Source organism: Dendropsophus ebraccatus, chromosome 1 (assembly GCF_027789765.1).
Source record: "Dendropsophus ebraccatus isolate aDenEbr1 chromosome 1, aDenEbr1.pat, whole genome shotgun sequence".
NCBI classification, from domain to species: Eukaryota; Metazoa; Chordata; class Amphibia; order Anura; family Hylidae; genus Dendropsophus; species Dendropsophus ebraccatus.
This window is the reverse complement of record NC_091454.1, coordinates 169,653,593-169,941,696: the sequence shown is the minus strand read 5'-3', so window position 1 is coordinate 169,941,696 and position 288,104 is coordinate 169,653,593. Positions and strand designations below refer to the sequence as shown.

The 288,104-nt window shown below is 43.0% G+C and overlaps 9 protein-coding genes across 10 annotated transcripts; 2 read left to right on the top strand and 7 right to left on the bottom strand.

Annotated features, from left to right (window-relative positions):
- Positions 1–4,666: 4,666 nt before the first annotated feature.
- LOC138779936 (LRP chaperone MESD-like) lies at positions 4,667–7,668 on the bottom strand. The gene is made up of 3 exons (XM_069956661.1): positions 7,517–7,668; positions 6,232–6,464; positions 4,667–6,128 (listed from the first exon to the last, which is right to left on the bottom strand). Exons 1-3 carry the CDS (start codon positions 7,661–7,663, stop codon positions 5,870–5,872), a joined length of 639 nt encoding a protein of 212 aa, XP_069812762.1. The 5' UTR covers positions 7,664–7,668; the 3' UTR covers positions 4,667–5,869.
- Positions 7,669–10,776: 3,108 nt separating this feature from the next.
- On the top strand, positions 10,777–14,630 carry TLNRD1 (talin rod domain containing 1). Its single transcript, XM_069984418.1, has one exon. The coding sequence runs from the start codon at positions 11,015–11,017 to the stop codon at positions 12,083–12,085; it is 1,071 nt and encodes a 356-aa protein (XP_069840519.1). The 5' UTR covers positions 10,777–11,014; the 3' UTR covers positions 12,086–14,630.
- A 17,663-nt stretch (positions 14,631–32,293) lies between these two features.
- Positions 32,294–44,308, top strand: CFAP161 (cilia and flagella associated protein 161). Its single transcript, XM_069956660.1, has 7 exons — positions 32,294–32,480; positions 37,979–38,068; positions 38,172–38,410; positions 39,309–39,390; positions 40,114–40,272; positions 42,390–42,463; positions 43,628–44,308. Exons 1-7 carry the CDS (start codon positions 32,412–32,414, stop codon positions 43,803–43,805), a joined length of 891 nt encoding a protein of 296 aa, XP_069812761.1. The 5' UTR covers positions 32,294–32,411; the 3' UTR covers positions 43,806–44,308.
- Positions 44,055–51,003, bottom strand: LOC138783688 (olfactory receptor 2G3-like). Its single transcript, XM_069958710.1, has 2 exons — positions 50,044–51,003; positions 44,055–44,178 (listed from the first exon to the last, which is right to left on the bottom strand). The coding sequence occupies exons 1-2, from the start codon at positions 50,979–50,981 to the stop codon at positions 44,055–44,057; spliced, it is 1,062 nt and encodes a 353-aa protein (XP_069814811.1). The 5' UTR covers positions 50,982–51,003.
- An 18,252-nt stretch (positions 51,004–69,255) lies between these two features.
- Positions 69,256–79,863, bottom strand: NGRN (neugrin, neurite outgrowth associated). The gene is made up of 3 exons (XM_069956659.1): positions 79,637–79,863; positions 71,829–71,939; positions 69,256–70,566 (listed from the first exon to the last, which is right to left on the bottom strand). Exons 1-3 carry the CDS (start codon positions 79,813–79,815, stop codon positions 69,930–69,932), a joined length of 927 nt encoding a protein of 308 aa, XP_069812760.1. The 5' UTR covers positions 79,816–79,863; the 3' UTR covers positions 69,256–69,929.
- A 4,133-nt stretch (positions 79,864–83,996) lies between these two features.
- On the bottom strand, positions 83,997–116,214 carry LOC138801534 (aminopeptidase Ey-like). The gene is made up of 20 exons (XM_069984456.1): positions 115,603–116,214; positions 114,104–114,246; positions 113,213–113,337; positions 112,890–113,019; positions 111,409–111,563; positions 108,109–108,222; positions 106,164–106,307; positions 105,769–105,834; positions 104,336–104,401; positions 102,128–102,300; positions 101,033–101,109; positions 100,223–100,362; positions 98,331–98,386; positions 89,726–89,873; positions 88,267–88,358; positions 87,524–87,631; positions 86,125–86,292; positions 84,640–84,780; positions 84,305–84,383; positions 83,997–84,198 (listed from the first exon to the last, which is right to left on the bottom strand). The coding sequence occupies exons 1-20, from the start codon at positions 116,181–116,183 to the stop codon at positions 84,043–84,045; spliced, it is 2,862 nt and encodes a 953-aa protein (XP_069840557.1). The 5' UTR covers positions 116,184–116,214; the 3' UTR covers positions 83,997–84,042.
- Positions 116,215–124,351: 8,137 nt separating this feature from the next.
- Positions 124,352–146,906, bottom strand: LOC138801541 (aminopeptidase Ey-like). Its single transcript, XM_069984470.1, has 20 exons — positions 146,295–146,906; positions 145,053–145,195; positions 144,757–144,881; positions 144,079–144,208; positions 142,129–142,283; positions 140,454–140,567; positions 139,557–139,700; positions 138,798–138,863; positions 138,299–138,364; positions 136,732–136,904; positions 135,174–135,250; positions 134,008–134,147; positions 133,129–133,184; positions 130,443–130,590; positions 129,415–129,506; positions 128,044–128,151; positions 126,246–126,413; positions 125,411–125,551; positions 125,249–125,327; positions 124,352–124,626 (listed from the first exon to the last, which is right to left on the bottom strand). The coding sequence occupies exons 1-20, from the start codon at positions 146,873–146,875 to the stop codon at positions 124,471–124,473; spliced, it is 2,862 nt and encodes a 953-aa protein (XP_069840571.1). The 5' UTR covers positions 146,876–146,906; the 3' UTR covers positions 124,352–124,470.
- A 16,330-nt stretch (positions 146,907–163,236) lies between these two features.
- Positions 163,237–189,253, bottom strand: LOC138801514 (aminopeptidase N-like). Its single transcript, XM_069984428.1, has 20 exons — positions 188,561–189,253; positions 188,334–188,476; positions 186,645–186,772; positions 185,812–185,941; positions 184,263–184,417; positions 183,881–183,994; positions 182,971–183,114; positions 182,655–182,720; positions 181,925–181,990; positions 180,608–180,786; positions 179,937–180,013; positions 176,251–176,384; positions 175,312–175,367; positions 174,229–174,376; positions 173,055–173,149; positions 171,925–172,032; positions 170,794–170,961; positions 169,264–169,404; positions 165,803–165,881; positions 163,237–164,493 (listed from the first exon to the last, which is right to left on the bottom strand). Exons 1-20 carry the CDS (start codon positions 189,217–189,219, stop codon positions 164,332–164,334), a joined length of 2,952 nt encoding a protein of 983 aa, XP_069840529.1. The 5' UTR covers positions 189,220–189,253; the 3' UTR covers positions 163,237–164,331.
- A 5,089-nt stretch (positions 189,254–194,342) lies between these two features.
- Positions 194,343–256,643, bottom strand: LOC138801523 (aminopeptidase N-like). Of its 2 annotated transcripts, XM_069984446.1 has the most exons (22): positions 256,401–256,643; positions 239,558–239,636; positions 222,659–223,496; positions 221,326–221,468; positions 219,646–219,770; positions 218,597–218,726; positions 216,692–216,846; positions 208,686–208,799; positions 206,372–206,515; positions 206,132–206,197; positions 204,968–205,033; positions 202,920–203,098; positions 202,401–202,477; positions 201,636–201,769; positions 200,844–200,899; positions 200,288–200,435; positions 200,074–200,168; positions 198,760–198,867; positions 197,978–198,145; positions 196,979–197,119; positions 195,733–195,811; positions 194,343–195,180 (listed from the first exon to the last, which is right to left on the bottom strand). In XM_069984446.1, the coding sequence occupies exons 3-22, from the start codon at positions 223,294–223,296 to the stop codon at positions 195,019–195,021; spliced, it is 2,928 nt and encodes a 975-aa protein (XP_069840547.1). In that variant the 5' UTR covers positions 223,297–223,496; positions 239,558–239,636; positions 256,401–256,643; the 3' UTR covers positions 194,343–195,018. The 2 variants fall into 2 exon arrangements, with proteins under 2 accessions (XP_069840547.1, XP_069840540.1); XM_069984439.1 differs by lacking the exon at positions 239,558–239,636.
- Between the last annotated feature and the right edge of the window lie 31,461 nt (positions 256,644–288,104).

The following is a 288,104-nucleotide window of genomic DNA, read 5'->3' as shown; positions in this document are numbered from 1 at the left end:
AACTTTTTATGGCAAGAATATCAGCAGTGCCCAGCAGCTATCCATTGTAAAGCCTGGCCAACCCACATCTCACAGAGAATTATTATTGGATCCTGATCCTATGACCCCAGGGGTATATGCCTTCCCAGCACAGTATAAGAAAAAGACCTCTCGCTTTATTGCCACATGCTGCTTTGTAGAACATTTTAGCTTATAAAGCCACAGATACAAGATGGACCCATGTCTATCACCTATGATATTAGATATGTTCCATGCTGACTATACTGTGGTAAATCTGGTCATGTTTTGAGTATGGTGGTGCCTTTGGTGTATGCAATATGATGACTATTTGTATGGCTGCTTTAGGTTTTAAGTTACAGATACAATATTTGTTTCATAAAACAAGTTGATTGCAGTGATGATCGTTGAGGGTTTAAAAAGAGCAGGAAGTTTTGCAATATACTCTATAAGTTTTCTATATTTAAATTAATGTTATACATAATGGCCAAACTGCAGTCCAAGCTCCCTCACAGCAGAAATTTGATTTTTTGAAAAAAAAAAAAAGGACCAACCACAGGAAGTCCCAGTCCTTAGCACACTCACCCAAGGAAAGACACCTGTTCATCATACAGGTTGTATATCAACTGAGGGCAATGAAATTAATTAATTATATTAACTTTTGCCAATCATATTATAACTTATGCAGCTTACCAGGAAACAATATTCTTTGTTGTACAACAATTCAGTCAGTATAATATTACAGTGTGGTTACAGAGGTTTTGGTGCTATGTGACAGGAGAGATGACCATACAATGCAAGCACTCCTAGAATTCTCTGCTACTAAATGTGAACGCACAGCAGCTGTACACATGTGCAGTGTCCCGCTTCATGCACACTCAGGAATGGCTGTACCATATCAGGCCAGCAACAGTACCTCTATAAAGTAGCAGTTCAAAAAAAAATTTAAATAATTATCTGCCCCCCCTTTTCCACTGCGCGCTGGCGTGTATATTTACCAAAGGTGATCGACGCAGCGCGACTTCGTTTTGGTCCCGCGGTGCTGGTCAAATCCAGTCCGTGCTCACGTCACCCGCTCCTGTGACCCCTCTTCTGTCTCCTGTGATTGAAGGCCGGAAGTCACACTTTCCAAAGCCAAGGGGAGAGCGGGACTTCCGACCTTCAATCACAGGAGAGTGTGACGTGAACATGTGGCGGATTTGAACAACGATGCAAGACCGAAAAAAAGCCGGGACACCGATCACCTGTGGTGAGTATACGCGCAAGCGCACAGCGCACAGCGCGGGGGGGTGGGGGTGTAGGTGCAGATAAAAAAAAAAATTTGTGAACTGCTTATTTAAAGCCACAGTATTGCTTTAGGTTCTGACAGATCTTAATGTTGAGTCCAGTGAGATAACCCAGCATCCATTTAGCATCTGATATAGCATGATTTTTATATAGCACAGCAAGCACATATAAAAATGCCTCTGTGGCAACATACTAGGAAGAGAAGAACCATAGTTTTGGTTTTATAAGATGCATTTGTTAGCAAGAAAATATGTTACTAAAAAGTATCTGCGTCTGATATTCAGGAGACAGGGGAGGCCGAACACTGTCAGACTGTCCTGACTCCTTCCCTAACTTTCAAGCAGAGCTTTGATTCAGCCCTGTGCCTGACTGCTAAGTGAACCATGCAGCTACTGATAGCTGCACAGCCCTCTCCATTCTCCTGCAGGACACCGATCAGTGCTGGGCAGGAGAGGAATCTAGAGGCAACGTCCATCACCTGCAGATTCCTACGTGTAAACGCAGGGGCGTAGCTAATGTCTCCTGGGCCCTGGTGCGAGAGGCCAACTTGGGCCCTCCCTCCCCTCCTTTCACGACCAAGTGATGCTATTGGTGTATGTGTATATATATATATATATATATATATATATATATATATATATACATACATATACACACACACACCCCAAGACAGATATTACCAATAACACCAGCATATTGGAAGGGAAAGTATTATCACCGTACATATTACCGCCATACTGTTACTGACCAAATCCTGTATACTGAGACCAATATTACCAGTAATACCAGTGTATAGGAAGGAAACATTACCGCCACACCACAACCACTACCATCACCACCATATTGTTACTGACCAAATCCAGTATACTAAATCACCTCATCCAGTCATATAGAGGTGGCCCCAGCTCTACACAGGTTCTATACACCATATACATTACAGTGCAGTTTTATCAGGTGACTCACAGGGGACGTCTTCTCTGATCGGAGTTCTTCCCTTTTCATCTTCTTCTCCATCTGTCCTGGGCCGTTATGAGAACTTCTCCGAGCCACGAATCCACAGAATCTGCCAGACAGACATATTAGTCTCCTCACTCCGGCACCATCCTCATCTCTATACACACTGTACATCTGTATTGGCCCCTTTACACCCTCATTTAGTGGGTAGCCCTGACTCTATGTGACCCCCTAATAATATATGCCCCCCTCTGTGTATTCCCTCTCCCCCTATGTTGCCCCCCCAAACAGATGGCCCCTCTCCCCCATGTTGCCCTCCTTATAGATGGCCCCCTCTCCCCCCCCTCCATACAGATGGCTCCCTCTACCCCCTCCCTTATAGATGGCCTCCTCTCCCCCTTCCTTATAGTTGGCCCCCTCTCCCCCCACCCTCCCTCCTCCCTTATAGATGGTCCCCTTCACCCCCCCTCCTCCCTCATAGATGGCCCCCTCTTTCCCCCCCTCCTCCCTCATAGATGGCCCCCTCTTTCCCCCCCACCCTCATAGATGGCCCCCTCTTTCCCCCCACCCGTGCAGGCTGATAAAAAACAAAACAAAACTTAACGCACCTGACAACGCGCTCCCACTTTGATCCTCACTCCTTCGTTCTGTCCCCGGCTGCTGCCAGGGGTGTCGCGTCTTATCCCCGGCAGCGCGCGCATCCCAGAGCTCCCTGCGCGCCGGAAACGGAAGTCAGGGCCCAAGGCATGCAGGGAGCTCTGGGATGCGCGCGCTGCCGGGGATAAGACGTGACACCCCCGGCAGCCGCGCAACAGCCGGGGGAAGACGGAGCCAGACTCTGCTTGCGGTCACAAGAGTGATTGATCGGGAGGGCCTTGCGGGGCCCCCCTTTGAGGCGGGCCCGGTCGCGGCGGCGACCGCAGTAGCTACGCCACTGTGTAAACGCCCCAGGGAACTTACCCAGAATGGAGCTGAAAGACCTTCATTGATGTCACAGTCATGTAACTATGGAAAGGGCTCCCTAGAGATACTGGAGGAGATTTATCAAACATGGTGTAAAGTGAAACTGGCTCAGTTGCTTCTAACAACCAATCAGATTCCACCTTTCATTTTCCAAAGAGTCTGTGAGGAATGAAGAGTGGAATCTGATGTAGCAGGGATGGGTGTGTGTGTTTTAACGTTGAAAGTGGAGTGTGCATGATGCAACAGAGCTGCGTCTCTGTTGGTGTAATGTACTATCATGAAGAGTGTTGAAGTGGACCCATCACTTCAAGAAAAAAAGACTTTGACCCCTTCACTGCCTTAGATCACCAGGGAAGTTTATTGGCATTTTTTTGTCTTCTTTTTTTTTTAGTTGTTTAAATCAGGGGTGCGTCTTATAGTCAGGGGCATATTATAAACCAAAATATATGATAAATATCATACTCCACTATGCTGATTGTGCCTATTACACATAAAAAAAACTTAAAGACACAGAAATTGAAAATATTATGTAATTAATATAATTGTTGCATTTTCAAGAGAAAACAGTACCAAATAAAAAGCATTACTCCATATGAGTCTCAATGGCACATTATATATGACCATTGCCTGGACATAGGAAATATCTGGACAAGCTGTACAATCAGGTACAATAATACTGAGGAAGACATTTAGTTGCAGTCATTACAACTTTGAAATGAATAAGTGGTACTAAAAATAAGAAAAATCTCCCCCAAGCAAGTAAGGAATCAGACCAGACAGGATTCCTGAAAAACTTACAATGCAGCACCTGGCCTGTAACTATCAGGGGGGGGGGGGGGGCGCTCAGCTGTGTCACTAGCAGATTATACATTTATCCTGATGTTACTTATAGATGCCTCCACACATTAACTAGGCTTTTCTGACATGCAGCTTAAGGTCACTTTCATAGGGCAGTAGCTGGTCAATATTTTAGCCAAACCAGGAGTGGGCCAAAACGCTGAAAAAGTGCAAATGTTTCCATTATAGTTTTTTCTGGATTGGCTGATCATGAAAAAGTGGCATAAGGCTAATTTTACACAGTCAGAAGTGGATGCAACAGGAAGGATAAGTCCTTTCTTTATATTTCTTATTCCCTTTGTATCCATTTGCGGCTGCGGCTTACAAAACTTAGTTATGAAGGGCAGTGGCTTGTTTCCAAAAATGATGTGCGATATCAGCCTAAGGCCAGATTCAAACAGACACAGTAAGCCACATATTTTTGTCTATATTACATCTGTAAGTCCTTACCTTGCCCCAGAACTAGAGATGAGTGAACCTGGAGCATGCTCGAGTCCATCCGAACGATCAGCATTTGATTAGCGGTGGCTGCTGAAGTTGTATAAAGCCCTAAGGCTATGTGGTAAACATGGATATAGTTATTGGCTGTATCCATGTTTTCCAGACAACCTTAGAGCTTTATCCAAGTTCAGCAGCCCCAGCTAATCAAATGCCGAACGTTCGGGTTCGGATGGACTCGAACCCGATTCGCTCATCTCTACCCAGAACTAACAGCTGTCAGAATATAATATAGAATTTCACATGACTAGAAGAAGAAAGCTTAGCAGGTATAAACGATAAGGAAATTCTTTATCTTAGAAAAAAGTTGTAAGGCTAGGTTCACACTACGTCAGAGGTTCTCTATAAAAGCTGTACGGCACTGGCAAGCAGAGCCAAACAGACCAATGCTCAAAAGGACACGACCAGAGCCCAACAGACCCCATTGACTTTAATGGGGTTTGTTGGGGTTTCCACTCGTGTCCATTATTTTACAGCAGCGTATGGCCCCTTTCACACATATGCATGCAGCCTGTAATATACAGTGCATGTGCTAGCCATAGATCATGAACTGAACTCTTATCAGGAAGGCTGGGTTCACACTGCTTTTGCAGTCTGTTTAACGGACCTGATTTTAAATGGTTAATTGTGTACGAAAAAAAAAAAAAAAAAGGATCCCTTTAAGGGTGCGTTCACATGTACAGGATCTGCAGCAGATTTGATGGCGCAGATTTAAAGCAAATCAAACCTGGGCCATCATTCTGCTGCGGATTTAAATCTGCGCTGTCAAATCTTAATCTTTTTATTTTTCCTTTCATTATGGAAGTCAATAGAAAAACAGATCCAAATGAATGCACACAATTGCATCTGTCCCTGCCCCCCAACCAAAAATCGCATACATTAAACAGACTGCAAAAACACAGTGTGAACACATCCTTGGAGGACTTGCTGCATCAGAGTTGTTCTATCCCACAATTTTGAACTGACTCCGCCATGGACTGAGCCATTGACATAGCGTAAACCTAGCCTAACAGATTGTATGTAAATGTGTGAAACGTGGAGAGGCTGCTTGAGGCAACCAACCAAATAACTTGAGATGCTATGCAATTGTTTTCATACAACTCCCCTTTTGAGTCCTTCATAGTACCATGAGGCATGGTGTATACTGCCAGTTAGCAGAGAGAGAGAGCTGGTTGTACACTGGGTCAGGCAATGTATAAGGACATAGTACAGGAAAAGGTCTCGCTGATGACCGACCTAAGACATCTTGCCATGTAAGACATGTCTGACCCTTGATCTACAGCTGCACAATTTACTGTAGAAAAGCATAGTGGTCCATAGCGTCAGGGCTCTGTCATAAATCTTCCTTGGCAGCAGACGCTCTGTTTGTTTCAGTGGAGGACTTTGACTTTGCGCTGTCACTTTTCTTCTTTTTCTCTGGTTTGCTCTGGTTTTTGGTATTGGTATTGCCATCTCCTCCTTTGCCCGGGTACACCTGCCCTTCCAGTGTCACATCTGCACATCTGTCCTGGCCCACAAGGAAGTCTTTCACCTCCCAGGCATAGGCGCCATCACGCAGCATGAAGATCACTCGGTTTGGTCCCACAAGAAACCTGCAATGATACAAAGAAATACAAAGATGCTGGTATCAGAAACGATCTCTGTGGCTAGTTTATTTGCCATCAGGAGCCCTGGATACAGAAAATGTAACCTTACCTCTGAATGTCATAGTTGGCGTTGAACAGGCTGCCCTGCCACAAGCTTGTGATCTCCTCCGTTTCCTTCTCTGTTGGGTTCCCAGACACAGAAGCAAAGATCATTATAGTCTTGCCCTTCTTGGTCATCTGCAAGATACTCTCTGGGTTTTTAGGATCCAGCCTTGAGAAGTCCACTGGGGCCAGCTTTCTTTTGTGTTCAGGTAAGTCCCCTTCTTCAATATCGTCATCTTTCTGGGGAAGAAGAGAAAGAGGCGACATTTAGAACATATTACCCCATTTTCCATTTTACTGTATGCCAACATTTGGCTTATCTGCTTATTAGGGCAAGTAGTACCTTACATAAACACCTAGGGGAAGATTTATCAAACCGGTGTAAAGTAGAACCGGTTCAGTTGGCCCTAGCAACCAATCAGATTCCACTTTTCATTCCTCACAGACTCTAAGACAATTCTACTTTCCAGCAGTTTGATAAATCGCCCAGCCCCCCCCCCCCCCCTAGTGACAGCAAACAATCCCTCATTCGTCAGATGATCGGCAAGGGGGGGGGGGGGTGTCACGTAACCTGGAATATAAATCCATAGCTGCTTTCTTCCAAAAACAGCGCCACACCTGTTCTCAGTTTGTATGTGGTATTGCAGCTTAGTCCCACTAAAGTGAATGTAGGCAGGTTGTAATACCACACACAACCTCAGGACATGAGTGGCACTGTTTCTGGAAGAATTGAGCTATACTTTTATGCTAGATACCTCTCATAAATTGTGCTGATCTCCAGCCACTGGACTGGCCTCTGTGTGCATTACAGGAGCCTGACTGAAGTAACGTGTGCATAGAACGGTGTATATGTGTGTTTGAGCACTGGGGCCCATCCCATCATTCCTGGATGAGCAGGGAACCTGGTGGTAATGTTCTCATGTCCTATGAGCTATGGCGCCATAATGAGTGTGGGGGTCAGCGGGAACCCACCCATACCTCCCTACATACCTTTATACCTTAATGGGAGGACACCAGGCACATACACCCCTCCGCCCTGTGCGCAGGAACACAGCTTTCCTATTTGGAGGCCAGTACTGGGACCCTACAGATGGATGATATATAGATCTCTCCAGTCCAGGTAAGTGTATGGTGGCTGAATGAGCAGAGACCTGCACCAGTACAGCCAGCACACTGGAGCCCTGTAGGATAACTATACGTGCAGCCTAATACGCGCGCACACACACTATACGGATGCTATACGGACCGCACACGCACTTCCCCATTCATTCCGGTAGCAGAGCACTCCTTACCTCCCACTGCTCCAGCAGCCGCGCCATGTCGGCGTCATTGTAATCCCGGATATCTTTCTTCTTTTTCTTCTTCTCCTCCGCAGCCGCCGTGAGGCTCAGGACCAGCAGGAGATACACACACAGATGCCTCACAGTGACAGCCGCCATGACACTCTACTGACCAAGCGCATGCGCACTACCGAGACATCTTCAGCACACACGGCCGGGAGGAGGGACCAGTGTGCTACTGCTTACGCTAATTGGCTGCATCTGAGAGCCAATAGCTCAGCGCCGCCTGTTCTTTCCTGTGATTGGCGGCTGTGCCGGCCATGTTTGTTGTGGCAATTTTGTTTCGGAGAAGGAGAAGACTGTAAAGAGAAAGTGTCCTCTCCGTTATACATTGCCGGTCCTCTGCAGTATGACTAACTCTGTGTCACAGGAAGATGTGTGTAGCCATCACTGTGTAATGATACATGTGCTGGTATATCTGTGACTGCCCAAAGCAAATGGTGCTATAGCAAAAGTACAACTCCCAGCATGCCCGGACAGCTACTGCCATTCATCACAGCTTAAAGGAGACCTGTCACCCCCCGTGCCGGGGTGACAGGCTCCCGACCCCCGTTACAGCGCCCTATACTCACCTGATCCCGCCGGGTCCCACTTTTGGATCCGGTCGGGTCACGGAGATATCAGCTCCCGAAGCCCGGCGCGCGCGCTCACAGGAGAGTCCGACGCTCATAGAGAATGACGGAGCATCAGACTCCCCATTCATTCTCTATGAGCGTCGGACTCACCTCTCAGCGCGCGCCGGGCTTCGGGAGCTGATATCTCCGTGACCCGACCGGATCCAAAAGCGGGACCCGGCGGGATCAGGTGAGTATAGGGGGCTGTAACGGGGGGTCGGGAGCCTGTCACCCCGGCACGGGGGTGACAGGTCTCCTTTAAACTGATTCTGTCCCCCCCCCCCTTACTATATGTGGTTCTCCGCACCTTCCACAAGCTTAGATGCAGCACATGTGGTATATACCTGTATAACACTTGTCTGTGGCTTCTCCCTGCTGTAAGATCGCTTTATTTCTTCAGGGGACAGTGTCACCTAGGCGGGGCTTCATACCAGTTGGGCCCCTTCTCCTCTATGGACAGTGTCACCTAGGCGGGGCTTCATGCCAGTTGGGCCCCTTCTCCTATATGGACAGTGTCACCTAGTCGGGGCTTCATACCAGTTGGGCCCTTTCTCCTCTATGGACAGTGTCACCTAGTCGGGGCTTCATACCAGTTGGGCCCTTTCTCCTCTATGGACAGTGTCACCTAGTCGGGGCTTCATACCAGTTGGGCCCCTTCTCCTCTATGGACAGTGTCACCTAGGCGGGGCTTCATGCCAGTTGGGCCCCTTCTCCTATATGGACAGTGTCACCTAGTCGGGGCTTCATACCAGTTGGGCCCTTTCTCCTCTATGGACAGTGTCACCTAGTCGGGGCTTCATGCCATTTGGGCCCCTTCTCCTATATGGACAGTGTCACCTAGGCAGGGCTTCATGCCAGTTGGGCCCCTTCTCCTCTATGGACAGTTCCACCTAGGCGGGGCTTCATGCCAGTTGGGCCCCTTCTCCTCTATGGACAGTGTCACCTAGGCTGGGCTTCATGCCAGTTGGTCCCTCTACCCAGCAGGCAAAATGAAGTGAGAGTAAAGGGGGGCGACAGGATCACTGCAATGGGAATCCATCATCACTTCTGGCTGGACCCTGAGTAAACTCTGGTACCTGCTTCTTCTCCCCACCCCAGCAGCCTTGGGTGATGGATCTCTCTGTATAAGGACAGACCTTGGAGGATCTGGTCTTTACCATCACAGGACAGGACACTAGGGCGCTTCCTCTGAGAGTGGTTCTGGTGTGAGAAGCAGATGGCCCAGAACACACTGCTATGATGGTCCAACCCCTGGGACCCCCAATGATCTTGAGAATGGTGACATAGTCATCCCTGGGAAGGAACGGAGCTTTCACTGCACCTGCCATTGTAGCCTGAGCTCCCTTCACACCCTTTGGTGGCCCTTAGAGAATGAATGGAGCACAGGCACAGTGAGCACTTGATTCATCTAGGGACGATTGTGCCCAGACTCCCAGGGATCAGCTTCTTATCGACTATCCTGTGGTTTAGGGTATAACAAACTGTGGAAACCCCTTTATAGGGAACCAATTGTTCTGATATGGTTCCCATGAGCACTGTATGAAGCTCCTGGCACCTACTGGCTGCAGCAGAATCTTTATACTGGAGAAAATGAAGTTTTATAACCCGGGCTCGCGGCAGGCAGAGACGGCAGGTAGTCATCTGGGCAGCTCCCCATCCGTGTATAGTCACCACTTTCTCCCTGTCAGTGCACTCGGCGGGATGATTGACAGGGAGAGAGGTCAGTAACAGGCCTGGATACAGTGCTATGGGGAACCATATCAGTCCAATTGGGCTGATTGGTTCCGTTCCAAGCAAAAACTGAACAACTTTCATTGGGGTTAGTGCCATATAATAATTTTTGGTAACTAGTCATGGAGCAGATGCATCCGCTGTTAGTCACACTGACAGCGCCCTTCTCTCCTGGCAGGCTGCATTGACAACCGGAGTTCAAGGAATATCACCTGAAGCCCTGGAACTTAGGTTGCGAATCAAAGCTGACTGGGAGAGAGAAGGTAGTCACACTGCAAGCGTGTGTCTACATGCGGCTGTGTCTACATGCGGCTGTGATTACATGCGGCTGTGTCTACATTCGGCTGTGATTACATGCGGCTGTGTCTACATGCGGCTGTGATTACATGCGGCTGTGTCTACATGCGGCTGTGACTACATAAGGCTGTGTCTACATGCGGCTGTGTCTACCCCTCCATTACTAATTACTAGAAATTGGCACAGTTTTTCAGATTAATGGCAGCTCTGCAAGTGACAGGACAGATGGAATAGAGCTAAACAAGCTCCATATAGACCCTGAGCCTGCACATCACGTGACCAGTGCCTCATGTTTAGCCTTATGTGCAGTATAAAGCAATGTTCCCCAGGTTGTACAACTACATCTCCCACCATGCTGTGTAACCATATGATAGAGGTTGGGCGCCAATGGTCCACAGCAGTGGTTTCTAACCATAGACCGTCCAGCTGTTGCAAAACTACAACTCCCATCATGCCTGGACGTAGGAATTGTAGTTTTGCAACAAAGCGGAGAGCGATTGGTGCTGCGGAGTGCAGACAGTACCCCATGCGGCCTGTAGGTGTCGCTGCTGCCCTCTGGCGGCCGGGTTACGTCACAGGGCGGCGCCGTCCCACGTTCCTTATCCGGGCCGGGAGCAGCTTTTGGGCGGGTCTCCTCTCTGCTGCTTCTCCGGGCACCGACATGCGGGAGGCAGAGCGCCGTCCTCGGGTCTGAGCATCTGCGCCTCTCCCGGGCTGTGCCCGCCAGCTACCCATGGGATGATGCTGCGGAGGAGATCGCGGGGTACAGCTGCCACTGGCCGAGGTATGAGACGCTGCTCCCGGCGGGATGGCTAGCGGGGGCTCCGGTTCCGCCCGGTCTTCTCTGCCCTCCGCAGCGGGCCTAGGCGGCTCCCAGCCCCGCAAGAAGCTACTGAGTATCTGCGAGCAGTGCAAGGCCAAGATGCAGCTGGTGGCGGACCTGCTGCTGCTGTCCAGCGAGCCCCGGCCTGTGCGGACCGAGAGCTGTGCCCAGCTGGGGGAGGCCTTCGAGAAGTGCCGGGACACGGTCATAGCCCGGACCAAGGGCCTGTCCATCCTGACCCACGACGTGCAGAGCCAGCTCAACATGGGCCGCTTCACCGAGGTGGGCGAGAGCCTGCAGGAGATGGGCGACCTGGTGGTGTCCCTCATCGAGCTGTCCGCCCATGCAGCCTACCTGGCGGCGGTGGAGGTGCCCGGTGCCCAGGGGGCGCTTCCGGGCCTGGTGGACCGCTACAAGGTGACGCGGTGCAGACATGAGGTGGAGCAGAACTGTGCCATCCTGCGGACGGTGCCCCTCCAGGACCTCACGCCTCAGCTCCTGCTGGAAGTCTCCCAGAACCTGTCCACCAACCTCAAGACCCTCACGGACGCCAGCGTTGCCGCCAGCGAGAAGTCCCGGGATAAGTTTGCCAAGGAACAGTTTAAGCTTGGGGTGAAGTGCATGAGCACCAGCGCCACTGCCTTACTGGCCTGCATCAAGGAGGTCAAGACGTCGCCCAGCGAGCTTTCCAGAAACCGCTGTGCCCTATTCGGTGGGCCCCTGGTGCAGGCGGTCCATGCCTTGGTGGGCTTCGCCACGGAGCCCCAATTCTTGGGCAAGGCTGCTGTTCTGAATGCGGAGGGGAAAGCGGTGCAGACTGCCATCTTGGGGGGCGCCATGAGCGTGGTGTCTGCCTGCGTGCTCCTGACCCAATGCCTCAGGGATATAACCCAGCACTCGGACAGCAGCAGCAAGATGACGGACTATAAGGACAGGCTGCGGAGCTCAGCTTGTGCCGTGTCCGACGGATGCAACCTGTTATCTCAGGCCCTGAGAGAGCGCTCGTCTCCTAGGACTCTTCCGCCAGTACACTCCAATTCTGTGAAGTCACCCTAAAAATGCCCTTCTCTCACTTTTACCAAAGAGTAGTCAGTGGAAGCTCCACATCTCCCCGTCTAGACAGAGGCCTGCCATGTAGGAGACCCATGTTCAGGCTGATACGGACTCCAGGTGCTAGGTCCAGAATATGGCATTTCACCCAGGTCGTGAAATGTGTTGTGACAATGTATCTAAAGTCCTAGGTGGAGGCTGAGTGAATTTAGTGGTGCCAACCCTGCTGTGAGGGTGCTGTGCCCCCTGTTCCGTTGTAAAGCTGTCATACGTAAAAGGCCGGTTTGCACTTTGCTGATGGCAGATCTCTTAGGCTGGTACTATGGGCACCACTTATATATGAGTGAATCGCCAAATCCCAGGCAATGGTGGTTGATTCATTCTGTCTAGGAAACGTAGTAGTGCACAGATTCTCTGGATAAGTCATTCCAGTTTTTTTCCTGGGAATCTCTGCACTTGCAAAGCAGAACTATGTTTTCTAGTCAGAATGAATTAGTTGTCCGGTTGTCATGTTTGGTGACTTATACTATATATTTGCACACATCTAGCAGTACTCGGTTTGCCATACAAGTTGCAGACACACAGTGTACTCTATAGAGGCATATACAGTACTCTATAGAGGCATATACAGGGCTCTATGTAACTTGTGCTCAGCTCATCAGTGATGTGCACTCCTACATAGAGAGCAGCGTATGCAGCTAGTTCAATGGCTGTACTTGTGTATGGTAGACCATGTCCTGCCTGGAAGCTGGTGGTCCAGCCCCAGAGATCTTCACTCGGGGACCATTGTCTAAAGATCTTTTGGCAGATGTAGAGGTCTGGTTTGGGGCAACAGATAAATAGACCTTGTCCATCATTTCCTTAGGTGCAGTGTGTAAACTGAGCCGGGATGAACCCCTATAAGATCACAGGAGTTCTGTTCCCACTGACATTTTATATATTGGACAAGTGACGAAATGTTGGCATCTTAAAGTCTGTTGGTTCCAGTGCTGCATATTCTATTCCTATGAGAATGTTTAATCTGAGATCACATGGTCCCCAGCCAGTGAAACGTACGGGGAATGCAAATTCTTTGCAGCATTGCTTTGTGTACTTGGTAAGCAATCTTCAGTCAGATGGACTCCTTTAAGAAAGTAATAACATTTCAGTGCCTGCAAATATGTGAAGCCTTGGGGTATTATTTTTTTTAAATTAATTTTAAAGGGGTTCTTTTCTATAATGTTATATAACAGAGCACAGAATGCTGTAATATAACACAGTGGTATAGCATGTCCAGACTACAACTCCTATCTAAAGTCCTAGCCTGTTAAAGGTAGATGCCATCCTTTGATTGAAGTCTGTATTTCCCAACTTACCCTGCCACATAGGGGGGTATATGCATGTGTGTGTGTGTGTATATATATGTATATGCCCCCCTTTCTATGCAGTAAAAAACCTTGTTAGAACAGCCATCGGTCTGACTGATGGGAGACATTGGTCTGCAATGGCCAAAAAAATATTAAAGAACCTGTTGTACATGTGCCTCATGTATTTTGTCCCTTGAAATTTAGACATGACATATTGGCCATACTTTCCTTGATAAGATCCTAAAGGGTATTAAGAAAGTATTATATTACTAAATATGCTTAGTTCTATTATACTTTCTGTGTTTTTATCAGTGTTGTGTGTGTATATCACAAGACGGCATGCGTCTGTTGTGGAATACAGCACAGTTACTATGCTACACCAGTAATGCACTAGTAGTAAGGCAATGAATGAGATTTTGAGTGTTAAAGCTGCAGTATGGAGCCCAATACTGGTTCCATAGTTCCAGCAGACTTTGTGCTCTGTTATAGTAACCGTACAGTTCAGAACCCCTAGAAGTACAGAAAACAGAACCACACGTATTGCTCTTGTATTGAGAGGTAGTTGTAAAGTTTCACTTTCAGTCTCTTGTACTGTATGTTGGATATAGAAGCTGTTGTCACTGTGCAATGATAGAACACCCTCCTGGGCTTGTACAATTGCAGTGTCCACCTTCCCAGGCTTGCACTATTGCAGTGTTTAATCACCGTGACTATGAAGCTGTAAATGTGTTATTGGCCACTCCTTTCCTAGAACCAGAGTGTGGTTATATTCCCCCCCTTCAGCACTAAGCCCCCTTTACTACAAGTCCTGGCACAGAAGTGGCATTATCGAGGCTTTAAAATCCGTGCTGGGTGCGGGTTTGTGGGCCAGTGTCTTCCATGCTTCCCACCGGGATGTTGCTGTGTGTGATCGGCAGGAATTAAAGGGTTACCTCACTTAGTTTTGTATGGCTTCTAGCTGCTGGATGTAGCTCCCTTTTTAAGTCCTGCAAGTGGAGTGTGAATGGAGAATGTAAAGAGCTCCGAGAGGTAAAAGCCACCTTCCCCCTTCCCCGTGTGCTGACTTACTGTTGGGGGTGGGTTACAGTGAGCGTGTTTCCTGAATGTACACTATAATAAAATGATTGTCATTTTTATGTCAGTTTTTACCTTGCATGTATTTGGAGTATTTATTTCACCCATTAAAAAGTTTCTAAAACTTTGAATGAATCCTTCGATCTCCAAGTACATAGTATAGCCTCATGAACAGATCACAGCTGCATACTGTCTCCGGTTTATATGTTTATGGTACTTTATTAAATGCCATAAAAGCAAGTGCTTGTAGGTGAAGCCATGTGGAGTATCATATGGCAGCACATGTAGTGCCCACGGCTCTGTATTGTGACGCCTCGGGGACTGCCAAACATCCTGCTGTAAAATCCTGTTCTTGTGAGGTTCATCATGTTACCTCTGAAGGCGAGCAATACTTCATGTTACACTGGTGGCATTATTCTTGGGGGGCATTATACAGCCAGTGCTGTCAGGGCATGATCGGAGTTGAGAGCCACAGACTGAAGAACATTGATATAACACATCATATATCAAGCACTATCAGTGCTTGCTTGTTCCTTGTTCTCTGCTCGTTGCCGGCACTATTACACGTGTCTGCAGCGAGCAGGGGAGCTGCCTGGGTGATTGCTTGATCGTCCGGGCTGCCAATAGAAGATAGCAGCGGTCTGCTGCCGCCACTTCAATTCCACGGAGCGACTGCAGCACACTGCTGCTATCTAGATTGTTTGTCTTCTATTATATGAGACGAGTAACGGCCAAATACGTCTGATCGTTTTGGGTAATAGGGCCTTTAAGCTTGCATCCCACGTGCTGCACACAGGTAGTGACCTTTATTGTGATGAAGCTGATGGTGCATATGGCTTTATGGATGTAATAATGTAGCTGATCTGTAGATGGTGAACCTGTTTTGGTGCTGGTTTTTGTGGCCAGATCATTCTACTGACTGTTTCCCGTGTCCTGGATATGGCCCCGTTCACACTAAGCAAGAACGTCGGAATTCCGCAGCGGAGCTCTCCGCTGCGGAATCCTGCCGTGCTCAGTGTGCTGCTTTGAGTGAATAAGAGGGCACGCGCTCCTCGGCTGCCGCCGCTCTCCACTCAACGAGATGACATGTCACTTCTTTGTGCGGAGAGCGGCGGCTGTGGAGGAGCGTGTGCCCTCTTATTCACTCACAGTGAGACACTGAGCAAGGAAGGATTCTGCGACAGACCGCTCCGCTGCGGAATTCTGACGTTCTTGCTCAGTGTGAACGGGGCCTATCTGTCCATCTCTGTGCTTAGGCCAAGCTGCTATATCCAGTTAGTATGCGGCTGTGATTGCTAAAGGGCTACATCAGATAAAAACTTGTTTTTAAATCAACTAGTGTCAGAAGGTTATACAGATTGGTAATTTTAAAATATCAAGCCACTTATCAGCTGCTGTATGTCCTGCAGTAAGGGGTGACACAGTGCTCTCTGATGCCACCTCTGTTTCTGACAGGAACTGTCCACAGCAGGAGAGGTTTTCTATAGCAAATGGCTACTGCTCTTGACAGTTCCTGACATGGACAGAGGTAGCAGCACAATGCACTGTATCAGACTGGAAAGAATACACCACTTCCCGCAGAACATACAGCAGCTGATAAGTACTGGAAAACTGGAGACTTTTAAATAGAAGTAATTTACAGATCTGTATAACCTTCTGACACCTGTTGATTTCAAAGATAAAGAAAAATTCTCTGGAGTACACCTTCAATATATATGTATATGTGCACATAGACTTATCAATCCCTGTCTACTTTATGGTGAGTAACATATCTATGCTGTGGTATGTTATGGATATGTATATATTATATACTGATATGTATTGATTATGTACAGACACAGCACTGCACACAGTTTCGCCAACAGCGACCAATCACAGTTAAACTTCCATTTTACCAGAGCGATATAAGAAATGAAAGCTGCATTGTGATTGTTGCTGTTGGCAAATAATTTCCCCCCCCTCTCCCTTACATAAATTTGGGCCAAATTGTTATGTACTATGTTGCAGTGTGTCAATAACGCAAATATTTAAACAGTTTCAGAACTCCAATTTCTATTTTGTAGCACGTTGTCCCTATGTACCAACCGTGCACAGAGTAGTATTTTCGGCCAAAACAAGAATGGGCCCAAAACAAAAAAAAGTGCACAACTTTAATTTACAGCTTTTCTGCATCGGTTCCACTTCCGGTTTTGGTGAAAAGTATTGACTAAAATACACAATGCCTTAGGCTGGTCTCACACATTCATATTATGCATTTTTGTGTCCCTATTGTGGCTGTGAGTCCTGGTTTGACTGGAGGTCTCATGGCCTGAACTGACCAGCGTCTTTTCAGGTAATCTGATATTTGATCAGGCCGGGTCTTGTAAACATAATACATCTGTGTAAATCCGGCCTTTTGTTTTACTGCAGTATCTTTTCCCTCGGTTGGTATCCGTTGTTTATTGTGGAAATGTTTCAAGTCAGAAATATTTGGATGGTAAAGAAATGGGGGGGCCATGAATGATGATCTATAATAACTTGACTGTGATGACTGTAGCTCTGGTGTAAGGCTGGGTTTACACTACGTTTTTTGCAAAAAACGGATGGAAAAATGGATGCATTTGTGTGCATTTGTTTTGTCCATGGTCTTCCATTATAAAAAAGGATCAAAACGCATCCGTTTTATTTTTAACATACACAAAAACGTAGCTGACCTTATTTTTGTGTACGTTAATAAAGGATGGTTTTTTTTTTTGTTTGTTTGTTTTTTTAATCTTTTGGAAAATAGGATGTACACAAATGCATCAGTGTTTTTTACAAAAATTGATTGCAAAAACGTAGTGTGAACCCAGCCTAAGGTTTTGTAAATGTAAGAAAATGATTATACATGAAGACCTTACAGTAGTGCACATAGAGTAGTGTTACTCACATGAAAAGAGAATTTCCTGGCTGCTAAGGGATTTGATTAGGACTTGTCAGATTCTATTCAGGATTTCCCTTACATCCCATCTGCCTAAGTTACCATGATGTAACATGGGAGCAATGCCAGCTGCCGTTTGGATATAGTTTAAAAATGACTACTGACCAAAATGTGTAAACCAGTTTTAAAGTGGTTTTGCAGCATGATATGGGAAGCATGCAGACAGACCAGTACCCCCTTTAGTCCAGTTTTACATGGACTTAATATGGCCCCATTTTTGTGCTCATTTTACTGTCACAGGTACAGGCCTGTCTAATGATCTGAACTCACAGAAGGGAAAATGCATGCTTCAATTTTGCAAACAATATTGCAAACATTGTATATGCATATTCAAGTTTGGGTTACATAGACTTGCTTTAGAGGTGGACCAGTAAATGTTGGCTGTACTGCTACATATTGGGGTGCAGTTCTTGCTTGAATGCAATTCCTGGCATTGTGTACACCAACATGGTATTGAAATATATCTTTACTTATGAATATGATCCACATTCTGTAGCATTTATGACTTCTGTTGCCCTAGATAACACCTTTACCTGAACCTTTTAAATAAAATTCTAAGTTGAAATTATGAAATTATACCAGAAACTAGACCCATTCTACATTTCAAGAATGGTTTATGGTTGTGTATGTTACCTCTGTACTATCCACAGCTCTACTTAATTCACCAAACATTGTTGTGGTATGAGTGCAAAGCTCTGATCACAAAGCTTTCAACCACAGCTCCTCCAGATCTTTCGCAGTAGTCATAAATACCCTTACCAGACACACACTAACAATTACTCCTCTTTGTATTGCTCTCAGGTCTGACATATCCCACCCCTTATCAAATAAACAGATTTGAAAACAAGTATAAAGTTTAAAAACTCCTATATATGTTTTTGCAATGTCAGAAATGCATATCAAAGGTTTTTACTAGTCTGGGTCTGAATGTCCAGACCCTGAACTTTAAAAGATGTGCATGCATAGCGTGTTCTCTCATGTGACTCAAGACAACACTCCAGGTCTAAACACAGAGTGGAGAAGGAGAGTGTACAGGACCTCCCTGTTATGTTGGCATTGTTGAAATCTGTGCCACTACTGGTGCTGGAAAAAGCTGGATCCAATCCTGGGAAACTGGGAGAAGTTTCCCAGGACTGGATCCAGCTTTTCCAGGCACCCGGAGCAGCACAGTGTTCAAAGGCAGCAGGATGATCTTACAAGCTGACTTGACACACTGAGTGTTTGGGCGTCCACTTGGCAAATGAGGTTCAATGTGGATAAATGTAAAGTTATGCACCTGGGTACTAATAACCCACATGCATCATATGTCCTGGGGGGAGTTACTCTGGGAGAGTCACTGATAGAGAAGGATCTGGGTGTACTTGTAGATAATAGACTACAGAACAGCACACAGTGTCAGGCAGCTGCTTCTAAGGCCAGCAGGATATTGTCATGCATTAAAACAGGCCTGGACTCTCAGGACAGGGATATAATATTACCGCTTTATAAAGCTTTGGTGCGGCCTCATCTGAAGTATGCTGTCCAGTTTTGGAACCCGATTCATAAAAAGGATGTTCTAGAGCTGGAGAGGGTACAAAGACGGGCAACTAAACTAATAAGGGGAATGGAGCATCTTAGTTATGAGGAGAGATTAAAAGAATTACATTTGTTTAGTCTGGAGAAGAGACGTTTAAGGGGAGATATGATAAACTTATTTAAATATATAAATGGCCCCTACAAGAGATATGGGGAAAAGATGTTCCAGGTAAAACCCCCTCAAAGGACAAGAGGGCACTGCCTCCGCCTGGAGAAAAAAGGTTCAATCTCCGGAGGCGACAAGCCTTCTTTACCATGAGAACTGTGAATCTGTGGAACAGTCTACCACAGGATCTGGTCACAGCAAAAACAGTAGAGGGCTTCAAAACAGGGCTAGACAAGTTCTTAGACCAAAATAATATAAATGCATATGTATAGAACCTATCACCCCTCCCCCTTCCCTACATCCATCCCCTTCTTGGTTGAACGTGATGGACATGTGTCTTTTTTCAACCGTATTAACTATGTAACAAGCTGACCACCGAGACTAGCGCAAAGCTTCTCTACTACTGTAAATTAGGGTCTGGATATTGAGACCCCCATCAACTGCTAGAACGCATGAGGAGATGTGCTAAGGTAAGTGAATATCTCCTCTCGCTGCAGGAGACAGATCCTATAAAAAGTGGATGGAGCTTGTCCTATACAGCAGGGAGAGAAGAGGTCGGCAATCTGGGGGGCTCTTAGCACATTTTAGGAATGCTTTAGATATTTTCTAATATTTACCACACACAAACTTGTAAAGAAGAAACTGGCTTACTGTATATACAAGAAGTGTTAAGAGTTACTGTTGCTGGGTGTAGAACACATGTTGTGATGTGTATGATACAGGAAGTATACTTAGATACCATATTGCCATTAGCATTTCAGCATGACATCTCTGTGTATGTGACACCTATGGCAGCTGGTACCGTCACATGGTAGCACCACTATTACATCAGTCACCCAGAATATACACGGAACCATGGCCACATCAGACATCCATACAGAAGAAGCAGCATCTATGCACCACGAACTTTCCCATTTCACACATGCCTTACTATCAGGGGGTTCAGTGGTGGCTTAAATCAGATTTCCTGGGATTTGAGCATTCTCGGCATTCCTTGTTTATCAAGAAAGAACACCATTGTAACTAAGCAGGGTTTGTGTAAAGCCTCACAGTTATGTAAATTTCAGTCTATAATATGGCGTGCAGTACAGAATTGTGATCAGTACATTGCATATGGATCCTCTATTACTCCAAATATTGCTTCTAAAGGAACAAATCTATGTATTGCAAATATAAACAGCATTTTCATCTAGTCCAAACGAATACAGAGCTAACACAAAATCCCAAGGCCGCATTCACACTATAAAACAGTATAGCAGTAAATGTTATCCTAGGGATTTTCTGTATCTATGGAATATTTCTACATAGGCTTTTTATACAGGATGTCTGCTTGGCAACACAGAGTAGCCCCATGGGAGCTAAGGGGAGAATACCACATTGGCATACAGAGACACAGTAGAGGTGAAAGGCTCCTCTATGGAAGCCTACATGATGGTTCTGTACTCTGATCCAGGTGCCTTTTACTGTACTGTAACTCTCACAATCACCTAGATTCCTGTATAAGGCAATGTTCATATCTGAAAATTAGCTTACACTGGCATACTGTACCAGCAGATCAGTGTGTAATAAGAGCTGCGGAGCAGTATGGACAGTGGCAGGTGTGGAAAGGTACACAATATTTTTGCATGGCAACCACTTATCCTCAGAGATAACTAATTCTACAAATCCGGGGGTTATCTGTTGGGTTGGTTCTGTATAGTTGTGATTTAGGGTCCATAGCAGGACAGTTAAGCTTAGATCTCATATATGTCTGCTGAACCGGCTAAGTTACCAAAAAGCCTAAAATAATCTTAGTAGGGCTGTGGAGGCTCCAGATGTTACAGCATGGAGGGGTGCTGTAACACAGCTGTATACATGGGCCCTATCACTGTCTGTGGTAGACTGCATCATACCTGCAGCCGTCCACTTTTTTGTAAACCCACCTGCCTATAATTCTTACTGTTATCCTTCACTTTGCAGACAAAAGGCTGACAGTGACTATAAATACCAATTTTAACAGTACACTTGCTGATTTTCACATGCATTACCCTTACCCTGCATATCTATCCTCTATGTCTGGTGATGGGCACCCTGGAAACTGGCAGACCCTTCTCTTCTTTTCTTTACTCTTGTATGAATCAATCCTTATGTAAGTTTTAGAAGCTGACCAACAAAATGTGCGGCATATTGCACTTGTTCAATCAATTCTTTTACAGAAGTAAATGAAGTATATATTTTTTTTTAAATATACTCCCTTAATAAATGTAAATATTAATGATATTTACACATTGATATATAACGTGCATGGTTTTAGTTGGTTGGTCGGAATAGGGGTTGGTGGTGACATTTTAGCATTTTTCAGCTTTTTAAACAGTTTTATTTTCTTTTTCTCAGTAGAATCTCAGTCCAGACTAGTTCAGTTTGGTGGTTTGATCTGAAGTTTAGTCTGTACTAAGTCATGGGGATGAAAGTCCTCATCATCAAGTATGGTGATTAGATTTGTTGTTGACATTCAAGAGTTCTCTTGCAAATGTCATTTTTTCCGAGAAGTTTGGAATAAAGCATGAAGAAGCGGCAGATGCAATGGATTTGAATGGTCACAGTTGGTAAAAGTGTAAGAGTTTGTGTTTGCATTTTATTCATTTCCAGAATGAAATTTTCCAAAGATCAGAAAAGACCTTGAAGGAATATTTGTGACTTAAAATTGTTGCTAGCACCGCTGGTTAAAGAGGGAACAAACCCTGATATTGCAGCAGTACACTGCATCTGTGCTCTTCAATGGGCACCTGGCAATCACATGGTCAGCAGGAGGCTAATGCCAAAAAAGCACATTCTTACCAATTGGTACAGGTACCAGGGTACTATCTAGTAAGTATGCTCCAGAGTGTGTGTGTGGGTGTGTATATATATATATATATATATATATATATATTAGTGGTGCCTTGGATAATTCGTTCCAGGACTGTGCAAATCACTTTTAAACCAAAGCAAATTTTCCCATAAGAAATCATAGAAATGCAGACAATTTGTTCCACAGCCCAAAAATAATGATTTGTTCTGAATAACAGGTAAAACAGATGAAACAAACATTCAGAAACAGCAGAATATGTCATATTATAAGTTACTGTACAGTAATGGAGAGGATGGGAAGCACAAGGGCTGACAGAGACTGCAGGGAACATGAAGGAATGAGCAGGACTTATGTGGGCACATACATGCAGCACTTTCTGTCCGGGGAGAGAGGGGGTGACTGTTATGGAGAGATTACCTCCACAGTCCTGTCCCCTGATGTGAGCCCCAGCATGAAGTGGATCTGCTATGATTTGGAATGTGAGGAGGCTTCCTGGGACAGAGTACAGGGCTGTAGACCCCGCAATGCAGACCATGCCCCTCCCCCACTCCCGCTCCCACCCAGTACAGGGAGCTCTTAAACCAAAACACTGTTAAACCAAGTCACAATTCTGAAAAACTGTGAGCTCTTAAACCAAAACACTGTTAAACCAAGTTACTCTTAAACCAAGGTGCCACTGTGTGTGTGTGTGTATATATATGTATATATATATATAATTAGTTGTACTGTAGATGGAGTAGTGCATGATGGAACATATACCAACAGTCTGAAAAAATTGCACCATGTCCCATCAGATGCACATGGCTGAGCATCCATCATATATTTACTCTTGGTTCCTCTACTTTTTGGCATTCCAGCTTATTTCTTAATGATTCAGTTTATTCAATGTATTTTCATGAGGTATTCCGTCTGTGACCTCTTCATCCTCTGCCCTTCCTGTCCATTTTAGGTAATGCCAAGGGAAAATAGTGAACTGAAAACAGGAAACCAATAGCCGTGGCTATCAGAAGACATTTCCTACAAAGTATGAGCGTCTGAGTAATATTTTCAAGTAAGGCTTCACCCATTTCCTGTCAATGTAGGAAATGTTGCCCATCCCTGCACCTTAAACTTGTGTTTCATCTTTGCCCACGAATGAAGCCGACCGCCCTGCCTTAAACTGTTGTTTGGGCATGAGTGGGTATTTAGACAGAAAACTGGGATTTTTAGTGACCTGCCTACTCAAGGTTGTAATGAATTCTAAGCTGTGTCTGTATGTGCCACATTGTAATAAAATAACACACATCATAAAGCTGCAATAAGAAAATGGCATGCATAGAGACCATGTTTACCAGGTTTATTCAGCTTGATTTGTTAAAGGGGATGTCTCCATATTGATAATGCATAAGGTTTGATTATATCATGGCTTCCAAACAGTGGGGGTCTGAATGTATTGATCCCATAAGTTCACCTGATTGGAAGTACAGTGCCACCTTGTCTTTGTCAGTTCTACATGGAAAATTGATATGATATAGCACTAATATCCAATGTGTATGCTAAGGCTATCCCTTTAAATGTGTGTTGTTTTTTTTTTTTTTTTTTAATTACAGAAATGTCATGTTCAGAATGGCATTAAAAAACATATTAGCCCAGCAGCTGTGGGTGAAGTGGGAAAGGGCTTTACATTTTTGCAGAGGAATGAGAAAATGACAGTACAGAGTATCGCAACGGATTTCGCTGTGGAACTCGTAGTGTGAAATCCGTTGCAATGTGGTACCTGTGAAGCTACCCTAAAGGGGGATTCCCAGTGATAAAACTTATCCCCTAGCCAAAGGATGAGTCTGATCTTATGCACAGATCATGTAAAATAAAATTAAAAATGCCACAAGTCATGTGAAGTTGGCACAGGTGCCAATACTTTTCTTTGACTCAGACTATGACCACAAATTCTGTTACTTGAGGTGTATCAGCTGTATGAATTCTTGGAAATTTGCTTTTGAACTGAAGCAAATATGACTGTGGTTTTTGATGGGAAACATTCTAGTTAGAGATCCATAGGGGGAATTTACTAAAGCCCCCTATAACACAAGGCGATCAGCAGGAGCAAGCAAGCGTAGACCTCTCAGGTCAGTGCTCGCTCCCCGTTTGTTGCTGGCACTATTACATGCGCCAACAGCAAGCAGGTGCGGGGGCTGCGGGATCGGCACCCCGGACGATCGACCTCAAGATTGTCCTGGGAGCCCACAGGAGATAGGCGCTTCTATTACACAGTGCAGCGGCAGCAGATCATTGCTATCCCATTGTGCATGTTGGCTGATTGTTGCCTTTTATTATACTAAGTGACTATCGGCCGTAATGGCCGAAAATTGGCCAAATGCGTCTAATAATTGCTTTGCCTTACGTGTTTAGAAATAGCTGGGTTCATCATTGTTGCAAATTTTTGTGCAAATCTCATAAAGGTTTATTCCAATTGATGAACTTGTAGGAATACGTTTATTTAAGAAACTTGCCGCCTCCTCCTTTTGTACAAATGCAATCGATGTACCCTAACATTTTCCATCTACATTTATACATTTTTGTCATTTATTACACACAACTTTTTATTTCTGCTGTAAATGAATGTGTGCTATTAGCACAGTTGCAGAATAGTATAAATGCAAAGAACAGGCATCCTATTGAATGGTGCATGCTGTTACATAGACAGTTACCTATTTTTGTAAGTTATTAACAAATGTTATACATTTTTTGATTATTTTATTCCTTTTCCACAACAACTGCACAAATAAGCTTCAGACTCTTCACACTCGTCTGCCATTGTTATCTGCTGCTGTAAGAGAGATAATTGTAAGTGTGATAGACATATAACTAAAAGAACACATTTACGCGTATGTAGCTTTCTACAAACCCACATAAAACTATTTGATAAATTAGTTGCACATAAACACCACTTAAAGCGCCCATCAGTGCCATAAGAGCCTCGCTCCAGAGAGGCCGCTACTATGTTCTGTGGAAGAATAAAACTATCCTGGGAAAATAGTGTCAGTGTTAAACAATGTTTTATCATGATTCCAAGGCCTAATATGATAAGATAATACAACCAGTGCATTCAAATTGCTAGTATGGTAATAATCCCACTCCACCACCTTAACCCTTAAAAATCTCTTTACTGCCAGTATGTATAGTTTTACAGTAGCTGCTCATCAGACCTGCACCTCCATTAGAAGGTGACACAGACAATACATGCAGAAGCTCTTGCGATTTTTGCTTTATGGTTTGCTTGGATCCCTGTCTCCTTCCTACTGTACAATGTGAAATCTTTCCATGGAGCTGTTAAGTATTTTGTCCCACCACTCCCTTCCAGGACAGAGGATGTGAATATATTCCCAGTGGGCACACCCAGATTCCAATTATCTTTAGATAAATTCTATACTGAATAGCAAACCGATCAGCTATAACATTAAAGCCTAATTCTGCCAGAACTGATATGTAGTGTTGAATGGACCTTTTAACCGCTCGGCATTTGATTCCCCGAGATTGCAGATGTTGAATGCCACCCTGGGGACTTCTGGAAAACGTGTTCCTGGCATCCCCTAGGGCGGCTTACAACTTCTGTAGCATCTTCTGGAGATCAACTGCTGAGCGAAAACATCTCTAAAGCCCCTATTACACGGGGTGATCAGCGGAAGCAAGCGAGCGCAGACCTGTCAGGTCAGCACTCGCTTACTCCATGTTCCCCACTCGCTGCCAGCGCTATTACACGTGCCAACAGTAAGCGGGTGGGGTAGGGGGCTGCCCAGGCAATCTTTAGATTGTCTGGGCGGCCATAGGAGATAGCGGCGGTCTGCTGCCGCTGATTCTATTTAGAGATGATCGAACATCGGAAAATCTTAGGTTCTATAGAACTCGAACCTTGTTGAACCTTCTGCATTTGATTCCTGATGCCTTTCTGGTCTGTGTGGAAGGAGGAGACAGCCCGGGTACCGCCTACCTAGGTAATAGGCTGAATCCCGGAATTCCAGGCAGTACCTGAGCTGTCGAGTTAGCACAGAGGCTCCACATCTACACAGCAACATGTTATGCAAATGAAAGCACTAAAATAGTGCAGGTTACATTTATTGTAGCAATTATATTTTTAATAGAAAAAAGTGGGATGTTATTACTCCTCCCAGTAGTATAGAGAAAGGGTCTTGAACCTGGAGTTATTTGTATGATTCGCAGCTCTTCTTGTATGTGCGTAGTATACAGAGTAAAGGGCAGGGAGACTTCTCAAGGAGCTAGTTTAGTGAATGGTATTATTTATGAGCCAAAGCTTTAAATATGAATGATAGCCGTGAAGCTGAGAAACTGGAGCAGGAAACTCCAAGGGCTGTGTGTGCATTCTCTCTCTATGATGTCATGATAATGGCTGACAAAAGGGACCGGCTACATGCATTCCTCTACTGCTCACCAGAGAATGGAAGTGTGACATGTATCCCCACATATCCCCACAGAATTACACAAGAGCTCTCACTTGTAAATTATTATTATTTTCTTTTGGGCATTTCTGCTTTTATTTTGATACTTTTAATTAAAGATGAAGTTATAGACACTTCTTGTGTGGTGGTTATGGGCAATTGTTGTTACTTATAGGCCCTAGGAGATTTACTATGAAGTTGGAATCCAGATGTGAGGCTGGTAGTGATAACACTGCACAGCACCTTCATGTAAGGGAAAACAAGGTGAAATCCCCCTAACATGTTTTTATGGCTGCCTCCTTTTCAGCTCTCAGTGGCTTGCTGTATCCATATGGTGTATGTTGACAAACCTGTCAAAAGGGAATGCACATGTAAACTACAGCATATGGACAGTGGACCCATTGAGTTTAAAGGGCCAAATGTAATCAACAAGGGTCACATTCAACCCCTTTCAACCTCTAAAGTATACATTTATTTATTTTGTGGGACTAGTTGACTATGATGGTCCATTAGGCTTAACGGGCCCTCTGTTGATATGCTGCAGAATACGTTGGCATTCCTTTTTACCAGGTTTGCTAATATATACATTGAATGGAAAGGGCAACGTTGTATAAACCAAGCCTTATAAATACTAATATATCTGCTGCAGTCACACTTATCTATGCTTCTATCTCTCCTACAATCATTGGTATTGATGTACGCTATTATTTTGCACCTAACAATAGTACATGACATGAATTTAGGGTATTCTAAACTCCATTTACCCTTGTCTCCTTTTACTAACACTTTTTAGTATTGATTTAGAATACTGTCAGTACAAGATGGTGCCCGTTTATAGACATATGTCTCCTCAGTTTATGCAGTTTAGAATCCTGCCAGTATAAGGGGAAGGGGATGTATAGTTTGGGTAATCCTCTACTATGGCAATGGTAGTGAAAACTCTGTCTAACCATGAGAGTGACCTGACAATCAGATGCTATGCTACAGGAAGTTTTCTAATCCACACGCTTGTCCTGCAGGTCTGTCAGCAAACAAAGGCTGTATTGTGCAATACACAAGAACAGGATGAATGTCCACATTGGATAAGTCTCTGTTGCAGCCTATTGTTGTTAAGTGAAGATGACCGCATACATAAATCACCTTGATCAGGATATACATAATAAAAAAGCAGCCTACGTTCTCGCTTAAAGGGCCTGTAGACTGGAGGAGACTTGTCCACGGTTTGCAAGCAAGCAGGGTGAAACTAGACCATTTTGGGCTTTGGGAAGGAACTCCATCAACCACCTTCTCTGCAATGGATGGCTAGTGGAACTAATAAACAAATGTAATACCCTCCTGTCTGGTTGGCATGTGGTATAAGTAAATTTTGACATGGGTCTGGCCATCTCTTCAGCGCTACAAAAACATGACCACTTTTGCCCCGCTCTTGTCTCCAGATTGGGTGGGGTTTCAAACTTGGTTCCATTGAAGTAAATGGAGCTTAATTGCAAACCGCACCTGAACTGAAGACCAGAGAGCAGGAAAAGTAGGTAGGTTACATTTTCATCAGTGCATAAGCCCACACACCACGTCAAGGTTCCTGATTCGTGTGGGTCCCTAACTAAAAATGTTGCAGCCCCATGTGGTGACCACCACAACAACAACAGTGCCAGAGGGGGGAGCAAAACAGTAGTCCAATAGCCCCCTGTGCTCTGGGCCACACTACCTTGAGACACACAGTAAAAAAAAAAAAAAAAACACACAGGAGAAACCACAAAAAAATGGACTGACAGCAGACACAGCTTTGTGTTTCTAGTATTTATGCAGTTTTATAATATGTATGGAAATACATTTTCTGTATGTGACTGGAATTGTGATCCTAGATGTAGCTGTACATGTGACTTTACATTTATCTGTCTCAAAGTAAACCAGCTGGATGTGGTCAGTCTCTAGATAATCATTTCAAAGGATAATGTAAAAAAAAAAACCCTGAATGGGCCTAACGGTTCAGTGGTTTTGTCATAGCTGCAACCTTACACTCAGGATGGGCGTAGTTACCTCTATTGTTCCTTAAATAATGGTAAACTCCTCAAATATCTGCTCGCTCTTGGCCAGCCTCCAGCTCCGTGTTCACAGATACAGCTGCATGGTCTGCTTACCAACACATGAATGTGATTATAGGTGGAGCCCTTCCTTGCTGAACATAAAAGGAACTGCAGTTTGTTAAGCATCCTGCAGCCATCCAGCTAAAGTGTTAACTAACAGAGCTGAGTCAATGGCCGCATCTGGAAGGCATATGTATGTATGCGCCACAGTCTGCATCATATCAATACATACAAAACAATTTGTGATGAAATGGAAGTGATTTATCTTAATACAATGCAGCTTAAAAGTCAAAGACTATTGGGGGCTTCGGCTGTATCTCTGACTGTACTAAACAGATGTTTCCTGCCGATTCCATTACAGAGCCATCACCCTCCAGGTGTATGTGCATTTACACACGTACTTGCACATATTGACTTTTCCCAGTCCTGTAAGCCCATGTGCGATTAGGAGCAGACGTCTGGTAGACGCAGAGTCTGAGGATTTCTGACACACTAAACCTTTGGAAGTGACAGATGCTTCATATAAATGTTATTTATGTTTAGCTAATATCCGTCTAAACCTCTAAGCACAAAGTATATAAAGTACAAAGCCTATGGTGGTCCACAGCGAGACCTGATCCCTGCTGCGCTCATTAAAGGAAAATGATGGCCTATTGTCAGGACATAGTCAGATGTGCTCAGGAAGTGATCTGTGGCGTCCGCTGTAAAATTAGAGGCAGGTGGCAGAGTTCCAGCACTATTGTGTGATTATATATATATATATATATATACTTTATTGTCCTGTTCACAGCAGTTCTATGTTTAGCCCCCCATATCCATACCACAGCCAACCATTGTTGTTGAGGAGCCACTAGAGCCAGCCATTAATCATTATATTCATTACATCATGTGTCAACAAAGTCATGAGATGAGGTTTCAGCTGTCAATGGTTGTCTATGCAGCCACCCTAGAAAAACACAGAACAAGACTATGGGCCCTATTACACGGAGCGATAATTGGCCAAATCGGGCCCATTCGGATGATTATTGCTCCATGTAAAAGAGACAGGTTTGGACCTAAAATCATCAGGTGCCGACCGCTCATCATGTAACAGCGGTGCATGGCCGAGGGCTAACAACTGCCAAACACCAGATACCTTACCTCTCTCGTCTGAGCAGCCTGTCAGGGAGTGGGAAGCTGCGGAGCACAGGAGAGAAGACCAGGAGTGGGGGGAGGTAATACAATGTGGGGAAATAAAAATGCTTAGTTAATAGACAGTGTAAACTTACACAGTTTAAAGGAGAATTCCGGGCTTGGACTTTCCCCCCCAAAAAAAACTGCCAGGAAGGAGGTGGGTGAAAAAAACAATATGCACTAACCTCCCCAGCTCCAGCACTGGCATCTGCTGTCATCCACTCCGGTTCCCAGAAGCTTCTAGGTCTGAGTATGGGACCTGGGACGTGATGTGTCAGGCCAATTAGTGGCCAAGGTGGGATCCTGCTATGGCCGTTGACTGGCTGAGCAGTCTCTGAATGTCACGTCCCAAGTCCCTTCTCTGTTCAGAAAGCAGATGATAGTGGACCACAGCACCAGAACCGGGAAGTTAAGTGCATGTTGTTTTCGTTCACCCACCTCTTCCCTGGTAGTTTTTTTGGGGAAAAAAAAGTCTGAGCCCGGAGCCCGGACCCCGGCTTTGCCCTATATACTGCTAACATCAGGAGTTAGTTACAATTTGATCAAAATGCATAAGCCCACACACCATGTCAAAGTTCCTGATATGTGTGGGTCCCGAATGGCACACCCCTATGTGGCGACCACCACTGCAACAACAACAGCGCCAAAGGGGGTAGTGACCCAGTTGCAGCCCCAATGCTGCAAGACATAGTCCCCCCTGGGCTCCGGGTCCCACCACCCCACAGACACCGTACTAATGCAATAATGGCCACCACGTGGAACTGCACCACACAAAGCAGATAGAAAAAGCTCACCAGGTGGTTTCAGCTAAAGGACTGAGGGAAGTACATTACACTATATACACTTACTAAATAACACCTTTATTAATTATGGGGCTGAAATACCCCATTTATGTGGCCAGGGCCGGTATCAGCACCCTGCTTGCCTAGGCAAGAGCCACAGCCTACAGCTCCTCTAGGGGCCCAGACCCAGTTCAGTTTCTGTATGTTAGTGGTGTCTCAAGTGATTGCGCATAATGTGTGGATGATGGATGTTTACATAGTGGGTGGATGATGAGTGTTTGCATAGTGGATGAATAATGGGAGTTTACATAGTGTGTGGATGATGGGTGCATAGTGTGCTGATTTTGTGAGCCCAAGGGCCCACAAAAACCTGAGGCTGTATATGGCTCTCCTTGGCAGGTCCTTGGATGTAGAGAGTAGGTAGCAGTACAGGACCATGGCAGAGATCAGTGTTTTATTATTGTAGGGGTGATATGGTTGCACCCCAAGTCATATTGATCTGTTCCGAATTACAAGTTATAAAGTTTATAGTGCGCAATGAGTAACTACACTAACACACTGATGGTTATGGTGAATCTAGTTTATTCAAAGATGGCAGCCAGTATATATATTCTAGGGGGGAGGGTGTTCTTCTACTAAGGCTTGTGTCATTGTTACATTGGCTGAGGTATGAAAAGAGTTACTTGCATAGCACTAGTGTTTACTTACTTAAGTTTTAAGGAGTCTAAAACATCTTTTTGTTTAGAAGGTCAGCGTCATATTGTAATGGCTTCACTAAATATACAAAATATAATTATGACATCCCTAACAGGGGCACTTTGAGTAAGACATTTGTAGAGGCCCTCATCTGGCTTGCATATTTTCATAGGCACTGATTTGTGCCCCTGTTGCTATGTTGGCACTACATATAGCCTGTCTTGGTCATTTTAATCAGTACAGCTGTGGGGAATAGTTTAAGGCCCCGTTCACACTACGGAATTCGCGCCGGCATTCCGCTTTGAATCCCTGCCCGTGGACTCTGTGCCAAATCCCGCCTGCTATCTCTTTCAATGGGAGGGCTTGCATGCCTCCACTCTCCACGTCTCTCCATTTAAAGAATTGATACATCAATTCTTTAAATGGAGAGGCGCGGAGAGTGGAGGCGCACTAGGCCTCCCATCGAAAGAGATAGCAGGTGGGATTCGGCGTGGAGTCTGCGGGCAGGGGTTAAATGTCGGCGCCGATTTCCATAGTGTGAGGGGCCCTAATACTGATACATTTCTTGGCTTTATCTAAAACTATCCTGTGTGTATCTGAGATAGGCGGATGAGATTATGATATATGGGTTGTGAAATAAATTGTGAACGGCAACAACTCTAAAGACCCAACACAATACCACACACTGCAGTTTATATCACTAGCTCTCCTGTCACAGGTGTTACAGAGCATAGACCCTCCATAAGCTGCCCTGTTGATAAGGTTTTTAATCCTTAAATTGCGATTAAAAACTTGAATTATAATAATAATAATAATAACAATAATAATAATATATTTATTTGTATATTATTATTCAAGTTTTTAATGGCAATTGAATGTGTGAACACCCTCAATGTACATGTATTTAAAAAAAAAAAAAAAAATTCCCATAGTGTGCATAGAGCACCTTAATAAAGACAGTCGTCACTGATATGCAGTAAATATTCCTCCCTTTAGCTACTTTTATGTAAAACCGTATGCAATACCAATTGCTACAGCTAGATGTCACCATAAGCACTCAGGTAACAATTGACACCCCATACAACCGCTAGATGTCACCAGCGCTCCATTATGCTCCACAGCGCCCGTGCCACAACCAACATGGCGTCGGATTTTAAAAACGTCATCACGTCAGCTCACGTCTGCATCTGGGTTGCCATAGTAACTTGTAAACAGGCTGCAGTTCCTATAGCAGCCATAGTACACTGAAGATTTGAGCCAGGACTGCCATCATCATGAGCGTCCGGACCTTCTGCTCCTCCGTGCGAGTCGGGAACTGGAATGAGGATGTGTGCCTGGACGAGGTATCTGATGGTCTATAGTATGCTCTCTATATTAGAGCAATGCCCTCCAGCTGTTGTAAAACTACAACTCCCAGCATGCCCCGGCAGCTGGAGATCCACAGAGTGGGGGCCACTGTATGAGAGAGACAGAGAGAGTGATGGGCCTCCTGTCTTATGGATACAGCTTCACTGCTGAGCGGTGCTGGAAATTGCTCAAGTGAATGGGGCTATGCTGCAGTTCCCACTTGAACCTCAAGGGGCCGCTGTAGTTCAACAAGCGCCACTAGCCCGAGTACTGACCAGTAGGGCCCCCACTGACCACCAGTCATCGTTAGTATTAGTCACTGACTATAGGAGTTGATGGGATGTCACATGTATATTAGGGCACGTCTATAAACATTCAGCAACTAGTTTTCTGTCAGGAAACATTATTACTCTTTCCCGTAGTCTCAGAAATGGCAAGTAATATATATATAGTTATATACATCAGTATGTGTTTAAAGGAACCTGACCTCACTTTGATGCTGCCCGAACCATGAGTCATCCCTGGTGGCTCCATCTGCTGTGACTGCTAGATCTCCCTCCCATACCCCAATAGGGGAGATCTGTCCGCCAAGGCTGGTGGGGCAGGGACCTGACAGCTCATGGTCCTGGCACAATGAAAGTGATGACAGATTTCCTATAAAAATGCTGACTGACTATGGTTAGGGCTACATGGTGACTGACTATGGTTAGAGCTACATGGTGACTGACTATGGTTAGAGCTACATGGTGACTGACTATGCTTAGGGCTACATGGTGACTGACTATGGTTAGGGCTATATGGTGACTGACTATGGTTAGGGCTACATAGTGTCTGTCTATGGTTAGGGCTACATGGTGACTGACTATGGTTAGGGCTACATGGTGACTGACTATGGTTAGGGCTACGTGGTGACTGACTATGGTTAGGGCTACGTGGTGACTGACTATGGCTAAGGCTACGTGGTGACTGTCTATGGTTAGAGCTACATGGTGACTGACTATGGTTAGGGCTACATGGTGACTGACTATGGTTAGGGCTATATGGTGACTGACTATGGTGACTGACTATGGTTAGAGCTACATGGTGACTGACTATGGTTAGAGCTACATGGTGACTGACTATGGTTAGGGCTACATGGTGACTGACTATGGTTAGGGCTATATGGTGACTGACTATGGTTAGGGCTACATAGTGTCTGTCTATGGTTAGGGCTACATGGTGACTGACTATGGCTAGGGCTACGTGGTGACTGACTATGGTTAGGGCTACGTGGTGACTGACTATGGTTAGGGCTACGTGGTGACTGTCTATGGTTAGGGGTACATGGTGACTGTCTATGGTTAGGGCTTCATGGTGACTGTCTATGGTTAGGGCTACATGGTGACTGACTGGTTAGGGCTACATGGTGACTGACTATGGTTAGGGCTACATGGTGGCTGACTATGGTTAGGGCTACATGGTTACTGACTATGGTTAGGGCTACGTGATGACTGACTATGGCTAAGGCTACGTGATGACTGTCTATGGTTAGGGCTACATGGTGACTGACTATGGTTAGGGCTACATGGTGGCTGACTATGGTTAGGGCTACATGGAGACTGACTATGGTTAGGGCTACATGGTGACTGACTATGGTTAGGGCTACATGGTGACTGACTATGGTTAGGGCTACATGGTGACTGACTATGGTTAGGGCTACATGGTGACTGTCTATGGTTAGGGCTACATGGTGACTGTCTATGGTTAGGGCTACGTGGTGACTGACTATGGCTAGGGCTACGTGGTGACTGACTATGGTTAGGGCTACGTGGTGACTGACTATGGTTAGGGCTACGTGGTGACTGTCTATGGTTAGGGCTACATGGTGACTGTCTATGGTTAGGGCTTCATGGTGACTGTCTATGGTTAGGGCTACATGGTGACTGACTATGGTTAGGGCTACATGGTGCCTGTCTATGGTTAGGGCTACATGGTGACTGTCTATGGTTAGGGCTACATGGTGCCTGTCTATGGTTAGGGCTACATGGTGACTGACTATGGTTAGGGCTACGTGGTGACTGTCTATGGTTAGGGCTACGTGGTGACTGACTATGGCTAGGGCTACATGGTGCCTGTCTATGGTTAGGGCTACATGGTGACTGACTATGGTTAGGGCTACATGGTGACTGTCTATGGTTAGGGCTACGTGGTGACTGTCTATGGTTAGGGCTACGTGGTGACTGTCTATGGTTAGGGCTACGTGGTGACTGACTATGGTTAGGGCTACATGGAGACTGACTATGGTTAGGACTACATGGTGACTGACTATGGTGAGGGCTACATGGTGACTGACTATGGTTAGGACTACATGGTGACTGTCTATGGTTAGGGCTACATGGTGACTGACTATGGTTAGGGCTACATGCTGACTGACTATGGTTAGGGCTACATGGTGACTGACTATGGTTAGGGCTACATGGTGACTGACTATGGTTAGGGCTACATGGTGACTGACTATGGTTAGGGCTACATGGTGACTGACTATGGTTAGGGCTACATGGTGACTGACTATGGTTAGGGCTACATGGTGACTGTCTATGGTTAGGGCTACATGGTGACTGACTATGGTTTTGGCTACAGGGTGAGTGTCTATGGTTAAGGCTACATGGACTCTGGCTGAGAAAGCGGTCACATTGACTGGATTGTGCTGCTGAGTGAATACAGAGTGAATGGGGTCATGTTGCGGCTCCTAAGTTGCCGTAAACACAACATTCAGGTTGGATTTGTGGTAGTGGTCACTGCAACAGTGCGGCAGTGTTCACTTTCTCAGACAGACACAATGATCTTTGGCTACTTAACCTGTGTCGCAGCCAAAATCGCCTGGTAGCTCAGGATTGCAGGGAATCCTTTAAAGTGTCAATGTCGTTTAGATTTATTTTTGCAGAAATCAATAGTACAGGCAATTTTAAGAAAAGAAACTTTGTAATTGGGTTTATTAGCTGAAAAATGAATTTTTATAATGAAAAAGCAGTTTAAGCAGTCTTCATGGTTTTCTATGGAGAGGGGAGGGGTGGAGGGAGATGAGGCACCAAAACAGGACAACAAAGAGTTAATTTACAGCTACATCACCGGGCTATCTCCTCTGAAGTCAGCACTGATCTCTGGCCTCTGAATACCGGCTTTCACACAGGTCCCGCTGTCTAATTCTTTGTTCTCTGCTCTCTGCTGACGACTAATCTCCCTCCTCCCCCTCCCCTCTCCATAGGTTACACAGGGCTTGACTGATGTAAAAGAGTCCTTGATTTCCTGATAATGAGCAGTGAATGAGAGAGAGGAGGGAGGGGAGGGACTGGAAAAAGTCTTTTTTAAATGCAGATAATGGCATATTTGCCCAATAACAAAGTTTCTTAAAATCGCCAGTACTAACGATTTCTTGCAAAAAAAATGACAGTGACGCTAAGACAAACAAGAAAGTAAGTAACACATGAAATGTACAGGCATAAGGTATGTGCACACTTCATTCTTTGGACCAAAGACGGAATCCGCCCTTGCATAGAATGGAGTTTATGACACGGGCAGAGGTCATCAGTCACTTTAAAAGTTATTGATCAAAGCAAATCTCACGGCTGACACCCACTCTGATCTGAAGCTATAGGAAGAGAACGCAATCCACCCCCCAGCCGTGGCTCCGTAACAGCTAAATCTGACTACGCAAGTCTATAAGCCTACATTGTCGGAATCATCAGCTGATCGGGGAGTGGATTGCGGTAGTATCGCACCTTGCGTCAACAGTGAGACCTGGTGGGATCAATTTTTAGTGACAGGTACTCTTTAAAGAAAAAGTCAGGCAAAAATTTTTATAAAAGTATGGTATTGTCCCCCAAAAGTAATACAAATCCCCAATATACACTTATTACGGGAAATGCTTATAAAGTGCTTTTTTCCCTGCACTTACTACTGCATCAAGGCTTCACTTACTGGATAACATGGTGATGTCACGACCCGACTCCCAGAGCTGTGTGGGCTGTGGCTGCTGGAGAGGATGATGTCACTTCCTGGATAATATGGTGATGTCACTTCCTGGGTAACATGGTGATGTCACTTCCTGGATAATATGGTGATGTCACTTCCTGGATAACATGGTTATGTAACTTCCTGGATAACATGATGATGTCACGACCCGACTCCCAGAGCTGTGCGGGCTGTGGCTGCCGGAGAGGATGATGGCAGGGGAACACTGAGGGACACAGGGCACTGGAGGGACACTGAGCATCCCTCTGCCATCATCCTCTCCAGCAGCCACAGCCCGCACAGCTCTGGGAGTCGGTTCGTGACATCACCATTTTATCCAGGAAGTGAAGCCTTGAAGCAGTAGGAAGTGCAGGGAAAAAAGCAATTTATAAGCATTTTCCGTGATAAGTGTATATTGGGGATTTGTATTACTTTTGGGGGACAATACAAAAATGTAATAAAAATTTTCGCCAGACTTCTCCTTTAAGGTACCCATACATCTTAAACTAAAGTTAGCTGAGCCCATTGCCTTCAGTTGTTTTGTCTATCTTCTGACCCTCCACGGACCGAAAATGTCGGGAAAAAGAATAGGTGCGGCAAGTTGTTTTTTTTTTACTACCCAACCTTATTGTTTAGGAAGATATACAGTAAGCTGTTACCTGAGCCACCCAGCTACGGTTTACTCTTTCCTTTCCTACAGAGAATAGGGAGTTTATTCATGTTTGTCCATCAATGTGAATCATATCCACATGAACTTTTGTATCTCATATCAATAGACTAAGGGGGACATTTATAAAGACTGGCGTTTTCTCCGCCGGGCTTAAAAAAGTCCCTGCAGCTCCGACATTACGCACTGCCTCTACATAAATCCTGTGTGCACCAGTGAGTGCGCAGAGGAAACCTACGCCAACTCAGAGCAGATTATCACTCTATGTAATAAAGACAATGATCATTGGCCGACATTACCTCTCCACGTCCCCTGCAGCTGTCGGTGCAACTTCAGCCAGTCTGCAAAGTGACAGGCTGCTCAGCCAATCAATGCCTTGGACGGGACTGCCGCAGCCAGTGATTGGCACAGCAGCCTGTTACTTTAGACACCGGCTTTGAAGTGCCACCGGAGACTGCTGGGAGCGGGCAGAAGCAAAGAGAACATCAGGAAGCATGGATAGGTAATGTATGTACTTCACCTCTAAAGCAAGGGCTGCACTGACATAACTAACTATATATATATATATATATATATATATATATATATATATATATATATATACACATACATACAGCCCTTGCTGCATGATAATCAAGCTCTGTAATAGGCAGATCTGCTCTTGTTTACTACAGTGATCAGGACGTCTATTACGGCCCTTAGATTTTACTGGCCTGATAATAGAGAATATACTAGCAGTAACTCACAGGATGATGTGCTCAGTTATTTATACTATATCATAGAACCCGAATCTGATATATAATAACCTCTATGTACTGGGTGTTATTTGTCATGTAGGAGCTTTTGAAAGATTTCTTAGAAAAAAGAGAAAAAGGAGAACTCCTAGTACAGAAGTCCAGCAATCTTAAGACAAATGTTTTAAAAAAGGTAAGAAATAAATATGTAATATGTGTATATATTTGCCAGAACCTGTTAGGTCAGTGGCAAGTCAAAGGATTCTATAAATAACCTTTCTTTCCTAATACATCAGGCAGAGCTTTCCATTTCTAAGGATGGATATCTTCATTTTGGAGATATTATTATGTTACTCAATCCAGAAAACAGTGAGCAGTCATTGAGTAATCCATCTCCAGTACACGGTAACTATACCCTGTCTGCAAACCCAGAAGAAAGTGCAATCCATGCAAAGGACCACCTGACTGCACCATGCGGCGTCAGTGCCAGCAGCAATGTCAAACCCTGCGGCAGAAATGCTTTCATTATTACAAGGTAGGCATTATGAAATTGTGTGCAACCACTTATTTCCATGGTGTACACTGTAAAGGACAGACTATGAAGTTCATCCGAACCTAAACTCTCAGCATTTGATTACCAGTGGCTGAAAAAGTTGGATGCAGCCCTAATGCTGCCTTAAAAACATGGATACAGCCATAGGCTTTATCAATGTTTTTCAGGACTCCCTAGGGCTGCATACAACTTCAGCCCCTGGAAATCAAATGCTGAGAGTTTGGATTTGAAAGAACACAAGCATACGTAAAGTTCTCTCATCTCTATTCACAAGTACTATACATGCTGCAGATTTTCTGCTGGTAAGTCAGTGATGCACATTTTGGTGTGGACTTTCCCCTACAGAATTAGTCAGGAAATGTTACATGTGGCTGTATCCGAATGTTGCTTAACCACTAGAGATGAGTGAACCTGGAGCATGCTCGAGTCCATCCGAACCCGAACTTTCGGCATTTGATTAGCGGTGGCTGCTGAAGTTGGATAAAGCCCTAAGGCTATGTGGAAAACATGGATATAGTCATTGGCTGTATCCATGTTTTCCAGACAACCTTAGAGCTATATCCAACTTCAGCAGCCCCCGCTAATAAAATGCCGAGCGTTCGGGTTCGGATGGACTCGAACCCGAACCCGGTTTGCTCATCTCTATTTACCACGTGTCAGATAAACACATGCGGCTGAAACTAAACCCCCATGCTTTCACCCGGCAGCATTGCGTGGCATTTGGTGAACTGATGATAGTTTCGGCCACGTGCGTTGACCGGAATGTGTCCCCCCCCCCCCCTAATAATAGACATCTAATATAGAACTGTTTTCCATGTGCCATGAGTTGTAGAAATCATTCCTTCATAGAATGTGACTGTAGATTTGTATTTTGTGACAGTGTAGATGGTAGCGAGCCTGGAGAACCTTTGTGCTATGGACAGAATTTTGCCTTGATGACAGCAGAAGAATTCATGGGCCATGTAAGTGATTCCAGCAATTATTATTATAGAACTGTCTTAAAGTGTAATATGCGTTTAAAGAACAAAACACATATACAGTGGTGCTTTGGATTACGAGCATAAAAAATAATGTTTTTTTTTATTCTGAACAACATGTAAAACAAATGAAAATGAGACATTTAGAGACAGCTGAATATGTCATATTATAAGTTATTGGACAGTATAGCAATCAGCATGTGGAGTATAATGTATAGTAAGTGCATAAACCTCCACAGTCCTGTCCCCTGATGTGAGCCCCAGCCTGAAGTGGATCTGCTATGATTTGGAAGGTGAGGGAGACTTCCCTGGTCAGAGTACAGAGCTGTAGACCTCGCTCTGCAGACCATGCCCCTCCTCCACTCCTGCTCCCACCCAGTACAGGGAGCTCTTAAACCAAAGGAATGCTCTTAAACCAAGTCACAATTTTGAAAAACTGTAATCTCTTAAACCAAAATGCTCTTAATCCAAGTTACTCTTAAACCAAGGTACCATTGTATTGTATTATTGTGTAGCATGCACCTGATACCATATAAAAACTAGTGACAAACTATATATCCACTATTGCAGTGGAAATACTCTACATACTCTAGAAAATACTAGAAATACTCTATGAATATAAAATATTAAAATACTCTATATCAGCACACACATCACAATGTGTCATTATTTTTATACACATTTGTTCTTCTTTGTTCCTTTTTCCAGGTATATTTGACAAGTGATCGTAAATCCTTTCTTAAGAGCAGTAAGAAGTCTCATCTGCAAGAGGTCAGTTTAACAGACCAGAATTCCTATGAGAGCTGCTGGCAGGTTGTTTACCTGGACCCACAGCTTAGGCTAGAACATGAAGGACTACCTGTTCCAGTAAGTATAGAAATCATTGTTTCTATTTGTTACCTCACTTCTGAAAGTGTCAGTACAATGGCATATTATTGTGTTATAATACCTGTCCCATTTGGGACTGTTATTCAGAGTTTATTATTAACAAGCCAGATCCCACTGTAATATTAAATAATTACCACAAGAGGGAGCACTATAGTCATGAAAACTACTTTGTATATCAGTTCCTATGATGTTACAGACCAGCAGGGGAGAGGGAGAGGCGGCTGCACTTGGCCGGGACATGTAAGTTGTCACTTGTTGAAAGTCAAAGCAGGCTCAATGCATCCTGTGGCTAAAAGGGTAAGCAATGGGGTGAAGAACCTTGCTCTGCCACCTTTCACCAGCAAGCAACGCTTGCTAGCATCAGGGATCCAGGGCTAGTGTCTGGGAATCTCAGTGCTAATGATTGCCAACAACTGCACCCATCCGGAAAGATCAGTAATCTGCCAGGTGCGGCCGATAATCATTTGGTGCAAACTTAGATGGACGGACCTGGGCTGGGACAAGGGGTAGGCAGGTCCGCCCATCTAAGTTTGCACCAAATGATTATCGGCCGCACCTGGCAGATTACGGACCTTTCCAGATGATAATCGTTTGGTGCCCGCTCCGACACTCGCTCTCCCTTCTTTACGCCGTGTTGGGTTCCCCCCCGGATCAGCCGCCCCCTCCATTCCTTGCTGCTTGGGAGCAAGACTTGAATGTCTCATTCACGGGTCCACAATTGGACCGAATATATACCTGTACTCACACTTCCTCCATCTCCTCCCGCTTACAGGAGGCGGGCTATAAGATTCTCTCGAGATGGTACCGGGTTCCGGTCCGCCTCCATAGAATTTTTCCTGAAGTATCTCCCCTGTGCTGGAGGAATTATGGTGAGGAAGGGACCCTTCTCCACACCTTTTGGAGTTGCCCCAAACTGGTCCCCTTTTGGAGAGAGGTTTGGCGTATTGCCTCTACCTTTACAGACTCTCCTCTTCCTTTCTCTCCGTCGCTTTTCCTCCTGCACATGTCGGACATCCTGCTAAGAGGCTACCGCCGCTCTCTCATCCGCCACCTGGTCAACGCTGCCAGGGCCTGTATGCCTGCCCTTTGGAGGAGTCCAGCTCCCCCCTCAATCTCTATGTGGTTGCGGAAGGTGGAAGACCTTAAAAACATGGAGGACCTTACCGCACAACTACATGACCGGAATTCCCGGTTCTTTCAGACCTGGTACTATTGGGAACAGTTTGCTGAATCTGATGAATATAAGACTCTCATATCTCAGTGAGGCGCTTCCGCCCTCCTCCACTCCCTCTGTGTGTTCCTTTCATATCTTGGTTTGTGTGTAGGTTGTCACTGTCCTCTCCCTTCGTGTGTTCCTCGGTATTGTAGTCTCCCGTCTTTGTCTTCCTCCCCCCCTCCCCTAGATGTTGACGCTTCTTATTCTTTCCCTTTCCTGAGCGTCAGCTCTTCTCTCTCTACGTGATGAGATGTGTCTCATTTTCAGGGATGGTCTCCCCGCTGTGGGAGTTATTTCGGAAACTGTTGTTGGTAATGTTGTGCCATGTTGGCTCTCTGACTCTGTCCCATTCTTGTTTGTGCACCCAAAGGTGCTTTGTCCCTGTTTTGCAGTATCTACAACTAATGTTATATGTGTGCCTCTTTTAAAAATTTGAAAAATGAATAAAATTTAGAATTCAAAAAAAAAAAAAAAAAAAAAGACCACGACCAGCAGACATGTTGAAAAATCAAGATAACAACAGTGATGGTCTGCTGCATGTCGCTTCATGTAACAGAAGCATCTGCAGCATTCTGCCACTGACGTCAATGAGCAGCCCGGGCGATTGATTGATCTAAGGATCGCCCAGGCAGCCCCTCTCGCTTGCTGTTTGTTTGTGTGTGTGTGTGTGTTTGCGCAATAACAAAGGCAGCGAGCAGGGAATGAGGGAGAAGCAAGTGCTGACCAGACAGGTCGGCGCTCACTTTCTCCTCAAAATCGTGTTGTGTAATACAGCATTAAGATTTTGAGAGTATTAACAAAATCCCACCAATATTTCTAGTTTGATGCAGTGAGCTTTGACTAGTTGCGTTATTAATACAATTTTTTTTTCTAATTCCAGGCGAACACCAAAGTCCTTATTGTTCACAGTAAGACAAATCAATGCTTGGCTGTCCTTAGGAAGTATATACTATGGTAAGCCACAGAGTCCATATTCATTATTCTGACTTCCTAGTGTTCCATCCTTGTTTACTACACTATGATATCTTAGAATCCCCTGTAACATACGCAACAGATTGGGTAAAATACTGCAAACTAGAGGACTCCATAGAAAGCACTTGGGGAATTTATTACCCCCTGCACCAGCACCAAATAGCAAAATAGCACAAATATTTTTCCTGGAAGTCCCAGATTTTGCACAGCTCACACACAAAAAAAAAAAATTGCTCAGTTTTGCCACTATGACCGGCATAGTGAATGATAAATCCCCGTCCAGTTTCCAGAGTCACAAAACTTACGACATGGGGGGATTATCAAAGCGTGCAAAATAAACACTGGTGTAAACTGCCGACAGCAACCAATCACAGCTCAGCTCTGGTCAAGTGAAAGCGGAGCTGTGATTGGTTGCTGTAGACAGTTTACACCAGTCGATATTTTACATCTTTTGATAAATCTCTCCCAAGATGTCTGTCAAGAAAGATTATTCGTTATTGCCTCTGATTTAAAAGAGGTGGTATAGTCAGATATACCTTCTCAGGGGCCTGTTTGGCACTTTTAAGAGCTGATAATTGTACAATTATAATAATTGCACTGATAATTATACAATTAGGCCATGTTTCCACGTAGTAAGACACCGGCCGTTCCGTGACACGGCTGTTGTCAGAGAAGATCACCCTGGCCGGTACTACAGTACGGGCCGGATGACCTTCACTGCTGCTGAATTCGGATGCGGGCGCATCCGTGCGCGCCCACATCCGAATTCCCTGATGTACACAATGGAGCGTTGTGTGAACTGACAGGTTTTCTGTGGCCGCTATTCACTGAATAGCGGCCACAGAAAACTGACATGTCAGTTTCTTGCGGTGCCGCTAGGGATCCCGACCGGAGTGTATACCATATGTATACACTCCGTTAGGGATTAATTTAAAGGCAGCACAATGTAAGTTCCGCAGTAATTATTACAAAACTTACGTAGTGTGAACACTGCCTTACAGTGTAATTGTATCCACTAGCATAACTTTTGTGTTATAGTTAAGTTTTTTTTATATAACAAATCCATTTTGTTATATATTATGTAGCACAAGATATACAGCTTGCAATAGGTCTAGATCTTCATATTTCTTGTGATCTCTGTTGCAGGACATTATTTGGCAAGGAATGTGAAATCACTGCTCACACATACCTAAATGGACACAAAGTGGAAGAGAATGAAAATCATTGGATTATTGTGACTGGAAACCCAAGTGATGACATAAACACAATGTTTGATAGACCTGACCCACCAAGCGAAGACATGAATGAAAGCAAACATGTTTGATAAGCTCCATATAAAAAGAAAACATCTCATGTTCATGTTCACATGTTAGTGAATCTTTCATGAGTTGAAGCAACTACAACCTGTAATAACATTGCAATAAACTCTACCAAGCTAAGTAAAAGCCCAATCTGACCTTCCATCTTTTTGCAATAAACTATTAGCTCCATAGCACAGAACACAGGTGTCAAACTCATGGCCTTCCAGCTGTTGCAGAACTACAATTCCTATCATGTCTGGAGAGACAAAGCTTTAGCTGTCCAGGCATGATGGAAATTGTAGTTTTGCAGCAGCTGGAGGGCCGTGAGTTTGACGCCCCTGGCATAGAAAGGGGCTGCTATATGATATTACTCTAATAAAAGCCAAGTTTTGATTGCTGTAATAACTTCCCAGCACATAACTTGCCATTAGAATGCAATAATGGAGAGAAGGGCTCTTCTATACTCTGTCTGTTACCCGCCGGGCCTAATTGTTATTTTATTCAACAATTATTTCAGTAAAAATAGATTAAACATTAAAGACAAGTCTGGCACATTTCGTTACATTTTTATTTTAGTGTGGACAAACTCTAGTGGAAAAACATTTAAGAGGTATTCCTATGCAATGTTATTCCTTATCCACAGGATATGTGACTATTGAGATCCCCACCAATCACAAAAACAGAGAAACACCTCCTAAATGGATGGAGTTCACCGTAGGTGTACTGCCAATGCTCCGTTCATTCTTTATGGGGCTCAGTGCTTGGTAGTGTTTGAAAATTCCATGTGACATATTTCACCATAATATGTACAAAGTAATAATAGGTTTCTAGTGTGCTTGTCACTACTATCAATGTGAGTTGGTACCTGCACAGGTAGTCCAGCTGCTCCACAGGTGCCAGTGCAAGAAAGTTGGATCTGTCCCCCAGCACATCCTTTGGAGAAGATACCAGGAAATTGGACAATACACATGAGAGCTGTAGGGGGCAGCAACACTGGTATCAGCTCTTTTGCAAGGATTAATAGAAAAAGTCTCGAGACACTGTGGTGAATGTTAGACTGCCTGCAACTTCAACCAGTATGACCAAATTAGAGGTGGGTCAGACATGGTCTTGGGAAGCATATGCTTCCCCACATAATAGCCAACAATATCCTGAGTGTTATATCCCCTAATAGCCAACAATATCCTGAGTGTTATATACCCTAATAGCCAACAATATCCTGAGTGTTATATACCAGGATCCAGCCATTGTCAGACCATAGGCTGGTGCAGTAGGACCTGGGTTCCTCCTAGTGTAGGCAGTTCCTGGATGGTGAAGGCATTGGTACCATTAAATAGTTCTTACATTTCCTAAACGTAAATCCAACAAAGAACTTCTGAGATATTATGTTTCAGTGCATCAAGTGCTGCCAAGTAGGCAGACTAATAAACAGCTTACCAATGCAGGTGGAGATTTCCTGGGCACCATATGCAATCTCATCAGGAGGCATACATACTACTGGGTCACATTAAGAGTTGCTTTGTAAAAAAAAAAACTGCAGCAAATTAGATCCCCTGTGGCTTCAATTTGTATGTTCGATTTTTTTGGTGTATGCACAGTCTGCACTTTGTTTCTATCTGCATTCTGTTCATCAGGCTGCAGGCAGTGGCGTAGCTACCAGGGTAGCCGCGGTCGCCGCAGCGACCCGGCCCGCTACGAGGGGGGGCCCGCGAGGCCCCCTTGCCACTGCACTCCTCCCTTAAATTACTCTTGTGACCGCAAGCATTGTTTTGCTTGCAGTCACAAGAGCAGGCTTGTCCGGGCCCCCAGCTGATGCGTGGCTGCCGGGGGTGTCCCATCCTATCCCCGGCAGCGCCGTGCATCAGTGAGCTCCCTGGGGCCCTGATTTCCGGCACAGGAAGCGTATGTCAGAGACACTTCCTGTCCCGGAAGTCCCAGCCCCGGCGTACACAGAGTTCACTGATGCGCGGCGCTGCCGGGGATAGGACGGGGATAGGCGGATTATAATGTAGGCGGTTTGGGCGGCCGCCCGGGGCCCGAGGCTCCGGGGGGGCCCATGCCACGCCGCCCACATTATAGTGCCGCCTGGGAGGCCCCCTTCCCCTCGCCACTGCACTCTTGTGACCGCAAGCATTGTTTCGATTGCGGTCACAAGAGTCTCCGGCTGATGCACGGGTGTCCCGTCCTCTCCCCGGCAGCGCGCGCATCACACAGCTCCTAGTGCCGTCTGGGGCCCTGACTTCCGGTACTGGGAGCGCACGTACTGGAAGTCAGGGCCCAGGCGGCACTAGGAGCTGTGTGATGCGCATGCTGCCGGGGAGAGGACGGGACAGCCGGAGACTGCAGAAGGAGAGATGATCGACGGGGGAACGCAGGGTAGGTGAGTTGTATTTTGTTATTTTTGTGTTATTTACTGACGGGGGGGACCATCTATAAAGGGGGAAAGAGGGGGACCATCTATAAGGGGGGAAAGAGGGGGACCATCTATAAAGGGGGAGAGGGGGACCATCTATAAGGGGGGGAGAGGGGGACCATCTATAAAGGGGGAAAGAGGGGGACCATCTATAAGGGGGGAAAGAGGGGGACCATCTATAAAAGGGAGAAGAGGGGGGACCATCTATAAAGGGGGGGAAGAGGGGGACCATCTATAAAGGGAGGGGGAGAGAGGGACCATCTATAAGGGGGGAGAGAGGGACCATCTATAAGGGGGGAGAGAGGGACCATCTATAAGGGGGGAAAGAGGGGGACCATCTATAAGGGGGGAAAGAGGGGGACCATCTATAAGGGGGGAAAGAGGGGGGCCATCTATAAGGGGGGAAAGAGGGGACCATCTATAAAGGGGGAAAGAGGGGGACCATCTATAAGGGGGAAAGAGGGGGACCATCTATAAAGGGAGGGGGGAGAGGGGGACCATCTATAAGGGGAGAAGGAGGGGGACCATCTATAAGGGGGGAAAGAGGGGGACCATCTATAAGGGGGGAAAGAGGGGGACCATCTATAAGGGGGGAAAGAGGGGGACAATCTAAAGAGGGGAAAGAGGGAGACCATCCATAAAGGGGGAAAGAGGGAGACCATCTATAAAGGGGGACTATCTCCTATAGGATTAGCACCCTCCTCTCCTGACATCCTCTGTGATGCTGGGACCTCCCCTATAGATCAGCACCCTCCTCTCCTGACATCCTCTGTGCTGCTGGGCGCTGCGACCTCCCCTATAAGACCAGCACCCTCCTCTCCTGACATCCTCTGTGCTTCTCGGACCTCTCCTATAGATCAGCACCCTCCTCTCCTGACATCCTCTGTGCTGTTGTGACCTCCCCTATAAGATCAGCACCCTCCTCTCCTGACATCCTCTGTGCTGCTGTGACCTCTCCTATAAGATCAGCACCCTCCTCTCCTGACATCCTCTGTGCTTCTCGGACCTCTCCTATAGATCAGCACCCTCTTCTCCTGACATCCTCTGTGCTGCTGTGACCTCTCCTATAAGATCAGCACCCTCCTCTCCTGACATCCTCTGTGCTGCTGTGACCTCTCCTATAAGATCAGCACCCTCCTCTCCTGACATCCTCTGTGCTGCTGTGACCTTGGGGGGGGGGCAACATCAGGGGACCAGGTGAGGTGGCAATATGTTTATTGGGGGCAGTGGAGGTGGGGTGGGCAATGCTTACTGGGGGTAGCAGCAAGGGACCAAACATTATGTTTATTTGGGCCAGCAGGGAGGGGAGGCAGGCAGTGTTTATTGGGGACAGTGTGGGGGGGGGGGGGGCGCAGTAGCAGATTATAATGTGGGCGAATTGACTGGGGGGGGCAGGTTGGGTGGACAGCCCGGGGCCCAGGGTACATTTAATCCGCCACTGTGGGGACCACACAGCGCCTGGAGAAGAAGAGGATCGCCAGGGGAGCGGTTGTCAGGTGAGTTTGTGTGTTTTTTTTATATTCTGCTTAGCATAGAGGAAAGGGGGGGGGGGCATCTATAAGGGGGGGAGAGAAGAGAGGGGCATCTATAATGGGGGGAGAGAGGGGGGCATCTATAAGAGGGGGAGAAGAGGGGGCCATCTTCAAGGGGGGGAGAGAGGGCCATCTATAAGGGGAGGAGGGCATCTATAATGGGGGAGAGGGAGGCATCTATAAAGGGGGGGAGAAGAGGGGGCCATCTTCAAGGGGGGGAGAGAGGAGGCCATCTATAAGGGGAGGGTGGAGAGGGGGCCATCTATAAGGGGAGAGGGGAGAGGGGGGCATCTATAATGGGGGGGAGAGAGGAGGGCATCTATAATGGGGGGGAGAGAGGGGGCTATCTATAGGAGGAGAGGGGGGCATCTATAATGGGGGGGAGAGGGGGCCATCTATAAGGGGGGTGCAACATGCAGTGGGGGCCATCTATATATACTATAAGGGGGGTCACATAGTGTCAGGGCTACCCACTAAATGAGGGTGTAAAGGGGCCAATACAGATGTGCAATAGAGATGAGGATGGTGCCAGAGTGTGGAGTCTAATATGTTTGTCTGGCAGATTCTGTGGATTTGTGGCTCGGAGAAGTTCTCATAACGGCCCAGGACAGATGGAGAAGGAGAAAATGAAAAGGGAAGAACTCCGATCAGAGAAGACGTCCCTTGTGAGTCACCTGATATATCTGCGCTGTAATGTATATGGTGTATACAACCTGTGTAGAGCTGCGTCCACCTCTATACGACTGTATAAGGTGATAGTGATCTGTGTACAGTGGATTCAGTAGCAGCGGTGGTGTTAGTCAGTATGTGGCGGTGTTAGTCAGTATGTGGTAATATTTGTTACGTGTTATCTGGTACTGTGTTTTATTGGTCTTAGTATACAGGATTTGGTCAGTAACAATGTGTTGATGGTATTGGTTGTGGTGTGGCGTTAATATTTGCCCCTTGTGTACGTGTATTATTGGCAATATTGGTCTCAGTATACAGTAACAGTATGGCGGTAATATATATGGTGATAATATTTTCACTTCCTATATGCTCATATGCTGGTGTTATTGGTTATATCTGCCTTGGAGTGTGTGTGTGTATATATATATATATATATATATATATATATATATATATATATATATATACACACACACACCTACCAGTAGCATCTCTTGGTCGTGAAAGGGGGGGGGCCCAAGTTGACCTCTCGCACCAGGGCCCAGGAGACATTAGCTACGCCCCTGGCTGCAGGATTTGAAGTCTGATCAACTCCCTGCTGCTCCTCCCCGGGTGCTTGGAAAAGATGGATCCAGTCCTGGGAAACTTCAAGCAGTTTCCCAGCACCTGGGGGGGGGGGGTGGCAGGGAGAGAAGAAGACTTCAAAGCCCGCAGCCTGATGAACAGAATGCAGATAGGAACAAAGTGCTTCGATTCTACTGTAGATTCACTAAGATAATCCCCCATTAGCCACACATATCTCCGTGTAATAAAAAATGCAGGGATGATGGCTGATGAAAAGTAAGAGCAGCAGGAACATCACTAGCAAAGTGCCCTCCCTACATGATTATCAAGCCATTTAAAAGGCTGTGTAAGCGAGTGCCGATCTAGCAGATCAGAGCTTGCTTACATAGCAGGTTGGGCCATCTAATACAGCCTTTAGACCATCTAATCTTAGTTCAGATCAACTAGTAGTTGACTTAAACCACTCCAAGATTTTATGACAATTTTGGTGCATTCTTTATGCAGTATCCCCTCTTAAACCATGCCCCTTGCACTGAAGACACTATATGTAGAGAGGAAATTGCCTAGAAAATAGTAAATGTGGAACAAGTAGTATAAAAGAGTATTTGAAATTTGCACCAGAATTTGCAATAGTACATATTTGCCACTGTATTAGGCTATGTTCACACAATGTAAGTTTTATATTAATCAAGGCCGTTGTTGCAGATTTGTACTGCAGTCTATGGGATCCCGGCTGGAGTGTATACACATAGTATATGCTCCGGCCAGAATCCCTAGCGGCCGCAGCGAAAACTGAGATGTCAGTTTTGTGCGGCTGCTATAATTGAATAGCGGCTGCACAAGCCAGACAGGTCACACAATGGAGAGTGCAGCTCCGGCCACACTCCCCATTGTGTTCAATGGTCAATTGGGATGCGGGTGTGCATGGATGCAGCCGCATCCCAATTCAACAGAAATGAAGATCATCCGGCCAGTACTGCAGTACTGGCCAGGATGATCTTCAATGACACCAGCCGGGTCACAGAACGGATGGTGTCCTACATAGTGTGAACCCGGCCTTAATGTCACTATCCTTTGTCTGACACAATCTTTTTACTGGTGATGTCTTTGAAGGCACCTATTACATCCTTGTTCCTCAGGGTATATATCAAAGGATTGAGCATTGGTGTTATAACACTGTAGAACAAGGTGGCCATTTTATCTTGGTTGGCTACATGGGTTGATCCTGGTCTCATGTACATGAATATAATGGTGCCATAAAACAGGGATACAACTATAATATGTGAAGCACAGGTGGAGAAGGCCTTCCTCCTCCCCACAGATGTGCTGATCCTCAGTATGCTGGAAATGATGTAACCATATGTGATGAGAATAAGGAAAAATGGACCCATCACCACCAACATAGCAAAGAAGAAAATAATCGTCTTATTAAGAGATATATCTGCACAGGCCAGCTCCAACACTGACGGCACCTCACAGAAAAAGTGATTTATTACATTAGGACCACAATAAGGCAATTGTAGTGCAAAGATTGAGTGTACAAGTGAGTTTATTAGACCTCCAATCCATGAGCCAGCTGCCATCTTAATACACAAGACAGGATGCATAATAGTAGTGTAGTGTAATGGAGAACATATAGCCACATAGCGGTCATAGGCCATTGACAACAAAAGGTAGCACTCCGTCCCTCCTAGGGCGAGATGAATGAACATCTGAGCCACACAACCAGTAAAAGATATGCTTTTCTTCACTGACAAGAAATTAATGAGCATTTTCGGAACAATACTTGACGTGTACCAGATGTCCAAAAATGACAGATTACTCAAGAAGAAATACATAGGAGTCTGAAGCCGGGAGCTTATTCTGCTGAGAATCATAATGATTATGTTACCAGTTAGTGATATCATGTAACAGAATAAAAATACAACAAATAACACTATCTGAATGTTCCTCTGGCTGGTCAGCCCAAGCAGAATGAATTCTTCAACTGTTCTGTACTTGGAGATGTTCATCCCAGTCATAGTATTAGGCAGGATTATTCTGTTTCCACTTCCCATTAACTAAAAGCCTCCTACAGAAAACAAAAGCAGCTGTTGGAATGAGCAGACACTGTGGGGGACATGTATTAAGGTGCGTATCGGCGGAAAGTGCCGATTTGCGTAATATTTTATTCGCAAATGGCCGATTTGCGAATAAAATAATCGCATATCGGCACTTTCCGCCGGGTACGCCGGGGGGGGGGGGGGGGGGGACGGGGGTGTGGAGGAGGGCGGGGGGGGGGGGGTGCAGACTCAGAGTCCGCGCGATTTATCTTTTGCTCCGGCAAAAGACACACCGAAAACCTACTCCATCTTTCAGGTGGCGTAGGTTTTCTGCCGTGTGCACCGATGTGCACAGGATTTATGTAGAGGCAGTCCGCCTCTACATAAATCTCTGTAGCGCCGGAGATGCGGGGACATTTTTAAGTCCGGCGTAAAAAATGTCGGACTTAATAAATGTCCCCCTTAGGGTTCATTTACACAGATAGATTATTTGCCAAAGATTTGAAGCCAAAGCAAAAACAGACTATAAACAGATCAGGTCATAAAGGAAAGGCTGAGATTTTTCCTATTTTCAAATCCATCCCTGTCTTTGGCTTCAAATCTTTGGCAGATAATCTGTCAGATAATCTTTCTGTATAAATGGACCCTTACATTTTGTGATACTGTCCATCTTGCAGGTAGATCTATGTATAAAGTATACTTTCCTATTGACAATCAGAGTTGCTCCTGCCAGGCCATCAACACCTGTGCAGTAGCAGGGCGCTGAGTTGCCATAAAATTTTCTTATCCTACACAGTGAATGCTAGAGATGAGCAAAGTGCTTCATTCCTATTGGGATTCTGCTCATCAAACTTTGGGCTTTGAAGTCTGCTCCACTCCCTGCTGCTCTTTCAGGTACTGGAAAAAGATATCTAGTCCTGGGTAACGTCTTCCAGTTTCCCAGGACTGGATCTATCTTTTCCCAGCACCCGGGGAGGAGCAGCCTACAGGCTGATGAGCAGAATCCTGATAGGAACAAAGCACTTTGCTTTGTTCCTACTGTAGCTTTGCTCATCTCTAGTGAATGCCATGAAAAGAAAAAAGGAAGAACAATGCCAAAATTGCTACTTTTCTGTACCCTCCACACAAATCAGGAACCAAAACAGTCTTGTCTACTCCAAAGTACAAAGAAAAACTACAACTTTTCCCACAACAAAGCAAGCCCTCACACGGCTCAATTGATGGAAAAATAAAAAGGTAAGTGTTTTTGGTTGTTCAAAAGTAATACTACATAAAAATAGAAACATCTGTCTACACCGTAATGTAAACGTCTTAATGACTGCCAATATGCCTTTTTGCGGCATCATTAATGGCACAGCTTATTTTTGCCTCAATGTCTGGCCCATTTTTCATGTGTTTTTTTTTTTGGTGTGTTTTTTTGTTTTTCCTGCTCACCTTCTAAGAGCTGTAGTGCTTTTATTTTTTCACCTACAGGGCTGGTTGAGGCATCATTTTGTGAACCACAATCTCTAGCTTTTATTAATTTGTTTCTGATAATGTGACAAATCCAAACTCCTGGGCCTTTTTTCCTCTCTTTGTTTTTACGCCATTCATGGGAATAGTATTGTTACATCTTAATACATCAGACAATATGTTTTATTTATTTTGAGATATTTTATTATAAATTGGTAAAGGAGGGTGATATAAAGTTTAATTGGGGGAGGGGTTATATCATTTTCTTTTTAAATATTTTTTGGTCCCCGCTTGGCTCCTGAGCTTGCTTCATAGAGCCTCTGCACATTTTGGCGTATCGGGAACTCCCTACTTTTCCTGACATAACAGTACATCATTTTGGGTCATGGGGTTTAGGGTACTTATTCTAGGCCACCACCTTTTACAGCAGGCGTAGATTAAGTCACTGCGGTTCGTGTGCAGGTATCTTCCAGGAACTGAGGTTTCTCTGTGACTGGGACAAACAAAAAGATACACATCAGGTATCACCACTTCTGTAATGACCTTAACAATAATTTCACTTGTATCCTGTGCTGTGAATATGGTATTAAAAATGCCAGGATTGCTGTATTTCGCTAATCTTCCCCCAAAATAAACTATAAAAAAAAAAAAAAAAACTTGTCCGACAAAAAATAAGTCCTCATATGGCTATGTCGATGCAAAAATAGAAATGCAGAAATGTTACAACTCATGGGAGTTTACCATGGAAAAAACACTAAAATTACTTGGGCATTAAGGCCCGGAATGTATGCTGGGGGGGGGGGGGGTTAATACTAAAAAATTAGTTATAGCTCTCCTAATGTGCAGATGGAGAAAAATAAAATCACTCCATCAAAAAAGGCCAAAACTGGCTGTGGTGGATAGACATTAATACAACCTATATAGTGAAACCCCCCCTAGAATCTACCTAGAAAAAAAACAGACAACCTGTTTAATGGCCAATCCTGAGGATGAGCCAGTTTTTAAAACCAGTAAAGGCCATATTGTACATTACGGGCGCAAAGGCTTTTACACACCTGCTATAGATAGTATCCTGGTTACAATTTATATACACACACACACACATAAATATACGCACACTTGCCAGAATTGCTATTATTCTTTACCTCCACCCAAAACTAGAGATGAGCGAACCATCGGGCTTTTGGTCCGACGGCATCTTCGCTCAATTACAATGCCTGCGATCCCGGGTGCGTAGTTGCGCTCCCGGGAATCTGCGGGCAGGATCTTCCAGGGAATGTATCTTGAATTCCCTGGAAGATCCTGCTCGCAGATTCCAGGAAGTGCAACTTCGCACCCGGCATCGCAGGCATTGCACTGGAGTGAGCGGCTTTCGGACCGAAAGTTCCGCTCATCTCTACCCAAAACCAGGGATCAAAGTCTTAATAAGTTTCACCTCTCAGAATATGGTGGTGCAAAAAAACAAAAACAAAATACACATGAGCTGTATACTGTATAACAGCAATATTTGTAAGCCAAAACCAAGGGAAATATACACTCAAAAGGCATCATGGAATGATTGTCAGATTTTCCACTATTGGTTTTGGCTTACATGCATTTACAGATGCAAAATATTCCTGTGACAATGTCGTGAGAGTTCACCGTACTGATAGTTACCTGTAATAATGGTTTCATATATAATTCATATGAAGCATCCATGTAAAATAGGGAGCGTTCATTAGCAGATGAACTTCTCCATGTAATCCTGGCAGTATTATAAGCACACACTACTTTTGGATAGAAGTCAAGGTGGATTCCGGTCCTTTGAGATTAAGTTTAGAATCAGTATGAAGGACCAGTAATGAATCCTTTAGAAACTGCAGCTAAACTTTTTATAGTTTACATAAGGGATTATATCCCAAATGCAATAAGAAAGTAAAACTTGCAAAACAGAGTTACTAAAAAGTTATTGCCTGTACAACATGTAAGTTATAATCTTTTACATTCAGTTCATTACTAGACTAAATAACCAATCTTTATGAAATGTAAAAACTGGTTTATTATATTACCACTATTAAAGTTTATTTATTTTGGTAAATTCTCGTTTAAGTATTCAATTAATTTTTACTATGATACATCAGGCTTTATTTTTTGTAATGTTTATATTCAAGAGAATCATCATTGGACTATTGATTTTTAATATGCTAACAATATGACAAACAATATGCCTGCACTTTGTTTTAATTTTAAACTGTTTTAAATTTTAAAACTGTTTTAAATTTTAAAACTGCCTCTGTATTTTTGGATCGTGAATATATAAAAAAGAAAGAATGGGGAGTGCTTTCTGGTGTCCAGAACCATAACAATACTATCGTTACACAATAATGTTGGTACTCACGTCTCGGAGGGGAGACTGGTCTTACTGCCCCCCCTTCCCCGCAACCAAGGCCGCTCTAGCCTCTCTGCACTGGTCAGATTTTTGCTTTCAGAAGTGGCTTCCTCTGTTCGACAAGTGGTGTTTTAATCAAACATAGACACTATGTGTCGCGTATCGGTATCTCCAATTCCTTCGTCAGGGACGTAATAACAAACAACAAACTTCAGATACTTTTAAACACCTGCCGTCTTTCCACTCCTCCCCTACTATACATGACATCCGGGCAGAAGAGTGGCAGGTGACAAAACATATATAAAACTACTATTGAAGTATTAGTTTGTAAACAGTTCACACACATTTCGTTGAGACTATTCGATACCAACGTATTGAACTTAAAAATCCCAAAACTTTCCCTTTTGCACAACTTGGTGAACCTATGCAACTGGAACTTTATTTTTTCTATTGGGTAAATGTTTAGTAGGCTTTCGTCTGAATTGTGAAACTGCGCAAAGTGGTGAGAAACGCTATGTTTTGTGTACTTGTGCCTAATATCATACCTATGGGTATTGAATCTTTTCCACAGGGTTTGACTAGTTCTGCCCATGTACTGGCGGCAGCAAGGGCACTCCAGTACATTTCTTTAAAATATTTATGTCTACATTATTACTGGAATATTATGTTGGACACAATTAAAAGTATCTATGTTTGATTAAAACACTGTTATACTTGTCATACTCACAGTATACAGCCGAACCGAAGAAGCCACTTCCGAGCGCAGAAATCAGACCAGTACAGAGAGACTAGAGCGGCCTTGGCTATGTGTGATGTTGGCTATGGGGGGGGCGGGAGGAAGGGTGTTTAAACTAGTCTCCCCTCCGAGACACGAGTACAGCAGGGAGAAGGCAAGAACACCAGGGGCACAAGATTAATAAATCTCCCCCCCCCCTTTTTTTTTACGCAGCATGTTTTAAGTATACTGTTCTTTTCTTTTTTTTTTCTTATTCAAATCTTTTTATTAATGCCAAAGTAAAACACAATGTATATCAAAAACAATAGATAACAGCAATGAGTAAAGAGGACAAGGTCCAGGTATAAGTACATAAATAGCATCATATGAACCAGTGACGTTGGTTCCCTAGGAGGCACAGCGGTCCAAACAAAGCAATATAAATCAATAAAAGTGCATCTTTGCTATATAATCGAAAACAAAAGGGGAAAAGAATAAACAAGAGGAGAAAAAAAGAAAAAGGAAGAAAATAGCCAGCGTGGTCCAGGGACAGGGAGGGGAGGGGGAGAGGGGAAGAGGAATGATCAAGTGTGAGAGGAAGAAGGACCAGTCGGTGTGGTTCCAAAGGAGCAAAACTCAGGCGTAGAAACAAAGTTAACCCAAGGGCTCCATAAACGTGCAACAGCAACCTGGGTGGAGTGTGTTTCCGCCCTGAGCTCCTCCATCCTAGCAATATGCATGACCACTATGAGCCACCCAGAAACTGTCGGGGGAGAAACAGAATTCCACCTCCGAGGAATGACTTAGTGGGCCGCAAGTATTAAAAATCTGATAATGTTCTTTTTTTGCCGGCGTATTTCACCTGGCAGGACCAAGAGGAGAAAGACTGAGGGATCATTCGGCAGGGTGCAACCTGTGATTTTACCTATAAATTCTCTCACCTTGTCCCAAAAGTCTCTGAGCAGCTCACAGTCCCACCATATATGCAGCATAGTCCCGCTGGCAGCTCCCCATCTCCAACAATTGTCTGAGACCGTTGGATAAAGTCTATGCAGCACCACCGGAACTCTGTACCACCTGGAGATAATCTTGTAGTTAGTTTCCTGAGACTTGCAGGAAATCGAGGCCTTGTGACAGAAATGGAAGGATTTGTCCCATTCCTCAGGGGTCAGATTTTTCCCTTTGTCCCGTTCCCAGGCTAATTGGAACTTCAACTTATCCTCCCCATTAGTACATAGGAGTAGGTTATAAATAGGGATGGTCCGAACCTGCCGAGGTTCGGATTCATACGAACCCAAACTCTCTGCAATGATTCCCGCTGTCTGCCCGCTCCGTGGAGAGGGTGAATACAGCAGGAGGAACGCCTGGAAAACTGGGATACAGCCATAGCCATAGGCTGTATCCCAGTTTTCCAAGCGGTCCTCCCGCTGTATCCACCCGCTGCACGGAGCGACCAGACAGCGGGAATCTGATGCCGAGCGTTCAGGTTCATACGAACCCGAACTTCGGCAGGTTCGGACCATCCTTAGTTATAAAGAAGTGAGACCGTGTGACAGGGCGCTTCGGTTGTAACACACAATAGCTCAAAATCATTCAGAGCCCTGTGGAGGCGACAGTGCACTGCCGGAGAGTTATAACAATGTTTTGGGCGACCTTCTCCGCCGGCGGTGCTGGCCGGGTTCTGGTGTGGTGTTTTTGGGTCTGGTCCTGTGACATGGGGGTCGCAGGGCCGTCCCATGGCCCCCGTTCCCTGACTGTGCGTGCCTGCGGGGGTGGTGGCCACTGACTGGCACGGTGTGGACTCAGTGTAGGGACCCATGTGTATCAGATACCGGCACTAGGTACATGGGGCAGTATGGCTTGATCAATTCATACACAAAATTCTGATGTGTTTATTTAGCCTAGGCGCACTAGTATCAGCCATAGGTGTGAGGTGCAGCACTCTTTTTCTTCCCTGAACCGCATAACAATGTTTTAGTTGTCAAATACTGCGCAGTGATTGGGGTTCTTACAGTCCTTTGGGATCACTGTGATATGGGCCTGTCAAAAAGCCGGGGGAAAGTGAGAGGAGGCGGAGATAGAGTTGAAGGAAGAAAGGAAAAGAGGAGACAGTTCAGACTGGAGAATTTTATAAAAATTAGCGGTGTAGCCATCAGGGCCTGGGCTCTTTCCGAAAGTCATTGAGCCTACTGCCAGGGCCAGTTCCTCAGGAGTGAAGTCTAGCTTCTTAAGAATCGATGCAGGCAACCTTGGAAGTGCAGTAGCCTCAAGGAATCCTGCAAGAGAAGCGGTAGGAGCAACCACTTATTACCCCATTCATACATGGTAATAGAGCAGAGCTGCCTATAGCGAGAATGTTTACAGTCTAAAAGATGAGATATGTCATGCCTCGTTTTCTCCAAATCCCTAAGTGTCTCCTCCAATCTAGCCAATTAATGTCGCATTTCAAGACCTTATAAGGAAGAAAGCAAGTGTTGCAACTTGGCCGCTGTTTCTCTTTTCAGACGGGAGCCCTGCTTGATAAGCACCCTATAGTGTGTTTTTCTGCCACTTTTCAGATAAGAGCTTTCGGCAGGACCTAAAAAACTAATATACATACATATATATATATATATATATATATATATATATATATATATATATATATATATATAAAAAAAAAGACTAACACCAATTGCAAATATCAAAAATTGTAGTACAAACCATGACAAACACTTTGAATACACCTTTGCTTAGGAACATTAGGATCCAACAATGCTCAGGCAAGGAGGAACAAGGGGAGCAACCTTAAGTAGAAGTAGATACAGGCAGAACAGGATTGGCAGATGCAGAGGTAAGTGGAGACCCTTTATATCCCCAGCAAGCAGCCCTGAATGTCAGCCACTGCATGCCTAGTGGACATAAGTAGCATTGCAGAGGCAGCAGGAAGAAAGCAGCAGTGACTGGGAGGAGTGAGGACACTGGAGAACATCAGTGGCTCGGGACCAGAAAGGAGGAGTGTAGCAGAAGTATGAGCAGGACTGAGCTCAAGGCAGAGAGGAGTGTGGACACGACTGGGCTAGCAGTAAGTTGCAGATGGAGAAGTGTTTCACTACTCTGTAGGCCTCTTATGCGAGTCTTCATGTGCTACTTTTTCTTGCCATTCCTACATGTCTTTCTAATAAAAACAAGGGCAGTTTACCAGGCTACTTTAGAAGGAACTAAAATAATGCTGACAAGATATATACACATGCATATATAAAATCACAGCTGCTCTGGCGCAACTCACCCTCTACTAGAGGTCAAGATCATATAGAACCAGATATAGTCCCCACATGCATTCAAGTCCTCAGTAGGTGTCGATGGCAGATCGTACTAAAAAGGGAGGAAAGCTATAGATATCTTGCTGAGATAGTACAATCACTTATACCAGAGCTATAGTCAAGGCACTAATCCATCAATCAAAGCTCACTAATGTATCTCAATATAAAACCCTGACCAGCGTAAGAAAACTTATGTCCTACCTGGGTGTACAGAGTTGACATCATAGACATGCGGGGCAAGACGTGATGGTCCGCAGTGCGGACATATATAGTCTGTAATGCAGTCTAGTCCAGGCGGCGTAGTGTGATTGCACTGAAGTATCAGAGAACCATCTCTCGATCTGCAGTAATGGTGCGGAGTGAAAACTGTGGGCACGCTCCGGCCGGCAACGTGCACCACTTACTTCCGCCCTAAAGGTGAGCTTGTGACGTCACAAGCAAAAAAGTACCAGAAAAGAATTTTTCAAAAACAACCAGAGTAGTGAATGAACCGGATACGGGCATTTTACAGGCGAAGGATGATCTGCGTCGCCTGGAAAAATTATTACTTATTGAGATAAGAGATTTGTGGGAAATCGCATCTCTTGAGAGATATTTAAGCCATGGCACAATACCAAAAGGTCTGGTTGTATATAAAACCCTAGCGGGGGATATGGGACATCCTGAAATCCAACGGGAATGGGATGATTTATTCTTTAATTTTTCCGTCAAAGCAGTGCAATTCATTATTGACAAAAGACGAATTAATTGGCAACACACCAATCAGGAGATTATGTCCCTTTTTTCACGAATCAAGCCGTTTAAAGAACACAAAGACATTCAAACTTTAGCAGATAGTATTCAATTTAGGATTAGGAAAAGAGAAGATGAAATAAGAGAGAAGAAGAAGAAGAAGAATAAATTTCGTAGGGATGAAGTCCCACAAACACCTCCACTCAGTAGAGATAATTCTGAAGATGGGTCACAGTTCCAAACACTAGATGAGATTTACATGGACAACACATTAAGAGACTTTTCCATTTATGATGACCCCCCATTCAGAACACAAAATGAGCAGAGAATTCCCTTAACCCCTGAGATTATCATTAATAAAAAAATCAATTCAGATATAAGAATAGCACACGTAAAAGATCATTCTCCTCATGAACCAACACCCACTCTCTCACTACACACTATACCACAAAACAGAGAAAACACATGGGACAGGGTGTCTGGTGGTGCCAAGAGGGGGGAATACGGAGCGATACCAGGCCCGAAATTCCCATGCACAATCGTTATGAATCATTGCACGTTACCCCAGAGAGATCGCCCCATGTGACCAAAGGAGGGAGGTGTACATCCAGTATGATTGAGGATACAGATAGTACTATACAGAATATTATACATAAGACTAACATTGAAATTGATAAACACAATCAACTTAATAGAGAAGGAAGGTCACGAGAGGGACTTACACAAGGAGGCAGACAAAATCAAGAGATTGAACAAGAAAATCCTATTAGGGAAAACAAACACAACAGTGATAATATTAATAACACAAATAATAATCAAAAAACTAACAGAAGAGCCCCAAGAAAAGTAGTAAGAACAATGCGGAAGGATTTTTTTGCCGTACGCACCAGAAAAGGATCAGGCGGGGCAAAAGGGGGGGGAAACTCACCAAAAAGAAAGCAATAGAGCAAGCACCAACTACAGATAATGAAGATTCAGAACAAAAGATTTTCAATTTAAGCTCCTATACCCTTACAAATTCTGAAGAAAATCTACTTAAAAAAGGACTTAAATTTGCTCCAACGGCCCACACAAATGGATTTAATTTATTTGTAGGTATAAAAAAATTCTTACGAAAATTAGCCTTAAAAAAATTCTTCATAAAAAACCCCATAAAACAGGAAAATACTGGTGTACCAACTAAATACCAATACACATCACTAACTAAAAAATCTACTTTTAACCCCATTAATGAATATTCAGAAGCATTTAACACCTTTCAATCATTGGTTACCTCTGAGATTAGAAAGAAAATTATGGCTAAAAATAGAAATAAAAATAAAAACAACAATAAAAGAACACAAAGGAGGAGATACGACAACCTCACGCGGACTGAACGCAGTGCGATAAAAAAGTTACAAAAAAACAATAATATTGTTATCCGATCAGCGGATAAAGGGGGGGGTATTGTAGTATTAGACCAAGAAGCTTATCACAAAGAGTCTGTAAGACTACTGGGGGACATACAAACATACAAAAAACTGAAAAGTGATCCAACTGATTATTATAATAAAAAAATGGACAACTTGATCAGAAAAGGGTATGAAAACCTACTTATTACCAAGAAAGAAAGAGACTATATCAGTAACAAACATCCACGGATAGCAGCCTTCTATTATTTGCCCAAAATCCATAAAAATCAGCAGAACCCCCCGGGCCGCCCTATTATTTCAGGTATTGATTGCCTGACATCAAATCTTTCCAGTTATATTGACACCCATCTACAGAAGTGTGTGAAACAACTACCAGCGTATTTAAAAGACACCACTCATATACTTCAGATTTTAGACAAAATTAAATGGAAAGAGGGATTTATTATGGGAACACTAGATGTGACCTCTTTATACACCATCATTGAGACAGGTAAGGGCTGCCAGGCGGCAGAATTCTTTCTTACTAGGGAGGGGAATTACCAACCTGAACAGGTGAATTTTATTACTGATTGCATCAGATTCATTTTAGAACACAATTATTTTCTATATGGCGACCATTTTTATCTCCAGACATGGGGTACAGCCATGGGGACCAAGTTCGCTCCGAGTTATGCCAATTTGTATGTAGGCATGTGGGAACACACCAATATATACCCACAAGGTGTGCTCGGGGCGGGCTTGGTCATCTGGCAACGTTTTATAGATGACATTGTTTTTATCTGGGAGGGAAGTGAGAGCTCCCTTGTGGATTTTATATCATCATTAAATGAGAATTCATTTGGTTTAAAGTTCACTTCATCTTTTAGCACCGAATCAGTAGATTTTTTAGATATTACGATTTTTATTAAACAGGGCAAGATCAATACCAAAAGCTACAGAAAAGAAGTAGACACAAATAGTTTTATTTTCACCTCAAGTTGCCATTTGCCTGTTTGGCTGTCAAGTATCCCAAAGGGCCAACTTATGAGAGCCAGACGTAATTGTACTGATATTAGTGATTATGAGAGTGAAGCAAAAAGACTACACGCAGACTTTGTGAGTAGAGGGTATGATGCCACCAAAATCAAGACCACTATTGAAGAGATAAGGGAGTTACCCAGGGAACCTCTTCTACAATCCAAAGAAGTGTTAGAGGAGAAAAATATACATGATGAGAAGAATGATGTTCTGGATATCCCCATTATCACCCAATATAGTGATCAGATTTATCCCTTTAAAAAAATCGTGAAAAAATATTGGCCCTTCCTGAAACAGGATAAAATAATAGGGGAGAAATTACCTAATCAACCCAAATTCGTCTATAGACGGGCTAGAACTATTGGAACCCTAGTAGCTCCCACCATAAAATTACCCTCCATTAATACAAAGACATGGCTCACAGAGAAAAAAGGTTTCTTTCCGTGCAAAAGCTGTAGGGCCTGTAGAATGGGAGGATGCCAAAGAAATGTTGCCATGTTCTCAGACTCAGAAAACATTGATTCCTTTGAGATTGGGCACATGATAACACGTAACACTAAGGGGGCTATTTATGCTATTTGTTGTCCTTGTGGTAAGCTGTATGTGGGACGGACAATTAGACCACTTAAAACAAGATGGTCAGAACACCTGAATAATATCTCTAAGGGATGTTTGAAACATCCACTATCATCCCATTATCAGGAGAAACATGACAATAATCCAAGGGGGACCGTCTTCTTTGGACTAGAAATTATTAAGAGGGATAGAAGGAGGGGGGATTTTATTAAAAAAATGTCTAGGGCAGAATCCAGATGGATTTTTGACCTTAATACATTGGCCCCTAAGGGGTTAAATAGCGAGATAGAACTATATGCTTTGTGCTGAATAAATTATTATCATTTTTAATTGATTTATCTATGTACGTATATAAATAAACTTTCGTTTTTAATGAACAAATAAAGAAGTAATTAACTCTCATAGGTGATGGATTCTGCACAGGGGATAGCGGTACATGAAGGACTTACTATTAGCCTGTAGATATTGAGGGACTGGAGTGATGTGATTATATGAACTTACAACATGACCTGAAAGGGTTACTGAAGGCAGTAAGAGGAGGCGGAGTTATTACCTAAGCCATAAGAGGAGCCAAACAAGCTGTGGGGACCTCTCCCTGACGAAGGAAATCTGTGCATTTCCGAAACGACGTTGGAGTTTTTTGTGGTCACCCACGGCCTCCGTACTTTTTGGCTTGTGACGTCACAAGCTCACCTTTAGGGCGGAAGTAAGTGGTGCACGTTGCCGGCCGGAGCGTGCCCACAGTTTTCACTCCGCACCATTACTGCAGATCGAGAGATGGTTCTCTGATACTTCAGTGCAATCACACTACGCCGCCTGGACTAGACCGCATTACAGACTATATATGTCCGCACTGCGGACCATCACGTCTTGCCCCGCATGTCTATGATGTCAACTCTGTACACCCAGGTAGGACATAAGTTTTCTTACGCTGGTCAGGGTTTTATATCGAGATACATTAGTCAGCTTTGATTGATGGATTAGTGCGTTGACTATAGCTCTGGTATAAGTGATTGTACTATCTCAGCAAGATATCTATAGCTTTCCTCCCTTTTTAGTACGATCTGCCATCGACACCTACTGAGGACTTGAATGCATGTGGGGACTATATCTGGTTCTATATGATCTTGACCTCTAGTAGAGGGTGAGTTGCGCCAGAGCAGCTGTGATTTTATATATGCATGTGTATATATCTTGTCAGCATTATTTTAGTTTCTTTGTTTGGACAGTGGTAGGCTGTGTCCATTGCTCTGTGCAGCACCATCTAGAGGGGTGTGGCGCAGCTTAGGTCAAGTCTTTTTTAGACTAGCCTTATACAGATTTTACTTTAGAAGGAGGTTGGATCATTAAAAGGGTATTCTCAGCTCCAAAATTTACTTAGACATATGCCAATCTTGATAACTCAACATCAACGTACACTGACCTGATTGAGCTAGACTGTACTTTCCATTCAAGAATAACTTACTTTTGTGAAGTCTTAGTTCTTTTATAAAAACTTCCTTCTCTAGGGAATATAACCCTCAGGACCCCTTACATGTTAATTACAATAATAAATTATGTGTTTCCGTGAGCTTTATTAGTAAAACTTGTAACACAACAGCCCCATGGGGAATAACACAAGTCATAGGTGGTATCATTAAACTAACAGGGTTAATCTGCACAATGATAATCGGAAATTATTACAGCTGAATATCTATATCATAAAAATCAAAGTCTGTCTGTCCGTCTGTCTGTCTGTCCTCTATAGACTTCCAAACGCCTGAACCGTTTGACCCCAAATTTGGCACACAGATACATTGGGTGCCCGGGAAGGTTATTGCGAAGGTCCCGTCCCCGCCAGATGTACAGGAGGGGAGGGGGAGGGGAAAGAGAGGCGCCTCATAGAGATGAATGGGAAAATCTCCTAACTGCAAACACAGGTGATATAATTAGCTGCAGCAGACACGGCAGTTGGAGCCTTAGCAACCAATAGGATTACTGCTTTCATTTTCACAGGGAGCAATGGTTGCTAGGGAAGCTGCCTCACAACATCCACAGTAATAACTGGTAGACTCCCTACTCCATCTATACAGTACATGTATATACAGGGCCCCCTACTCCATCCATACAGTACATGTATATACAGGGCCCCCTACTCCATCCATACAGTACATGTATATACAGGGCCCCCTACTCCATCCATTCAGTACATTTATATACAGGGCCCCCTACTCCATCTATACAGTACATGTATATACAGGACCCCCTACTCCATCCATACATTACATGTATATACAGGACCCCCTACTCCATCCATACAGTACATGTATATACAGGACCCCCTACTCCATCCATACAGTACATGTATATACAGGGCCCCCTACTCCATCCATACAGTACATGTATATACAGGGCCCCCTACTCCATCCATACAGTACATGTATATACAGGGCCCCCTACTCCATCCATACAGTACATGTATATACAGGGCCCCCTACTCCATCCATACAGTACATGTATATACAGGGCCCCCTACTCCATCCATACATTACATGTATATACAGGACCCCCTACTCCATCTATACAGTACATGTATATACAGGACCCCCTACTCCATCCATACAGTACATGTATATACAGGGCCCCCTACTCCATCCATACAGTACATGTATATACAGGGCCCCCTACTCCATCCATACAGTACATGTATATACAGGACCCCCTACTCCATCCATACAGTACATGTATATACAGGGCCCCCTACTCCATCCATACAGTACATGTATATACAGGGCCCCCTACTCCATCCATACAGTACATGTATATACAGGACCCCCTACTCCATCCATACAGTACATGTATATACAGGACCCCCTACTCCATCCATACAGTACATGTATATACAGGACCCCCTACTCCATCCATACAGTACATGTATATACAGGACCCCCTACTCCATCCATACAGTACATGTATATACAGGACCCCCTACTCCATCCATACAGTACATGTATATACAGGACCCCCTACTCCATCCATACAGTACATGTATATACAGGACCCCCTACTCCATCCATACAGTACATGTATATACAGGACCCCCTACTCCATCCATACAGTACATGTATATACAGGACCCCCTACTCCATCCATACAGTACATGTATATACAGGACCCCCTACTCCATCCATACAGTACATGTATATACAGGACCCCCTACTCCATCCATACAGTACATGTATATACAGGACCCCCTACTCCATCCATACAGTACATGTATATACAGGGCCCCCTACTCCATCCATACAGTACATGTATATACAGGACCCCCTACTCCATCCATACAGTACATGTATATACAGGACCCCCTACTCCATCCATACAGTACATGTATATACAGGACCCCCTACTCCATCCATACAGTACATGTATATACAGGGCCCCCTACTCCATCCATACAGTACATGTATATACAGGGCCCCCTACTCCATCCATACAGTACATGTATATACAGGGCCCCCTACTCCATCCATACAGTACATGTATATACAGGGCCCCCTACTCCATCTATACAGTACATGTATATACAGGGCCCCCTACTCCATCTATACAGTACATGTATATACAGGACCCCCTACTCCATCTATACAGTACATGTATATACAGGACCCCCTACTCCATCTATACAGGACATGTATATACAGGACCCCCTACTCCATCTATACAGGACATGTATATACAGGACCCCCTACTCCATCTTTACAGTACATGTATATACAGGACCCTCTACTCCATCTATACAGTACATGTATACAGGACCCCCTACTCCATCCATACAGTACATGTATACACAGGGCACAACAGGTATACCAAACTGTGACTGGTTAACACTGCCACACCAGACCTGACCAATACCGCCATACTGTGACTGGATAACACTGTCATACCAGACCTGACCAATACCGCCATACTGTGACTGGATAACACTGTCATATAAGACCTGACCAATACCGCCATACTGTGAATGGATAACACCGCCACACCAGACCTGACCAATACCGCCATACTGTGACTGGATAACACTGTCATACCAGACCTGACCAATACCGCCATACTGTGACTGGATAACACTGTCATATAAGACCTGACCAATACCGCCATACTGTGAATGGATAACACCGCCACACCAGACCTGACCAATACCGCTATACTGTGCTGGATAACACTGTCATACCAGACCTGACCAATACCGCTATACTGTGACTGGATAACACTGCATTACCAGACCTGACCAATACCGCCATACTGTGACTGGATAACACTGCCATACCAGACCTGACCAATACTGGCAAACTGACTGGGTAACACCGCCACCCCAGACCTGACCAATACCGCCATACTGTGACTGGATAATACCATCATATCAGACCTGACCAATACTGCCATACTGTGACTGGATAACACCGCTATACCAGACCTGACCAATACCACAATACCGTGACTGGATAACACCGCCACAGCAGACCTGACCAATACCACCATACTGTGACTGGATAACACCGCCATACCAGACATGACCAATACCGACACACTGTGACTGAATAACACTGCCATACGGGTAAATACAACCCTGCAGGTATACAGGACCCCAAAACTATACACTACAAGTGCACAGGACCTCCACAAAACTATATACTACAGGTATACAGGACCCCAAAACTATATACTACAGGTATACAGGACCCCAAAACTATATACTACAGGTATACAGGACCTCCACCATATATATACTTCAGGTATACAGGACCTCCACCATATATATACTTCAGGTATACAGGACCCCAAACTATACACTACAGGTATACAGGACCCCAAAACTATACACTACAGGTATACAGGAACTCCACCAACTATATACTACAGGTATATAGGACCCCAAACTATACACTACAGGTATACAGGACCTACACCAACTCTATACTACAAGTATACAGGACCCAAAATATACTACAGGTATACAGGAACTCCACCAGCTATATACTACAGGTATATAGGACCCCAAACTATACACTACAGGTATACAGGACCTCCACCAACTCTATACTATAGTTATACAGGACCCTCAAACTATTTACTACAGGTATACAGGACCCCCAAACTATATACTATAGGTATACAAGACCTCCACCAATTATACACTACAGGTATCCAGGACCCTCAAACTATAATCTACAGGTATACAAGACCTCCGCCAACTATACATTACAGGTATACAGCACCAACTATATACTACAGGTATACAGGACCCCCGAACTATACAGTACAGGTATACAGGACCTTCACCAACTGTACACTGCAGGTATACAGGACCTCCCTCAACTATACACTACAGGTATACAGCCCCCCCAAAATACACACTACAGGTATACAGGAACCCCCCCAACTATACACTATAGGTATACAGCCCCCCCCAACTATGCACTACAGATATGCGAGACCCCTAAAAACTATACATTGTGGGTATACAGAACCCCTCCAACTATGCACTACAGGTATACACTAATTCCACTGATTAACTCAGATGAAACAATACCTTTAGCTTGGCCTCCTGGGCACCTTAGAACAAATCTAATTAACACACTGACACTTTATCCCCGGGCAGCGCCGGGTACATTTTCTAGTAGAATATAAAAAAAAAAAAGTCTGGTAAACATATGTATTAGGGACAGGTCAATTTAAGACCAGATCAAAGTCCAATTAAAAAAAAAAAAATCATGGGTGAGGGACGGGAGACTAAGAACATTAGGCAAAGGGTGAATGATAAAAATGATGAAACTACTTTAGTGTAAACTATAAAATATTGTACATAGTAGTAGTATGATCTTTCTGTGAATTATATTAAAAGAGAAGTCCAGCCACACTGATTATCACACTGTGGGCAAGAGGTGCGGGGTAATATATATAACCTATACTTACCAGACCCTGTGCCCTCGCAGCACATCACTAGGCTCCCGGACTGCGCTGGATGTCATCTTCTCTCCTTTTCTTGGTATGTTAAGCCCTGGCAGAAGAGGGTGGGAGATAGCCTGCTCAGCCAGTGACTGCATCAGTGTCCTGTCCCAGTCATTGACTGGCTGAGTTCACGGAGCAGGGATTTGTGGAGAATCCCAGCAGGGGTCCAGGAGCAGGACACAGCACTGCAAGGACACTGGGACTGGTAAGTATAGATTCTTTATTATTTTCCCCCCACCCAATTCTCGTAATTGATATTTTCTATTGCCCCGGACTTCTCCTTTAATTAGGAGGAATAGTCGCTTAGACAATCAAAGCTGTTGGGTATTTTCCGTCCATATAACGTGACTCAGTTGGTAATTAAAGCTGGGACTCCTCTGGACTCCTCCTCTGCTGAACATACACGCTCATTCAGTGATCCCCAACCTATGGCCGACTATGCTGGGACTTGTAGTTTTGCTATAGCTGGAGAGCCACAGGTCATGGATCAGTTTATCACATACATGCCCCCTAAGTCCCTAATTCTCACACACTCTACCCAGATATGCCACACCTACCCTTCCCCAATTATTACACTGCTCTATGCCCCACAAAAATGCCTTCCTTTCTCAGTCACACTGTCCCTATATACGCCCCTCTTCCCTACCCCCCTTCTCCAGTGTGAGCTTTACTCTACAGCTGGACTTTTATGATTGGCAGATCAGAATAGATCTGTCCACACAGGAATCTGGTCACATGATCATGCCATCACTACAGCTTATTTAGCCCACTTGGAAAGAGCATTTACCACATACAAGGGTGGTTGGGATGCCACCATATATGTCCTAGGGACACACATAAGAATGGAAGCCATGTTACAGCCAGGGGGCCCAGCAGCATCCAACAGACATGGGTTCAAAAAGTTCCACTCTATAACCCAAAATACAAAACCTCCGAACCAGGAGCACAGCAATTTCTCGGTGATTGTACTTTTACTTGGTAAAGATCCAAGATACAAATGTCAACGTTTGTCTTCAAGTAATACAAGAATCTTTATATTCTATAAACTGGTACAATTTGTATGAATACAAAGAATTCCCCAATACATTTTGTATAAAGTAGTCACTACAGACTAGAGTCCATGTGATGGTCAACATTACAATGAACCTGTCATCACAGTCTTGTTGCCTAAACCACGAGTCATCGGGTCAGACCCTGTCGACTTCTTTCTGATCAACCCAGCCCTGATTGATAGATCTCTCTGTATATGGGTATAGGAACAGATCAATCAATGAAGGCCAATGAGGATAGAAGAAGCCCGTGGACTTGAAGACTGAGCGATGGTTAAGGCTGCATGAAAGAGATGACAGATTTCCTTTACAGTCAAATTCTGTAGAGAAAGTTACCATCACTATCAAAAAATTCTCTTCCATGTTGTACAACCTTCATGTTACACAGAACACCGGTGTTTGCTAATTCTTCCATTTCCTTGTCACTTAATACTTCTCCATCCCATTTCTCATCATGTCTGGTTTTATCGATTCCTTCATTCAGGGTCTGGTCAGCTTCTTCCTGTACACTCGTAGTCAGACCCTGACTGGACACAGCATGAAATACACCTTGCACTGAGCCTTGAGGCTCCTGTGGTCTGGCAAGAGATTTAGTCACAAATGCAGTCTGTACAGACAATACAGAGGACTCTGATGCTTTTGGAGGAGGAGGAAGAAGTTGCCTGGACTGGCTGAGAAGCAATTGTCTTTGATTTCCCTTAAGTGGTAATAACGGCTGTTCTTTGGTAATAAGAGCTTTGGAAGGCGGCCCGAGCTGTAGCTGATCATTTGAAGAACCTGAAGAATTTTGTCCATGAACTCTGGAAGCGGCAGCATCTTGTTTTATTCTTCTTGATTCACTTGGTATAAATTTTGACCTCAGCACTTTCTTTATGACATCAGTACTCACATTAAATCCCACAGCCAGTCTGGACAGCGGCCATTCTTCAGGGAACTCCTCTCTCAAGTACCTGAGAAATATAAGTGACAACTCTGTGATTCCCCCAGTGAAATGGACACAGCTTCGAATCATTCACTGTCTTCATATAGCAATACCATGGCCCAGGTGTATTTTGCCCATAGAAACCAATTACAGCTCAGCTATGGTGGAGCTATGATTGATGACATTCAATAGATCGACAACTGGAACCTACACTGATCAGCTGTTTGCCAGAGCAGTGCTCACAAAATGCTGTATATAGCCAAAGGCACCATACACGGTGTAGAAACACTGAGGAGACACCATCACGTGTCTCAATGTCCGTGAGCTAGCCAGACCTTCCTCCAGGAAGGAACAACCAAGCCAAGGCATGTCTATAGTCAAGGAAACCACCAAAGCAAGGTACCCATCCACAGACAGCTGTTTCGGGGTGTTTGCCCTTCATCAGTGTGGAGTAGGATTCTGGCTAGTGGGAGCAATGCCTAATAAGTGCATGGAAAAAGACGCTGGTCAACCTCAGGGTGATCAATCAAAACACCACATAAACATAATCACGTGTCTGGAAGTCAGTGTATCTAGGCGTTGCTCCCACTAGCCAGAATCGTATTCCACACCGATGAGGGGCAAACACCCTGAACAGCTGTCTGTGGATGGATACCTTGCTTTGGTGGTTTCCTTGATTGGAGACATTCCTTGGCTTAGTTGTTCCTTCCCGGAGGAAGGTCTCGCTAGGTCACTGACGTCGAGACACGCGACGGTGTCTCTGCAGTGTTTTAGCATACACGGTGTACTGGCTGTGCTGGTTTACTGCAGGCCTGCTCCCATTCACTTCAATGAGAGTTCTCCTGATTAGTCTTTGACATGTCAAATATTTTTTTCTGTGATAGGTACACAAAATAAGTTACATATTCTTATTTAGAGTGGGCAGTAAAATGGTAAAAATTACCTACATCAAACTATGTTTTGCTACAGGTATATTATAGGTCTGGTGAGTCCATTAATAGAATAGGGTAGGGTTGGATTTAGGAGTCCTCTCTTGTGAGCCCACTCTATGAAATAGACAGAGCACTGCTCAGTATAAATGGTTCCCGTTCCGGCTGTCTTTATATTTATCTGCATGGTCGTTATGTAATACATTTCTCCTCTAGTGAATGCTACAGAAAAAATACATGGCTGGCAGCGGCTTTCCTGGGAAACGTCAATTTTTTGCTGGGGGTGGCAGGAGCTGCATTTTAAAAGGTGGTTAGCACCAACACATAGCTCTACAGGTTTTTTGTAATCTTTATTTTGTACCTTATCTGCTGTATTGCATTCCAGGTTAGACGTCTCTCAGGAGCTTCAGGAGGCTCCATCTCCTTCTTCATTCGTTTCAGCTGTATCACTTTCTGATGTCTCTTCAGTGCACTGATGGAAGCAAAACCACCATTCACTTATAATGATACTCAGGGCAGTCATTACTAATCGGAAAATGTGATCTATTGATTGCTTCTAGGATACCCCATGCTTTACTCCTTACACCAAGTTCACCAAGTTCTTAATAAAGATTAATGGTCTGCAGCATAACCGCTACTGTGGTACAGATTAGCATCCGTTCACTTTGGCATCTTGTCTTCCGCACATCTGTTATTAATCATCATCTATTATCCCCTATACTGACTTATTATGGGTCTGTCATGTATACACTGTAACTGCTCCAGCCGCCTGCACTGTATACACTGTAACACTGCTCCAGCCGCCTACACTGTAACACTGCTCCAGCAGCCTGCACTGTATACACTAACACTGCCCCAGCCGCCTGCACTGTATACACTGTACCATACTCCAGCAGCCTGCACTGTATACACTGTACCATACTCCAGCAGCCTGCACTGTATACACTGTAACACTGCTCCAGCCGCCTACACTGTAACACTGCTCCAGCAGCCTGCACTGTATACACTAACACTGCCCCAGCCGCCTGCACTGTATACACTGTACCATACTCCAGCAGCCTGCACTGTATACACTGTAACACTGCTCCAGCAGCCTGCACTGTATACACTGTACCATACTCCAGCTGCCTGCACTGTATACACTGTACCATACTCCAGCAGCCTGCACTGTATACACTGTAACACTGCTCCAGCAGCCTGCACTGTATACACTGTAACATACTCCAGCTGCCTGCACTGTATACACTGTACCATACTCCAGCTGCCTGCACTGTATACACTGTACCATACTCCAGCTGCCTACACTGTACCATACTCCAGCTGCCTACACTGTATACACTGTAACAGTGCTCCAGCCGCCTGCACTGTATACACTGTACCATACTCCAGCAGCCTGCACTGTATACACTGTAACACTGCTCCAGCTGCCTACACTGTATACACTGTACCATACTCCAGCAGCCTGCACTGTATACACTAACACTGCTCCAGCAGCCTGCACTGTATACACTGTACCATACTCCAGCTGCCTACACTGTAACACTGCTCCAGCAGCCTGCACTGTATACACTGTACCATACTCCAGCAGCCTGCACTGTATACACTGTACAATACTCCAGCTGCCTACACTGTACAATACTCCAGCTGCCTACACTGTATACACTGTACAATACTCCAGCAGCCTGCACTGTATACACTGTACAATACTCCAGCTGCCTACACTGTACAATACTCCAGCTGCCTACACTGTATACACTGTACAATACTCCAGCAGCCTGCACTGTATACACTGTAACACTGCTCCAGCTGCCTACACTGTATACACTGTACAATACTCCAGCAGCCTGCACTGTATACACTGTAACACTGCTCCAGCAGCCTGCACTGTATACACTGTAACACTGCTCCAGCAGCCTGCACTGTATACACTAACACTGCTCCAGCAGCCTGCACTGTATACACTGTAACACTGCTCCAGCAGCCTGCACTGTATACACTGTAACACTGCTCCAGCTGCCTGCACTGTATACACTGTACCATACTCCAGCAGCCTGCACTGTATACACTGTAACACTGCTCCAGCAGCCTGCACTGTATACACTGTAACATACTCCAGCTGCCTGCACTGTATACACTGTACCATACTCCAGCTGCCTGCACTGTATACACTGTACCATACTCCAGCTGCCTACACTGTACCATACTCCAGCTGCCTACACTGTATACACTGTAACAGTGCTCCAGCCGCCTGCACTGTATACACTGTACCATACTCCAGCAGCCTGCACTGTATACACTGTAACACTGCTCCAGCTGCCTACACTGTATACACTGTACCATACTCCAGCAGCCTGCACTGTATACACTAACACTGCTCCAGCAGCCTGCACTGTATACACTGTACCATACTCCAGCTGCCTACACTGTACAATACTCCAGCAGCCTGCACTGTATACACTGTACCATACTCCAGCAGCCTGCACTGTATACACTGTACAATACTCCAGCTGCCTACACTGTACAATACTCCAGCTGCCTACACTGTATACACTGTACAATACTCCAGCAGCCTGCACTGTATACACTGTACAATACTCCAGCTGCCTACACTGTACAATACTCCAGCTGCCTACACTGTATACACTGTACAATACTCCAGCAGCCTGCACTGTATACACTGTACAATACTCCAGCTGCCTACACTGTACAATACTCCAGCAGCCTGCACTGTATACACTGTACAATACTCCAGCTGCCTACACTGTATACACTGTACAATACTCCAGCAGCCTGCACTGTATACACTGTAACACTGCTCCAGCTGCCTACACTGTATACACTGTACAATACTCCAGCAGCCTGCACTGTATACACTGTAACACTGCTCCAGCAGCCTGCACTGTATACACTGTAACACTGCTCCAGCAGCCTGCACTGTATACACTGTAACACTGCTCCAGCAGCCTGCACTGTATACACTGTAACACTGCTCCAGCAGCCTGCACTGTATACACTGTAACACTGCTCCAGCAGCCTGCACTGTATACACTAACACTGCTCCAGCAGCCTGCACTGTATACACTGTAACACTGGTCCAGCTGCCTGCACTGTATACACTGTAACACTGCTCCAGCAGCCTGCACTGTATACACTGTAACACTGCTCCAGCAGCCTGCACTGTATACACTGTACCATACTCCAGCAGCCTGCACTGTATACACTGTAACACTGCTCCAGCAGCCTGCACTGTATACACTGCTCCAGCAGCCTGCACTGTATACACTGTAACACTGCTCCAGCAGCCTGCACTGTATACACTGTAACATACTCCAGCAGCCTGCACTGTATACACTGTAACACTGCTCCAGCTGCCTACACTGTATACACTGTACAATACTCCAGCAGCCTGCACTGTATACACTGTACCATACTCCAGCCGCCTGCACTGTATACACTGTAACACTGCTCCAGCAGCCTGCACTGTATACACTGTAACATACTCCAGCAGCCTGCACTGTATACACTGTAACACTGCTCCAGCAGCCTGCACTGTATACACTAACACTGCCCCAGCCGCCTGCACTGTATACACTGTACCATACTCCAGCAGCCTGCACTGTATACACTGTACCATACTCCAGCAGCCTGCACTGTATACACTGTAACACTGCTCCAGCCGCCTACACTGTAACACTGCTCCAGCAGCCTGCACTGTATACACTAACACTGCCCCAGCCGCCTGCACTGTATACACTGTACCATACTCCAGCAGCCTGCACTGTATACACTGTAACAGTGCTCCAGCAGCCTGCACTGTATACACTGTACCATACTCCAGCAGCCTGCACTGTATACACTAACAGTGCTCCAGCAGCCTGCACTGTATACACTGTAACACTGCTCCAGCAGCCTGCACTGTATACACTGTACCATACTCCAGCAGCCTGCACTGTATACACTGTACCATACTCCAGCAGCCTGCACTGTATACACTGTAACACTGCTCCAGCAGCCTGCACTGTATACACTGTAACACTGCTCCAGCTGCCTGCACTGTATACACTGTACAATACTCCAGCAGCCTGCACTGTATACACTGTAACATACTCCAGCTGCCTACACTGTACCATACTCCAGCTGCCTACACTGTATACACTGTAACAGTGCTCCAGCCGCCTGCACTGTATACACTGTACCATACTCCAGCAGCCTGCACTGTATACACTAACACTGCTCCAGCAGCCTGCACTGTATACACTGTACCATACTCCAGCTGCCTACACTGTACAATACTCCAGCAGCCTGCACTGTATACACTGTACCATACTCCAGCAGCCTGCACTGTATACACTGTACAATACTCCAGCTGCCTACACTGTACAATACTCCAGCTGCCTACACTGTATACACTGTACAATACTCCAGCAGCCTGCACTGTATACACTGTACAATACTCCAGCTGCCTACACTGTACAATACTCCAGCTGCCTACACTGTATACACTGTACAATACTCCAGCAGCCTGCACTGTATACACTGTACAATACTCCAGCAGCCTGCACTGTATACACTGTACAATACTCCAGCTGCCTACACTGTATACACTGTACAATACTCCAGCAGCCTGCACTGTATACACTGTACAATACTCCAGCTGCCTACACTGTACAATACTCCAGCTGCCTACACTGTATACACTGTACAATACTCCAGCAGCCTGCACTGTATACACTGTACAATACTCCAGCAGCCTGCACTGTATACACTGTACAATACTCCAGCAGCCTGCACTGTATACACTGTACAATACTCCAGCAGCCTGCACTGTATACACTAACACTGCTCCAGCTGCCTACACTGTATACACTGTACCATACTCCAGCAGCCTGCACTGTATACACTGTAACACTGCTCCAGCAGCCTGCACTGTATACACTGTAACACTGCTCCAGCAGCCTGCACTGTATACACTGTACAATACTCCAGCTGCCTACACTGTACAATACTCCAGCTGCCTACACTGTATACACTGTACAATACTCCAGCTGCCTACACTGTACAATACTCCAGCTGCCTACACTGTATACACTGTACAATACTCCAGCTGCCTACACTGTACAATACTCCAGCTGCCTACACTGTATACACTGTACAATACTCCAGCAGCCTGCACTGTATACACTGTACAATACTCCAGCTGCCTACACTGTACAATACTCCAGCTGCCTACACTGTATACACTGTACAATACTCCAGCAGCCTGCACTGTATACACTGTACAATACTCCAGCAGCCTGCACTGTATACACTGTACAATACTCCAGCTGCCTACACTGTACAATACTCCAGCTGCCTACACTGTATACACTGTACAATACTCCAGCAGCCTGCACTGTATACACTGTACAATACTCCAGCTGCCTACACTGTATACACTGTACAATACTCCAGCAGCCTGCACTGTATACACTGTACAATACTCCAGCAGCCTGCACTGTATACACTGTACAATACTCCAGCAGCCTGCACTGTATACACTGTACAATACTCCAGCAGCCTGCACTGTATACACTGTAACACTGCTCCAGCTGCCTACACTGTATACACTGTACCATACTCCAGCAGCCTGCACTGTATACACTGTAACACTGCTCCAGCAGCCTGCACTGTATACACTGTAACACTGCTCCAGCAGCCTGCACTGTATACACTGTAACACTGCTCCAGCAGCCTGCACTGTATACACTGTAACACTGCTCCAGCAGCCTGCACTGTATACACTGTAACACTGCTCCAGCAGCCTGCACTGTATACACTGTAACACTGCTCCAGCAGCCTGCACTGTATACACTGTAACACTGCTCCAGCAGCCTGCACTGTATACACTAACACTGCTCCAGCAGCCTGCACTGTATACACTGTAACACTGGTACAGCTGCCTGCACTGTATACACTGTAACACTGCTCCAGCAGCCTGCACTGTATACACTGTAACACTGCTCCAGCAGCCTGCACTGTATACACTGTACAATACTCCAGCTGCCTACACTGTACAATACTCCAGCTGCCTACACTGTATACACTGTACAATACTCCAGCTGCCTACACTGTACAATACTCCAGCTGCCTACACTGTATACACTGTACAATACTCCAGCAGCCTGCACTGTATACACTGTACAATACTCCAGCAGCCTGCACTGTATACACTGTAACACTGCTCCAGCTGCCTACACTGTATACACTGTACCATACTCCAGCAGCCTGCACTGTATACACTGTACAATACTCCAGCAGCCTGCACTGTATACACTGTAACACTGCTCCAGCTGCCTGCACTGTATACACTGTAACACTGCTCCAGCAGCCTGCACTGTATACACTGTAACACTGCTCCAGCAGCCTGCACTGTATACACTGTAACACTGCTCCAGCAGCCTGCACTGTATACACTGTAACACTGCTCCAGCAGCCTGCACTGTATACACTGTAACACTGCTCCAGCAGCCTGCACTGTATACACTAACACTGCTCCAGCAGCCTGCACTGTATACACTGTAACACTGCTCCAGCAGCCTGCACTGTATACACTGTAACACTGCTCCAGCAGCCTGCACTGTATACACTAACCCTGCTCCAGCCGCCTACACTGTATACACTGTAACACTGCTCCAGCAGCCTGCACTGTATACACTGTAACACTGCTCCAGCAGCCTGCACTGTATACACTGTAACACTGCTCCAGCAGCCTGCACTGTATACACTAACACCGCTCCAGCAGCCTGCACTGTATACACTGTAACACTGCTCCAGCAGCCTGCACTGTATACACTGTAACACTGCTCCAGCAGCCTGCACTGTATACACTGTAACACTGCTCCAGCAGCCTGCACTGTATACACTAACACTGCTCCAGCAGCCTGCACTGTATACACTGTAACAGCTGCCTGCACTGTATACACTGTAACACTGCTCCAGCAGCCTGCACTGTATACACTGTACAATACTCCAGCAGCCTGCACTGTATACACTGTAACACTGCTCCAGCAGCCTGCACTGTATACACTGTAACACTGCTCCAGCAGCCTGCACTGTATACACTGTACCATACTCCAGCAGCCTGCACTGTATACACTGTAACACTGCTCCAGCAGCCTGCACTGTATACACTGTAACACTGCTCCAGCAGCCTGCACTGTATACACTGTACCATACTCCAGCAGCCTGCACTGTATACACTGTAACACTGCTCCAGCAGCCTGCACTGTATACACTGCTCCAGCAGCCTGCACTGTATACACTGTAACACTGCTCCAGCAGCCTGCACTGTATACACTGCTCCAGCAGCCTGCACTGTATACACTGTAACACTGCTCCAGCAGCCTGCACTGTGTACACTGCTCCAGCAGCCTGCACTGTATACACTGTAACACTGCTCCAGCTGCCTGCACTGTATACACTGTAACATACTCCAGCAGCCTGCACTGTATACACTGTAACACTGCTCCAGCAGCCTGCACTGTATACACTGTAACACTGCTCCAGCTGCCTGCACTGTATACACTGTAACATACTCCAGCAGCCTGCACTGTATACACTGTAACACTGCTCCAGCAGCCTGCACTGTATACACTAACACTGCTCCAGCAGCCTGCACTGTATACACTGTAACACTGCTCCAGCTGCCTACACTGTATACACTGTACAATACTCCAGCAGCCTGCACTGTATACACTGTACCATACTCCAGCAGCCTACACTGTATACACTGTAACACTGCTCCAGCTGCCTACACTGTATACACTGTACAATACTCCAGCAGCCTGCACTGTATACACTGTACCATACTCCAGCAGCCTGCACTGTATACACTGTAACACTGCTCCAGCTGCCTGCACTGTATACACTAACATACTCCAGCTGCCTGCACTGTATACACTGTAACATACATCACTGTAATAGGGAATACACCTGTCAGCTCCTGTGCACCACCTAGTGGCCAGCACAGGCAATGACCTATCACTGTGCGCTGCCTCTGCCCTCCGCTTTCCATCCGGTGACCGTATATCAGCGTATATAAGAACACGGAGCCCTCGGTCCTCCTGTGTGACGGCGCCGGCAGTGAGGGCTGTTGGGGCGGACCCCTCACACATCCACGCCGCTCACTACCTCCTTATATCCTGCTCCACGGCCTCCACTGTTTCATCGTCACTTTCCAGCTCCTGCTCTTCTCCGGGAGAATGATTTACCGGCGAGCGGGTCCGTATGCTGCGGCTGCCGAGCACGGGGCAATGAGAAGCCCACAGCCTGCGGAGTCTCCACATGGCTGTCTGCAGGGAGGCCGCCATTACTGCACATTGATTGCTTCAGTCTGACGTCATCGATTTTAGCTGCGCTCTATTACATTGCCTGAGCCTGCCGAGCATCGTCCAGACGGAGGGGGCGGAGTCAAGCACAGTGTGGGCGGGGCCGCTGGCTGTCACTATATAGTATGCTGCCGCTGGCTCCTGCTGAACGCAGAGCTGCCGGAAGTGCTCAACTTTCAAGACTCAGCAAACAGTATCCAAGACAGCACTCGCAGTGTCATAACGTGAGCCCTTATTCCACAGTGCAAAGTATTGGTACTACTACCAATACCTGACCCATGGAGAGCTGTCTTGGATACTGCTTTCTGGATTTACGTTACACGTTACAGTCCTAGGGTCCGGTCCGGTGACGCGTGCACTGCAACCTTCTTATATTGTGAATTTCCAGGCCTGTCCTCAATATTTAGAGACCATCCAGGCAAATAACTCTCCTCAGCACTGTCCCTGTAAGAGAAGGTTTAATTCTGTGGGTCATGTGCAGAGTGTCCGGCCCATGGATTTGAAGAGTTAAAGGGATACTCCGGAAACTGATTTTTTTTTTTTTTTTTTTTAGTTAATTCATTGCTTTAATAAAGTGGTGTGCAACTGTGGTGTAACTAGAAAAGGCGGGCCCCATTGCAAAGTTTTAATTAAATTACAAAAGTACATTTCTGCTGGGGCTGCGGGGGAGCTGCTGCAGCTGGCGGTACCTGGGCTGCCCACTGTGCTCCACCTCGTCATCATTCTGACAACTTTGTGCCATGATGTGCTGTTTCCATAGATAAGAACCGCTCAGCATAGACAGCACTATACTGTTTATACTGAATGACCATTTCCTATGGGAACAGCACATCACTGGAGGTTATCAGAATGATGAAAGTGGAGGACAGCGAGCCACCTGAGAACCTGCAACTGTGGCGGAGCAGGACAGATAAGTATACTGCACCATTGTGTCCCCCGCAGCCCCGGCATTACCGCAGCTGTGTAATTTAGGCTGGACGACCCATTTAACATACAAAAACATTATTTCAACAATGTTATTTTCTCATGAGAGGTCCTTTAAAGGGGTTATCCAGCGCTACAAAAACATGGCCACTTTTCCCCCTACTGTTGTCTCCAGTTCAGGTGCAGTTTGCAATTAAGCTCCATTTACTTCAATGGAACTGAGTTTCAAAACCCCACCCAAACTGGAGACAACAGTAGTGGGAAAATGGCCATGTTTTGTAGCGCTGGATAACCCCTTTAAGACTGGGGCTACAAGAGGTAGCAACAGAAGGGGGAGTTTGTGCAGGTTGATAATAGGTCCCTAAATACACAGACTGTTCTCAATATACAAGTCTGTGATTATATGAGATTTCAGGTTGGATTCTGCTGTTCTCATATTTGCTTTTTACAATTAGTGGGGGTACTACCGTAGTAGTCCAATTCCCATTGATCACAGGCACAACCTGTCCTCTGGATAGGTGATTGTTTTGTGACTAGTTTTGCCGGTAGATAAGTTTTTTTATTTTTATAGATTGTATTTATAGATACTTTGCATGGTATACATACTATTTTGGAAAACTTTTTATTATTAGTAAAATAAAATGTAACTGTATAGTCCACCCATGACCTCCATAATCAAAAGTCTAGTATAGTATACAATGCAGGGGAAGCACATTTAAATCTGAGCTGTGGATTGATGTCCCTTCTATATCTATATAGGAAGGGCTTTAAAACCTAGGCACATACAGTCGGTATAGCATAAGTATGTACAATATATACATGGAAACTAGAGATGAGCGAACCTTGAGCATGCTCGAGTCCATCCGAACCCAATCGTTCAGCATTTGATTAGTGGTGGCTGCTGAACTTGGATAAAGCTCTGAGGTAGGGCTGGGCGATTAATCGAATTAATTCGATTAATCGCCCAGACAGTTAGAATCGATTTGATTTTTTGTGAAAATCGTAAATTCGATTTTCACAAAAAATCATTGCGGGCGGCGCGGTAAAGTGTCGGGTCCGGAGAGAGTTGCAGGACTGCGCGGTGAGGTGCAGGGCCGGCGGTCAGGAGAGATGTATCGGCGGCTCCAGCCTCTTCACAGAGCCGCGGCTGACCTCTCCGCCCCTTACACGTTAGTGCCGCGCTGAGCTGCGTCCCGCTCTCTTCCTGTCACACGTGCAGGTCCTGTTCTGTGGAGGAGGCGGCAGGGATCGCAGCAGAAGGAGAGAACGTCGCTGCCCGCTGTACAGCTCCAGGACCCGCAGCGACGTTCTCTCCTTCTGCTGCGATCCCTGCCGCCTCCTCCACAGAACAGGACCTGCACGTGTGACAGGAAGAGAGCGGGACGCAGCTCAGCGCGGCACTAACGTGTAAGGGGCGGGAGAGGTCAGCCGCGGCTCTGTGAAGAGGCTGGAGCCGCCGGTACCACATCTCTCCTGACCGCCGGCCCTGCACCTCACCGCGCAGTCCTGACACTTTACCACGCCTGCCTAGTCCCCCTCAGCTGCCCCATACCCCCTCAGTGTCCCCTCAGCTGCCCCATACCCCCTCAGTGTCCCCTCAGCTGCCCCATACCCCCTCAGTGTCCCCTCAGCTGCCCCATACCCCCTCAGTGTCCCCTCAGCTGCCCCATACCCCCTCACTGTCCCCTCAGCTGCCCCATACCCCCTCAGTGTCCCCTCAGCTGCCCCATACCCCCTAAGTGTCCCCTCAGCTGCCCCATACCCCTGAGTGACCCCCAGCCGGCTTCATATCCCTCAGTGACCCCCAGCCTGCCCCATACCCCTCAGTGACCCCCAGCCTGCCCCATACCCCTCAGTGACCCCCAGCCTGCCTCATACCCCTCAGTGACCCCCAGCCTGCCCCATACCCCTCAGTGTCCCCTCAGCTGCCCCATACCCCTCAGTGACCCCCAGCCTGCCCCATACCCCTCAGTGACCCCCAGCCTGCCTCATACCCCTCAGTGACCCCCAGCCTGCCCCATACCCCTCCGTGACCCTTAGCCTGCCCCATACCCCTCAGTGACCCCCAGCCTGCCTCATACCCCTCAGTGACCCCCAGCCTGCCCCATACCCCTCAGTGACCCCCAGCCTGCCCCATACCCCTCAGTGACCCCCAGCCTGCCTCATACCCCTCAGTGACCCCCAGCCTGCCCCATACCCCTCAGTGTCCCCTCAGCTGCCCCATACCCCTCAGTGACCCCCAGCCTGCCCCATACCCCTCAGTGACCCCCAGCCTGCCTCATACCCCTCAGTGACCCCCAGCCTGCCTCATACCCCTCAGTGACCCCCAGCCTGCCCCATACCCCTCAGTGACCCTTAGCCTGCCCCATACCCCTCAGTGACCCTTAGCCTGCTTCATACCCCTCAGTGACCCCCAGCCTGCCTCATACCCCTCAGTGACCCCCAGCCTGCCCCATACCCACTCAGTGACCCCCAGTCCGCCCCATACCCCCTCAGTAGTACTACTACACCCATCATCTATACCTGTACTACTACCACACTCCTCATCTTTACCTGTACTATTACACCCCTTATCCACTATACCCTCACTACTACTCCCTACCTAGATGAAGGCACAAAGAAGATCGCCTATACTATATGGGGGCACAGAGTACATAGGGCACATATTTGGGAAAACTACTTATATGGGGCACACAATGTGTTTGTCTACTACATAGGGGCACAGGGGGAGCACTGTTACACTGGGAAACAATATAGTTGTCTCAAACGTCAATAAAATCGTATCTGATGCTGCAGGGAGAAAAATGTCCTATTTATTTAGCAAAAACAAAAAAATCGAGATTTAAATCGAGAATCGTCCAAAATTTTTTAAAAATCGAGATTTTATTTTTTGGCCATATCGCCCAGCCCTACTCTGAGGTTGTCTGGAAAACATGGATACAGCCAATGACTATATCCATGATTTCCACATAGCCTTAGGGCTTTATCCAACTTCAGCAGCCACCGCTAATCAAATGCCGAATGACCAGGTTCGAATGTTCTCGAGCATGCCTGAGGTTCTCTCATCTCTAATGGAAACACATTTTTAGCAAATCTGGGTTTTCCAGTCACTCGGGAAATGAGGGTAATGAACATCAGTCTAGTAGAAGGAGTCTTCTCAGGATATATTTCTACGGTTTTAGTTTTTCTTTTCCACTAAGGAGACCCAAAAACTTTTTTTTTTTTAAAGGAGGCACATGTAGTTTGATAACATGTTTATTATAAGTAGACATTTTCATATGTCCTTTAAGGATTTACTGCAGCCTCAAACCATTCCTTTACGACAGCTTTGTTCTGATTTACCCATTTGGAATTTGCTATTGTCTTTTCTATGGTTTGGTCCAGAGTACGACTTGCTGTGCCAAAACCAACTTCTTTATTGTCTTCTTTAAATTGCTGAAGCTGGGAGGAAAGTGGGAAGAAAGAAAAATTTGACTTCAGTAACTCTGTAGAGAATATGACAGAATCTGACAGAATTTGATGAATTGTTCAAAATAATTTTACTTACTTGGCCAAGTTCTAAATCTGTAGAAAATCTTGTAGAGACTCCAGTAAGAAGATTGCCAAAGGAAAAAGACTCTCCATAGCTACCAAACAAAAATTGAAGATTAAACATTTTGGGGGAGATTTATCAAAGGGTGTAAAATTTAGACTGGTGCAAACTGGCCACAGCCACCAATCACAGCTCAGCTTCCAGCTCTGGTGAAAGGAAAGCTGAGCTGTGATTGGTTGCTGTGGCCAGTTTGCACCAGTCTAAATTTTACACCCTTTGATAAATCTCCCCCTTTGTGTATTGCATCTGAATTAATTATTCATTTATAACCTTAAAAAGAAGGCACTTACTTTTCACAGATTGTCCGCCAATTGGCTCTGACGAAGTCCCAGGCAAGACTTTGGCCTATAACATTACTAGCAACATTGGTAATTGTGGAAATTGTATCTTGTTTTCGGATTTTTGTAGGATCCAAGGAAAACTCTAACAGTCTGCCAAGTGAAAAAGTATGAAGAACAAAAATAAGATCTTCCTAACAAAAGCCCAGAAGGTAAAATGCCCAGAGGGCTCTCTTGTGTCATGTCTTAACAGTCACTATCAAGATGGCCTGTATCATGAAAACACTTATGGGTACATAAGGCATACTCCGTAAAAATGAGATTTTGGCTTTTTCTGTGGCATACACCCCCCGTAAGCCCATTTACCTGATGGGCAGGCGGGGGAGGGGGGCAGGGCAAGACAGGGGAGGCGTGGCTTTTCCCACTCCTAAGTTATCATGGTTTACATTTGAAAACATGCATGAACTATGCAGAAATCTACACTTGCTGCAGCCCTTACGCAGCCCTGTGACAAGTGCCGTTCGTGCTGGCTTTACTAAGAGGTGTGCTCCTTTTCATAAACCTGGATGGGTAAATGGGACAGGGATTTATTTAAGACTAGGGTATGAGTTCGCCCATCTTAGTAAATGTTCCTCTTAGGCTTTGTTAATCCAATTTGCAATCTGTTTTTGCAACGACGCCGGCTGATCATTATCTTTCAACATGTTAAAAAGGCAACGACCAGGATAGCAGTGATATGCTGCAGTCGCTCCATGTAATAGGATTGGTGGCAGCAGACCGCCACTATCTTCTATGGGTTGTGGGGACAATCTAGCGATCACCCGGGCAGCTCCCTTCTTCACAGCTCCCTGCACGTGCAATAGCACTGGCTGGGAGCAAGGAGCAAGCGAGTGCTGACCTGATGGGTCGTCCCGTGTAATAGAGGCTTTACGGCACTAAACTGAATATCTGTTCCAAATGTATATATAAATGATGGTGTATAATACACTTTGTGAAATTTAAACTAATGCTTAGCAAATGTTGTGTTATAAGTAATATTTGTTATATTAGAAATAATTTTATTTTTATATATATATATTTTTTTACTAAAATATGAAGAGTCCTCATGTATTTTTAGCTTTCTTTTCTTACGGCTTACTTTGTCAAAAGTACCAAGTTAGTAAATTTTTATATGCAACATAGGGCCAACGAAAATAGATTTCAGGATATGTTTCTTGATGCCTGTCAATTTCTTGATCTGTCCAGAGTGGCACTATTTTTGGAACAAAGCAGCTATGTATTTTTAATCTTGGATAACCCCTTTAAATAAAGCACAGAGTACAGGAAATTGTATTACATGCATTAGTCGTCTTATGGTTGTGTTGTATTTAGAAGATAGTGGGAATAAGCGGGAACAGGATTGGTTAGCTATATGGTAAACAGTTGCCTTTATGTATATAAATGGCTTTTGAATAACTTGGCAAAAATATATTGCTCAAGTCTTTTCAACTCGTTTACCTGTTCAGGATCCAGGGTTCCTTACTACATGCCAGAGCGGCTCGGAGTTTGTCAGCCTCTTGCGCATTAGTGGTGCTGTTAAACTTTTCCCATACAAACTCCCATTCTTCCGCTCCCCCTTGAGCTACAGCAGTGCAGTAGATTGTGGACCTCAAATTTGGATGAATGCTGATCACATAGAAACACAAAACAACATCACTTTGTTACAGTTTATGGCTGGGTTCACACTACGTATATTTCAGTCAGTATTGTGGTCCTCATATTGCAACCAAAACCAGGAGTGGATTGAAAATACAGAAAGGCTCTGTTCACACAATGTTGAAATTGAGTGGATGGCCGCCATTTAATGGCAAATATTTGCTGTTATTTTAAAACAACGGCTGTTATATTGAAATAATGGCAGTTATTTACTGTTATATGGCGGCCATCCTCTCAATTTCAACATTGTGTGAACAGATCCTTTCTGTGTTTTTAATCCACTCCTGGTTTTGGTTGCAATATGAGGACCACAATACTGACTGAAATATACGTAGTGTGAACCCAGCCTAAGGCTATATATACACACCTTTTTTAAATTGAAAAAACAGCTGAGTTCTTGATAGTAACAAGCGTTATTTGATAAGGATGGCTGTAAATAATGATCATGATAATTTTTTATGCCCATTATTATAAAAAAACTTTTCACTTAAAAAAAAGTGAGTGAACATAGCCATAGCAAGGATTTTACTTTACTAAGTTAGAACATAGACTGTAAAGGACATTGAGATGTGAATGAGGTAGTCAGTTATGTATCTAGTTTTCCCCCATTAGGGTATGTTCACACTGAGTAGAGACACTGTAGGACACTGAGGCATTACTGGTCACATACACAGATCTAGCAATGTTGCTGTACTAACGTGAAAGGTTTGCTGTTATATCTGTATATTTAGAGTGGGCCCCTAGAATCATTTTCCCTGGTGGGCCCAAGGTACCCCAGTCTGACATTGACTATTAATATCATAACTTTCTGGGCAGCCGCTTTTAGTGTAAATACTTATATATGCTCTTGCTATGTACACAGTGCTGCCTCCTGAAGGTAACCCCTCCCCCTCATTTTAGATTATTAGCAGAAGCAGCTGCAGTTCACTGCTTAGACAAAGGGGATTTAGTGATGGAACACCTTCCTTGCTGGTATCCTGCTGCAGTTTCTTTCATTTCCACTCACATAGCACCTTGCACCCATTTTCTCCATAACCCCCTTCTCCCTCTCACATGCCATCTATAGTAATGTACTGTGTAAATTATCCTTCCTCCTTCCCCAGCATGGGGAGGGTAAGAATAAATAAATACATGAACTGAAGGGGAAGAAGGTGAATCAAATGGAAATTTGACCTGCAAAAATGTCTGCGTTGATACATACCCATTGATACTTGAATTTTTCCATTCATTAAAAAGTCTGGTGGCCAATTGTTCACATTCTGGGATTCCATAGCTACAAGCCATACTGACTGCATTTATTTCACTGTATCTGTAGGCAAAACAGAAAAATAAATGTAAATAATTTACAATAAAACTTTGTCAATGTAAGCATTGAAAAGGGGATAGTGGAGATTGTCCAGGACACAACTATTTATTACAGATGCCAGGTTGTGGTTTAAAAATAAAAAAGAAGATATACTCACCTATGGTAGTCTCCTGCAGCTGCCATACTAATTGTCTCAGTCCCCGATCTTTTAGGTTAATTTCTGGTTCCTGATAATGCAGGAAATGCCTCGCTCAGCCAATTCTCCCCTGGCTGGTGATCAGCTGAGTGGGTTTGGTTGAGTGGAGCATCAGCATTATGTATTAAGCATTATGTATCAACAATCTGTCAATCCTGCAGGAACTGCTCTGCTGAGCCAATCCCACACAGTTAATTGTCAGCCACAGCCATGTAATTACTAAGTGGGGCAATTCCTGAGGGGATTATGTGTCATCAGAAGCCAGGAAGTAGTCTAGAAATGTTGACACAGTAGCTGTTAGGAGTCTGGGTAGGTAAGTATACTTTCTTTTTTAATTTTAACTCCACTATTTTTGGCCTGGTAAGGCTCTTTATTATTTTCTATACAATCACAGCTATATAGCAAAACTTTTCATATATGTATTCATATATGTGTCACTTACTGTTCTGTTAAGGTTGCAGGTCGGACAGTCCAATCCTCTGTCTTCTGCTTAAAATATTGAAATAAAGGGGTCACCTGCTGCTTCATGTAAGCCTGTTGGAGAAATACTCTTCATTTAGTGAAGCATGGATCACAATATTAATACAACGGAGGAATCAGCTACTGAGACATTGGTCATATTAAAATCTTAACATGCTCCATCCTTCTTTCACTTGACATATGCTATGCAAAGCATAGGGGTCCTTCTGACCCTGGGTAGATAAGATAACGCTGCATCCGCCTGACACACAGCCTGCTAAACTTTGTGCTGAAAATGTGCTCAACATGAATCAATCAGCTGTCTTTGGTGGCAGCTGCAGTGTTATCTGTCAGTGCTTCCCTGTCAGTGTGGTGACCTGTGATCTCTGCACAGCCTGGGTACATGCTCCCTCCTCCTCAACCTCCCCCTGCAGTGTCCATGGTCCTCTGTCTCCCTCCATCTACCTGTGCCCCTGCTGGTAAGATTATTTGTTAAGACGGCCCTGATACTAGGCCATCCATGTACACATTACAGTATATGTCTAATACTGCCGAATTGACATGTCACTATCGGCGTACTGAGCATGATGTTCCAGAGGGGCGGGCGGGCGGGCGGGCGATGTGCTAATTAAGATCCGGGAAGTGCCACCAGCAGTGGTGCCACGTGCAGTCGCCGGCGATAGAAACGGCCCTGCCCCCCCACACACACACACTCACACACTACCCCACCTGACCCCCCCACACACACTCACACACTACCCCACCTGACAAATCCCCACACTCACACTACCCCACCTGACCCCCACACATTCACACACAACCCCACCTGACAAATTAACCCCCACACCCTCACACTACCCCACCTCATAAATCCCCACACTCACACTACCCCACCTGACCCCCCCACACACTACCCCACCTGAAAAATCCCCCACACACACTCACACTACCCCACTGTGACCGCACTGCAGCCTGCTCTGCCCGCCTGTCCGAATTGCCTTCTGCCACAGCAGCCCGCCCCTGCCCGCTCCTTCCACCACATTGCGCTTCTCTTCTCCCAGACCGCTCCTTCCACCGCAGCCGGCCACGGCCCGCTCCTGACGCGCTCATCCAATCAATGTGGAACAGGAACGTGGGGGCCGCTGCAGCCGGCTGTGATGCACGTACAACGCGTGCCCTACAGCCGGCCACAGCAGCCCCACGCTCCTGCTCCGAGTTGATCGGAGGAGCACGTCAGGGCCGGGGCTAGCTGCGGTGGAAGGAGCGGGCCGCAGAGGTGTTTGTTTTTTTTTTATAATATATTTTTTTTTTATTGTGCAGCCCGGGCGGCCCACAGACTGGTAATCCGGCCAGCCCAGCGGGCATTTGCCTGGCTTGCCAGATTACCAGTCCGGGCCTGGAGGGGACCATAAGTTAGAAAATATAAAGTCCTGTTATTTTACCCTCATTGGTCCATACACCTCCGTGCGATCAAACATCTGTGTAAAGTAACTGAGGCTGTTGATAGCGGCTTGCCAAGACATGTACTCCACATCCTTGGAGAGAAATTTAGTTGTTTCAAGTGCTCTTGTAGTTTTTATCATCTCTGTTCTAAAATGCAATAAATAACTCAATTAATACTTGGTGATCTGTATGGGGGACAGCAGTTAACACATAGAAAATGCATTCCCTACTAACCTGTACCTACTATAGTACAAGACGTTTCGCCACACAACCCCCTTGAGAAAGCCATCTGGTGGGGCGAGCTAATATATTTTAAATGCAGTGCTGTTAGTCTAACATACTGGTGTTACAGCAGACACACTGGTTTTTACAGAGGTAGACTGGTCAGTGGACCATTTACAACAAGTGGCGCTATTCAGATCCTATGGCCCCTCTACCATATTTTTTTTTTTTTTTTAACTTTAAAATTTTTTATTTTTAATCATAAACAAGGTACATAGACAAAAACATTTTACACATTAACAATATATATCTAAGTGTCTGTAATCCTTACTAATATCTCAATAAATTAATTTTGTTACCATCCCCCACCAAACCTTTAAATCACTAATCTCTTTAATAAACCGAACCAATCCCTTGTTGCCCCCCCTCCCCCCTTCCCCCCCGCCAAAGAGACAAAAAAAAAAAAAAAAAAAAATTTCATTGGCATCTTTCAAATTTCTCTATACAGTTCTCCCAGTGTTTTATATTAGGGGTTTCCGGTGCCAGCCATTTTCTCACGATCACAAGTCTAGCATAGAACAACATTCTCTGAATTTTACTCCTACTTTTCCTCTTGCATGCTACAGACGAAGAGTCTCCCAAAACGGCCAACACTGGACTTAATTCAAACTTTAACTTTAACATATCCATAATTTTTCTGTGTACCAGTTCCCAAAAGGAGACCAGGGCCCCACACGACCACAACATATGCCCATAGCCGGCCCGGCTTACACCACACCTTGGGCATTTATCCTCATCCCATTTTTTGATTTTACATAGAAAGAGTGGGGTGTAATATAGCTGATGGACAATATTAAATTGAACAACCCTATGGGAGCCTGCCCTGGAAACTTCCTTAATCCCTTTTAGAATTCTTACCCACTGATCGTTACTCAACTCTCCAAACTCCATTCCCCATTTCCTCCTCCCCTTCTCACCTATTTCATAGTCCGACATGAAGTGTAGATATAGGGTTTTAACCTCATTTTTAAATATTGTCCCATTTCTAAGTTTTCCTATTATTGGGCCCGGTTCGCATATATTGCCCTGGGATCTTTTTAGGTTCCCACGAACTATCGCTGTATACCTCGCATAATCGTACCAGTTTTTCTCCTCTAGTTTATATTCCCTTCTAAGAGTGGTCCAATCTTTAATATCATTACCTAACATTACATCTTTCACTGTTCTTATTCCTGCTTCTACAAAGGCCTTCACTGTTCCCATACCACTTCTCCCACCAAACCCCTCGTGCAGCCACAAAGGGGAAAAGTCCAATATTCCATTTCTTTTTTCCTCTATCTTTAGTTTTTTCCAAACCCTAATTAGGGACCTTACCATTACCCATCTACTCCATTCACCCCGCTCCAAGTGGCCGCTTTCTAAAATCTGGAAAACATCCCATACTCCCTCTCCCAATTTTTCACACAGAAATCTACCCAAATTGTCTTGTTTCCATCTAGCCAACCAAAAACATTCCGAAGCTAACAAATATTTATCTACGTTGGGAACCCCCAACCCTCCTCTTGCAACTGGCACACATAAATCTTCTATTTTCATCCGCACCCTTTTTCTTCCCCATATCAGTGCGTTCCATGCCACTTTAATTCTTTTAAGATACTTTTTCCCTACCCCAACTGGTGTGGCACTGAATAGGTAAAGAAGTTTGGGCAGAAGTATTGTTTTTATTAATGTAATTCTGTCTATCCTGGAGACTCTCAGTCTGCACCAAACAGAGACCTTCCTCTCTATATTATTTACCACATCCTTGGTATTCAGGTCATCAAACCCCCGTAAATCCCTGGACACCTGAATGCCCAAATATGTAAAACTTTTCCCTTTTTCTAAATTATACAGTGGAGGAAAGGATAAGTCCAATTCCTGATCAAGAGACATAAGGGTAGATTTTCCCCAATTTATTAGTAGCCCAGAGTAAACCCCCAGTTCTTGAACCAGGGACATAACCCGAGGTACCCCCTTTTTAGGGTCCCGCAAGAAAAAAAGGAGGTCATCTGCGTACAGGGATATTCTGTCCCCACCGCCCCCCGCCCCAAAGCCTTCTATCTTATCATCAGTTCTTACCTTAATCGCAAGGGGCTCAATCCCAAGGGCGAAGAGCAGTGGGGAGAGAGGACATCCCTGCCGCGTACCCCTACCCAGCGAAAACAACTCAGAGAGGACATCACCAGTACGTATTGCAGCTCTCGGGTTCTGATATAACAATTGGACCATCCCCAAAAAACCCTCCCCTATCCCAAAGTGCCTCATTACTTCCCATAAATACTCCCACTCCATCCTGTCGAACGCCTTAGTTGCGTCCAACGACAGGATGGAGTGGGAGCCCCCCCCCCCCCCTATCTGCATATTCACAAACAGACGCCTGATGTTGTGTCTGGGCATACGACCAGGTATAAATCCACATTGGTCCCCATGTACTATAGTGCCTATTATTTTACCTAGTCTCCTTGCAAGAACTTTAGCGAAAATCTTGGCATCACTATTAATAAGAGAGATAGGGCGAAAAGATTCTATATTTAGGTGGTCCTTCCCCGGTTTCGGGATCAAAATTATGGAGGCATCCCTCATGGATGCCGGCAGTTCCCCAGCCTCCATCGCCTCTAGAAGAGTTTGGTGAAGGCATGGTAACAAAACCTCTCTATGTCTTCTGTACATCTCATAAGGGATGCCATCTCTACCCGGGGTTGAATTCCCCACTATTGCCTCCAGGGCCTCATTAAGTTCCATTAAGGAGATAGGGGCATCTAGTTCTTCCTTCTCCAGTTGACTTATCTGGGGGAAAACAATTTTCCCCAGGCATTCCTCCATATCTTCCCTTTTATAAATAGCTTCCTGCGCATACAGATTCTCATAGTATGTCCTGAACTCCCTATTTATCTCTTTCGGGTCATTTACTATATCCCCAGAGTTGCTCCTTATTGCCCTTATACTTTTTTTCCCCTCCTGATTTTTCACCAGGGCCATTAGCCCCTTATTTGGTCTACCCGAACCCAGAAAAGTCCTCACCCCCCTAAATGCCGCAATATTCCTTGCTTTATCCTCTAAGTACTTATCCAACTCTTCCTGTTTGTTTTTTAATTCACTTTCTAGTGCTAGTGACTGTGCCTTTTTAAATTCCTCTTCTAATTTTTTAACCCCCTTAATTAATCTCTCTTCCTTTTCCCTAAATCCCTTTTTAATTCTACATATCACACCATGATATTTCCCCCTAATTATAGCCTTTAGTGTATCCCATACAATTCCCTTACTAGCAGAGCTACAGTTGATTTCCCACAACTCTTTTAATTCTAAACCAATTTTTACAGTGTCTGTGATAAATTGAAACCAATGTGGATTTATACAAATACTCCTAAACTCCTTTAGTGCGCTACTCTGAATTTCAACAATGAGTGGTGCATGATCAGAAACACAACGGTGTAAATACTCTATTTTAGTAATTTTTTGTGCCATTAACTCATTCCCAAATCCCATATCTATTCTGGACATAGTACGCGAGGTTTTATTCCAACAAGAGAATACCTTGGATTCAGGGTTCCTCTCCCTCCATAGATCCTTTAACCCCATTTCAGCAATAATATCTGGCAGTTGGGAGTTTCTAATCTGTACCTTCGGGTTCAACATCCTTAATCTATCATTCTGTTCATTCATAACAGCATTAAGGTCCCCCAACATTAGTACAGGACATTCATCTCTATTTTTAATGAAGTTGAACAGCTGCTCCAGAACCTGGGACTTAAAAGGAGGGGGGATATATATAAAGGCAAGAACACAGATCATATTGTCCAGTCTGCAATGGAAAAATATATATCTCCCCTCCCTATCCTTTTTACATTCAAATAGTTGCCACTCTATACTCCTATGAATAAGGACTGATACTCCTCTGGCGTAGTTGGAATAAACGGAGTGATATTGACACAGCCACCATCCCTTCAAAAGTACCCTAGTAGTATCCTCTACCAGGTGAGTCTCCAGTAAACCAACCACACAGGGGAGCTGACATTTCAGAAAATTCATTACTGCCAATCTCTTCAATCTATCGGCTAAACCCCTTATATTCCATATCATTAACTTAACCATTTCCCCCAAGCTTTAGATACGAACCCTTCCAAAACAAAACGGAGAGAAAAAAAAAAAAAAAAAAAAAAAAAAAAAAAAAACCTTTGGCGTGGGGTCCCCCCCCCGAAGTCCCCCCTCCCACCTCCCCCCCTCCACTCCATCCCCCAAACCCCCCCCCCTACCACCCCGAACTCCCTCCCCCCCCCCCATCCCCCTCTCTGACACTACAAAGTATCACTATCTAGGCCTCTAAACTTGAGACTTATTTTCCGCCAGGTCCGGCTATTACATAATCATACAAGACCCTTCCCTTCCATCCACTTTTCGGCCTCTTGCGGCGACTCAAAGAAAAAAGTTTTACCATCATAAATTATTCTTAGGCGAGCTGGGAACATAAGACCATATTTTATCCTTTTTTCCCTCAATCTCTTTTTTACTTGCAAAAAGGAAAATCTCTTTTTTTGGGTTTCAGAGGCATAGTCTGGGTAAAGGAAAACCTGCGCATTACTGCATCTTAGTTCCCCCAGCTCTCTGCCTCTCCTCAAAATCTTCTCACGGTCAGTGTAACAGAGTAACTTAGCCACAATTGACCTAGGTCTATTCCCTGGGGGTGGAGGTCTAGCCGGGACCCTATGAGCTCTTTCGACACAAAACAATTCTGTTACATTGTCCTTACCCAATACCTCCAAAAACCATTTTTGCACAAATGCTGTAGGATCTTTTCCCTCCACTCCTTCTGGCATACCAACTATCCTGATGTTACACCGTCTTGCTCTATCCTCTGCCTCTATTATTTTGCTTTTTAGATCCCGATTTTCCTGAACTACTCCCTCTAACGTTTTTTTAACCATATTCATGTCATCTTCAAGGGAGCTGACTCGGGTTTCCACCTCTGTAAATCTCTCTCTGATCTTAGCCACATCAGATCTCAAGATGGAAATGTCGGAGCTAATCGCCCCCACTTGTGTCCCTAGTTCTAGTATGGACCCATCACATTTTTTGATTGCCGCTAAGATTTCGCCCAACCAACTAGGCTGCTCTTGGGGGACCTTCTCCTTCACACCACAGCTCTCTCTCCGATCTTGTGCAGTTTCATTGGTCCCCTTACCCAGTCGCCCCTTTCCTGCCATCTTGGGCGGACTGAACCACTTATCAATTTTTATGTGTGCTTTCCCTGGGCTCGCCCTCTTAGGACCCATACACAGGTACCTTCAATCAGTATGATAACCAAAACAGCAGAAAAAAAAAAAAAAAAAAAAAAAAATATAACCAATTCTCAGTCCAGTTCAATAAGCCCCTTTTAACCTCCTTCCTCCCTCTCCCACCCTCGCACCCCCCCCCCTAGCCCTCCAAGCTCAACACTGGTCCTGTCGCTCTCACCAACCGGACCCTGTGCCCATATCCTGGTATGGCTAATGCCACAGACAGTTATCCAAATAGTCCAGAGGAGGAAAAAAGATAGGGGGTTAGTATATTAATTAGGCTCAAGTTCATCACAGAGTTTAGGTAGGTAGGTAACTGAATTAGTCCTGATCACCATTCATAAATTCTGGACTGCACTGTACAGGGGGAGAGTCAAACATCCAAACAGTCTTTTAACTCCAAAAGGCCACCATTTGACTATAACAAATTCCACAGAGATCCACAAAGAAAGTTCGGATTTGGAGCACCTTTTTCCCCCACACTGATGGAACCTCAAGCAACAGTCAGTCCAGTGAGCACAGAGATGAGAGCAGTCTTGATCCGGCCGAGTTCCCAACAGTAGTTTTACCTGGGGTATTAACCCTCAACTCTGGTAAGACAGACAGCAAAGGGGACAGAACAAACGGCATATATACAATCGTAAGAAAATTGTGGCACTGCCACTCTCACCAAGAGGTCGACTCCACTCCACTTGGGACAGCTCCAAATTGTGGATGTGACTCTACTCTGCCCCCGTACAGCCAGTGGTAGTCCCGGGAACTGCGCCCTCAGACTCCAGCCTCTCTCACCGGCTCCCTCGGGCTGTCAGAGCACTGTACCCGATCTCTTTAGCAAGAAACTAGAGGAATCCTCTGATGCCGCTCTCACCGGCTCTGCAATCATCTGCAGCTATGTATCATTTCCTCCACGCTGCAGCCGCTCTCACCGGCTCCCTCGGGCTGACGAGGCACTATACCCGGACTCTTTAGCTTGGGAAATACAGGAGTCTCCTGATGCAGCTCTCACCGGCTCTGCAATCACCTGCACCTGCAAATGGTTTCCTCCACCCTGTGACTTTTCCCGGAGGCAGGAGTGCTGCTCTCACCAGTTCCCTCCTTCCCTCCTTACTGAGTCCTTTCTGGGGTCTTCTCTGCTGCCTCATGCAATGCTTCCACAAGCCGCTCCAAAGGGCTGCAGACCCAGGCTCACACCGGCCGCAGGATACTTTTAGCCGCTAGAGCTTCCTAAGGTATCCGCTCTCCCTCATACGTTCATGGAGTCAGACCACATGGATTCAGAGACGCCGGACCAACAGCGGAAGAGGCGTACCTCAGCACCACCTCATGCTCCTCCCCTACCATATTTCTTGATCTCATACTGCTCCCATAGTGCCGCTCTCATTCATACTGCTCCCATAGTCCCGCTCTCATTCATACTGCTCCCATAGTCCCACACTGATATATACTGCTCCCATAGTCCTGCACTGATATATACTGCTCCCATAGTCCTGCACTGATATATACTGCTCCCATAGTCCCGCACTGATATATACTGCTCCCATAGTCCCGCAATGATATATACTGCTCCCATAGTCCCGCACTGATATATACTGCTTTCATAGTCCCGCTCTCATTCATACTGCTCCCATAGTCCCGCTCTCATTCATACTGCTCCCATAGTCCCGCTCTCATTCATACTGCTCCCATAGTCCCACACTGATATATACTGCCCCCATAGTCCTGCACTGATATATACTGCTCCCATAGTCCCACACTGATATATACTGCTCCTATAGTCCCACACTGATATATACTGCTCCTATAGTCCCGCACTGATATATACTGCTCCCATAGTCCCGCACTGATATATACTGCTCCCATAGTCCCTCTCTCATATAAACTGCTCCCATAGTTTCGCTCCCATATATACTGCTCCCATAGTCCTGCACTGATATATACTGCTCCCATAGTCCCTCTCTCATATAAACTGCTCCCATAGTCCCGCTCTCATATATTGCTCCCATAGTCCTGCTTTCATATATACTGCTCCCATAGTCCCGCTCTCATATATACTGCTCCCATAATCCCGCTCTCATATATTGCTCCCATAGTCCTGCTCTCATATATACTGCTCCCATAGTCCTGCTCTCATATATACTGCTCCCATAGTCCCGTGGATTATTAGAAGCAGTGTATTGGGGGAGCAATAGGCAGCGGCATATGGGGGGAGGGGGTCTCTGAGGCTAACAGTATTATTAGGTCTCAGGCTGGCAGTATTAGGCAGTCTGAGACCAGCTCTATTAGGGGGTCTTTGAGGATGGCAGTATTAGGGAGTCTGACTGGGGTCACTGCCACTAAGGCTGGCACAATTAAAGGGGTCTCTCCAGGGACGTAGCTAGGATTCATAGGGCCCCATAGCAAAAACTGTACGGGGCTCCATGGAACCCAGTCCGGTGCAGTCCCACAGCGTTTTGTTTTCCTGGTGCATGGGTGACGTCACTCGTGTGCTGGGGCAAGAGGGGTTGTTTACTATGTAGATATAACAACCCTGGTGTCCATTTTCTTGCAGTGATGCATGCGCTAGTATTCTGAATAACACTCGGGCGCCATCTTGAAGGTGACCATGGACAATGGCCTCCATTATTCTGAAGTCGCACATGCCCAAACTGATCCTGATTACTGTTTCTGGCAAAGTTAGGGTACGGATGCCGGACATTGTGGACATGTGCAGGCGGTAAATGGTAATTACTCTATTGCGTATTATGATGAGATTGGACAGTAGAGGGGGTAGAGGGGTGTAGTATGTGTGTGACCCATATGCTCATTACATCAGTTCCTGACAAAGCAAAACACGTGTCGGGCAGATCGGGCGTGCATAAAGTCCTGGTAATGTACGGCCACTGAGGTGTTTTCGCTTGCAGACTGTACTGTATGGGTGCTTTGTATTTGTATGCATCTTGGATTTTGTGTGCATACCCTAATACTGCATTTAATGTGGGCAGTATTACTAATATTATTAGATAAGAGAAAAGATACAGGATGTGCATTCATACTTTAGAAGGTTTATTCTGTTCTAGACATTTTTACTCACCTGGCTAAATTAAATGCATCATCAATGATCTGTGCTCGGTTGATAACAGGAATGACCTGTAAATCAAAAATCGTTTAAATAGGACATCAGTGACAGCGGGCACTGTTATCTGCTGTTTATCATCTTCAGTAAGCTGCAGTGGACAGCATTTTTTTTATTTTTGTTATTCTTTAAAAAAAATTGTTACAACAACCGAAACTTAACAATTATGTGCCCGTATAAATGCTGCCACTGATTAAACAATGAGCGATAAAACGTTAATCGTGGTCTTTCATCATATCCTAAAATTGTTGCTCGACGTTCGCTGATATTTCACAGATCGTTTCATCTAAACAGTTGTTCCAAGCTAAAAAGATCAGGATAAAGATCTCCCAAGGTTTGAAATAATGATTTCTTTCCCCAAGATTTATCTCTTTGTCTAAATGTCAATCACATAAAAGGCTAAATCGCTAAACAATTGCTTTAGCAATTTATCTGTACGTGTAAAAGGGCCTTTAGATAGGCCATCAATATCAGTTTGGGCTGTGGCCTCTTCAATGTTTAACTTAAATGAAAAATTTGAGGACACATTTTAATGGTAAGTTGAATATGTCTTGGAGATCGTGGTGACAATATAAACTTGTTTTAAATATATGTATTTATATGTTATAAATATATGAGAAGCTTTAAAGTACAACTCCAGCTGGACATGAAAAAAAAAACAAAAAAAAACACAGACAGACACTTACACAGACACACACATACTTACCATCCCTCCAGTGACGATCACCGATTGAATCTTCCGCCAGCTGTGCCCCGTCACCTCCGGCTGCTGTCTTTGGAACTCCCTCACTTCCAGTTTACAGTGAAGTGAATGGGAGAGAAAAAGCATGCGCACGGACAGCCTTTTTATTTGCTGGAGTGTATCACATGGCTTCCAGCAAGCTCAACCAATCAGGGCTGAGCAAGCTGGAAGCCATATGATGCACTCCAGCCAATAAAAAGGCTGCTGGTGCGCAAGTGCACCAGCATCCTTTTCCTCTCCCATTCACTTTACCAGAAGATGCCAAGGAGGAAGAAGACCTGGCCCGCCCCCCCTGCTCTGACATCATCGACACAAGATGGTGCCCGGGAGAAGAGGACAGGGTCGACAGTTATTGGGTATGTATACTTTATTTAACTGCTGGGGGGAGGGGGTGGGCAGATAACTTATTACCCACTGTCTTGTCGTGTTTGTACTTTCAGGTCCTGACAGCAGCCTTGGAATTCTAAGCCAGCTCTCCGGTTTTTTTTTTCTATATTCTGACTACCATTGAATACCACTGGCATGTACCAACTGTATTACTTCAATTCATAAGGAAACACCAGGAAAAGTACTGACAGTGCCATCTAATCAGCTGGCTCCTATGACTGCTCTCTCTATATAACTAATAGAGATGAGCGAACCTTGAGCATGCTCGAGTCGATCCGAACCCTGAACTTTCGGCATTTGATTAGCGGTGGCTGCTGAACTTGGATAAAGCCCTAAGGCTATGTGGAAAACATGGATATAGTCATTGGCTGTATCCATGTTTTCTAGACAACCTTAGAGCTTTATCCAAGTTCAGCAGCCCCCGCTAATCAAATGCCGAAAGTTCAGGTTCGGATGGACTCGAACCCGAACCCGGTTTGCTCATCTCTAATTATCACTGCTGAGACACTGAGACACTCATTAGAACAGCAATCTCTATCCTGTCCTCTAGGGGGCTCCAGCAGCTCGACTCGAACCCGGTTCACTCATCTCTAATAATTAAATATCTAGCCTTGATGCCTTAACAATGCAATTCTAAGTCTATGCTATTATATGTGAGGTCATCTTTTCTTGATGGTAAAGGTCGTCTATATGTTCAGCCAAGACAATAAGCAATACTCACTGAAAGGTCAGTGTTAAGTTGTTCCAGCAATCTGTTCCAGTTTCCATCGTCATAGTTAACCCTGTAATATCCAGCCATATTAATGTTTGCAAGCAGCCAGTTATTTCCCTGACCAGTCAAATCAAATGGGCTGTGTGAGGCTGAAATGCAAGAAACGATTTAACAAAGTCTTATCATTTACAATGAATGACACTCCTCGATGGTAGACAGTAAGGCTGCATTCACATGTTCCCTGTTTCACACAGAAAACGGACGTGGAATGCCTGTAAGGGAGTCGTCCCCCCCCCGCACAGGCAGCATCTCTGATATGATGCTGGGAACGAGGGAACTGTATGAATATCCACCACAATGTAATGACAGAGCTGCACGGCTGCTTCATTACAGTACGGAGCATATTCATACAGTTCCCCCGATCCCAGCAGCATATCAGAGATGCTGCCTGTGTGTGTGTGGGGGGGGGGGGTTTGGGGCACTCCATTGCAGACATTCCGTAAGTCTTTTTGTGTGGCCATGGGCCCCCCAGGAGCTCAGGGCCGCCCAAAACGGACCTATTATAATCCGCTACTGCAGTGGGACTGGTGGGCTCACCCCAGTACTTGGACGGGGCTGCACAGCAAAAGAATTCCACCGAGCACGGAAAGCTGGCTCAGTTTCAAAAAAAGGACCGCGCCAATGCGATCCCGATCAGCTAATGTACAAAAAAAAAAAAAAAAAAGAGCAACGACAGCCTAAAGAGACTGTAAGCAACATATAGAGCATTACACATCAAATAACCCACTGTTTTCTATTTTTTATTAAATGACTTTTTACCTGTTTGATCTTTAAGCCAGAAATTATTTTGGGGACTGGTTCTGGTGATGTATGTTATAGGGACAATCCAGGTATAGCTAGAAACATTGAATATAATATAATTGTTAATATAAAGGCCAGAAATATGTCTCAAAAATGTTAAACACAGGAACATCACTGTAAAGATAGATAAATAGATAGATAGATAGATAGATAGATAGATAGATAGATAGATAGATAGAAGATAGATAGATAGATAGATAGATAGATAGATAGAAGATAGATAGATAGATAGATAGATAGGAGATGGATAGATAGATAGATAGATAGATAGATAGGAGATAGATAGATAGATAGATAGATAGATAGATAGATAGGAGATAGATAGATAGATAGGAGATAGATAGATAATAGATAGATAGATAGATAGATAGATAGATAGATAGATAGAAGATAGATAGATAGATAGATAGGAGATAGATAGATAGATAGATAGATAGATAGATAGATAGATAGATAGATAGGAGATAGATAGATAGATAGGAGATAGATAGATAGATAATAGATAGATAGATAGATAGATAGATAGATAGATAGATAGATAGATGATAGATAGATAGATAGATAGATAGATAGATAGATAGATAGATAGATACAGTAGATAGATAGATATGATACATAGCATTAGACCAGCATAAGAGTCACATCTCACTGTTCTGTAGTACACAGTTTTGAGGTCAATAATGCTGCACAGGCCTTTGTCTAGCTGTAACAATCTCCCATTTAGCAGCATTAGACTGTGAAGCCCCAGTTTTATAGCTTTCTAATGTCAGGTTGAGGTTCACTTAAAATTCTGTGCTTTAGTAATCATTACATTTTGGTACAGTGTGTGACAACTGCCCCCCCCCATATCACTATAGCCACACCCATTGTCTATGAAGCCACTCCTTCTTGCCAAATGTGGTCCAAACAATGTTTAGGGCAAATAATAAATGTGTTTTAGGCAAAGGTATGTCACGCTGCCCACAATGTGCCAAGGTTTCGTACAATGTAGGACAGACTAATGAAAAACTAGTGTAATAAATCTGGACCCATGTCCTTAGACTTTGCTCTTACTTATAATCTGAAGGCTGAGTGACTGTTGCATTCGGATCTAAAAGGAAATGTTTCTGTTCTACAAATCCACGCGTTGTATCTATTGTCACCACAGGAAAACCCATCTGCAAGACCCATGTGTTCATGATATCTTCAATTTTGTTTTCAAGCTGAACATTTCTATCATCAACAACCTAAAAGAAAGATAAAAATATATTTATCAAACGAATTAGATATATTACACAGGTTACACCAATAGCTGTACAATCCTGCCAGCATAGTGAGGCTATTACTGAATAAATGAGGGCATGGTTTTGGTCTGATCCGTTTCTAGATATGTGAGGAATTGGCTTAGGAATACATGGATAGACCTTTTTACACCACACCAATATGTGCCACTATGAGGCTTTATACTGGAGTGCAATGTTTTTGCAACCATTGCCTTTATTGGTCCCAAAGTAACAGCTGGGAGACTAGAACATTGTGCCGCTATCTATCTATCTTTCTCTCTATCTATTTTTCTATCTAAAGCAAAATACTACAGTACTCCAGAGTAAGTAAAAAATAGTTAAAGTGGTTTAATCAATTTATGTTACAGGCAATGTGATGTTTCAATCTCAATGTTTCAATCTCATACAGTCTGTATACAGTGCATCAATAAAGACTAAAAAGTCATAAATATTTTACATCAGTGCAGATATACAATTATCATATGTGTATCCAACATAGTGTTTGTTACGTGTTACAGAAAATCATAATTACCAATAAATGAATTCATACAGAGCAGCTGGGTGTTACTCACCAAGCGTCATCAGTAGTCAGGTAAAACAACTGTTAAACATCCATGATAGTGGGACCTTGTGCAAGGGCATTACAAAGCAAAATAGTCATAAAACACAAAGCTGTGCAGGTGTGAGATGCTGTGTGTGTCCATACACACACTATACATACAAGCACTCATATTTACAATACTTGCTAACATTTTACTGTCCCGCACAGTACACAGAGTCTTTCTGCGCTCTCTGAAGTAATAAGGCACACAGGAGCTAGACCCTGATGGAAACTAATGTCTGTGGAACGCACGCCATCCTAAACTGCACGCCAACTTGGAACGCATATCTCACCTATGCATGTGCACTGTCCCTCTAGGGCCAACTAGGGCTGACGTGACACTAAAAGTGGAGTATTCATGCATAAAGCTTATTTAACTCTTCCAGTACTGGTAAATAATGTAAGTGGTGTGGGCATATAGTTCCCATTCATACTGGGACAACAACTACTAAAGTGCTCCAAATAACACAGAATGCAGGTGTGTGATCAAATCGGAGACTTAAGGTGCGTTTACACTAAACGATAATTGGCCCGATCGTACAATTAACGATGTCGGAGTAATGATTTTTTTTTTCATAACGATCAGCATTTAGACGGTACGATATATCGTACGGAAAATTCGCTTTGCGATCGCTTAAGCCTATCTCACACATTGCTTAAATCGGCGAACGACTGTTTACACGGAACGATTTGCGAATTTTTTGAGAACGACGAACGACGATTTGAAAACATGTTGAAAGATCAAAATGAACGATTTCTCGTTCGTTGTTTGATCGTTTGCTGCGTTTACACATCCGATTATCGTTCGAATTCGATCGTTATCGCGCAAATTCGCACGATAATCGTTACGTGTAAACGCACCTTTAGGGTAGCTTCACACGGGCGGGCTCGCAGCGAGATTCTCGCTGCGAGCCCGGCAGGTCCTGGCAGTTCCCATAAACTACATACTTGCTGCGGACCGCAGCGAGTATGTAATTGTTCCGCGCTTAACTCCTTCTACTCCCGGCCGGCTCCCCCGCTGTAAGCAGCATACATTACCTGTCCTTGCTGCTCGGGTCCGGCGTCCTGCTCTCCCGTCCGGCCAATTAGTGTGTTGCCCAGCCGCAGCCACTGATTGGCCGGGCGGGAGAGCAGGACGCCGGACCCGTGCAGCAAGGACAGGTAATGTATGCTGCTTACAGCGGGGGAGCCGGCGGGAGTAGAAGGGGTTAAGCGCGGTACAATTACATACTCGCTGCGGTCCGCAGCAAGTATGTAGTTTATGGAAACTGACAGGACCTGCCGGGCTCGCAGCGAGAATCTCGCAGCGAGCCCGCCCGTGTGAAGCTACCCTTAAGCTTTACTATCACAATTTGTAGTCAGGTTGGGAATGAGTATCTTTTTTTTGTTTTAACTTACTTTTTGTAAGTGTTTCCACAGGTCACTATATACTGTGTTCGCATATGCAAATTCTTTAAGGTATGCCTAGGGAATAAAAATCAAAAAAGATTATTTACATAACTGTTTGCACGGGTATTATCTGCATTAGCGTTCTATGGGTATGTGCTTACAGGATTGAAATGCTGCAGATTTTTTGCAGTTGAAAAAGCTGCACCTTTTTAGCATCTCAATCTGCTGCAGCAGAAAATCTGTAAATTTTCTAGGGAATTGCCCCAGGGAATTTTAAGTAAACACTTACCTAAATGTACCAATGTACCTAAAGAATACTTGGCAAAAAAAAAACTTTTGACATGTCAGGGTATATGCACACTGAGCAAGTCTTGCGGAATTCCGCCCGTGTAATTGCAACATTGCTCCTTTCCATAGAGAACAATGGGGTTTCCGACTGCCTGTGCACACAGAGTAAATTTCCGCCCGGAATTCATCGTGCGGAATCCGCGTTTCTGCCCAAAGAATTGACATGTCAATTCTTTCGGCGGATTCCGCTAGAGGGGACTTGAATGGGACTTGAAATTCCACTTGCATTCCGCTCGATTTCCACTCAAATTCAGCTCCTATTCTGCCAGAGCAGAATAGGCGAGAAATTTCAAGTGGAAATCTTTCAGCTACAATTCCTCGAGAATTGCTCAGTGTGCATATACCCTCACAGGGATATGGCAAAGGATTTGATTAGTTGGGTTATCACTAGAGATGAGCGAACCTGGAGCATGCTCGAGTCGATCCGAACCCGAACTTTCGGCATTTGATTAGCGGTAGCTGCTGAACTTGGATAAAGCCCTAAGACTATGTGGAAAACATGGATATAGTCATTGGCTGTATCCATGTTTTCCAGACAACCTTATAGCTTTATCCAAGTTCAGCAGCCCCAGCTAATCAAATACCGAACGTTCAGGTTCGGATCGACTCGAACCCGAACCCGGTTCGCTCATCTCTAATTATCACTGCTGAGACACTCATTAGAACAGCAATCTCTATCCTGTCCTCTGGGGGGCTCCAGCAGTAAATCCCTAACTGATCAAATTTATTGCAAGTACAAACACAATGTTTCAACTGCTAGGATCTTTATTAAGATTTTATTGGCATATTTGCAATAGCAAATCTGGAGCACTGTGTGTGTTTTTAGAAAGTTTAAAGAAGCATTCCCATCTTCAGTAGGTTTTTGACATACTCGGTAGTTTTTTTCCGAACATATGCAGTAGATTAAATTACCCACTTTTATTTAATTATGGATAAAATAAACTGTACAGCGGACAAGTTAAAATAACACAAATGAAACATTAGCATGTTTCCAACGACAGTACAGATTTGCTTGCTTATCAAACTTTCCTACAGACAAATAGCGGGGTACGACTGATCGGAAACATCTTCTACAGTATACAAGTGGTACTTACACGCAGTCCCTCTACAAAAATCTCTTCGGTGAGAAACGAGGACAGCATACGGATTACTGCTGCACCCTACAATAAAACATATAAAGTACCCAGTGTAAGTGCAATAAAAATGATCAGCATACATACACTGATTTATTGCTCATGTGATTTATAGTAGGAGTAAAATGCAACAACCAATCAAATACAGACATATTTTTATTTTGTTTTACGGTGTGTGAACAAAGCCTAAGGATGCATTCACACATATTAGTGGTTTTCTAGGCAGCTTTTATTATGTTTCACTTATTAAAACACATATAAATGTGAGAATTTGTAGTGAAGCCACTATCCGTTTTGCTGCACAGTTTTTGCCGTGAAGGAATATTGAAAAAAATTACATTTCTGTCTCAGTTTACCTTACTATATGTAATGGAATCAAAGAGTGCGCTTATTTCTGGTAGAGTGTTCACATCTTCTTCTTTTGATGTAAGTGGATGGGAAGAGGTTAAAGCATCTACACCCATTACTCTATGGATGTCGTATAGCACGATCAAGTCTTTCTGTAATGGTCAGAAAATAATATTGTGAGTGCATCAATGTGGGCAAGATGAATTTCACTGACCACAAATAAACAATGGGTGCAGCCTGAAGTGTTGACCTTCACAGCTTTATCTCCATTATCTTCACAGTGATAGCAGATAGAACAATATGGAAATAACAGAAAAACGTAATTTAAAAGGGTTATCCAGTGCTACAAAAACATGGCCACTTTTAGCCCTCTCTTGTCTCCAGATTGGGTGAGGTTTGGGACTCAGTTCCATTGGGCTTGATTGCAAACCACGCCTGAACTGGAGATGGTAGGGGGAAAAGTGGCCATGTTTTTGTAGCACTTGATAACCCCTTTAATGCAAGAAAGAGGGGTCATTCTACAAATCTGAAGTCAATTCCCTAGAACTTGACTGCTTTCAACATCCCAGTTTGGGAATATTATGGAACAAAGAGCCATCAGTTTTCTCTCCCATAAGTTTCTCTTGCAGGCTGCAGGCCTGTAAGACGTCAGGACAGTCGTGCTGATTGTACTAGAAGCTTCAGGTGGAAGAGGACCTGCCGCTTGCGCTCTACATAGGAATTTATAAAGTTAGAATATTTTTTATTTTGTTGGATCCTAACTAGGGATGGTCCGAACCTGCCGAGGTTCGGGTTCGTATGAACCCGAACGCTCGGCAGCAGATTCCCGCTGTCTGCCTGCTCCGTGGAGCGGGCGGATACAGCGGGAGGAACGCCTGGAAAACTGGGATACAGCCTATGGCTATGGCTGTATCCCAGTTTTCCAGGCGGTCCTCCCGCTGGATCCGCCCGCTGCACAGAGCGGACAGACAGCGGCAATCATTACCGAGGGTTCGGGTTCCTACAAACCCAAACCGAACTCGGTTCAGACCATCCCTAATCCTAACTATAGTTGGGGCACAATATGGGGGACTAGAATGATTTCCTCTAGTGAGTCTAAGGTACTATAGGATGACACCACAGGCATTTTAAAGGGGTCCTTCCTTTAAAAAAAATGTAATGGCATGTTGTTCTTGTCAGTGATCCTCAATATGTAGGGCATGCTGGATATAACACTGTAGCTCATTCACAGTTGTTATTTGCCCCTGACTGTTCACTTGCCTTTGTTAGGGTTCTCTGCATAGTAAGAGGCCAAGAGCACTGCTGTGCAAGGAAGAAGGAGAATTCTTCGATTCTTTCATTTTGGGGATTGCAATGTCAGAACCCCCCCCCCAAATCATAATGTCATTGCATATCCTAGCAAAATGCCATAACATTCAAAGATTAAAATGCACCCCCAAGGCGAGTATATTGGACAATACATAAAGCTCAAACCATGGGCAGCATGAAATAGAGACAGGCTTACTTGTTAAAAGCAGACAGGTTGTACCCTGAAATGCTGCAGTGCATTAGAAAAAAACATAGTTTAAAAATGAGTTGGGACACAGGGTGAGGTACCATCTGGATGGTGGTGTTCTCTCCTGGCCTCTCCCAGACCAGCTTTGCTGGGATGGCAAGTCCTTTCCCATACACAAATGCTGAAAGTAGTTTATTAAGGGGAAGCCTGTAGCAAATGTGGCGGAGAGCGGAGGCGCGCAAGCCCTTCCATAGCGACACCACTTGACACTGAGGTAGGCGGGATGCCACGACGGAGAGTCCCACCACGGAATTCCGCCACATTTGAACATACCCTTATGATGTGAGTAGTGATTAAATTGTATATTATGTTATATATTTTTTTAAAACGCCAACCCTAGTTACCAGTTATGTCTGTCATCCAATTGTTATTTCATAACATATTGTCAAGAAACCTACTATGTTCCAGGTGGGTTCTGCTTCATGTGCCCCCAAATATTCCACATAAGAGGCAAAACCCTCATTCAACCACAGATCATTCCACCATCGAACTGTAACAAGGTTACCGAACCACTGCAACAGAAATAACATGGCATTGTTAGCTTGCTGTATGTACCATCCTACTGGGTAAGGCTATGTTCACACAACGTAAAACTACGGCCGTAGTTCTCGCTGCAGAACTACGGCCATAGTTTTGCGGTGTGTAACAAAGCCTTATGTGCAATGGGATCCCGGCTGGAGCGTACACACATCGTATACGCTCCGGCCGGGATCCCATATGGCGCCGGAAAAAACTGACAGGTCAGTTTTCTGCGGCTGGAGTTCAGTGAATTACGGCCGCAGAAAGACCTGTCAGTTCACACAGTGAAGCGAGCGGCTCCGGACGCTTGCTTCACTGTGTGCTATGGTAAGCTCTGATGCGGGCGCGCGCTGATGCGCCCGCATCAGGGCTCTGCAGCCGGAAAGATCATCCGGACGGTACTTAAGTACCGTCCGAGATGATCCGGGCAGAGACCGGCCATTCCTTGACCCGGCCGGGGTCACGGAACGGCCGGTCTCATACGTAATGTGAACATAGCCTAAATCTGTTAATAAAAAAATCAAATCTAGACATAGATCAGGAAAAAGATGTTGCATTTTGAGGGCTCTTGCAAGCAGTGATATTACAACTCTTCTTTGTACTGAGCCATAATAGGGCTGTCAAACTGGCCCCTCTACTAAACCTTCAAATACCTGCAATTTACAGTGACATAGAGAGTTTATGGCATGCCCCATCTGACTCTGCAAAGCACAGAGGTATTCATCCTGATGCGGGTATATTTGCTGCATGCCGGCTACTAGCATTGGCACTTGTAGCAGCTGGGAGTTGCTGGGTGTACAGAGGGCCTGACTCACAAGAGATCTTTTTATCTGTATAGAGCTTCAGTATTTCAGATACATGACTTTGAAGGGGATAATCATATAGGTTATGTACACGTGTAGAAGGAAGCTGCAGAGGCCATAGAAACAAAGGCAAGCAAAAGTTTTAGTAAGGAGTCAAGAAGAAAAAATGTTTTCACCATAAAAATTACAAAGCAAAAAGAAAAATGTTTTGCAGAGTTGCCTATAACCTTTAAGTTAGGAAATTTCAGATTATGTAATTCATTTCATACATTGGTGTAGGTTTGAGCTGCCCACAGTACAAGCTCTTTTAAAAGCTCAAGTACATTACAGGCATAAGAATAATATGTGGGTTTTGATTTTTCTCAAAGTATACCATCATTTTTAAAAAAAGAATTAACAAGTTCCAGATTCTATCAGAATTTAAATAGAAATTCAGTCCTAACTAGAGATGAGTGAGCACCAAAATATTCCAGTGCTTATTACTTGAATCGAGTATTTTCCAATGCTTAAGTGCTTGCTTGACTTGAGTAACAAGCCCCATTAAAAACAATGGGGGACCCGTATTACCCCCCCCCCCCTTGTTCGTCTATCTGTCTTCACTATTGCTGCTCAGGCAGCATGATTAAGGCCAAGCCAGGTAAATATTATTTACAACAGCACCTATCTGGTGCAGTACATGTAATGTAATGCGTTTATATGTAACAAGTAGGACATTTTGACCTGCACATATATGTTGTATCAGCTTCTTATACCCATGTTCTTTTTCTCCACAGCTACTGTATGGGCCGGTTGAAATGTCCTACTTGTCGCTTATAAACGCATCTACAACTAAAAGATGCTGGACAAAATACTAAATTTATCAAAAAAACTTTATTGTTACATACAGAAGATACCTTTTAAAAACATATTAAAAAAGGGAGCAAAAAATCATACAACACATACATCAGATGGTATGCAAGGCAGAAAACATGGATATAGTATGTTCTATATACTGAACAATTGATGATGTATCACTTGACCCACAGAGGTACAAAATGGTATCTAATATGCAAAAGAACACTGCAGAGACACCATCACATGTCTCGACGTCAGTGAACTAGCCAGACCTTCCCTCCGGGAAGGAACAACCAAGCCAAAGGCGTTCTCCAGTTAAGGAGACCACCTCAGCAAGGTATCCATCCACTAACAGCTGTTAGTGGATGGATACCTTGCTGAGGTGGTCTCCTTAACTGGAGAACGCCTTTGGCTTGGTTGTTCCTTCCCGGAGGGAAGGTCTGGCTAGTTCACTGACGTCGAGACATGTGATGGTGTCTCTGCAGTGTTCTTTTGCATATTTGATTTCCCAGGGGGCAATGTTCTAGAATACACTGACGTTGAGACACGTGATGGTGTCTCTGCGGTGTTTTGGTTGATCTCCCTGAGGTCAACCAGCGTCCTTTTGCATGCACCTACTAGTCATTGCTCCCACTAGCCAGAAACCTACTCCACACTGATGAGGGGCAAAAACCCCGAAACAGCTGTCTGTGGATGGATACCTTGCTGAGGTGGTCTCCTTAACTGGAGAACGCCTTTGGCTTGGTTGTTCCTTCCCGGAGGGAAGGTCTGGCTAGTTCACTGACGTCGAGACATGTGATGGTGTCTCTGCAGTGTTCTTTTGCATATTTGATTTCCCAGGGGGCAATGTTCTAGAATACACTGACGTTGAGACACGTGATGGTGTCTCTGCGGTGTTTTGGTTGATCTCCCTGAGGTCAACCAGCGTCCTTTCAAAATGGTATCTAGACATATAAAGGAGACAGGCAACCTGATTGCCATTACCCTTGATAAAGCCTGTACGGCGAAACGCAGCGTTGGGTGAGTGGTAGTACTGGGCAGGTTTATTTTACACCCAGAGGTCTGAAGTAGTACATATTTTTTTGTGATATAACTTGTTTGTGATACATATCCTTTTCTTTATATTTTTTTATGGTTTTTTGATATTGCACTTAGCTTGCACTTTGGTCTGCACTTGCAGCATTGTATATTTAGTATTATCATTTACAAACTACACTTTTTGGTTTCATACACATTCTGTACCTCTGTGGGTCAAGTGATACACCATCAATTGTTCAGTATATAGAACATACTATATCCATGTTTTCTGCCTTGTATACCATCTGATGTATGTGTTGTATGATTTTTTGCTCCCTTTTTTAATATGTTTTTAAAAGGTATCTTCTGTATGTAACAATAAAGTTTTTTTGATAAATTTAGTATTTTGTCCAGCATCTTTTAGTTGTAGGTTATATGTATTGCTCTGATGCATAAGGATATTGGCTATTTGAGGTCCTATATTGGTTAATTATAAACGCATCTGTTTATTTGCTGGTAACCTACCTGATGTGCGAGCTCATGGGCTATTACAGTAAGCACCCTCTCCTTGTTACCAATGGAAGATTCATTAGGGTCATATAGAAGTGCAGTCTCTCTGTATGTTACAAGTCCCCAGTTCTCCATGGCTCCTGCACTGAAGTCTGGGAGAGCTACCTGGTCTATAGGGGAGAAAAATGTAACTACATGCCTATTTAATGCACACATCTTGAGGCATGAAATACATGTACTTTTCATGTTACAATATTAGGCTCACACAGCGTTCACACAACGTAAGAGACCGACCGTTCCGTGACCCCGGCCGGGTCACGGAACGGCTGGTCTCTGCACGGATCATCCCGGCTGGTAGTTAAGTACCGGCCAGGTGATTTTTCCGGCCACAGAGCTCTGACGCGGGCGGATCAGCGCGCGCCCGCATCACAGCTTCCCATAGCACACAGTGAAGCAAGCGGCCGGAGCCGCTCGCTTCACTGTGTGAACTGGCGGAGCGCATACGATGTGTGTACGCTCCGGCCGGGATCCCATTAAAAATAAGGCTATGTTCCGCCCCTCAAAACTACGGCCGTAGTTCTGCGGTTAGAACTACGGCCGTAGTTTTACGTAGTGTGAACATAGCCTTATATTGTAGAATTTATGTATGTGACTAATTCTTATATTTGACATGTGAAGATAATAAAGAGACTACCAGGGGTCCTAGATAAACAGCAGGCAGAAGGATATAGTCAAGAAAATAGCTGCATGAATACAATTAAATAGCAATTAAACAAATGGCTTGGATAAGAATCCAAAAGGACCTTATTGTTAGGCACATCATAATGCAGGAGAGACCCTTATGTAGCCTAAGATGACTGCACACTGGATTAAGAAAATGGGTTTTGGTGTGTCATTTCAAAGGATCTTAAAAACCTGCTTGTTTTTATTAGATTAACTCTTCAAAGTGGTGACAAGGGGAGTTCTACTGTTATTGATTCACTCAGTGGTGCACAGCACTTTCTACACTTTCTATTTCATGGTGAAAGGCCAGAGCTGAGCTGTTTGTCTGTAGACTATACACAGGTCCTTCCTGCCCTTTCTTGTCTGGCTAATCACAGTACAACACCCAACTGTTCCTTCTATGGCATGACAGAGTGCACTATTTACAACTCACCTATGGGTGACTCACTGATCGGACACAAATATATAGACAAACTATCTACTATGGAAACTATGAGAAACTATCCAGGCTAAAAAAATTATCTTGAGTGTTGGAACATAATATGGAACATAGTGGCACAACATACGAAGAAACTCACCACAAATTGCTGATGATGTGGTACAATACCCCAGAACACAATGAACACTAATATTTCCCATTGTGCTGGGAATGCTTTTAATCGGAGGGTTCTCCTTACCACATGTTAAGTTAAAATACTTTTATATTTCCCCTCTATTGTACGCAAACTCTGCGAGCTAAATTTAAGGATACCTCTTTTCTTTAAATTACATACCTGATTTTGGCAGAGGGTAGCGAACATCATAATACTTTTCAAAAAATTCCAAAATTGGCTTTGTGATATTCAGTGCATACTCTCCTTGATTCTCATCCTCAATTGCTTTTTTACGGCCCCAGATTTTAACCTGTCAGTTTTCACAACATAGTAAATACAGGTATACTAAACATTTACTAATATCTTCATCAATAATTTATATACATATATACATATGCATATATATGTGTGTGTGTGTGTGTGTGTATAGAGGTCACTAAATTCTGACCAGTGTTTTAGTATATAGATAGTATAGTATACACATAGTATAAATAGATACTTACCCTATTGTCACCAACATGTTTAAACTGAGAAACTATAAAGGCCACCAGATATGTTGACATTTTTGGAGACTTTTCAAATTTAGTGATAACCCATTCTGCATTCTCCCATTGTTCAGTGCTTGTGCCTGAAATGGAAGATTTTTGAAAAATAAAACAAAACAAAACAAAACAAAAATGATGATTTTCAACTAAAGATTATTAGGAAAGCTCATAGTAAGGGTGGCAGCAAAAGACTGAAAAACCTTTAATAGTAGCAATGTAACTAATACTAAAGCACACAAGAGGTTAATTTGCTGGCAGGGCTGGGCTTTTAATACTGTTGCATTTCCTTATCTTATTAGGTGCTGTTGTGCTATTCTGCTATATCTCCAAGAAATATCTGAATACATTTTAAGGTGTACAATGTGTCTTGTCAGTAGGGTGTGTTAGTACACTGTCTAAAAATAACCAGGATAGATAGCTTAGCTGTGCAACATCTGAAGGGCCACAGGTTGGACACCTATGCATTAAATGGTCAGCCCGTCCACGGAAATTATCAGGTTCAGCCAACATTTATGTATTGTGTATGACTTAAAGGGGTTGTCCAATTCTACACACATCCTTCCATTACTCTACAGGCATGAAAGTAAAGCATCTGCTAACTGACAGACATTTCATGAATAGCTCTATTTTGCCACTCCCATGATTCCTCTCTTGTACATCACACTCGATATGCATTGCAGGGCAGTGTATAGTACCTATACTTCACAATGATAGTTTGAGGAAATAGGCCGATCCTCTGTAGCTTCATTTCAAGCTTGTGTTGCCAGTCTCAGCAGACTCAGGCCCCGTATGAATAGTTTTATTTCCAGCTGGACTATTTTTTATATATAGTAGAAGACAATGACTTACTTGAAACATTCATGTTTGACAGTGCCACATAATCCGGCTTGTGTCGGAGGGTGATGCTAAAAGTCGCTTTCAATGCCGGCTCATCAAAGCAGGGGAATGCCTTCCTTGCATCAGGGGCCGCCATTTGTGTAGTGGCTATGATCCTGTTACCAAATACACATTCTGATGAGAAAAAAAATCCCATCCAGAAGCCTTTATGGCAGTCTGGGCTAGCTAGAGAAGACCTAGAGTAACTGGATGTAACTGAACTGTAATCACTTATTCAGTCCCTTGTCCCTGTGTAGAACTGGTATATATCACTATATGGAGGTAATATAGGTCTTGGTCAGTATTGTGGTATCGTTCAGCTGTTTTGCTTTGGTAATATGTAGACAGGATGTGACAATGTTATTTTTCCCCGGTATTATTAGTTATTAGTTATGTTCCCAATGGTATACTGGGTTTTGCTTAGTCACAGTATGGTGGCGATAACATTTGTTCCATGTATAGTGGTATATAGTGTATGATTATTTTGGATTTATTTTGGTATTCAGTATTACACAGTATGTAAATTTATCTTAGCTATGTTGTATCTGGGTCATATATAAGAGATCCAGGTAAGCTAGACAAAGCTTTCATAGGAAAACATAGTTTGCCAAGAACTTTGTTAAGTCCTGGATTTTTATTGAATAATAGTTAGGTTGGTAGTGGGACCTATTATAAAATGGGTATAAAATGCAGATATTAGTACAAATTTATTCTACGTTCACAAATCATCAAAATTATGTCCGTTTTCATATGATGACCACCATTTATCAGCATGTAACAACAGTCGTTATTTGCCTTTAAATGGCGGCCATCCTTGCGACGGCATGTGAACATAGCCTAAATCTGTACTTATATCATAGCCATACTGGGGATTGTCAGCTGGAGAAAATCCACAGCATAACCACCTTATGTGAACATACCCTTAGACTGCAGCTGTAACTGTTTAGTTAAAGGGGTTATCCAGTGCTACAAAACATGGCCACTTTCTTTCAGAGACAACATGACTCTTGTCTCCAGTTCAGGTGCGGTTTGCAATTAAGCTCCATTCATTTCAATGGAACTGAGCAGCAAAACCCCGCCCAAGCTGGAGACAAGAGTGGTGCTGTCTCTGGAAGAAAGTGGCCATGTTTTTGTAGCGCTGGATAACCCCTTTAAACTCTATTAGTAACGCTATAAAAAGTAATAGTACGGCCCAGGCCTTTAGGGAGAGGTCAAGGGAAGGAACAGAAAGTCACCTTTGTCAGTCCGCATCTAGGCATGTGATTATTGCAGCTTACATGCCTTTTCAGGTCTCTGATGGACCATCCTCTGCCAGCGCAAAATACTACAGTGAAGGGGCTTTGGTTGCATCAAGTGTCTATAGTCGCCCCCTCAGAGGACAGACAATACAGGTCCCATGATAATGTTCCCATGTCTCACAGCAAACTGTACAACATGTAATGATAGTAGCTATGATTTCTGTCATTACTTACTTGGTCTCACCATCTTCTACATATTCACTGCGGTAAAATCCTGCCAGATCATCAGCCAGTTCTCCTGTAAACTCTGTGTGAAGTATATACCTTTTTGCAGTTTGCAGATTTTCTTTGAGAGGCAGTACCAAATAATTGGTCCTCTCTGCGAAGAAGTGTTTGTCGGAGCCGATAACATTGTTGTTTTCATCGGTGAGCACGGGGTCTTTGGGGTAGCTGAGTTTCTTACTATGGATAACAACATATCGTGTAGGTACTTGACAAACAAAGTAGGCTTTACTCTCCCCATAAAAAATATAAAGCCCCTCTGTGTTTTTTGTTAAAATAGGTCTGAGATCAATATCATAGTGTTCTGGTATTAGGTGTCCTGGAAGTCGGTAACTGTTCCATATATCTTCGGATGCAGGAGGTGTAGTCACAGGAATTACTGATGATGTTGTGTCTCCATTTTCTGACTTATTATTGTTGGACTTCTCATTCGCATAAACAACGGCTAAAGCAATGATTGTAGCCACTGCAGCTATGGCAAAGAAGATGAAGACAAAGGCCACACACTTCTTCACATAGAAGCTTTTGCCCATTTTCCTCGAGGGTTCCACCAGAATAGAGAAAAGTGATGCTTTCCTTTATATACCTCCTCCCAGTCCAGAGGTAGAAGGTTACACTTGAGTTCAATTAATTTGTAAAACTTTAACTAGTGGGAGCAAAGGTTGCAAGTCCCTTAAATTAAATGTCTATCCAGAACTCCAGCACTTGCCTCCATAGTAATAAATTAGTCGAGGAATATAAAACAATGTGTCATCCTTAGGTGTTAGATGCCAACTAGTGGCTGTTGTTGGTACTTCCCCACTAGTTTGTTTCCTTGACTCTCCATCTTCAGGAGAGCAGAAAATGATTATGAGAAGGACAGTCCCTTTCCTATCTGCACAGTATGATTACATGGGTTTTCTAGTCCATCCTTTTATTAGTATAGCTGGTAAGCTGTTCATTAGTTAGTATATTTAGCTATAAGGGGCCATAGGAAGTTTGCCAGAACAGTTCCTAACTAGTTATATAGAGTTGTTATATATCAGTATATGTTTGTGCAGGATGGCCAACAACATTGTCAGCTATTATGGTTCTTTCATATATTTTCATTGCCATGTACTGTTCATTTGGCATTTTTCCTGCTTCTCCCTAGACTGGCTTAGTACATGTAAGCCACACCCAAAGGCCAATTAGTAACCCAAACTAGAGTAATGTACCCACATTCGTCATAGCACTGACGGGCAGCCGGACAGCTAAATGATGTGTGTGTGACGTTGTGTGAGCATAGCCAGATCCTTATTTGTTCCTCAGTTTTACCCTAATCCTGGTTTCTCTTAAAGCAACAGACCTCCGCCCAGTCCCTTATTGGCTAGTAGGAAGGTGTTTAAGTGCCTGTTAAGCTCCATATAGACCCCAGATGTACAGTCATGGCCAAAATTTTTGAGAATTATACAAATATAATATTTTCACATGATCTGCTGCCCTCTGGTTTGTCAGATTTTTTTATCACTTACAGAAATATAATTGCAATCATATTATGAGTAACAAAAGCTTATAGTGACAGTTAGAATGAGTTAATGCAGCAGGTCAATATTTGCAGCGTTGACCCTTCTTCTTCAGGACCTCTGCAATTCTCCCTGGCATGCTCTCAATCAACTTCTGGACCAAATCCTGACTGATAGCAGTCCATTATTGCACAATCAATGCTTGCATTTTGTCAGAATTTGTTGGTTTTTGTTTGTCCACCCGTCTCTTGATGATTCTCAATGGGATTAAGATCTGGGGAGTTTCCAGGCCATGGACCCAAAGTCTCTCTGTTTTTTCCCCTGAGCCATTTAGTTATCACCTTTGCTTTATGGCAAGGTGCTCCATCATGCTAGAAAAGGCATTGTTGATCGCCAAACTGCTCTTGGACGATTGGAAGAAGTTGCACTTGGAGGACATTCTGGTACCATTCTTTATTCATGGCTGTGTTTTTAGGCAAGACTGTAACAGAGCCGATTCCCTTAGCTGAGAAGCAACCCCACACATGAATGGTTTCAGGGTGCTTTACAGTTGGCATGAGACAAGACTGGTAGTAGCGCTCACCTCGTCTTCTCCGAATAAGCTGTTTTCCAGATGTCCCAAACAATCGGAAAGGGGATTCATCAGAGAAAATGACTTTACCCCAGTCCTCAGCAGTCCTCTCCCTGGACCTTTTGCAGAATATCAGTCTGTCCCTGATGTTTTTTCTGGAAAGAAGTGGCTTCTTTGCTGCCCTCCTTGAGACCAGGCCTTGCTCCAAGAGCCTCCGCCTCACAGTGCGTGCAGATGTACTTACACCTGCCTGCTGCCATTCCTGAGCACGCTCTGCACTGCTGGTAGCTCGACCCTGCAGCTGAAACACTTTTAAGAGATGGTCCTGGCGCTTGCTGGTCTTTCTTGGGCGCCTGGAGCCTTTTTGGCAACAATGGAACCTCTCTCCTTGAAGTTCTTGATGATGCGATAGATTGTTGACTGAGGTGCAATCTTTCTAGATGCTATACTCTTCCCTGTTAGGCCATTTTTGTGCAGTGCAATGATGACTGCACGTGTTTCTTTAGAGATAACCATGGTTAACAGAAGAGAAAAAATGATGCCAAGCACCAGCCTCCTTTTAAAGTGTCCAGTGGTGTCATTCTTACTTAACCCCTTCAGGACAGAGCCAATTTCGATTTTTGCGTTTTCGTTTTTTCCTCCTTGTGCATCAAAGGCCATAGCACTTGCATTTTTCCACCTAGAAACCCACATGAGCCCTTATTTTTTGCGTCACTAATTGTAATTTGCAATGGCAGGCTGAATTGTTGTATAAAGTACACTGCGAAACCAGAAAAAAATTCAAAGTGTGGTGAAATTGAAAAAAAAACGCATTTTGTTTATTTGGGGGAAATGTGTTTTTACGCCATTCACCCTGGGGTAAAATTGACTTGTTATGCACATTCCTCAAGTCGTTACGATTAAAACGATATATAACATGTATAACTTATATTGTATCGGATGGCCTGTAAAAAATTCAAACCATTGTCAACAAATATACGTCACTTAAAACCGCTCGGTTCCCAGGCTTATAACGCTTTTATCCTTTGGTCTATGGGGCTGTGCGAGGTGTCATTCTTTGCGCCATGATGTGTTCTTTCTATCGGTACCTTGATTGCACATATACGACTTTTTGATTGCTTTTTATTACAATTTTTCTGGATTTGATGCGACCAAAAATGCGCAATTTTGCACTTTGGGATTTTTTTGCGCTTACGCCGTTCACCGTACGAGATCAGGAATGTGATTAATTAATAGTTCGGGCGATTACGCACGCGGCAATAGCAAACATGTTTGTTTATTTATTTATTTGTTTAATTTTATTTATAACCTGGGAAAAGGGGGGTGCAATGATGTTTTGGGGGATAAAGTTCATTTTTTTTGCAAATATTGACTTTGCAAGTAATTACTCTTTATAACATTCTAGAGTATATGCAAATTGCCAGTTTAAAAACTGAAGCAGTAGACTTTGTAAAAATTAATATTTGTATCATTCTCAAAACTTTTGGCCATGACTGTAGAAGAAGTGAGCGCATTCTTAAATTAAGTACATCAGATTAGATCAGGAAAGTATTGTCAGCAATGTAACACAAAAAGCAAAGAAATAGCCAGCAATTGCTTAGCTTGCACTACACCCATCTCCTGTGGGTGTTCTAAACAGAGTTAGTTGGATCCTGTATGCCCAGTTTTGTAGACTTATAGCCCGAGAGAGGCTATTGCTAGTATAGGGACCATCATCTCTGGCAAAGCAGGAGCGAAAGGGCATTGGAGTATGAGCTGGGGGCTATTATTCTGGGACACCAGGTTTGATATAGTGTAATGTCCCACCATGGGTGTTGCTAGTCTATACACCCCACGCAAAAGCCTGTACTTCAGGTAAAGTGGTAATGTCTAAAGTGGTAAAGTTATGCCTAAGTTTTGCCACTAGATGTCGCTATTATTGGTATATGCACTTGTATATTGCACAGCTGTAGTGAACAAGGACTTATTGTTTGTTAGTAATCTGCCCACCAATTAGAGCTCTTTTCTGTTCTCCGCCTATCTCTATTCTTCTTTCTTTTCTCTGCACTTTCTTCTCCACCACTCACAGTAGGTATTACACACCCTTTAGGAAGTTGTCACATGGGGACAGGAAGTACACACCCACACTTAGTGAGTCTTATCCAAGTCTTGGAAGAGAGAGGACGCACAACAAAATGGTCCCTGCTGTAGTAGTTCAGCTGGGCCCTGGCTCTGCCAGTGTCCAGTGTAGTCTAATCGGGAGTGTGGTAGTGGACAGACTTACGGGAAACACAGAGACTCTTTTCTTCAAAACAACACTTATTCCTATTATGTAGTGCTAACCTACTCAGGAGAGGACAAGTCACAAATCACCCCAACCCACGCCGGGAACATCTCTAAGGGTGCAGGACAGTATCCTGAAATAAGAGGAACTGATCCGGATAGAACAAAGTTGCTACAAGCCTACGTACTTGTGTCACCCTAGGAGGATGGGTCAACTGACACTGTAGGGCAACAGGTGGTACAGCGACAACAAAGGTCAAAACACGGGCACAAGTAGTCTTCTATTTTTAATTATTTTTCAGTATTCTATTTCTTCTTCTAAAGTTCCAGCAGAGCACATTTCTACCCTGGGTTGGGACTCTCAGCACAAACTCCTCTCTACTACTCTGAACTCTCAGCACAAACTCCTCTCTATTGCTCTAAACTCCCTCTACTTCTCAGCATGCTCCTCCTCTACTTCTCTGCTCCAAAAGCTCTTAATGCAAATTGAGTCTAGTCAAGTCAGAAGTCTATTATCTGCTACTGTACCAAGTACTCCTGAAGTAAAGAAGATTTTATTTATGGTAACAGGACTCAGGATTACACCATCCTTGGGTCATCTCCTGTTTCGGTGGGTGGCGGTACCGATAGTCCAGGTGGGTCACAGCTCCACTCCGCACCACCATAAAAAGTACCCAAGGGACCCCATCACAGCCTGGCAGGTTACCGACCACAGGGGAAAGGGTATAGCCAGACTTCCTAAAATAAAACAGGTGTGCCCCCATACCTGTGTGCCCAACCGACACTGGCTACTATCCGGCTGAGCAACACTCTGACCAGTACCATCTAGCAAGTGACCGTCGACTATAGGGTTCCACAATAGCACTACTACCTTTTTTGCATTTTTATAAACAATATGCTCTATGATTTGTTCAGCATACTGATAGCATGATATTTTGTTGCGCTTGCACTTTATCACTGTTGTAGGAATGAATTTGTAAACCTTTATATTGTCAGGATCTGTCCCAGTAACATGGCTTCCCGCCTCCCCAAGTCTTGTCTTTTTATTTTGTTTTGTTGTGATAGTATCTAATAAAGATTTTCATGTTTTTCTACTTTTGGTAGCATATTTGTGATCATTTCTTTTGGGCATAGCTATTCATTGTAGTTGTAGCATCTTGTGCCCAGTTAGGCCACCTTTAGCCTAGAGTTAAGATTTAGTTACGAATGGAGGCATACACAAGAGTTTAGAGGAATTACTGGTACTGCTGCTAAGCACTCCTCCTAGATCAGTGTAATTGAGCAAGAAAAATATGTACGCAGAGGACTGTCATCTATAATAATGCCATTGGTTCTCAACATTTGAAATAAGAAACTTCATAGATAATGGCCCCACCACTCACCACGGGCATGGGGAGAGGTAAGTTTGTAATCAAATTCCCCCCTACCAGCTGCCAAATTTTAAAAATCGACAGACTTTTCCTTTAACTAGTCTAGCCTGATTGCAGAAGTGAAAAGAACACAGGGAGCATGGAAAGGTATTTTAAGTAATTTATTCTTTGCTATATACAGCAAGTGGTGCACGGACATCACTAGTGATGTCTATGGAGCACTTGCTACATGATTATTGAGCCATGTAATAGGCTCAGTAAGCGAGTACTGATCTAGCAGATCAGCGCTCTGTTATCTGAAATATCAGGCCATGTAATGCAATCCTTAAGTGATTTATCTGTACATGTAAAAGGACCCTTAGGGCCAATGCAATGCAAACTAATCATGATACTGGAAGATCCCAGGTCCAGTCCGCAGAACACTGTCCGCGTATGGACGGAATTCTACGGACGCATGCATTAGCCCTTACACCTTCTAGTGGCAACATGCTGTGTCTAATCAGACCACACCTGTAAACATTTACCTCAGGGCCGATTCTAGCTTTTCTGCTGCCTGAGGCAAGAACTATCAAAGCGCCCCCCACCCCACCGGGCGATATGGCCAAAAAATAAAATCTCAAATTTTTTTTTTTTAGACAATTCTCGATTTAAATCTCGATTTTCTATTTTTATGTTAAATAAGCAGAAAAAAATACACCAAGACACAGATGAAGCAGTACTAGTAGCTGTACTTGAATGAGCTGAAAAATTGCATTTCAGCATTATATCCCTGTTCCCCCACATTCCCCCTACAAGATTATCATGCCCCCACCCTCCTCACATTCCCTGTAATATCACCATGCCCATTGTGCCCCTCACACTCCCCATACAAGAACTCCAGCACTCCCAGGTCCCCCCATTCAACATGATTAATGCCTCAGCTGAGTCTCCTATCCTGTGACCTGACAGCAGTCTAAACTGCAGGGACCTCAGAGCAATAGTCAGGGAGAGAAGATCCAGGACAGGCACAGTGCAGCATCGCAGTGTGTATGGGACAGCACTATAGATAACCTCTGACCTCTGACATCAGGAGCCAGAGAAGAGCCATAAAACGGGCTGCTCTGTTAACTCTTTCAGTACTGCAGAATGTAGAGTATTACTGTGCATCACTTCCATTCTGCAATACAGAAAGAGTTAACAGCAGAGCAGAACATTACTTTTATGCCTCTTCTCCTGCTCTTGCACTATGCTGAGGTCAGCTCAGAGGTCGGCAGTGCAGAGAAGACATAATATAGCGTCCCCTCTGCTGGTAACTTTTTCTTTTCTACAGTGTGTAAGTGATGCAGAGTATAATAACTCTGCATTATTGAAGGGGTTAACAGCAGGAGACACTATATCTGTGACTTATGTGATGTGAATACCTGTGAATATGAGGCTTCCAGTGCCTCCTCAGCGCTTCTCATGAGGCAACTGACAGGAAACACGGCTGGGCACTGAGCCGTAACTAGTTGTAATGATAAGGACACAGGACGCTGATGCCGCCCCCCTCAAGGGTTGTGTTATCTGCCGCCTGAGGCGAACACTTCACCTCGCCTCATGGCAGATATGGGTCTGATTTACCTATCTGCATGAGACATAATTGTGGCATAAGTTTTGCAACAATCCATCAATCCATTTCGTGCTAAAAAAGCTATGCGCTGTATTGGCATTTTTTTCTGGTGTTTTTTTTTATTTTGAGGTCAAAAAATTGGCACAAAAAAAGTGGAAGGGCACCCTTATACAACCTTGTTAGTGGAAAGATAAAAATGTTATGGCTGTTCGAAGAAAGCAGAAAATCAAAACTTGGAGGTCAGGAAGGGGATAAATCCAGTTTTACACAATGATGCTTCTCTATTGCAAACCCTTGTTTATCTACACGTCTATGTATACGTTTTGGAAAATGATAAAGAGTAAAGAAAAATAATAGTCAAAAATAAAAATCTGAAAACTGTTTATGTAAAGAGGCAAATTCACACACGTTAGTTTAAAAAAAATGTTTTATTTTATCAGCTGTAATTTGAGCTTTACAATAAAATTAATGCATTTTACATTGTTAATGATGCATAGGCTTTATTTATAGGAATATACATTTCTTTTGGCTCTTCCCTACAGTTCTCTCCATTTTTTCTATGATCTTACTAGGATCAGAGCAAGCATGATGATAAATCTCACTAAGGGCCCTATTACACTGAGCGAATATCGGCCAAATACAGACAGTTCAGGCTGATAATTGTTCAGTAGAATAGCGCATGTTGAAAGGGAACAATCAGCCGACATGCGCAATGTCACCTGATCAAGGTCTTTCAAAATGCTGAAATAATAGGAGTGGCAGCAGCAGACCAACACTGACTTTAATGGGCTGCCCAAATGATCTCTACATGGTGAATATAAAAGTGCAAATGGTGCATTTCAGGTGTATTAGACAGCTATAAAGGGTACCTGTCACCGTGAAAGTGCTACCTAAGCTATCAGTATTATGTTATAGAGCAGAAGGAGCTGAGCAGATTGATATATATCTTTATAGGAAAAGATTTAGTATAACTTGTAATTTATTGACTGAAATCTTTTAAGTTTCCATAGTAAAGAGTCCAGTCCATTGAGTGACACGGCCCACTGGACTCCTTAACACAGAATGATCAGGGATTTCAATCAACAAGTTTTACGGAATTGTTTCCTACAAAAGATATATATCAATCTGCTCAGCTCTTCCTGCTCTATAACATGATGGTGATAGATCAGATAGCATTGTGTTAGTAACAGGTTCCCTTTAAGTAGGAGGAAGGGAACATTTTTGCCTGAAATGCATCACTTGTCCATTTGAGTCCACCATGTCTAGATTTTATCATGCTTCTATTAAATCTGGTACAGCACACAGTACAATGCATGTGGGAAACACATCTAAACCGCAGCCGAAGATTGATGTCCCTTGATGTCTGTATAGGAAGGTCTTTGAAACCTAGGCACATACAGTAGGTATATAGTATAGGTACGTATGTACAATATATACATAGAAACACATCTTAGCGAATCTGGGTTTTAGCAGCAGTCTAGTAGAAGGAGTGTTCTCAGGATATATCTCTGCTGTATGACTTTTTCTTATGTCTTCATATGCCCTTTAAGGATTTACTGCAGCCTCAAACCATTCCTTTACAACAGCTTTGTTCTGATTTACCCATTTGGAATTTGCTATTGTCTTTTCTATGGTTTGATCCAGAGTACGACTTGCTGTGCCAAAACCAACTTCTTTATTGTCTTCTTTAAATTGCTGAAGCTGGGGGGAAAGTTATTTTAGTTTCCAGTAGAAGCTCATAAGTTCTGGTTAAATACTACAAAAATATAAATGGGTTTTAACTCTTATGAGCTAGGTTTACACACTGTCACTTTTTGGCCGTTCTATATCCGTCCTTTTGGACATCCTCATTTTGAGGCCAAGTAACAACTGTTATTTAGAAATCACTTCAAAATTATTTCAAAATGACATAATTTCAAAATGACGGATGTTCCTTGGCTTCGTAGTGACGGATGTCCAAAAAGACGGCCATAGAAAAATTACAGTGTGAATGTAGCTTAGGATAGTCTCTAGCTAAAATAAATAAATATCTATCAATATCTATCTATCTATCTATCTATCTATCTATCTATCTATCTATCTATGTAGAAAGGTGGACACAGCACTCAAGGAAACTTATGCAGTTGGTGCCAGCAGTGTATCTATCTATCTATCTATCTATCTATCTATCTATCTATCTATCTATCTATCTATCTATCTATCTATTTTTATATATGCTTAAGACAAGTTAGAATCTGTGGCTGTTTACACATTATGAAACTCTGTAGAGAATATAACCTGACATCATTTGATCATTTGATTTCCTCAAAATAATTTTACTTACCTGATCAAAGTCAAAATCTGTGGCAAATCTTCTAGAGACTCCAGTGAGAAGATTACCAAAGGATGAAGAGTCTCCAAAGCTACCAAACAAAAATTGGTGATGAAACTTTTTGTATATTGCAACAGAATTCTTCAATTATTACCTCAAAAAGTGGGCACTTACTTTTCACAGATTTTCTGCCAATTGGCTCTGACAAAGTCCCAGGCAAGATTTTGGCCTAACACATTATTAGCAATACTGGTAATTGTGGAAAGTGCATCTTGTTTTCGGATTTTTGTAGGATCCAAGGAAAACTCTAACAGTCTGTTAATTAAAAAAGTATGAAGAACAAAAATCAGATCTGGTTAGCAAAAATTCCATACAAAATAAAGGCTTGGACTGGCCCACAGGGGAAAAGGGAAATGCCCAGAGGACTGTGGAGCTAGAGTGCTGTTTTTTGTCCAAACCTTTGCTATTAAGATTACTTTGTCTCAACTACCAAGTTACTTAGTAGCTTAATATATGCAAATTAGGGCCAACAAAAGATACATTTCTTAACTGTTCTTTTGGTGCATGTCACATCCTTGACCTGTCCAGAGTTCACATCATAAAGGGGTTATCCAAGATTAGAAAAATATAGCGGTTTTGATCTAGAAACAATGCAATTTATTTCTCAGTTTGTGTATACTATTGCAGCTCAGTCCCATTGAAGCAAATTGAGCTAAGCTGTAATACCACACACAACCTGAGGGCATGAGTGGCACTGTTTTTGGAAGAAAGCAGCTATGTATTTCTAATCCTGGATAACACTTGTAAATAAAGCACAGGGTACAGGAAATTGTATTACACACTTTAGTTTTCTTATGGTTGTGTTTTATTTAGAAGATTACACTTTGTTCCAACTTTGGATGCAAATTGCAGAAACAAGACAGGAATAGGAATGGTTAGCTACACGGTAAACAATTGTGTTTATGTATTTAAATGGCTAATAAACATATATATTAATCAACTCTTTTACCTGTTTAGGATCCAGGGTTCCTTACTACATGCCAGAGCGGCTCGGAGTTTGTCAGCCTCTTGCGCATTAGTGGTGTTGGTAAACTTTTCCCATACAAACTCCCATTCTTCCGCTCCCCCTTGAGCTACAGCAGTGCAGTAGATTGCGGCCCTCAAATTTGGATGAATGCTGATCACATAGAATCACAAAATAACATCACTTAGTCACAGTTTTTTTGCAGGCATTTCATTTTACCATCTTGTTAAAGTGAGAACAGATGGTTATGTAGAAATGTTTGCCAAGCCAACCATGTTTTGTTTAAAATTCAAAATGGCCACTATTTTTAACAAGCTATAGACAGGTCCCAACATGTGGTAAATGTCCGAGTGATGGTGAGTATGGTTAATGTATTGACCTCAATGGCCATTTAAATATTAATCTGCAGAGTAGCAAACTTTAGGCCCCGTTCCCACTGAGGAAAGGTAGCGGAATTCCGCGACGGAATTGTCCGCCGCGGAATGGCGTTAGCCTCCCGCTCATAATGGGAGTCTATGGGAGGCGCGCGCTCCTGCCCTGTCCGCGCTGAAGAATGAACATGTTCATTCTTCAGCGCGTACAGAGCAGGAGCGGGGCCTTAAATGGTAAATGTTGTTTCAAGGAACTTCCCCCATGTGATAGCCTATGTGATTTTTGACATATCTGTAAATCACTTTACTAGCATCTTATGAAGAGACCGGTCCAGTCTAGAAAGATGTGATGCTTAACCTTTTATATATGTTTTTATTATTTTAATAAAGTAGTTTTTTATACTTCATCTGTTGGGAGTAGTTGTGCCTGTTAATCCTGCTGGAATTGGGAGAGGAGGACTGCATCTCACTTTACCATAATGACTCCTTTCCCTAGAAAAAAAGCTGTAAAGTCTTGGCCACTAGGTGTCGGTCGTCTCTGCATGCTAGTGTTATCTGCCTGTTAGGAGAATTTCATGTCTAGCAGCAGAGGGAGCAGGATGGAGCATAAGAAGTAAAGGTGCACACTGTGCAGGCAAGCTGGGTCTGTATGCCTTTTATAAAAGGGTCCACACTTTGCTCCAGTGTCCTTGCTCCTGAAAAGTGAATTTCTTATCTCTCACCACTTTTGTGTAAATAGTTGTGCTCTCACTATGTACACAGTGCTGCCTCCTGAAAGTAATCCCCTTTCTTCCCTTCCCTTTAGCTTGCTATCAGCAGAAGGAGCTGTTCACTGCTTAGACTAGCGGATTTTAAGGCGTAAAACCTTCCTTGCTGGCCTCCTGCTTCATTTTCTTTTATTTCTGCTCACATAGCACCTTGCACCTAGTTTAACCCTTTTCTCCCTCCCATATGCCATCTAAAGTAACATACTGTGTAAATCAGCATGGGGAGGAGAAGAAGAATTAAATGAATGGAAGATAAATAAAACTGACATTTGAGCTGCATAAATGTCTGTGTTGATACATACCCATCATGAAAGTTCAAATCTCGGCACTCACCATTTTCATGCTTCCAGAAATCTTTTACTATAGAAAATTGATCAGAATTTTTTACAGCGGTAAAAAAACAGGACGTTTCGGCATCAAGCCTTCCTCAACTTTGAGGAAGGCTTGATGCCGAAACGTCCTGTTTTTTTACGGCTGTAAAAAAATCTGATCAATTTTCTATAATAAAAGATTTCTGGAAGCATGAAAATGGTGAGTGCTGAGATTTGAACTTTCATGATGCTATAGGAATTTTTTCCTACTACGAGCACCACCCACGACACAGACGTGCCGCCTAAAAAGAATTTCTTGGACTTTGATACATACCCATTGATACCTGAATTTTTCCATTCGTTAAAAAGTCTGGTGGCCAATTGTTCACATTCTGAGATTCCATAGGTACAAGCCATACTGACTGCATTTATTTCATTGTATCTGTAGATAAAATAATAGAATTTGAAAAAAATTCAAATAACCTACAATAAACTTTCTGTCAATGTAAGCGGGGATTGTGCAGTGAAAAGGAAATAGTGGAGATCATTCAGAACTCAAAAATGTATTACAGATGCCTGGTTGTGGTGTAAAAATAAAAAAGAACATATATTCACCTATGGAGGTCTACTGCAGCTGCCACACCAATGCCCTTAACCCCTTTCCTTTTGGCTAATTTCTGGTTCCTGATAATGCAGGAAGTGCTTCGCTCAGCCAATTCTGACCCGGCTGAGCAGGTTTTGGCTGAATGGAGCAATTCCTGGGGGGATTACAAGTCGTTATCAGTGGTTAAGAGGACCGGAGACTAGAAACGTTGACATAGAAGCTGCAAGGGGTCTGGGTACTATACCTTCTTTTTAATTTTTAAAACACTCCACAGGCATCTGTAAAATGTGTATAAATACACACACACATACTGTATATTAATAACAAAATGTTGACAAGAGGATTACACTATGCTGTGGGACATGTTTGTTAATATAAATGGAAAATAGTTGTGTTAGTCATACATTAAAGGCATATTACATACTGGTGAAACTAACAATTAATTCCATACATGTCATTACCTTCTATGTCTGTCTCATTCCCCCAGTTCTGATCGTGCTGGTTTCTGCTGAAGACACAGAAAACTGTATATGGACTGTTCACTCCATCTTCCCCTCCTACCCCCTCTTTTCAAAGACGGCTCATGTAAACAGTGTCCCTGGCTGGCTGTCTCTGCACTCTGTGAGGCCAAAAGGGTTAATCACAGTAAGGCGACAAGTAATTTAAATCTCCAGCATTACACAGCTCAGAGATAGCCGGCCAGGGACACTGTTTACATGAGCCATTTTGAAAGTGAGGGGGGAGGGGGGGATGGAGAGAACAGGTCACACAGTTTTCTGTGTCTTATGCAGAAAGAATAAGGCTCAGAACTGGGGGGGGGACACAAAAAAAGTAATGACATGTATGGAATCAATTGTTAGTCTCCAGGGGGGTGGGGATGAAGAGGTAGTGGTATACCCATTTAATATCCTGTCATGCTTCCTGTACACTTGCTTTAATGTAAAAGAGAACATTTTTAAGGGGCTGTAGCAATAAACCAGCACTGTCACCGCATATTCTCAGGAGTAATACAGTTCTCAGGCAATCAGAAAGGGATTCCATATCCTAGCAAGAAGCCATTACTTACTATGATGGCTATGCATTTACACATGTGTCACTTACTGTTCTGTTAAGGTTTCAGGTCGGACAGTCCAATCATTTGTCTTCTGCTTAAAGTACTGAAATAGCGGGGTCACCTGCTGCTTCATGTAAGCCTGTCAGAGAAATGCTCTTCATTTAGTGACAGCCTGGATCACAGTATTAAAGGGAATCAATCAGCGCATTTGTCAGCAGTGAAGTATAGATCTACTGTGCAGCTCCCCGAGGCTACCATCTGCATCTGCAGCAGTAGCTTTATATCATAGTTTTATTCTGGTGCACAAGGCCGGGACAGGGGCAACAACTAGTCAACCGGGGCGGGGTGCTGTCCATGACTAGTCAGATAGACCTGTAAGTGGCCTCTCTGCCTGTCAATCATCCCTGCAGATTGCGCTGACAGACAGAGAGCTTCCCGGCCAGATGACTAGTTGTCGCCCCTCTCCCAGCGTTGCGCACCAGAATAAAACTACTTTTTCTGGTTTGGCAAACTACTGCTGCAGGCGCGGCTGGTAACCTCAGGGAGCTGTACAGTAGATCAATCAATGCAGCTGGGAACCATTAGCATAATCGAGATTATTTGTTCCCTTTAAAACAACAGAGGAATAAGCTGAGACAATAGTCATATTAAAATCCATTAAGCCCCATTCTACTTTCCCTTGACATCTGCTAGACTATCTATTCACACATTTTATGGTTGTCTGGTCCTGACTAGAGATGAGCGAACCTGGAGCATGCTCGAGTCCATCCGAACTTGAACTTTCGGCATTTGATTAGCGATGGCTGCTGAAGTTGGATAAAGCCCTAAGGCTATGTGGAAAACATGGATATAGTCATTGGCTGTATCCATGTTTTCCAGACAACCTTACAGCTTTATCCAAGTTCAGCAGCTCCCGCTAATCAAATGCTGAAAGCTCGGGTTGGGATTTACTCGAACCCGAACCCGGTTCGCTCATATCTAGTCCTGACGTGTTCATCTAATATTCTAATGTATAACTTTTACATTCAGGGGATCATAAGTTATAACTAATAAAAATAAAGTCCTGCTATTTTACCCTCATTGGTCCATACACCTCCGTGCGATCAAACATCTGTGTAAAGTAACTGAGACTGTTGATAGCGGCTTGCCAAGACATGTACTCCACATCCTTGGAGAGAAATTTAGTTGTTTCAAGTGCTCTTGTAGTTTTTATTATCTCCGCTCTGAAATGCAATAAACAACAGAATTAATATTTATTAACCCTATGATGACCCCCTCATGTTAAATAACAGGCTGCACAGCTGGTCCTTGTGTCTGCAGCCTATTAACCCCTTAGTGACCGGACCATTTTGGCCCTTAGCGATGACCCCCTTCCAAGAGTCCTACTGTACCTTACTTCCAAAAGTCATTCTGTTGTTTTACTTTTGCCCACATAGCCATATGAGGGCTTTTTTAAGGGACAAATTTTACTTTTTATTGTCACCATTTTAAGATTCATGTACCTTATTGATTAACTTTTATTAACCCTTTTTGGAGGGATAGTGGGGAAAACGTAATTTTTTTAAAAATATTAAACTTTCGATATTCAGCCTGTGGTATAAATAACATAATAAATATATTCTATGGGTCACTACAATTCCAAGATCCATAGAGCTCTTATTTTTCTTGTGACCTAGCTGGTTGCAGGCTCATTTTTTGCCGCAAGATGTATAGTTTTTACTGATACCAAGTTTTACATATATATGACTTTTGATTTCTTTTAGGCTAAGTTCCCACACAGTGATTTTGCTCAGTATTTTGGTCAGTATTTTTTAACCAAAACCAGGAGTGGCTTGAAAACACAGAAAGCCTATGTTCACACACTGTTGAAATTTTGTGGATGGCCGTCATCTAATGGAAAATAATGGCCGTTATTTTACTATAGCGGTTACTATATAATAACAGCAATTATTTGCTATTAAATGACAGCTATACACTAAGTTTATGAGAACATAGCCTTTCTGTGTTTTCAATCCATTCCTGGTTTTGGTTAAAAATACTGACCAAAATACTGAGCAAAAATATTGTGTGGGAACATAGCCTAATGACGTTTTTTTCTGAGGCAGATCGAGAAAATACAGCAATTCTGGTGATGTTTTTTAGGCTGAGTTCACACTTTGTATATTTCATTCAGTATTGTGGTCCTCATATTGCAACCAAAACCAGGAGTGGATTAAAAACACAGAAAGGATCTGTTCACACAATGTTGAAATTGAGTTGATGGCCGTCATTTATTGGCAAACATTTGCTGTTATTTTAAAACAACAGCTGTTGTATTGAAATAATGGCAGCTATTTACTGTTATATGGCGGCCATCCACTCAATTTCACCATTGTGTGAACAGATCCTTTCTGTGTTTTCAATCCTCTCCTGGTTTTGGTTGCAATATGAGGACCACAATACTGACTGAAATATACGTAGTGTGAACCCAGCCTTAAAATGTTTTTTTGTTTTTTTTTTTCCTTAGAGGGTGTACCTTACTATATATATACAGTGGTACCTTGGTTTAAGAGTAACTTGGTTTAAGAGCGTTTTGGTTTAAGAGCTCACAGTTTTTCAAAATTGTGACTTGGTTTAAGAGCATTGCTTTGGTTTAAGAGCTCCCTGTACTGGGTGGGAGCGAGAGTGGAGGAGGGGCATGGCCTGCATAGCGGGGTCTACAGCCCTGTACTCTGACCCAGGAAGTCTCCCTAACCTTCCAAATCATAGCAGATCCACTTCAGGCTGGGGCTTGCATCAGGGGACAGGACTGTGGAGGTAATCTCTGCATAGCTGTAACCCCTCTCTCCCCGGACAGAGAGTGCTGCATGTATGTGCCCACATCTGTCCTGCTCATTCCTTCATACTCCCTGCAGTCTCCGTCAGCCCTGGTGTTTCCCATCTTCTTCATTACTGTACAGTAACTTATAATATGACATAGTCAGCTGTTTCTGAATGTTTGTTTCATTTGTTTTACATGTTATTCAGAATAATAAATCATTATTTTTGGGCTGTGGAACCAATTGTCTGCATTTCTATGAATTCTTATGGGAAAATTTGCTTTGGTTTAAGAGTGGATTTGGATTACAAGCACAGTCCCGGAACGAATTAACAAATTTTATATGGGGAATAAAATGTAATTTGATTATGGGTGGGGTTATGTTTTATGTTACACTTTTTTCACTTTTACACTAGTGTATATTAGTGTACACTAGTGTGCATTAACCAGTGATCTTCTGATCACTGTTACAATACACTGTACTACCATTGTGGTGCAGTGTATTGTCTATGTCAGCATTATACTAACAGGCAATCTACACAGCCATGCCTCCTGCCTTCAGAAGGCCCCTGGGACTACCATGGGGACAGATCGGAAGCTAGACCTCTCTGGAAGCTGGATGCAGTGCGTGTGAGGCTACCCTTGATCACGGCCATTGTTGCCGTTGTTGCAACAATGGCTGTGCTTAATACAAAACTTACGTTGCCCTAGCGGCCGCACAAAAAACTGACATGACATACTGTCTGCTCACAGCATGGAGAGTGTGGCTCCGGCCATTAAACACCATTGTGTTCAATGGTGAATTTAGATGCGGGGGCGCACGGATTTAAAGTATCTGGCCTGTACTGCAGTACTGGCTGGGATAAACTTCACTGACACCGGCCGTTTTGTGACATGGCCTGTGTCATCCGCTGTGTAAACCCGGCCTTAGAAGGTTTATTATGTTCTGAACATGTTTACTCACCTGGCTAAATTAAATGCATCATCAATTATCTGTGCCCGGTTGATAATGGGAATGACCTGAAAAAAAAAAAAAAAAATGATGTACAATTCCTACTGTCACACAATACATCCTTTCTACCCCCTTGGTGAGTGTATGTGTGTGTGTGGGAGGGGTGCAAAAAGATAACTTGTTTTGAAAGCTTGGGCTTTAAACAAAGATTGCAACTATTCATCAGTCCGGCTAAGCTATGGGGACAAAAGTGTGCTCATTTTTTTCTATGTTCTGACTACCATTGAATCCATGAATACCACTGGCATGCACCAACAGGAAAAGTACTGACAGTGCCCTCTAATCAGCTGGCTCCTATGACTGCTCTCTCTATATAACTAAATATCCAGCCTTGATGCCTTACCCCTGCTTTTCTCACTGAATAATGAAATTCTAATGGTACTTTTACACGAAACGATTTATCGTTTTTGCACGATAACGATCGAATTCGAACGATAATTGTACGTGTAAACACAGCGAATGATCAAACGACGAGCGAGAAATCGTTCATTTTACTCTTTCAACATGTTCTCAAATTATCGTTGGTCGATCACAAAAAATTCGCAGATCGTTCCGTGTAAACATTCTTTCAACGATTTCACCTATGTGTGAGATAGGCTTAAGCGATCGCAAAACGATCGCATAACGATTTTTTTTCCGTACGATGTATCGTTCCGTCTAAACGCTGATCGATATAAAAAAATTGTTCATTCAAAATCGTTAATCGTGCGATCGAGCAAATTATCGTTCTGTGTAAAAGTACCATAAGTCTATGCTATTACACATGAGGTCAGCTTTTCTTGTTTGTAAAGGTCATCTATATGTTCAGCCAAAACAATAAACAATATTCACCGAAAGGTCAGTGTTAAGTTGTTCAAGCAATCTGTTCCAGTTTCCATCGTCATAGTTAACCCTGTAATATCCAGCCATATTGATGTTTGCAAGCAGCCAGTTATTTCCTTGACTAGTCAAATCAAATGGGTTGTGTGAGGCTGAAATGAAAGAAACGAAATAAGTGTTATCATTCACAATGGATCATACTTAGACATGAGCGAACCTCGAGCATGCTTGAGTCCATCCGAACCCGATTGTTTGGCATTTGATTAGCGGGGTCTGCTGAAGTTGGATAAAGCCCACAGGCCATGTGGAAAACATGTATACAGCCAATGTTCAACTATATCCATGTTTTCCAGACAACCTTAGAGCTTTATCCAACTTCAGCAGCCACCGCTAATCAAATGCCGAACATTCGGGTTCTGATGGACTCGAGCATGCTCAAGGTTTGCTCATCTCTAATCATACTCTTCGGTGGATGACAGTAATAAAGATTGAAACCTTTCTTTCTGTATTTGGTAGCCACTCCTGGTTTTGGTTAATACACTAACCAAAATGCCAAAATGCTATGGGGTATTAATCAAAGACTGGCATCTTAGTCTTAGGCACAATTCGAACAAACTTTAATAACAGGTGCCTCTTGGCAGTGAGGCTGGTGCAAAGAGGTAAGAACTTACATAAAGATGCTTGTCTATTTCATGCCTGAAAAACTACGTTCATTCTCAATGATTACTCCGGCCAACTTCTACCCCATACCCCCCCCCCCCCCCCCCCCCGTAGCGCACACAGCACTGGTAACAGGGAGCCTCCTTGCTGACATGTAACATCTGAATAGAAAATACCACCCTAATCTATAAAAAAAACTAAACTAAAACAAACAAACAAAATAGCATGGCTTTTTTTTTACAAGCTAAAACAAACAAAAAAAAAAACTTTGTATACAGAGGCCGTCAGACATGGCAGCTTTTTTTTTTCAGAGTCAGACAGGAACAGGATCCAACAGGAAGTCCTTCCTTTATACTTCCTGGTCCTTTTCAATTCACTCTTAGTTCTGGCTCAAATACTGCAGTAGTGGTATTTCCAAAAAACTGCTGTGTGTGACTGCAGCCTGAAGGGAGCAACATATACAGCAGTACATATGGAATAACCCACAGTTTTTTAATGCATCAAACATGATGCCTTACCTGTTCGATCTTTAAGCCAGAAATTATTTTGGGGACTAGTTCTGGTGATGTATGTGATTGGTACAATCCAGGTATAGCTGGAAACAGTAAATGGAATATTATTGTGAAAATTAATGCCAGAAATATGTCAAATAAACTGGTTAACAAATGTTAAAGGATGACTGTCATGATGTATGCTGACCCGATAGATGTGCAGTCAGGGTATGTCCACACTACGGAATCCTGGCGGATCACCCGCTGCGTATTCCTCAGCTCACACCTGCTTGCAGAAGCGGGCAAGCGCGCGCATCTCTGCTGCTACCATAGGCTTTATTCTATGGTTTGCCAGATTCCACCATCCGCCCGAAGAACGAGCGGGTTCATTCTTCGGGCGGCGGAATCTGACAAACCATAGAATAGAAACTATGGTAGCAGCGGAAATGCGTGGGTGCGAGCTGCGGAATCCGCTACGGGTGATCCGCCTTGATTCCGTAGTGTGCACATACCCTTACTCCTGCCACCAGAAGCTTGGATATCCATAGATGCGACCACACCTGGTCGGTTCTGTGCACGAAGATCAGAATGGGGCTTATGCATGGAACTGGCCCAGAGTGATCATAGCCCTAGTTACCTGAACTTCAAGTGGTAGGAGTGACTGCATGCGCATTGGGGCCGGAGAGAGAGTGAGAGGAAGAGAGATGCTGTGTGTGACAATTTTGAACACACCCTCTTCTCACTGAAGCCACGCCTGTATATATTGAAGCCACTGTCCCTGTCATGAATGTGCCTGTGCTGAACTCCGTGCGCCCCTTGGCTCGTGCTGCGCGCCTGAGATGGCACTGATATTCAGTGTTTTTGTATGTTTGTGCAGTGTCCTGAACCTTGTCTGAACACTGCTCTATTTCCTTCTGTGTTTGTTCAGCCACGCCCGCTTTGCCTGAGATACTCCTGGCCACTCCGGAGTTAACTCTGATGCTGGTTAGCTAGTCTGATAGACTGTTCTCCCTGCCAGTCAGGTTGCTCTTGCCCCAGGTGTTCTGAGGAGATTAGGGCTCTGGTCCAATCAGCTCCTGCACTGGACCTCTGGTCTCCTATATAGTGTCTGCCAGCCTGCCTCTCACTGCCGGATATTGAGCTTGTCTCTGCCTGGTTCTGTTTCTCTTGCTCTGTTTATTCTGACCCCTTTGCCTGTATTTCTGACCATTCCTGCTAGCTGCCTGCCCTGACCATATAGCCTGTTTATTGACCTTGCTTTTGGATTGTGATTCTGTACCGTGTTGCCCGATTGTTGTGACCCGGACTGTGGACTATTCTTTATTGTGTTTTGTCTGTCTGTCTTGTCTTTGTGTCCCACCTAGCCAGCGCAGGGATGGCCGCCCAGTTGCTCGCCGCCATCTTAGGGCGGATTGAGGCAAATAGGTAGAGGACAGTGGGCGGGGCTAAGCTTAGGGCTCACTGTCTTGTATTGTCCTGCTGTCCGGTTTCTGACAGCCCCCTTGTCGAACATGGTTCAAACAGATGGGCCACACTACACTATGCACCAAAGTCTAATAAATCTGTCCTTAGACTTTGCTCTTACTCATAGTCGGATGGCCGAGTGACTGTTGCATTTGGATCTAAAAGGAAATGTTTCTGTTCCACAAATCCACGAGTTGTATCTATTGTCACCACAGGAAAACCCATCTGCAAGACCCATGTGTTCATGATATCTTCAATTTTGTTTTCAAGCTGAACATTTTTATCATCAACAACCTAAAAGAAAGATAAAAATATATTCAAATGAATTAGATATATTACACCGATTCTGCCATTTTTCTTTTTATAGCTAATTCTCGTTTTTCTTTCTCTTCTGGTGTGTTCTTACATGCCTAGGAAGAATTCATGTGGATGAGACTGCTCCCCTATGCATTCACCAATAGTTGTACAATGTTTCTTTTCAATCCAGGCAGCATAGCAAGGCTATTGGTGAACGCATGAGGGCGTTTTGGTCACATTGTCACTCAGGTACCATTAATTTACAACAGTGCAATGTTTTTTTGCAACCACTGCGATTATTGGTCCCAAAGTAACAGCTAGGAGACTAGTCATGAATGAGCTGCTGGGTAAGGCTCTCAGAGTGTATGGTGGTGGATTTAAATGTAAATCTTGTTGCTATCTATCTACTGTATGATTGTGTAACTGTAAGGTCAATGAACTATCTATCTATCCATCTATGATTTGTAGGTCTATTTATGCATCTATCTATCTAATCTCTACATCTATTTTTGCTGATTTCACTGATTTGCAGTGCAGTAACTACAATATTGGACTGATCAATGATCATAACAAGGGCTGACAGCTACAGAATGTGGATATATGTGGTAGAAACATTACTATTTAAGGACTTTATTGAGCAGTAACTGTTGTCTTACATACAAACAAAAGCAGAGAGAAAGTAGCAGAAGGTGGCAGCGCAAAACAGTAGCAAGAGCAGACAAGTAGCCCCAGCATTACAGAGAAAGGTGCCATTTCCATGAAGTTTGTAGTTAACTCCATAGGCTAACAGGGCAGTTTTCATATTTCTAATAAATATCAATGCAGCGAGCCAGCCTGTGGAGCTAGTCCTGCCCCCAGTGCACCAAGCCGCCCTATTATCCTATGGAATTAACTACAAACTGCAGGAAAATGGCGACAAGGATAAAGGTAAGAAACGTATCTTCATCCTCAGTGCCCCATGTGTAATAGGGACATATCAGCAGGTTAGACTCATCTAACCTGCTCATACAAAAAGGCAAGTTTGGTCAGCTCTCCTAGAACACCATTCACACTAGGCAGGAGTACGTTGCTATGGCTGAAGCTGCAGGTGGAGAGGCCATAGTACAGTGTAGGGTCTGCCCCCATATGAGGCCACTTTATCGTGGTGGGGTGGTTTACACTGCAAATGGTAACCAAGAGCCTCATTATTTTTGTGGGAGTTTTTTTTAGCAGTTAGGAGGGGGGGGGGGGGCTGCTTTTAACTATTTTCATGTCTGTAGTGGGTCTGTATCTTGCCATTGCGGTGAGCTGTTGCATTTCTCTGCTCATTGTTTCCCTTTAAATCTTTCAACTGATTGTTTAGGTTGTATTTAATAATAAATGTGTTTCTTTGTTTAAATGTTTTAACTTACTTTTTGTAAATGTTTCCACAGGTCAGTGTATACTGTGTTCGCATATGCAAATTCTTTAAGATACGTCTAGGGAAGAAATAAAAGAAGATTATTTACATAACCATTTGCAAGCTGCATAATTTCTGCACCTAAATCTGTAGCAGAAAATCAGTGGATTTACCACTGTACCTAAAGCATAGCTGTCATTTAGATTATGCGTTATTGTACCTTGTCCACTGTACAGTTTGTTTTTACTATTGTTAAATAGAGGTGGGTCTTAAATAGGAGCTGAGGCTCCTTTACAAAACATAAAGTACATAAAATAATAAAATCCATTTTAATTCCATCATGTAAAATGCAACAAAACATTAAAAATGCCAAGGGAAATGAATACGCCACAAAGCACCATACAGATTTGCTTGTATATCAAACCAAGCGTCAGTAAAAAGGCTTTCCTACAGACAAATAGCGGGGTACGACTGATCGGAAACATCTTCTACAGTATACAAGTGGTACTTACACGCAGTCCCTCCACAAAAATCTCTTCGGTGAGAAACGAGGACAGCATACGGATTACTGCTGCACCCTGAAACATATAAAGTACCCAGTGTAAGTGCAATAAAAAGCAGATTAGCGAGCATACACTGATTTATTAATGTGATTTATAGTGGGAGTAAAATGCAGAGATCAAATCAAACATACTCTGCTGCTCCCTCTAGTGTCGGCTGCAGACAGACAGAATGTTAGGGTTTTATGTCTTTCCAGGAGGTTTGTAATTCTGTATCAGAAAAGCAATGCTGAACATGCTACATAGATATATTAACAATTAATGGACCTTATAAAATGTCAATAAAAGGTGGAAATTCACTTTAAAGCTATGTTATCACACAGTAAAAAAGCTAATTACCACTGTACTTTTGAGTGTTAATAAAACAAAGTGTTAGATGAAAACAATGGCCGCACTTTTCGAAAGCAGGTGGTAAATAATGAGAATGTTCCTTATTTGGATGGTGATAATGAATTGCTGGCATTATTCTATATTGTGTGTGCACTACCAGCCAACTTACCATTGGCTTATCATTATATTTAAAATGGCCTCAAAATTACATCCATTTTTTTCTTTTACAATGTAAACCTTGGATGACTTTACACATATCAGTATTTTTCTAGGCAGCTTTTATTATGTTTCACTTAAAACACATAAAAATTTGAGAATTTGTGGTGAATTTGTTTTCCCTGAAGGAATATTGCAAAAAATTACATTTCTGTTGCAGTTTACCTTACTATATGTTATGGAATCAAAGAGTGCGCTTATTTCTGCTGGAGTGTTCACATCTTCTTCTTTTGATGTAAGTGGATGGGAAGAGGTTAAAGCGTCTACACCCATTACTCTATGGATGTCGTATAGCACGATCAAGTCTTTCTGTAATGGTCAGAAAACAATGTTGTGAGTGCATCAATGTGGACAAGATGAATTTAACTGAAAATACAGAAAAAACTATCTTCTGGGCTTATCACAAATTCTTAGCTATTGCCCGAGCAATCTTGACAGTTGATGCAGATAGAACAATATGAAAATAACAGAAAATCTCATTCCAGGGCCAACTCCAGAAATCTGGAGTTCATGCCCCAAAACCCATCTGCTTTCAACTGTGCGTGCATCCTTAGGACACCTAGTTGGAGAATATGATGGAACAGAGAGCCAGCAGCTCCTTCTCCTTTCCCTTGTAGACTCCAGGGTTGTAGGAAGTCAGGAGAGTCAAGGACATTAGTGTGTATTGTGCTGGATGTTTTCTAGAGACTGGAATGTTAGACCCCCACAAATCATAGTGTCATTGCATATCCTATTTAATAACATTCAATAGAATGCAGCACAGGGTAAAGTAACATCTGGTTGGTGGTGGTCCTACTGTCCTCTTCCAGCCCACTTTAGCTTGGATATCAGGTCTCTCTACATAAACAAATGCCAAAAGACCTGTAGTTCAAACAGTTTGTTAAGTGGAAGCCTATTACTATTTCATGCTGCCCCTGGCTTGGGCAACATAAATATTTCAGGCTTCCTTTAATGGTGTGAGTTGCATATTTTGTTACATTTGATAGTTTTAAAAAGCAAACCCCAGTTACCACTCTTGTCTGTCATCCAAATTTATTGTTATTTCATAACAAAGAAACCTACAATGTTCCAGGTGGGTTCCGCTTCATGTGCCCCCAAAAATTCCACATAAGAGGCAAAACCTTCATTCAACCACAGGTCATTCCACCATCGAACTGTTACAAGGTTACCGAACCACTGCAACAGAAATAAAATTGTATTGTTAGCTTGCTGTATGTACCATCCTACTGGGTAAATCTATCAATATAAAATCAAATTTAGACATAGTTCAGGGAAAAATATATTGCAAGCAGTGATATTACAACTTCATTTTGTATTGAGCCATAACAGGGCGGCCGTACTGGCCCCTTTACTATACCTCCATATGCCTTCTATTTCATACAGTGCCATAGAGAGGGTTTTTTTTCTGTTGGGCTCCCCATTGCGTGCCCTATCTGGCTTCGTAAAGCACAATGGTATTCTCCCCTTGCCGCATGCACGGAGGGCCTGACTACCGAGCTACCTCCATACCTTCTTTGTGATTGCATGACGTAACTGTACATCGTGGGGGAGATTTATCAAATTGGTGTAAAGTAGAATTGTTTTAGTTGCCCCTAGCAACCAATCAGATCGCACCTTTAATTTTTTAAAGAATCTGTGAAGAATGAAAAGTGGAATCTGATTGGTTGCTAGGGGCAACTGAGACACTTCTACTTTACACCTGTTTGATAAATCTCCCCTTATGTGTTGTTAATTCATTAATATACTATAAAATATATATATATATTTTTTTTAATCTCTAGTGCTTTAATATTTCAGATCCATGACTTTTACGGGGACAATCATATAGGCTGTGTACAAATGTAAAGAGAAAGCTGCAGAGGCCAGAGAAGCAAAAAATGTTCAAATCCATATTGTAGGATCCAGTAAAAAATGCAGCATAGGTATTTCTGAGAGTTTAGCCCACGTATAAGGGAGCAAAAGCATAGTTCGTGGAGTCCCAAACGTATACCTGTGCCCTAGGCCGATCCTAGCTTTTATGCCGCCTAAGGGGAAAATCAAAATCCCTCCTTTACTGTCAGTCATTTTAGTTAAGTCAAAGATGATTTAAAGAGGTCGGCCACTTTATAGTAAAATTATTTTATGTGTAGTATAAATAGCTTCCTGTCCTGTCACCTCATAGAGATAAAATCTGACTCCCCTCCTCCAGTCTGTGGTGTCCTGCTCTATGGGGAGTCTGTCAATAGGATGGCCGACATGGAAGAGCATGTGACCATGCCCCGCCCCCAGTGTCATCCATTGGCATATACAAGCTCAGTGGTGGACACTGGGGGGGGGGGGGGGAATAGTCAGATGCTTCTCCATGTCGGCCATCTTATGGACAGACTTGCCACAGAGCAGGACATCACAGCCTGGAGGATGGGAGTCTAATTTTAGTTCTATGAAGTACAAAGGGAGCTGCTGTCAGTATATACAGTGAGTACACTAACTAATATTGTACACTGAACAATTTTACTATAAAGTGGCCAACCCCTTTAACTTAAATGACAAGAAAGATTTTGCCGCCCCCTCCAGGACCAGAAAATCAGTGCTCCGTCAGTGCTCCTAACGGCTTACCAGGCAGAGGGTTTCAGAATAAACAGTATGTGGAGCTCCCTGTGCCCACTAGAATCTAGCCCGCTGATAGTTCCTCTTTAAGCTTATAGAGGTATTTTTTAGGATTATTCATTGTAAACACCACAAAACATTAATATCCTACCTGATGTGCAAGCTCATGGGAAATTACTTCAAGCACTCTCTCCTTGTTGCCAATGGAAGATTCCTTAGTGTCGTATAAGAGTGCAGTCTCTCTGTACGTCACAAGTCCCCAGTTCTCCATGGCTCCTGCACCGAAGTCTGGGAGAGCTACCTGGTCTAGGGGAGAAAAAAATTATACTATATACCTATTTAATGCAGACATCTTCAGGCATGGAATACATGTACGTACATGTACATGTTACAATAATATATTTTTTGTATTATTTTTAAGGGGAAATTTATGCAACTATTTCCAATTCTTGACTTGGGAAAATAATGGAGAGACTACCAGTCAAGAAAATAGCTGGATTACTACTATTAATAAACAAATTAACAAACAAATTGGAATGGATCAGGAACCCAAAAGACCTTTCTGTTACAGCACTGAATAATGCAGGAAGGGCCCCTAAGTAGCATAAGATGACCTGACACTGGATTAAGAAAATAGGTTTTGGTATGTCATTTTAAAGGATCTTTAAAACCTGCTTGGTTTTATTAGATTAACTCTTTAAAGTCATGGCAAGGAGATTCTAGTGCTACTGGTATTGATTTGATCTATTATCTTTTCATTTCAAGGGACAAGGGCCAGTAGACTACACGCAGGTTCCTCCTTGCCCTTACTTGTCAGGCCAATCACAGTACAGCAACTACTGTTAATGCTATGTTACTGCTATGAAAGTGTTATGTTACTGCTATTGAAAGTGCATTGGACAAAACTTTGTGCTGGAGGATGATTTATAGTACAGCACTACTAATGCACTGGCTTTGCAGGGTGGAAGGTGAACAAGAATAAAAGAAACACCAAAAGCTCAGCAAGACAGTTACACTAAACACTGAACTGCGGCTTCTGCTGAGATGTGTGTGCTTGTGTGTGTGTGTGTGTGGGGGGGGGGGGAATGATTGCAGCCCAGGCTCACTCTCCCCCTCTCCTGCACTAAGCACTAAGTTTGCACATTGCAGGGAAGTTAAACTCTTAAGGTCCCCATACACAAGGATACCTGACAAGGAGGCCCAGCAGAGGAATGATCAGGACAAAAAATTCTGTTATAAAGAGTTTAGTTATTTTCTAAGCAGGTAGTCCATTAACTACTAAGGATATATAAGAGTCTATGTTTTTTGAAGACATAGGGGGACATTTATCAAGACAAAAATGTGTATTTTTCGGCGGAAAAATGCCAGATGCAGATAAATTTACTTGCAAATAGCCATTTTGCAAATAAATATTTGCATCTGGCCATTTTCCGCCCAGTACACCAGGGGGGGGGGGGGGGGGGGGGGGGGGGGGCGCAGAGGGGGAGGAACAGGGGCGCGGACTCAGGGTCCACTTACTTCATAATTTTTCTCGCAGAAAAATTATCAGGAAACCTACACCACCTTTCCTGATGCACACACTAGTGAGCACAGGATTTATGTAGAGGCAGTGCACTGCGGGGACATTTTTAAGTCAGGCTCAGAAAATGTCGGACTTAATAAATGTCCCCCATACTGTATGTTCTTTAGACCTCATGTAACCATTCTTTAGCCCCAACTGAAATCCATTGCAACTTGGGGTTGACTTTCATCAGGTAGACCTTGTATGCTTTCTCAGGTCATAACTCCCACTGACATATCCTTATTCCATGACCTGGCTTCTGAATCTTAGCAGCTGGTTTGAAATAATCACAGAACATGAAAGTAATGCTGTTTCTTGTAGCATCTCCATCATATGAACATCATGTGCCCGCTGTTTGAGACTAGCGTCCACATGGATGTGAAGTTGAAATTTCTAGTATTACAATTATGTCACTGCAGATCACTGCAATGTCTACTGCCCTTTTAGCATCTGTGACACTCTGCAGTCTTTAGTACTAGCAGTAAATGAAAATTAGTATTAGAAGCCACAAATTTACACAAATAAAATACATATACATACCTGATTTTGGAAGAGGGTAAGGGGCATCATAATACTTCTCAAAAAATTCCAGAATTGGCCTTGTTTTATTCAGTGCATACTCCCCTTGATTCTCATCCTCAATAGCTCTTTTGCGGCCCCAGATTTTAACCTGTCAGTTGTTACATTATAGTAAATACAGATATATGGAACATTTACTGACATCTTCATTATTGAATCAATCTATCTATCTATCTAGTCCACAAAAATCCGCAGCACTCCAACATATGATGAAAAGATTTATTCCATCAAAACAGGTACAGAGAATTAGCAACGTTTCGACTCTCTCTCAGAGTCATTCTCAAGCATGCTTGAGAATGACTCTGAGAGAGAGTCGAAACGTTGCTAATTCTCTGTACCTGTTTTGATAGAATAAATCTTTTCACCATATGTTGGAGTGCTGCGGATTTTTGCGGACTGTGTTTGGGATCCCCGGCCAAGGGACTTTCTCTGCTAGCACCCACTCCTTTGCCTTTGGATGTGCGGCTTTTTTCTGTGCTATCTATCTATCTATCTATCTATCTATCTATCTATCTATCTATCTATCTATCTATCTATCTTCTGACCACAGTTGAACAGTGTGTAGCATAGTAGTATATAGTATATACAGTAGGTAGTATAGGATATATATAGTATGAAGATACTAGTATAGATACTTACCCTATTGTCACCAACTTGTTTAAACTGAGAAACTATAAAGGCCACCAGATATGTTGACATCTTTGGAGACTTTTCAAATTTAGTTATAACCCATTCTGCATTGTCCCACTTTTCAGTGCTTGTGCCTGAAATTAAAGATTTTTGTAAAACAAAACTGATCATTTTCAACCAAGAATTTCCTAGTTTCAGTTCCTGCGGTCATATGCAAGGGCTTTATATATATATATATATATATATATATATATATATATATATATATATACTGTATATGTATATGTTAAAAGACAATGACTTACTTGAAACATCCATGTTTGACAGGGCCACATAATCCAGCTTGTGTCTGAGGGTGATGCTGAAAGTCGCTTTTAATGCCGGCTCATCAAAGCAGGGGAATGCCTTCCTTGCATCGGGGGCCTGCATTTGGGTAGTGGCTATGATCCTGTTACCAAATACACATTCTGATAAGGAAACTGAGCCAAAAACCTATAAAATAGCATTTTTCCCCAGAGTAAAAACATTTTTGTTTGATAAAACTTCCTACTTAGAATTCTTTATGGTGGTCAGGACTAGCCAGAGAAGACCTGGAGCCACTGGATGTAGCTGAACTGTAATCACATTCGCTTTAACTATGTTGTATCTGAGTGAGATGTAAGAATCTAGATTCTCAATAAGTCAGATACCCATAGGAAATCATAGTAAGCTAAGAAGTTTGGTAAGTTCTGTTTTTTTTTAAATTAATTATAGGCAGGTTGGTAGTGGGACCTATTATTCCATTTCTGACCAGTGTGACTTTTCTATGTAGAAGTCATACCAAGTGCATTACTGGGCTGATAGAAATGTACACTGTGTGGCCAGGGCTATACTGCAACAGGGGGGATATGCTAGAGATTTACTGCAGCTGAAAATGTGCAATGTTTCTGTACCAAACCAGAAAAACAATGGGTTTAAAATGTAGTGAGGACCAGGCCTTTAGGGAGTGATCAAATGAAGAACTGAAACTCTTACTGAGGTTTGCTAACCTCTTGTGAGAGGTAACACATTTACTGTATAGTGTCTTTTGCGGTATCCGGCAGTAAGCCACCTGTATAGTTCATGACCATCTTTGTCTTCCCACACCGTTGCTTAATGCAACCTTCATGCCTTTGCAGGTATCTGGGGGCCACCTTTCACAGGCACAGAATTATAGCAATTACAGCGAAGAGGCTTTGGTTGCACCAAATGTCTTAAAGTCTAATCCTCCCTTGAAAATATTTGCTTGTCCAACAGCAAACTTTACAACAATTATTGATAGCAGCTAGTGTTGGCCAAATGCTCAGTATTTCACTCCCGGTGGCTGGAGAAGTTGTATACTGCCCTAGGGCTGCCTATGGCTATATCTATGATTTTCAAGACTCCCTAGAGCAGCATCCAACCTCTCCAGCCATTGGCAGTCAAATTATGAGCATTTACAGAACGCTGCCAAACCCAAACATTTCGATAAGTCTACTTAACACTTAAAGTAACTATTATTTCTGTCATTGCTATATTTTATTACTTACTTGGTCTCACCATCTTCTACATATTCACTGCGGTAAAGTCCTGCCAGATCATCAGCCAGTTCTCCTGTAAACTCTGTGTGAAGTATATACCTTTTTGCAGTTTGCAGATTTTCTTTGAGAGGCAGTATCAAATAATTGGTCCTCTCTGCGAAGAAGTGTTTGTCGGAGCCGATAACATTGTTGTTTTCATCGGTGAGCACGGGGTCTTTGGGGTAGCTGAGTTTCTTACTATGGATAACAACATATCGTGTAGGTACTTGACAAACAAAGTAGGCTTTACTCTCCCCATGAAAAATATAAAGCCCCTCTGTGTTTTTTGTTAAAATAGGTCTGAGATCAATATCATAGTGTTCTGGTATTAGGTGGCCTGGAAGTCGGTAACTGTTCCATATATCTTCGGAAGCAGGAGGTGTAGTCACAGGAACTACTGAAGATGTTGTGTCTCCATTTTGTGCCTTATTATTGTTGGACTTCTCATTCGCATAAACAACGGCTAAAGCAATGATTGTAGCCACTGCAGCTATGGCAAAGAAGATGAAGACAAAGGCCACACACTTCTTCACATAGAAGCCTTTGCCCATCTTGCCAGAAGGTGCCACCAGAAAAGAGAACAGAGATGCCGTCCCTTATATACCTCCTCCCAGTCCAGAGGTAGAAGGTTACACTTGAGTGCAATTAATTTGTAAAACTTTAACTAGTTAGAGGTTGCAAGTCCATCAAATTAATAGTCTATTCAGATCACCAGCACTCACCCTCCACTATAATAAATCGGTCTGATAATATATATCTAAGATAACATAAAACATGCTCCAGCCAGAGATATTCTTTATGTCAATGGGTGAAAGTTCTCTTAGCAGATCTACAATATTCTACATAGTTGTAAGAATTGTCTTTCCTTAAATTTGGCGGAATTCTGCTGAAGAGCTCTCCGTTACGTAATCCCGCCTGCCTCAGTGTCAAACAGAGACTCTATGGGAGGGCTTGTGTGCCTCCGCTCTCCGCTCAAAGAATTGACCTGCAACCCAGCCAACACAGTTATGAGCTAAAGGTTATAGTTCTAAAGCTGCCCATTTGTATCTGATTAACCCCTTAATGACATGGGGCGTACATTGACGCCCCCGCAGCCTGGGCCTTGGTGCTAACGGGCGTAAATGTACGCCCCGCCGGGGTACCAGGCTATGGAGCGGGCTCAGGAGCTGAGCTCGCTCCATAGCAGGTGAGGACCAGCTGCTATCAGCAACCAAGCCCTCACCCTCAATGGCGGGCTGCCACGATAGTGCAGCTGGCGCAGCATTTAAGTTTAAGTGAGAGAGGCATCTCCTGTCACTTACTGATTAGGACCCCCGCAGCACATCTGCGGGAGTCCTGATCACATGGCCTGACTGCCGAAGATCACAGATAACACTGATCCCTGCTATGCTATGGCATAGCAGTGATCAGTGTATGAAATCCAATGAATGTATGTATTAGTTTCCTAAGGGGACTATAAAAGTGTAAAAAAAAAAATCAATAAAAGTTTAAAAAAATGTCCCAAAGCCCCTCCCCTAATAAAAGTGAAAATCAGCCCCCTTCCCATTTTATAAATAAAACACATAAAAATAATAAAGTTAATTGACGTATAATATACCGTAGCATGCATAATTGTCTAATCTATTAAAATAAAACAATATTGTTCCTGCACAGTGAACGGCATGAACAAAAAGCGGTAAAAAAACGCAGAGATTGCTTTTTTCAAGTTACATTTTATGTATAAAAAAATTAATAATAAGCGATCAATACATCTTATCTAGAAAACAATGTTACTAATAAAAAGAAGAGATCATGGCGCAAAAAATGATGCCCCATACGACCCCAAGGTGAAAAAATAAAAGCGCTATAAGAGTCACAATAGGGCCATTTTAAATATGCCTAGTTAAAAAAAAAAAAAAAAAGAGTTTTACTGCTAATAAAAATAGTAAAATGTTAGAAAACCTAGTAAACATGCATATCGCTGTGTTCAGACTGACTTATAGAAGAAAGAAAAAATGTCAGTTTTACCGTAAAGTGCGTTACGTAAAATTTGGGGAATCACATTTTTTTACCCAAATTCACCCCATAGATAATATTTGGAGGATTCTGTCATTCATTTTATGGCAGATTGAAAGACACCATTACAAAGTACACCTGTTCCTGAAAAAAAACAAGGTCTCACATGGCCCTGTAGGTGGAACAATAAAAGAGTTATGGGTCGAGGAGGTGAGCAGGAAAAAATGAAAACGCAAAAGTGACAATTGGCCCGGTTCTAAAAGGGAAACTTCAGGTAGAGGTTAAAAAATTGAAACTTCTGCAAAAGCATATAGCAGTAATTACTCTCTTATAGCAGTACTTATAGCAGTACTCTATCCCAGTTTTGAAACTACCAAAAATCCATTTGTTTGGGGGGGGGGTTTGGTTCTGTTTTGTGTTACTGTCCTTCCTGGTTGATCAGTTTCCAGAATGCAATGCTTTCCCTCAGCTGATCATCAGTCCCCCACCCATCACAATCAGTAAAATTAGTGCTGCACCTGCTTCTGGCTGGTCAGAGATGGGTGATTACTCAGGGGATTGGGGGATCCAGCCAAGCCTCCTGTGACATCACGCCCTGCCCCCTGTCTGCATCATCAGCCTGTCCTCAGCAAACACACACAATGTGAGACAGAGGCATGGAAGATTTGTCTCCTAGGGGGGGATAGCAGAAGGAGCAGGAGACAATGTGAATTGGCTCAGGGGCCATTTCTTTCCCACTTCCTAGATTTCTATCAGCTACCAGTGTGGCAGAACCATACAGATACAGTAATACACATCTATATAACTTTTGATGTTTTTTTTAATAGAAAACAAGTTTTTCTTATCCAGGCCATTTCAGGCCCTTAAGGGGTTAAAGCAGTTCTCTGTAGAAAAAAAAGATTATTGTGTAACTAATTGTGTAAATTACCACATCATGCCTCTTATAAGCTACTTTGTGTTCTCAATGAAGTCATATAGTGTTTCCAATCTAATGGTGTGTTTAAACAGAGAGATTTATCTGACAGATTTTGAAGCCAAAGCCAGGAAATCTCAGTCTTTCCTTTATGACCTGTTCTCTGTTTATAGTCCGTTCTTGCCTTTGGCTTCAATAATCTGTCAGATAAATCTGTCTGTGTAAAGATACCATTACACAGTGCTCCCTGCTGCCACTTTTTTCCAAAATAAACATAGCAGGAGAGGTTTGTTCTGGGGATTTGCTTCTGCTTTAGACAGTTCCTGACGTGGACAGAGGTGGCAGCAAAGGACACTCTATGTGGCGGAAAAACACTAGATGTCTTCCTCCCAGGCAGACAGCAGATAGAAAGTCCTGGAAGGCTTGTGTTTTTTTTTTTTTTTTTTTTATAATATTTTTAGCAATTTTTTATAACTTTCTGTCACCACTTGATTTGAAAAAATGTTTTTTTTTCCCCCCAGAACAGCAAAGAACTATTACAGGGGATCAAAGTTTAACACTTTAGAGATGCAACCAATTTTTGCTTTTCTTTTAAATTTTTTGTACTCTTGCAATAGTTATAATTTTTTTTATTGATTAAGCCATGTGAACGATTTTTTTTTTGTTGTTATTGAAAAAGCCGCACTTTTTAAAGGCACCCTTTATCTTACTATACTATATAATGTATTGGGAAACATAAAAAAAAATCTGTGCATTGAAATAGAAAGAAACAGTTCAGCAATTTGTTTGAAGTTTTGTCTGTACAGCAGTTACTCTGGAGTAGGGATGAGCAAAGCTCGAACAATCTCAAGTTTGTCCAAACCCAAACACTTGGCATTTGATTACCAGTGGCTGAAGAAGTTGGAGTCCTCGAAAACATGAAATGAGCCTATGGGTATTTCCTTCAGTCTTATGGTAATTTTTTGTAGTCAAAATCAAGAGTGGAATTGACAGAGTGAAATACTGCATGTGAATATGGCCTATGGCTGTGTCCATGTTTTTCAGGCAGCCTTTCGGCCGCATCCAACTTCTTCAGCTTCCGGTGATCAAATGTAGAGTGTTCAGGTTTGGATGAACCCAATCATGTTCAAGGTTCCCTCATCTCTACTCTGCAGTAAAAATAGCTATTCTGTGGCTACTGTTCTATGATTAGAGCGATACCAAATTTATATAGCTTCTGTAATGTTTTACAAATACCATAGATACTAATGATTCTATCTATTGATACTCTGTCAGCGCCAGGCTTTGCAGGAAGGCATTCAAGGTGCCAATCAAGGAGGACAGGATTAACGTAACGATATACCAGTAAGGTTCTCCCCAATGCCTACTTACCAGGTGCTGTGAGTGGTGATTTAAATTTTTTTCTGATAACCTGGCATCAGAAACTTAGGGTGCATTTACACAGAGAGATTTATCTGACAGATCTTTGAAGTCAAAGCCAGGAATGGATTGGAAAGGAGGATAAATCTCAGTCTTTCCTTTATTATATGTTATCTGTTTATAGTCTGTTCCTGGCTTTGGCTTCAAAGATCTGTCAGATAAATCTGTCTGTGTAAACGCACCATAACATCTGAATGCTGTGCTCTGCTGCTGCTACAAGACACCAGGGAGGGTTAATAGGGGTTAATTTATTATGGTTTTCCAATCTGTCCATATTAGGGCCAGTTCACACTGAGTAAAACTGGCGCAATCCCGCCAGCTTTCGTGTCATACAGGCAGTGTATGGGAGGCTCGCACACCTCCTCTCTCTGTGCCTCTCCGCTCAGAAGAATTGACATGTCAATTCTTCTGCGCAGAGAGAGGAGGCGCAAGCCCTCCCATAGACTGCCACTATGACAGAGAGGCTGGCAGGATTCCTAAGCCAGTTTTACTCCATGTGAACTGGCCCTAAAATGTTGGATGTCCATGATTTTTGGATTAATAGTCCAGTTAAAAAAATCAGGATGGCAACCCTTCACCTATCACATAGTATTCATAATACTTCATTCCTCACTTGTAGAGAAATGGAACTTACAATAGTCTGCTTAGAACATGTAACTTAAAAAGTACAATAGTAATAATGATCCCCTAGGTTTGGCACACAGTAGTGTAGCCCTTAAACACTAATATTGCCCCTATTGCCCCACAAAGTAACTCCTCTTAGCGCTTCACACAGTTATATTACCGCCAACACAACAATACAATTAAAATACCCCTTTTGCACCCGATACAGTAGCAGTCTCCCTCTTTGAGCCCCTATACTGAAGTAACATTCGCTATTTCTCCCTTGCACAGGGAACGTTCCCTGGATGCCTAGTGCAAGCAATGCCCTGGTGGGCTCTGTTTGTTACATCACTGTTTATTTACTGTTTAAGTACTTTGCACATTGGAATTTTTTTTAAAGCTGTTTTATTCTTCATTTTTATCTTTATTTATTAGCAATATCTATACACTAATTTATTTCCTCCTTGACCCGTTGTCCCTTTCATGCACTCAACTTATCTTATTTGCCACTTAGTCATTATATAGATGACAAACATGTGACATTTTAAAGTTCGTAGATAATTTCTGCAATTCATTTGTACACCTGCTCACTTTGTTTATCATATAATTACCCACGTCTTATGTAAGGCCGATGATTATAAGCTTTATCTATATAAAGCTTTATATTTATCTTAACAACTTTATTGCGTATGTTCCCCCTCACTTGGGTTGAGGAAGTGAGGTTTCCATGACTGAGTATCCGAGGTTATAAAGAGAAATTCATAAAACTTATTTAACAAATTGTATGAAAGAACTTAAATAGCTTGAACAAAGCCCAATCCCTGGCATGAATTGTCACGCCAACTGTCAGCCAATACCAATTGTCCAATATTGGTGCCCAACTTACATATGATCTTGTGGATGAATGGATGCAAATTTCTATTAGACCTGTAACGCCGTCAGCTGCTGTTGTAAAACCAGGAGGAAGGGGAAAGACGAGGACGGTGGGACCTGAGGCTAGACCCACACAACTGTCCCTACCTACTTGCCACAACTACCCCAAGTAGTGGTCAACTTGGCAACGTGCCCTCCCAGCACCAAAGATGGATACACAAAACACAGACAAGACCAACAAACAAATACGGATGGTAAAGAAGCCAAGGGTCAGAATCTGGTGGGGCAATGAAGTGCAAAATTAGAACCAGAAGAATAGGCGAGAGCAAGGGCAAAGGGTCAGAATAAACAAGATATAAAAGAAAGGAAATAACACTAGCAAGCTCAAAAGAAACACAATTACTAGAGTCTGCTAGTGAACTGTTTATATCAGGGGTGTCAAACTCCAATACAGTGGGCCAAAATTAAAAAATTGGACAAAGTCGCGGGCCAACTTTGATAATTATTGAAGCGCGAAAGCGGCGGTCTTGGCACTGTCAGAGCAGCATGCTGTGTTCCTGGCACTGTCAGTGGTGTGTGTCTCCCAGCGCTGTGCACTGGGATAAATGACATGATAAATTGCTATGACATGCCAACCACCCCCAAATTGCCCCATGTAGTAGCCAACCCAACCAAAATTGCCCCACATATTATCCAGACCTCCCAATAGTGCCCAAATAGGAGCCAGCCGCCCAAGTGTCCCATATAGTAGCCAGCCCTCCCCAATAGTATCATATAGTAGCCAGCCCTCCCCATATTCTCCTATAAAGTAGCCAGCCCTCCCCATAGTCTCTTATATAGTAGACAGTCCTCCCCCATAGTCTCTTATATAGTAGCCAGCCCTCCCCAATAGTCTCTTTTATAGTAGCCAGCCCACCCTGTAGTCTAATATAGTAGCCAGCCTTCCCAATAGTGCCCAAATAGTAGCCAGCCCCCCCCCCAAGTGTCCCATATAGTAGCCAGCCATCCCCTGTATTCTCACGAATTAACCAGCCCTCCCAGTAGTGCTCAAATAGTTGCCAGCCCCCCAAGTGTTCCATATAGTAGCCAGCCCTCCCCAATAGTCTCTTTTATAGTAGCCAGCCCTCCCCTGTAGTCTAATATAGTAGCCAGCCCTCTCCATTAGTCTCTTTTATAGTAGCCAGCCCTCCCCTGTAGTCTCATATAGTAGCCAGCCCTCTCCAATAGTCTCTTTTATAGTAGCCAGCCCTCCCCTGTAGTCTCATATAGTAGCCTTCCCTCTCCCCATGGTCTCTTATATAGTAGGCAGCCCTCCCCAATAGTCTCATATAGTAGCCATCCCTCCCTAGTAGTCTCATATAGTACCCAGCCCTGCCCCATAGTCTCATATAGTAGCCAGCCCTCCCAAATAGTCTCTTATATAGTAGCCATGGTGGGACAGATGTAATTCAAACTCTGAATTACCTGGCGGCCAAAAATAATGGCACCACGGGCCAGAGTTTGACATGACTGGTTTATATGATGTCAGGAACCCACCCTAGGTGTGATTGGCATCCCAGCCACTCCCAAAGAGAAACAGGAGAAATGGTAAGAAAGTGGCAAGGAAAGATGTCAATTACAGAAGCAGAAGCCAACTTAACTGTCTAAAAGCCAGAGAAACCTCAGCAGGAGAAGAGATGGGTGTGGTAGAGATTCAATTACCAAAGCAGAGAGGAACAAAGCTGTGCTCAGACAGGTGAGAAACAAAATACAAAAAAGCACAAAATCATGTTCGAACATGCATCCTCTGGTGTACCTTACAAATTTGTCAATTTAGCAGAAATATGGGGAAAAAGCACCCTAAAATGTGTAATGCAATTTATCACATGTATGGAAATGTCCATATGTGGATGGAGACTGTTGTTTGGGCACATGGGAAGTCTTTAAAATGGAAGAAGCAGCAGCATTTGGCTTATGGAGGATATTGTGCTAGTTTGGCTTTTGGGCAATCTGTCACATTTGCAAAGCTCCTGAGGTACCAGCACTGTGGATATCTCAGAGAATTGACCCCTTTTTTGAAACAACACCCTCTAGGAGTTTATCTGTAGATGTAGTGACCATATTGACCACACAGGTTTCGAAACTTAAAACATGTGGCTCTAATCTTTTGCCTGGGCATATACCAGGGCTCAGGGGTAAATCAAAATTATGCAAGGACTTCCCGTTCCGGCGCGTATGGGATGGCAGCAGTGTGAGTGAGCTCCTCCACCCTCCGCTCATAATATCGCTCCCCGCTCTGACTCCTGACATTACCGGCCCTGCCGGACCACATCTCTAACTTCTCTAAGTGCCAAGGAGTCTGAGGCACCACTTCATTAAGCGGGGAACCAGTTATACACCTCCCCATAAGCCCTCCTTCATTTACCTCACAGCTCTGTCACAGGGACACCTAAGATGGCGCCGACACGAGGTGCTGCTGCTGAGGCACACACAGAGGAAACACATACCTCACAAACCCCAGTGCCGGACCTCTGTGACACCATAATACCAGGACTAAATATGTCTTGCAAGGCACTGGCAATTCAAGTGTCCAAAATGATATTAAATGACATAAAATCCTCTCTTGAGGCCACTATAGTTTCCTCCGTAGCAACCATACAGGGAGATATAGCAACGCATACCTCACAGATTACTGAACTTCAGGAGAGAGTCAGCTTGTTAGAAGATGAAATACATTCTACAAAAATAAAACTACAACAGAATATGAATGTCACAGCTTCATTGCAAACAAAGACTGATGATCTAGAGAACCGCTCTAGGCGCAACAATTTACGTATTATAGGTTTACCTGAATTCATTCCAGCCGTGCAATTACATGCTATATGTTCTCTAGAAATTCCCCAAGCCTTGGGTATCCCAGGTCACATTACTGTGGAAAGAGCTCACTGTGTGGGACCCCCACCAGCGAAACTAAAGCAAGATGCAAATAAAAAAGAACAGAAACCCAGACAAGTGATTGTCAAGTATCTGAATTATAATGATAAAAACAACATTTTACAAAGCTTAAAAAAATCTACAGTTGATGTTGCAATTCGTGCCCACAAAATCATCATGTTTAATGACTACTCCGCAGCAGTGGTTCAAAAACGTAAAGCTTTTGCACACATTTGCTCGACATTGGTAAAAAATCAAATACGATTTGCTCTTCTTTATCCTGCCATACTGAAAGTTTTCAAATCGGATGGTTCAGCCTCTCTTTACAGTTCTCCTGAGGAAGCCATTTCTTCCCTTAAAGATGTAAAGGGTCTCACTCCACCTATTCAAGACAAGCACAAGAGACGACGTTTAGATGGTCCTACTGACACGGTAGAAAAAATTGAATGATTATGAACTCCATCTGTATTCTGTTGGACGCTATGCTGCTCATTAAAACTGAGTATTTTTTCTCTATTTAGCCCTATATATGTTGACTAAATACTATATTAGGGACACCTTGTTACTACATTATTATTTTCTTTAGTCTAGGTAGTAATGCATTTGGTGGTGTGTGTGTCTATGTGTAAGTATGTATTTATGTATGTATATGTGTGTGTGTGCATGTATATGTATGTATATGTATAATTCCACCTTGTATGGTTCTAGGTTTAAGTACAACTTCTTTAAGTACTAATCATTATATACTGGCTCTTCCTTTTATTTTATTTTATTTATTTGCTTCCCTGTGACAACTCACACATTTCTCAGGAGGGTAGGGATGTGTATGTCTTTAATTTTAATATATACTCATTTAGTGGAGCGGAGGTTGATGTGACCTCTCCACCAGTTATTTCTCTTTATTTCTTCTCCATAATGCGGAGTTTGCGAATGCTCCGAACATTGGACAATACGAAAAAAGTGAAGTCCACATCTCACTTTATTCGCTTAGTTTATATTGTTAACTGTTTTATTCTTAGGTATATCACCTTTAGTTTGTCTGAAAATGCTACATGCTATCCTCTTTTTCTGCCTGAAAGGGTTACCCACTATGTTATTGTGCTTCCAGGGTCTCTTCTTAACACCTCCTCTTCTATTAATATTGTATGAAATTAATCACTTGGAATGTTAAGGGACTACGTTCCCCATCTAAGAGGACTTCTATACTGAAACACCTTAAGAGACTTAGGGCCGATATAGTATTATTGCAAGAAACACATTTAACTGAATTGGATTATTTCAGACTCAAAGTTTTTGGGTGGGTGCTGTTTATGGTTCACCAGCTATTAACCGTAAAGGCGGGGTAGTTATTCTTACACATAAAAATTTAGCCTGTACGGTATTATCTCAATATCAAGATGATGAAGGCAGGATATGTCATCTTCTTATTGACACTCCAGCGGGCAAATATAGCATATATAACGTTTATGGTCCCAACACTCAGAGACCTGATTTTTTTAAAAAAATTGGAAAACCTCATTCTGCAAGATGACAATAATCTTAAAATAGTTGGTGGAGACCTAAATACTGTTCTTAATACAACTGAAGATAGAAAAAGAACTAAGACCCCTACTGTACATACTTCATCAGATAATATTTTATCCAACTTCCTTAATTCTACCTCCCTATCTGATTCTTGGCGTCATCTACACCCAGATGGTAGAGAATACTCTTTTTACTCTCACTCCCAAACTGCCTGGTCAAGAATAGACTACTGTTTAGTGTCACCGGACTCTCTTGGCAGAGTAGAAGACTCTGAAATTCATGATATAGTAATTTCGGATCACTCCCCTGTTAGTTTACAATTAAGAGACATTTTCAGAAGGGATCCGATATTATTTGGAGATTTCCTTCTCATTTAGCTAATGACGAATCATTTATCAAACTATTAAAAAAATGGTGGTCAGACTTTTATTCTAACAATGCTCAACATACACAATCCCCAATACTTTTCTGGGAGACTGCAAAAGCAGTTCTAAGGGGCCAAATAATTTCTTATGTGGCTGCCCAGAAATGTGAAGCACGTAAAAACTATCTTCAACTTTCCCAAGATCTGCGCTCTACATACACTCTTTTCCTGTCTTCCCCTACAGATAACAATAAATCTAAATGGACAGCAGCTAGACAAGCTTTCGAAATTGCACAGGAAAAACTCAATGCTATATATAGAGATCAATACATATTCCGTTTATTCCGCTATGGTAATAAATCAGGGAAAATGTTAGCTAACCTTGCTAAAGGACGTAGACCTACTACACATATCCCTGCTCTCAAAAAAACAGCGGGTAATGTACAAAAAGATCCTAAAGTCATATCACAACTTTTACAACAATTTTACCGCTCACTATGTTCCAAATATAGGCTTGATCTAGCTGCTGGTAAGAACTTTCTAGAGTCATTAACTCTACCTTCTCTTGATACACCTTCTCTTGATTCTCTCAACGCCCCAGTCACATTGGAGGAAATTACTGCCACTATCTCTACACTTAAAAATAACAAAGCTCCAGGCCCTGATGGCTATAGTGCGGAATTTTATAAATCTATGTCTTCTGTCATCTCCCCTACCCTTCTTTCTACTTTCCAAACTATTCTGACTGACCATCACATGCTCCCCTCGGGAGATACTGCATATACCAAAATACTACATAAACAGGGGAAGGACCCGACATCTCCTAATTCGTACAGGCCAATCTCTTTAATAAATGTAGACCTAAAATTGTTGGCAAAGATTATGACCAATAGATTGGCAGACATCCTACCATCACTAATAGGCAGCCATCAAGTTGGCTTTATAAAAGGACGTTCTGGTGTCACTAATATAAGAACGGTACTAGCGGCCCAGTCTGGTGTCCAATCTGGGGGTCGTTCCAGCCACTCTCCAGGTCTGTTGGCAATTGACGCCGAAAAGGCTTTTGATAATATCAGCTGGGAGTGGCTGGACATGACCTTAACAAAATTTGGTATCACAGGTCAATTCAAAGATTTTATTTCCACAATATACACATCTCCGAAAGCTAGAATTCATACCCCGGGTTTCCTTTCAGATAGCTTTCCCTTACAAAAAGGTACCAGACAGGGTTGCCCCCTATCCCCTCTATTGTTCAATTTGACGATGGAGCCTCTTGCTAGATATCTTATTTCTTCTGACTTTTTCTCAGGCATACGGGTTGGTTCCCAAATCATCAAAGTTACATGCTTTGCTGATGATACTTTAATATATTTAGATAACCCAGATCTACATGTTCCGGCAGTATTAGATGCCTTAAAATTTTTTGGTTCCTTTTCTGGGTATAGAATCAATATACATAAAAGTCAACTTCTTTACCTAACTCCACATAAGAGGTCTACTTCGGGTCCTGCGGGGGTCTCCATCGCTAAATCCTATATTACTTATCTTGGAATCCAGATTGGCAGAACTCCCTCCTCACTATATTCCCTGAACTATCGCCCTATAATTAAGAGAATAAAACAAGATCTCCAGAGATGGGAATCTCTACCATTGTCAATTCTAGGCCGTACCCACTTAATCAAAATGATGTGTTTTGGAAAACTGTTATATCCAATGCAAACAATACCCCTTTTACTCAAACATTCTGACGTTTCCCTACTCCAATCATATTTCACTAAATTTATTTGGCAATCAAAGAGACCTCGTATTGCCTATTCCACTCTCTGTCTCCCTACTTCTAAAGGTGGTGCTCAATGCCCAGATATTAGATTATATAATTTAGCCGCTCTCTTTCGCCATGCTAAAGATTGGATTATGGACACGTCATATTTCTCCAATATCTTAATTGAGAAAGCTTTAGCAGCACCTTGGCCTTTACCCACCCTGCTACATGCTAAATTACCAGAACTACCCCCAGAAATTAAGAGAAGTGTTATCTTTAAAGACACCATTGCCACATGGAAGGCGATACGAAAATTATATGGTTTACCCTTTTGCCTATAGAAAAGATTTCCTCTGTGGCATTCACCACTTTACCCACCTCAGACAAATTGGACTACTCAGTGTGGCAGAGTGCACATGTTTCTTCTGTTGGGGATCTGCTGGATACTAATTCCAACACTTTCTTATCATGGGATATCGTCAGAACACGATTTAAATTGTCTTCATTTAATTTACCTCAATACGATTCTATAATTGAATTTCTTACTTCCAGAGTACGGGACATAGCAGAAGCAGAAAGTGATATAGAATTTGATAATCTATTCCCAACACCACCGGTTCATAATTCTTTATCACATACATATGGAGAACTTAGATCACGCTCTCAAAAGAATTTATCTAGACAATTTTTTTTCAAAAAATGGTCCTCCGTAATTTTTTCAGAGGATCTGACCCAACAAATATTGAGAGGATCTCAACTAGTGCATTCTGCCACTCCTAATGTGGTTCTACGTGAAATACATTTCCGCTTTATACACAAGGCTATATATGCCTTTAATATTCCTTTTCCAACTCTCACACTGCTCACATAAACAGTTGCCCGAAATGTTCACTTCCTAAAGCAGACTTGTTTCATTGTGCCTGGGCCTGCACGCGAGTGCAGGAATTTTGGGACTCTGTGCGGCTCTATCTTTTGTCCACTTGGGGCCATGCCATACCACTTCTCCCTCTTAGTTATCTTTTTCATTTTATTGATATAGACTCTACTACTCCATCTCCTAAATTACTTACTTCTAAAGGAATTCATTTAACTCTATTAGTTTCCCTGAAATGTTTATTAAGACACTGGATACTGGATACTCTACCAGAAATTTCTGAGGTAATCTCCGCTCTGAAGGAGATCTTTCATTGGGAACTTTTGGATGTATTGCGCACCAAAGAAAAATCAACAAAAACATTTATGTCTAAATGGACACAATTTCTAATTCATGATTTTACTATAGAAGAGAGAGACTCTGTCATTAATCAATTTAAGGACACTGATTGGTATTGCATGGCCGCCCAAAAGGGAACTCTGGGAGCACTCCAAATATCTTAAGCTTTTCCCTTTCTCTGTTAAAGACAATTCTCTCCATTCTATTGGTAGCATATTTGAATATCTGACATCTATACCATGTTTTAAGGTGATATTATAAATTACTGTTTTTCTACTTACGTTTTTGGTAAGACTACGTTGTATTGTATATGATAATATGTCTTTTAAGGTTATTACAAAGGCTCATTGTATCTGTATGATATTGTAAACATACAATCCTTTGTTGCCTGTGAGCGACTTTCTTTTTGAATATGTAATGAATTTTCAATATGTATGTTCAAATATTACATAAGCCACTAATAAAATATCGTTTAAAAAAAAAAAAATTATGCAGGGCCGGCTTTCCCATTGGGCAGGGTGGGCGGCCCACTGGTCATAGGGGGACCCTTTGCGCCATTGCGCTTCCACCCACAGTAACATCTCTCAGCATCCTCATCCACCTCCCTGGTGTCTCCATTGCCCACAGCCCCTGTCCCCCATTATCTCACCCCCCCACCACCATAGCAGCAGCTCAGAGCCTATGCATGGAGGGAGTGTAGCCCTGTACAGTCCAGCCGAGACTCCTCTGCCTCTCTGCATCATGTCAACAGGAAGACGGCAATTGCAACCTCTGAGTGTGGCTGACACCGGTGCAGATATAGTAACTAACTTATATACGGTGTACAGGGAAACAATATGGCTCATAAATACAAAGCCTCTGTATATGTGAGCCATGTTGTTTCCCTGTATACTGTATAATATATATTATACAGGAAAAAAAACATGGTTCATATATTATATATGAGCCATGTTGTTTTCCCTCTGACTGTAGGTATGTACAAGCCATGTTGTTGCCCCTCTGACTATAGGTATGTACAAGCCATGTTGTTGCCCTACTCTGTATATATAAGCCATCTTGTGTTTCACCTTTGTGTATATGATATATACAGAGGAAAAACAAAAATGGCTCATATATACAAAGAGAGGCAACAACATGGCTCGTACATACCTATAGTCAGAGGGGCAACAACATGGCTCATATATACAGTCTTTATATATGAGCCATGTTGTTGCCCCTCTGTAGCTATGTATGTCACCCATTCCCCAGAAGCTCCTCTTCCACCAGCGCGCGTTCTCCTGTCATCTCCTGTCAGTGTGGTACAGAGACACTGCCTGCGCTGGATGTGTCTGTAGCCTGCAAATCTGCTAGTGATAGAGACCGCAGACACATCCAGAGCAGGCAGTGTCTCTGTATCACACTGCCTGTGCCAGAAGATGACAGGAGAGCTGTCGGGAGGATATGGGAGTAACACAGGAGGAGGGCCATCTACAATAGGACGACTATAGGACTACACAGGAGAGGGGTCATTTACAATAGGGGACTGCAGGACTAAACTGGAGGGGGGCATCTACAATAGGGGGACTGCAGGACTATTTAGGAGGGGGCCATTAATACAATAGCGGCTTCGGATGTGGCTGGGAAGGTGGAGGGGTCGCAAAGTTGGGGTAGGTTTGGTCGGGGTGGGGAGCAATTTACAGCTCTGCCCAGGGTCCCATAATGCTGTTAAGATGCCCCTGAAATTATGTGCATTTGATGGGGCAATTTGGTGGTTTACACAGCAATGGCACGCAAATGCTCCGAGGTTATATTGTAAAAGAGAATTCCAATAAGAGGTCTTATTTTGGAAAGTACACTTTAAGGCTATGTTCACACTACGTAAAAGTACGGCCCTTGTTGCAGATGGCAATAACGGCCGTACTTTTACCGCGGTGGAACAATGCCTGTTGTTCTATGGGATCCCGTCCGGAGCGTACACACATCGTACACGCTCTGGCCGGGATCCCATACGCCACCGCAAACAACTGACATGTCAGTTTTCTGCGGTCGGAATTCAGTGAATTCCAGCCGCAGAAAGACCTGTCAGTTCACACAGTGAAGCGAGCGGCTCCGGCTATGGGCTATGGGAAGCTCTGATGCATCAGAGCTCTGCGGGTGAAAAATCATCAGGCCGGTACTTAAGTACCGGCTGAGATGATCCGGCCAGAGACCGGCCGTTCCGTGACCCTGGCCGGGTCTCTTACATAGTGTGAACATAGCCTTAAGGCAATTATTAAGGGGTGTAGTGAGATTTTTGACTCCAACAATGTTTTCTGGAAGCTAATGCACAGCAGAAGGTGCAAAAGGAAAATTGACATTTTCCCCAGATGTGCCATTTCAGTGCCCAGTATATTGTGGACAGCTTCTGCCACTGGAGTCACATACCCCATAAATCATAAAGCAGGTTCCTGAGCTTGGCAATGCTATATCTACCACAGTTTATTTGGATTTTTGAGCACAAATTTTGTTGGTATGATTTTCAGTCTCCATGCCACTTATGTAAAACCTCTAGGACCATGGAAACCTGCGAGAACTTTAGATATAAATGTAGATGCTGAGCATACTTGAGTTGCACTCATCTCTAGCTTTATGTTCATCTAGGGGTATAATTATTAATTATTTGTATAATGTGGTATAATGATGGGCAAAAGCCCACTTTTATTGGAGCAGGATTTGCATCCATGTCTGCCAGACACCTTTTTAAAACATAATATACAGGCATAAACACATATATTAACCCCTTAATGACCAAACACCTTTTCTTTTTTTTATTTATTTTCGCTTTTTCCTCCTCACATTCTAAGAGCCATAACACTTTCATTTTTCCATTTACAGAGCCCATATAAGGGCTTGTTTTTTGCGGTACCAACTGCGCCTTGATGTGTAGTTTTACGATTGTACTTTACAATTTTGGTGTAGATGGGACTTATTGATTTCTGGCATTTAGTATTTTTTTGTTCAAGGGAACTATCAGCAGGTTAAAAATATCTAACTTGCTGATATCTCCCTTTAGGACACAGAGGACTATCACTCCCAGTGCACCGATCTGCCCTTGACCGACTTGCCCCTGCTAATGAAAGTTGGCAGAGTGGACTGACAGAGGCGGTAGTTCTATCCCCAGTGCACTAAAACTATTAATATCATAGAAACGTTGCTGAGGATGAAAGTAAGAAACATACCTTCATCCTCAGCGCTCTGAGCGCTATAGGGAGGTATCAGCAGGTTACATACCTTTTCCCTTTAATGACATGCAAAATATCAAAATATCAAAATAATTTGACATTCAGTGTAAAGAAGCCAATTTCCAGGCATACATTTGTTAAATCAGCTTTTATTTTTACATTCTGGAATGAAAAAATACATAATAGAAGCAAGTTGTTGGTTTAACAGCGCTTTGTATTAATTTAATGTTTATGAAAAAAAAATCAAACTGATTTACACCAAGATTCTAAAGTATAAATAAAGGTAGGTTGTCTTTGCTTATTGAAAAATATACATCTCTTCAGGCTTTCACCTAAAAGTATCTTTTGGTATAGGTGGCCTTTATTTGATTTTTTTGGTTTATGGAGTAAACATAACTTAGAGACTATACTTAAAGGGGTATTCCAAGAAAATCAACTTTTCCCCTATCCACAAGGGGTCCAACCTCTGTATTCCCCACTGATCACTGTATTGGGTCCCAGGCTTCTGTATTTATGAAGAGCTGTACCCGCAGCTCTCTTCATTCCTATGGAGCAATGGAAAGAGCCAAGTAAGCTGGAAGAGCGATGGGCTTGTCTCTTTCCGTGGCTCCATAGGAATGAATAGAGTCGCAGGTCACGTGCCACACCATTGGTTCTATTCATAATACAAAATCTGGGGGGGCCCAATATGGATATCGTCAGGGATACAGAGGTCAGACCCCCCACGATCTCCTACTTTTCCCCTGTCCTGTGGAGAGGGGAAAAGTTGATTTTCCTGGACAACAAGCAGCAAGGACTGTGTCTAGGAGGGATAAACTTCCCTTGTTCCGAAGTATAGAAACACTTTTTGTGCTTAGATGAGAGATTGGACGTTAAAGAGAGATTGAACCTTAAATACATGAGAGCACAACAAGCCATGGCCTGCACATTTAGACCCTGAGCAATAACTGGAAGTTCTCCATTGTCTATACAGAAAAGTCTTTGGAACCTAAGCTCATTGATATGTAACTGGAAGTACATTTTGGCAAATATGGGCTTCTCAGTCACTTCAAAAAGGAAATTCATAGAAACCTGATGAAGAGCAATCTAGCAGACGGAATCTTGTGAGAACATACATCACTTTTTTCTCTGTACCTCTGTACAATATGAAGACCCACAAGCAGGTTGTGTAGGAGGCACACACGGTTTGTAAACTTCACAAGTGTGCTGTGGTGTTTTTACATGTCCTTTAAGGTTTTGCTGCATTCTCAAACCATTCCTTTATGGCAGCTCTGTTCTGATTTATCCATATGATATTAGCTTGTGCCTTCTCTATAGCTTGTTCCAAAGCTCGCGCTGCAGTGCCAAAACCAACTCCGTTATCATTGTTCACCTGCTTGAATTGAATAAGCTGATAGAAAAAAACAGCAATGTTAATAGGTTATCTAAAAATAGTTTGAAAAACATTTGAAAAAAAATAGATAAAAGCTCATTAAGTTCAACTTTTAAATCTGTAACTTTAATTGATCCAGGGCCATTGATGGACCACCTGGAAAATCTAAAGATCGTCCGGGCAGCCACCCCCCCAGCTTTCTTTTTTATATTGCACTGAACTGTATCTCTACCAACGTATTTTCCCTGTATTACACTACGTTCTCCCAAGTAAACTGTTCTATTCTTCTAAAGCATTGGAGTCTGGCCTATCCTTACGCACCTGCACCCGTACACCTGTATACTTGGGTTAATCTCTTTTGGGTGCTGGTGAGGCACCAGACTGTCCAAGGTGGGTCCTACACCACTCCAGGCTACTGGGACAAGTGTCCAAGTGACCTTAGACCCCTTCAGCTACCACACCACCGTACCAGCTGACCCGGCAGGGAGATCACTACCAAAATTTCCCCCGAGCCTCACCGCATATGTATCATGTTGAAAAAGGTTGGGAAGACCAAAATGTTCATAAATTGGTATTAAACGAGAAGTCCGGCAAAAAATTTTCTTAAATTATTGTATTGCCCCCCAAAAGTTATACACATTACCAATATACACTTATTATGGGAAATGCACATAAAGTGCTCTTTTCCCTGCATTTACTACTGAATCAAGGCTTCACTTCCTGGATAAAATGGTGATGTCACGACTCCCAGAGCTGTGCGGGCTGTGGCTGCTGGAGAGGATGATGGTAGGGGGACACTGAGGGACACAGGGCACTGGAGGGACACTGAGCATCCCTCTACCATCATCCTCTCCAGCAGCCACAGCCCGCACAGCTCTGGGAGTCCGGTCGTGACATCACCATTTTATCCAGGAAGTGAAGCCTTGATGCAGTAGTAAGTGCAGGGAAAAAGCACTTTATAAGCATTTCCCGTAATAAGTGTATATTGGTGATGTATAACTTTTGACGGGCAATTGAATACATTAATAAAAAATTTTGCCGGACTTCTCCTTTAAAGCTATGGGTTCATTGAAATGGGTGAATTGAATTGACAGTTCATCTGTTCCAATGTTGTTCAACTCTAACATATGTCGAACCGCATGGAATAAAATATTGTGCACTAATAAGGAAAACTATCTAGAAGCATTAGGAAGGGCTGCTGACTTCTAAGTATTTAGCTTTGAGCCCAACAAGCCTGCAACAAGCACCCAATAGCTCTTGAATGCAATATATAAATTTAATCCTCATCTTAAACTAGTTTCTAGGCTGGTAAAATAGTGTTCCTTACTTGATGCAGCTCAAAATCTGTGGAGAATCTTCTAGATACTGTAGTAATTAGACCACCAAAGGACATTCCAGCTCCAATCCTGGTGGAAAAAACAATAAATAAGTAAATATAGATGTAAATATAGTATAAAAAAGTGTTTACTTTGCCATATGGTTTACCTGACATATTGACATAATATTGAATTTAGCTGTTCGCCATTGTATAGATTTCATATTAAGGCCATGTTCACATGACGTAAGACACCGGCCGTTCTGTGACCTGGCCGGATGATCTTCACTTCTGCTGAATTCGGATGCGGGCTCATCAGTGTGTGCCCGCATCCGAATTCCCCGCTGCACACAATGGAGCATGCAGCAGGAGCCGCACGCTCCATTGTATGAACTGACAGGTTTTCTGCGGCCACTATTCAATGAATAGCGGCCACAGAAACCTGACATGGCAGCTGTGCCCTCTATAGTAGTAATGCCCCCTGTTGTGACCCCCTATAGTAACAATGCCCCCTGCTGTATACAGCCCCCATGGTAAAAGGAGGAGAAAGCATCAGCATTCTACTCCCCCCTTCATCCTCCTGCCCCTCCATCATCATACTACTACCCACTTCTTCCTCCTGTCCTTCCATCATCATACTACTACCCACTTCCTTATCCTCCTGCCCTTCCATCATCATACTACTACCCCTCTCATCCTCCTGCTCTTCCATCATCATACTACTACCCCCTTCATCCTCCTGCCCTTCCATCATCATACTACTACCCCTCTCATCCTCCTTCCCCCTCCATCATCATACTACTAGCCCCTTTATGCTCCTGCCCCTCTATCATCATACTACTACCCCCTTCATCCTCCTGCCCTTCCATCATCATAGTGCTACCCCTCTCATCCTACTGCCCTTCCATCATCATACTACTACCTCCTTCATCATCCTCCTGCCCTTCCATCATCATAATACTAGGCCTCTCATCCTCCTGCCCCTCCATCATCATACTACTACCCGTCTCATCCTACTGCCCTTCCATCATCATACTTCTTCTCCCTTCATCCTCCTCCTGCCCCTCCATCATCATACTACTACTACTACCTCCTTCATCCTCCTGCATCTCCATCATCATAATACTTCTCCCTTCATCCTCCTCCTGCCCCTCCATCATCATACTACTACCTCCTTCATCCTCCTGCATCTCCATTATCATACTACTACCCCCTTCATCCTCCTCCTGTCCCTTCATCATCATACCACTACCCCCTTTATATGTATTTAAAACAAAAAAAAGCTATACTCACCACTCACCATCCAACGCCCCCACTCACCATCTGACACCCCCACTCACCAGCCGATGCCCCCACTCACATTGTAATGGACTGCCCCTCTCCCCTGTACTGTACGGCATCCGTGGGGTGCACAGGCCCCTCCCCCAGACATGGTCACAGCGCCGTACACGCTGTCTGTTGTACGGTATTGTGACCTGGCCTGGGGGAGGGGCCTGTCCCCCTGCGAATGCCGTACAGTACAGGGGAGAGGAGCAGTGTGAGTGGGGGCGTCTTCTCCTATCACAGAGGCAAACAATAGGGATGCTGAAAGGGGGACAACTGAGCAGGCGGGGGCCCCTGTCCCCCTCTGGGCCTCTGTGCTGCCGAACCGGCTGCACAAGCGGTACGTCCGCCAGTGTCTGACAGATATTTGAAGCCAAAGCCAGGAACAGACTCTATACAGGAAACAGATCATAAAGGAAAGACTGGGATTTCTCCTCTCTTCACATCCATTCCTGGCTTTGGTTTAAAAAATCTTTCAGATGAATCTGTCTGTTTAAACGCACCATTAGTAAAGTATTAATCACGGCCATGTTGCAAATTGGCAACAACGGCTGAGATTAATACTTTACTTACGTTATGTGAACATGGCCTAATAGTGTATATATTTAAAATAATGGTTTGGCAAAATAACCAAAATTGTCCTTTTGGCCATCATTTACCCCATGTACTTGGCCAGCTTTGGGAGAGCTAAGATCTGGAGTCAGTCTGCTATAGTACAGTGGTATGAAGTTTGTCAATGACTGGAAAGATTCCTCTACTTCCCACATCATTTTTAAAGTGTACCTTTTACTGTATGTCAGTGAGGGTCTGGGTTCTGAGAATACCATTGATTGCTAAAATAACGATATAAATTGAATATATCCCTATAATAACTAACTTTATGCTTTAAAATAAAAAAATATCGCAGCTTTAAATGCACAAAAGATAGTCTTAAGTCCTCCTCACACAACAGGAAAATCTTTCTGGATTTCTTATCAGGAAATACGGATGGATTTCTGGACCCACACAGTAAAAACTGTCATGGACCTGTGAAGGGGCCTAATAAAACAGTTTTAAACAAGGGTCTGATAGTGGGTGTTGTTAGCCATGACAGAGAGCTGATACATATCTAATTTACAGCATGTCTCACCCCATACTGGCCCTGGTCCTAAAATATCCCTACCTGTCGCGATAGGACTACTGCCCCCTGACCAAGTCAATCCCACACTCTTTCCTCCTGGGGTACCTACGTTATCTCTATCCGGAACAAGTGGGAAACTAGATGTGGTCATATGGTAAGGTTACACAATACAAACAAAATGTAAACATGAAGCATCAATGTAAAGTACAGTTGGCATAAGTTACTAGAATGAGTAGTGATCAGTAATATTTAGCACTGGTTCACCTAGATACATAAATCTCAGGAGATTTACATGAATGGTATAGGTTTCTAAACATGCTCTGTGACCTTTACAGAGGTCATTCTACATTCTAAGAGAGCCTGAGCTGTGGGCATCATCAATTTAGAGATTCTCTGTTATTTGTCCACTGGTGTCTTTTATTGTACAGGAAGTATCAACTTAGTTTTAGGCTTAGTGGTCAGAATAGACACTGCAAGAGTGTAGGATTACTTTAAAATATAAAACATATAAAATTCTAAAAATCTAAAAGAAGTCTAACGAGGGGATTTTTTCTAAGAAGACAGGGGCAGGGGGGAACATAAAAAACAAGCTTAACTTACCTCTTTCCGTGGCTCTCCAGAGTCAGATGGCCGCTCCAGGACCCCTGCCTATCTCCAGGATCTTCTCCCAGCCAATGTCTTGACCCGATTGATTGACTGACAATCAGTGACTGGGGCAGAACACATCTGCAGTCACTGATTGGCTGAGCGGGCAATCCATCAGCCGGGAAGGCATTTTCACCCTCATTCTGACATCATCAGGACTCGGGATGAAATTCCTTTTGGTGGGGTCCAGTAACCTGTGTAGCGGCGTGGCACGGGCACGTTGAGAAGTAAGTTAGTGTTCTCTAATAACTTCTCCTCTGCCCCTGCCAGCAGCCAAAAGATAAAAATGACCGACTTCTATTTTAAATATGCGTAATATAAAAATTTCATAAGGGGAGTTAGAACAATCTATTTTAGCAATTGTTATTTTTTTTTTAGCACTTACTCATTAACAAGTGTTCCCCATTTTGCTCTAATAAAGTCCCAGGCTAGGCCCTGGCCAACAACATTATTAGCAACATTGTTAATCGTGGAAAGAGCATCTTGTTTGCGGATTTTGTTGAAATCCAAGGAATATTCCAGGAGTCTGTGAATTAAAAATATGAACTTATGAGCACAAATCAGTTATGTATCAGATATGTAAAACATACAGAATATAACAGGGCACATTTAACAAGGGCTTTGCGCCTATGTTTAGGTGAATAATTGGATTTTTCACCCATCTGCCTGTTTTTGAGTATTCACCCAAAAAATGGCACAATCCAGGATTTGCACTAAACTCAACATTTGCGACTTTTTATATAGTCGCACAAACTGGTACAGGCCTACGTCTGGTCAGTACCGAGTGAATATGTTTGTGCAATTTTTTGGTGAATATTCTGAGAATATTCTATTCATAAATTTATAAATGGTTTGTTAAATTAGTCCTATTTGGCTAGGTAAAAAAAACTGGAAAATACTCTGTAGAAAAATCGCACGTTTTAGACTCAATAGTAAATGTCCAAAACCTGAAAAATCTTCCTAAGTCCTTGCCAGATCTAATCAGATTAAATTAAATGAAATATCTGATATATATGACCAGTAGAGATGGGCGAACCAGCCGAGGTTTGGGTTCATCCGAACCCAGACAATTGACTTTTGAATCCTGCTGTCTTCCCAGTCCATGGGAAAGGTGGGGACAGCACAAGTGCCATCTCAGTGCCGCTAAAGTCTAGATCATAGACTGTTTCCATGTTTTTAAGGCAGGATTCGGGTTGTCTCCACCTTCCCCACCGACAGGGATTCAAAAGCCAATGGTTTGGGTGTGCACAAACCTGAACTTTGGTGGGCTTAATCATCTCTAATGACCAGCATTTTGAAGCAGTTACCTCCCTCTACATATACATTTAAATAAATGTCCATTTGTGAAACTTTGTTAAATGCCTATCCCTTCTAAATAATGGTCAGATGTTCAGGGAGCTGCCCACTGGGTGAAGAAGTACACCTTTGTTTTGTCATTTGCCCTAAGTTGAATGGGGCCGTCCTAATTCCTGTTTGCAGATGCTGTGTTGAATGATTAGAGCCTGGTAAAGACTCAGTGACCGATAGCCGATCGCTGAGATCAGCACAATGATTAAGCCTTGTGAAGGCTCAGAAAATGAGCACCAATCACTGAGATTTAAGCTATTATTCAGGAACCAGTAGGCTGATGTAAATGGATCTTAAAATGTTAATTTAGTGAATTTGGCTGTTAGAGACTTTGGAGGTTCAATAATTACTAGCAAAGAAGACAATGGCTGTTTAGGGTATAGCCAATAGGTACAGTACCTAAGTACTCACTACATATTCTTTTTATTGGCAGTATGGACATGATCTACCATAGAAAAATGTCAAAAATTAAACTGATTAAAATAATAATAATAATAATAATAATAATAATAATAATAATAATAATAATAATAATAATAATAATAATCAAGTCTTCCAAATCAATTACCGGTTAAGAATCCAGGGTTCTCTACTACATGCCAGAGCAGCCCGGAGTTTGTCAGCCTCTTGCGCATTAGTGGTGCTCACAAACTGTTCCCATGCAAAATTCCACTCTTCTTCTCCCCCTTGAGCCAGGGCATTGCAGTAGATGGTAGACCTCAGATTTGGATGAATGCTGTTCACAAAAAAATAACAGTAGGGTTTTTTTTCCATTTTGAAGACTGTTTAACATATCACTAACTTTAGTAGTATACTGTAAGGCACAATGTAAGGCTTTACATTATGTGCAGAAATTAATAGTATGTTTCTGTTAGCAAGATGATTTGTATATATGTCTGTCACTTTACACTAATGTAAGCAAAAACAAATGGTTTCTTGCTGTTTTCCTGCTGCCTGGAGCAAAACAATTTTACTTCTATTAAAAAAAGTCAAGTCTTTCAATCCTTATCAGCTGCTGTATGCTCTGCAGGAAGGGATGTTTTCTTTCTAGTTTGACAGTGTTCTCTGTTGCCACCTCTGTCCATGTCAGGAACTGTCTAAAACAGGAGAGGTTTTCTATAGGGATTTGATACTACTCTGGACAGTTCCTGTCATAAACAGAGGTGGCAGCAGAGAGCACTGTGTCAGACTGGAAAAAGTACATAATTTGAAAGAAATAGTTTTTTTTTTGCCGCCATATCCCTTTAAATATCATTGAAGTGTACCATATGGAATATGCTTATATGTTTAATTACATTTTTAAAGAGGACCTGTCACCCCCCATGCCGGGTCAGAGCCCGGCTGACCTCCCGCTAGAGCCCCTTATACTCACCTCGTTCCCGAAGTCCAGCTCCTGGAGCCGATCCGGGGACGGAGATATAACTGTCGGAAGCTCGGCGCACGCACAGCTGAGATGAGTCCGACGCCCATAGAGAATGACGGCTCCATTAATTCTCTATGAGTGTCGGACTCATCTCAGCAGTGCGTGCGCCGGGTCTTCCCATGGTGATATCTCTGTCCCCGGACCGGCTCTAGGAGCTGGACTTCGGGAACGAGGTGAGTATAAGGGGCTCTAGCAGGTCGGCCGGGCTCTGACCCGGCACGGGGGTGACAGGTTGCCTTTAAGCATAAAAGTACTCTAATTCTAGTCCCTACATACCTGTTGACTCTTGTATTTTTCCACTCATTAAAGAGGTCAATGGCCATTTGTCCACATTCTTGGATTCCATAACTACAAGCTGTACTGACTGCATTTATTTCATTGTATCTGTAGATAAGAAAAAATACAAAAGAGAAGAACACTCAAAAATGGATAGATGTAACTGTAGAGGTAGAAGTAGAAAAAGTGGAAAACCAAATATTCAAAATGTAAATTTTTAATCTTATTACTATTACATTTTTAAAATCTAAGGACTTTACTTTGCAACAACGGCCATCAATTGCCCTTATTTTTACATTGTGAGAACATAGCCTTAAAGTGTACCTGTTGTTTCAGGTGACTTTTCAGGATAAGCTACCATGTGTATGTCCATGAGGATTTCCACTATATCTGGCCATAATATGTCTCATATATGGCATCTTTATGCAGATTTCTGCTCTGGGAGATAAATCTGTAGTTTTTAGTTTTTCCCAGACCTGGTGAGTGAAGCCTAACATCTGTGCTATCTGCATACACAGAGGAGGAGATCCTGCACTTTTGTGTCTTGTGCACCGCCTAAAAAGCAGCAGCAGCAGCAGCAGCATGAAAGCCATGATAAAGCTGTACAAAGCAGATAAAGTTGTCGAATATCTTGATCCTCTAAATCTCAAAAGTGTATTAAGATTCAGTCCCCTCTGATCTCTTGTTCATGACATGAAGCAGTGCCAGATCTGTTGTACGACTGGTGTCTGCTGGACCCCATTGATTTATAATAGGGTTCATGAGCATTTTCATAATTCTCCTAGGAAGATTAGTGTTGCTTACAATTCTCTTCTCTTCATCAAATCTGATAAAGTCTGAAGCAATTTATAATTTCTCTAAAAAAGGCCCAAACTGATATCCATACTGCAAACCCCAAGAATCAAAGCTAGACAAAAACAGTATAATGGATGTTCCACTATTTATTGATCAGCTCTAATGCCCATATTCATGCCAAATGTGTGAATGATATTCCCTATATATATATATATATATATATATATATATATATATATATATATATATATATATTTATTTTTTACCCTCCTCGTACATTACTTGTACATTACATTACTTATATTAACACATAAGACTTTGATTATTGTACTTACTGTTCTGTTAAAGTTAAAGCTGTTCTATTGGTCCAGTTTTGTGTCTTGATTTTAAAATACTCATATAATGGAGTAACCTGTTTCCTCATGTAATCCTGTTAGAGAAATCAATATCTTATTATCAATATCTCTTAAATATTGTATGGTGTAGTATAGAGTAAACTTCTGGGGCCCCAGCTGCAAAGTGCAAATAATATGACGGCCACAGCAGCTCATATACTGTAGCTAGAGAAACAATAAAGTAAAAGCCACGGAACTCCTAAATATACTTCAATTTTCTCTGCTATATGCCCCCAAAATGCCACGCAAGAGCAGAAGACAAGGCTGGTCTGTATCCTGCTGGCAGCAGTGATTATGATTCCCCTAAACCAGAGGGTTTATTGTAGTTTCTATATCATACTGCAGACATGGGCAGATAAAACAAACCATACCTGTCTCTTAGCTAATAGCTGTTTACAAAGTTATAAAATCAAGTTTTTTCTTTAAAGCTTTAGGGCCCTATTGTACCAACAGATGTCTAACAGATTATCTGACAGATTTTTTCAGCCAAAGCCAGGAATGGATTTGAGAAGAGGAGAAATCTCAGTCTTTCCTTTATGACCTGATCTCTTTTAATAGTCTGTTTCTGGCTTTGGTTGAAAAAATCTGTCAGATAATCTGTCAGACATCTGTTGGTGTAATAGGGCCCTTAGAGTCATAGAGGTGGTAGCAAGCTTTAGTATGCATGCCTCCTGCTTTCCCCACTCCTCCCTGCCCCCCATGATTAATGTAAATGGCTCACTATTGGAAGCCAAACTCTGCACATCAATTATGCAGAGTAGGGAGGGAGGGGGACTTGTGCATGCTGTAGCTCAGCATGGCCTCTTAGAATAAAAACTGAATTTTATAACCTTGCAAACAGCCATCAGTTAAGAGACAACAGGTATCACTTGTTTTCGCAACATGTCTGCAGATGATGTAGAGCTGACAGATCATTTTGCAACTTAGAGTAACCGGACAGCAGGAATCCAGGCTACTATTAGTTTTAGATTGGAACTTTGGCTAAGAGAAATGTAACACAAAACTGTTCTGTTTGATCTTGGAATAAATATAATTTTTGCTGTAACAATAATAAATGCAATTGCGTTCACATTTCACCGTGTTAACAAGGAAGATAAAAAGTTCTGTCATTCACCCTCATTGGTCCATACACCTCTGTGCGATCAAACATCTGTGTAAAGTAAGCGAGATTGCTCAGAGCTGCCTGCCAGGGCATGTACTCCACCTCCCGGGCCAGAAATGTCGTTGTCTCAAGTGCTCTTATATTGCTTATTATGTGAGCTCTGAAAAACAAAAATTAGACATTTATGCTTATACCTCTTACAGAGATTAAGGGAGAGATGTGGCTACTGTAAATTCCCTCTCCCCTCCTTTCCGTCCAGCTATTTACATTATTAAGATTGTTGTTTAGGGCAGAATAACATATTTGCCATAGTGCTGCTTTGAAGGGAACCAATCATGCCAAAAATGGCCCTAATACTAGGGAAATGTGCTGATACATCACCCAGCATGCTTCCCAAACATACCCTTGTAGCCTGCGTCCCATGTGTATATAAACCTCAATCTTACTTTTATAATCCTTCCATGCTGTATGTAAATTACGGGTAAGTAATCATCTGGGCTCCTCCATCTAGTCACGGTCCTGGGCGGGTTTCAGCGCTGTAATTATGCCCCTTGGGGCTTGATTGAATGTGAAGTTCTCCTGTGATGTCACCCAGGGGCCGGCATTGTACATCGGCAGTATGCGCGCATCGGCATGCACATGCGCAGTCAAGCGGGAGAAGATGCTGCTGTACTGCGCATGTGTGGCGTAGTAAAGACGTTGGCACACCATCGTGCGATGCCGCCCTCCGTGTGATGTCACAGGAGAAACCGACCCAGGACTGTGACTAGATGGAGCCCAGATGACTACTTGCCCATAATTTACATACAGCGCAGGAGTTTATAAAAGTAAGTTTGCAGTTTATATGCACATAGGACGCAGGCTACAAGGGTATGTTTGGGAAGCAAGCTGTGTGATGTACCAGCACGTTTCCTTAGCATTAGGGACATTTCTGGCGTGATTGGGTCTCTTTAGCAGCCATTTATTAGAAGTGTTGAAACACCTAGAAACGAGATGTACTAGTAATAAATCACTAGATAGTTTCTGTTATTGTTTTGGGATCTATATACAATGTATATACTGTGTGTATATCTATTGTCAATACTTTATGCTCACCTGGCTAAGTTAAATGCATCATCAATGATTTGTGCGCGGTTTATAATAGGAACGGCCTGTTAAAAAAGAGAGAAAAAATCTCTAATTTTAATTAACCAGTAATATAATATTAAATACACCAGTCTCTAACTCTACCAGCTGGGTAGAAATAATGCTAAGAAGGCTTGATGCCAAGTGCCAGTGATGTTGAGCAATATCCTGTGGACACTGTGCTGAATCTTGGGACACTATAGGGGAGATTTATCAAACTGGTGTAAAGTAAAAATGTCTAAGTTGCCCCTAGCAACCAATCAGATTCCACCTTTCATTTTTCAAAAAGTCTGTGAGGAATTAAAGGTGGAATGGTTGCTAGGGGCAACTGAGACACTTGTACTTTACACCAGTTTGATAAATCTCCCCCTATGTATTTCATGTCTTAAAGTTTTACTGCCACTTTGAAAAACATTTGACATATCAAAATGACATGTCAATGGTTTTGATTAGTCGGGGTCTGGCTGTTCAGAACCCCACCTATTGTGCGGTTCCCTGCTTGATCAGACTTGCAAGAGATGGGCTCTATAGACATCTAGGGAAGCTTGCAATGAGACGGATGGGGTAGTGGGTCAGGGATTGAAGCACACAGCAACCCACTCATATATTGATCGGTGGGGGTCTGAATATCAAGATCCTGCCCGATCAAAACATTTGGCATGTCTGTGTGGCATGTAAGATTATTTTTTTTTTTATTGACAGTAACTCTCTAAAACTTCACAAACAGGGGTGTCTGACACTTGGTGTCTGTTCTCTATTGTCCAACACATCATCATCATCATCATCATCAGTTCCCTCAATATAAATCTGGTCTATGGTGCTGGTTTGCCATTTACCTATTAAACAAAATAGGTATATATAGACATATAGAATGTGATTCCCCCCTGAATACAAGCAGCCATTACTCACTGTAGGGTCTCTGTTCAGCTGCTCCAGCAATCTGTCCCAGTTTTGGTCGTCATAGTTAACCCTGTAATATCCAGTCACATCAATGTTTGCAAGCAGCCACTCGCCTCCGGTTACTTGAAGCGTGTTATTTGCACCTGAAATCAGGAATCATATGACTAAGGCTCTGTGCATCTGAACGCTCAAAGTTTGAACCTCCATTAAAGAGTTGTGAGCAACCGCTATTGTGTGCACCTCTGTCATTTATAAACTCTTATCACCTGTCACCGTTCTCATGTCTGTGCCGATAAGAGAAGCACTGCTTGGAAGTGACATGTATAGAAAAGGAGGTCTCAGCTATATTTTCTTATAACAAATTCCCTTTAAGTCCTGCCCACATCTGTACAAAAAAAATATTTCTTCTAGAAATAAGTATTCTGTAGCACATTTGCATAAACCTGCCTCTTGGACACCTATTTCACATTTTGTGTGGACGCCAAATATTTGGTGCAAAAGGTGGGTTCTCTGCCTGCCCGGTAGATCTGGAAAGTCTTTCCCAATGGAGCTAAAATATGACGATGAGCATATTTTGTTTGTACATCCTGTGAATCTCAACCAGCTTTTAGAATCAATAGGGATGCTGTTTGGTGTCATATAAATATATATTCAACTAGAAAATGTACCCGGCGCTGCCCGGGTATAAAGTGTTAGTGTCCTGTATACCTGCAGGGTCGTATTTACCATTAGGCACCCATGGTCTGGTGTGTAGGGTAGCACCTTGCAGAGGGGCAGTACCCTCCTGTTCAGACTTGCCAGAAAATCTGGTGTCTTTTCGAGGGGGGTATGGCGGTATTGGTCTGGTATAGCGGTGTTTTCCAGTCACAGTATGGCGGTATTGGTCAGGTCTGGTATGGCAGTGTTATTCAGTCACAGTGTGTCGGTATTGGTCATGACTGGTATGGCGGTGTTATCCAGTCACAGTATGGCGGTATTGGTCAGGTCTGGTGTGGCTGTGTTATCCAGTCACAGTATGGCGGTATTGGTCAGGTCTGGTATGGCAGTGTTATTCAGTAAAGTGTGTCGGTATTGGTCATGTCTGGTATGGCGGTGTTATCCAGTCACAGTATGGCGGTATTGGTCAGGTCTGGTGTGGCGGTGTTCTCCAGTCACAGTATGGCGGTATTGGTCAGGTCTGGTATAGTGGTGTTATCCAGCACAGTATGGCGGTATTGGTCAGGTCTGGTGTGGCAGTGTTACCCAGTCACAGTATGGCGGTATTGGTCAGGTCTGGTATGGCAGTGTTATCCAGTCCCAGTATGGCGGTATTGGTCAGGTCTGGTGTGGCGGTGTTACCCAGTCACAGTTTGGTATACCTGTCCTGTAGTGCCCTGTATATACATGTACTGTATAGATGGAGTAGGGGGTCCTGTATACATGTACAGTATTGATGGAGTAGGAGGTCCTGTATATACATGTACTGTATAGATGGAGTAGGGGGTCCTGTATACATGTACAGTATTGATGGAGTAGGAGGTCCTGTATATACATGTACTGTATAGATGGAGTAGGGGGTCCTGTATACATGTACAGTATAGATGGAGTAGGGGGTTCTGTATATATGTACTGTATAGATGGAGTAGGGGTTTCTGTATATACATGTACTGTATACATGGAGTAGGGGGTCCTGTATATATATATATGTACTGTATAGATGGAGTAGGGGGCCCTGTATATACATGTACTGTATAGTTGGCGTAGGGGGTCCTGTATATACATGTACTGTATAGATGGAGTAGGGGGTCCTGTATATACATGTACTGTATAGATGGAGTAGGGGGTCCTGTATATACATGTACTGTATAGATGGAGTAGGGGGTCCTGTATATACATGTACTGTATGGATGGAGTAGGGGGTCCGGTATATACATGTACTGTATAGATGGAGTAGGGGGTCCTGTATATACATGTACTGTATAGATGGAGTAGGGGGCCCTGTATATATATGTACAGTATAGATGGAGTAGGGGGCCCTGTATATACATGTACTGTATGGATGGAGTAGGGGGCCCTGTATATACATGTAATGTATAGTTGGAGTAGGGGGTCCTGTATATACATGTACTGTATAGATGGAGTAGGGGATCCTGTATATACATGTACTGTATAGATGGAGTAGGGGGCCCTGTATATACATGTACTGTATAGATGGAGTAGGGGGCCCTGTATATATATGTACTGTATAGATGGAGTAGGGGGCCCTGTATATACATGTACTGTATGGATGGAGTAGGGGGCCCTGTATATACATGTACTGTATAGATGGAGTAGGGGGTCCTGTATATATATGTAGTGTATAGATGGAGTAGGGGGTCCTGTATATACATGTACTGTATAGATGGAGTAGGGGGTCCTGTATATACATGTACTGTATAGATGGAGTAGGGGGCCCTGTATATATATGTACTGTATAGATGGAGTAGTGGGCCCTGTATATACATGTACTTTATAGATGGAGTAGGGGGTCCTGTATATACATGTACTGTATAGATGGAGTAGGGGGTCCTGTATATACATGTACTGTATAGATAGAGTAGGGGGCCCTGTATATATATGTACTGTATAGATGGAGTAGGGGGCCCTGTATATACATGTACTGTATGGATGGAGTAGGGGGCCCTGTATATACATGTACTGTATAGATGGAGTAGGGGGTCCTGTATATATATGTAGTGTATAGATGGAGTAGGGGGTCCTGTATATACATGTACTATATAGATGGAGTAGGGGGCCCTGTATATACATGTACTGTATGGATGGAGTAGGGGGTCCTGTATATACATGTACTGTATAGATGGAGTAGGGGGTCCTGTATATACATGTACTGTATAGATGGAGTAGGGGGTCCTGTATATACATGTACTGTATAGATGGAGTAGGGGGTCTACCAGTTATTACTGTGGTTATTGTGAGGCAGCTTCCCTAGCAACCATTGCTCCCTGTGAAAATGAAAGCAGTAATCCTATTGGTTGCTAAGGCTCCAGCTGCCGTGTCTGCTGCAGCTAATTATATCACCTGTGTTTGCAGTGAGGAGATTTTCCAATTCATCTCTATGGGGCGCCTCTCTTTCCCCTCCCCCTCCCCTCCCCTCCTGTACATCTGGTGGGGACGGGACCTTCGCAATAACCTTCCCGGGCACCCAATGTATCTGTGTGCCAAATTTGGGGTCAAACGGTTCAGGCGTTTGGAAGTCTATAGAGGACAGACAGACAGACAGACAGAAGGACAGACAGACAGACAGACTTTGATTTTTATGATATAGATACTGTACTCCAGCCTGTATAACACTGGAAATGTAAAGCTTAAAGGGAAAGTTAAGGCCCTATTACACGAATCGACCGTATTCAGCCGATATCAGCCGTTACGGCCAATAATTGTCCTGTGTAATAGAACACAAAGATCAGCCGACACGAACAATGTTGGCTGATCGTTGTAGTCGTTTGTCTTTCAACATGTTGAAAGACAAAAGACTCATATAGCAGCAATCTGCTGCCGTCACCTTGTGGAATAGGAGCAGCAGCAGCAGACCGATGCTATCTGCAATGGGCTGCCTATACGATCAAGTGATCACCCAGGCAGCGCCCCCCCCCCCCCCCCCGCACCTCTCTGTTAAATAGAAGTATGTAGTACATATACAAATTTTTTGCTCATACCTGTTTCTCCTGTTAGCCAGACACTTCCATTTCTCTGTGTACTGGTGATGTATGTAATAGGAACTTGCCATATATAGCTGAAATAGATTTAACATAACTTTACACAGACTTACACAAAATTATGCCAGGCATTAATGTAAATGATGGTGCATATCTACAAGCACACATTTGCCATCCTAGCACACTGACAACCCAAAGATGGTCCATCTTTTTCCATCCTAGATTATGTCTGGCATCGCTGTAGTGGTGTTGTGATGCTGAACCCTGCACCATAACACTAGTAGCAGGTGAAGAATCCTTAGACGGGAGTGCTTTGCCACCAAGCAGGTGACTGCAGCATAACCACATGTGATACTCGAGGTACCTGCTTAGTCCTGGATACAGTCATTAAAGAGTGTACAGATGGGCTGAGGGTATATCTTTGCTGCGGGGCATGTAAGTAGTCACTGTGCTACAGCTGGTGCACCATAGTGCTAGAGAGGGGCTGCACAGCAAGGCTAAAGTGTTGTTGCTAAGAAGAAGTCAGTGAGCTCATATAAAGGCTGATATAGATTGGGGGCCAATGCTGGGATAGTGGGGGCTAAGGATGGAGGCAGCCAAGAGAGAAGCTTCAGATAGTGGAAGACTGGCTGTATCAGCGCATTTCCCTTACTATTACATTATACACTTACTTATAGTCTGATGGGCGAGTGACTGTGGAGTTGGGATCTAAAAGGAAATGTTTCTGTCTTAGAGAGCCATCTGCTGTGTTTATTGTCACCACCGGGAAACCCATCTGCAAGACCCAAGTGTTCATGATGCTTTCAATGGTGTCCGGAAGGGGAACTTTATCAGTTTCCTTTTCATAGGCCTACAACAGAAACAGAAGACTGAATTAGAAAATAAATGTACACCAGGTTAACCTGAAACAGAGGTTTCCCAGATTTAGAACCTTTATTTCACCCCCATTTATTTAGTAGACTTTTTGTCTTGCTTGTAAAAAACACAATTGCATTTTTTATACATTTATACATTGGACCTTTATATATTTGTAATATCCATTTTCTTATATTTTTTAATCCTAAAATAAAACCTGTGGACAAATACTTAAAAAAAAATATATACCTAGACCATGCTGTGAACATGACTTGGAGACATTTATTATGAGCCATGCAACAATGTAAGTACAGTGGTGCCTTGGATTACGAGCATAATTCGTTCCGGGGCCGTGCTTGTAATCCAAATCCACTCTTAAACCAAAGCAAATTTTCCCATAAGAATTCATAGAAATGCAGACAATTGGTTCCACATCCCAAAAATAATGATTTATTATTCTGAATAACATGTAAAACAGATGAAACAAACATTCAGAAACAGCAGAATATGTGATATTATAAGTTACTGTACAGTAATGGAGAGGATGGGAAACACAAGGACTGACAGAGACTGCAGGGAACATGAAGGAATGAGCAGTGAAGATGTGGGCACAGTATAGCAGCACTCTCTGTCCTGGGAGAGAGGGGTTACAGCTATGGAGAGATTACCTCCACAGTCCTGTCCCCTGATGTAAGTCCCAGCCTCAAGTGGATCTGCTATGATTTGGAAGGTGAGGGAGACTTCCTGGGACAGAGTACTGTGCTGTAGACCTCGCTATGCAGACCATGCCCCTCCTCCACTCGCGTTCCCACCCAGTCCTGGGAGCTCTTAAACCAAAGCAATGCTCTTAAACCAAGTCACAATTTTGAAAAACTGTGAGCTCTTAAACCAAAACGCTCTTAAACCAAGTTACTCTTAAACCAAGGTACCACTGTATATGTTATTGATGACACCAAATAAAGTGCAATACTGAAATATACAATAGAGAATAGGACCATGTGGGTAATTTTCACTCAAACAATTCATACATGTGCATTAAAGTTGGCCCAGTTATAAGATATAGTTCAGAAGTGTTCGCATTAATAAAGACAATACTATTTATCCAGGTAAATAGACCATCTATCTAAACTTACTTCTTGTAAGGAATCCCAGAGATTATTATACACTGTATTTTCGTATGCAAATTTTTGAAGGTAGGCCTTGGCAAAAAGGAGAAAAAAGTCAACATGGACATGTGAATAATAAGGTCTCATGCATGCAGCAAAGCTATAGGGTCTATGCAGCAACTCACAAGCTCATACCATTTACCTTTTAACTGTTTGCAAACATTTGATTTTGTTATAGATTTTTTGCACTTTAGACATATATATTTTCTATTTTTTAATAACTACTTTTACATTTACTAGACGTTTACTAGATGGGTATTTGCCACATTGTTCACACTGTAATCCGTTTTTGCAATCCGTTTTATAAAAAAATAGATAAAAAATGGATGAAAAACGGATGCATTTGTGTGCATCCATTTAGATCCGTTTTACCATTGACTTCTATTTAAAAAAAGAAAAAACAGACCAAAAAAAACTGATCAAAACGCATCTGTAAACGTGGCAATTGCCTTAAAAAAATAGGATTGAAAGCAATAGAACAGAATAACAGTAAGAGAATCGAGTTTGTTTTTTACCATGTGAGAATGGAGGCAAATGATAGGGCAGGGCCAGAGTGACCCCTTTTCCTACTACTATGGAAATTACAACTTTGATCGCATAGTATGCAGCCATGCTGACTGTGTAGTTTATCCCTGACTGGCGAATAAAGCTGCAGAAAGCTCATAGGCCCATAGCGAAACAGGCAGCTGGTACCTACTTGCAGTCCCTTCACAAACAGTTCTTCAGTGAGAAATGAGGACAACATCCGGATTACTGATGCACCCTAAAATGCAAGAGCGATAAAAAGCTGATTATCATAGGTAATGCCAGAGATTTGCAGGAACAGAACTGTGTATCACATACAGTAGCTATAATTTGTATAAAATGTTTGTGTTTTGGCGCCAAAATGACGACCGTTCAAAATAAACCCTTGTGGGAACATAGCCTAAGGCTGTATGAAGTTTTTGCACCGACTATATTAAAAGAGCACAAATGTGACCAGGAAAGGAGTGCAAGTATGTTAAACATTTTACCTTACTATAAGTGATGGAGTCAAAGAGTGCACTTATTTCTGATGGAGTGTTCACTTCTTCTTCCTTTGAGGTGAGTGGATGAGAAGAAGCTAAAGCATCCACGGCCATCACTCTGTGGACGTCATTAAGCACTACTAAGTCTTTCTGCAATTGTCCAGAAAGAGAAAATCATCAGTATGACAGTTTTGCTGGGTAATTTCATTTTCACAGTCACGGAAGTTATCCAGGATTGGAAAAAGCAAAGCTACTTTCTGGTAAAAACAGCACCACCCCTGTCCTCAGGTTGTGTGTGGTATTACATTTCATCGGTAGGATCTTTTGTGCGCTGGCAGGTAGGATCTTTTGTGCGCTCGCCGGTTGGATCTTTTGTGCCCTCGCCGGTTGGATCTTTTGTGCGCTTGCCGGTTGGACCTTTTGTGCGGTGGTAAAATCCATTGTTATTGGCTGCACATCTCTCGGTGTAAATAGGAGATGTGTGGACGATAACAATGAATGTCAATGGCCATTCGAAATAAGCAGTAATAGGTTCATGTGTCCTGGCCCTGCATTTTTTGTTTTTTTGAACCTTGGGTCATGTAAGAGAACCCTTATGAGAAATTATGGGAACTGAAATATATATGCAATATATGTTTTTGCAAGGTCCTGCGTGACCTTTCATTTATGTATTGACTTGCTCTACACTGTGCTGTATATTACTCTGTTAAGTTAGTCAGTACTATCTCCCTATGTAAATATATTGTATGTTATGAATACTGTAAAAGCCTTTGTTTGTAAGTAGATGCACAATGTATTCTGTATGAAAGGCATACTCACAACCTTCACTAACTTCCCATTGAATTACCCAGCCAGTATTGTTGTCTCTCACTATGATTTCTTATGCTACTTTTCCAGAAAATCTTAAGTAACCTACTATGTTCCAGGTGGGCTCTGCTTCGTCTGATCCCAAATATTCTACATAGGAGGCAAAACCTTCGTTCAGCCACAGATCATTCCACCATCGGATTGTTACAAGATTCCCGAACCACTGCAACAGACCCAAAAGAGATGTTGATAGCATGGTATATACAGTGAACCATAACATTATACTAATCTCTAATAGTCATGTCGATTGACTCAAGGTGAATAACTAGTTTCTCAAACATGTCCAGAAATAACATGTCCCATGAATAAGTTACCTTTTCAGATCATTTTTTTTTTCCAGCTAGTCTATATACATGCTGGTTATATATGGTAATATCAGTCATATAATGAATTGCTTGACAGTTAGTGCAGCATATATAAACATAGCTAACCTGATGTGCGAGCTCATGGGCTATTACAGTAAGCACCCTCTCCTTGTTACCAATGGAAGATTCATTAGGGTCATATAGAAGTGCAGTCTCTCTGTACGTCACAAGTCCCCAGTTCTCCATGGCTCCTGCACTGAAGTCTGGAAGAGCTACCTGGTCTATAGGAGAGATGTCTCTGTTAAAGCACTTGATGTAACGTGATGCATATTGCACTGAATAAATAAGCACTCATTTATCTGGTTCCTTCTTTACATACTACTGGATCTCTCCACCTCGTTCACCACCTACCAGCGGAGTGCTGTCTTCCTACTCTGCTGTTAACTCAAACAAGTTAAACAAGTGGATTCAACCTATGGCTTTTTTGCATGTCACAATGTATGCACAGGAGAGTGATTGCTGTATGGCTCATGTAGCTTTTTTGAGAAAAAAATTTAAACAAAATTTTATATCCATCATATAATGTGAATGGTAAGAACAGACATATGTAATTGCCTTGTATCAAGCACTAATAAAGATAAATAACATAGGATGCTAACCAATGTGTCTTTTTTTATAATACAATGCAATACAATATAATACTAACAGATTCAGGAAGTATAAAGTCCTGATTTAGTTGTCCAATGAGTGGTCGTGTGGGCATTTAAATGCATTGTTATTGCTTGCACATTCCTGGTTGAGATAGAGAGATGTGTTGCTGATAACAATGATTTTATCGATGATCTTTAAAGGAACCTGTCGCCCCCTGTGCCGGGGTGAAGGCCATCCGATCCCCCACTAGAGACCCTTATACTTACCCCTTCTTTTCAAGTCCCGCTCCTGGAGCCGGTCCCGGGTCGGAGATATGCCCGTCGGAAGCCCGGGGCGCGCGCTCCTAAGATGAGTCCAACGCCCATAGAGAATGAATGGAGCCGTCATTCTCTATGGGTGTTGAACTCATCTTAGGAGCATGTGCCCCGGGCTTCTGACGGCCTTCACCCCGGCACGGGGGGTGACAGGTCTCCTTTAATAGACAAAACCTGCTGCATTACACCATTTATCTGTCTGCCAGCCAAAGATGAAAGAGGCAGAAGAACAGACTCTGTTAATTAGCTGTTACGTCATGTAGATATACAAATAATTATTATTAATATTATTATTAGATACATGGTACCTTTCATATATCCGTCTGTGCTTCCAGAACGTAGATGAATGCCTTTACTCTACAGTGAAAAGTGTAAGAGAGGACATCTCAAGCATCTGATCATCTGAGGGCTGTAACACCTCCTCCCCTTCCATCCTTTACCCTGCTTGGAGCTCGGCTTGCAGCTCACTGTCAGTCAAGCAGGATCAGGTATGGGAGGGGGAGTGAGGAGGTATCCAGCTTGCAGCACATCAGGAGCTTTGTAAATCCTCTCTGACAATTTTCATTGGAGAATATAAGAATTTTTCTATATTTTGGAAGCACAGACAGATAAATGAATGGTAGCGTGTGTCTCTAACAGTTTCAGCAGTTTGGAACATGAATTGCATCTGACAAATTCACTTTGGACACAATTGCAATATATTCACATACCTGATTTTGGAAGTGGATACTCTAGGCCATAATAGGCATTAAAAAAGGTCAGAATTTTCTCGGTGACGCTGAGAGCATACGCTCCTTGATTCTCATCCAGGATTGCTTTTTTACGACCCCAGATTTTAACCTGTATAATTTAACATTTTATTAAGTATACAAAATATTTTCCTATATCTGCATCACTGCTAATATGCACCTTCTACTACCCCAACACTGCTTAGTGGTTGTCATCCAGCACTGCTTTTACTGTCAATTAATGGAAATTAGTCTTTACTTGTGTATTTGATATATTGAGGTCATCTATCAATGCAGCAGTTTTGTGCTGGATTAGCAAATATATATATATACCAGACAGACCACTGCTTTTAGAGCAGAGTGGTGGTTGGTAAGGCTAGGTTCACACTGCGTTTTCAGCATCCGTTTAACGCATCCGTTTTTAAAAAAAAAACGCATGAAAAACGGATTGCAAAAAACGGATTCATTTGTGTGCATCCGTTTTTCCATTGACTTCCATTATTAAAAAAACGGATCCGTTTTTTTTGGCGGACCAAAACGGACCAAAAAACGTTGCTGACCCTATTTTTCTGGACGTTAAAAAAAACGGATCCGTTAAACGGATGCTGAAAACGCAGTGTGAACCTAGCCTAACCTAGACAAGGAGCTGTCAACAATGAGGGAGAAAGAGCAGCATATCAGGAGAAGAAGGCAAGTTTACTAAATGATTGTATATGAAAACATATTTAACTTAAGGCACCCTACAAGTGTAACTATGTTAATTGAAATGGCTATGCCCTATAGAAAGATAGATAGACAGACAGTGAGATACCCACCTGATCATTAATACCAACAGACTCAAATTGAGAAACTATAAATGCCACCAGATATGTTGACATCCTTGGAGAAACTTCAAATGATGTGACATTCCATTCTTCATCTTGCCACATTTCCTTACTTACACCTGGCACAAGAACATTTTAGTCAAATTAGGTTAAATGCAACCCCACCGCCATGTGCCATTATGAATAATCGTTCTCTCTCAGGGCTTTTCTGTTATGTTTAACATAAAGCTCTGCCCCCCTGTAGTTTGCTGGATGTACAAAGAGCTGGGGGACTCTTAGTAAATCCGGTGCATCTGTGGCTGATCTCTGGAGTAGATCATGGTAAATTATAGCATAACGCCTCATAGATCAGGCGCCTTTTCTGTGGCGTACACCAGGCGCAGTATGGATACATTTCCCCCAGGGTCTTATTGCCCATAACATTTTTTCTCCAGGAAAACACATGATACAAAAATGCATATATGATCTTAATTAACAAGATTTTGTGTACAATAATCATTGGGGCAAATGGACCCTGCACTGTTATACTGTCAGACAGGTTGCGAAAAGACAAAAACTACCTTCTGTCTAAACTGACAGTCAGCAATGGTGTGAATACAAATTTGGCAATGTGCATTGTGCTCTATCACTTTGGGAATACTTTGGTGGACTAATGCTGCCGACTTTCTGTGCCCCCCAAATTCAGTCAGACTGTATGAGAACGCTGCAGAACGCTGTTCAGATTTGACTTACAAGTCATTACTGCCAAAATAGGAAAGGGGTCTAACTACTCTACGCAAGTCTTGAGTGCTGCTTCCTCATACAACCTATCCAATTGTGTGCTCTCTACATTCAAAGATGGTTTTCTGATAGAGATGAGCAAACCAAACTTAACAAATCAAAATTTTGCAAAGTTCTTAACAAAAGAGATCCAAGATGGTGGTCACATATTTTAATACACATAGAAAACAAAAAAGAGCCCATGCTTAGCAGTCTGAGCTCTCTCGATGTCCACCCAAGGGGCACCAGTATCCCCTGCTGATCACAGCCGTCTCCGGGAGTGACAGCCAATCGCTGGCCATGACACTGTCAGTGATTGGCCATGACACTGTCAGTGATTGGCTGAGTGGGCTATCACTCCTGGAGGTGACAGTGATCAGTGGGGGACATGAGGGAAGCACGGACAGGTAAGTATTAATGAGAAAACTTGCTGAACCGCACTAATACAGCTAAACGCCTGCACTTATTTATGGATGCACTTTAACTTTGTATCAAAGTTCAGCATTCGGCTGCCTAACTAAACTTTTAAAAAGTTTGCCTATCTCTAGTTTTTAACAGTATTACAGGGCAGTGGCCATTTTATCACCATAGTTCCCCTTATCGCTCCCAACTGTTCCTGTAATGTAGTTTCCGCCCCCACTCCTCTTCTCTTACAGGGTACAGGGATATTCCTATGCTATTCATTCAACTACCAATATTACATATATCTTACCCAAACCCACATCCTTCCTTCTCTTAATGCAAAATGTTTGGGCACATAATTATATGCCTTAAAATTCCCATTATAGTTATATAATATACATATATAATAGATATGTTTATCCTAAGCCTTCCATTACTCTAACGTATATGTACAAGGCTTACATACATACATATAGTAGCACAGTTTTCTATATATTTCTCAGTAAAGGAAATACCTACTTGAAACATTCATGTTTGACAGGGCCACATAATCCGGCTTGTGTCGGAGGGTGATGCTAAACGTCGCTTTCAATGCCGGCTCATCAAAGCAGGGGAATGCCTTCCTTGCATCGGGGGCCTGCATTTGGGTAGTGGCTATGATCCTGTTACCAAATAGACATTTTAGTGAGGAAATACAGGAACCATTATAATATGAATTGAATAGGGAGAGAGAGATCAATACTTACTTGGTCTCACCATCTTCTACATATTCACTGCGGTAAAATCCTGCCAGATCATCAGCCAGTTCTCCCATATACGTTGTGTGAAGTATATACCCTTTTGAAGGTAACAATGCTTCATTGACTTGCAGCACCAAATATTCAGTCTTCTCTACAGTAAAGTTTCTCTGGATGGGGATTACATTGCCCTCTTGATCGGTGAGCACTGGATTTTGGGTATATGTCAGTTTTTTGCTGTGGATAATGACATACTCTGTAGCTCGGTTACATGTGAAATGAGCTTTGCTTTCCCCATGAAAGACATAAAGCTCCTCTGTATTTTTTTTCGTTAAAATTGGTCTGAGGTCAATATCATAGTGTTGTGGTATTAGATCACCTGGAAGTCGATATTTATCCCATATTTCATTGGATGCGGGAGTAGTTGCAGGGATAACTGATGATGTAGTTGTAGTTGTGGTAGTTATGGTGGTGGTGGTGGCGATGGCAGATGCTGTCGTGATTGGGGCTTTCGTCGTCGCAATTGTGTCTCCATTTTCTGCCTTATTATTATTGGACTTCTCATTCGAATAGACAACCGCTAGAGCAATGATTGTAGCCACTGCAGCTATGGCAAAGAAGATGGCGACAAAAGCCACAAGCTTGCTCACGTAGAAGCCTTTGCCCATCTTGCCAGAAGGTGCCACCAGAATAGAGATCAGAGATGCTGTCCCTTATATACCTCCTCCCAGTCCAGAGGTAGAAGGTTACACCTGAGTTCAATTAATTTGTAAAACTTTAACTAGCAGGAGCAAAGGTTGCAAGTCGGTCAAATTTATAGTCTATACAGATCACCAGCACTTGTCCTCCACTTTGACAACCCGTCTGTTAATACATAGCTGATGTGTACAGTACACCTGTGTGAAAAGATAACGTGCTTCAACCAAATATATCCTTTTAAGATATCTGCGGGGTAAAATTTCCCTAAGCAGGTCTACAATAGTAGTAAGAATCCAGTTGTTCTTTCCCACCCAGCCTAAGGTGGGAAATCTATCATTATGTCCTTGTACTATAGCTCCAGTGGGAGCTTCCCAATACAATAACTTAGGTGTAATCCCATAATAAAACTGTTCTAAAAGGACAATGAGATTACAGATGTGGCATCAAGCCTTCCTCTAGGCAAAGGTAAGACAAAACTACTTATGCCCCTCATAGGAGTTTCATTTAGTTATGGGGCAACATTTGCATTATGCACATATCCAATCCTGTGTATAGATGCAGTAGAACTCAGTTTGTCATTTGGCATCTTGCACCTTTATATCACAATATATTGTTTAGGCTTTAAATGTTGACTGTTTATATAAGCATTACCTGACTCTATTACCTCAGGATGGAACCCTAAAGACAGCTCTTCTAAATCTTAATGTTAGTGGCTACAATTTTACTATTTACTGAATTGATTTCTTCACATATACAATTATTTAAAGAGATTAGCTATAGCTGGGTTTACAAGTCAATTGAATATCTTTTTATGTAAAATAAGTAGATGATATACTTCTGTTACTGTTTTCATAAAGTCAGGGACTCTCTGCTCCCCCTACCCCATTTTTCTACAATATGGGCTCATATCCCACCAGACTGTATTATAGATCCGTACACCCTGAAGCTTTAATAGGACTGTTCACATGAGTCTATCCTTTGCCTTGCCAACCTGTTATATACTATATCTCTGATAGTCATTACTATAATCATGCTGAATGCAGATAAGGCAGCAGATGTCCTTGTATTTTATTATGTATGTTTAGTGCTGGGAAATTATGGGGGGAGAATAAAAGTATTATCAGTGTCCTGCAGAGGGCCAAACAAGTGATAAAAGGTTACACAGCCCTGGACAAGATATATAGACACGAGGCTAGGGGAGAAGAATGAATCTTTGCCCTTTGTTAAAAAAAAAAGCCTAGCCTAGTGCCAGTATACAGTGCACATTTGGCGTAAGTGCAACATATATCAAATTCACCCAACAGAGGCCAGAAAAATGTCAGCCTGCTATGTGTCAGCATCCCATTCCCAAACAGTCAGTGACATACACTGGAGCCTTCCATTAGAGGTGTGGATCCTCCTGATGTACAGTATATCGCTGATGAATGTGAGTAGACAGAGAAAAACATGTCCACCTTCCAGAAACTAGGCTATTCAGACTGATACTTGAATGCGACTGATACTGCATGTCAGTCGCATTCAAGTGGAACTTAGCTACAAGTCTAGACACAGCCCATTGACAAAAGGGGGCACTAATCTCATGCAATTTCTAAGGTTATTTCTCCTGGTTCATAAACTCCTGTCTCATATAATTACATAATAGATAGGGATGTCATGAAAGGTTACTTAACTATTGTAAAAGTCATCAGTGTCCAGGCTTAGAAAAACATGGCTGCTTTCTTGTATAAACAGCACCACCCCTGTCCTCAGGTTGTGTGTGGTATTGCAATTCAGCTCAATTCAATTCAGTGGAACTTTGCTGCAAAACCCACGCACAAACTGAGGATAAGAGTGGTGCTGTTTCTAAAAAAGAAAGCAACCATGTTTTTCTAAGCATAGACAACCCCTTTAAACACTGCACAATGGATCTCATAGTGGTACAGGGAGTTTTAGAAATAGAAGATTATGTATGTATGTATATATGCATGCATTAAGTAAAAAAGAAAAGGTGTCCGCTTTTTCTTTTTTTGTATTTAAACAAGTTTTTATTGAAAAAGATAAAGTGGGTACAGAATGGAAAAAGGGAAAGGTAATGGTAAAGTGATAGAAAGAAACACAAGAGGGTTAAGTGCCCAAGTCAAGGCTGGTCGCAGACCAAAATATATGCCATAAACAATTACAAACAGATTGGTATAAGCAACTAGGGAGAAAGGGAGAACATACATAGCCCTAGCTGGGATGATGGAGAGAGGAAAAGTCTGGTGACGCCATGAAGTCTATCCAGGCCCTCCAAATGCAAGCGTACCGTGCAGACTTATGGGGTGTATCGCCCTTCAACTCCTCCTTTCTACTCATATGCAGAATCTCATTAAACCATTTGGTCACCGCGGGGGCCCTGGTGGTCTTCCAAAGACGCGGGATTCAGTGTAAAAAACATAGGAGACCTTTAGATAGCAATTTGATGGAGCATAGACAATAGTAAGGGAGCTGGATTATTAAGCAAATACCTGTAATTCTAGTAATCACATCTATAACCATTTTCCAAAAACAGTTGCAACACTAGGTATCCCCACCAAATGTGGGACATGATCCCCCTGGCTTTTCCACACCTCCAACATGCATCTGACAAGGGTATAATCTACTAAGGAGCGATGGCACTCAGTACCATTGAGTAAAGATCTTGAAGATTGTGTCCAGAGCCCTACCAGATATAGATGTTTTATGGCAAAGGGTAAATGCCTTGTCCCAATGGGTCCCTGAAACTTACGTCGAAGCTCATGTTCCCAGCCCTCAACATACGTCAGGGGAGCGTCTGACAAGGTATCCAGCAAGGGCCCATGTACAAAGGACAATGGCCTATGCTGCACTGTATCTTGACATTACGCTTCCTCAAAGGTTGTGAGTGTTCTAGACAGCTGATGATGCACCATGTTGTTGGAAATAAAATGTTTGGCCTGATAATATTCAAGCAGCCTACTGCTGCCCCATGCAACCTCCAGGACTACAGCTGAGTAAGATAGAGGAGAATCTCCTGACGTGAGATCCCTGAACACCAAGCCAGACGCAGCCCTATGTCCTAAGAAACCCAGGGCCGAAGGCCAGGGGGCACTTTTTCTTTTTAAAAAGATGTCCATTATTACATTTTAATTGACCTCAAAGTCAATAGAATGACGGACATCCAATGCACAAAGTGTAGAAAATGACGGACATAGTCTGCGCAGACCTCAAAATAATGATCAAGACAATTATTTTTGGATGTCTTTTGCAAACAACGGACATTATTTTTTTAGTTGTTCACACACAGTTTTTCTTTTTTACCGTCTTTACTATTAAGCTTAATAAGCTTTTCAAATAAGAAACACCCAAAGGCCAATCAGTCCCCCTGAACTAGAATAATGTACTAACAGTAGAGATGAGCGAACCTGGAGCATGCTCGAGTCGATCCAAACCCAAACTTTCGGCATTTGATTAGCGATGACTGCTGAAGTTGGATAAAGCCCTAAGGCTATGTGGAAAACATGGATATAGTCATTGGCTGTATCCATGTTTTCCAGACAACCTTAGAGCTTTATCCAAGTTCAGTAGCCACCGCTAACCAAATACCGAACGTTCGGGTTTGGATCGACTCGAACCCGAACCTGGTTCGCTCATCTCTAACTAACAGCCGTCATTGCACTGGTGGCCAAACAGGGAAATGAAGGACATCATTTTGACTGTTTAGTGTTTATTAAAAGAATGGCCCCAACAGAATTCACTGGAACCTACAGTAGTTCAAAATTCCTCTGTAACCAATGCCATCAGTATATTTTGCAACAACATAGTTGCAAAAGTCTTGGAACAGCTCACTGGTTTTAGAGTAACTTGGATTAAGAGCATATTTGCAAGAAGAGCTCAAAGTTTTTCAAAATTGTAACTTGGCTTAAGGGCATTGCTTTGGTTTAAGAGCGCTAGTAGGGGAGGGGCATGGTCTGCATAGTGGGGTCTACAGCCTTGTACTCTGACCCAGGAAGTCTCCATCACCTTCCACATCATTGCAGATCCACTTCAGGCTGGAGCTTACATTAGGGTACAGGAATGTGAAGAGCACTCCATTTATGTGCCCACATATGTCCTGCTCATTCCCTCTACTCCCTGCAGTCTCCTATAGCCCTTGTGTTTCCTATCCTCTCCATTCCTGCTATAATGTGCCTGCACTCACACTCAGCCATTCACACTGCTTCTATAATGTGCCTGCACTTACACTCAGCTATACACACTCCTGCTATAATGTGCCTGCACTTACACTAAGCCATTCAATCTGCTGTATATAAAGTTTCTGTCTCTGTCTTCCTGCACAGCTCTGTGATTCTCGCTTCCTGATTGGTCCATGCTGAACACACCTCCTTTCCATTGCTGTCATGTGACCACACAGACCTCTGACAGCAGCCCTGCTTCTCTATTCTAGTCTGTTGCACTATGCTACTGCATATTTGGGATCTGCAGCTCCATCATGTACCTACAAACTGCTGCATACTGATTGTTATGCTGTACAGTAACTTATAATATGAAATATTCAGCTGTTTCTCATTTTTTGTTTCATCTATTCTATATGTTATTCAGAATAATAAATCATTATTTTTGGGGTGTGAAACCAGTTGTCTGCCTTTCAATGATTTCTTATGGGAAAATTTGCTTTGGTTTAAGAGTGGATTTGGATTACAAGCAAGGTCCCAGAATGAACTATGCTCGTAATCCAAGGAACCACTGTACTTGGAAAATTGGTGATGTGTTCAATACTTATTTCGCCTATTGTATCATATTTGTACACTCCTCTTTATTATTATGAGTTGTTATTAAATGTTTTTATCTTTATTTGGGTCTAGTTTTTTTTTCCTGTATGTGTTTTATTGGCTATTATAGGTTTAAGGTTGCAAGAAAAGTGGTATTTCTTCACTGCCCTTATATCATCTATGTGTGCAGATGTACCTATAATATTTAATAATGGTGTTCTTATAAGGCTCCCGATCTGGTGGTAGCTATCTCATGTACCATGAACCATGTGTAATAGACTGAATAGACTGAAAATCTATCAAAATAATTTGACATTCAGTGTAAAGAAGCCAATTTCCAGGCATTTGTTAAATCAGCTTTTATTTTTACATTCTGGAATGAAAAAATACATAATAGAAGCAAGTTGTTGGTTTCACAGCGGTTTGTATTAATTTAGTGTTTATGAAAAAAATCAAACTCTTATTTACACCAAGATTCTAAAGTATAAATAAAGGTAGGTTATCTTTGCTTATTAGAAAATATACATCTCTTCAGGCTTACACCTAAAACTATCTCTTGGTGTATGTGGCCTCTAAGATTCTTTGGGTTTATGGAATAATAATAATAACAACTTAGAGGTTATACTTAAGAAAACAAGCAAGGACTGTGTCCAGGAGGGATAAACGTCCCTGGTTCCTCATTTTTTGTGCTTGAGAGCACAGCAAGCCATGGCCTGCACATGTAGACCCTGAGCAATAACTGGAAATTACCAATTGGCTAGACAGAAAAGTCTTTGGAACCTAAGCTCATTGATATGCAAATGGAAGTACATTTTGGCAAATATGGGCTTCTCAGTCACTTCATTAAGAAAATTCATAGAAACCTGATGAAGAGCAATCTAGCAGATGGAATCTTGTGAGAATACATCACTTATTTTGCTCTGTAGCTCTATACAATATGAAGAACCACAAGCAGGTCGTGTAGGAGGCACACACGGTTTGTAAACTTCACAAGTGTGCTGTGGTGTTTTTACATGTCCTTTAAGGTTTTACTGCATTCTCAAACCATTCCTTTATGGCAGCTCTGTTCTGATTTATCCAGATGATATTAGCTTGTGTCTTCTCTATAGCTTGTTCTAAAGCTCGAACTCCAGTGCCAAAACCAACGCCGTTATCAGTGTTCTCCTGCTTAAATTGAATAAGCTGATGAGGGAAAAAAAATGAAAAATGGTTGTATTATATTGTTTCATAATATTGTATTATAGTAGTAAAAGTATAGTTGTTTTAGTAGTAGTTGTTATTTAGATATTATGTGATGGTATCTGTGTCCGGGGGGGAGGCGGGGGTGCAGGAGTCAGTTCCGCACAGGGGGCCATGTATCCTAAGTTTGTCCCTATGTATGGCGACCTAAGATATTATAACAGGGCTTACTTATTCTCAGATACACTGAGAAGCAACTTGTATATACCATGTTGAAAAGGTTGTGAAGACTGGAATGTTCATAAACTGGTATTAAAGCTATGGGTTTATTGAAGCCAGTGGATTGAATTGACAGTGGATCTCTTTCATTGTTGTTGAACTCTTAACATATGGCAAAACAGCATGAAATATGATATTATGAATGGATAAATAGACTATACAGAAGCCTTAGGAAGTGCTGTTGACTTCTGAAGATTAAGCTTTTAACCCAACCAACAAGCAACCAAAAGCTCTTGAAGGCAATATTACCATTTAATCCTCATGTAAAAAACTTACTTGCTGAAGATCAAAATCTGTGGAGAATCTTCTAGATACTGTAGAAATCAGACTACCAAATGACATTCCAGCTCCAATCCTGTTGGAAAAACAATAAATAAATATAAATAAAAGTAAATATAGTTAATAAATGTAAAAATAGGGATTTATCGTTTAATTTTTAATTGTCAGACAATTTTAATAGTTAAACGTTTACTTTGCCATATGGGTTTGTGCCTGACATATTGACAGAATAATGAGGTCTGTTTGTTTTAGTTAACTGTTCACCATTGTATAGATGTCATATTAAGGCTATGTTCACACATAGTATTTCCCTCAGTCCTTTGGTCGGTCTTTTTTCTACCAAAACCTGGAGTGTGTTGAAAACACAAAATCTTTGCATTATAATTTTGCCTGTGAGTTCCTCTCCTGGTTTTGGTTGAAAAAAGACCAAATGACCAAAAGACTGATGGAAAAAATATGTATGAACGTAACCTAATAGTAAATAAATGGAATATTTTTTTGAGGGAAATAACCAAAATTGTTCATTTTGTCCGTCATTTTATCTCAAGTGTATAGCCAGCTTTGGGAAAGCTAAGATCTGGAGTCATTCTTATATAGTCCAGTGGTATGAAGTGTTTCAGTGTCTGGAATATAGATACACTTTGAAAAGTATTGAAGTTCATGTATCATTTATATTTATGTTTTTTTTTCTTTTTTACTGATTAGAGCCATTTACTGAAACATATTCTTTTTTATACCTGTTTTTATTTTGTGTTTTGCCATCTTTTCGTCTAAGCTGTTTTTACATCATTTAGAAATGTGCTTGAGAGCAAGTCCCATAGATATAAGCATCAACATTGTGGAGCTAATCATTTACATGAATGGGGTAGATTTCTGAGCATGCTCTGTGACCCATGCTGAGATCATTTTACAGGGAAGGAGAGGCATAGTGAGGCTAAGATGTGAGCCTTATTTATTGTAAATATCCTCTGTTATCTATCTACTGGTGTCGTCTTTCACTGTACTTCTGTCGGTGATAAGAAGGACACTGCTGGAAAGTGATCTGTACAGAACAGGAAGTCTCCACTTAGTTTTAGGCTTAGTGGTCAGAATTAAAAATGCAAGATTTCATAATTATTTTAAAATATAGATAGTAAAATGGAAAATTGGGAAGATAATTCTTAAAAAATATATTAAATATACAAATTTGCATATACAAAGTTAGAACAAACTTGTCTAACAATTGTGATTTGTGTTAACTTACTCATTAAAGAGTCTTCCCCATTTGCCTCTAATAAAGTCCCAGGCTAGGCCCTGGCCTACCACATTACTAGCAACATTGTTAATCGTGGAAAGAGCATCTTGTTTGCGTATTTTGTTGAAATCCAAGGAATATTCCAGGAGTCTGTGAATTAAAAATATGAACTTATGAGCACAAATAAGTTCTTTTTACGTAGACCAATATATGTAAAACAAACAGAATACTATGGGGGGAATGTATCATCTGCACAATTTTTGAAGCCGATGGTACTTTTAATGGCATCAGCATGGGCAGCACTTTTTTGGGCTGCACAAAATTTTACAGATGTTGCACAAAAATTATCATTAGACTCAAATGCCTTATTAAAGTCTTGCGCCAATTTTTGCCTAAAATAGCTTGGCTAAAATAACTACACTAGGGTAGCAGAGTACGCAGTGATCAGCCGGCAAATGAGCATATGCTTGTTTGTCGATTGATTGCAACTTTTGTGCAGCCAATAAAATTATTAACAGCTGCACGTGACCCAGTGTAAAAGGCTGCACAATAATCGAACCTTGTGAAAAGTAGATGATCACAGAGAGCGGGACTCATTATTGGGAACCCATCAGCCCATGTAAAAGGTTCCTAACTAGAGATGAGTGAATCAGATTCATTTTGCTTTGTACGAAGCAAAACTGATGCCCTCATATCCCTCAGGCTGGCCGCTCTGTGCAGAGGATACCGCCCAGGGAATGCCTAGAAAATGCCGGGAAAACATGGATACAGCTACGGTTTTCCAGGCATTTTTCAGGCGGTGACTGGGCTCATCTCTTACCTTAACATGTTCTTTGTTTTGTGTTTGGCAGTAGGAGACACTGGAGGGCCATTAAATAGTAACAAAGAAAGCAATGGATGTTTGTAGTATTGCCAAGTGGTACAGTACCTAGATACTCCCAACTTATTATTAATCGCCAGTATGAACATGATCTGCCTTAGAAAAATGTCAAAAGTGAAACGGATTACCTGTTGAGAATCCAGGGCTCCCTGCTACATGACAGAGCAGCCCGGAGTTTGTCAGCCTCTTGCGCGTTAGTGGTGTTCTTGAACTGTTCCCATGCAAAATTCCACTCTTCTTCTCCCCCTCGAGCTATAGCATTGCAGTAGATGGTAGTCCTTAGATTTGGATGAATGCTGTTCACAATGAAAATAACATAGTTGATTTACCATGGTACTAGTTGTAGTAGTAAAATGTGGTAGTACTTAAAGAATTTGTCATGAAAAAAGAATACTTGCCTAGGGGCTGCAAGGGACATGTCAATTATGTATACTTACCTGTCCTGTCCCCTCACTGTTGCCGGATCCAGGGTGGCTCTGCACTGCTGTCTGTGTTTTCATAATATACAATGATGTTCCTCCCCCACGAAAATGGCCGCTTAGCATAGACTCTATACTGAACAGACGTTTTCTATGGGAGTGGACGTCATTGGATGTTCTGAAAACACAGGCAGCAAAAATCCATTGTACAGTATGTTCCTGTTAGCCAGTCTATCTCTATATACATGTCTGTCACTTTACAATAATGTAAGAAATAACAAATGTTGTCCTGCTGGTACCTGGAGCAGGAACAAAACACTCTAAGCCATTACTGTATAGTAAAAATAGCACAATTTATTTTTTAACTATGGTTAAATTGTATTGATTCAAGAGTTGTCAATGGGCATTCACAGTTACCCTAACCTTTCACAGAAAAGTTAAAATTTCATCACAAATAGACATGAAACAACAACATAGAATTGCCTACATACCTATTGACTTTTGTATTTCTCCATTGATTAAATAAGTCAATGGCCATTTGTCTACATTCTTGGATTCCATAAGCACAAGCCATACTGACTGCATTGATTTCATTGTATCTGTAGATAAAAAAAAATATATTAGAAAGGAATGCTTAAAATCAATAGATTTCACTGTAGTGCAAAACCAAACATTCAAAATATAAATTTTTACCCTTATTAAGGACTTTACTTGATTCCTTTGTTCTGTACTTTGAGAATGTCTATGTAGATATAGGGTGAATTCACGAAGACTGTAATTTTGAATGCTGCTGGTGAATTTTTTGGATATGCTGTTGTGTGTATACATGGGTATTAGCATTATATCTGGCCATAATATTTCTCACACTATATATGACAAAATCTGTAGTTTTTAGTTCTCCCAGAGCTGATGGATGAAGCCTAACATCTAACATCTAACACAGCCTAACATTGTGTCTTCCCCTTCCAGGAGCCTGGAGGAAGCGCCCAGGTGTGTGTGCAAAACGGTCTGTCGCCCCTCTAGTCTCCATTCTGTGACTATTCACTTTTATCTGCATGTGTGGAGAAGTTCTATATTGAGCACCATAGGAGGGAACAGGGGGGTAAGCAGGATTGCAGCCACATAATTGCTGCTGTCTGCACAGCCATGGCCTGAGTGAGTAGTGCCACAATACATCACTTTTTGAGACAACAGAAATAATGCAGTACCAGATCTGTTGTACAACATCATATGTCACTGGTGTCTGCTGGACCCCCCTGCAGCCCGGCACCACCGCTCTATTTCAGCCTTCTGGTGTTCAGTTTCTCCCAGCTTCCTGTGTCATCACGACCCAGCAGGAACTCCCCGCTCAGCTAGTCACTGACTACACAGGTGTTCCGTCCCAGTCACTGACTGCACAGGTGTTCCATCCCAGTCACTGACTGCACAGGTGTTCCATCCTAGTTACTGACTGCACAGGGGTTCCGTCCTAGTTACTGACTGCACAGGTGTTCCGTCCCAGTCACTGACTGGCTGAGCAGACATTTCTGAGCTGGGGCCATGGCATTGCAATATTAACAGCTACAGGAGGCCGGGACCAGTGACGCTGCATTGCAGGCACACAGGAATAGGTAGATTCTTCATTATGTTTACCACCATCCCTGGCCAGCCCTGGATTTTTACATTATGTCTAGAGTTCTCCTTTAAAAACTTGGGAACTACATTTTCTTTTTTTTTTATAAGGCTTTGGAAGATAGATTTGCTGCCACCATCTACCCTTCTCGTCCATTACTTCTGTTAATACTTATACTGATTATTGTACTTACTGTTCTGTTAAAGTTAGAGCTGTTCTATTGGTCCAGTTTTCTGTCTTGATTTTAAAATACTCATATAATGGAGTAACCTGTTTCCTCATGTAATCCTGTTGAAGAAATGGCCTTGATCAATATCTATTATTCTGTGTGATCTTGGAATAAATTTTATTTTTGCAATTGGGTTCCCATTTCTCCGTATTAACAAGATAAAAGTTCTGCCATTTACCTTCATTGGTCCATACACATCTGAGCGATCAAACATCTGTGTAAAGTAAGCGAGATTGCTCAAAGCTGCCTGCCAGGGCATGTACTCCACCTCCCGGGCCAAAAAAGTTGTTGTTTCAAGTGCTCTTATATTGCTTATTATGTGAGCTCTGAAAAACAACAATCAGACATTTATGCTTATACTGAGGAAGAGATGCTGAATTCCCTCTCCTCTTCTTCCTGTCCACTATTTACTGTTTTAGTCCAGGGAGAATACAGTGTATTGGTATGCTTTTTTCACATACCTCTTCAATGGTAATCTGGACAAGCTGCACTGGTACTTTATCAGTAGTTTTATTTTTATGTTGGTCCGACACTATATGACTGCACTGGAAGTCACTGTCACTATTCATTCCTTGATGGCAGTCCCATAAAAAGAAATAGTGAAAGTGAATTCTGGTCCAATCCTGGTGCAGTTACACGGATATATATATATATATATATATACATATATATATATATATATATATATATATATATATATATATATATATCCATTGTCAATACTTTATGCTTACCTGGCTAAGTTAAATGCATCATCAATGATCTGAGCACGATTTATAACAGGAATAGCCTGTAAAATAAGGGAGAAAAAGTTATTTTTTTTTTTGTCAAATTGTAAAAAACCTATAATAAATGATTAAATATCAATCATAAACTATTAAGCACTACAAGTCTCTGTCTCTAACCCCACCAAGTAGGTACAAATATTGTTAAGAAGGCTTGATGCAGAGCAATATCCTATGGACACTGTGCAGAACCCAGTCCAGCCACGCTGTACTAATTTTGGTGTCAAATTTCAATAATTTCATTATTTCTAAAAGAATCCTTTCAGATGTATCAGTTATTCTTTGAACTTGTATTAATTTACAGGTGCCAGGTTTTTATTGTAATTTTTAATTGTAATCTTAGAAGTAATGGCAAAACAGCAAAAAATACACAATATTTTACAATGATTATTTAGGCCAATATGTATTTCAAGTCTTACAAAATTACTGTAGGTTTTCAACAGGTCAAAGGGTTTTTATTGGTAAGGGTCCCACCTATTGTTAGATATAGCTGGAAAAAAGAGCTGTTAAAAACCACTTCCCAGCTCCCCCGCTAGATATATCTTGCAAGATATGGGCCCTATAGACTTTAAGGGAAGTCTGAAATAAGATGGGTTGGGTGGCAGGTCATCAGTTCACCCTATTATAAATCAGGTCTATGGTGATGCTTTGCCATTCCTCATTTAACAGAAAGTACCTTCCTTTTTGCCTCATTGACATATAGAATGTGATTCCCCCTGTATACACACAGCCATTACTCACTGTAGGGTCTCTGTTCAGCTGCTCCAGCAATCTGTCCCAGTTTCGGTCATCATAGTTAACTCTATAATATCCAGTCACATCAATGTTTGCAAGCAGCCACTCGTCTCCGGTTACTTGAAGCACATTATTTGTATCTGAAATGCAGGAATCATATGACTAAAGCTCTGTGCATCTTAACCCTCAACATTTAAAGCTCCATTAAAGACACTTTAAAGAGGGGAAGGCTGAGTTGTGAATGAATTGAATTGCCAAGAGCAGTCTGATTAGACAGAAACCTCAAGGTGGATTAGCTATGCCTGACCTATTATGTTACTGTGTTGCGGCAGTAGCCAGTAGAATAGTTAATTGTTTTTATACCTCCAAATCTAAATTGTGGATTAAATTGGAATCTACATTTTTCCCATACTCCCCCACGTCGATCCAGTGGATCCATCCTTTCTTGTGGAGACGCTCTCTTATCATGAGCTTGCCTTATATTTCTATTTTCCCTGTGGTTCTGGAAAGACTTTTCCATACTGAGTCCAGCCACAGCTTCCCTGCATAATATTACAATGGACATGAGCTGATTTTTGTCATACATATTTTTTATGGTTTAAAACTGAAGTCTAAATAGTTTGTACAACCTGTGAATGTCCACCAGCTTTAGAAGCAATAATACGTTTAACATTAACTATATAGCCATGTAAGCAGCCTGGCCCGTCTTTTCTAGCTGACAGTTTCCCTTTAAAAAGAAGATGTAGTATATACACAATTTTTTGCTAATACCTGTTTCTCCTGTTAGCCAGACACTTCCATTTCTCTGTGTACTGGTGATGTATGTAATAGGGACTTGCCATATATAGCTGAAATAGATTTAACAAAACGTTATATAAATAAATATATGTATAAATATTTTTATTTTATTTTTTGCACCTGTTAGCACCTGGCTGTTAACAGTGTCAGGCCGCTTTGCACCATGGCACAGCTAAACCTTGTTAGCATTGCTGACCACCTGGTAACAGCTTGCAGGAGGAGGTGCCAGTATCAGGACAGGCCTGGGTAGAGTCTGGCACTGACATAGTAGTGAACACTGCACCATAACACATAGCACTGGTGGCAGGGGAAGAATCCTTAGACTGGAGTTTTTTGTACCAGGTAGGTGACACCTCAGGTACCTGCTTACAGTTACAGTAGACCTGGATGCAGTCATTAATAAGTGTGCTGATGGGCTGATCAGAGAAGCTCCAGACAGTGAAAGACTGGCTGTATCAGCGCATTTCCCTTACTATTACATTATACACTTACTTATAGTCTGATGGGCGAGTGACTGTGGAGTTGGGATCTAAAAGGAAATGTTTCTGTCTTAGAGAGCCATCTGCTGTATTTATTGTCACCACCGGGAAACCCATCTGCAAGACCCAAGTGTTCATGATCTTTTCAATGGTGTCCGGAAGATAAACTTTATCTGTTTCCTTGTCATAGGCCTACAACAGAAACAGAAGACAGAGTCAGAAAGGAACAACCAGCAACATGTCTGTTCCCTGTGCAAGTCTGGTATTGTCAGCGCACATGCTTAGGTGATTATTAGAGATGAGCAAACCTCGAGCACGATTAGTTACTCCGAACCCAAGCGTGCAGCCTTTGATCACTGGTGACTGAAGAAGTTGGATGCAGCCCTAGGGAGTCCTGGAAAACATGGATACAGCCTATTAATATATCCATGTTTTCCAGGCATCCTTATGGGTGCATTCACTTTCTTCAGTCCCCAGTAATCAAAGGCTGCACAGTTGGGTTTGGACTCATCCCTAGTAAGTCTCAATCTGCTTTATGTAATGCTCATACTGTATAATAACATCTGCAGCAGTTTAATGAAACAAGTTTGCCTATTGCATTACAGCTTTACGTTGTTATTACACATCTAATGGCTACATATGTCTCTTTATTATCAAGTGATCCTGGATAAGAGGTTTCAGAGAGATCTCTTAGGCTCTCAACACAGCAGATACATCTCACGCTAAGGATGCTGTCATTGTCTACTAGCTACATATGAGATTTTGTTGTTCCCATTTACTTCAGTTATAAGGTAACCAGACTAATATGGATATCATAAATAAAGTAATACAGCTCTGAAGATTCTGCCCATCCATATATATCATGGCAGGCTATTTAAAAGGCTGGCATGCAGTACTACATTTCTACCTTAAGGCTATAGTCACCCAGTGTAATGAATTCAGGAAACTACAACCGTAGGTTTCCGAATTCATTGATTTCTACTGATTTCAGTAGAACAATGGTCGTTGTATTACACTGTGTGAACATAGCCTTGGGCCGGGTTCACACTACATAAGACAACGGCTGTTCTGTGACACGGCTATGTCACAGAACAGCCGGTGTCAGTGAAGTTCATTCCTCATGATCCCAAATAATGAACCTCATTTCTTTAGATTTAGAATGCGGGCATGTTCCGGTGTGCCTGCATTTCAAATCACCATAGCTGATAATGTAAAGTGCGGCCAGAGCAGGACTTTACATTGTGTGCTCTGTCGGTCTTCAATGAATAGTGTCCGCAAAAAACTGACAATTCAGTTTTTTGTGCTGCCGCTTTGAATACCTGCCAGAGTGTATACAGAGTGTTCCATGATCCATTCCATGAAAAAATAGGACATGTCATAATTCAGACGAGATCGCAGCACAGATTCCTCCATAGACGTCTGTGAGAGCTGTGTTTTTCATGGATTGCACAGATTTGACATCCGTACAGTCCGTGAAAAACATGGATGTGATGTAATCAATGTAATTTAAAAAGCTTTAGGGTATAAACCCACACACCGTATACGCAGCGTATTTACTGCTGCGATACGCAGCAAATACGCAACAAATACGCAGCAGATTAGATCTAAATAACTGAACACAGCATCAAATCTGCACCACCAAATCTGCTGCGTATTTGTTGCGTATCTGCTGCATATACGGTGTGTGGGTTTGTAGCCTTAAACAGATTCATGAAAGACACGGACACAGATTCAAAATGGATGCAATCATGGATGGTTTTTCCTGGATCATGGAAGTAGATAGTGGACTTCATCCACGGACCTTGAAAATCACTGAATGTGTGAATGCAGCTTTAATCAACGGCTTGGGTTTGGGCAAACTTTCTGTAAGTTTGCTTATCTCTACTGATAATGAGCAATGCAGAACTGACAAATATGCAGTAGATAATAGGACCATGTGCGTAATTTTCACCCAAATAATTCAGAAATTTGCATTAAAGTTGGGCAAATTATTAGAGTTCTTGCAACAACTAATAGACAATACAATTTATGAAGGAAAATCGACCATCTATCTAAACTTACTTCTTGTAAGGAATCCCACAGATTATTATACACTGTATTATCATATGCAAATTGTTTAAGGTAGGCCTTGGAAAAGAGAAAAAAAAGAGTTAACACGGACATGTGAATAATACAGTCTCATGCACACAGCAAAGCTATAGAATCTATGCTGCAACTCAGAAGCTCATACCATTTATGACTGTTTAGCTGTTTGCAAACATTTGATTTAGGCTATGTTCACACAATGTAATACAGCGGCCGTAGTTTTCAATGGTCGCTGTATATAGTGGCAAACTACGCCGCTGTATTACATGTTCCTGCAGCCGGAACATTACACACAACTATTTTTTTACGGCTGCTGTTCACTGAACTGCGGCTGTAGAAAATAGACATGCTCATTCTTTTCTGCAGCAGTAGTTTAACAACGGCCGTAGTGTACAGCGTGCATACACTATGGCCGTTGTTGCATTGTAATCAAAACAAATGTATGGTTTTAGTTACCAACGGGCGTTCTTTTCACTGAGAATGGCCATTGTCAATTAAATTATTACGTTGTGTGAACATAGCCTAAACCTTTGTTTTTATGCACTTTTCACATATATAGGGCCCCATTCTGAAGATGCTGGTGATCCCAGAGGACTGACAACCAGCAATAAGACACGTATTGTGGATAGCGGATATGTTTTTAGGGAATAAAGTACCCTTTTAAGTAAAATAGTGAAGGTAGAGGAAGGAGGGGAAGGAAGTGCCCGTCAGGTATGTTCACACCAGCATTGGGAGGCTACATTCACACAATGTCTTTTTCTTTTTCTTTTTTTTACTGTTTTGCAGCCGCTTTTTTGGACAACTGTCATTTTGATGCCAAAATGACGGCTATCCAAAAAACAGACGGCTATCCAAAACAGCCAAAAAAAAACGTTGTGTGAATGTAGCCTAATGATAACTGGCGGCAATTGTCATAAAAAAAAATCTAATTGAAAGCAATGGGGACATTAATAAAAATAGCAAAAACAAAAGAACTGAACTAAAGTGAATGACTAGTTTGCCAACTACTATGGTAATTACACCCTTGTTCGCATAGTATGCAGCCATGCAAATTGTGTAGTTTATCCCTGACTGGCGAATGAAGCTGCAGTAAGCTCATAGACCCATAGCGAACCATTCTGACAGGCAGCTGGTACCTACTTGCAGTCCCTTTACAAACAGATCTTCAGTGAGAAATGAGGACAACATTCGGATTACTGATGCACCCTAAAATGCAAGAGGGATAAAAAGCTGATTATTATAGGTAACAGGAACAGAGTATTACATATAGTAGCCATAAATAGGCTGATCACATGTAAAGTTGTGCCAGCAGAGGTGGCATCGTGGCAATGTGGGGAGGTTAGTATAAAAGTCTGCATTTAAGTATGTTAAACATTTTACCTTACTGTAAGTGATGGAGTCAAAGAGTGCACTTATTTCTGATGGAGTGTTCACTTCTTCTTCTTTTGAGGTGAGTGGATGAGAAGAGGCTAAAGCATCCACGGCCATTACTCTGTGGACGTCGTATAGGACTGTTAAGTCTTTCTGAAATTGTCCAGAGAGAGAAAATCATCAGTATGACAGTTTTGCCAAAATTTTGCATGTTTCTAAAGCAGTAAATCATTGTTTCCTGTTGATGTTTTTTGGACTGTGTTGGGGGTGAGTGCAGTGTCTACAGTCACTGAATTTTACTTACAGCACCACCAATGTCCTCAAGTTTTGTGGTATTGCAACTCAGCTACATTCACTTCTATAGAACTGAGTTGCAGACTACACCCAAACTCAGGACAGGATAGGTGCCCATGTATCACGTACATGATCATCCTTTATGTTAGGTACACCACTTTGTATAGCTAAAATGATTGCAGAACTAGCATTCACAAACAGAATCCACCATTTTGAATGCCCATAGACCGCTTAGCCACATAAGCAAACACTATCTTTAATTGCTCACTATTATAGTTAAAGGGAATTTGTCAGCACCTGAGCCCTACCCGAGCTTCTGACAGTGTGCTGTAGCTGGCAGTCCACTTGTGAGCATGGTACCTTTTGGTAATTTGTCCATGGAGTGCATTATGCACAATCTTGGGTCTCCTACTGTGATGAAGAGTCAAAGAGGAGTTATGGCTCAGTGTTTGTGCCACTCTCTGGCACAACTCACCACTGCTTTTCCTCCCTTCATGAATAATAAATGCTGTTTGGCCTCCAGCTAACTTGCGCTGTTAACCAGTGTCTGTCTAAAAAGGATTGATCTGCAATCAGATATAGTTGAATCTCCTAGCCTAGCTGTGTAGGAGCTCTGGTCTAGGTATAAATCACTTGACTAGAGACCAACAGCCGTTTTTCTTCCTGATTTTGATGCCCCTGATGGAATAAAATATCTTTTTTTTTTCTTTATTGTATAATATTTAAAAGTTCAAAGATTATAAATTCCAAATTTTAACAAAAAAAAACAAAACAAACAAGTTAATTTAATTTTCATCGGGGTATTCAACCCCGGGGAAAAAAAATTCTTGGCCTCTAGACAAGTGATTTACCTCTAGAACATGGGTCCAACTCAGTTAAGTTTGATGATTAAACTGTATCTGATTGTAAATCAGTCTTCTGTTGGCAGTTTCTATCTGGAATAAACACTCTGAGACACTGGCTGAAAGCTGAGCGAGCAGGACGCCAGGCAGCAGAGATTACTCATGAAGAAGAGGTAAAAAAAAAAAACTGTGGTGAGGTGTGCCGGAGTGTGGCACAAATGCTGAGCTACAACTCCTCTTTGACTCTTCATTACAGTAGGAGATGTGAGGTTGTCCATAGTCCACTGCACAGACAAGTTACAAAAAGGTAACATGGTCACTAGGAGCCTACGGGCTCGTTCCCACTGAGCAAAAGCAGCTGAATTTCTGCGCTGAATCAGCGCTGAAATTTCAGCCGTTAAAATAGGTGCAGAGCTAATTTCCATTGTGTTGAATGGAAATTCTGCTCTGCAGTTCACACAGTGGAATTTCCGCACTGAACTAATCCGCTTTCCGCCAGAAGAATGAACATGTTCATTCTTCCGCTAGCGGAAGCCTATACAAATCAATGGGGCTCTGATTTTCTGTTTCAGCACGGATTCAGCGCGGATTCAGCGCGGAATACAAGCGTAATACAAGCGGAAATTACTCGCTGAATCAGCGCGGAAATGGGGAAAAGGGGGGGGGAGGAGGATTCTAGTATATGTTCTGGTATAGTCTAGTTTACTCACCAAATACTCGCTGAATTTCAGCGCTGAATGCATGCGGATTCAGCTCGGATTCCTCGAGTATTCCGCGCTGAATTTGTCAAGAGCTGATTAGGAGCTGAACACTTTCCTAGCAGAATACGCAGGGATTCTGCTTGCATTCTGCTTATATTCTGCTCGGAATTCAGCGTCAGTTGATTTCAGGCGGAAATATTTCCTTGCGTAATCCGCTCCTTTTGCTCTGTGTGAACGTAGCCTACTACTGCACACTGTCAGCACCTTGGGTAGGGCTCAGGTGCTGCTATCTTCCTGTATAAATATATTTTATGTTGTGAATGCTGTAAAAGCCTTTGTTTGTAAGTAGACCACATCCACAATCTATTCTGTATGATAGACATACTAACAACCTTCACTAACTTCCCAATGAATAACTTAGCCATCATTGTTGTATCTCACTCAGATTTCTAATGCTACTTTACATGAAAATCTTAAGTAACCTACTATGTTCCAGGTGGGCTCTGCTTCGTGTGCTCCCAAATATTCTACATAGGAGGCAAAACCTTCGTTCAGCCACAGATCATTCCACCACCGGATTGTTACAAGATTCCCGAACCACTGCAACAGAAGCAAAAAAAGAAGAGATATTTATAGTTTAATATATACAATGAACCATACTGCCATAAACCTATTCAATTGAAAATGTCTAGTACTGTAAGTTTAGTTATCTAAGGGCCCTATTCCACCGGACGATTATCATTCTGATAATCGTTAACGATTAACGATCTCAAACGACCGCTATAGCGAAAGACCTGAAAACGTTCACTCATTTCCATGGAACCATAATCGTTACTTATGATCGTATTTGCGATTGTTATTTCTTCGCTATTGCGTTCGTATCTACTGCGAACGATCGAACGACGTCTTATTCAATGCAAACGTTTTGCAAATGAGCAACGATAAAAATAGGTCCAGGTCTTAGGGTCCTATTCCATGGGCTGAGCAGGGTCCGATCAACGATGTAAACGAGCGCCGATCTGCTAGATCGCCGCTCGTTTACCGGGCCTATTCCACGGCCCGATGATCGTTGAGCGAGGGTTGCAGGGACATCGGCTTCTCTTCCGCTCTGCCTTCCTCCCCGGGTCCCCCGCGCTCCAGCTTCAGAAAGGCCTGTCAGCTGACAGGCCACTCAGCCAATCACAGCCCGCGGCCTGTGATTGGCTAAGCGCTCTGTCAGCTGACAGGCCATTCTGAAGCTAAAGCACGCGGGACCCGGGAAGGAAGGCAGAGCGGAAGAGAAGCCCTGCAGGTAATGTATGCTGCTTCTCAAATCGTCGGTCGCCCGCCCGCACCGCTATTCCACCGTAGCGATGCACAGTGGGGGAACGATGATTTTAGGTCTGGCCCTAAATGAATGATCAGCCGATGACACGATCATCGGCTGATCGTTCTCTCTATTCCACTGAGCGATAATCGGCCGAATTGGGCCGATTCGGCCGATTATCGTTCCTGTGGTATAAGGCCCTTATCAAGCGATCAACGATTTCTCGTTCGGTCGTTAATCATTAACTGCATTTCAACCGAACGATTATCGTTTAGATTCGAACGATTTAACGATAATATGAACGATAATCGTCCGGTGGAATAGGGCCCTTAGGGTGCATTTACACTGAAAGATTATCTGAAAGATTATCTGCTAAAGATTTAAAGCCAAAGTCAGGAATGGATTTGAAAAGAGGAGAAATCTCGGGCTTTCTTTATGACCTGATCTCCGCTTATAGTCTGTTCCTGCAACATGTATGAAAACTAGATTTGCATTTCCAGGGAAATACATAGTGCTTGAAAAGAGCGCCCCTTTACCAGTGACTTCCTTTTAACTTTAATCCTGGGTGCCGTCCCTTTAAGAGCGACTTGGGTCCCATCCCTTTAAGAGCAACTTGGCTCCCGTCCCTTTAAGAGCGACATGGGTCCCTTTAGTAGCGACCTGGGACGCTTTAAGAGCGACGTGGGTCCCTTCGCTCTTAAAGGGACCCAGGTCGCTCTTAAAGGGACCCAGGGATATTTCGCTCTTAAAGAGCCCCAGCTCGCTCTTAAAGGGACCCATTTCGCTTTTAAAGGGACCCAGGTCGCTTTTAAAGGGACCCAGGTCGCTTTTAAAGGGACCCAGGTCGGTCATAAAGGGACCCAGGTCGCACATAAAGGGACCCATTTCGCTCTTAAAGGGACCCATTTCACTCTTACAGGGACCCAGATCGCTCTTAAAGGGACCCAGGTTGCTCCTAAAGGGACCCATTTTGCTCTTAAAGGGACCCATTTCGGTCTTAAAGGGACCCATTTCGCTCTTAAAGGGACCCAGGTCGCTCTTAAAGGGACCAATTTCTCTCTTAAAGGGACCAATTTCACGATTAAAGGCACGCATTTCGCTCTTAAAGGGACCCAGGTCGCTCTTAAAAGGACCCATTTTGCTCTTAAAGGGACATATTTTGCTCTTAAAGGGACCAATTTCACTCTTAAAGGGACCAATTTCACGGTTAAAGGGACCCAGATCGCTCTTAAAGGGACCTAGGTCGCTCTTAAAGGGACCAATTTCCCTCTTAAAGGGACCCATTTCTCTCTTAAAGGGACCCAGGTCGCTCTTAAAGGGACCAATTTAGCTCTTAAAGGGACCAATTTCACTCTTAAAGGGACCAATTTCGCTCTTAAAGGGACCCAGGTCGCTCTTAAAGGGACCAATTTAGCTCTTAAAGGGACCCAGGTCGCTCTTAAAGGGACCAATTTCACTCTTAAAGGGTCCAATTTCACGCTTAAAGGGACCCATTTCGCTCTTAAAGGGACCCAGGTCGCTTTTAAAGGGACCAATTTCGCTCTTAAAGGGACCCATTTTGCTCTTAAAGGGACCCAGGTTGCTCTTAAAGGGACCCATTTTGCTCTTAAAGGGACCCATTTCGCTCTTAAAGGGACCCAGGTCGCTCTTAAAGGGACCCATTTCGCTCTTAAAGGGACCCATTTCGCTCTTAAAGGGACCCAGGTCGCTCTTAAAGGGACCAATTTCTCTCTTAAAGGGACCAATTTCACGCTTAAAGGGACCCATTTCGCTCTTAAAGGGACCAAGGTCGCTCTTCAAAGGACCCATTTTGCTCTTAAAGAGACATATTTCGCTCTTAAAGGGACCAATTTCACTCTTAAAGGGTCCAATTTCACGCTTAAAGGGACCCATTTCGCTCTTAAAGGGACCCAGGTCGCTTTTAAAGGGACCAATTTCGCTCTTAAAGGGACCCATTTTGCTCTTAAAGGGACCCAGGTTGCTCTTAAAGGGACCCATTTTGCTCTTAAAAGGACCCATTTCGCTCTTAAAGGGACCCAGGTCGCTCTTAAAGGGACCCATTTCGCTCTTAAAGGGACCCATTTCGCTCTTAAAGGGACCCAGGTCGCTCTTAAAGGGACCAATTTCTCTCTTAAAGGGACCAATTTCACGCTTAAAGGGACCCATTTCGCTCTTAAAGGGACCAAGGTCGCTCTTCAAAGGACCCATTTTGCTCTTAAAGAGACATATTTCGCTCTTAAAGGGACCAATTTCACTCTTAAAGGGTCCAATTTCACGCTTAAAGGGACCAATTTCGCTCTTAAAGGGACCCATTTTGCTCTTAAAGGGACCCAGGTTGCTCTTAAAGGGACCCATTTTGCTCTTAAAGGGACCCATTTCGCTCTTGAAGGGACCCAGGTCGCTCTTAAAGGGACACATTTCGCTCTTAAAGGGACCAATTTCACTCTTAAAGGAACCAATTTCACGCTTAAAAGGACCCATTTCGCTCTTAAAGGGACCCATTTCACTGTTAAAGGAACCCATTTCGCTCTTAAAGGGACCCATTTCGCTCTTAAAGGGACCCAGGTCGCTTTTAAAGGGACCAATTTCGCTCTTAAAGGGACCCATTTTGCTCTTAAAGGGACCCAGGTTGCTCTTAAAGGGACCCATTTTGCTCTTAAAGGGACCCATTTCGCTCTTAAAGGGACCCAGGTCGCTCTTAAAGGGACACATTTCGCTCTTAAAGGAACCAATTTCACGCTTAAAGGGACCCATTTCGCTCTTAAAGGGACCCAGATCGCTCTTAAAGGGACACATTTCGCTCTTAAAGGGACCAATTTCACTCTTAAAGGAACCAATTTCACGCTTAAAGGGACCCATTTCGCTCTTAAAGGGACCCAGATCGCTCCTAAAGGGATGCAGATCGCTCTAAAAGGGACCCAGGTCGCTCTTAAAGGGACCCATTTCGCTCTTCAAGGGACCCATTTCGCTCTTAAAGGGATCCATTTCACTTTTAAAGGGACCAATTTCACGCTTAAAGGGACCCATTTCGCTTTTGAAGGGACCCAGGTCGCTCTTAAAAGGACCCATTTTGCTCTTAAAGGGATATATTTCGCTCTTAAAGGGACACATTTCGCTCTTAAAGGGACCAATTTCACTCTTAAAGAAACCAATTTCACGCTTAAAAGGACCCATTTCGCTTTTAAAGGTACCCAGATCGCTCTTAAAGGGACTCATTTCGCTCTTAAAGGGACCCATTTCGCTCTTAAAGGGACCCAGGTCGCTCTTAAAGGGACCAATTTCTCTCTTAAAGGGACCAATTTCACGCTTAAAGGGACCCATTTCGCTCTTAAAGGGACCAAGGTCGCTCTTCAAAGGACCCATTTTGCTCTTAAAGAGACATATTTCGCTCTTAAAGGGACCAATTTCACGCTTAAAGGGACCCAGATCGCTCTTAAAGGGACCTAGGTCGCTCTTAAAGGGACCAATTTAGCTCTTAAAGGGACCAATTTCACTCTTAAAGGGACCCATTTCGCTCTTAAAGGGACCCAGATCGCTCTTAAAGGGACCCAGGTCGCTTTTAAAGGGACCCAGGTTGCTCTTAAAGGGACCCATTTCGCTCTTAAAGGGACCCATTTCACTCTTAAAGGTACCCATTTCGCTCTTAAAGGGACCCATTTCGCTCTTAAAGGGACCCATTTTACTCTTAAAGGGTCCAATTTCACGCTTAAAGGGACCCATTTCGCTCTTAAAGGGACCCAGGTCGCTCTTAAAGGGACCAATTTCGCTCTTAAAGGGACCCATTTTGCTCTTAAAGGGACCCAGGTTGCTCTTAAAGGGACCCATTTTGCTCTTAAAGGGACCCATTTCGCTCTTAAAGGGACCCAGGTCGCTCTTAAAGGGACACATTTCGCTCTTAAAGGGACCAATTTCACTCTTAAAGGAACCAATTTCACGCTTAAAAGGACCCATTTCGCTCTTAAAGGGACCCAGATCGCTCTTAAAGAGACGCAGATCTCTCTAAAAGGGACCCAGGTCGCTCTTAAAGGGACCCATTTCGCTCTTAAAGGGACACATTTTGCTCTTAAAGGGACACATTTCACTCTTAAAGGGACCCAGGTCGCTCCTAAAAGGACCCATTTTGCTCTTAAAGGGACATATTTAGCTCTTAAAGGGACCAATTTCACTCTTAAAGGGACCAATTTCAAGCTTAAAAAGACCCATTTCGCTTTTAAAGGGACCCGAATCGCTCCTAAAGGGACCCAGGTCGCTCTTAAAGGGACCCATTTCGCTTTTAAAGGGACCCATTTCGCTTCTAAAGGGACCCATTTCGCTCTTAAAGGGACCCAGGTCGCTCTTAAAGGGACCCAGGTTGCTCTTAAAGGGACCAATTTCACTCTTAAAGGGACCCATTTCGCTGTTAAAGGGACCTATTTCGCTGTTAAAGGGACCCATTTCGCTCTTAAAGGGACCCAGGTCGCTCTTAAAGGGACCCATTTCGCTCTTAAAGGGACCCATTTCGCTGTTAAAGGGAACTATTTCGCTGTTAAAGGGACCCATTTCGCTCTTAAAGGGACCCAGGTCGCTGTTAAAGGGACCCATTTCGCTCTTAAAGGGACCCATTTCGCTCTTAAAGGGACCCAGGTCGCTTTTAAAAGGACCAATTTCGCTCTTAAAGCAACCCATTTTGCTCTTAACCTCTTAAGGACATAGGACGTACCGGTACGTCCTATGTCCTCATTAGCACTTCAAAGCGGGGCCGCGCGGCGGCCCCGCTTTGAAGTGCCGCGATCCCGGGTGCCGCGTGTAGCCCGGGACCGCCGCTATTAGCGGGCACGGTCCGATCGCCGTGCCCGCTAATTAGCTAATCGGAGGCAGCTGTCAAAGTTGACAGCTGCCTCCGATTACCGGAGGCAACGTTTCCCTGGTGTCTAGTGGGGGAGATCGCTCCTTCGGGACCTTTTCCCGGAGGAGCGATCTCCGTTACTGATGCCGGCCGGGGACGCGTCCAAGATGGCGCCGTCCTCGGCTCGGCACTCGTTTGTATTCGGCTGCAGCAGCCGAAAGCAAACGAGTGCCGATCTCATGGATCTCTGCAGCATATATATGCTGCAGAGATCTCAATGAGAGATCACAGTGTATATACTAGAAGTCCCCCAGGGGGGCTTCTAGTATATGTGTAAAAAAAAAAAAAAAAAAAGTGTTGTTAATAGTAAAAATCCCCCTCCCCTAATAAAAGTCTGAATCACCCCCCTTTCCCCAGGTTTTAAATAAAAGTAAACAAATAAATAAATAAATAAACATGTTTGGTATCGCCGCGTGCGTAATCGCCCGAACTATTAATTAATCACATTCCTGATCTCGTACGGTAAACGGCGTCAGCGCAAAAAAATCCCAAAGTGCAAAATTGCGCATTTTTGGTCGCATCAAATCCAGAAAAAATGTAATAAAAAGCGATCAAAAAGTCGTATATGCGCAATCAAGGTACCGATAGAAAGATCACATCATGGCGCAAAAAATGACACCTCGCACAGCCCCATAGACCAAAGGATAAAAGCGCTATAAGCCTGGGAATGGAGCAATTTTAAGGAATGTATATTGGTTAACAACGGTTTGAATTTTTTACAGGCCATCAGATACAATATAAGTTATACATGTTACATATCGTTTTAATCGTAACGACTTGAGGAACATGCATAACAAGTCAGTTTTACCCCAGGGCGAATGGCGTAAAAACACATTTCCCCCAAATAAAAGAAATGCGTTTTTTTTTTCAATTTCACCACACTTTGAATTTTTTTCTGGTTTCGCAGTGTACTTTATGCAAAAATTCAGCCTGTAATTGCAAAGTACAATTAGTGACGCAAGAAATAAGGGGTCATGTGGGTTTCTAGGTGGAAAAATGCAAGTGCTATGACCTTTTAAACACAAGGAGGAAAAACCGAAAACGTAAAAACGAAAATGGGCCATGTCCTTAAAGGGTTAAAGGGACATATTTTGCTCTTAAAGGGACCCAGGTTGCTCTTAAAGGGACCCATTTCGCTCTTAAAGGGACCCATTTCGCTCTTAAAGGGACCCAGGTCGCTCTTAAAGGGACACATTTCGCTCTTAAAGGGACCAATTTCACTTTTAAAGGAACCAATTTCACGCTTAAAAGGACCCATTTCGCTCTTAAAGGGACGCAGATCGCTCTAAAAGTGACCCAGGTCGCTCTTAAAGGGACCCATTTCGCTCTTAAAAGGACCCATTTCGCTCTTAAAGGGACCCATTTCGCTCTTAAAGGGACCCAGGTCGCTCTTAAAGGGACCCAGGTCGCTCTTAAAAGGGACCAATTTCACGCTTAAAGGGACCCATTTAGCTCTTAAAGGGACCCAGGTCGTTTTTAAAAGGACCCATTTTGCTCTTAAAGGGACATATTTTGCTCTTAAAGGGACCAATTTTGCTCTTAAAGGGACCCATTTCTCTCTTAAAGGGACCCAGGTCGCTCTTAAAGCGACCAATTTCACTTTTAAAGCGACCAATTTCATGCCTAAAGGGACCCATTTCGCTCTTAAAGGGACCAAGGTCGCTCTTAAATGGACCCAAGTCGCTTTTAAAGGGACCCAGGTTGCTCTTAATGGGACCCATTTCGCTCTTAAAGGGACCCATTTCGCTCTTAAAGGGACCCAGGTCGCTCTTAAAAGGACCCATTTTGCTCTTAAAGGGATATATTTCGCTCTTAAAGGGACACATTTCGCTCTTAAAGGGACCAATTTCACTCTTAAAGGGACCGATTTCATGCTTAAAAGGACCCATTTCGCTTTTAAAGGGACCCAGATCGCTCTTAAAGGGACCCAGGTCGCTCTTAAAGGGAGCCAGGTCGCTCTTAAAGGGACCCATTTCTCTCTTAAAGGGACCCATTTAGCTCTTAAAGGGACCCAGGTCACTCTTAAAGGGACCCAGGTCGCTCTTAAAGGGACCAATTTCTCTCTTAAAGGGACCAATTTCACGCTTAAAGGGACCCATTTATCTCTTAAAGGGACCTAGGTTGCTCTTAAAAGGACCCATTTTGCTCTTAAAGGGACATATTTTGCTCTTAAAGGGACATATTTTGCTCTTAAAGGGACCCAGAAAAATAGCTGGAAGAAGAAGAACAAACGGAAGAAGAAGAAGAAGAAGAAGAATACGGATTACAATATAGTGCTTTTCAAGCACTATAATAACGAACCTGATGTGCAAGCTCATGGGCTATTACAGTAAGCACTCTCTCCTTGTTACCAATGGAAGATTCATTAGGGTCATATAGAAGTGCAGTCTCTCTGTACGTCACAAGTCCCCAGTTCTCCATGGCTCCTGCACTGAAGTCTGGAAGAGCTACCTGGTCTGAAGAAGAGATGTCTCTTTTAAAGCACTAACTTTATTAAACATCTGTCATCACACACAACTCGGAATGGATGTGGATGTACTGCGTACACTTTTATTTTAAAGTGAACCCGTCCCGCCAAGGTTTCACATTTAGGCTGGGTTCACTTACAGTATATTTTAGGCAGTATTTGGTCCTCATGTCAGGTCCTCATAGCAACCAAAACCAGGAGTGGATTGAAAACACAGAAAGGATCTGTTCACACAATGTTGAAATTGAGTGGATGGCCGTCATTTAATGGAAAATATTTGCTGTTATCTTAAAACAACGGCTGTTGTATTGTAATAATGGCAGTTATTTACTGTTATATGGCGGCCATCCACTCAGTTTCACCATTGTGTGAACAGAGCCTTTCTGTGTTTTTAATCCACTCCTGGTTTTGGTTGCTATGAGGACCTGACATGAGGACCAAATACTGCCTAAAATATACTGTGTGTGAACCCAGCCTTAGGATGTGTTCACACGTAACGAATCCACAGCGGATTTCTAGCTGCACATTCGCAGCGAGATCCGCTGCGGATCCCTGCCCTGTACACTTATGGGCAGACAAATATGCAGCGGGATGAAGATCCAGCTGTTAGTATGTCCGCAGCCCGCCCCGTTAATTCCCCCCCCCCCCCCGCCTCCAGAGGGTATACATCACCTTCTCCCCGCTCCGACTTGCTTCAGGGCTCCCGTCACATCCCCCTCGGCCAATCAGTGTGCTGCCCCGCCGCAGCGCCGAAGCAATCCGGAGTGCTGAGAAGGTGATGTATACACTCCGGCAGCGAGGGAGGGGGGTTAACAGCGTGGGCTGTGGACATACTCACAGCTGGATGTTTGTCTGCCACAGCTGGAGTTTGTCTGCCCATAAGTGTACAGGGCAGGGATCCGCAGCGGATCTCTTATGTGTGAACGCACCCTTGAAGGGAATCTGTCAGATAGAATTCACGTTCTAAGTTGCTGACACAGATAGATAGCTATTAGAACAAGGAGACACATGGTACCTTTCATATATCCTCTTATCCTCTTATGGCTGGTCTCCCTGAGTTCAGCAATCTGTTTCTCTTATGGCTCTACTAGGCATTGCTCCCACCTAGCCAGAATCCTGCTCCACACTGATGAGGGGCAACACCCTGAAACAGCTGTATGTGGATGGTCACCTAGCCTTGGTTTATCCCTTGTCATTACATTGACTTATAGGGCCACTTAATATGGTGGTTTTGGTGGTTTCCTAACAGGAGCTGCCCCTTGGCTGGGTCCTTTCCGGAGGGATATCTGGCTAGTCCTGTGTTTTGAGACTCTTCAATGAGGCTCCACGGGCTCCTCTTTTGCATATTCATTTTCCCAGGGGGCAATGCACCTAGGACTTCACTGCACTGAGCGCTTTCACTAGTAGCCGGCAGTGTTGTCGTTTGGCTGGTCTCCTTGAGTTCAGCAATCTGTTTCTCTTATGGCTCTTATGCTTCCAGAATATAAAAAAAATGTTTTTATTCTCCAGGGAAAAGTGTCAGGGAGTCTTTCCTATGTTTGTGATCTTTTGAGGACTGTAACTGTGTATGGTGAATAAAAGTATTTTACTATATTCTGGGAGCACAGATGGATATATGAAAGGTACCATATGTCTCCTTGTCCTAACAGCTACCTAACAGTGTCAGCAGTTAAGAACGTGAATTCCATCTGACAGATTTACTTTACACACTGGACACAATTACAATATTATTCACATACCTGATTTTGGAAGCGGGTAAGGAATGCCGTAATAGGTAGCAAAAAAGTTCAGAATTGGCTCTGTGACGCTGAGAGCATACGCTCCTTGATTCTCATCCTCAATTGCTTTTTTACGACCCCAGATTTTAACCTGTATAATATTACAATTTATTAAATATACAAAGAGAGAAATATCCTCATAAAAACTACTAAACTGGCATATAATATATCATGAGGGCTCTTCTACCAGGCCACTACATATGGCATCGAGCCTCTATGGGATCAATGAGCCTTGGACACCCATGATCCTGTTGTTGGCTCCCCAGTTGTTTTTTCATAGACTACTTTGGTAGGTAGTAACCACTGTATAATGGGAACACCTCACCAGATTTGCTGCTTTAGAGATGCTCTGGGCCAGTCATCTAGTCATCACAATCTGACCCTTGTGAAAGTTGCGTAAAGCCTTACATTTGAGAATTGGAAAAAAAAAAGCCTTACATTAGCCCATTTTTCCTGGCTGCAACATATCAACTTTAAGGCTATGTTTGCACACAGTAAAATACTACCAATGGCCGTAATGCCCCCCCCCCCCCCAAACAAATTGTCAATAATGAGCATTTTCATTATATTTACGACCATACTCAATTACAGATCTTATTCTATCCTGTGTGTGCAGTGCTGGCCAATTTCCTATTCATTTCAATGTTTGTTTGTTTGTTTTTTTACCTAAAAATTATGCTCATATTTGGGTATGGCTGTATATATACCTCACTGTTTCGAGTTCAATTTCAGTTGTTTTGTGTAATTATTTTCAAAATTCTGTTGGTTATTTTTGGAAAAAGAACACAACAGCGTAACAACAGTCTACTGTCAAACACGTAACGTAGCAGCTATGCTATATTACTCATGATGCACAGGAGCCCTTTCCTCTATATGCCTCAACCTCCTGTACAATACCCTTGCATAAATGATAATAGAAATCTAAACCATGGTATGGGTCAGCACAGGTAGATTTATCGAGAAGCTGTTGCCTAAATGCAAAGCTTTTAAAGAGACAGATAGATACTTACTCTATCATTACCAACAGACCTAAATTCAGAAACTATAAAGGCCACTAAATAAGTTGACATTTTTGGAGAAACTTCAAATGTAGTGACATTCCAGTCTTCATTCTGCCATTGTACAGTAGTCACACCTGAGAAGAGAACATTATAGTGAAATTGTGTTAAATGTACCCCACCATCACCACTACCACCATCACCATCATAACCACCATAACCACTACCACCATCATTACCACCATCACCACTACCATCATCACCATCAGCACCATATGCCCTTGTGAACAAGTTTGTGGTAAATTACAATGGCCACTGACCTTTTATATTGTCAGTAAAAACCATTCTAGCATATAAAGTGCACATAGTAGTGCAGGTTAATATACAATACATTTCCTGATATCTGTATGGCTGCTAATCTATATTTCCCTTGAGGTCACAGAAAGACTTCTCCAGCGCTACACAGTGGTTGTCATCCAGAGCGGCCTTTACTGTCATAATGACATAAGCGCTCTCTCTCTTTCTCTATATTTTCCAAACAAATCTGCAGCACTACAGCAAAGAAGTTGGGTGCCAGCTCCTGAACCCGATCCAAGGTGCAGCAGAATATAATCCATATTAAAAAGAAGACACATTATAGGGACACATTAATTTAGTATCTAACACTTATTGCCCATAGAAATCAGTGCAGTTTAAGAAAAAGCTGCTCAAGACCAAATTCCAAGTTATCCATGGTGTGACAACAAACTTGGGAATGTGCATTGTGCTCTATCAGTCTGGGAAGATTCCAGTGGCATTTATTGACTAATGCTGTGCTCTCTCTTTCTTTCTGTGCCCTCAAAATCCTGTCACACTGCACGTGCTCAGATTTGACATACATGTCTTTGCTGCTGTTAGAATAGGAAGGGGGTCCAATTCTTCTCTTATGCAAGTCTTGCGTGCTGCTTCCTTACACAGCCCATCTAATTGTAAGCACTCTACATTTACAGATGTGTTTCTGACAGTATAACAGGACAGTAGCCATTTTACCACCGTAGTTCCCCTAACTCTCCCCACCGTTCATGTCCTTTCTGCCCCCACTACCCTTCTCCCAAAGGGTACAGGGATATTCCTATGCAGTTCATCCAACTACCCGGACCCAGACTGTTACCAAACCCCCGCATCCTTCTTTCTTCTCTTTATGAAAAATGCTTTGACAAATAATTGTATGCCTTATAATATATTCAGCTTTCCATTACCCCTTTTTGCATTCTGACCTCTCTACACATGTGTAAAGAGTAAAATTTGCAGTTTTCACAGCTTATTTTATATCATACGTCATGGTGCTTATTCCAGTAAAAAGTGATTTTTTTTTTAATCATGTGTGGCACCTGGGCAGGGCTTCTTGACAGAAGTGCCACTTAGCCCGTCCATAACATGTTATAGGCCCCGCCCCTGTGCCATCATGGCTAAGTGGTGCTGCGGCCGCGAAGCCCCGCCCAGGTGCCACGATCCACCAGTGATAAAAAGCATTTTTTACTGGACCAAGCACCAAGAAATCTATTATAAAGTAAGGTGTAAAAACTGCAGAATTTAGGCTATGTAGAGAAGTTCTCATATAGAAAGGGAGTGACAGTATCACTAACTTTTCATGCTAGAATTTACATATAGTAGCACAGTTTTCTATATATTCTCAGGGAAGGAAATACCTACTTGAAACATTCATATTTGACAGGGCCACATAATCCGGCTTGTGTCTGAGGGTGATGCTGAACGTTGCTTTCAATGCCGGCTCATCAAAACAGGGGAATGCCTTCCTTGCATCGGGGGCCTGCATTTGGGTAGTGGCTATGATCCTGTTACCAAAAGGACAATATAATGAGAAATAATAGTAACCAATATAATAGTTACATGTGAACTGAAAGAATTTCCTTTCAGAATAAAAAGTATTAGTAAATATAAAAAATCATGATATGGTAGCAGCATAAGGGTCCTATTCCACGGGCCGACCAGGGCCTGATCAACGATGTAAACGAGCGCCGATCTGCTAGATCGGCGCTCGTTTAATGGGCCTATTCCACGGCCCAACAATCGTTCAGCGAGGGCTGCAGGGACATCGTTACCGATGTCCTTGCAGCCCTTGTTTCATACTTTACCTATCTAGGCTGCAGGTCTTCTCCTTCTCCCGTACCCGCGCCACAGTAGCTTCGGAGCAGCCTGTCTGAACTAACAGACCGCTCAGCCAATCACTGGCCGCGGCGGTCCCAGCCAGTGATTGGCTGAGCGGTCTGTCAGCTCAGACAGGCCGCTCCGAAGCTGCTGCGGCGCGGGGCCGGGAGAAGGAGAAGACCTGCAGCCTGGACAGGTAAAGTATGAAACAAGGGCTGCAAGGACATCGGTAACGATGTAGCCATGCGCGGGTGGCGACCGATGATTTTAGGTTTGAACCGAAATGAACGGTCAGCCGATGACACGATCATCGGCTGATCGTTCTCTTTATTCCACGGAGCGATAATCGCTCCGTGGAATAGGTCCCTAAGTATTGCTGTATAATAAGGCAGATATATTCTTCTAATGGTAATATGAATTAAGAAGAGATAGATAGATAGATAGATAGGAGATAGATAGATAGATAGATAGATAGATAGATAGATAGATAGATAGATAGATAGATAGATAGATAGATGATAGATAGATAGATAGATAGATATTCAGAAAGATAGTTCAGCAGCACTCCATGGATGAGATGGTGCCAGCGGATCTTGCCTTGACCAAAGGCTGTAGTAAATATAGGAAGAGATAGTCCAAAGCACTCATTGGTAGTGAAAAAAGCTTGTGAGTTTATTCCATGTGAAAAATTTTCATTCCAAAGTGTGATCAAAAAGCACTTTGTTTGGAATGAATATTTTTCACATGGAATAAACTCACAAGCTTTTTTCACTACCAACGAGTGCTGTGGACTATCTCTTCCTAGGTAGATAGATAGATAGATAGATAGATAGATAGGAGATAGAGATAGATAAAGAGTACTAACATTATTACTTACTTGGTCTCATTGTTTTCTACATATTCACTGCGGTAAAACCCTTCCAGATCATCAGCCAGTTCTCCCATATACGTTGTGTGAAGTATATACCGTTTTAAAGGTAACAATGCTTCATTAACTTGTAATACTAAATATTCAGTCTTCTCTACAGTAAAGTTTCTCTGGATGGGGATTACATTGCCGTCTTGATCGGTGAGCACTGGATTTTGGGTATATGTCAGTTTTTTGCTGTGGATAATGACATACTCTGTAGCTCGGTTACATGTGAAATGAGCTTTGCTTTCCCCATAAAAGACATAAAGCCCATCTGAATTTTTTGTTAAAATGGGTCTGAGGTCAATATCATAGTGTTGTGGTATTAGATGGCCTGGAAGTCGATATCTATCCCATATTTCCTTGGATGCAGGAGGTGTAGTTGCAGGGATCACTGATGATGTAGTTGTGGTGGTGGGAGCGGTGGTGGTCGCCTTGATTGGGGCTTTCGTTGTTGTTGTTGTGTCTCCATTTTGTGCCTTATCATTGTTGGACTTCTCATTTGAATAGACAACCGCTAGAGCAATGATTGTAGCCACTGCAGCTATGGCAAAGAAGATGGCGACAAAAGCCACAAGCTTGCTCACGTAGAAGCCTTTGCCCATCTTGCCAGAAGATGCCACCAGAATAGAGATCAGAGATGCCGTCCCTTATATAACTCCTCACAGTCCAGAGGTAGAAGGTTACACTTGAGTTCAGTTAATTTGTAAAATTTTAACTAGTGGGAGCAAATGAATAGTCTATCCAGATCATCCGCACTTTGACAACCCTGTCTGTTAATACGTAGCTGATGTGTACAGTACACCTATGGGAAAAAGATAATGTGCTTCAGCCAAATATATTCTTTTTGTTCAGTGCAAGATATCTTAGGGGTAAAATTTCTCTAAGCTAATAGTTGTAAGAATCCAGTTGTTCTTTACAATGTGCTGCCCAGTCTACGGTGGGAAATCTATTATCATGTTATTGTTCTATTGTTCCCAATACAATATCTTAGGTGTTATCTCATACTAAAAAGATGATGAGATTAAAGATTTGGCAACAAGCCCTCCCCTAGGCAAAGTAAGACAAAACTACTTATGCCCCTCAGGAGTTTCATTTACTGTAGCTATGGGGCAACATTTGCATTATGCACATATCTATTCCTGTAGTAGATGTAGTAGAACATAGTGTAGAAGTAGTGTGCCAAATGTAGTAAAAGAGAGTTTGTCATTTGGTATATTAAACCATCATATCACAATATATTGTTTGTGCTTTAACAGTTTATTGTTTGTATAGATGTCAATTGACTCTATTATCTCAGGATGGAATCCTAAAGACTTCAAAGACAGAACAGCTCTTCTAAATCTTAATGTTAGTGGCTACAATTTTACTACTTAGGCTAGGTTCACATTGCATTTTTCCATCTATTGAACGTGTGCATTAAAAGGAGACAAAAATGGATTAAAAAACGGATGGTAAAAACAGATGTTGTTATATGCCATACCGCATATCCCTTTTCCATTGACTTGTGCTGATGCCCGAACCATGGCTCTTTTTTGAAGAATCTACCAGAGAAACATTTTAGGTTTCCTTTTCCATCACATCTGCGCCCCATATAGTAATAAGGCCCCTCTATGCTCCCACTTAATAAGTTGATCCCCTGTGTGCTCCCATATTGTAGTTGGATCCCTCTGAGCTTCCATATAGTTATTAGACATACCTCCTGTGCTCCCATATAGTAATAAGCTTCCCCTGTGCTGTATCCTTATACATTTTTTGCAGTATCTCCCATATAGTATAGCGCCCCCCCCCCCCCCACACACACACAGCATCCACAACAAAGTATACACCTTCCTTTGTAACAGCACCATTCATAGTATAGGCCCCCTGTAAAGCATCCCTCATATAGTATACACTCCCCCTGCAGCAACCCCCATATAGTATAAACCCCCCTGCAGCCTTATCCATATTGTATATAGGCCCCCACTCTGCAGCTGCTACAATATAGTATAGGCCCTTCTGCAGCATAGTAAGCATAGTATGTACGGTATATGTGCCCCTGCTATGTAACACAAAAACAAAGTATACTTACCTCACTCCCCAGCAGTCTCTCTCCCCTCCGATCCTCAGCAGCTATTCAGAGCTTCCAACAGCAGCAGGGCCCTATCTGTGAGCAGTGCTCACGGTTAGGGCCCTATTACACGGGATCATTATCGGACAGAATTGAATGATAGTCGTGTAGAAGTAATAGTAGACAACCATTAAACGATCAATGAGAAGTCGTTGGTCGTTTGATAGAATTTAGACCTATTTATATCGTTTGCAAATCGTTTGCATGTAATAAGACATCGTCCGGTCGTGACAAGACAACGGCAAAATTGATTATAAGTAACGATCATTATTTCGTGTAATTGGGTGGACAATTTAGGGTCGTTCACTATAGTGATTGTTTGAGATCATTTATCGTTAATCGTTGAAAAATCGCTTAGTGGAATACCCTTACAGAGCTGTGGGGGTACCGATCTTGATGCTGCATTATATAACTGTGAGCGCTCCTTACGAGTGTTCATAGTTAGAGAGCCAGGTGCAGCACCTGGTGGCATGGTGGGCCCCGGTTCACCCGGTACTGCCGCCCCCCTTCCAGCAGTGTGGGGCTATTGGAGGGAATGGGGGACAAATGATTCGGGGCAGCAAGTATTTTATCTGGTGAACGAGCCCTGGATAAAACTGCCTAGCGCTGCTCCTGGCTGACAGTTTTTACTGGGCTGGGCCCCTACAGGTGTTGTGGGCCTCATCACTTGCCCCAGTAAGCCGGGTGCTGGTGGCACCCCAAGCTCCTTTTGTCATCCTATGGCATCCCACAAACATGATCACGGATGTGAATGATTGCCAATTTATAAACTGATTTATGAGCAGATCTGTATGTTCTAGCCGATGCAACAGTCTATATTTTGTATCTATATTTAATGATGTACATAAAGTGGTATAGGTCAGAATATGGGTTTGGTAACATAAAAGTAGTGATTCTTTGATGCAGCAATAAAAAGAAACACAAGGAAGTAGAGTGTCACAGATAACCTTATTTCAACCCCACTAATCCCTGGATAATAATAACCAATTGAGTCACGTCTTAATATTGCAGAATACAAATAATTTCTCTGCTATTTGGCAAAGGAGAGAAATGTCAGATTATTAATGTTTGTTATGTCAGAAATATCATCTGCTCATCCACTGTTATATAATAACCAGAGACCAGGATCCTATTCTAACACAAGCTTTCTATTTACTTTTTTGATATTTGAGGTAGAAACATGACAGTGACACATAAGGTATTAATGAGAATCTGACATGCTGAAAGTGTGCAGTCCAATCTGCAGGTATCATGTTATAGAGCAGGAGGAGCGGAGCAGAATGATATATCGTTTTGTGGGAAAAGTTCAAGGATATATTGTCATTTATCCGTGTAAACCTCTGCTTATTCTGGGTTAAGTAGTCATGTGAACTATGCAAGACCCCTAAAGGAGTCCTGTGGTATGTGCCACCAAGCAGAGGTTATCCAGTTGCGAGATGGGACCTCCATGGATCGGACATGTTTTTCCAGCATATCCCACAGATCACTGATCATGTTGAGATCTGGGGAATTTAGAGGCCAGGTAAACTTACCTTGAACTTTTTACTTAAGACATATGGTGACTCAAAAAAACTAAATCTTCTTGTTAACTGGTGAAGGGTTTACAACAAGAATAATGCACAGATTGAGTTGTTCAGTATGTATTAGGATATGGTTACTCTAGTTATAAGCCACAACAGCAGTGCCTGATGTCAAGCAGCAGCTGCAAAAGTAAATATCATTTAGGGTAGCTTCACATGGATTCGCAGTGGATTTCACTTTGCGAGTTTGCAGCGAAATCCACTGCAAATCCTGGTAGTGTGAAGTTCTATGGGGCTACATATCCGCAGTGGAATTTTTATTCCGCTGCGGATATGTAACCTGGCCCCTTTAACCCCCGCAGCCCACCGCCCACAGCCCCCGACCCAAAGCATACATTATGCTCGGTGGCGCGGCTGAATGTGAGGCTCCCAACTCCCCTCAGTCCCCATCAGCCAATCAGTGCACAGCAGCACTGATTGGCTGATGGGGACCGACGGCCTTATAGTTGAACAATGAAAATCAACAAAGAAAAGCAGAACAGATGGATTTAAGAAAAACACAAAGAAATTAGATTTTAAAGGTTATAAATAATTTAGCATTGAATCATGTACAGTTGATACGAGCTTGCTGGATTTTTTTCAATCTAAGTAAATTATTTACCTATTACCACAATTCAACTGAGGTGCTAAAAAATTGCAGTAAATTTGCTTGCCAAGAGTCCAATAGAAACACTTTCAATATGTTGTCTAGATATTGTCCACAAATAAATGTCACACTGCTATAGTGACTGCTGAAGAATCCGAAGAATCAGAGTACCGCCATGAATAAAACAGTTCCCCCATAAACAGTGTCGGCATGCCCCAATGAACACTACCAATCAGAACATACCAAACATATGGCAGCTCACCAGCTCTTACTGCAGCATCCAAAGTCCATGTGTCAGTAATACAAATTATAATCCAAATGATCCAGCACCAGCGGGGAGAAATTCACTCTGCCAGCCTCAAATAAAATTCCAAGACTATCCCACTTTAAAAGATTTGGGACTTCCTACGCATTTCTAGTGTCATACATGCTGTTTCTTAAGGAAACTCATCGAAAGAAGTCTCATAACCTCACACCTGCTAAAAGCACTGACATTGCTGTGTCTACACAGGACGGCCCTGCACGTCATGAACACACCAAATGTGAAGCAAAAACTGTGAAAATATCAAAACATGTTGATGACTAAATCATTTAGACAAACATCCAATATTCCTGCATATGTTTTAGACAGAATAATAAAAATAACATATAAGACACAAAACTAATCACATGGGGGACATTAATAGGGCTTTGCGCCTATTTTTTGGTCTAAATTGCTAATAATTATTCGATGCGATTTATTTGTATAATCTGTCTGTTTTGTGTATTCACCTAAACATTGGCATAATCCAGGATTATTTTTTACGTGTGCAAACATGACAAATTTGCAGCTACTGGCGCAGGCCTACATCTGGTCCAGACCAGGTAAATACATTTCCCTTGTTTCCTGCACAGAAAATGCTGTGCACAACTGTTAAGCCGTGCGCAATTTATCTTTAGAACGTGCGCAATTTCCCAAGCAAAATAAATAATGCAAATAGCTAAAACTAGATTAAAAACCCAAAGCTATTAGACTCAACAATAAATCTTAGAATAGACAACTACGGACACTATTTAAAGGGGTACCCCAGAGAAAAAAATGTACTAAAAAAAATGAAAAAATTGAACTAGTACCAGAGAGTTATACAGATTTGTAAACTACATCTATTAAAGAAAAAAAAAGCCCACGCCTTCCATTATCAGCTGCTTTATGCCCTGCAGGAAGTGGTGTATTTTTTTTTCAATCTGAGGGTATGTACACACGAGGAATAGGTGAGGAAAGTGAAGCAGAATAAGCTCTTAAAGGAGAAGTCCGGCCAAAATAATTTTTAATATGTTATTACTTATGGAAAGTTATACAATTTTCTAATGTACATTAATTATGGGAAATGCTCATATACTGCTATTTCCCTTAATTTAGTGTATCAGGAAGTGTTAGAATTCTCTCAAAACCAGTGACGTCACGACGAAGGGTGTAATTCCTATGGAGTGTCCAGCAGGGGGCGCTCTCTATATAGAAGTCAATGAGTACCATTGACTTCTATATATAGTGCGCCCCTGCTGGACACTCCTTAGGAATTACAGTGTATGTAATGTAATGTTATGCACTGTACTTTTGTGACTTCATGAATACATTTATGGAATACTTTGGGGAGCAAGTGTCCTTGCTCCCCAAAGTATCCCATAAATGTATTCAATGAATACATTTGCTGGGCACCGAGCAGGGAGGGAGAGAGGTGCTATTTACCTCCCCCCTCCCTCCCTGCTTGGTGCTGGGAACATATACAAAGTACTACTCCCTCCCGCCCGCTCTCTCGCACGCCCCGTTCCTCACACTATCTGGCCGACGTTCTCTGCTCTTGCATGCCGGCCGCGCCAGCCCGTCCCCACCTCGGCCGGGAGCACGGCGCTTCCTGGTGTCCCCGGTTGGGGTGGGGGTGGGCTGACGCGGCCGGCATGCAAGAGCAGAGAGCGGTGGCCAGATAGTGTGGAACGGGGCGTGCGAGCGAGCGGGCGGGAGGGAGTCAGCGGCCAGCCGGATAGTGAGGAGCGGCGCGGGCAGCGGGGAATCAGTGGCGCGATAGTAAGTTTGAAGCCGGGAGGAGGAGGGGGAGCGGCGGGGGGCATGAAAAGCAGCCCCTGTGTGAGCGGCGGTGGCGGCGGCGCGGGCGGCGATAAGATAGCACAGGTACTACTCCCCCATTATCTGCAGATAATGGGGGAGTAGTACTTTGTATATGTTCCCAGCACCGAGCAGGGAGGGAGGGGGGAGGTAGATAGCACCTCTCTCCCTCCCTGCTCGGTGCCCAGCAAATGTATTCATTGAATACATTTATGGGATACTTTGGGGAGCAAGGACACTTGCTCCCCAAAGTATACCATAAATGTATTCATGAAGTCACAAAAGTACAGTGCATAACATTACATTACATACACTGTAATTCCTAAGGAGTGTCCAGCAGGGGCGCACTATATATAGAAGTCAATGGTACTCATTGACTTCTATATAGAGAGCGCCCCCTGCTGGACACTCCATAGGAATTACACCCTTCGTCGTGACGTCACTGGTTTTGAGAGAATTCTAACACTTCCTGATACACTAAATTAAGGGAAATAGCAGTATATGAGCATTTCCCATAATTAATGTACATTAGAAAATTGTATAACTTTCCATAAGTAATAACATATAAAAAAATAAATTTTGGCTGGACTTCTCCTTTAAAGGAGAAATCCCGCGATTGCTAAAAGCCGGCAGCTGGCAGCAGGCAGGGGGGACATTGATTACAAGTAGGCAGTTACCGCTACTCGTGCCCCCGCGAGACCCCTGCTGGGCTCCAGGATTTCCGGGGTGTCCATGTCACAACCCAGCTGTTGGACTAGCCCCTCCAGTCACTCATTGATTTAGCAGCTGGGACAGGTCTTTTCCCCAGGGGCATGACGTCATCACAACTTGGGGGAAAATGCCTTCTGGCGGGGGTCCTGTGGCCACTCCTGCCACTCACCGCAGGCACAATCTGCAGGATGTTGGAGTGTAGAGAAGAATACTTTATAGAAGAAGAAGAAACAACCTGTGCCCATGTATTGACTTTCCTATAGTCTTCACACAACCTTATGCCCACTAGTAGAGATGAGCGAACCAGGTTCGGGTTCGAGTCGATCTGAACCCGAACGTTCTGTATTTGATTAGCTGAGGCTGCTGAACTTGGATAAAGCTCTAAGGTTGTCTGGAAAACATGTATACAGCCAATGACTATATCCATGTTTTCCACATAGCCTTAGAGATTTATCCAACTTCAGCAGCCACCGCTAATCAAATGCTGAAAGTTCGGGTTCGGATCGACTCGAGCATGCTCGAGGTTCGCTCATCTCTACCCACTAGCTTTGGCTGAACCGTACTGATGGGTGACACAGGCCCCAGACCTTGTTACCTGGGATAAGCGGAATGGTCAGAATTTTCTGGTTACACCCGCACTGCGAGATGGAGTTCATAAACTTTACGTAACTTTGCTCCACCTGCATAAGTTCCTAGCTCTTTCGCTCTTTTGCGGATACTGTCCTGTACTGTAAAACTCCTAGTCCATGGCGTGGGTTGAGATGATCTGTTGGCTAGTCCTCCCCTGAAGAGTTTAGCACTGCATAGTGTAGGTGTCCTGTCCTGCGTCCTACCCATACGGGGTGCTGAGTAAGACTCGGACTTGTTTGGGGGGGACCTGGCAGAGGGCCATGGCTGAGGCAAAACCACTGTGGAGAGCTATCTGAGCTGCATCTTTTCTCCACAGAATCTCAACTAAGACTCCTTCCTCATCCAAGGGATTAACTTCGTAACCAGCGTGTGAGACGCGCTGTGGTTGGGTGGAAAGAGTGCAATAGAAGAGCAGAAAGGGGAGAGGTGATAGGAAAGAAGAAAGTATAGATCCTACTGGTGCACAGAATCTGGTATACACAAATACAATAACCTTTTGAGACACTTCAGCCGTGCAGCTTCCACACTTTAGTTATACAATACAGCGATATCTAGCGGTCATCTTTAGTAACACTTGAGCTGCTATAGGACTAAAAAAAGTACAGACTTTTACAAAGGGTGTGGATAATAGTAACACCCCTAGTGGGACACCACACTTCAGCCTCCGGTCTTCAAATGCTGATCAATTGGACTCAAGCATGCACGTGCTCATCTCTAATGCTCTTCAATGCATTCCTAGTGGTGTAGGTGGCACTTGGGATTCTGGCAGCTACAGTACTAGTATACCTACAATGACGTATAAAGCATAACATTGAATTACTATGTATTACAATTGTTGTTTCTAGCCTCATAGTCTTCAGGTGAGGATGTAATGCTGAGCACAAACATAGGGAACTCATCAGACCAGAACAAGCAATGGCAGACTAAAATTAAAACCAGATCCCCATATATAAACACATATTTAAAACCAGGTCATCCAGGATACAATAGACATGGGAACAACTTACACAATAAGCAGCCTGTGCACTATAATGATTCGCTATATGTAGCTGTGCCAACTCAACTGCATTTCCTTTGCTGCTACCGATGCCAGAAGAGTCCTGGATTTCATTAAGGGGATAATTGCAAGCATCGGGGCAGAAACCATATACTACATCCATATAAAACAATTTAGTATCAGTTGCTTGTCAGAGCTTCGCGTGCATGACTCTTCCTTTGAAGCCAAGGAAAAAACACATCTGTTTGAATGCTTACAAACGTCTCAGCAGATGTGGAAGGACCTCTGTAACACCCCATAGAGAAGATGCTGCCCCATGTCACCAGCTTGGACTTCTGCTCATCAGTCTATAAGATTTATAGCCATTTAGCCAGTCTGTTATTTCCTGCTAAATGTTACTTAGTTTATAATATGTAAAGTAAAAGATGTATCTATTTTTTTTTTTGTTTGTTTGTTTAAGGTCCTCCAAGCCCCCTCCAGCCTGGTTGTGGGCATCTAAGGTGGTTGGAAAGCCAAAACCACAACTCTATGGGAGTTATGTAAACTGTGTAAAATAGCCCCTTTGGATGTTTCTTGGCTTCTTGACCCACTCTGGAGGCTGCAAGGAGGCTCTTGATCTCAAGACAGATGAAGGTCCTAGAAATGGAGCTATCATCTATCAGACATTCCTATGGACATGCTATACAGTATATTTTCCAGAAGGGAATACCTTTTTAGCCCAATATTTACCATGTAGGCAATCTAAAAGTGATATATTATGTAGGTAATCACAGATTTTTGGTTCCTATTAGGAATTTGTATTTGGGCAAAAAATCATGTATTCTATGTGCTGTTGTATAGAGCCTCCATAAAGCAATGTTTTACAGAAGTATTCTCCCCTAAAAGCTATGCTTCTAGGAAAGAATATCACTCACTTGAAGGAGCATAGTAGCATGATAAGGGGAGCAACAATTGGCAAAGTGCTGCGTAATCTGTGTGCGCAATACAAATAAAAGCAGCATTATTATGATTGTTTAATACACTTGCATAGTAGAGGTCTATAGGCTTCTATGGTCTATGTAACTAAAAGTGTCGCGGTCGTTTAATTTTTTATTTTTTTTGCAGAAATCAATAGTCCAGGTGATTTTAAGAAACTTTGTAATTGGGTTTATTAGGCAAATATGCCATTTTTTGCATTCAAATAGGTAGTAATGCAGCTGTAAATGAACTCTTTGTTGTCCTGTTTTGGTGCCTCATCTCCCTCCACCACTCCCCTCTTCATAAGAAAACAATGAAGACAGGGGGGAGAATTTCAAACTGCTTTTTCATGATAAAAATGCATTCTTCAGCTAATAAACCCAATTACAAAGTTTCTTAAAATTACCTGTACTATTGATTTCTGCAAAAAAGAAAAAAAAAATTAAACGGCAGTGACACTTTAATATCTGTCTATTATCTATATACAATAGAGCACCAAAGGCACATAGCTCTGCTTTAGCACTAACTTCACTTCAACTATTAACCCCTACCAAACCACAACATGTCCTACGCTAAATTCAAAGGTAGTAACTGAAAAAGTATTTATTATTTTGTTATTTTAAACACTGGCAAGGGGGAAAAACAAACCAAGAAAAATATGTATTCTGTACATACTATGCCAAAATTTGTGCCGCTTTTCATCCAACCTATTATTTTGGACTGAAGGCAAAACTCCAACAAAAAAATACTTTCTGTGGTATTCTTTGCCCCGGGGCAATTTTGATTTTTGCGTTTTAATTTTTTCCTCCTTGTGAATAAAAGGCCATAGCAGTTGCATTTTTTCACCTAAAAACCCACATGAGCCCTTATTTTTTGCGCCACTAATTGTACTTTGCAATGACAGGCTGAATTTTTGCACAAAGTACACTGCAAAAGCAGGAAAAAATTCAATGTGTGGTGAAATTGAAAAAAAAACCCACATTTTGTGTTTTTAGTGGATATGTGTTTTTACGCCGTTCGCCCTGGGGTAAAACTGACTTGTTATATATGTTCCACAAGTCGTTACGATTAAAACGATATATAACATGTATAACTTTTCTTGTATCTGATGGCCTGTAAAAAATTAAAACCATTGTTTACAAATATACGTTCCTTAACCCCTTAGCGACCCATGACGTATCTGATACGTCATGGTGCCGCTCGGGGTGTTCAGAGCGGGGTCCCGCCGGGACCCCGCTCTGAACGGCGCTGATCCCGGCTGACACGTGCAGCCGGGCAGTGCCTCTATTAGCCGGCGCGGGTCCCGTTGCCGCGCCGGCTAATTAAGCCTCTAAGTGCAGCTGTCAAACCTGACAGCTGCACTTAGAGGCTTTGTACACACTATCCCTGGTGTCTAGTGGCTCGGATCTCCCCCCCGCGATGCGATCGCGGGGGGGAGATCCGTTCTTCTGCCCGTGCCGGGCCTCAGCGTCGGAATGACGCTGATCCCGGCTCGGCAATAGATTGCTATGGCCTGCAGCAGGCCATAGTAATCTATGACCGATCTAATCGATCTTTGCTGTGTATATACACAGCATTGATCTCTATGAGAGATCAGTGCTGTCTATATACAAGTCCCCCAAGGGGGCTTCTAGTTACAGTAAAAAAAAAGTAAAAAAGTGTTTTTATTAATAAAAAATCCCCTCCCCTAATAAAAGTCCAAATCACCCCCTTTTCCCATTTTATAAATATAAATTAATAAATAAATAAATAAATAAACATATTTACTATCGCCGCACGCGTAATCGCCCGAACTATTAATTAATCACATTCCTGATCTCGCACGGTAAACGGCGTCTGCGCAAAAAAATTCCAAAGTGCAAAATTGCGCATTTTTGGTCGCATCAAATCCAGAAAAAATGTTTTAAAAACGATCAAAAAGTCGTATATGCGCAATCAAGGTACCGATAGAAAGAACGCATCATGGCGCAAAAAATGACACCTCACACAGCCCCATAGACCAAAGGATAAAAGCGCTATAAGCCTGGGAATGGAGCGGTTTTAAGGAACATTTATCAGATACAATATAAGTTATACATGTTATATATCATAGTAATCGTAACGACTTGAGGAACATGCATAACAAGTCAGTTTTACCATAGGATGAACGGCGTAAATGCAAAACTCCCCGAAATCAAAACAAATTTGTTTTTTTTTCAATTTGACAGCGCAAATGATTTTTTTCCGGTTTCGCAGCATATGTTATGAAAAACAATGCCTGTCATTGCAAAGTACAATTGGTTTCGCAAAAAATAAGCGCTCATATACGTCTCTAGGTGAAAAAATGCAAGCGCTATGGACTTTTAAACTTAAAATGGAATAAGCAAAAGCGCAAAAACGAAAATAGGCTTTAACCTTAAGGGGTTAAAATCGCTCCAAGCTGGGGACGGCGCCATCTTGGAGCAGCGATCTCCCCACTAGACACCAGGGATGACGCTGCAAACTGTAATCGGATGCAGCTGTTAACTTTGACAGCTGCATCCAATTACTGTATTAGCGGGCACGGCGATCGGACCGTGCCCGCTAATACCTACGGTCCCGGGCTACAAGCGGCTCCCGGGACCGCCGCGGTTCAGAGCACGTCTTTGGCTGGTAGATCTATCTGTGCCACCCTTAGTGGTTAATCAGACTGTGGGCACTATAGAGGCTAAGGATCTGTCTCTGGGGGTTGCTATTTATTCTAGATATGGGGTCAGTGTGTGCTTACTCTGTAGACTCCTATATTGTCCGTCTATACGATGTTCTTATCTTATATCACCATTCATTAATATATTCTCTTAGGGGAATCTGCTAAGCTCAGCTTGAAAGCCATTGTTTCAGTTATTCTGATGGGCTTAGAAAATGTGCTTGTAGAATCCCAGGTAGAAGGTGGATTAGGACAATGATGAGATCAAAGATTTTCAGCCAAACGATTGCTGGTAATTTAAGATCGTGCAGTTGTCTTCTGATGACATAAAGGCTTTGCTTGCCTTGTCTTGAACATGTCTATTTTCTACAGCTGCAGTACGCGATCAACAGCCATAGAAAATAAAATGTTCACACACTGTATTGGCCATCCTGCCGGCCGTAGTGTGAATGAAAGTCAATGGTTAATTGATTTTCATTCACACCCATATGGACATCAGATTCCATGGGTGCAAAATAATGTTCCTTCAGCAGCGGCCGTTGTTTGACAGGCCATTGTATTACATCGTGAGAACATAGCCTAAGAGTGGAAATAAACTATTTCTTTCCCGATTAGACAAGGGCTACATGGCAACTTTGGCTGTGGCATAGATCGTGTGGCCAAACATTTCTATATCACAATAAGGGATCTGCATCACAGCTAATGTAAGTAAATGGTCATGTTGTAAATCACAAGTGATTACTGACACCACTGGCAGTCACAACAAATCAACATGACCCCATTCACTTACATTACAAGCAACATAAAACCTGCCGTGCAGCACAGTGGTCTTTGCTTGCATGATCTGTTCTGCAGCCCAAATCACCATGTAGCCCTAGCCTAACCCTCACACTTCACTCATTGTCAGTGTAAATGAGTCTAAGTCCTTTTAAATTGTACAAAACAGGCATATGCCTCTCCTTGATTTGACTTGCATACTTTGGTCTTGATACAGGGTATATATGTAACCAGTAGTGCACTGGTTAGACTTTAACCTGCTTGGCTTTTGCTGAGGACATTACGCTGTGTCAGGATACTAAATTAATGTTGAATAGTATTCCCAGGATACTGCTGTCACATCTCTTGGTAGTTTCCTCGACCATACCTCTTATATGGATTTGTTTAGAGAAGTAGCTGGTACCCGGCACAATATTGATCAGTTTTACTATAGCGAATGTATTTAATTATTTCTGGTAGGATTCCATCTAGGCCACGTTTTTGACACTAATTTTCTCATGCTATATTATTGATGTATCTAAAGAGTTTTGGAAACCCTTAAAGTGTACCTGTCATGAAAACTCATTTTTGACATATGATCAGCCATGTCAGAAGTTATTGATTAGAGTGAGTCTCACTGCTAACACACGCTCTGATCAAGAGACATAGCCGGGGAAAGATTGCGGCAGCACAATCCTGTCCCTAGCCAATGGCTCAAAACATCAAAATCTCCCCCCAATGATGCGATCCTGGAAGTTAGACCCCTTCTTCTTAGCCGTCTGGGCCTCAGCATTGGACTGATGCTGATGCTGGCTAGGCAATCGATAGATCTGGTCTGTAGCAGACCAGAGTAATACAGCACTGATCTAATAGATCTGATTATATGATAGATTAGTGTAGTTGAATTTGAAGTCCCCCAGGGGGACTTCTAATTAATGTAAGTGTAAAAAAAATGTTTTTAGCAATAAAAAAATCCCTTCCCATAATACAAATTTGATTCACCCCCTTTTCCCCATTTCATAAATAAAAACAAACAAATAAATAAACATATTTGGTATTGCCAAATGTGTAATCGCCTGAACTATTAAATTATTTCATTTCTTATCTCACACAGTAAATGGCGTAAAATTGCACATTTTTGGTTGTATCAAATCCAGAAAAATTTTAATAAAAAGTTGCATATATGCAATCAAGGTACCGATAAAAAGTACAGATCATTGTCCAAAAAATGACACCTCACAAAGCCCCATAGACCATAAAATAAAAGCATTATAAGCATGGTGATAGAGCAATTTTAAGGAACATCTGTTTTTTTTAAAAAAAAGATTTGATTTTTTAAAAGCTGTCACATAACGATATTTATTTGCCATTAAATGAAGGCCATCCACTCAATCTCAACAGTGTGGGAACATAGGCAATCCACTCCTGGTTTTGGTTGCAAAATACTGAGCAAAAATACTTTGTGCAAACATTGCATTAGGGTTCCATTACAGAAGCAGTATTTTTAATGCTTTTAAAAATTTGAATTTGTTAATACATCTGCTTTTTTTTTCTTCTTGCATTTCTGAAGTCCTATAGAGCACATTACATGAAAAGCCAGTAATTCACTATAGACTTTAGTATACCATCTGGCTTAAGTGTTTTTGTATACTAATAATAATAAAACACAAACCTGCTGTGTACATCCAGCCTTAAAGGCATATAGCCTTAGGATTGTGGCTTCATTAAGGCTGAAAGCACAAATCATTTTCCATAGTTACACTATGGAAAAAGTAGGATTGTAACCAGCTGTTCTAACACTGAATAATAATATTTAGTGCGACCAATTCTGCTTGGAATAGGCCTAATAACGGATTATTTCTAATTCTAACATTTACGTACTACATTATACTAATAATACATTTGTAGGACAGTAACAAGTATTAAAAAAACCCTGCATTTAAATGTAACTACTCACCTTATCTGCGCCCTGAACTTTTGGTAGTATGAGATTTCCTGGCAGCTATACTTGCCTGCTTTATTATTTGCTACACCCACATGGACACTGATATTTATGTATATGCACATTTACATAATAAGTATCATAGTCTTTTGCCATATCCCTTCCCAGATAATCCAGAATAATATTTCAGCATCATTAATGTTGCAACACACACACACACACACACACACACACACATACACTACATTAAAGTCTCCTGAAGTTATAACTTTCAAAATTTAAATCAACAGTAGATGTGATATAAACAAGTTTGCAATTTACATTTATTATTTTTAGTTATCAACACAGCTATACTTACCAGAAATCCAGGTCCAGTCTCCTGAAGGCAGCTGCTTAGTCTTGTGCTGGTTGAAAAAAAGAGACTAAACAGTACGTCGGTCAATCACATGATTGCCTTCTGTGTGAGTACTCAGATGACTGGAACTTCCTGTGTTCAGTCCCCCTTTTTTCCCCAAAGAATCTAAACACAGGAAGTCCCTTATTTCCCATGATAACTAAATAAAAAAAAAAAGAATATAAATTGCAAGCTTTATATCACATCCCCTGCTGATTTAGATTTTGAAAGTTAAGCTCACAGGTACATTTTAAAACCACCTGTCTAATGTGTTCTTCATGGCTACACATAGGCCCCATATGCAGCAGCGTTCAATGTCTGATGTGTTCTGATAGGTCTGCAGGATTATACCAGGTGCCACCAGTTCACTCATCGTCCATCACTGAAGTTACACCTCATACTGTGAACACCTCACAAGACCTTTCATTTTGACCCATTCATCTACCTATGACAATCTGACCCTTGTTATTGTCACTAACTGGCCTATTTTCCCTTTTTCCAACAAATCAGACAATACATATACATATCACTGCTTTACAGGTGCCATTATAAAGAGCTAAATATGATAGTCTGAGGCCTTTGCCCCCCACCCCCTGAATAACCCTTGCTTTCCTTAAACCTTAACCTCATTTGATCTGCACTCTGCTCATCAAGCCGCCGGTCTTTCAGTGCTGCTCCGCCCCCTGCCACTCCTCCCAGGTTGCATCCAGCTTTCCCCCGGCACCCAGGGAGAAAAGCAGCTCTGAAAGTCCGGCGGCTTGATGAGCGGAGCACAGATCAAACAAAAGGATTCACTCATCACTAGTTACGACTTTTGAGGGATAAGCTATATAAAAAAAAAGGAAAAATACTAATAAAAAGTCAACCTTATCTTTGTACATACAGTACATAGTTTAGTCATTATTGATACAAATACCCACTACACATTACAGGGTTATAATATAACAGGAAGAGTGTGGCCAATAAACACTGATAAGGACCTACAGAAATAGATATGTATATTCATCTAGCATTCCACTATATCAGTTTAATTAATTGTAAGATCAGCAGACTTGTCTCAGGCTAAAACACTGACTACTACACATGGGAATACAAGATATATTACAGCTGCAATAACAGTACACAGTGTACCCCCCGAGTGACAGCAGGAAACAAGGTAACTCTTAGCGAAGGTTAAATGTCTTATATATATATATATATATATATATATATATATATATATATAAATATATGTCATACATGAAGAATGAAATGCAAACCACAGAGGAACCCAAGATTACAGAAAGAAGTGAGAGAGATGGCATCCAGGATGTTATCTTTCCAGCTCTTGTGTCACATACTGTGTGTCTCCAGCAAGAATACAGTTAAATTTCTCCAAAAGACCACCTCTTTAAGAAGATAATGTTCTGAAGCCCCATAGAGAATATAAGTACTTACAACACACGCAGTGCGTTCCATTCATTCAGAGTCAAATTTTCCTGTTCTTACTCAGACCCCCACGGATCAGCTTGTCATCCTGTGGATAAGGAATAACTTTGGGAATTGAGAATGGTTGAGAATACAGCATGTGCGTGTAGAGATTTATAGCCCACTGTACATGGCATGGGGGGACTGGAAGGGGTTCCAGATTCATTGGGTTTGCAAGGTTTGCTAAAATTATGACAAGCCTGGAGTCACTTAAGGTAAATTGAGTTCATTGGACAAGATTTGTAAAGACACAGCCCTGTTTATAAATGACAGTGTATATCAGAGGGGAAACCGAGCCATGAGGAGGAAAGAATGACCTGTAGAGCTCTCAGCGACAGGATTGTGCAAATGCACAGATCTGGAGAAAAAGTTCCTAAGAGCACAATGGCCTCCATAATTCTTAAATTGAAAACATTTTGAACAACCAGGACTCCTAAATAAAAATGACATTCTGACAAAGACGACAAAGACATCCCTAATGCATTTTACCTCCAAGCATCCACATCTATTGTTAGAAGTGATGATTGCAGGAGACATTGTTTGGCTAGGAAACCACACATAGTGAAGTATGACACATAGTGAAGTATAACATAGGGGGGTGAGAGTAAAAATTCACTTCTTTAAGGCCTCACATGTCAGCATATTTTTATGGATCATATTTTGAGACTGCAATTTTCTGTCCGTAATCTGCAAAAATCCGTCCATATTGTATCTGTAGTATCATCTGTATTGTCCAGCTTTTTGTTGACCCATAAAAGTTGAAAGTACTTGCACAAAAGGAGGAATGATGAAAATGATGGCACTAGCTAGAATTGCAGGTTTCATAGACTTCTATTGGTCTGTGTGTGTGTTGGATCTGCAAAATTTGTTGATGTGGGAAACACATAGAAACCAATGGGATATAAATTTGTCCATAATTGCAAATCTGCACTTTCCCTCCCCTTTGGCATGGGTTGAGGGGAAAGCGGTTACTGCATTGCGATCATCGGTGGTCATCGGAGACAGTGCCAGTCCTCCCATTACACTTAACCCTTTGAGGACCAGGCCCAAAATGACCCAGTGGACCGCGCAAATTTTGATCTTAGTGTTTCCGTTTTTCCCTCCTCCCCTTCTAAGAGCTCCAGCACTTTCAGTTTTTTATCTACAGGCCATGTAAGGGCTTATTTGTTACAGGAATAGTTGTACTTTGTAATGGCGTCTTTCATTTTACCATAACATGTATGATGGAATTCCAAATATATTATTTATGAAGATATAAATTGGTGAAATCGCAAAAAAGAATGCAATATGGTAACGTTTGGGGGGTTCCTGTGTCTACGTTATGCACTATATGGTAACAGCGACATGATACAATTATTCTATAGGTCAGTCCGAACACAACCATATGCAGGTTACACAGATTCTCTAATGTTATATATGTATTTTTTAATGAAATCCTTTTTTTTGGCAATTAATTATAAATAAAATGGGACTATTGTGACGCTTATAACGGTTTTATTTTTTCACCTACGGGGCTGTATGGGGTGTCATTTTTTCCGCCATGATCTCTAGTTTTTATTAATACCATAATTGTGAAGATCGGACGTTTTGATCACTTTTTATTAATTTTTTTATATATATAATGTAACATAAAATCGGTAATCTGCGCACTTTTTCCCCTCTTTTCGTGTACACCGTTCACCGTTCGCAATGACGCTTGTTATATTTTAATAGATCGGACAATTACGCACGCTACGGTATATTATATGTTTATCTATTTATTTATTTTTATATGTTTTATTTATATAATAGGATAGGGGGGTGATTTCAACTTTTATTGGGGGAGGGGTTTTGGGGTAGTGTGTTAGTGTTTTTAACTTTTTTTTTTTACACATTTGAAGTCCCTTTGGGGGACTTTTACATACATTACTTGGATTTCTACACTGATGAATGCTATGCCATAGGCATAGCATTGATCAGTGTTATCGGCGCTCTGCTCATTGAGCCTGCCTGTGCAGGCTTAGAGTAGCAGAGCGCCGATCGGACCGCATGGAGGCAGGTAAGAGACCTCCAGCAGTCCGTTTTACCGATCGGGACCCCCGCAGTCACACTGCGGGGGTCCCGATCGGTAAGTGACAGGGGACTCCCCCTGTCACTTACACTTAAACGCCGCGATCGCGGCGCGACCGCGGCGTTTAAGGGGTTAATGACACGCGGCAGCGCGATCGCTGCAGCGTGTCATTGCCGGTGAGGTCCCGGCTGCTCACTGCAGCCGGCCCCCACCTCCTATGAAGCGCGCTCCGCTCCGGAGCGCGCTTCATAGCGGGAATAACACCCAGGGCGTACAGTTACGCCCTAGGTCGTCTGGGGACAGACTTCCATGGCGTAACTATACGCCCTGGGTCGTCTAAGGGTTAAAGAGTCACTGTCGTATTTTTTTTTTTTTGCAGAAATCAATAGTCCAGGCGATTTTAAGAAACTTTGTAATTGGGTTTATTAGCCAAATCTGCCATTATCTGCATGTAAAAAGCCTTTTCCCAGGTCCCCCCCTCCTTCCTCTTTTTCATCCACTCTGAAAAATCTGAAAATTGTGACTTGTTGCAGGAGTCGTACCCTGTCTGCTCTAGGGAGAGGGGAGGGGGGAGGAGGGAGTTAGCCGGCAGCAGAAAGCAGATAACAGAGGATTACAGGCACGGAGCTGGGTGACAGCTGTAATCTGAGCTCAGACAGGTCACTGGTGACTGTCACAGGAGATATCCCGTGAGGGATTTGTAGATTAACTCTTTGTTGTCCTGTTTTGGTCTTTTCTTTAGCTCTCTCCATAGGAGAACAATGAAGACAGGAGAGCTTCAAACTGCTTTTTCATGATAAAAATGCATTTTTCGGATAATAAACCCAATTACAAAGTTTCTTAAAATCACCTGGACTATTGATTTCTGCAAAAAAAAATTTCACGACAGTGACACTTTAAGGGCTGCTCTGCCAATGTAAAAACTCAACTATTGGCAACAGACAAGCCTGCTTGTGGCACATCTGTCAAATACCCCCGACTCAGGGCCGTAGCTCCTACTGGGCACTGTCACTTACTGGCTGTACGGCATCTTTGTTGCTGATAGGTGGAACTGTAGGAGCCTCCCCCTTCTGTTGCACCAATCAGCTTAGCTGTTCTGTGAATGGAAACTGGCGGCCAGAGGGGAGAGAGAGAGGAAGCGCCCCTTCCCCGGCTGACCGTCCTGACAGAGCAGCAGGCAGTGTGATCAATATCTCTGCTTTACCTTTATCTCTGTAAATGCTGTGAATTCTTTTTTTGTAGCTGTAAGTGGTCTTTAACATGGACAACACAGCTTTACACTGAGATGGAGGAAGCAGTCCTGTCACAGCTGGGGTGGAGGAGGGGGAGGAGGTGACTCCATTCTCTTGCTGCGTTTCCTCATCTGTAACTTTTTATTATTGGACTAGGACAGGTTTAACCCTTACACTGCAGCTAATGAAACAAATATATGGAGAAGTAGTGCAAGAGTTAAACCTGACTTGCTGTAATAAATAGAAGTCACAGTAAAGGAGGCAGGAGAGGCCTGAGGTGTGTATACTATGGGGGTCCAAAACACACAGGACATCATAAGTTTAACAGACATTTTGACAACAGTTACCTAAGAATATTTTACCATGGGAAATGTTAGCTCATCAGTCACTGACTGGCAGGGTACAGAGAGCCAGAGTTCCCAAAGCCGGCACGCAGCTTCATGCTCCATAGCATCCATGATCTACACGGCGTGTCAATGTGCCATTAATATTTTGCAGATATGATGCCACCGATTTCATCAACATAAAATACCTAAAATCCACAACATCAAATCCAGAGCAAATATAATTCAACATACCCAGACAATTGGCCACTACTTGTGGGCCAGTGCTGTGTGCTTTCCCCCCAGGTTAAAATTTGCCGGCCAGCCCCTGATTGGAGGGGATTGGTCATTTCATGTGGGCATGTTTTTACTCACATGTGATAATTGTGATGCTATGAACCCCCAAGACCTACACTTCTGATACAGGATCGGGGTGAAAGTAGGGTGTCTGGAGTGAAAAAGGGATACTTTTTCACCTCCTGGATAAAACACTTAAAGGAATTGTTTCACCAACAACCCACTAACAGTAGCTATCTGCTATCCACAGGATCCTGGAAATGGGGGTCCTGGGTCACCCATCAGAATGGAGCAGTGGACACAACTCCATTAACTCTCTATGGAACTGGGGGAAATAGCAGGTTACATAACTTGGCTATTTCTGTAAGTTCCATATACAATGAATGGAGTGATAGTGTGCACATGTGATTGTAGACTTAGAACCCCCATTTCTGAGACCACTATGGGTTCGAGAGACCAGACCCTCCCTTAGAAGGAAGTATCTTTTTATTACCCTGTGTATAGGGTATTAGTGAGGTTGGTAGGACAATCCCTTTAATGATCTATTGCATTCATGGATATGCACTCAATACTGTCCTATGTGAACACGGCACAGTACATGTTTCCTACAAGTGTCATCAGTATTAGCCTATATAAGACAGATTACACTAGAAAACTCAAAACTTGATGGTACTTGGGCGAGCATCTCGCGATAATCGAAAAAATATCATCATCCGTTTCCTGTAAGTTTTGTCGCTTTTTTTTGGTTGGTCAGATCAGATGACCCTGCCATATAAAACACGCAGCCGGCAAAGCTCAGCTCACATGTATGCTGGAAGAGATTAGGGACAGAGCTGCTGCTGGTCAGGGAGAGCGTTAGGGAGGGAATTAGCGTTCCAGCAGGCAGGGAATACTAGCGAAATAACCAAACAGCCCTTGTAAGGGCTTCAAATCGTTTTTAAATTGTATTGCTACAGACTGCTGGCTGGGACTTGCAGTACTGCTACCACGATTTCAGCAGCACACTGTGGTGATCGGCTGCTGGCAGAAAGGGGACATTAGGTGTTGCACACAGACCCCTAAGAAGTGCTCAGTAATATTTTATTGGGACCTCTACTATATTTTCTGATTTCTGTATTTATTACGCAAGGCATATCTAAGTTCACTACTGCTTCCACAGTGTAAAGGGGGTGTCACAGAGTGTGTATAGGTGCAGCCACCAACAGATTGTATCCCACAGCCCCCTAAAAACTAGTGGGCCCTCTACTATATTTTCTGATTTCTATATTTCTTACGCAAGGCATATCTAAGTTCACTACTGCTTCCACAGTGTAAAGGGGGTGTCACAGAGTGTGTATAGGTGCAGCCACCAACAGATTGTATCCCACAGCCCCCTAAAAACTAGTGGGACCACTACTATATTTTCTGATTTCTGTATTTCTTACGCAAGGCATATCTAAGTTCACTACTGCTTCCACAGTGTAAAGGGGGTGTCACAGAGTGTGTATAGGTGCAGCCACCAACAGATTGTATCCCACAGCCCCCTAAAAACTAGTGGCCCTCTACTATATTTTCTGATTTCTGTATTTCTTACACAAGGCATATCTAAGCTCCATTCTGTGCAGTGTCCATAAAATGGTGAACTCAGGGGTGAGGCTCGAGGACGAGGGCGTGTGTGTGGGGTTCCAAGCAATGCAATTGGCAGAAGCCATGGTTCAGTGCATTTCCTGCCACAGGGGCCTGCAGATCCTTGCACTGCAAGGAGATACATACTCCTCTGGCTGTGAAGGGGCAGAACATTGGCAGAAAATTGTCTTTCAAAAACAGATAAAATAAAGAAAGCTGACCTTGCCCATCTTTCCAAATGAAATAAGAGAAGGATCTTCACATAAAAATGCACAAACATGTTTTTCTTTTATTACCAAATAGTGCTACAATGAACAATGCAAACTTTGCTGTCTAATTCTGTGTTTGTCTCTCTCTCACTCTTTTTTTTGTTCAATTTGGAAACCGAGTGGTAAACTTTGTCAGTATTCTGTTCTTAAGTGTGTGTCTGTATACAGACCTGTGTCTGTCTGCTGGCATAAAATGATAACAAAACAAAAGAGGAACAAAAAAATAAGACCCTGCTCAAACTTAACCCTTTAAGGACCGTGCTAACTTTCGTTTTTGCGTTTTCGTTTTTTCCTCCATGTGCTTAAAAGGCCATAGCACTTGCATTTTACACCTACAGACCCCCATGAGCCCTTATTTTTTGCGTCACTAATTGTACTTCACAATGACAGGCTGAATTTTTCCATAAAATATGCTGCGAAACCAGAAAAAAATTATATGCGCAGTGAAATTGAAAGAAAAACGAATTATTTTTCTTTGGGGGGGCTTTATTTTTACGCCGTGTGTCCTATGGAAAAACTTAGTTGTTATATATGTTCCTCAAGTCATTACGATTAAAACGATATATAACATGTATAACTTTTATTGTATCTGATGGCCTGTAAAAAATTAAAACCATTGTTAACAAATATACGTTCCTTAAAATTGATCTATTCCCAGGCTTATAGTGCTTTATCCTTTGGTCTATGGGGCTGTGTCAGGTGTCATTTTTTGCGCCATGATGTGTTCTTTCTATCGGTACCTTGATTGCGCATATGCGACTTTTTGATCGCTTTATATAAAATTTTTTCTGGATTTGATGCGACCAAAAATGCGCAATTGTGCACTTTGGGATTTTTTTGCGCTTACACCGTTTATCGTGCGAGATCAGGAATGTGATTAATTAATAGTTCGGGCAATTACGCACACGGTGATAAAAAACATGTTTATTTATTTATTTATTTTTATTTGTAAAATGGGAAAAGGGGGGTGATTCAGACTTTTATTAGTGGAGGGGATTTTTTATTAATAAAAACACTTTTTTAACTTTCCCTTACAGTAATATGAAGCCCCCTGGGGGACTTCTATATACACAGAACTGATCTCCCATTGAGATCAATCCTGTGTATATAATAGAGCAATGATCCATCAGATCGGTGCTCTATTATAATGGTCTGCTGCAGACTATCTGAATAGATTGCCGAGCCAGGATCAGCGTCATTCCGACGCTGAGCCCCGGCCGGCTCATTAGAACGGATCTCCCCTCCGCGATCGCATCGCAGGGGGGGGGGGATCCCCCACTGGACACCAGGGAGAGGGGGCACAGCTGCTATTCAAATGCAGCTGTCAGCTTTGACTGCGGCATTTGAATAGTTAATTAGCCGGCCGCGGCGATCGGCCGCGTCGGCTAATACACGCGGTCCCTGGCTGCACTTAGCAACTGGGGACCGCGCGCTGCAGAGAGGGCTCACGCCGGGAGCCCTCTCTGTTTACTCTTAACGGCCGCATGACGGGTATTACCGTCATGCGTCGTTAAGAGGTTAAGAAATAAATGACAATTCTAGTTGTTGGGCAGCACATAATTAGTACGGCAGGACCTCAAGTGATGATCCCTTTGCATGAGACAATTGCCAGATCCTCAAGGAAATAAAACCAGGATGCCTGAGCCACAGTTCTGCAGTTGTGTTGAGTATTGTGCTGAGACAGCCATAACCCATGAACATCACATGATGCAGGGAATGTTACCCCAACTGCTACAGTCAAAGTCAAATTCAAACTCAAAACAGCAGTGGGGGGGAGAGGTGGTGAGTCACATGATGCGGGGAATGTTACCCCAACTGCTACAGTCAAATTCAAAGTCAAATTCAAACTCAAAACAGTGGTGGGGGGAGAGGTGGTGAGTCACATGATGCAGGGAAGGTTACCCCAACTGCTACAATTAAATTCAAAGTCAAATTCAAACTCAAAACAGTGGTGGGGGGAGAAGTTGTGAATCACATGATGCAGGGATTATTACCCCAACTGCTACAGTCAAATTCAAAGTCAAATCCAATTTAGCATCCTTGTCTTGTCCATTTTGAACCATATTATCTGTGGATGTCATCTTACGGGGTGTCCTCTGCCGTTCTTTCACCAGTATCTTCTACCTTCTTTGGATGTTGCTATGTTGTGTCAGGCAAAGTTTTTGGGTGGTTCATCATATGCTGCCTCTGTTTTAATGTTTCCCTGTGTTCTCACTGCTATGCTGTGTCAGGCTAAATTTTGGGGTGGTTCATATGCTACCTCTGTTTTAATCCTTCACTGTGTGATCACTGCCATACTGTTGCCCATAATTTGGTGTAATAGTGCGATTAGTCAGCCTCAGAGGCATCCATGCATGCTGCCCCTGCTGTTTCCTGTCCATTTTTGTAGTGTTTCCATCATTTTCTGAGGTTGACAGGTTTTCACACAACCTTCCCTCTACCGAACTTGGGTCCCCTGCAAAAATGCTCGAGTTTCCCATTGACTTCAATGGGGTTTGTTACTCAAAACGAACACTCGAGTATCGGAAGATATACGTCTCGAGTAACAAGCACCTGAGCATTTTAGTACTCGCTCATCACTACTCAAAACACATTTCAGCTGTTGACCTTGCCGCACACAGCGGGGCAGAGATTCCATACTGAGACACATGCACTTCAACTCAGAGATTGGTTTAGAGTTATACATTATTTTATTTGGTTGACTGCTAAAGACTTAGGCAACCTGCAGCTTTCCATCTGCTATTGATCTATTCTGACTGTGACTTGTAGTTCTGCAAAAGCCACAGTTTGTCTAATAACAGATGCGTTGATATTGGCTGAAGAAATCCATAATAAATTATGTGCATCAATACTTCAAGGAGAAGATTTGTTACATTTAGTCATGTTTCGTTGTTATTACGACATTAAAGCCATGATACCACAATTATTGAGAGATAAAACAAATGTAGATGCTAAATGTAGACATGCGCCTTAAAGTGAACAGGCACCCCTTTTTTTAAATGGGTCTAAATTGTTGTGCTGATCAATTTCATATTATGTTTTGCAGTTTTTCAGGCTCCATTTTTCTGATACACAGGTATCATTTCTTCATAGTAACAGAGGTAAATGAGAAAACTGTGATTGTCTGCAGCCACCACCACTGCATCAGTATATAAGAATGGACAGAGTGTTTAAAGGAACCAATTAAGACAATTGTGCTGATATGGTTCCTAACGGCACAGTATAGATCTAGTCATGACTCTCTGCCTGTCAGCGTGCAGTGCAGGGATGACTGACAGGCAGAGGGGGCACTAACAGGTCCCTTTCAATCATCCCTGAACTGCATGCTGACAGAAAGAAAGCCATGACCAGTCACGAGCGGCTCTCCGCCCAGATGACTAGTTGCCACCCCTCTCCTGGCCTTGCGCACGTAATAAAACATCTTTTTCCATTTGTAAAGATACTGCTGCCGGAGTGGCTGGTATGCTCCACAAGCTGCACAGTAGATCTGTACTATGCTGCTGGGAACCATATCAGCACAATTGTGCTGATTGGTTCCCTTTAAGATCTCCCAGCAGTGGCTTCAGTGAGCCTTAAAGGGGTTATCCAGCGCAACAAAAACATGGCCACTTTTCCCCCTACTGTTGTCTCCAGTTCAGGTGTGGTTTGCAATTAAGCTCCATTTACTTCAATGGAACTGAGTTTCATAACCCCACCCAAACTGGAGACAACAGTAGGGGGAAAGTGGCCATGTTTTTGTAGCACTGGATAACCCCTTTAATGAAAGGTTCAAGAGTAGTACATGCTTGGAACAAACTTCTAGCAGATATGTTTGGCAAATTCACACGATCCATAGTTCTGTCCACAAATTAGTGTAAATGGCCCTGTTCATATGTCCGTATGTGTTAGAGGGCTGTAATCCGGGCAGCAAAATAATGGGCAGGTCCTTGTCAAGACCCACAATTGAGAGACAGAGCACTATTGTCTAATGAGTGGGTCTGTGGACTGCGGAGGTGTGAATGCAGCGCTCCATAGAGTTGTCCATAGCCATGGACAGACTTAAGGAACATGTAATTGTAGCCTGAGTGGCTGTAAACCAGTCAAGAAGAATATATATGTCTATACTAAGAAAGAAAAATGAAATAATATAAAGGCACACTAGATAGACCAGGTGGCCTCATTCTGCTGACAATCTTCTATGTTTCTATGAATTTTATTATAGAGTACAGTAAGCAGGGGAAATAGTCTAGGCTTAAATGGAATCTGTTGTTTGATGATAGCCTATGTTATTTCTAACAGTGTACTGTGTAAATGATTGGCCCAATACAGTGACAGCCTATTCTGTCTAGTGCACTTGCTTTAGTATAAAAGCATACCTGTCGTTTCAGGTGACTTTTCAGTTTAAGGCTATGTTCACCCAACGTGAGTAAATTATTAATCACAGCCGTTGTTGCTGATTTGCAACACAGCCGTGATTAATCCTTTACCTACATTGTGCCGCAGACTAAGGGAATCCCGGACGGAGTGTAGACACATAGTATACTCTCTGGCAGGGATCCCTAGCAGCGCTGCAAAAAACTGACATGTCAGTTCACACAATGGAGCGTGCGGCACTGAATTCAACTGCAGTGAAGATAATTCGTCCGGTACTGCAGTACTGGCTGGGATGATCTTATCTGACACCGGCCTTCCATGACCCGGCCAGGTCACGGAACGGTCAGTGTCTTACGTTGTGTGAACATAGCCTAACCCCTTAAGGACACATGATGTACTCGTACGTCATGTGTCCACCTCCACCGTATTTGGATGCGGGCGCACACGGATGCGTCCGCATCTGAATTCAACTGCAGTGAAGATCATCTGGCTGGTACTGCATTACTGGCCGGGATGATCTTATCTGACACCGGCCATTCCATGATCCAGCCAGGTGACGAAACGGTCAGTGTCTCACCCCTTAAGGACACATGATGTACCCGTACGTCATGTGTCCACTTCCGGGATTCAGAGCAGGCTGGCGTCACTCTGAATCCTGCTGCTACGGGCTGCTATGTGCAGCTAGGGATCATGGCTATTAGCGAACACAGGCGATTGCCCGCGCCTGCTAATTAAGACAGCTAAATGCACCTGTCATAACTGACAGCTGCAATTAACTGCCTTGTAGCGCCCCTCTGTTGTGTTCTAGTGGCGAGATCTTCCCTCTGTGATCATTGTAATCGTACCGACTTGAGGAACATAGATAACAAGTTATTTTTACCATAGGGGGAATGGAGTAAGTCTGCCATTGCAAAGTACAATTAGCGGCACAAAAAATAAGAGCTCATGTGGGCCTGTAGGTGTCTCCAAGCTGGTGAGCGATGCATTACATCTATGGTGTTTGAAGACACAGAAGAGTAGAGTCTGCACTGTCTTTACGCCTAAAAAGCAGCAGCCGCATGAACACTATTATAAAGCTGTAGTAGCAGTTTAAATGGTGAAATATCCCACTTAAAGCCTGCATTAGGAATAGAAAGGCTACCAGGAGGGTCATCTTGTCTTGTTTTGCACCTAAAGGCCAGGTTCAGACTATGTAACTGTGCGGCTGTATGTGCGGCTGTATTTTTGGTGGTTCATGCGTACGCTGGAAAGTATAGGATATATGGCTGCACAGTGCACACTATGTGTGAATCTACGGCCCGATCGTAAACGGACCCGTAAAAAATGAACAAGACCATTGTTTGCGGCTGGACATGCGGCCGTGGACAGGCGGCTGGACAGGCGGTCCGTACGGAGTACTTCAAAAATAGCCGGCAATGATGCCGAATGCCGATGCCTCTAATAGTTAATATATTAAATTAAAAAAACACATTTTCTTTGTAATAAAGTCCCTTTCGTTGGTCAATAATTTAATTCTAACGAATCCATCATTTTACAATTAAATATACTGTTAAAATAAATAGATATATAAATAAATGTATATTTATATATATATTTATTTTTTGACAGTATATTTAATTGCACAATGATGGATTCGTTAGAATTAAATTATTGAACAACGAAACTGAATTTATTTCATCGAAAATGTGTTTTATTAATTAAATATTAATTAGTACAGGAAGCTCCATAAGCCGTTAATTCATATGCCGGCAATAGAGCGTTCTGTACTAATCATCACTTTACTTTAATGAAAACATCAAATGTTTCTTCTAATTATGTTATGACAATAGCATTATTAGAAGAAACATTTAGAATTATATGTGCGCTCAGCTGATTGGCTGATCGGCTCAGCGCACATATAATTAGCGGGTCCGCAGCACAGTGACTTCATTGTGCTGCGGACCAGCGAAGAGGACACATCGGGGTGAGTATAGAGCTCTCCCCACCCCCTCCCCAGCACTGCACCCCTCCCAGCAAGGAAGGGGGGGGGGGTCAGTTAACCCCTTCCTTGCTGGGATGGGTGCAGTCTGACATCAGTCTGGCCCCCAAGGGGTTAAGGGGGATGCAATACATCCTCCCTTAACCCCTTGGGGGCCAGACTGTAAGCAGCGATCTGTAAAGATGCTGCATACTGTAAGGAGCACAACACCGCTCACAATGATGGGTGTTGTGCTCCTGTTTGTGTGTTTTTTGTGTGTTTCTCCCTTTTTGTTTTTCAGATATCGGTATCCTGGGGATTACGTCGGATTCCGTGGACTACGTCGATGACCAGCGTTTTTTTAATTTTTTTTTTAATAAAATGGTCAATGAGGGGTGTGGGGGGGGGGTTTATTTGAATAAAAAAAATTTTTAACTTGTGTCTTGTCTTTATTTCTTTACTTTATAGACTTAGTACTGGAAGCCGTCTAATAGACGGAATCCATTACTAAGTTGGGGCCTAGTGTTAGCCGGTATAAAATGGCTAACACTAACCCCCCATTATTACCCCAGTACCCAATGCCACCAGGGGTACTGGGAAGAGCCGGGTGCCAGTGGTCCGGGAGCGTCAAAATTGGTGCTCCTGGACCGGGCGGCAGCAGGCTGGTAAGATTTAAGCTGGGGAGGGCCTAAACCAATGGCTCTTCCCACCCTGGTGTTACCAGGCTGCTGTCGTTTGGTTTTTAACCCGGCTGGTTATAAAAATAGGGGGGACCCTATGCGGTTTTTTAAAATTATTTATTTATTTAAAAAAAAAACGCATAGGGTCCCCACTATTTTTATAACCAGCCGGGTTAAAAACCAAACGACAGCAGCCTGGTAACACCAGGGTGGGAAGAGCCATTGGTTTAGGCCCTCCCCAGCCTAAATCTTACCAGCCTGCTGCCGCCCGGTCCAGGAGCGCCAATTTTGACGCTCCTGGACCACTGGCACCCGGCTCTTCCCAGTACCCCTGGTGGCATTGGGTACTGGGGTAATAATAGGGGGTTAGTGTTAGCCATTTTATACCGGCTAACACTAGGCCCCAACTTAGTAATGGATTCCGTCTATTAGATGGCTTCCACTACTAAGTCTATAAAGTAAAGAAATAAAGACAAGACACAAGTTAAAAATTTTTTTTGTTCAAATAAAAACACCCCCACACCCCTCATTGACCATTTTATTAAAAAAAAAAATTAAAAACCGCTGGTCATCGACGTAGTCCACGGAATCTGACGTAATCCCCAGGATACCGATATCTGAAAAACAAAAAGGGAGAAACACACAAAAAACACACAAACAGGAGCACAACACCCATCATTGTGAGCGGTGTTGTGCTCCTTACAGTATGCAGCATCTTTACAGATCGCTGCTTACAGTCTGGCCCCCAAGGGGTTAAGGGAGGATGTATTGTATCCCCCTTAACCCCTTGGGGGCCAGACTGATGTCAGACTGCACCCATCCCAGCAAGGAAGGGGTTAACTGACCCCCCCCTTCCTTGCTGGGAAGGGTGCAGTGCTGGGGAGGGGGTGGGGAGAGCTCTATACTCACCCCGATGTGTCCTCTTCGCTGGTCTGCAGCACAATGAAGTCACTGTACTGCGGACCGACTCATTATATGTGCGCTGAGCCGATCAGCCAATCAGCTGAGCGCACATATAATTCTAAATGTTTCTTCTAATAATGCTATTGTCATAACATAATTAGAAGAAACATTTGATGTTTTCATTAAAGTAAAGTGATGATTAGTACAGAAAGCTCTTTTGCCGGCAATATGAATTAACGGCTTATGGAGCTTCCTGTACTAATTAATATTTAATTAATAAAACACATTTTCGATTAAATAAATTCAGTTTCCTTGTTCAATAATTTAATTCTAACTAATCCATCATTGTGCAATTAAATATACTGTTAAAAAAAAAAAAAAATATATATATATATATATATATATATATAAATATACATTTATTTATATATCTATTTTTTTTAATAGTATATTTAATTGCAAAATGATGGATTCCTTTAAATTTAATTATTGAACAACGAAAGGCACTTTATTACAACGAAAATGTGTTTTATTATTTTAATAGATTAACCATGAGAGACATCGGCATTAGTGCAGAGGATCGCAAACCCCGGTAATAGCAATTCATGTAAACTGTGTTCCCTGCTTTCCCAGATGCATCCAGAGGTGTTTGCATCACTTTCTTAAGATTTTATTAGTTATTTTTAGTTGAACCAGATTTCCAAGTAAATGACCGTATGTTTTGAGCCGCATGTCTATTTTTTCCCACGGCCGTAGTTTCATCCGCACATTTACAGCCGCATAAAAAATACAGCCGCACAGTTACATAGTGTGAACATAGCCTAAGGGTACAAACCCACTTGACGTATTTGCTGCGTGAATCAGTCTTAAAAATAAGCAGGCAAAACGCAGGTTGGCTTTATACAATTGTTCTGCGTTAAAATACGCAATTGCGTATTTTTGAAGTGTGAAGCTACATGCGTTTTTCGCACAGGTTGTTAACAACTGATGCTTTGCTAACAACAAGCTTCACGCTTCAAAAATACACACTTGCGTATTTTAACGCAGAACAATTGTATAAAGCCAACCTGCATTTTGCCTGCTTATTTTTAAGACTGATTCACGCAGCAAATACGTCAAGTGGGTTTGTACCCTAAGGCTGGGTTCACACTACGTATATTTCAGAAAGGCTCTGTCCACACAATGATGAAATTGAGTGGATGGCCGCCATATAACAGTAAATAACTGCCATTATTTCAATATAACAGCCGTGTTTTAAAATAACAGAAAATATTTGCAATTAACTGGCGGCCATCCACTCAATTTCAACATTGTGTGAACAGATTCTTTCTGTGTTTTCACTCCACTCCTGGTTTTGGTTGCAATATGAGGACCACAATACTGACTGAAATATACGTAGCGTGAACCCAGCCTAATATTTATTTTTGCTGGTCTTTGCAAGTCGTCAGCCTTGTTGTATTTGGATAAAAACAAGTAAATTGTTAAACCGTTGGAGCACACACTGTCCTCTGTCAGGGAGATTTGTTGCAGGAAGATCAGTGAGTGTTCTGTACATATGTATGGCATTTGTTAAACCTCTTTACAGACTACAGAAACATCCCACAAATATGTACGGAACTGATTTTCACACGCTAGAATTTCAGCTACAAATCTGTATACATCGCCTTAGCTCACCCATAATGACTGCATTTTCTTTATAAAAAAAAATTGAAGTAACCTATTCTTACTCTGATGTTGCTGATGGAATTTTATGTCATTATAAAAACAAAAGGCCATAGGTACGAGAGAAGAGAGAATCTGACTTATGGCTTGTGGGAAATGATCGTCCAAGCCACACCTCTTTCCCAATACACCATGCCTCTTATTGGGCTAGGCAAAAACATGTCTAAAGGTGTTACAAACTCATAGGTAGTGTTCTGGCACAAATTATAACAGAAGGACTGAATGAATGGAAATAACATGGGAGCAATAGGACAGCCAAAAGTGCAGCCCTTTTCTATGTTTACCACTAAGTTTATAGCATAAGAAAGTAAATGGTATTGAAAAGCTAAATGCCATTGTTTTCACGTTCTGTATAATTAGATATAAAATTTTTATTTACTAAGATGAATTGATAGATAGATAGATAGAAAATAGAAAGTCCTGCAGCACTCCTTAAAAGATAATGGTTGGTGCAGATAGGCACTTTAACGTACCACAAGTGCAACAATGTACAGCCAACGAAGAAACCGCAGCACTCAGAAGATAAATTCAATAAGACGGGATGTTTATGTCACCCAAAATTCTGCAATGTTTTGCCCTCTCACTGAGAGCCTCTCACACTGCTTGAAAAAGCTCTCAGTGAGAGGGCGAAATGTCGCAGAATTTTGGGTGAAATAAACATCTTTTTGAATGTGCTGCAGTTTCTTTGTTGGCTCTAGATAGATAGATAGATAGATAGATAGATAGATAGATAGATAGATAGATAGATAGATAGATAGGATATAGATAGATAGATAGATAGATAGATAGATAGATAGATAGATAGGAGATAGATAGATAGACCCATAGTTTAATTGATGACTTATGAAAACATATCTACAGAGCGACATTAGATATGGACTTATATGGGAAAATACTCTCTATACAGCCTAGGTAAACAGTGGGTTAAATGTCTCTGGGATATTACCACTATCCTATTGCTGTGCTTTTAATGGGCATCGCAGTTAGTGGCCAAAATCTTGGGGGGTTGGATAGAGGATACTTGACATAGAAATTTGGATCCATTGAGGTACATGACTGTGGAGCATGTAGGTGCTATGTAAATACAGGGAAGTATAAAATGGAACAAAAATATAACAATGATGAAAAAGAACATCATATAGATAGAATTTTCTGTATACAGAGATCTGAGCTCACAGATATTTGACTTTTTCCTGTGCTTCACTGTAATATTTCCTGTGAACATCTCAGGATTTTCTTTAAAGTAGCGCTTGCTGCGGAGTTAAAGGATCATTACCACATAATACACTGTGCTTCATAGACTCCCAGACTGTGGGAATGAAGAGATAAAATCCAAATGACCTGCGACTCCTGTGCCTGAAAAGAATCCTCGATTGTATTCTGCAGAACTGGAAACATAAAACCACAAGAGCTCTCACTCACCTTTGTCAATTTGTTGCGAAGATTCAACTTAAAGGACTCTTGCTGTGTCCCATCAGAAATGTCTGGCTATGTCCAGAAAAAGTTTCCCTTCTGTCTGTGAAAAGTTCTGCTCATGGGACCAGAGTGACGTTTGTGATTGTCCAAACTTCTGCAATGCAATAGTCCTCCCACACAAACACCAACACACACTCAACAAAGTGTCAGGATGACTCTTCTATTACACCAAATACGTTCAACTTCTTCCTCTCGCTTACTCTCTCAAAATTAGAAACAGGGTAGGCAGAATTTCTTTCAACATAAATGCAAGTAACCTGACCTACTGCCTGAACAGCACATATTCACAGTTAACCTCTTGTGTGCACCACATCATGATTGTCCAATAGCTTGGATTACTACTTCTTCAGTGGGAGAATAAAACATGAAACACATGATGCATTTATATTATTAGAATAAATTACTGGTTAGATGTTAAATATAGGGAGGAGTCCTAAATAAATAGTAAAAGAAATATTGTAGGATTTATTCCCCAAAGTCCTCGCCATAGCAGCACGTACATCTTGCTGTCTTGTGTAGGTGATGATGTTCAGTAATATTTTATTTTTATAGTTGTAGTGTAGTGATCTTTCAGTGTAGAACATGAAAGCATATTATATCTAAAAAAATGGAAAAACTACAGTACACACAGTAATAGAAAGGAAATGATTATCCTATTGAAGTTAATGGAGCAGTTTGATGCTCAGTTCCCATAGTTTCTTCCTCTTGTTCTACCGTATTTCACAGTTGTAAATATTTAAAATCAAGGCATGTCATACTTAAACTGAGGCCAGATTGAGACCTTTTTATTACTTACTGTCAATTTTGACATGTCACACAGATGTGTCAAAACTTTTTATCTGTCAGGGTCACAGTGTTTAGACTCTCACAGATTGCCAGACAGCTGAATGCTTCTCTTCCTGTCCTGCTGCTTTATCTGTCTCATTGTAGGCATCAGGCTCCATACTATTACTATAGAACCAAACTCCTGCAATAAGATGGGGAGATCAGCAAGCTGGGGATGGAAATACTTAGACACAAGCTTCTCCGGGCTGCATCTGGCGGTCAGTGGGAGTTTGAATACCCAGACACTGAACAAAAAACCTGACTGCGTGATATGAAATGAAGAAAGTCCTTAGAGCATCTATAGTATCCATACAGCATCCATACAGCATCCATAGAGCGTATTTACTGGCATTAATTGGCATAATCTGGTACAGTAAATGCAACATTTCGACCCTACATGGATCTTTGTCAAGCACATCCAGTCAAAGACCTATGTGTAGGGTGGAAATATTGCATTTACCGTATCAGATTATGCCACTAAACCTTTAAATACTCTGTACGGATGCTGCCGGACTTTCTTCATTTCAAGTATTGACACCCGCAGCCTGGGATTGTGGGCTTCCAGTGTGCATTTACTCTCTACCATTGGGCAATATTAGATCTTTGGTGCTGTCAACATCTATGTTAGGGTGATGTCCATGTGACATGTCAAATGTTTTTACACTCATTGGACTACAGCTGCAATATGATAGTTAAACATTATGCTACATAATTCTACATGCAAGAGGGCACCACAAATTTAACTGGAGAGAAAGGAACGGCTGCACATCCCATCTATGGCTGATACTAATGCCGCTTGGCCTATATTAAAAATCAACACCAGAGTGTCTGTATATGATTTGATCAAGCCATAATAGCCCCGTGTACCAACGTGCAGGTTCTCTGGTTCACACGGGTCCCTACGCTAGCTCCACACCATGTCAGTCAGTGACCACCGCCCCTGCAAAGCGTGCACGTGCAGGGAAGGGGGGCCATGGAATGGCCCTGCAACCCCCATGTCCAGGACCAGACCCAAAAAGCCCCACCAGAACCCGGCCAGCACCACCGGCGGGGGAGGCTGCCCCCAAACGACACAAGTATGGATATGGTATTACACTTACCACTGCTGCTCTCACAGAGTGGGGAAGACATAAGGTACTGACATGTGAGCACAGGCATATCCTGCTAATTTTGGTCATGTGGGTCTTATAAAGGAGTGCAAGCTGTTCAGAGAGGGAGAACTGTAAAACACGACATGGAGAGAATGGAACGGCTGCACATCCCAACTATGGCTGATACTAATGCCGCTTGGCCTATATTAAAAATCAACACCAGAGTGTCTGTATATGATTTGATCAAGCCATAATAGCCCTGTGTACCAACGTGCAGGTTCTCCCTCTCTGAACAGCTCGCACTCCTTTATAAGACCCACATGACCAAAATTAGCAGGATATGCCTGTGCTCACATGTCAGTACCTTATGTCTTCCCCACTCTGTGAGAGCAGCAGTGGTAAGTGTAACACCATATCCATACTTGTGTCGTTTGGGGGCAGCCCCCCCCCGCCGGTGGTGCTGGCCGGGTTCTGGTGGGGCTTTTTGGGTCTGGTCCTGTGACATGGGGGTTGCAGGGCCACTCCATGGCCCCCTTTCCCTGCACATGCACGCTTTGCGGGGGCGGTGGTCACTGACCGACACGGTGTGGAGTTAGCGTAGGGACCCGTGTGGACCAGCCAGAGGACCTTCACGTTGGTACACGGGGCTATTATGGCTTGATCAAATCATATACAGACACTCTGGTGTTGATTTTTAATACAGGCCAAGCGGCATTAGTATCAGCCATAGATGGGATGTGCAGCCGTTCCTTTCTCTCCAGTTTCCATATTAACAGATATATTCCTAATAATTTATAAGACTACATTTCTGATGTCTTTCGTGCTTTGCATCTGCTTTTAATACAAATTGTCTGTTCTGTTATATGCCTAGTGTATATATGGTGAGCCCCCCGCAGTGCTATGGCGGAGGAACAACCGGTCACTTGCTAGATGATGAAGAGTGACGCAACTCCTGTGGTGGTTGGCCAAGATATAGCCAGACCCTAGGGTGATGTGTTGTGACGCCAGTGCCGATTGGGCACACAAGTATGCTGGCACACCTACTTTTATTTTTAAAGGGCCAGATACATCTTGTTCCCCTGTGGTCAGTGACCTGCCAAGTTGCTACGGGGTCCCTTAGGTTAATGTTACAGCGGTCTGGAGTGGAGTATTGACCCACATGGACTATTGTTACTGCCATCCACAGAAAGGGGAAATGTCCCAAGGATTGTGTATGTACTGTGTTGGTGCGGGGCGAAGAATCACAGAGTCTCTTTCCCATAAATAAAAGCTTATTTACTCTGAAAGTACTTGTGTGCAGCAGAATATACAACGGTGCCTTGACAGGATGCTTTACACTTGATAATACACTTGATAATACAGGATCCAGATCTGCGATGAGAGCGTCGAGAGTGATACATTCAGCTGACTGGGTTGCATGCTGAGAGGTGTATAAAAGGAGCAGAGGAGCAGAGAGGAGGATGTCGTGAGAGTCCCAACCCAAGTAGTACTGTGCTCTGCTGGGATGTTGGAGGATGAGGTAGAAATAGAAGAATACTTGAGAGAGAATACTTGTGCCCGTGCATTGACTCTTGTCGGAATTAACCACCTATTGACCAACCAGTGTTGGGGGACCCATCCTAGAGGGTGACACAAGCCCCAGACCTTGTTACCTGGGATGATCAGACTGCTGAGGGTTTCCTGCTGACAACCGCACTGCGAGATAGAGTTCATAGGCTTCTAGTAACTTTGCTCTATCCGGATCAGTATCTAGCTTTATGCTGTAGAGGAGACTGTCCTGCACTGTGACTCTCTATGTCCACAGCGTGGGTTGAGATGATCTCTGACTTGTCCTCTCCAGTGAAGGTTCTAACACTGCATAGTGTTGTGTAGCATTACTTGAAGAGAAACTGTTAGCTGTGTCTTGTCTGGCTTCCTCACCATACAGCAACCTGACTAAGACTACGATTGGGGACCTGGCAGAGGGCCAGGGCCCAAAGGAACCACTGTAGGAAGCATTCTAGCTTGCATCCTTCCCCTACAAAGTCGAATACAAAAGAACTCCTACCCTTCCTCTACCCACGTGATTTCCTATCTACAGCCCCTGTAAGGTGTGCTGTGAATGTATAAAAAGTGCATAAAGAAGAAGTAAAGAAGAAGGTGATAGGATAGAGGAAGAAGATGCTCTCATAGGTTCCCAGATCCATGTGACACATAAATAAACAATAACTCTTTCCATACTTCAGCTGCGCTGCAACTGAGTACACATTCTTACAATAGCGACATCTAGTGCCAAAACTTTATCACTTCTACATCACCACTTACTCACAATAAGTACAGGCTTTTGCAAAGGGTGTAACCAATAGCAACACCCATGGTGGGACATCACATATATGTTGTAATGAACTTACTTTGTACTCTGTACTTTGTACACTAGATATACCACTATACCTTCTTGAATGTAACCCCTCTAATATAATGGGAAGGAGATAGAGTTGGCTGAATTCCTTACTAGAATGTACACATGAACAAAGTCCATGTGCATGTGCAAGTCTATTACAAGATGTAAACTAGACAGGAAGTTGAGCTAATGAATGAACAGAGCAGATAGTTTGCATTAAAGGTAAAATTAATGCATAAAAGTTAAAGACAAGGTGGTAAAATAACCAATATTTGTTCATTTATCAGACAGTTGAAAGGAGTTGAAATGGAACCCCTTTAAGGTCCCCATACTTTAGTCAAAATTCAGCCAAACAGGGCAACTTTGGTGGAACTGGCCTACTGTCATAGGTGTAACAGATGATGTCACAGAAGAAAAGAGAGAGGGATGTTGAGCTTCAGCTGCCTGACCCTACTGTAAGCTGTCTGTCAGCAGTTTACCCTTCTTCCCTTCATACTGAGGCTACTACTGAGCTGAACCTTCACTCATATGGGGAGATAGGGAGAAACAGCTTTTGGCCAAATAAATGTGACATAACACTTTGTATCCTCTCTGTATTTTTTTGCTTTATGATGCATAAGTAAATGTTATGAAAAAAACACCATACTGGAGAGCATTTGGTCAAAAAATATTGAACAAAACTATACTCTCCAATTTCTCTGAGAACAGACAACTGCTGTGTGTCTGGAACTTGTATGGTGGATCGATTTTGATTACTTCATGTGCTATGTGGTGCGTCATTGAGGCAATTCCGTAACCTCAATAGAACACGCCAAATTTATGAGAAAAACCTCACAATACTTCTAGTAGAGCATGGCCTTGTACAGCTTGCCTTGCTTTAAAATGAGCCACCAGTGCAATGAGGCGGTAGAGAAAGCAAATCGTATGCTGGGCTGCAGTAGCGGTCTTTGACACCAAGCACCCCAAGCTATTGCTTGGGGCCCCCAACATCCAGGGGGGGCCCCACTCTTCTCTTGTGCTCAAGACTGCTAGACAGGGCTGCTGCCCCGCTCGCTACTGTGAAATGAACTGTAACTATGAGCACTCGTAATGAGCACTCACAGTTACATGCAGCAGCAGCACTGACAGGGAGGCCGCAGGAAGTGTTTTCCCTGCGGTCACAAGTGGACGCTTTGTCCTTGTGGTGTCGGAGCTCCAGTGACATCACTGGAGCATAGGCGCCAGGACAAGGGGAGCGCGGCCTCTTGTGACCGCAGGGAAAACCCTTGCGGCCACAAGAGTGAAGAGAAGAGGAGACGCCCGGACCCAGGTGAGTATAAGTGTTTGTTTTATTGTGTTATATACTATATGGGAGGGGGAGCACACAGGGGCCTGTGTAACTGGGGGAGCGCACAGCGGGGGTCTATATAAATGGGGGGAGCACACAGTGGGGCTATATAGCGGGGAAGACACAGGGGGCTATACATAACTGGGGGAGCACACAGGGGGGCTATAGACTACTGGGGCTTCACAGAGGGGTCTATATACTACTTGGGTCAGCACACAGGGGGTCTATATACTACTTGGGGCAGCAGAATGGGGTCTATATACAACTGGGGAAGCACACAGGAGGTCTATATCCAAGTGGGGGAGCACACAGAGGGGCTATATACTACTGGGGTAGCACACAGGGGGTCTATATACTACTGGGGTAGCACACAGGGGTCTATATACTACTGGTGGGGCACACAGGGGGTCTATATACTGCTGAGGCAGCACACAGGGGGTCTATCTATAACTGGGGGGCACACAGGGGTCTATATACTACTGGGGCAGCACACAGGGGGTCTATATACTACTGGAGGAGCACACAGAGGTCTATATACTACTGATGGGGCACACAGGGGGTCTATATACTACTGGGGGAACACACAGAGGGTCTATATACTACTGGTGGGGCACACAGGGGGTCTATATACTACTGGGGCAGCACACAGGGGGTCTATATATAACAGGGAGCACACAGGGGGTCTATATATAACTGGGGGAACACACAGGGGGTCTATATATAACTGGGGGCAGCACACAAGGGGTCTATATACTGCTAGAGGAGCACACAGTGGTTTATATACTACTGGGGGAGCACACAGGGATCTATATAATACTGGTGGAGCACATAGGGTGTCTATATACTACTGGGGGAACCACACAGGGGGTTTATATACCACTGAAGGAGCACACAGGGGTCTATATCCAAGTGGGGGAGCACACCGAAGGTCTATATCCAAGTGGGGGAGCACACAGGCGGCTATATACCACTGAGGGAGCACACAGGGGAGCTATATACAAGTGGGGTAGCACACAGGGGGTGTATGTAACTGGGGGCAGCACACGGGGTATATACGACTGGGGGCAGCACAGAGGGGGTTTATATACAACTGGGACAGCACACAGGGGGTCCATATACTTTTGAGGGAGCACAAGGGGGGCTATATATAACTAGGGGAACACATAGGTGTCTATACACTACTGGGTCAAGCACACAAGGGGTATATACTTCTGAGGGGAAGCACACAAGGGGTATATACTACTGGCGGCTTCGCACAAGGGGTATATACTACTGGCGGCTGCGCACAAGGGGTATATACTACTGGGGGCAGCACACAGCGGTCTATTGTTGTGGAGTGCGTGTCGACAGGGGGCCCCAGACATAACTTCGCTTGGGGCCCCAGAAATGCCAAGACCGCCCCTGCTGGGCTGTATAACTACAGTCATGGCCAAAAGTTTTGAGAATGATACAAATATAAATTTTTACAAAGTCTACTGCTTCAGTTTTTAAATGGCAATTTGCATATACTCCAGAATGTTATAAAGAGGGATCAGCTTAACAGCAATTACTTGCAAAGTCAATATTTGCCTAGAAAATGAACTTTAACCCCCAAAACACATTTCAACATCATTGCAGCCCTGCCTTAAAAGGACCAGCTAACATCGTTTCAGTGATTGCTCCATTAACACAGGTGTGGGTATTGATGAGGACAGGGCTGGAAATCAATCTGTCATGATTAAGTAAGAATGACACCACTGGACACTTAAAAAGGAGGCTGGTGCTTGGCATCGTTGTTTCTCTTCTGTTAACCATGGTTATCTTTAAAGAAACACGTGCAGTCATCATTGCACTGCACAAAAATGACCTAACAGGGGAGAGTATCGCAGCTAGAACGATTGCACCCCAGTCAACAATCTATCGCATCATCAAGAACTTCAAGGAGAGAGGTTCCATTGTTGCCAAAAAGGCTCCAGGGCGCCCAAGAAAGACCAGCAAGCGCCAGGACTGTCTCTTAAAAGTGTTTTAGCTGCGGGATGGGGCTACCAGCAGTGCAGAGCTTGATCAGGAATGGCAGCAGGCAGGTATGAGTGCATCTGCACGCACTGAGGCGGAGACTCTTGGAGCAAGGCCTGGTCTCAAGGAGGGCAGCAAAGAAGCCACTTCTCTCCAGAAAAATAATAAGGGACAGACTGGTATTCTGCAAAAGGTAAAGGGAGTGGACTGCTGAGGACTGGGGGAAAGTCATTTTCTCTGATGAATCCCCTTTCCAATTGTTTGAGACATCTGGAAAACAGCTTATTTGGAGAAGATGAGGTGAGCGCTACCACCAGTCTTGTCTCATGCCAACTGTAAAGCACCCTGAAACCATTCACGTGTGGGGTTGCTTCTCAGCCAAGGGAATCGGCTCTTTTACAGTCTTGCCTAAAAACACAGCCATAAATAAAGAATGGTACCAGAATGTCCTCCAAGAGCAACTTCTCCCAACCGTCCAAGAGCAGTTTGGCGATCAACAATGCCTTTTCCAGCATAATGGAGCACCTTGCCATAAAGCAAAAGTGATAACTAATTGGCTCAGGGAACAAAACATAGAGATTTTGGGTCCATGGCCTGGAAACTCCCCAGATCTTAATCCCATTGAGAACTTGTGGTCAATCATCAACAGACGGGTGGACAAACAAAAACCAACACATTCTGACAAAATGCAAGCATTGATTGTGCAATAATGTACTGCTATCAGTCAGGATTTGCTCCAGAAGTTGATTGAGAGCATGCCAGGGAGAATTGCAGAGGTCCTGAAGAAGAAGGGTCAACACTGCAAATATTGACTTGCTGCATTAACTCATTCTGTCAATAAAGGCTTTTGTTACTCATAATATGATTGCAATTATATTTCTGTATGTGATAAAAGCATCTGACAAATACACATAAAAACCAGAGGGAAGCAGATCATGTGAAAATATAATATTTGTGTCATTCTCAAAACTTTTGGCCATGACTGTAGAGGTATAACCAGTAGGAAGAGGGAGATTGTAATCCTGCTGTATAGAGCTCTGGTGAGACCACATCTGGAATACTGTGTCCACTTATGGAGACCTCACCTACAGAATGGATATTGATAAAATAGAACAGGTCCAAAGACGGCTACAAAAATGGTAGAGGATGTCAGGCATAAAACATATCAGGAAAGACTTAAGGATTTGAATCTGTATAGTCTGGAGAAAAGAAGGGAAAGGGGGGACATGATTGAAACCTTTAGCCCTTAGGGGACCTGGCCAATTTAAATTTTAGCGTTTTCGTTTTTTCCTCCTTGTGCTTAAAAGGCCATAGCAGTTGCTATGCAGTTTTCACCTAGAAACCCACATGAGCCCTTATTTGTGCCACTAATTGTACTTTGCAATAACAGGCTGAAAATTTGCCTAAAGTACACTGTGAAACCAGAAAAAAACGTAATGTGTGGTGAAATTGAAAAAAAAAATGCATTTCTTTTATTTGGGGTGTATTTACTTTTATATCATCCGACCTGGGGTAAAACTGACTTGTTATGCATGTTTCTCAAGTCGTTACGATTACGATATGTAACATGTATTTTTCTTAATGGCTTGTGAAAAATTTAAACCATTGTTAACAAATATACAGTATGTTCCTTAATATTGCTCTATTCCCACGCTTATAGCGCTTTATCCTTTGGTCTATGGGGCTGTGTGAGGCGTAATTTTTGAACCATGATGTGTTCTTTCTATCGGTACATTGATTGCGCATATGCAACTTTTTGATCGCTTTTTATTAAAATTTTTATGGATTTGATGCAACCAAAAATGCGCAATTTTGCACTTTTGTGCTTACGCTGTTTACCATGCGAGATCAGGAATGAAATAAATTAATATTTTGGGCGATTACGCATGTGGCGATTATTGCCAATCATATGTTGCTTATTACAAAATATATGTTCCCCCTTTGTAGGAGAATGTGATATTTACGATCTCTGTTATTTTTTGTTTTTGATGTTTACCCTATTCTCTTTGCTTACATCGGCACAAAACTATATAAAACAATTGATTCTGATCAATGCAAAGGACATCGTATTAACTATATACTTGGTGCTAGGACCTGCGTGTCCTAATTGTTAATATTACTTTCCTGGAAGATGTTCTTCTATTTTTTTTTTATCACAATTAAAAATTTGTTTGGAAAAAAAAAACATGTTCATTTATTTATTTATTTTTATTTATAACATTTGAAAAGGGGGGTAATTCAGACTTTTATTGGGGGAAGGTTTTTTTTTTTATTAATAATGATACTTTTTTTTTACACTTATACTAGAAGCCTCCCTGGGGGACCTCTAGTATAAGCACACTGATCTCTCATTGAGATCTATGCAGTATAGATATACTGCATAGATCAATGAAATAGGCACTGGATTGCTTTTGGCTGCCGAGCCGGGATCAGCGCCATTGTGGCCCAGCCCCCGGCCCGAGCCAGATGTGTGGATCGCTCCTCTGGGACAATGTCCCGGGGGGGGGGGGGCGATCCACCCCACTAGACACCAGGGATGGCTGACAGCAAGCAATCAGATGCAGCTGTCAACTTTGACAGCTGCATCTGATTACTTAATTAGCGGGCACAGTGACCGGACCGTGCCTAGTAGCCGCGGTCCCAGGCTACAAGCGGCACCTGGGACTGTGGCCCCGCTCTGAACACCCGTAAACGATCCAGTACATACGGGTACGCCCAGGGTCGTCTAGGGGTTAAGTATGTTAAAGGACTAAATAAGGTTCAAGAGGGAAGTGTTTTTAATATAAAAAATCCAAACTCAAGTGAGAGATTAGTTGGGGGAAAGATCAGAAGCAACATGAGAAAATAGTAGTAGATGCTTGGAACAAACTTCCAGTAGATGTGGTTGGTAAATCTACAAAGATAGAATGTAAATCTGACTGTACAGTATATCTGACTATACAGTATATCTATCCGAAGATAATAAGAAAGAAAATACTAAAAGGGCAGACTAGGTGGACCCAGTGGTCTTTTTCTGCCAACAATCTTCTATGTTTCTATGACTTCTGTTGCTTCTATACAAATCCATGATGTACCATGAACATTAGTACCTGGAATTGAATAAAATAGAAAGCAAATAAGTAAAGGGTTTATTGGAAAAAGAAAAAGGACAGACATTTAGCAATAGGTGTCATAGAAACATTTAGTCATTGTTCTCATCAGTACTGTGAGTAATATTATTAGGAAATGCACTGTCGTTGGCACAATGAAGGTCAAATAAATATAGACAGTACATGGCCAGATGAAACTACCAATTATATTAGTATGTTTGCTTGCAAATTAGAAATCCATTTTGTTAAACCCCAAAACTGAGTGAGAGTTTTTTCTTAAAGTGTCACTGTCATTTGCAAAAAATTTGACGTCATAGAGACATCTCTCCGAGTCTGGGTGTTCAGTCTGGCTCCATAGACTAACACTAAGAGCTGGACTCATCACATGACACAGAGCAGAAATAGTGTGGAAATATTAAATTTCGTCATGTGAGTACACTTTAAATTCCTTAAAGATCTTCCATCACTTTATGGGGAAAATATATTACACTTTCTAGTGTCAAACAGTCCCATGTACTAGTTAGCTATGTTGCCTCATGGGCAGAGCCATTCTGTACCTGACGTGACCCAACAGATTACACCAGAGAGATCCCTAACTATATGAGACATTAATCCTGTATCAGTACTCCTGTGTAAGCAGATTTCATTGGTGCAAAATATTTTTGTTTGATGGGTAACACAGCACAAATGATACATACAGAGGCATGTTCTGCAATCTGTCCTCATTGTGGTTTGTCCTCTTGTGGCTTGGTAATCTGCAATATTGGGCAATAAATGTGATGTAGTCTTGTACTGGGAAAATTATGATGTGGATTCAGGAAGACTCCTATAAGAAGATTATACCCGAATTATTAGATACATGTGATATTCTTATGCTGCTCAAATACATAATGGTAAACATATAAAGTATTACTTACATACTGTTCATACACCGAAATGATGATTGAAGATTGGCCCCATAATCTGTGTCACAATATGTTCCAGGCAGAACACTGACAATCCTACATCCATCATCTACACTCCAGGGGGTAAATGTCCCCCTGTATGTGCAGTCGAATATTCTGCATGGGGTTTTTATAATGCCCTGAAAAAGTGTTTCCTACGATATTGCACATTGCACCTGTGGGATTAGGTTATAGAGGTTGGCTGGATATATGAAAAGACTCCCCATACCTTGTTTGTAAAAATGTCTGCACAATATTGTAGGCAATTGTTATTGTATCTAAAACACACAATTTTATGCATGGTGCAGTTTATTGTCTATATTAAAATATTCCCAGATTACAATATTATTATAGGTTATGATAACTCCCTGGTAAGGGGTCCTTGAAAATCGAGTATGCAAAAAATATATTTTAAAGGGGTTTTCCAATTAAAACCTACTTCTCCGAGGCTCTATTCATTCTCTATGGAGCCGCTAGAGAGAGACTACAGTACTTGATTCTTTCCGGCCGTTCTATAGAAAATGAATAGAGCTACATGGTCACGTGCCGACCTGTGACTCTATTAAAAACAATCAGGGGCCAAATCTGGTTATCGCTGGGGGGCACGGAGGTCAGATGCCCCGTGATCTCTTATCCTGTCAGTATTAATCGGAAAAATCCTTTAAAGTGATATTGTCACCCCCTTTCTGTATGAGGACGTCGCTATACAACTGTAATGCCTAAATTCAGCCATTTTCATACCTTACTTTATAATAGATTTCTTGGTGCTTGGTCCAGTGAAAAATGTGCCACCCTCCGTGACAACATATGTGTCTAGGCCCTGGGGCCTAGACCTCTAGACCGCAATTGCAATTGCAATTGCATCAGCGTCCATTCTTTATTGCAGGGGCAGCATTGCATTGAAGTCAATGCAATGCCGCCCGCTGTGTTCAGACATCGTTCTTCTAACGCCCGATCTTTAGAACGGGCGTTAGAATAATGTGCCTGTACATTATTTCCGGACGTTGTTCACTGAACAGCGGCCGGAAACATCAGCTGTTCACACAACGCAATGTGCAGCGCGGCCGCACATTGCGTTGGAGTGAATGGCTAATTGATTTGCGGGCACAACGGCCGATGCCCGCAAATCAATTGGGAAAAAAGAACGTTCCTGCAGCCGATACGGAGGTATCGGCTGCAGGAACAGGCTGAGTGCAGCCCGGCGTCCGGCTGTTTAACAGCGCCCATTGCTATGCAATGGACGCTGTTAAACGTTGTGTGAACATAACCTAAAGAATATATATGTAAATATTTATATAAATGTTATTGTAATTTAGTATTAGTAGTAAAGCAAGTACATAGCTAATGCAGGGACTAACTGATGAAACAATGGGAGAATGCAAAATATTAAGAATCCTATCTCCTAAAGATGTAATGGTGGACACAATTTATCATCTATGAGCTGCCTTTTATTGACCTTGTGTCTGACGTGTCTGGTAACTATTGTCATAAAAGTTTTATAGCTTCAAATGTTGCAATTCAGAGGGAGGAATCAGCCATGAAATGTAACTCTATATGAACCAGTTTCCAACTCCTCTGGCTATCGAACAAAGACAATTGTTGCCTGAAGCTCAGCGTCTCATAGATTTGCTTTGCCTTTTAAAGTTTAAACTGCAGAACAAAATCCTGATTGTGTAAAGAAATAGTAGTCTTTAGAAGCGTCATAGTCTGCTGTTTCACAGTTGTTCCCTTACACCCTAGGGAGTAATTCTATGAATAATAGTTCATAGGCCAGGCCAAAAGGCTTAATAAACTTTTTAGACAGCCCAATTTTTGTGCCCATTTAGAGGACAAGAACTTTTACATGCAGCCAAGTCCCTTTTACCATTCCTATAAAGGACCAAGTGTGGCTGTGTGTTAGGCTGGCTTCACACATTTATCTCATGGTGGCTAAACCTGCTTGTTTTGGTGGCACTGCCTGTCTATCTAATGTGTATGGTGGCCTCTTCACTTTCACCCTGATGGCAGATACCAGGGGAAAGAAGGATCAGGCATGCTGGATTTCTACTGCTCAATCATTCTGTTCTTAAGGGAGATGAGATGCTAATAAAAGAGTCTGTCAGTGGCCTAAAGTCTTCTCTCTTTATTCAAAACACCTGCATGCTAGGTTTAGCTGAGCATGTATGACAGCGCTTAATGTGTATGGTCAACTTTTCACAGCTCATTCACTGACAATCACTGATCATGGCGCTGTCCCACCTCAGTGATTGGCTGAGTGGACTGTCACCGTGGAGGTAAGTTTGTCTTGTAAGTGGTTGGGGATGTAGGCAGCAGGGGACCCAGAGGTGCTGTAGGAGGACAGGGGGGTAGCATGGAGAAGTAAGCAAAAGAGGTTTATCATATTCAGTGTGAATTGGAGCCCACTCGAGTCATGCGATGCAATGATTAACCCCTTGCCTCCGCAGCCTGTTTTGTCCTTAATGACCAGGCTCATTTTTTAAAATCTGACCTGTCTTACTTTATGCACTTATAGCTCAGTGATGCTTTAATGTATGCTAGCGATTCTGAGATTGTTTTTTCGTCACATATGGCACTTTATATTAGTGGCAAAATTTGATCACTACTTTGTGTGTTTTTTGTGAAAAACATCAAAATATCATGAAAAATTAGGAAATTTAGCATTTTATGAAGTTCTGAAATTCTCTGCTTCTAAAAAAGGAAGTCATAGCACATAAATTAGTTACTAAATCACATTACCAATATGTCCTCTTTATTCTGGCATAATTTGGGTAACATATTTTACTTTTTTAGGGTGTTATGGGGCTTAGAAATTTATTAGCAAATTATCACATTTTGTGAAAGTTTCCAAAACTGATTTTTTTTTAGGGACCAGTTCTTTTTTTTAAATGGATTTAGGAGGCTTGTATACTGGAAACCCCCATAAGTGACCCCATTTAGGAAAATAGACACCTTAAAGAATTAATCTAGGGTTCTAATGAGCATTTTAACCCTACAGGGGCTGGAAAAAAGTATTCACAATTAGGCCGTAAAAAAATCGAAAAAGAAAATTTTCAAATAATATATACGTTTAGATTAAAGTTTCTCATTTTCAAAAGGAACATGAGAAAAAAAGCATGCCAAAATCTGTAACGCAGGTTCTCCTGAATACAATGGTACCCCATATGTGGGAGTAAACCACTGTATGGGCACAGAGCTGGACTCAGAAGGGAAGGAGCGCCAATTAACTTTTTTAATGCAGATTTTGCTGAAGAAATTTCTGAGCGCCAGGTGCGTTTTCAGAGTTCCTGTAGTGTCCGCAGAACAGAATCCCCCCAAAAGTCACCCCATTTTCGAAAAGTACACCCCTCAAAGAATTCATCTTTGGGTAGGATGAGCATTTTGACCCCACAGGTATTAGAGTAAGTATTCAAAATTAGACAGTAAAAATGAAAAACACGAATTTTTCCAATAATATGTTCGTTTAGTTTGAAATTTCTCAATTTCACGAGGAACAAGAGAAAAAAAGTACTGCAAAATTTTTAACGCAGGTTCTCCTGAATACAACGGTACCCCATATGTGGGCATAAACCACTGTATGGGCACACAGCAGGGCTCAGAAGAAAAGGAGCGCCAATTCGCTTTTTTAATGCAGATTTTGCTGAAGAAGTTTCTGAGCGCCAGGTGCGTTTGCAACGCCCCTGTAGTGTCCGCAGAAGAGAACCCCCCCAAAAGTCACCCCATTTTGGAAAGTGCTCCCCTCAAAGAATTCATCTTGGGGTGTGGTGACCATTTTGACCCCACAGGTATTAGAGGAAAGTATTTAAAATTAGACAGTAAAAATGAAAAACTCAAAATTTTTCCAATAATATGTTCGTTTAGTTTGAAATTTCTCAATTTCACAAGGAACATGAGAGAATCCGCACCCCAAAATTTGTAACACAGGTTCTCCTGAGTACAACGGTACCCCATATGTGGGCATAAACCACTGTATGGGAACGGGGAAGGGAGCGCTAATTAGCATTTTCAGTTCAGATTTTGGTGAAGTAGTTTCTGAGCGCCAGGTGCGTTTGCAGAGCCCCTGTAGTGTCCGAAGAATAGAACCCCCCCTAAAGTCACCCCATTTTGGAAAGTACACCCCTCAAAGAATTCATCTTGGAGTGTGGTGACCATTTTGACCCCACAGGTATTAGAGGAAAGTATTCAAAATAAGACAGTAAAATTGAAAAACTCGAATTTTTCCAATAATATGTTCGTTTAGTTTGAAATTTCTCAATTTCACTAGGAACAGGGGAGAAGCTGCATACCAAAATTTGTAACGCAGGTTCTTTTGAGTAGAACGGTACCCAATATGTGGGCATAAACCACTGTATGGGCACACAGCCGGGCTCAGAAGGGAAGGAGCGCCAATTAGCATTTTCAGTGCAGATTTTTCCGAAGAAGTTTCTGAGCGCCAGGTGCGTTTGCAGCGCCCCTGTAGTGTCAGCAGAATAGAACTCCCCCAAAAGTCACCCCATTTAGGAAAGTACACCCCTCAAAGAGCTCATCTTGGGGTGCAGTGAGCGGTTTGACCCCACAGGTATTAGAGGAAAGTATTCAAAATAAGACAGTAAAAATGAAAAACTCGAATTTTTCCAATAATATGTTTGTTTAGTTTAAAATTTCTCAATTTCACGAGGAATGGGAGAAAAAACGTACCCCAAAATCTGTAACGCAGCTTCTTCTGAGTAAAACGGTACCCCATACGTGGGCATAAACCACTGTATGGGCACACAGCAGGGCTCATAAGGAAGGGAGCGCCAATTTGCTGGAGCAAAACCACAGCTAGTAATAGTTATTAGAATAGCGCAGTTACTAAAATACAATAAAAAAATTAGATTACAGGTAATGTGGGGTGGTCACGGGCAACCTGGGGTGGTTACGGGCAACCTGGGGTTGTTACAGACCATCTGGGGTGGTTACAGGCAACGTGGGGTGGTAACGGGCCACGTAGGGTGGTTACGGATAAACTGAAGTGCTTATAGGTAATCTGGGATGGGTACCTGTAATTTGGGGTGGTTACAGGCAATCTGGCATGGTTACGGGCAATCTGGAGAGGGTCACTGGCAATTTGGGGTGGTCGGAGGCAACGTGCGGTGGTCGGGGGCAACGTGCGGTGGTCAGAGGCAATCTGGGGGGAATTACGTGTGATTAGGGGCAACCTGGGGGGGTTACAGACAATCTGCGGTGGTTACGGGCAACATGGGGTGGTTACAGACAATCTGTGGTGGTTACGGGCAACATGGGGTGGTTACAGACAATCTGGGGTGGTTACGGATAAACTGAAGTGCTTAAAGGTAATCAGGGGTGGGTACATGTAATTTTGGGTGGTAATGGCAATCTGGTGTGGTTACGGGCAATCTGGAGGGGGTCACTGGCAACGTGTGTGAGTTAGAGGCAACGTGCGGTGGTTAGAGGCAACATGCGGTGGTTAGAGGCAACGTGCGGTGGTCACATGCAATCAGGGGGGTTACGGGCAATCGGGGCTGATTACAGACCATCTGGAGGGGGTCACTGGCAATTCGGGGTGGTTACAGTCAACATGTGGTGGTTACGGGCAACGTGCGGTGGTTACGGGCAATGTGCGGTGGTTACAGGCAACGTGCGGTGTTCATAGGCAATGTGCGGTGGTTATGGACAACGTGCGGTGGTCATGGGCAACGTGCGGTGATCATGGGCAACGTGCGGTGGTTATGGGCAACGTGCGGTGGTTATGGGCAATGTGCGGTGGTTATGGGCAACTTGCGGTGGTTATGGGCAACTTACGGTGGTTATGGGCAGCGTGCGGTAGTTATGGGCAACGTGCGGTGGTTATGGGCAACGTGCAGTGGTTATGGGCAACGTGCGGTGATTAGGTGCGATCTGGCGTGATTACGGGCAACCTGGGGTGGATACGGGCAACCTGCGGTGGTTACGGGCAACCTGGGGGGGTTAGGGGTAATCTGGGAGTAAACTGCAATTATTACTATAATAAAAAGTGTGTGTTTTATTTTTTGGCATGTTTTTCACTTTTTGTACTTTATACATTCATTTTCACTATATTACTATGATTACTGTGATATTTTCTATCACAGTAATCATAGTTCAGTGACAGAGACCAAACTGGTCTCTGTCACTTTAAATTTTCCAAACTTCAGAATCAGCCTGGACGCCGAGGAGGACGGAGCTCCAGGATCAGGTAACATATATGGGGAAGGGGGGGGGGAACTGGGGGACGGGGGTGACTGGGGGGGTGGGGGGTGACTTGGGGGGGCGACACTGTATCACTTTTTATCCCCTGTCACCAATAATTTATGGTGACAGGGGATAAAAAGTGCTTTTTTGCACTAGGAACAGGCGATCAGCGGTATATAGTATATACCGCTGATCGCCTGCTCCGGGACCACACGGGGGGGTCCCCGATCACTGCCCCATGCTCTCCACTACCTCCGGTGGCGGAGAGCATGGGGCTTTGATCATTTATTCATTTCCATCCCTGCGAACAAACATCGTTTGTTCGCAGGGATGGGGGTGGCCATCTTGGATGTGATGGCAGCCCGGGGAGGGGAGGGATAGTGATCGCCCACTAGGGGGGCTGATCTGCGGTCTGGGGGATACATTTTCATCCCCCCCCATCGTGGATTCACGGTGGGGGGAGATGTAAGGCGGCGCCGGCGCCGGTAATGCCCGGTAGCGGCGGATCGCCGCTATAACGGTAATAGCGGCGATCCGCCGGTATCGGAGGACGAGGGGAGGGGGCCGGGGGGCACACTGTTAGTGGCGGTGGGGGGAGGCAACGTTCTGCAGCCTCCCCCCGCCGCCCGATCGGCGGGAGGACACGGAATCTCCCCATAGACGCTGCGGTCGCATTGACCGCGGCGTTTATGGGGTTAACTGCTCGGGGGGAGAGCGGCTCCCCTCCGGGCAGAGGCAGCAGGAGGAGGCTGTGTCACACAGCCTCCTCTTGCTGCTCGATCTTAGATAGGGTCAGCGGGGGGAGGCAGGGAAGCCATGACGTCCAGGGACGTCATGATGCGTTCTGCCACTGCTTTTCATGACGTCCCTGGACGTCATATTGGGGGAAGGGGTTAAACAGTAATGAAGCAAAAGATCAACTCACTTTTAGCTGTCTTCACTTTTTTGTTTATTCTTATTTCATGTCCATTTTCAAGCTGAGGAGGCTTAGGAGGTATGCATCCACGGAGTTAGTGTGGGTCCCGTCTTTACAGACTACAGAAACATCCCACAAATATGTACAGAACTGATTTTCACACGCTAGAATTCCAGCTACAAATCTAGTAACCTATTCTTACTCTGATGTTGCTGATGGAATTTTATGTCATTATAAAAGCACAAGGCCATAGGTACGAGAGAAGAGAGAATCTGACTTATGGCTTGTGGGAAATGATCGTCCAAGCCACACCTCTTTCCCAATACGCCATGCCTCTTAATGGGCTAGGCAAAAACATGTCTAAAGGTGTTACAAACTCATATTAAATGTGGTAAGGTAGTGTTCTGGCACAAATTAAAACAGGACTGGAAGGACTGAATGAATGGAAATAACATGGGAGCAATAGGACATTAAGTCCTGGGTGGTTAGGAGATTAATGGTGTTAAAGGGGTAGTGCGGCGGTAAAGAATTATTTACAGAATAACACACATTACAAAGTTATACAACTTTGTAATGTATGTTATGTCTGTGAATGGCCCCCTTCCCCGTGTCCCACCACCCCCACCCGTGTACCCGGAAGTGTGGTGCGCTATACATACCTGTCACGTGCCGACTCGTCTCCGATCTTCAGTCATTGAAGTCAACTTCGGACGGCCGGGCCGAATCCCTCCGACCGTCCTGAGTGCCGGCCCCCCTCTGCCGCGTCATCGGCTGCTCAGTTTCATTGATGACTTATGAAAACATACCTACAGAGCAACATTAGATATGGACTTATATGGGAGAATACTCTCTATACAGCCTAGGTAAACAGTGGGTTAAATGTCTCTGGGATATTACCACTATCCTATTGCTGTGCTTTTAATGGGCAACGCAGTTAGTGGCCAAAATCTTGGGGGGTTGGATAGAGGATACTTGACATAGAAATTTGGATCCATTGAGGTTCATGACTGTGGAGCATGCAGGTGCTATGTAAATAAAGGTATAAAAGGATAAAGTATAAAACGGAACATAAATATAACAACGATTAAATAGAACATCATACAGATATAATTTTCTGTATATAGAGATCTGAGCTCACAGATATTTGACTTTTTGCTGTGCTTCACTGTAATATTTCCTGTGAACATCTCAGGATTTTCTTTAAAGTAGCGCTTGCTGCGGAGTTTAAGGATCATTAACACATTTAAATCTGCAACTTCAAATCTGCGCCATCAAATCTGCTGCAGATCTGCTGCAGATCCTGTACATGTGAACGCATTTCATATGCTCTCAGGCTGTAAACTTATTTCACTTAATACAGATGTTCTCTGCGACCTCGGTAAGAGAGTAGTGGATGTATTCCCAACCCAGAAGTGAGAGAACACTGAGTAAATGGCCATCAACAACTCTTGGGTCAAGTACCAGGAACACGTGCCAAGTTATAGGCTCTGTGATTCATACAGGAAAATAAAGCACAATGATACTTTACAAATTACGGTAACAATTCCTTTTAATAAAGAGATGAAATTAGAAACCATTATTTGCAATCAAATTAAGCTGGATGCAGCTTGAATAATAAAACTGTATGCAATATTAATATTACATTAAGGTAATAAAAGAGAGATTTCCAAGCTAAAAGTTACAGAGCTGTCATTGTTCGGATTCAGCTGCAGTTAAACTGTTCCCAAAAGTTGTTAAAACTTCTCAAGAGCCAAACAATCCCCAGTCGAATTCTGGATCATGTTTATACTTCTCATGGTCTCTTACATGCAGAATTTAGCTAGAAATAATGTTCTGTGGATACTGTGCTCTAAGATCATGACAAAATTGATAGCCAACCCCATTCATTGTGTGGTGCAGGTGCTGAGCAGATGATTGGTGGGGGTGCCGGGTGTTTTCACCTGCTGATCGCTGACTGATGACCTATCCTGTGAAGAACCTTAACATCTGGAATGGGCATATTATACAAATTGTGAGCAAGAAATAACAGCCATGATAGTGCCCCTATATAGGTGCAATAAGGCACTGCTGTACCTCTTTGTGCTTCTGAAAGAAAATAAGAGTTGTAACCTGAATGCTGTAAGTACGAAGCATTATCCCCTCTGCAGCACCTCTGTGTACAAAGCTCTTCTTTGTGCAGAAGGCTGTATGATGGGCAGGCTAGTCCACACTATGAACACGAACAAGATGGATTTCCAAGCCTAGTGTTAAGAATTTGGTGGGAAATGACTTGGAATATTTATTACAATAAAAGATTGAACTACTAAATGAAAGAAGAACCTTGCAAGGGGAACAAGCAGACCAAGGATAACCAACCATAAAGATATGCACCACTTCTCACTGGAGCACAATGATCCTTTCAATTATCGGAGGGGGTATTGAGAATCAGACTCCAGTGATGTGATGCGGATGGCTTATCCTAAGGATAGATATTAATATCAGATAACGAGGGTCTGGCTATCAACACCACCAACCATAGGCTATCAATATCAAAGTCCTGAAAAACCGCTTTGAGGAAAGAATTCTGTAAAATAGCAGAGACAAAGAGAAGACTTGCATGTGGGAGTACAGGGAAAGTAGTAGACAGTTGAATGAAGATTATGGCCAAATGGGTCACTGTCGTTAACACTTTCAAAATCTAAATCAACAGTAGATGTGAAATAGCGCAAGTTTGCAATTTCCTTTTTTTTTTAGTTATCATACTTTTAAACAAAACTATACTTACTTTTATCCAGGTCCAGTCTCCTGAAGGCAGCTTTTTAGTATGGTGTAGGTTGAAAAAAAGAGACTAAACACAGGATGCCCCAGTCATCTGCGTGCTCATAGAGAAGGCTGTCATTTGATTGACAGACACATTGCTCTAGCCGAGACTTCCTATGTTTAGTCTCTTTTTTTCAAGCACCCTAAAACTCAAAAGCTGCCTTTAGGAGACTGGACCTACATACAGGTAAGTATAGCAGAAAAAAAGGAAAGTCTCCGGCTCTCATAAAATAACCAATTCTTTATTATAAATTCATTTAAAAGGCCGACATGTTTCGGACTTACTCGTCATTAATCATAGCTCTGTAAATGCAGATAACATTGTTCCAAAATAATGAAAACAGCTACAGGAATTTCACAAAGTGGTGAAAATCCTCATGTTGTAGGTCCCCTGTTTGCGCCTGGTATCATCTCCCACACTGAAGTTGTGGAAAATTCTGCACATTGTCGTGCCGTTTTTTCCCTGTGTCAGAGTTATCCAGTACAGTCAAGAACCCTTGTCGGTCTATTAGCTGTAACCAAAATATCAATTCAGCAGATATCCACCGTGATGGCGTTACCAACTAAGTTACTCTGTCCAATTCCAGTATACGAGTACAAAAGTCGGTCATACCAGTCACGTTTCATGTAGAAATAGTCCAAACAATTATAACAATGCCTTGGCCAACGCGTTTCAGTCACTAGTATCCGTGACATCATCAGGGGTGCCAAGGCTTTAATTGAATTGTGACAATGTATATACAGTTAAATACAATACATAGTACACAAATAATTAGAGGACTGTAAGTGTTTGTAAGAGACAGTGATATGGCTACTCACTATACCGATGTTATGAGCAGTCAGAGGGATGAGACAGTTCTTCATTCTCACAGGACAGCACTGTATCCCTAGAAACATTGTGCACTGACATAGAGATACTGAGCACTGAGGGAAACTGATCAACTGTACCCACTGCTACTTAGGACCATCCCTCTGACTGCTAATAACATTGGTATAGTGAGTAGCCATATTACTGTCTCTTACAAAAACTTACACTCCTCTAATTCTTTGTGTACTATGTATTGTATTTAACTGTATATACATTGTCACAATTCAATTAAAGCCTTGGCTCCCCTGATGAGGACACTGATGAGGAAACGCGTTGGGAAAGGCAATGTTATACTTGTATGGACTATAACTACATGAAACGTGACTGGTATGACCGACTATTGTACTCGTATACTGGAATTGGAGTTACTTAGTTGGCGACGCCATCACGGTGGAGATCTGTTGAATTGATATTTCTGGTTACAGCTAATAGACCGACAAGGGTTCTTGACTGTACTGGATAACTCTGACACAGGGAAAGAATAGCACTACAATGTAGAGAATTTTCCACAACTTATGTATTTGTAAAAAGTTGTACATACTGGTAAATGTGTTACCTTAATAAATACTGTTTCCTATCCTATCCTTTGTTATTATTGAGTTAAATGTTTTTTTTATTTTTTTTATAGTGCCATTTTTGAGCCCCCCACCACCACCGTATGGGGCAACCATACCCAGCGTATAAGACGACCCCCGACTTTAACCCTGATTTTTCGGGGTTAAAAAGCCGTCTTATACACCGGAAAATACGGTACTTTTCTGCCCAATCACAGACACAGTACAATACCATGACTTTGTGTTGAAGTGCGGTGAGCTGAAAAGGCTGTCGATGTTGTCAGTTGATGATTTACACAGTACATTACCATGGATTGCATGTGGAGGGAGAAGGGGTTACTGATGCACTGGATTTGCAAGCTCCTATGTGAGCAGAAATGAAAGCAGCAAATGGGTCACAGGGAGGAAGCGGTTACATCAAGCACTGGGCTACTGCTGTTGAGAAGCTCATGGGGAAGGGTTTACACTGCATATCTCCTTTTTCTCTGTCATGATGACACGCCAAGTGACCAAGACTGAAACTAAGACAAAACATTGGTAAAAATTGGAATCTTAACCATCCAACATGCAATCTTGGTATAATCTGTATTTAATGCTACATGTTTCTGTACACACTGCATAATACATGCTTCCTTATTTTATAGCACAGATCAATAGAGTTAATAAGTGAGTAATTCCAAATGGCAAACTAATGTATTTCTAGCAAGACAGGGTTTTTCATACCTAACAACATACATGGTTTAAGGGCCGACACTAAACAGATCTTGGAATGTGCACCTCTTTTTAGTTATGAATGTCTCATTGGGATGAGGATGCCACAGAAGAAGCCCAGTGTTCTTTTGTTTTGCATATTTCTGGGAGGTACAGAAGGGAACACCACATTCTAATATAACCAGTGTTTGCCTTCAGTGTGAAGCCACTACATGTCACAAACTATACTGCTTAAAATCCAACTCATGCTACAGAGGATGTGGTTGTGAAACATTCCAAAATAAGGACAGTGTTTTACACAGTCACGATCCTTTTTATGCAGTTAGAAGTCCAATCACTGGACAGAAGTGATGCTAGTGTATATGGTACATGCCTGCCGAGGCCAGTGATTGGCTGCAGTGGTCAAGTGGAGGTATGTACTGTCGTTGCTGCAGAAAGATTAAATTCAGGCTGACAGAGAGCAGGATTTAACTGGCCACAGCAGACAGAAATGGAGCCAGGGCTACAAACAAAACAAGGAGTATTCAGGTGCATAGTCAGGAACAAGGATAAATATGATACAGCAAAAAAATAGCAATAGCAACACACAGGATCAGGAGCCAGAAAAATTATATGCCTCAAACTGTAGGCAATGCTTTGAAAAAGTAATCCTGTTTAAATAGGCCGTCAGGGTCTGACATAATCTTTGAGGGCATTGCCATTCAGAGACTAAAGAGAGCTGTGGCCTGAGACAGCAGGACTGCAAAAGCTGTAGACATTGGTAAGGTAGATAAGAGCTGTCATTGGCAGTGCTGGGGAACAAATAGGATGTCAATCAAGCAGTTAGGAGCAAATAGAAGCAGGCAGAGGGGCTTTGCTGACAAGCACAGGGATTTACATAGCTGAGCTTTTGCATCCAAGAGGAACACCCCTTTGGTATTTGGAGCTCATATCCATAATATTAAAAAATCAGCTATCTCAGCTCTTTATTTTTTCCACATCTCAAAAATGTGTTAGGCCCCATTCACACGTCCGTGTCAGTTTTTACTGTCAGGAAATCCTGATCAGGAGACCTCAAATGTCATCAGGATAGTATCAGGATTTCCTGACAGTAATCCGTTTTTACCATCAGGAAATCATCAGGAAAAACCTTCAGGATTTCCTGATGAGTAAAAAAAAAGTGTTTCCAACAGGGACATGATGAGAGTTGTACTTCTGCAACCTAGATGGCCACAGGCTGCAGAAGTACAACTCCCATCATGTCCTGTCAGTCGGGCATGATGGGAGTTGTACTCCTGCAACCTGGATGGCCACAGGCTGCAGAAGTACAACTCCCATCATGGCCTGTTAGCAGGACATGTTGGGAGTTTTAGTATTGGGGGGGAGAGGGCTGTGTATCTCACCTGTCGGCGGCGGAAGAACAGCGGCGGCAGCTGGTGGGAGTCCCGGGCGGGCGGGTGCAAGCTGCTGCGGACTCGGAGAGGGAGGGGAACAGAGGTCGGGGTGGCGGCGGGGTGATGCGATGCGGCGCGGTCATCGGGCGGCGGCGGCGGGATGATGCGATGCGGCGGGGTCATCGGCGGGGTGATGTCATGCGGCGGCGGGGTCATCGGGCGGCAGCGGCGGGGTGATGCGATACGGCGGCGGGGCGATGCGGCGCGACGGGGTAATGCGATGCGGGGTCAGCGGGCGGCGGGGCGATGCGGCGCAGCGGGGTAATGCGATGCGGGGTCAGAGGGCGGCGGGGTGATGCGATGCGGGGTCAGCGGGCGGCGGCGTGATGCGATACGGCGCTGGGTCATCGGGCGGCGGCGGCGGGGTGATGCGATGCGGGGTCAGCGGGCGGCGGCGTGATGCGATGCGGCGCTGCGGGGTCACCGGGCGGCGGCAGCTGATGTCCGGGTGCAGGGATCCCTTGGGTGGTGGCGGCGCGGCGTTCGAGCAGCGGGGGTGCCGGCAGGCTGTCAACCATCCGGAATCACGGGCACTTTCCTGATGTACATCAGGAAAGTGCCCGTGATTCCGGCGCCCCCATAGCCTTCTATGGGGGCGTCCGGAACGGAATTCCGGACAAAAATAGGACATGTCCTATTTTTTCCGGATATATTTTCCGGAACGGACACCCTTCCGGAAAAATCCGGAAGGGTGTCCGTGACCAATTAAAGTCTATGGGTCCGGAAATCCGTCCGGATTTCCTGATAGGAAATCCGGATGGTTTTTCCGGACGTGTGAAGGGGGCCTTATTACTTTAGTCTATTGTGCTTTTACCTGTAAGTGCCCATACTACATAAACAATTGCATGGTTTAGTCTCTTGTACATAAAACTAAGTCAAAAAATGTAAAAAAAAGGGTTCAGTAAAGATTTTAGTAACCAAACTTAAAAAAAAAACATACAAACTATCTAATTGTACTGTACATTCGAATGCATTTTACCATTAGAATGTAAATTAAACTGGGGGAGACTGTACCACTAGCGCTGCCTGCTGGGCAATACCATAATAACTGTGCCAGGACCATGGCAGTGATGGTGTCATTCTCAACACAGACCTACAAAAGCAAGAACATTTGTGGTCATGAGCAAATTTGGTTATTTGGGTGGAGTTGAAAATTTTTTTCTGTGTGTTTTCTAATATGTTAATACTGATGGCTTATCTTTAGCATAGGCCACCAATATCAGAGGGGTTGGAACTCCTGGTATCCTTAAAGGGGTAGTGCACCCAAAAAATTTTTCTTTCAAATCAACTGCTGCCATGAAGTGCCAGAGATTTGTAATTTACTTCTATTAAAAAATCTCAAGCCTTCCAGTACTTATCAGCTGCTGTATGCCCAGCAGGAAGTGGTATTATTTCCAGTCTGGAGAGCAGGAAAGGTTTTCTAGTTGGGTTTGCTCCTTCTCTGGACAGTTCCTGACATGGACAGAGGAGGCAACAGAGAGCACTGTGTCAGACAGGAAAGAAAACACCACTTCCTGCTGGACACACAGCAGCTGATAAGTACTGGAAGGCTTGAGATTTTTTAATAGAAGTAAATTACAAATCTCTGGCACTTCATGGCAGCAGTTGATTTGAAAGAAAAAATTTTTTGGTGCACTACCCCTTTAACATTTAGCTGTTTGGTGTAAGTGCTGTAGCAGCTATGTTACTTACCAAGCACTCTGCCATATACAGTATATAGTAGTATAGTAGAGCTGGTCCTATTTTAGAGCTAAGGCCCCTTCGTTTAGCTGATCAGTGAGTGTGGGAAGAGTAGGACCCTCACTTATATGATATTAATGGCCTATACTAAGGATACATAATCAAAATGAAAGTTACAGAAAAATGCATTAACATAACCATGATTACTGGTTTAATGTTATTGTTGCAATTATAATTATTATTTCAATTATCAATATTATTCAATTTCTACTCATTTCATTAATAAACAATGATCATGTACCAAAATGCAGTACAGTCTTCAGTATAGCCTTGACTAAACCGTTATACTGTATGTCTATTGTGCAATAGCCTTCCTTCCAGCTCAGCATAAAATGTATCTGATGTATTGCATTTGTTATATACATACTGGAACATGATGTTCCAAAGTGAGATTTCTGGAGAACACATGAGAATAGCTAATTCTGTCTGCACTGAATAAAGGATTAATTGTGTCGACTTAAACCTTTAAGGACAGAGCTTAGTGATACAATTATGTCCTGTTTAGGATGTGTTTACATGGATCTGCTGAGGATACACATATTACAGTATATCGCATATACCTAATGATCAAATGATTGATCTGATGACAAGGTCCCTCACCCGAAGGAAAAACAGGATAAAACATGGTCATTCTATTTTATTTTTGATTAATACATAACTGTTTCTATACTTCCCATTGAATTGTATGGATTTGCAGTGCATGAATAGACGCAGGATAACATTTAAAATACCCTTTAACTAGGTTCAGTGCCAAATTCTCACTGGAACAATAGGAACAAACAATTGTAAATGGAAATAATATATTTTACTATTTTCCTAATCTACCTAAAGGAGAACTCCAGCAAAAACAAAAAATCCAGTGTGGGTAGGGGTGTGCTGGAACATTATTAAGACTATACTTTACTGTCCCTGCGCGCCCACTGCACTGCATTGCTCACGGACCCCCAAATGGATGGCTAGGTAAAGATCCCTGCACTCTCCTGCCTGCACTAAATTTTTTGTCTTTGCTGGACTTCTGCTTTAAAACTGATTTACTGAAAATTTGCCAACACTTCTATGGAATGAGCAGGTGCAAGTGTGATGTAGAGTTTTTTCTATAAATTCGTCCTTACTGTTTATTAAAGGCTCAACAGCACTTAGCATATACTTTCATAGCTGTGGTTACTGAGGCTTTAAATAGAAGCCCTGTTAATTGAGCTATAGTCAAGGGCGTCAATAGCACAAGAAACAGAAAATATCACATCATCACGTAATGCCTCTGACTGAGTAAATGTTAACAGAGTTTATGCTTCGTCAGTCAGTGTAGAGGAGCGAGAGTGTCCCTGCTCCTAAACTACTGATATATCCAAATTGGTCCTCAAATCTAAATAACATTTGATGGCTGACTTATGCAAATTAATCTGAAACAAACTAGGTGATTCCAATTCAGGTGATTCTATCACTAAATTGATAAGATTCCTGGAAGCTCCTAACCCCAACCATTTAATGCATTTACAGTAGTAATGTAAAAATTTACAATGGGTTCCCCATTCCACAGTGGTGAGGCTACTCTGTGATAGACATTGTGCACAGAGAGGGTAGTTTAGTAATACCAGCTTTCCTGCACACCAGCCTATAATAAGTGCTAGATATCTTTCACTGTGTTTTTTAAGTGCTTACACTAGTTTCATGGGTTTTTTTTTCTGTTCTGTACCAAGTAGTACACCCGGGCGCATGTTGATAAATCACCCCCCCCCCCCCCCCCCCCCAAGTTTCTGAAGCACACAGGGTACAGCTCTCATGTATGGAGAATCCCTACAGTCATGATAGCCAATATGTTGGATTTATGTGTAAAAGACATGAATAAGGATGCACGTAGCATCTGAAACGTGTCGGCTTGTGTAATGATAAAAGGATGGAATAAAGCTCAGATACTTGGAGCTGGAAGCTTTTTATTTGTGCTTTGTCTATCATAGAATATTGTTTTGGCTCTGGAGGCTTTCATCCCCGCTTCAACATAATTGCTGCTTATTTGACTATTGTAAAATGATTTCATTTCTTAAACCTCTTATGTTATTATTTTCTGTTGTTCGTGTAGTCTTCAATCATCAACCTATTACAGCTGAGTGACATGATAGGTAGAAAGTACACCTATATGTATAATGGGGAATAAAAATAAACCTGTGAGCTCCAATTGCCCCCAGGGGCGGTCTTGGCATTTCTGTGGCCCCAAGCAAAGTCATGTCTGGGGCCCCCCCATGCCCCCCCTCCTCGACATGCGCTGCCCCCCCCCCCCCAGTAGTCCTCTTATAACCCTCCTACCACCATACAGAGATTACATATCACCTCAAAACTGCTCTGAACAAAACAGGAAGATATTACCAACGATGCCATAACATAATACTGCCACACCATGACCCCTATCACTACAGACCCTAAAACAGAGTGCAGTTACATCCAGTGACTTACAGAAGGCGTCTTCTCTGATCAGCGTCTTTTACTTTTTTTTCTTTCTCTCTCCATCCAGCCTGAGCCACCTTGAAGTCTTCTCCCGGCTGGTAATCTTCCCTCCAGAATCTGTCAGAGAAATATTTTAGGCTCCAACACATACAGTAGTTAGGTCCCCTCTACGTCTATATAGTAGTTACGCCCCTCTGTGCCCCCACAGATTAAAGGTGTCCCTGTGCTCCCCCTTAATAATTAGGTATGTTCTGTGCCCCAGTATAGTAGTGAGGCATATAGGCACTTCTGTGCAGTCCGAATGTAATTAAGACCGCTGTGTGCTGCCCCCAGTTACATAGACCCCTTGTGCGCTGCCGACAGTAGTAAATACCATTTGTGTGCTGCCCCCAGTAGTATATACCTCTTGTGTGCTGTCCCCAGTGGTATATAGACCCCCCTGTGTGCTCCCGCAGTTATATATAGACCTGTGTGATCCCCCAGTTATACATAGCCCCCCTGTGTGCTCCCCCAGTATACTATATAGACCCCCTGTGTGCTGCTCCCAGTCGTATATACCCCGTGTGCTCCCCCCAGTTGTATATACCCCCCGTGTGCTGCCCCCAGTTTTATATACCCCCTGTGTGCTCCCCCACTTGTATATAGCCTCCCTGTGAGCTCCCCCACTTGTATATAGCCCCCCTGTGTGCTCCCCCCTTATATAGCCCCCCTGTGAGCTCCCCCACTTGTATATAGCCCCCTGTGAGCTCCCCCACTTGTATATAGCCCCCTGTGAGCTCCCCCACTTGTATATAGCCCCGTGTGCTCCCGTTTATATAGCCCCCCTGTGCGCTCCCCCCGTTTATATAGCCCCCGTGCACTCCCCCACTTATATAGAGCCCCCCTGTGTGCTCCCCTGTTTATATAGCCCCCCTGTGCGCTCCCCCGTTTATATAGACCCCCACTGTGTGCTCCCCCCGTTTATGAAGCCCCCCTGTGCGCTCCCCCGTTTATATAGCCCCCCTGTGCGCTCCCGTTTATATAGCCCCCCTGTGCGCTCCCCCTGTTTATATAGCCCCCTGTGCGCTCCCCCCATTTATATAGCCCCCTGTGCGCTCCCCCTCGTTTATATAGCCCCCCTGTGTGCTCCCCCCGTTTATATAGCCCCCCCTGTGCGCTCCCCCCGTTTATATAGCCCCCCTGTGCGCTCCTCCCATTTTTTATAGGCCCCCACTGTGTGCTCTACCTCCTATATAGTATATAACACAAAAAAAAATAAAAAATTTTTACTCACCTGGGACCGGCATCTCCTCTTCTCTTCTCGTCTCTTCTCCTTCTCTTCTCGTCTCTTCTCTTCCCTCTTGTGGCCGCGGGAAGTGTTTCCCCTGCGGTCACATAAGGCCGCTCTCCCGTTGTCATGGCACCGGCGCTCTAGTGACGCCTCGAGCGCCGGCACCAGAGACTTAGAGCAGCCTCTTGTGACCGCAGGGAAAACCCTTCCTGCGGCCACAAGAGTGACTGACAGGGAGGGAGCCAATGGCTCCTGCCCTGTCAGTGCCGCTGCTGCCTGTAACTATGTGCGCTCGTTACGAGCGCACATAGTTAGCCGCAGCGGTCTTGGGCACCAGAGCGGGGCCCCCCTGGATGTTGGGGGCCCCCACGCAATTGCGTGGGATGCGTGGTGCCCAAGACCGCTACTGATTGCCCCAGCAGTACCAACACAAGTCCATAACGGAGGTAGCAAGTTAAAGGAGAAGTCCAGCGAAAATAAAGTATCTGGTGCAGGCAGGAGGTGGGGGGAACATAACAAAGAATGTATACTCACCTGTCCCCATGTCCCCGCAGTGCTGCATCACCAGTTCTCTGACAGCTGCCGAAACTAACTTTCCCTCGGCTTCCTGATACGTCAAGACTCAGGAGAAAGTACCTGAGCTGGCTGATGGATTGCCTGCTCAGCCAGTCATCGACTGCAGCTGTGTCCTGCCCCAGTAACTGACTGGCTGAGCGGGCAATCCATCAGCCGAGTCATGATGTTGCAGTAGGGAGAGCTGGAGGAGGCCAGTGGGGCTCCAGAAGCAGTAATACAGTGATGTGGGGGCACAGGTAAGTATGCTTTCTTTATTATGTCCTTACCCCCTGTCTGCACTGGATCTTTTATTTCCGCCAGACTTCTCCTTTAAGGACAATGAAAAGTTATCTTTGAGCAGGTCAGGTTATTGGTAGGCAATAAATAGTCCAGGAAACATCATGAAAGTGATAGTGAGCAGATGTATTAATGAAAAATGATAGCAATAGTTCATTCACCCCATATGACAAGGCATATCTAGCAGAAAAAAATCGTTCTTGTCGATAAGTGTATGTCCTGTTACAG

Bases quoted from the DNA above. Each gene is read 5' to 3' on its own strand.
- LOC138783688 (XM_069958710.1), bottom strand. From the start codon at position 50,981: ATGACTGGGATGAACATCTCCAAGTACAGAACAGTTGAAGAATTCATT. The intron at 44,179-50,043 runs GTCAGACAAAGG...AAGTTATTACAG, and splicing joins ATCACCAGTAAAAAGATTGT to CAATCAAAACTTGGCTTTTA.
- LOC138801534 (XM_069984456.1), bottom strand. From the start codon at position 116,183: ATGGGCAAAAGCTTCTATGTGAAGAAGTGTGTGGCCTTTGTCTTCATC. The intron at 101,110-102,127 runs GTAAGAGCAAAG...CAATGTTTCTAG, and splicing joins ACTCAGCCTTCAGATTATAA to CTATACCTGGATTGTCCCTA. The intron at 98,387-100,222 runs GTGAGTATTGCT...TTTGATTTACAG, and splicing joins AACTTAACACTGACCTTTCA to GTCATTCCTGTTATCAACCG.
- TLNRD1 (XM_069984418.1), top strand. From the start codon at position 11,015: ATGGCTAGCGGGGGCTCCGGTTCCGCCCGGTCTTCTCTGCCCTCCGCA.
- LOC138801541 (XM_069984470.1), bottom strand. From the start codon at position 146,875: ATGGGCAAAGGCTTCTATGTGAAGAAGTGTGTGGCCTTTGTCTTCATC. The intron at 145,196-146,294 runs GTAAGTAATAAA...ATTTGGTAACAG, and splicing joins GTAGAAGATGGTGAGACCAA to GATCATAGCCACTACCCAAA. The intron at 129,507-130,442 runs GTAAAATAGCAG...TTTCTCTGACAG, and splicing joins AGGTGTATGGACCAATGAGG to GCTTACATGAAGCAGCAGGT.
- NGRN (XM_069956659.1), bottom strand. From the start codon at position 79,815: ATGGCGGCCTCCCTGCAGACAGCCATGTGGAGACTCCGCAGGCTGTGG. The intron at 71,940-79,636 runs GTAGTGAGCGGC...TGCTTCCATCAG, and splicing joins GTGGAGCAGGATATAAGGAG to TGCACTGAAGAGACATCAGA. The intron at 70,567-71,828 runs GTACAAAATAAA...TATATTTCTCAG, and splicing joins AATGCAATACAGCAGATAAG to GTACTTGAGAGAGGAGTTCC.
- LOC138779936 (XM_069956661.1), bottom strand. From the start codon at position 7,663: ATGGCGGCTGTCACTGTGAGGCATCTGTGTGTGTATCTCCTGCTGGTC. The intron at 6,465-7,516 runs GTAAGGAGTGCT...CTTCTTCCCCAG, and splicing joins GGCTGCTGGAGCAGTGGGAG to AAAGATGACGATATTGAAGA. The intron at 6,129-6,231 runs GTAAGGTTACAT...GTATCATTGCAG, and splicing joins GCCAACTATGACATTCAGAG to GTTTCTTGTGGGACCAAACC.
- LOC138801514 (XM_069984428.1), bottom strand. From the start codon at position 189,219: ATGGGCAAAGGCTTCTACGTGAGCAAGCTTGTGGCTTTTGTCGCCATC. The intron at 180,787-181,924 runs GTAAGTTTAGAT...TTTCTGTTGTAG, and splicing joins TCTGGGATTCCTTACAAGAA to GCCTATGAAAAGGAAACTGA. The intron at 165,882-169,263 runs GTAAGTGCTAAA...TTTTTCCACCAG, and splicing joins TGGGGAACACTTGTTAATGA to GATTGGAGCTGGAATGTCCT.
- CFAP161 (XM_069956660.1), top strand. From the start codon at position 32,412: ATGAGCGTCCGGACCTTCTGCTCCTCCGTGCGAGTCGGGAACTGGAAT. The intron at 32,481-37,978 runs GTATCTGATGGT...TTTGTCATGTAG, and splicing joins AGGATGTGTGCCTGGACGAG to GAGCTTTTGAAAGATTTCTT. The intron at 38,411-39,308 runs GTAGGCATTATG...ATTTTGTGACAG, and splicing joins AATGCTTTCATTATTACAAG to TGTAGATGGTAGCGAGCCTG.
- LOC138801523 (XM_069984446.1), bottom strand. From the start codon at position 223,296: ATGGGCAAAGGCTTCTACGTGAGCAAGCTTGTGGCTTTTGTCGCCATC. The intron at 221,469-222,658 runs GTAAGTAATAAT...TTTTGGTAACAG, and splicing joins GTAGAAAACAATGAGACCAA to GATCATAGCCACTACCCAAA. The intron at 216,847-218,596 runs GTATGTGAATAA...TCTCTTCTTCAG, and splicing joins TTACCCGCTTCCAAAATCAG to ACCAGGTAGCTCTTCCAGAC.